Source organism: Bufo gargarizans, chromosome 3 (assembly GCF_014858855.1).
Source record: "Bufo gargarizans isolate SCDJY-AF-19 chromosome 3, ASM1485885v1, whole genome shotgun sequence".
NCBI lineage: Eukaryota > Metazoa > Chordata > Amphibia > Anura > Bufonidae > Bufo > Bufo gargarizans.
Window position 1 is genome coordinate 206,264,983 of NC_058082.1, and position 288,358 is coordinate 206,553,340.

Below are 288,358 nucleotides of genomic sequence, written 5' to 3' on the forward strand. Positions count from 1 at the left end.
CAGTAAACAGACAGCTATTGGTCGGCTTGAATCTAAAAATCATCAGTTGGCTCCTTGGGAGATGAAACTGATTTTATGGTTAGTGATGAATTTTGGAGACACCCAGAGGAGCTGTTTTTACGTCCACTGCTCACGGTGGGCTTTCTGGGGTAAGATACTGAGATATATCTAACTGTTATATTCAGGTGCGGGATATCTCCGTATAAAACTGGTGTGTTTTTAGTAAGCTACAATAAATACAATAAAACAGGAAAAGATGTTTAGCGTTTTCCCTAAATTTGAACGGTTTATTATGTGTCTAGGGAAAATAGGACTTTTGGTCAGGTCTACAACACTTGTGGTGAAGTTACCTAAAGAAAGGTGAAGTATAAAGAATGGCAGACACTGCAGATGATTGCATTAGGGCCTTATTCGCACAGTCAGTGTTTGGTCAGTGATTTCCATCAGTGATTTTGAGCCAAAACCAAGTGCGGGTCCAAAACACATGTCTGTGTAGGATCCACTCCTAGTTTTTGCTCACAATCACTGATGGAAATCACTGACCAAACACTGACTGTGTGAATGAAGCCTTAAAATGTGAAAATTCTTGGCGTCATTAAACTCATCTCATGTAGTTGCCTGTCAGTGAGGTTCTTCATATGCATTGCGGCTTTAGGCCTCATGCATTCACTTCAATGGGGCCGTAAAAGGTGTGGACAGCACTCCGTGTGCTGTCCGTATTCGTGGCTCCGTTCCGCGGCCCCGCAAAAAAAAATAACATGTCGTATTATTGTCCGCGCTTTGCGGACACGAAAAGGGCATTTATATTGCCGGCGAAAATTGCGGAAAGCAACACGAGCTGCTTCCGTTTTTCGCGGATCGCGGTTTGCGGAACGCAAAAAAAAAATGTCACGGTCGTGGGCATTAAGGCCTTAGCTAGTGAAACCAGCTTTTTTGGATTGAACCCTTAATAGCAAATCTTTCTTTATTACTACAGGCACAGTCATATAAATATCGGAAAAACCCTCCCAAAAAGGGTAATTTTTTATTCAGATAGTTGGTTGGGCTGGTATGAGTTAATTTGCATACTCCCCTCCAAGCCTTAGGGCGCCGGTACACAGGTGTAGGGTAAGGTGCAGAAAGTCAGCACAAATTTCTATACGGATTTCTGTGCGCTTCTGTAACAATAACCGCATCCGATATCCGCCAGGTCCCTTCTGTTTTAAACTGCAGGCACCTGGGACTAATGTAATCGTAATGACCAAGAATAAAAATAATAGGTCAGTTTTAATGCATAGGAAACGGTGTTAAAAAATATATAATATAAAACTGTTGCAGAATTGTTTATTTTTTTATAATTCCACCCCATTTGAAATTTGTTTCCGCTTCCCATTCACATTGTATGCAACTATAAATGGCGCCATTGGAAAGTACATCTTGTTCTGCAAAAGACAAGGCCTGATACGGCTATGTGAATAAAAAATAAAAATATGCTTGATTCTTTTATTACCCAAATTACCCAAATTGCTGTTTTATGCTAAATAGGGTCTCAGTGCACGATTTGGAAATCCTTTTTATACTTCTTTTTGTAACCCTTTAGGAATCTCCATTGGGCTGAGACTCCATGTACATGTTGTATGTGACGACATCAACAAAATCACAGAAAGTGACAGAATGTTGGAAATTAGTGAGTATCAGAATTTGCAGTTGTCCAGTTCACTTAGCAAATGAAAGGTGAGGTGTGACAAGTTACAATGGACATCGGGGTCACTCGTTGTTTGATACTAGATTGAGACACGGGGTCCATCCTGTTAGACAGTATGTGTTAAAGAGTCCAACAACTGCTGGAATATTTATGTCATGTTTTCTTTTTAATTCAGACACAATCTTCAGTCTCCGCAGTCTTCACAGAGAACCTTCTCACGGACCACAGGAGAAAACATCAACAGGCATTGCATATATTCTCAGTGTATAGTATATTCTTAGAACGTCTGTCAGCATGATCAACCCTATTAAACGAGGCATGTTGCCTGGTAGGGTTGATCATGCCATTAAAATGATACCTTAGTATCTTTGTATATAGCAGCATTCCGTAAATATCAGTTTTTTTTATTATTATGCAAGTTCGCTCTTTCGACCAGAAGGGGATGGCCAGAAGCCTTGGAGCTCCGCTTTTGAAATGCCCATCTCCTCTCTGATTGACAGGGCCTGACATCTTGCCTAGCCCAGGATTTTCGTGCCTGTGCTGTGGCTCAGTTCTTGTGGACCTGATCTTCTGCTTCCTGAGCAGATTCCGACTGCACATGCACCGAGACACGTCAGTCCACCCTGAAGTGAAGGCGCCAGGTTCGGTGCCTTCACCTCCAGGTGTAGTCTTGCATCATTGGAGCATGCACTTTCTGGATCTGCACTGTTTGAGAAGTGGCAGCAGATCGATGTGCACAAGTGCCGAGTCACCGAGTCACAGTCCACGTCCCTGCCACAGCTCTGTTTACTCTGTTTTTATTGCAACATGTCCTCAATATTGGAAAATAGCTGCTGCCGTAAGTAATGTCACTGTCATGTGACTTAGGGCTCATGTGTGCCGGCCTTGCCTGTTGCGGTCCGCATGCACTGCTTTTTTGCTGTGTAGAGGCACGGACAAAAACCCACGGAAGCACTAGTGCTTTCATGGGATTCCAATCTGTGCCTCTGTCCCACACCGCACCATATTCTCCGGCGTGAAAATACAGTAAGTGTAATCTATATTGTCTATATATAGGGTAAGTGTAGTCTATGTAGTGGATGCATAGGTTAAGTGTAGTCTACATAGTGTTAGTGTACTCTATATAGTGTGTACATAGGATAAGTGTAATCTATATTGTGTCTGTATATCAGGTAAGTGTGATTTATATTGTGTCTGTATAGTGTGTAAGTGTAGTGTATTTCGTGTATGTATAAGGTAAATGTAGTGTATATAGATAATGTATATGGTAAGCGTAGTCTATGTAGTATGTATTAGTGTATAAACAGTAAGTGTACTCTATGTGTTGTGTTTATAGAATATGTCAGCTTTATAGTTAGTCTGTATATAGGGTAAGTGTATATAGTGTATGGTATAAGGTATAGTTTAATAGTGTGTATATAGGATAACCGTAGTGTATATAGCGTATGTGTGTAGGATAAGTGTAATCTATATAGTGTCTGTATAAAGAGTAAGTGTAGTGTATATAGTGTATGTATATGGTAACTTTAATATCTATAGTGTGTACATATATAGGGTAAATATTGTCTATAAAGTTTCTATATATGGTAAATGTAGTATATACAGTATGTACATAAGGGAAATGTAGTCTACATAGTGTGTGCATATAAGGTAAGTGTAGTCTACATAGTGTTTATGCAGGATAAGTAAATCTTTATAGTGTTTGTGCATAGGGTAAGTGTAGTGTATATATTGTATTATACGGTAAGTGCAACGATTTTAGTGTATGTGTAGGGTAAGTGTAGTCTATGTAGTGTGTATATAGGATTGGTGTAATCTATAATGTGTCTGTATAATGGATAAGGCTAGTGTATATAGTGTATGTATAGGGTATGTGTAGTTAATATAATGTGAGCATACGGTAAGTGTAGTGCATATAATGTGTATATATGATAATTAATTTACATAGTGTCTGTATATATGGTAAGTGTAGTGTATTTAGTGTATGTATAGTGTTATATATGGTAAGTGTAGTGTATAAAGTGTATGTGTAGGGTAAGTGTAGTCTACATAGTGTGTACATAGGTATAATCTATATAGTGCGCTTATAGGATAAGTGTAATCTATTTAATGTATGTATATAAGGTAAGTGTAGTATATATAGTGTGTATGTAGGGGTAAGCAATTTATATAGTGTCTGCATATAGGATAAATGTAGTGTATATAGTTTATGTATAGGTTAAGTGTATTGTGTATAGTATTTCTGCATAGTGTAGTCTATGTAGTATGTATATACTGTAGCATAAATGTAGTATTTATGTTTTGTATATATGATAAGTGTAATCTTTATAACTAGTCTGTATATTAGGTATGTGTAGAGTATATAGTAAATGTATAGTGGATATAGTGTTTGTACAGGGTAAGTGTTGTTTAATTTATATATTATCTGTATATAGGGTATGTGTAGTATATATATATATATATATATATATATATGTTATATGTGGGGTAAGTGCAATGTATATATTGTATGTATAGGATATGTGTAATTTATATAGTTTCTGTATATGGGTTAAGTTTAGTGTATATAGTGTATGTATATGATATGTGTATTCATTATAGCGTTACATACGGTAAGTGTAGTGTATATAGTGTGCATATAGGATAATTCATCTATAAAGTGCCTGTATATAGGGTAAGTGTAGTATATATCATTTTGTATAGTGTATATAGTGTGTGTATAGGGTAAGTGTACTGTATACAGTTTATGTGTAAGGTAAGTGTAGTCTACATAGTGTGTACATAGGATAGGTGTAATCTATATAGTGCGCTTATAGGATAAGTGTAATCTATTTAATGTATGTATATAAGGTAAGTGTAGTATATATAGTGTGTATGTAGGGGTAAGCAATTTATATAGTGTCTGCATATAGGATAAATGTAGTGTATATAGTTTATGTATAGGTTAAGTGTATTGTGTATAGTATTTCTGCATAGTGTAGTCTATGTAGTATGTATATACTGTAGCATAAATGTAGTATTTATGTTTTGTATATATGATAAGTGTAATCTTTATAACTAGTCTGTATATTAGGTATGTGTAGAGTATATAGTAAATGTATAGTGGATATAGTGTTTGTACAGGGTAAGTGTTGTTTAATTTATATATTATCTGTATATAGGGTATGTGTAGTATGTATATATATATATATATATATGTTATATGTGGGGTAAGTGCAATGTATATATTGTATGTATAGGATATGTGTAATTTATATAGTTTCTGTATATGGGTTAAGTTTAGTGTATATAGTGTATGTATATGATATGTGTAGTCATTATAGCGTTACATACGGTAAGTGTAGTGTATATAGTGTGCATATAGGATAATTCATCTATAAAGTGCCTGTATATAGGGTAAGTGTAGTATATATATCATTTTGTATAGTGTATATAGTGTGTGTATAGGGTAAGTGTACTGTATACAGTTTATGTGTAAGGTAAGTGTAGTCTACATAGTGTGTACATAGGATAGGTGTAATCTATATAGTGTGCTTATAGGATAAGTGTAATCTATTTAATGTCTGTAAAAAAGGTAAGTGTAGTGTATATAGTGTGTATATAGGATAAGTAATCTATATAGTGTCATCATATAGTATTAATGTAGTGTATATAGTATATGTATAGTGTAGTCTCTGTAGTGTGTATATAGGTGTAATCTTTATACTTAGTCTGTATATTAAATATGTGGAAGTAAAGGGATGGCACTCAAAACATAGGTGATGTATGGAGAATAGGTAGATACAAAGATTGTTTATTAAATAATGGCTGGATGTGCCTAAAAAACAGTGGCTGGGTATGCCTGAATGAAAATGGTATCATAAAATGTGTCGTCAAATAGATGTAGACAATTTCATAAGGCAGATCGCTAGTAAATACATATACATATATATATATATCTGTAGGTATCAGCACTTGTATACAGTATAAAATAAAAAATAAAAAATTTAAGAGTAACCAACTGGTAAAAATGGTAATTTGATTGTCAGTTCATATAAAAACCTGTTGGAGAAAAAATCTATGGGAATTGAATCCCAGTGTTCAAGGAGAGGTATTTGACACCTGTTGAAGAAAAGCCTGTGGGGGAAAGTTCAATCCTATGATGCAATACCCATTAGAGGGGATGAATGTATAAATCCTGTAGATACTGGACAATGTCCTGAAATGTCAATTGCATTCAAATCCTGTTGGAGGAAAAAGACATCTGGTGGACTAATAAGGTAAGTGTCTCCTTGTAAGAAGAGTTTCTTTACAGGTCCGATGTCATGAGCTGTATATGAAAAAAACTACTGCTGTGTAAGCAGGTACATTACCCTCCTGTTGGTCGCTGATGCAATAGTAAGCGGCTCCTTCCTGCAGAGCGGCGGGCACGTGTCAGTTACCCGCTCGCTGAGTGTTCCGGCCGTGCGGTCTTCACTTCCGGTGACGTCACATGCGTTTGAAGTGGAGTTTCCCGCTCAAGTTGGTGTCGGCTTGCCACGTGGGAGTGGGTGGCGGGAAAATGCTGCAGTTTGAACAGGAGGGGAAGAAAAATAGCTCCGGAGCTTTTGTTAGGTTATAGGATCCTTTTTCTTGGTGCTAGCTAGTCTGAATAGGCTGACTCAATATCCCATACGCGTTTCGGAGCGTGCTGCTCCTTCTTCAGTGGAAATGAGTCGCCTATTCCATTTTGAGAATTTATAGGGGTCTAGATGCATTCAATTAGTAGCTGTGGGTGTGGTCAAGGATTTTTTTCTTCTTTTTTGGTATTGAGTAAAGTGTGTCCTGGATCCTTGAGGTAGAATAGGGATAGGTATCGTATCCTCATGGATATATATGCAATATTTGTCACATAATTGTAATGGATGGCGGTAGAGTAGGAGTGCGATGTAATTTGCACTGCTAAAATTAAAATCTCAGGTAAAATAAAAATAAAGATACAAATATACAATATAAAATAAAAATGGATAAAAATAAAAAAATAGATAAATATGAACATAGTAGTCAATATACGTATGGATTAATACGTATGGAAAAAGTACTAGGAGGCATACACATGGTTTAAACATGAGGTAGTGTTTAATTAGATGCATGTATATTGGCGGTGTGTGGACTGACATGGAATGAAAAGGCGTGTTCAATAGTGTGTATACATATTGTTACAACGAATGTAATTCAATGGTTATCAGCCATGTGTCAGATGGTAGTATATCTGATTGTATCCCATTAAGGTGTGGAGGGATATTGATCGTAGATAGGGGGGAGGAGCCCACCTAGGAGGAGGGGTCGGAGTGCTGGTAGACAGCCTGACTACGACTCCGGTTCCCAAGGTGGGCGCCCCGCCCGGGTCAAGAAGATGGGTGTGGAATAATGTATATCTTTCATAGGAAGCCAAAAATCTCCATCTCAGCATTGAGACCTCTTGGGATCATTGTGTCAAATTCGAATATTTTCCTGGATTCTGACCTGGACATGGCCGCTATGTGGTTGCCGCCTCTCCATTGACGTGGGATTCTCTCTATGGCTGTGTAGATAAGTGAAGACGGATCGCAGTTATGGTATTCTTTATAATGTTTAGAGACTGAGTGTAATTCGTAACCTTTTTTAATATTTGATATGTGTTCGGATATCCTTGTTTTAAGTAATCTCTTGGTACGTCCTATGTATTGTTTGAGGCATGGGCATTGTAGAATGTATATTACATTATTAGAATGACAGGAAAGATGTTCATGGATCTCAAGTTTATATGGGCTATTGGTTGATTCGACTGTTGTTGTCTTTTTCGGAAAATTTGTAGTTTTGCAATTGATGCATTTGCCGCACCTAAAGAAGCCATGTAATGATAGCCAGTTATGGTTCGATTCACTCTTGTTTCTTTTGGTTGTTGGTGCCAGGCGCAGACCGAGGTTGGGGGCTCTGGTATATGTAATCTGTGGTTTATCTGGTATTGATTGGCCTATGATTTTATCGCTTAGTATGTGATGCCAGTGTTTATGTATACTTGTTTCAAGCTTTTTGTAATGTGCGTTATATGGTAAAATTATTCGGGGGGCCTCTTTATTTTTGGTCGTGGTTGTAGTAGTCACATTGGTATTCTCAAAAAATTTTGTTCTGTCCATTAGTCGTACTTTTTCTAGTGATCTATCTATTGTTGATGTCGGGTAATCTTTTGCTACAAACTGTTTTTTCAGATTTTCTGCTTCCATTTCGAACTGGCTATCCTGTGTACAATTTCTTTTTAGGCGTCTAAACTGGCTAGTTGGAATATTTAATAACCAGCTGGGCAGATGGCAACTAGAGTGCAGAATATAATTGTTTTTCATCACTTGCTTTTGATAGGTGCAGCATTCTAGTTTATTGTCTGTTATTTTGATTAGTAAGTCAAGGAATTCTACTTGTGTTTGGCTTATGTTGGTTGTGAGTGTTATATTTCTGTCGTTTGTATTGATGTTCTCTAGGAATATATCTAATTTTTCCCTCGTATCGCTCCAAATGAAGATGATGTCGTCTATATATCTGCGCCATAGTACCAGGCTCGTCCCCAGTAGTGGGGTGATGAAATCGTGTTCCCACTGGGCCATAAAGATGTTGGCGTAACTGGGGGCGAACCTGGTACCCATGGCGGTCCCGCACTGTTGTAGATAGAAAGTTGAGTCAAACATGAAGTAGTTGTGAGTTAAGATAAATGTGACTCCATCTATTAAGAAATCGATTTGATCGGTGTGTAAGGTTTGGTAATGATTAAGTTGTTCTCTCAGGGCAGTAGTACCATGTTTGTGGTTGATGATAGTGTAAAGTGAATTGACATCCATAGTACATAGTAGCCAGTGTTTGTCATATTTTATATGTTCAATAGTCTTTACAATGTCTGTGGTATCTTTTATGTATGATGGTATTAGTTTGACTGTAGGCTGTAGTAATCGGTCTATATATTGGGAAAGATTAGAGGTGAGGGATCCGATTCCTGAAATAATTGGTCTGCCTGGTGGGTGGATTGGATCTTTGTGGATTTTTGGTAAGCAGTAAAATACAGGGATTCTATTTTGTGAACTGGTGATGAAGGTGTATTCTTGTTCGTTCAAAATGCCTTTGTCCCTACCAATTTGTGACAGGGTCATTAGTTCTCTAAGAAAGTTCTCAGTGGGGTCTTTTTTGAGGGTGATGTATGTTTGTGAGTCTGATAGTTGTCGTCTGCATTCTGACATATATTCTTCGGTATTTTGCAGGACAATTGCTCCACCTTTATCGGCTGGTCTAATAGTTAGATTTAAAGTTGATTGTATCTGTTTGATTGCATGCATCTCCCTTCTGCTTATGTTGTAGTGTGTTTTATTCAAGTTCATTCTTCTAATATCAGATTCAATGCATTATCCCTCCACACCTTAATGGGATACAATCAGATATACTACCATCTGACACATGGCTGATAACCATTGAATTACATTCGTTGTAACAATATGTATACACACTATTGAACACGCCTTTTCATTCCATGTCAGTCCACACACCGCCAATATACATGCATCTAATTAAACACTACCTCATGTTTAAACCATGTGTATGCCTCCTAGTACTTTTTCCATACGTATTAATCCATACGTATATTGACTACTATGTTCATATTTATCTATTTTTTTATTTTTATCCATTTTTATTTTATATTGTATATTTGTATCTTTATTTTTATTTTACCTGAGATTTTAATTTTAGCAGTGCAAATTACATCGCACTCCTACTCTACCGCCATCCATTACAATTATGTGACAAATATTGCATATATATCCATGAGGATACGATACCTATCCCTATTCTACCTCAAGGATCCAGGACACACTTTACTCAATACCAAAAAAGAAGAAAAAAATCCTTGACCACACCCACAACTACTAATTGAATGCAATTAGACCCCTATAAATTCTCAAAATGGAATAGGCGACTCATTTCCACTGAAGAAGGAGCAGCACGCTCCGAAACGCGTATGGGATATTGAGTCAGCCTATTCAGACTAGCTAGCACCAAGAAAAAGGATCCTATAACCTAACAAAAGCTCCGGAGCTATTTTTCTTCCCCTCCTGTTCAAACTGCAGCATTTTCCCGCCACCCACTCCCACGTGGCAAGCCGACACCAACTTGAGCGGGAAACTCCACTTCAAACGCATGTGACGTCACCGGAAGTGAAGACCGCACGGCCGGAACACTCAGCGAGCGGGTAACTGACACGTGCCCGCCGCTCTGCAGGAAGGAGCCGCTTACTATCGCATCAGCGACCAACAGGAGGGTAATGTACCTGCTTACACAGCAGTAGTTTTTTTCATATACAGCTCATGACATCGGACCTGTAAAGAAACTCTTCTTACAAGGAGACACTTACCTTATTAGTCCACCAGATGTCTTTTTCCTCCAACAGGATTTGAATGCAATTGACATTTCAGGACATTGTCCAGTATCTACAGGATTTATACATTCATCCCCTCTAATGGGTATTGCATCATAGGATTGAACTTTCCCCCACAGGCTTTTCTTCAACAGGTGTCAAATACCTCTCCTTAAACATTGGGATTCAATTCCCATAGATTTTTTCTCCAACAGGTTTTTATATGAACTGACAATCAAATTACCATTTTTACCAGTTGGTTACTCTTAAATTTTTTATTTTTTATTTTATACTGTATACAAGTGCTGATACCTACAGATATATATATATGTATATGTATTTACTAGCGATCTGCCTTATGAAATTGTCTACATCTATTTGACGACACATTTTATGATACCATTTTCATTCAGGCATACCCAGCCACTGTTTTTTAGGCACATCCAGCCATTATTTAATAAACAATCTTTGTATCTACCTATTCTCCATACATCACCTATGTTTTGAGTGCCATCCCTTTACTTCCACATACTCCTTCTCCATTACAAGCGTTGGGTACGCTTTGTTTGGATTGAGCACCATATTCCACCCCTTGGAGTTATAGTGAGCCGCCTCTTACCTATATTGTATATTAAATATGTGTACAGTATATAGTGTATATATTGTGTATATAGTGCTTGTATAGGGGGTGTCGTCAGTATTTAGTGTATAGGGTATGTGTACAGTATATAGTGTATGTACAAGGCAAGTATAATGTATATAGTGTATATTTATGGTACATGTACTCTATGTAATGTAAATATAGAGTAAGAATAGTCTAGTGTATATTTACGGTAAGTGTAGTCTATATAGTATGTATATCAGGTAAGTGTAATGTAGTATATATATATATATATATATACTGTGCATACACAGGGTAAGTGTAGTCTATATAGTGTATGTGAAAGGTAAGTGTAGTCTATGTATAGGGTAAATGTATGCAGTGTGTATATAGGATCAGTGTAATTTATATAATGTCTGTATATAGGTTAAGTGGAATGTATATAGTGTATGATATCACTTCCTGCGTGATATCCATAAAATATTACACAGTAATAGGAGACAAGTTCTGTTCTAAATTTAACATTTTAGAAAAATCTAAGCTTGGCCTCCGCCATATAATGCACCAAAAACAAAAAAGCCTTTTCTCTGCAGTGACTGACTATACAAACATTGCATGGTGTACCAGTTGCAATCAATATTCTTATAACATTACATGGGTTAAATTCTATTTCATATATTAAATTCACATCTGTTTTGTTAGCCCTTTTGCAGTGCTTAATCTCTCCTTGTTTAGGTGGGTCCCTACACTAACACGTTATACATATAACAGGATATATTGAGTGTAACTGGTGTTATCACTTGCAGTGTGCTTTTACATTATTTTATATACAGTAGTCAGTTGTTATAGAGAAACTCCAATATACTGCTTATCAGTTTGGCTTTTCAAATATAATAGTGCAAATCAGTGTAAATCATGTTATTAAAAAAAAAAATTGAGTCTTAGTGTAGGGACCTATCTGAATGAGGTCGCCTTGACGTGGCAGATGGGCTCACACAATGTCATCAGATTGTGTGCAAAGAACCTCATATTTTTAAAAGTGTGGGTGACAAGATTCTTCTGAGAGTTTTTGAGCTTCCATATGTTAAGGAATTAATCAGTTGTCCCTCTTGAAGCATAGATACGTTCGGAGAGATAGATGGCATCATTGTATTTTTTTTAAGGCTATGCCATGAGTGGGCAGCACGGTGGCTCACTGGTTGGCACTGGTGCCTTGCAGTGCTGGGGTCCTAGGTTCAAATCTGACCAATAACAACATCTGCATGGAGTTTGTATGTTCTCCCTGTGCTTGTGTGGGTTTCCTCCTACACTCCAAAGACATACTGATAGGGAACTTAGATTGGTAGCCCCATTAAGGACAGTTGGATGCTAATGTCTGTAAAGAGCTGCGGTATATAGCAGCGCTATATAAGTGCATAAAATAAATAAATAAATTAGGTCTGGACACCTTGGGAGACTTTTTGAAGAGTATGGGTTTCTACTGTAAAATACCAGAAATGCCTTTTTATTCAGACATAAGGTGCAGCAAATAATGACTGTTGGGCTCCACGTTTACCCCTATCTTATATACAGGGTGGCCCATGAAAAAGTAGCCCACCTCCAGCGATAGTATGACAAGATGAATGAGCAAGTGGATTGTTATTTTTTTTAATTACCCACAAGTCACAAAAGATGCTGAAAGTGGTCCCTGTTCCAGTCTAAACATCTTTGGGCACATCGGATTATGTTGGCCGATACTGCTTGCGGCTCTACAGCAGTGATGCTGCAGAAACAAAAATGTTCTGCTCTTTCTAACAAGATGGGACAACATGCCACACCTCACTGGCACGGATTCATGAACTGTTGATGTAGGAGCAAACTGTGAGCAAGGGGTTATGGCCACCACGTTCCTCAGACTTGTCCTCTGTTGGGAAATTCAAAACAAAAAATGTCCGCTAACAATCCACATCCCTGGATGAACTCAAGGAAAATATCACAAACACTATCGGCAACATTACAAGTAGTATCAGCCGACATAATCCGACATGCCCAAAAATGCATAGATATGAATGGGGACCACTTTCTGCCTCGTGTGGCATGTGGGTTATTAAAAAAACAATCCACTTGCTTATTCATTTTGTCATACTATTGCTGGAGACTGTCTACTTTTTCGTGGGCCACCCTGTATTACCCCTTCTCAACATAGAGAAGGGATACATGATGACCTTTCTATGTGTGTCATTCCTATGCAATGACCTATTTGCGTATATATTCTCCTACTAGTGATATCACTGTGTGCATTATTGCTATTTTGTGACATAACTGTGTAAATTATCTACAATATGTACAATAAAGTCACTTCAACTTTTACATTATCCTTGTGCATCAGGGAGACCATAACAGACATTAAATTCATGCACTGGAATTGCTGCAGAAGGTGGTCATGATAGAGTGGGGCCCAAGTCAATTTTGCTATGAAGCCCCACGGTTACTTGCTATGCCCCTGGAATGTACATTACATATAAAGATTCTGCAAGCAGGTACATTCGGTCAGGGAGCTGTCAGAATGACTAGAGCTGCTGCACAGATTTAGGGGGTCATTTACTATACTGAAATGCTCCTAAATTAGGCTTATTTCAGGCGCTGATGGCGGGTCAATGCTTAGTTGCTGTTTTAGGCGTAGAAAGTGGATGCGCTAAAGTTATGCAGAGGCATGTGCCTCATCATAACTTCGGCGGATACCCCGCTAGCTACAGGCTTTTATTATGACCGGCGTCTAAAACGCCGGTCCTAATAAATGTGTCCCTTAATTTCAACAGAACTTAAAGAGAACCTGTCACCTCACCACCTGGTGGCCAGGACTGTGGGAGTGCACATAGGCCAGTGCCTTTTCCTATATTGTGTAAGCACGACCACCAATGCTGGATTACAGGGTGGTCGTAACAATGGAAATGAGAAGTGTATAATGTGACTGAAAAATGAATCAAGCCAGCAAAGGAGGCAATATGGACAATAACAATACATTAGTATTGTGTTTTTGTGCTTCAGGGTATTAAACATTGATATTTTTAAATTAACATATATATATATTGCTATATCACATTTTTAATAAGAGGAATTAATGAAATTGCTGGACCAATTGATGGGAGGATCATGAAACCAGTCATGGAATGCCCAGTGTATAGGAGTCGAAGACACTCCTTTGTGAGTCCAGAAGACTGGAAAGCAACAAAATAGTCTCCCATTTGAAAGGCTGACCTTTCTCCCCTGGCAACTAGAGATGACTGAATTTTTCTAAAATTCCATTCGCCGTTTCGCCAATTTTTATTTTTTAAATTCACAGCGAATTACGTTAAAAAACTTCTATTTCCTGGCTGCAGAGAGCCTTTATAGTGGTGTAGGACACTGTGCCTTGCAGTTACACACATATGGAGTCTGCTTTGGTAGTGAAATAATACTGTGAGTTCGTATGACATGCAGATGACAGGCGTCACTCTTAGAATCACTGCACACTCCACTTATTTGGGCAGTTACGGGGCCAGAACTGACCAAATAACTCAAGTATGAACTCAGCTGTCCGCCTCCGTTGCTCCGTTCCGTAGACCTGCAAAAATTATATATCATGTCCTATTCTTGTCCGTTTTGCTGACAAGAATAGGCATTTCTATAAAGGACCATCCGTGTTTTGCGGATCCGCAATTTGAGGACCGCAAAACACGGCACGTTTGTGTGAACAAGCCCTTAATCTGAAGATATGCTAACAAATCAGAGGCCTTTGGCTAAAACTTCTCAAAGGGGTATTCCGGTAGGTGAAAGTCATCCTGCTCTATCCATTTCTATGAAAGTTCCGGAGATAGGCGAGTACAGTGCTTGGCTATCTCCGGAACATCCACAGAAATGAATGGAGCGGCCGTGCGCTTGTGCGACCGGCCGCGCAGGTCATTTCAGGGGAGCAGCATGGGGGCTTGCCGGGGGTACAGGGCCCTGTTCTTGTGATTGGTGGGGGTCCCACCGGTAGTACCCCCACCAACCTGATCTGATAACTTTTTCCTACCGCAATACCCTTTTAAAGGTTTATAACTAAATTAGTACATATTGTATATCAACCAATGATTTAATACCTTGTGCAATCCATCTCTAAAAGGAGATGTTAGGATTAATAAGTAGTAGTTGTATATCTGATAATTCCAGTCTGGCTCAACATCTTCCTCCTTGAGTCAGCCTCCACACATTAATGTGGTTTTCTGGGAGTTTTATACTGATGTCCTATCCTCTGGATAGGTCATCAATATCTGATCAGTGGTGGTCTGACATCCGGGACCCTCGCTGATCACCTGTTTGAGAATGCAACAGACCTTCTCACAGTTTTCCAATCAGAGCGCTGTACATTGTATAGAGCTGCGCCTAGGCCAAGTGACCAATGAATGTGATGTCACCTGGCCTAGGGAAAGCTGAGAGAAAGCTGTGGCACTACTGCCTTCTCAAACAGCCGATTGGCGGGGGTCCTGGGTGTAGTGATGTCCCGAACTATTCGCCGGCGAACATAGCTTGTTCACGTTTGCCGCAGCAGGCGAACATATGCAATGTTCGGTCCGCCCCCTATTCGTCATCATTGAGTAAACTTTGACCCTGTACCTCACAGTCAGCAGACACATTCCAGCCAATCAGCAGCAGACCCTCCTTCCCAGACCCTCCCACCTCCTGGACAGCATCCATTTTAGATTCATTCGGAAGCTGCATTCTTAGTGAGAGGAGAGACAGTGCTGCTGCTGATTCAATAGGGAAAGCGTTAGCTAGGGCAGTGTTCTGTGTCCACAGACTCATCTGCTGTAAGGACAGCGTCCTGACAGCTCCCCAAAAAGCCCTTTTTAGTCTGCTTTTTTTTATTTTTTATATATATACAGTATATATATTGCAGTTGCCTGCCCGTGTCTGTGAGAGGCTGCAGGCTCAGTCACAGACAGTACTGTGTGCACACCATTCATACAGGGTGTCACAGACAATACCTTGCAGATAAAAAAAGGTCAATTTATATTATTTATCTGTGATATAATCGCAGTTACAAGCCAGTGAGTGACTGTGTGGCCCAGAGACAGTACTATGTGCACACCATTCATACAGGGTGTCACAATACCATGCAGATAAAAAAAATCTATGTATTATTTTTCTATGATATAATTCCAGTTGCAAGCCAGTGTGTGTCTGGCCCACAGACTGTACTGTGGCCACTGGCTAGGCCACCACTCATACCGTTACAGGGTGTCACTCACAAATACCTTGCAGATAAAAAAAATTCAATGTATTATTTCTCTGTGATATAATCCGAGTTGCAAGCCAGTGTGTGTCAGGCCCACACAGACTGTACTGTGCCGACTGTCCACCACTTATATAGGGTGGCACAGTACCTTGCACGCATAGTACCACTTATCTAAAAAAAATTACAGGCAGAGGCAGGCCACCCCGCAGGGGTTGTCATGGTCGTGGTGCTGTGATTTCCACTGGCCCTGGAATAATGCCCAGAGTTCAGAGGCCACGTACCCTGAACCCAAAAAATTCTGAGAAAATAGTTGACTGGCTTACACAGGACACCCAATCTTCAACAGCTTCCGCTAAGAACCTTGACGCACCATCCTCCTCCAGCTCAGCTTTGGTCACCTGCTCTCAAGTTACCACTCTCCTGCCCGCCGCCACCACCACCACTACCACCACAGCCACCACAGCCGCTTCACTTGATCCCTCAGAGGAGTTATTTACACATCAGTTGGATGAAATTAGTGATGCGCAACCATTATTGCCAGAGGATGTAGATAACAGGGATATGTCTCAGTCAAGCAGCATTACACACATGGACGTACAGTGTGATGATGATGATGATGTTGTACCCGCTGCTGCTTATTTTGCTGAGGTGTCAGATACAAGTGAAGTGGTTGATGATGACGATGTGTCCGTGGATGCCACATGGCTGCCTGCTCGAAGAGAAGAAGAAGAGGGGGAAAGTTCAGAAGGGGAAACAGAGAGAAGGAGGAGACGAGTTGGAAGCAGGGGGAGGTCGTCGCAAGGAGCTAGTGGCACAGTCAGACAGCATGTATCGGCACCCGGGGTCAGCCAGACAGCACGCCAATCAACGCATGCTGTTGCCACCACCAGAATGCCGTCATTGCAAAGCTCAGCAGTGTGGCATTTTTTTTGTGTGTCTGCCTCTGATAACAGCAATGCCATTTGCAACCTGTGGCAAAAGAAACTGAGTCGTGGGAAATACAACACCCGAAGGCACATGATCTCACATCACAAACGCCAATGGGATCAACACCTGAGTACAAGCAGCACACAAACTCAAAGCCACCATCCTCCTCCTGGTCCAGCATCTTCAGCCACGTCAACCACTGCTGTCCTCCTTGCCCCCTCTCAACCACCCGCCACTCCGCCTCTCACCTTCAGCAGTTCCATCTCATCTGCCCACAGTCAGGAAATTTTTGAGCGTAAGAAGCCAATGTCACAGAGTCACCCCCTTGCCCGGCGTCTGACAGCTGGCTTGACGGAACTCTTAGCCCGCCAGCTTTTACCATACCAGCCTGGTGGAGTCTGAGGCCTTCAAAAAATTTGGCGCTATTGGGACACCACAGTGGAAGGTACCCGGACAAATTTTATTTTCAAAAAAGGCAATCCCAAACCTCTACTCAGTGATTGAAAAGGAAGTCATGGCTTCTCTGGCATACAGTGTTGGGGCAAGGGTCCATCTGACCACTGATACCTGTTCTGCAAAGCACGGTCAGGGCAGGTATATCACCTACACTGCGCATTGGGTCAACCTGCTGATGGCTGCCAAGCATGGAATGCGTGGCTCTGCAATGGAGTTGGTGACACCGCCACGACTTGCAGGCAGGCCTACTGCCACCTCCTCTACTCCTTCTACTCCATCCTCTTCGATAACCTCCTCGGCTGAGTCCTCTTCTGCTGCGGCGTCTGGCTGCACATCAACTGGATACCCCCAGCTCCCCAGGGGCTATTCCACATCCCGGATACGACAGTGTCACGCTGTCTTGGGGTTGACTTGCCTGAAAGCAGAGAGCCACACCGGACCAGCACTCCTGTCCGCCCTGAACGCACAGGTGGATCAGTGGCTGACCCCGCACCAACTTGAGATTGGCAAAGTGGTGTGTGACAATGGAAGCAATTTGTTGGCGGGATTGAATTTGGGAAAGTTGTCACATGTGCCGTGCATGGCACATGTGTTGAATCTCATCGTACAACGCTTTGTGTCTAAGTACCCAGGCTTACAGGACGTCCTCAAGCAGGCCAGGAAGGTGTGTGGCCATTTCAGGCGTTCCTACACGGCCATGGCGCACTTTTCAGACATTCAGCGCCGAAACAACATGCCAGTGAGGCGCTTGATTTGCGACAGCCCGACACGTTGGAATTCAACACTCCTAATGTTCGACCGCCTGCTCCAACAAGAAAAAGCCGTCACCGAGTATTTGTATGACCGGGGTGCTAGGACAGCCTCTGCGGAGCTGGGAATTTTTTTGCCACGTTACTGGACGCTCATGCGCAATGCCTGTAGGCTCATGCGTCCTTTTGAGGAGGTAACAAACCTAGTCAGTCGCACCATCAGCGACCTCATCCCATTTGTTTTCTTCCTGGAGCGTGCCCTGCGAAGAGTGCTGGATCAGGCTGTAGATGAGCGTGAAGAGGAAGAGTTGTGGTCACCATCACCACCAGAAACAGCCTTGTCATCATTGCTTGCCGGATCTGCGGCAACGCTGCAAGAGGACTATGAGCAAGAGGAGTCAGAGGAGGAATGTGGCTTTGAGGAGGAGGAAAACAAACCACAGCAGGCATCCCAGGGTGCTCGTTGTTGTCACCTATCTGGGACCCGTGGTGTTGTACGTGGCTGGGGGGAAGAACAGACCGTCAATGACATCAGTGAGGACGAGGAACGGGAAATGAGTAGCTCGGCATCCAACCTTGTGCAAATGAGGTCTTTCATGCTGTCATGTCTGTTGAGGGACCCTCGTATAAAAAGGATGAAGGAGAACGACCTGTACTGGGTGGCCACGCTACTAGACCCCCGGTATAAGCAGAAAGTGGTGGAAATGTTACCAAATTACCGACAGTCAGAAAGGATGCAGCAGTTCAAAACCTAAAAAATATGCTTTACACAGCTTATAAGGGGGATGTCACAGCACAACGGGAATCTAACTGGGGAAGAGGTGAAAGTAATCCTCCTCCTACCACGGCCACGGCGGCAAGGACAGGACGCTTTACAGATGTGTTGTTGATGGAGGACATGCAGAGCTTTTTCAGTCCTACACATCGCCACAGCCCTTCGGGATCCAGCCTTAGAGAACGACTCGACCGACAGATGGCAGACTACCTCGCCTTAACTGCAGATATCGACACTCTGAGGAGCGATGAACCCCTTGACCATAGGCGTGCGCAGCCTATTGCATTAGGGTGTGCACCCTAAAGCACAAACACACGCCACGCGCGCGTGTGTATGTATGTATGTATACACACACACACAAATACACTAAGGGGTATCAGGGTATATTATTATACAGGGGTAATATAACTAAGGGCTATCAGAGTAAATTATACAGGAGTAATATAACTGAGGGCTATCAGGGACATTATACAGGGGTAATATAACTTATATTATATCAGTTATATTACCCCTTAATCATGTCGCCTGAGATAACCCTCCTCAGTTATATTACCCCTGTATAATAATGTACCCCTAATAATAATTTACCCTGATCCTTCAGTTATATTACCCCCTGTAATTTACCCTGATACCCCTCAGTTATACGGTATCATATAACTGAGGGGTATCAGGGTACATTATACAGAGGTGTAATTGAGGAGGGGTAGCAAGCAGCAGGAAACATACAGGACAGAGTTCCAGTGGCGTAGCGTGGGTTGCCAGCACCCGGGGCAAGCCAAGTATTGCCCCCACCCCCCCCCAACCTGTGAACACGCCCCTTTTTACAAATAATGCAGTACCTGTCACCTACAGTCCTATGAAACACCACAGATAACACAGTGATAACTGAGTACAGATAATGTAGCAGATGTCACCTGCAGTCCTATGTAATACCACAGATAACACAGTGGTAACTCTGTGAGTACAGATAATGTAGTAGATGGGTGTGAGGCCCCAGAATTCAGAACACGTACAGTGTGACCTGAAGTCAGGGGGCAGGCTTCGGCAGTGTGAGCTGGGGACATGGGCTGCTAGATGGCCACTAGCACATCCGCAATACCCAGTCCCCAGAGCTCTCTGCGCTTTTATTGTGTTAAAAAACTGTTTTGATCCGTATGCAAATGACCGGATATGAGTCCTGTATCCGGAGAATCTCCTCCTTGCTGGCTGACGTCACAGAGCTGGAGCGCCGAAATCTCGCGATGCGCGAGCTAGCGCATGCGTAGTTCGTTCCCTGTGCTGATGCCAGTACAGGGAATGAACATGATGCCGACACTGCGCATGCGCTAGCTCGCGCATCACGCGATTTCGGCGCTCCAGCTCTGTGACGTCAGCCAGCAAGGAGGAGATTCGGAGGACGCGGGGCGGTGCTGGGCTCCTTTCCGCTTGACTCATCTCCGGATACAGGACTCATATTCGGTCATTTGCATATTCCCTTTAATATTATAATGGCCCCCTCTGTATTAGGCTCCATTCACACGTCCGCAAAATGTGTCTGCATCCATTCCGCAATTGTGTGGAATGGGTGCGGGCCCATGCATTCTCTATGGGGACGGAATGGATGCGGAAAGCACACAGTGTGCTCTTCGCATCTGCATTTCCGGAGCGGCCTGCCCAACTTCCGGTCCGTGGCTCTGGAAAAAAAATAGAACATGTGCTATTCTTGTCCGCAGCTGTGGACAAAAATAGGCTGTTCTAATGGGGTGCCGGCCGGGTGTATTGCGGATCCGCAAAACACTACAGACGTGTGAATGGACCCAAATAGTAATAATTATGGCGCTCTTCAGCCCCTCCAGCATACAGTCCCATGTAAAATACATCACTCCTTGCCTTCAGCCCCTCCAGCATACAGTCCCATGTAAATAATATCACCCTTCCTCTCTTCGCTGCCTGCCTTGAGCTCCTTCAGCATACAGTCCCATGTAAAATACATCACGCCCCGCCTTCAGCCCCTCCAAAATACAGTCCCATGTAAAATACTAATCTCCCCCGGCCTTCAGCCCTTCCAGCAAAATAAAATAATATCATCTCTCCTGCCTTCAGCCCCTCCAGCATACAGTCCCATGTAAAATACATCACTCTCTCTGCCTTCAGCCCCTCCAGCATACAGTCCCATGTAAAATACATCACTCTCTCTGCCTTTAGCCCCTCCAGCATACAGTCCCATGTAAAATACATCACTCTCTCTGCCTTTAGCCTCTCCAGCATACAGTCCCATGTAAATAATATCACTTCACCCCCCTCTCTTCAGACCCCTCTAACAGTCTCCAGTGTACAATGATTATTCCTCCTCCCTTCAGCCCCTGCAAAAAGCCCCCCAAGTCCATATAACAGTCACTCTTCTCCTCCACAGACTTACCTATGGCTTCTGCTCCTCTCTCCAATATCCTGGATATCTTGAGGCCCCGCCCCCTGTATGACGAGACTCCGCCTCTTTCCCGACATCATACCTCCCTAGAGCAAATCCATTCTGGCGCTCTACTGTCTCATAGGCTTCAGACCACTAGTGAAGGATCGCATCAGGAGTTGGCAGATGGCAGTGCAGCGAGGAGGTGATGATTAGGGTGTGCCCAGGCACCCCCGGCACACCCCGTGCGCACGCCTATGCCCTTGACTACTGGGTGTGCAGGCTTGACCTGTGGCCTGAGCTATCCCAGTTTGCGATAGAACTTCTGGCCTGCCCCGCTTCAAGTGTCCCTTCAGAAAGGACCTTCAGTGCAGCAGGAGGCATTGTCACTGACAAAAGAAGTCGCCTCGGTCAAAAAAGTGTTGATTACCTCACCTTCATTAAGATGAATGAGGCATGGATCCCGAAGGGACTGACAGTGGGGGATACGTTTGACTAACAAAAGGCCTGATGACATGCCTTGGCCTCAAAATGGTCCCCACGCTGCTGTATTTAATGTCTGCATACCGGATGACTTTCCTGAATTCTCCACCACCAACTAGGGTTCAAGCCGCAATGTTTTAGTCAACTTTCTGCCTGGAAAACATAAATTTTTCCGGCCGCTGCTACAACAGCGGCTGCAACAATACCAATTTTTTTTCAGGCATGTGTACATGCCTAATTTTTCTGGCCTCTGGTGCTGCACTGTGGCTGCAAAAACAAAACAAAACAAAAAAAGGCACATACAAGTGTCAATTCCCCTTCGTGATCGTTACCTTGTTGTGGTGAAGGGGCTTGCGTATCACAATAAAGCGATCATCACCTCTATGAGTGTGTTGGCACACCCCAGATGATAAGGCCGTTGCTTCATTATGATCAGACCAAAAGCGATCGGCTGGATAATTTTTCATAGAAAAAACATAATTTTTTTATTTTTTATTTTTTTTAAGTTGGGTTTTTAATACATAAAATAAAAAATCATAATAAAGTCTCTTAATAGTTTATTAGAAATAATGCAGACAATTTAAAAAATCCCCATCAATTCCAATACAAAGCAAGTACAAAGCTTAGAACTAAATTATTTCAGGATGTCGTAATGGTTCGTTAATACGACAATGGTTAATCAATTTGACACACGTCCCCGGATAGGGGACGTAACAGGGATTAAATTGATAGGAATAGTAATAGTTAAGACACCACTCATATAGGGTCAGGGTGTCACAGCACATTGCTCCGTGCACGCACAGTGCCCCAACTTGGGAGTAAGAGGACCGACCAAGCTGCTTTTTCCATCTCCCGGTTCCTAAAATCAATTCAGTTTGGTGTATCAGAGTTTGGTCTGTCACTGTGAAGGCAGTTGAAGGTACCCGGCCTAATTTTTTTTTCCCAAAAGGCAATCCCTGATATGGGACGTAACAGGGATTAAACTGATGAGAAGAGAACTACAGAAAATACCACTCATATCGGGTGTGACAGTAAATTGCATGGCGTAGACGCAGTGACCGTGGATTAAAACAAAGGGGAGGGAGCCAGTTTTTTTTTTACCATCTCCCCGTTTGAAAAATCAATTCAATAAATAGACCCCAGATTGGGGACGTAACAGGGATTAAACTGATGAGAAGAGAACTACAGAAAATACCACTCATATCGGGTGTGACAGTAAATTGCACGGTGCAGACGCAGTGACCGTGGATTAAAACAAAGGGGAGGGAGCCAGCGTTTTATTAACCATCTCCCCGTTCGAAAAATCAATTCAATAAATGGACCCCAGATTGGGGACGTAACAGGGATTAAACTGATGAGAAGAGAACTACAGAAAATAACACTCATATCGGGTGTGAGAGTAAATTGCACAGCGCAGACACAGTGACCGTGGATTCAAACAAACGGGAGGGAGCCAGCGTTTTTTTTTAACCATCTTCCCGTTAGAAAAATCAATTCAATTCACCTTTCGGGGACCCTTGGTGTTGTACGTGGCTGGGTCGAGGAAGAAACCTTCAATGACATCAACGGGACATGGCTAGCTTGGTATCCAACCTTGTGCAAATGGGGAGTTTGCGTTTGGGCAAATGGACTGTTTGCGGTTGTTTGCGGTGCATTAAAAGGGGAGTTTGGTCTGTCAATGTCTGTGAAGCGGGCGTAACCCTTACACTACCTGATCGATACAACATCATACCTGATCGTATACACACACTGGATGTTTTAAACCACGTTGTTCAAAAAAATTTGGGATTGTTAGGTGATTTATGCCCTTTATGGATTAAAACCCAACTCTGCGTCAACTATGTAAATTTCCATGGGAGTTTTGCCATGGATCCGCCTCCGGCATGCCACAGTCCAGGTGTTAGTCCCCTTGAAACAACTTTTCCATCACTACTGTGGCTAGAAAGAGTCCCTGTGGGTTTTAAAATTCGCCTGCCTATTGAAGTCAATGGCAGTTCGCCCATTTCACCCGTTCGCGAACATTTGCAAAAATTTGCGTTCGCCCTTCGCGAACGGAAAATTTTATGTTTGCGACATCTCTACTCAGTAGTTGTATTGAGAGATTTGCGAGTGGTGTAACTGCAGAAGTAACAGATATGGGTTTCCAGTAACCAGCGGTGGGAGGAAACTGGGAACCAAAATGGCGTTACCAGTTCCCCATGAGAGAGGAGGCTAGATATAGCAGCCCAGTAGGGACGATTGGTAAAACTACCAGACTAAGCTCTGGCTCCCACTGCACCTTTATCTTTATCAGGGTCCAGGGAAACCGAGAACAGGGGGGTCCCCAACCTCCTCCCCAGCTTGTCAGATAGCGCTCCCTTCCCGGTCACCTGTAATCAGGCACCACTTGAGGACAAGATGGCCACTAGCTGTCTCTGGGCGCCGCTGCAGAGTCTCTCTGTTTTTGCATGGAGCTGCTCCTGCAGAAGTGTCTCTTCCAGATCCCCAGTGGCGCGACGGGGGACTCAGCGCAGACAGCGGGAGGTGCTCTGCGATGTTCTGGAGTAGCCGACTCACTGCTCCCGGCGAGAAAGATGGCCACCCGCTCTCCTGCAGGAGACTGGAGCGCGTCTCACTAGAGCCGCCGTCGCAGAGGAAGAGCTGTTGGTAGCGTGGCACAGGAACAGGGTGAGGGCAGAAGTCCTTCTACTGATAGTGTGGGTCACTGTTGTGTTCAGGACAGTCTGGGAAGCAGGATAATTACAGGATGGCAGGGGAGCTCAAGCTGTAGACGTCCTTACACCATGCTCGGCAGGCCACGCCCCCCTAATCTCTCAATTTTAACATCAGTTTGAGGGTTTAGTAAAACCGCAGCGTGCACCTGTCTTTGCAATATTATTATATTGTTATATTGCTTATCACATCCACATAATTGCTATTTTGTGTAGGATGTTTATTGTGGTACTTCTGGTCCGCTGCGGTCATCCTCCACTGTATGCATTTTTGCTGTGGATCGCCATTAACAACAGGCCACAAGTGCAGGATTTGCTCCCCTGTATATATATGCACAACTGCATATGGGTTTGAGCACTTCCTGCCTGTTTAACACCATGCAATTTTTTCAGTTTGTTTGTATATAGAGATGCCTGGAGGTGTATAAACTCCAATTTAAATCTGCCTGCTTTCCATCCACAGGCTACATTTAGGTGCACCTGCGAGGCCTGGACCATATCAGCCAGTCTTGGGTGGGATTCACAGACTCCTCCCTCCTCCTATTGCTAGCATGGCTACATGCTGGAGGTAACTGGTGAGTTGTCTGTGAGTCGGACCTCACGCTCCTGTAATTTGCCAACTGGCCCCTGGTATTGCCCATACGGCACAGGTAGGTGAGTGTTAGGACCCGAGCTACTTGAGAAACCTTGGCACGGTGCTCGGGCTCAGACATGTCCTCCTGTAGGATATGTTGGCTAATCTCAAAATTTTAACATCAGTTTGAGGGTTTAGTAAGACCGCAGAGTGCACCTGTCTTTGCAAATATTATTATATTATTACAGCAGCATGAGGAGACCAAAGAGTGGCCCATTGACATAGTGGTGAGGTGGCCGCTGCACGAGGAGACCAAAGAGTGGCCCATTGACATAGTGGTGAGGTGGCAGCTGCACGAGGAGACCAAAGAGTGGCCCAGTGACATAGTGGTGAGGTGGCAGCAGCATGAGACCATAGAATGGCCCAGTGACCTAGTGGTGAGGTGGCAGCAGCATGAGGAAACCACAGAGTGGCCCATTGACATAGTGGTGAGCTGGCAGCAGCATCAGGAGACTACAGAGTGGCCCAGTGACAGAATGGGGGGCAATACCAGGCAATACCAGGCAAGTTCACCTTGGGGTAATTATGGCCCCCGCTGCACTTAACACCCGCTCTTATGCCATACTGCTGGCTGGGTAGGAAAGCTTGTCCAGGGCAAACGTGGCATAGTGCACTCCAAGTATGCCACAACTTGCTGGTTCAGGTTCTGCTCTATGTCTAGCTGCTGCTGGTGAGTAGTTTCTTCTGTAGGTGGGTGAAGAAAACTGCTCATCAGCGACCCTTGACTTAAGTTGCTGCTGATGGAGCTGGTACTGCTCCTGCCCCCCCCCCCCCACCCCACAGCAGTCACGGCAGTGTAACATGAGCGCAGAAGACCCCCCTGGTCAGACCTGAGTAAGGAATGGTGATGGCGCACATAGATAGCGGCCAATTGACTACATAGGATGTCTCGATAGTAGTTCAGTTTGTCCTCCATCTCAGCGGGTGTAAAAAAGGCCCCCATTTTGTACTGGTAGCGATGGTCTAACATGGTGGAGAGCCAGTAGTCATCCCTCTGCCGAATAGTGACAATTCGGTTGTCACTACGCAAGCAACTGAGCATGCATCAGGACATTTATGGAAGTGACTCTGAGGGACTCTGTCTCTATCTCCACTGCATACTGCCACAGTGTGTCTGGGTCATCTGTCTCATCTTACTCATCGCCCTGTAGCTCCTCTGGCTGCTTCTCCTCTCCTGTCACCTGTGTAGAAAAACCACCCATTTCTCTACGCATTGCTTGTGTTCGAAATGTCCTCCTCCTCTAGTTCAGCCCCCACAGGGCTCATGTGGCCGTAAGATGTAGCCGCCAAGTCTCCTTGGCCGTAAGATGTAGCCGCCAAGGCCAGCCAGATTTACCAGCATCTGTTCCAGGACATGAATCAATAGAATGACGTTGTTCATACCGTAGTCCTGGCGACTGACAAATAAAGTGGCCTCCTCAAAGAGCCTGAGCAAATGGCAGGTGTCACGCATGAGCTGCCACTGGATAACATCGAAGTTACACAGGGGAGTACCTCTGTCCGCCTGTATTATTAAGAAATCGTTTATGGCCTGTCTATGTTCATATAATAGATCCAACATATGGAGGGTGGAATACCAACGGTTGGAAACATTGCATATCAGCCTATGTTGGGGGACGCCGTTCTGCCGCTGCAGCTCAAGGTGGGTGTGCTTTGCGGTGTACGAGTGGCTGAAGTGCATGCAAAGTTTCCTGGCCATTTTCAGGATGTCCTACAGATGTGGTGAAGACTTCAGGAACCGCTTTACAACCAGATTGAACACGTGAGCCATGCAGGGCACAGGGCGCATGGCTCAGCCCTCCGTGAGATAGCGTTGACACCATGTTCTTCTCATTGTCTGTCACCATGGTTCCAATTTTGAGGCGTTGAGGAGAAGGCCAGGATTTGATTTCTTGATGAAGGACGTGGAGCAGTTCCTCCCCTGGTTGACTCTGTTCGCCCAAGCAAACTAGGTGAAGAACAGCGCAACACCGCTGTGCCCTGCACATATGGTATGCTGGAGGAGCACTGTGAATTGTCCCTGCAGTGGAGGCTGAAGACACAGTGGAGGAAGAGGAGGCAGAGGCGGACATTGTCACAGGACCAATGGCGTGAGAACGTGGAGGCGGAAGCGGTGTCACCTGGCCAAGTTACTGGTGTGACTGGACAGGAACCATATTTACCCAGTGGGCCGTAAAGGACATATATTGTCCTTGATCGTAGTTGTAGCTCCACGCGTCGGCACTGCAGTGCACTTTGGCAGACACCGACAGACTCAAGGACTGGCTCAACTTCTGTTCTACATATGTGTGCAGGGCTGGTACTGCCTTTTTCACAAAGAAATGACAGCTTGGGACTCTCCACCTCGGCTTGGCACAAGCCATCAGTTCTCTGAAAGGTGCAGAGTCCACCACTTGGAAAGAGAGGGACTCCAGCATCAGCAACTTGGCCAGGAGCACATTCAGCTTCTGCGCGTTTGGATGAGTGCATTTATACTGTTGTCACTTGGCAATTGCTTCAGTGATCGATTGCTGACAAAATGACTGATGAGGAGTAGGAGGACGAGTAGCAGGAGCATCAGGACCAGCAGATGATGTCAAGGACAGATAGCTCCCTTCGGCTGAGGTGGTGGAGCCTTGGCTGCATGAAATTGGGTGCGTGCCACTGGGTGATGCAGCCGTTGCTGCGGCGGGCTGGACCATTAAATCGGAGCCACGGTTCTCCCAGGCCACTTTATGGTGACGCTGAATTTGTTGACACAGGGCCGTGGTTCCACCATTGGGACCCTGGCCGTGCTTCACCTTCTGCCCACAAATTCGGCAAATGTCCATGTTCACTGCGAAAGGTGCACCACAATGATATGCAACTGACAACACTGGCTAATCCCTCAAGCTGATGTTAAGAACTGAGACTTTAGCCAATGTATTCCTGTCAGGAACAGATCAGAGCCCTTTTGCACTACCGTCAAGGTATCTAAGTGTGGCATGCGTTCCTACCACTAGACTACCTGCGGTGTGTGAACACGGTCTGAGAGGTGCTAAGATACAACTTACAGCCAAGCTCCCACATACCTCCATAGTGAAATCACTCATGTAGTGGGAGAGATGATAAGGCTGTAAGCCCAACCTATAACAGGGCCGTGGTGCCACCATTGGGACCTTGGTCGTGCTTCACCTTCTGCCCACAAATTTGGCAAATGGCCATGTTCACCTCCTCCAGTGGCTTAACAAAAAATTGCCACACCACCGAGTTTGGCATTTTCCCCCCAACACTCCATGCTGACTGCCTGCTACCGTTGCCTCCGTGAACCCCTGCACTGCTACTTTCCAGACAGGTAGGGTCCTGTGAAGCAGGTGGTCTACCCCGGGCCAGTTTGGCTCCCGACCTCCCACTGCTGCTACCTTGCTGGCTCACTGCCACGCTACCACCTTGCTGGCTTAGCCGCTGCATCACACAGCAGCTGCCACCCACTTCTCCTGATGATGATAAAGCCCCTTCTTCACCTGGCTCCCAAGTGCGATTGGCTGCATCATCATCATCCACTACTGTCTGCACGTCACTGATGTCCACCTCAATGGTCTCAGGGCCAGGAGCCTGATAGCTCGCAACACCTGCTCCCACGCGACTCTCATCATCAGTACTTGACCGCCTACCGGAGGAAGCGGTGAATGTCTCCTCCAGATCTTGGTTGGGCAGTAGCTGCCGACTTTCCTCTAGTAGTTCATCCTCGCTGAAAAGTGGAGCCGTGCCTACGGCATATAATATTTCTCGCGCTGAGGGAACAGAAAATGACAAAGGCAGGTTGAGGACAGTTGGGGGCAGAGGGCCTGCTCCTGGGCCATGACAACTAAGAGTTGTGTCAGAGGAACCCACCGACTCTTGGCTGGGGGTGTCTGATGTCACTTGCGACAAAGTCGAAGACCGAGTTAATCTTTTAAGCACTGCTGGGTTGCTGGCCAATACACGACCGCTAGATAACACTGGGAGCTCAGGCCTCTCGCTGCGACTCCTGCTGCTACTTTTGCCTACGACAGAAACATTTTGGCTACTGCCCATTCCCTTTGAAGGGCCTGTTACTTGTCTTTCTGACACATTGTATAATAAAAAAAATTAAATTAAAATTAAAATAATACACCCCAAAAAAGGCTGTAGTACAATGTAACTTCACCGCAAAACGGCAATTAAGACGTATTCTTTTTCCTATTAATACACCCCCCAAAAAAATATAACTATCAAAATTCACCGCAGAACGGCTAATAAGACGTACGTATATTTCCTATTAATACACCCCGTAAATGGCTATAGTACAATGTAACTTTACTGCAAAACGGCAATTGAAACATATATTTTTTCCTATTTTTTTTCTTATTAATATACTCCCCCGAAAAATGTAAATGAATGTAAAATCACCGCAGAACGGCTAATAGGACATACATATATTTCCTATTAATACACCCAGTAAATGGCTGTATAGCAATGTAACTTTACGGCAAGACGTATTTTACTCCTATTAATACAATCCCCAAAAACTTGTAAAACAATGTAAAATCAACGCAGAACAGCTAACAAGACATATGTATATTTCCTATTAATACACCCCGTAAATGGCTGTATCATATAGCACTTGCACCCTAATAACAAGCAAGGTTTGCTGGAATTACTGAGCTATCATATAGTGCAAACAACCAAAAAGCAGCAGTATAACTGCAATTTGGATCGCCAATTAGTGCAGCAAGGTGTAATAGAATCGCTCCTATTTTACACTCCCCTATTGGTCCCTGCTCTGTGCCTGTAGTGTGGATAATGCCTCCCTATCCTTTCCCTACACCTTGAATAATCTTTCCCTGAACTTCTAAATTGATTTTTCAGCACAATAAAGTCTTTCCTATCACTGTCCTTAGCGCCTGCTGACATCTCTCCCTGAACTAAGTACACTGGAAAATGGCAGAATCCAAGATGGCTGAGTCTATTTATAGGGCTGTGACATCACAGGGGCTGGCTGCTGAATGGCTGCATGCATGGCATTGTGGGTGATCTCTTGTTCTCAGAGTTCTTTGCTCCATGTTCTAACATGTGCAGCAGAAAAAATGTGATTCGTTACAACAAAGCGTGAGGAAATTTAACTTTGGTACGAATCAAATTTTTCCTGAAATTCAGATCGAATTCGATTTTATCAACGCCATATCGCTCATCTCTAATCTGAGACAGTATCACAGTCTCATTTGTAGTAGTTTTTCCACGTGGGTGCAATCAGTTTTGAGGCGTTTTTCACATGCGTGACAACCTTCAGTGAAAAACACATTGCACCAGGACTGCATTCGGATCACAATGCGTTTTTTCCACTGAAGCCCCATTCACTTCTATGGGGCCAGAGCTACGTGGAAACTGCAGCATATAGAACATACTGTGATTCTCACACAATGCAGAACTTATCTATCTATCTCATTAGTAGGAGCTTGGCGCATGATGGGTAAAAATTTTTGGGTCCTATTTCGATTAGGGAGAATAGTTGACATATATATATATAGCTTTCTCAATTCTGAGTGATTGTACAAAAATTCTGGGAATAAATATGTAACTGAATCCACATCTGGTAATTATACCCAGCATTGGGTCAAAGGTGTTGATCCCATTATCCTAATTAGAGTCAGTAGGTGATAAAGACTTCCCAGAAAAAGGTGTCAAGACAGCATTGTATGTGGCAGACAATAGATGTCTAACCCCCCCACCTCTATTGAAGCTTGGCTTCTCCATTTTTACGTAGATGGCCTCCTTGTCACGGAAGGTGTACAGGAAACTAGAACCGAACCCGAGTTCGGGAAATGTTTTTTTACAGTACAAATCAATTTCTGAAGTTATTATGCAAAGTCTCGTGAGACTTCGCAAAGTAATTACTTTGGCTGATCAGAGCCAATACATTCTAATTGTCACGGAAGGTGTACAGAAACTAGAAGACACAAAATGAAGATCCGACTGACTGGATCCAAAACTAAGGAACAAAAGGGAGAGCCCTGCATCAGACCTGGCTCTCTCCCTAACTGCTCAGCCTATGCGAAAATCCCAATGGTAGATGATCGCATATCCTCGTACCTAAACTGTATAACACCTGAACACCCTATAATAGTGAGGGGACACGACCACCGGCTCCCTACACTTGATACGGAGGGAGTCAGGGTCACCTGGGATCCAGCAAACAGGAAAACACAAATGAACGAACAAAACTTATCTGTAGAAGACTCAGAAGTAGGATCAGCATGCACACACTCCAGGAAGTAATATAAACAGCAAAGTGATGCAGTATGGGGAGGGATTTAAAGGCATGCAATCAGTGCAACTACATGACAGCTGAGAGAGGCTAACGAGATGAGAAAATGAAAGCAAAACAAAGGGAACCTCAAGGAGGAGGTTCTGAAGGACGCCTGTCAGAGCTTCTCAGATGTCTGGTGGTGACACTCCTTTACGCCTCGTTTATACCAATCGGCCTCCTTATCCAAAACACGTACTTGACTGTCTTCAAAGGTGTGACCTGTTCCTTTTAGATGTAAGTACACGGCTGAATCTTGACCAGAGGTTTTGGCTCTTAGAGGTGGGGGGGGGTTAGACATCTATTGTCTGCCACATACAATGCTGTCTTGACACCTTTTTCTGGGAAGTCTTTATCACCTACTGACTCTAATTAGGATAATGGGATCAACACCTTTGACCCAATGCTGGGTATAATTACCAGATGTGGATTCAGTTACATATTTATTCCCAGAATTTTTGTACAATGACTCAGAATTGAGAAAGCTCGTTGGAAGAACGAGTGAAACGTTTTCAAGAAATCTACAGTACGTCCAGTTGCCTTGATTTATTCTTTACAGATATATACCATGACCTGGATAAATGAGAACGTTCACAGACTAGTTGACATATAGGTCATGAAACCCTCTTTGGGACCAATTGATATACTCCTTCACATAAACAAAGCACCTTGTGACTTCTGGGGAAAAAAATATGCAAATTATTAGGTCTAACCTCTGCTGCTATAGGCTTTAGAAAAGCTCATTTGAATATCTTTCCCACAATGCCAGAAGTTAATCGCCTGGCCAACAATACTGCAAAAATGTATTCTTTATAATAGAAGCTTTTTAGCAGTTGAATCCACAGAAAAGAGATCTGAACCAATGTAAAATGTACTGATATCCAGAAAACAAATGTAGGTCTCTTTCACACGTATGATACGTATTGCGCCATGATGTGTTCAAGATGCATTCAGTGAAACTCGCACCATTTTGCAATAAAGTTGTTGCGATATATATCCTATTCATTATCGCTGTATTTACATGGCTTTGTGGAAAGGCTTAATGAATACTGAGAGACTGTTAGGACTTTGATTGAGAAGCTGGCAATTTTCCATAGCTGCCATAGGGTTTAAAGAAGACCATGTTTTGGAGGGAAAAAGCCAGATTTGTTTACCACCCTGTTTTGGAGGAAAAATACAGACTTGTTTACCACCTAAAGCAGACAGTCTGACCTTTTAAATGTCTGGTTTTACCTATGTTGTTATGTCTGGAAACTTGTTTTTGTCAGGAAAACCTGCTGTGTCATTGCCATTGATTATCATTGAAGCTCTAATGTAAGTCTATACTAGACGGGAGTTGAAACAATGTATTTGTGCTGAGTTTCTCCACTCCACCTCTCCCACTAGAAGGTTCTAATCTAGCTAGAAACTGTGTATAATGAGAGCAGTCAGAGCCCCTAGTTTTCTGTAGTTAGGGAACAGTGCTTGGAAGAGAAGACTCTGCCAGACTACTATGTGACTAGAAGATGCAGAGACAGGGATACACTGCTACAGACCCTGGATCACCAGCCTTGGACCAGGGTACCAGCCTTCTGAAGAGAAAGAGGAACAGCTAGCTCAGGCCTTTCCTCAACATCAAACCCTTCTTCTGCCAGGGAGGAGACTGGAGAAGCCAGCCCAATGCCTCACCTGTATTGTTTTTTTATCTGAATTCCTCTAGTAAAGAAGCACCCTGGTTTACTGCAGACCCTGACTCTCTGGACTTATTTCCCATAGGAGTGCACCACGCTTTACCATCCCTTCCAGAAAGCAGCAACGCGTGGTGATACCTCGGCGATGTCCGGTGGACCCAGCGTAGCGTTGGGACCACCCCAAACCCGGCCACTGCAACTGTGGACACTAAAGGGCAATTGTTTGCACTGTACCCTTTTTGTACATTGCTTTTAATATGCAATTGGAGTTTTAAAGGCCGAGTTGCTAGAAAAAAAATTCTCCTGATACCAGCTAGTGTGCCTGCTTGGTATGCGTGTTCCTGGTAAAGTCTGTTTCTGATACCAGTCTGACTCTTACACAGCTTTGTTTATTTCCTCCTTTCTTATCTCAGAGAATCCCCTTTAATGTCATGTCTAGGGATAAGCGAACTTCATATTGTGAAGTTCGAGTTCGTGTTTGGGTTGGGGTATATGCTGAATTGCGTTATGGATTCCGTTACCATGGACAGATCCATTTTGCAGGCCATACACTTCTATTATGACGGAATGGATAACTGAATGCCTCTAAAGGCATTCCGTTATGCATTCTGTCATGGAATTGCGCTATGGTCCATGGTAACGGAATCCATAATGCAATTCAGCATATACCCCTACCCGAACACGAACTTCAAAATATAAAGTTCGCTCATCCCTAGTCAGGTCGATTAGGAAAAAAAAATTAACGTCTCCCATGTTAATGGTCTTGTAATTGTGATGTAATAAGTCTAACTTGAATTTCCACTAATAATGGGGAGGCTCTTCTGGCCATTTAGATAAAATAAGTAGAATAGCCACATGTAATATTTTTTCTGACTCTGCTGTTATGAAGATGACCTGGAATTCTACCAACAGGAGAACAGCACCATCCAAAGAATAACACATGAGGTATTAGTGATGCCGACTGTGATGTCATAAAGCTGACACTGATTTTTACTAATAAGAATGCAGCAACACCCAGAAGAACTAACCAGAACCACCCCTGAGGTGATAGCCATGCTGCTTGTGATATCATAAAGAAGACTTGGGTTTCCACCAATCAGAGCACAGCACTGGGTATAAATAGCAGCAGATGTCTTATTCTGTTCCATATGAAGAGGGGATCACAGAGGGAAGAGCAGAGCCACAGCTCGAAGCATAGAAGCAGCAGAACATCCAGAGCCGATCTGAAGTCCCCAGTTGTCTGCCTACACTGCATTCTGGGGAAAGGTTATTATGGAAAATGCTTCAGTGCCTGTGCTCCAGTGTTCCTGACTGTGGAGATTATGGGGGTCATTTACTAAAATATATACACCAGGCACATATCTGTAGCAGATTGCGGCGCAAATGTTATTTGTGCCGCAATCTGCGACTTTTGTCTGCTTACATCAGGTCTAAAAAAAAAGGGGCATGGAAGGGAAAGGGGATCTTTCTTGTTAAATTTTTTTTATCATAGTTCAGGGAGGCATTTTCTCCCACACTCATGCTGAGCCTTCCTAGTATGTCCAGATACTACAACAAACTCTTGACCTCTAAAAACCTCTCTCATTGAATAAAAATCCATTGACAAATAGAAGATTGACTATATTGCAATGTAGTTCCACCTGCAAGCCTTCATTGATATATACCTGTAAAAGGCATTGGAACCTCAGTAGGCTTCGTACTTTCACAGACAACGACCGGCTCCCCCGATCACTGAGTGGGGCAGCCGTTACAGGCACAGAAGCGTGAGGCTTCCGGGTTTTGCACTCTCAGATGGACAGAGTCTAGTAATACTAAACCTGAAAGCATTCTTCGCTCAAATCATCTCCATCTGTCCATAGCAGGCATAGATTTCATTTTCTGACTTTAAAATAAAGGTATTAAGAGGCATGCACCTATTAATAAATTTGGTGACATTTTTTAGAGTGGTGTATGAAACAACAGTCTATTAGGCTAGGTTTACATCACTGTTTCGTTTTCCTTTATTCTGATTCGTCAGGGGGAAAAAATGGATCCTTTATTTTGAGTGTGAAGGAAAAAGACCGACTTTCACTTGTCTTGCTGTATTTGATTACTTTATTGTAAGCATCAAAATGTGACATGTTTTGGCTCAAGCATGAGACTTTTTCAAACTAGCACACTACAGAGTGCACACAAAGATGTTTAAATACCCGCCAGATACTCAGTGACATCATCATGTTACTAACGTACACAAACTAATGAAAGCGCATATCGTAATGACATATAGTCTCCATATTCAATTTCATGGTGTATGATATTCATGATTTCTGCAGAAAAATAAATAAAACATGATATTTATATACAAAGAACAATAAGTCACAGAAAGCTACTCAGTTTATACTCTCAATTAAGACCCGCAGGCTCCAGTGTCTGGATCCAGAAAGCCTCAAGTTTTTTTTTATACGTTTGACTCGATCGCCTCCTCTGCGTGGTTGGGGGACGTGATCGATAATCTGGAAATTTTGCATCCGTTTTAGCCATTTCCGTCGGAGGTCCGGAATTTTAGACGGGAGAAAAAGTCCTTGATTCAAAATGAGCATAACTGAGCATAATGGATCCATTTTTTTTTTGTTCCTCTGACAGATCATAAGAACGGATAACGAAACAGTGATGTGAACCTTTCCCATACTTCAATATAAAGATTGCAGTCAATAATGAAGTTCTATTTTTGAAAATGTATCTCTCCAAAGTTATTTTCAGACCACTGTCTTCGGTCAAAATTGTGTTTTTGAAATTCGATGCCAGTGGTGATGTTGGAGGTACTTTCATTAGGTGGTAACATTCACAGATTCTGCCTGGCCCATGCATAGCTCTGTAGTATGAGTTCTGTAGGCGTGCACTGATTCTAAAAGAGGTCACATGAGCGCAAGAAGTGCTATGCTGGGAGAGCAGCATGGCGGTGGGGAGTGTGGGGGGAGGAGGGGCACAGCCTGGAATAACAAATCCTGTGGCCACATGGAAAAGTCCTTTTTTTTTTTTTTACAATACTATAAAGCCATTTGTAATAAAATGTATTATACATGTGCAAAACAACTAGCGCATATACGCATCGCTTATAGATGCTGACTTGCTAATCATTTTTAAGCTGGTGACTGAACATTTACTTTAATTTTCAACACCTACACTACCGTATTTATTTTACTATAACACGCACCGGACCATAAGACGCACCTAGGTTTTTAGAGGTGTAAAGTAAGAAGAAAATATTTTGAAAGTGGTGTGCTAAAATGTTTAATAAAAAACAGAATTATATTTCAACAATGTATGCAACAAAATAATAAAAGAACTTCATATTTATGGGGACACACTGCTGACACATCTTTATGGGAGGGGTGGAATCTGAGGATGACATATTATTAGGCTTTTATACATAAATAGGGTACCTTAAACTGGTACCTGCACACTCCTGGCCAGGCAGTCACATGAAGACGCACGCATGTTATGTGGACTGAAAGCCTGCACCCACCACCCCCTCGCTCCTGTAGAAACACAACCATCCACACGCTGTTCCCACACAGTGGACAGGAGGGGACTATCATGGCTCAGCCACACAGGGGATGGGAGAACAGCCAGGTTAGTGCACATCCCATGCTAGAACATTGCATTTGTACATCGCAGGCTGCTGTCCGTATGCCACACAGAGCGGCCTGAGATGTACACATGTGATCATGTGCTATATTCACACTATAAGACATACTGACATCTTCCCCCCACTTTCAGGTCTTATAGTCCGAAAAATACAGTAAATAGAAATATGACAAAAATACATACGATATGCAGGAAAGACAAATACACAGAAAAGCTTTGATAACAGATTAGTTTTTTATTTTTAATATCATATTTAAAAAAAGTATTTTCACAGATGAACATAAATCTTTCTTTTTAAATATAAAAGTGCTTTTTCATATGATAATTAAGGCGCAGTCTGTCCTGTTATATTCGGTTATGTTACAAAGTATGCCAGAAAGTGTGCTACATATGTTTACTATGATAATATACAGAGGTCAAGCATTACGAATTCACTGTCGATCTTTTCATCAGCATTGCAGAATATAATGTTTAATACTATACATAGTGTGTAGCCATACATAGTAATAAAGATGTGTGCAAAGAATAGGAATGATGCTTTGTCTGCTGTCAACATAACATGGTGATATAGTGAATGTTGAATGTTTTCTCTCAGATCAGTCCCTGTCCCCATAGGGGTTCACAGTCTGCCCTCTCTCTGACACTGCTCAGCCCAACTTCAACTGTCAGTATAGTATGTTTAAAGGAATACTTTATTGATAAAAATAACAAAAGATCAGACTTTCGTTATTCTAAAATATGGAAAAAATATATATATTTGCAATGTGTACAGCTGAAGAAAAAGATACATTTAGTTGTATAGAATCTTGTGGACTGCAGCTGTAATCTAATGGTCAAAATCAATCAGTAGTACTACAAAAAGTCTCAGTGTAGCTGAGGCCTAAATCAACCACTCTAGGGTCATTCTCTTAAAAGCTGATAGATGTGTGAGACGTTTCTGATCATTTCTCTGTATGGAACCCAGAAACTTCTGATGGTAGCCCTGGTGTAGTCCATGCACTGCTGTTTGGTCTGTGTAGACTGCATGAGCATAGCCAACTGGCAGAAAGGAAGTAGTGTTTTTTTTATTACCCTCTATACAAAAAATGTAAAGTATATAAAGACTGCTAAAGTGCATTCCTGTGCTTGTTGCAAATTCTGCTTGTCTTGTTCTGTTTGTGCTGCATGTCTGGTTTCCTGGCCAGTCATTTGTGTTTTACTGTAAGCTATAATGCAGGGAACTGTGACCTTGGGATTCCCTCTGGCAAAGTTCTTGCTGCCTAGTAGATGCTTAGTGTGCATAAAACATATAGTCTCAGACTGTGTTCTCTTGTATAAACCCAAACCAAATTTAGTAGCAATCTTCTGGGTCTTCTCACTGGGTTTTGACAACTTTCCAGAGATTTGCTGTACCTTTGACATTGTCAGTTATTAAAATAGGCCATCCTATTGCCATTGAAGGCAGAAATGGGGAATTTTAGGTTCTTGCTGTTCCCATATTTAGCTTGCAGTGTGTCTATTTAGTGAATATATATATATATATATATATATATATATACAGTCATGTGAAAAAATTAGGACACCCTTTGAAAGCATGTGGTTTTTTGTAACATTTTTAATAAAAGGTTATTTCATCTCCGTTTCAACAATACAGAGAGATTAAAGTAATCCGACTAAACAAAGAAAACTGAAGAAAAGTCTTTTCAAGATCTTCTGTAAATGTCATTCTACAAAAATGCCTATTCTAACTGAGGAAAAAGATAGGACACCCTTGCCCCTAATAGCGAATGTTACCTCCTTTGGCTGAAATAACTGCAGTGAGACGGTTCTTGTAGCCATCTACCAGTCTTCGACATCGGTCTGAGGAAATTTTACCCCACTCCTCAATGCAGAACTTTTTCAGCTGTGAGATGTTTGAGGGGTTTCTTGCACGTACAGCCCTTTTCAAGTCACCCCACAGCATCTCAATGGGATTCAAATCTGGACTTTGACTTGGCCATTCCAGGACTCTCCATTTCTTCTTTTTCAGCCAATATTTGGTTGATTTACTAGTATGTTTTGGGTCATTGTCATGTTGCATGGTCCAGTTCCGCTTCAGCTTTAATTTTCTAACTGATGGTCTCACATGTTCTTCAAGCACCTTCTGATACACAGTAGAATTCATCGTGGATTCTATGATGGTGAGCTGACCAGGTCCTGCTGCAGCAAAGCAGCCCCAAACCATGACACTTCCACCTCCATGCTTCACAGTTGGTATGAGGTTCTTTTCTTGGAATGCTGTGTTTGGTTTACGCCAAACATGTCCTCTGCTGTTGTGTCCAAATAATTCAATTTTGGACTCATCTGTCCAAAGAACATTATTCCAGAAGTCCTGGTCTTTGTCAACTTTATTTCTGGCAAATGTCAGTCTGGCCTCGATGTTTCTCTTGGAAAGCAAAGGTTTCCTCCTTGCACACCTCCCATGCAAGTTAAACTTGTACAGTCTCTTTCTGATTGTAGAGGCATGTACTTCTACATCAACAGTAGCCAGAGCCTGCTGTAGTTCTCGAGATGACACTTTAGGGTTTTTGGAGACCTCTTTTAGCATCTTGTGGTCTGCTCTTGGGGTGAACTTGCTGGGGCGACCAGTCCTGGGCATGTTGGCAGTTGTTTTGAAAGCCCTCCACTTGTAGACTATCTTCCGGACAGTGGAATGGCTGATTTCAAAATCTTTTGAGATCTTTTTAAATCCCTTCCCAGACTCATAGGCTGCTACAATCTTTTTTCTGAAGTCCTCTGACAGCTCTTTTGCTCTCACCATGGTGCTCACTCTCACTTCAACAGTCAGGAGCACACCAAACTAAATGTCTGAGGTTTAAATAGGGCAAGCCTCATTTAACATGCAGAGTAACGATCTACTAATTATGTGCACCTGGTGTGATATACCTGTGTGAGATCTGAGCCAATTTAAGAGGGAATACATGTGAGGGTGTCCTATCTTTTTCCTCAGTTAGAATAGGCATTTTTGTAGAATGACATTTACAGAAGATCTTGAAAAGACTTTTCTTCAGTTTTCTTTGTTTAGTCGGATTACTTTAATCTCTCTGTATTGTTGAAACGGAGATGAAATAACCTTTTATTAAAAATGTTACAAAAAAACCACATGCTTTCAAAGGGTGTCCTAATTTTTTCACATGACTGTATATATATATACTGTATATAAAATCTGTCCAATGCTGATGAGTGATTTACAGAATTGCAAAGTAGTGCTGAAAGTGGTGGAGCTGTTCTTAAACTTAATACCTGGAAAAGTAGCCGTTCAGTGGTAAAAATCCACTACACAACATGACGTGAACTATGTCGTATCCAGGAAAGTCCTTGTCGGGTATATTGGACCAAGTGCTCCATTGAACTATGCAGTGTTATCAGTCCCACTAATGAATCAAGCTCATTGAAGAACTCTGTGAAAATAAAGTCAACATTGTCTGAGTTTTTTTCCATTACCTTCCATTTTTCAAGCATTATGGTCTGCAGCATGAACTGGTGCCCGAGATCCTGAGCAAAACGCTGGGTCCCTTTATTTTAACCAGTCATTTTGCTAAAATCTATATTGAACAGCAGAAGCAAGAGCCGAGCACTGGAGTCTGCTCAATAGACTGTACAAGCCAGAAGCTCCTGAATATGAGGACTCGCTAGCACGTACTCCATATTGAGTAGACTCCAGCACTTGGTTTTCACTGGAGATGCTCAATACTGAAAATGGCTTGGTTAATTTAAGTAAGTGATTCAACAAGATCTGCCATCAGATTTCTTTGTGATATTTTTTTTTGGTCCATTTAGCCACATAAACTGAAATTTATGTTTTATATTTTCAAGTATTCTCCATTATTTTAGAATACAAGGTTAGGTACATTTCACTTCTATCTAAGTTTGTATCTAGAGATGCTTTGTTCTAAATTCCTCTTGTTGCTGAATGTAAACCTTTGAGTTTTTATCTAGTTACTGAAAACTCTGAAGGCCCCATACATATTAGATCAGGCTGCCAGAATTGTATCCAGTCCAAGGAGTCCTCTATGAGCTAAACAGCCTTGACTGCACATGTTTCCTACAGTGATTTATTACAGCAGTTTGTGAGTAGAAAAATTGGTGCTGCCTACACTAGACACAATTGTTTTAAATACTAAGCTGTGAGGGATTAGGTCTGCGTGGGGTTTTGCCCCTGGGTGCACACAAGAAGACCGTAAGCGACAATATTTATTATGCAACTATTAAAGGGGTTGTCCGAGTAAATTTTTAGTTCTTTCTATGTTCCTAACTAGGCAAATGTAATAGCTTTACAACTAACTCACTTTATCTGCAGTGCCTGGTTTATGAGATTTCACCGAGGGTCACATGACCTGTGATGCCAGCTTCTCCCTGCTCTGATAAAGTTTGTTTACAAGCCTGTAAACGAGACGTTACTGTGTTGGCCATGCCCCCTCTTCACTGCCGTCTGCTCTGTCCTAGGATTCTTAACCCCTTCAGCTGCAGAGACTGGCTAGCTGCAGCAGTGACAATTCTGGGCACAGGAGCTGACAGACTAGAGAGAGCATTGCACAAGAAGGTAGGGGGAAGATCCTGTGTGTATTAGCAGTGTCATTATACAGGTGGTACTTGTAGTTCTACACTTACAAGTTGCTGTTGATTCTCCCAGCACTAAGGGCAGCTCTTGTATCCACTCCATTAGCAGTGACATACAGCTGGGACTTGTAGTCCTACACATACAACATGCTGCTGATTCTCCCAGCAGGCAGACATGTCACTCAGGGCAGCTCTTGTATCCACTCCCTTAGCAGTGTCATTATACAGCTGGGACTTGTAGTTCTACACTTACAAGTTGCTGTTGATTCTCCCAGCACTCAGGGCAGCTCTTGTAGCCACCCCCTTAGCAGTGTCATTATACAGCTGGGACTTGTAGTCCTACACATACAGCATGCTGCTGATTCTCCCAGCAGGCAGACATGTCACTCAGGGCAGCACTTGTATCCACTCCCTTAGCAGAGCAGGGGGAAGGGGAGAGATTGTTGTTATTGCATGTAAACAAAGGGCCAGAAAATAACCAGGGAACTGAGGAAATATATATATATATATTTGCATAAAACTTGCTTAGCTTAGTTATATATTGCTGCCCATCAGATTTTCAGTGCCATATATATTTTTTCATAACTCGGACAACCCCTTTGAGTCTTGTTTCAACCATACCAACTATGCAACTATGTAACGTAGTCTCATTGAGATTGCCTCTTCTGTCAGAGGTTGCACAGAAAGTTCTTGCAGGTTGCTTGAGGACTTGAGGCCATAAGTTTTTCATGAGTGTCTTAAACATGTTCAACATGCAGACTGTAATTATTTTATTGAAAGAAATAAAAGTGAGTTGTGAATATGTACCTGTGTTTTCTTTGGCAAGATTATCAGCAATTTCCCAGTAGTCATAGCTGTGCAGGATACTGTTTGTAATACTGACATGGTTGGCTGCCATCTGGTGAATTCGCTGGGGAATGCTTATAATAGAAGAACTAGAGCTGGTGGCACCAGAACTGGAGATACTTCCTTGAGAGCTCACTGGAGATGGAGTGGGGGACATTGGTGAGGAAGTTCCTGTGGTCCTACATAATACATACAATTATAATGCATTATAATTTGTCCTGTATATTTTACTGTGCAATCTCTCTACAAGATAATTTCTAAATATATTAAACATGATAATGATAATAATCCTCAATAAAAGTTGGATCCCAATATGACATATGGTGGCGGAACGATAGCAGCACAAATCACATAGTAAAACTACATAAGGTCAGGAGAAGTCCACATGAGTTCAAATATATAATAGATATCAGTCACCCCTTGTCTCCAACATACATGCCACCGAAAATGGACAAAATATAAACAAAACAAGATAGCTATGGGAGGTGCTACAATAACAGTACCCCCATAACTCACTTTGATCCACAGGTAGACAGAAGTCAATCCAGTGTGTAGCAATCAGCTCTTATAGCCCAGCGGTTAAGGTTCTTGCCTTTAATGTAGACAGTTGTTCAAATCTACACAGAGTAGAGCAGCTGGTACAAGGTGGTGGACAAATACAAAGCAGCGGGCACAGACTCACCATTTGTGGTCCGGCTGGCAGTGAGTCCTAAGCAGGGGGTCGGCAGCATTAGTTGGCTGCAGAGGGCTGAGACGGCGCTGCTGCTCATGGTTGCTCCAGTTTCTTGGCTGTCTAGGGGCTCTGGTCTGAGGTCTGCATATAAGGAGGGTCTCTGGTATTTATGTAGGGGGTCTGTACATAGGGAGCGTTTCTGGTCTGAGGTCTGTATTTATGTAGTGGGTCTGCATATATGGAGGGTCTCTGTATTTATGTAGGGTCTGTATATATGAAGAGGCTCTGGTATGGGGTCTGTATTTATGTCTGGAGTCTGTATATATGGAGGGGCTCTGATCTGAGGTCTGTATTTATAGAGGGGCTCTGTATTTATGGACAGGCTCCGGTCTGCATTCATGGAGGGGCTCTATATTTATGGACGGGGCTGTATATATGGAGGGGCTCTGGTCTGTATTTATGGAGGGGGCTGTATATATGGAAAGGCTCTGGTCTGTATATATGGAGGGGGCTGTATATATGGAGGGGCTCTGGTCTGTATATATGTGGGGGTTCTGTACTCATTTGTTGTGTGAGAGGAAAGGGGTTTTATACACTATTTGGGATTCAAATAAAGCAGGTTGGGGGCGTGTCCTATATTAATGGGCGGGGATGAGGCGAAACACTTCCACGAGTCCTCTTCAGAATCTTCCTGAAGACCAACTGCCAAAGCTGACGGTATGAGCGTCCTGACTGGGACACCGGACACGTACCGTAATTATGTTGATGCGACATATCAGCAGCGTGCAGCGGCTCTGCTCCCCCACAGCACATGTCAGGAGTCTTATAACCGACGCCACAGACATGACAGAATATAAATACTCCGCTCCTGTCCCTCAGTCAACCCTGCCTCTCAGGCCACGCCCAACGCCCGGTCAGCAGGAGCAGGTATATGCGCTGTCTTCCCGGCACTCTTCGCACCGGGTAACAGGGGCTTAGCCCCTGCCCCTCCGTACCGTTACAGCTCCCACCTCCCCTCAGACAGAGGAAATATAAAATAAATGAAAAAACATTAAATTATTAGAAATATGGCCCTGCTGGCTACACCCCTGCTACTGCTCCCGGGCCCCTACTGAGCTCGGGCCCTGAAGCAGTCGCTTCCCCTGCTTCCCCGATAGCTTCGCCACTGAATATTATAGTAGCAAATGATGTTGGCAAAAATACATTGTAGTTCTTCATTGTCTGTGGTTATCCTAAGATTAAATAATCATCTCAGTGATTTCACATGGGAAGTATCATTTTCCTCCTTTCTGTCCAGTTCTCTTGCTTGTATTGCATGGGAACAATGCTAGAAATACCCCAGTAAAAACTTTAGTAAGAAGAGGGATACTTTAATATGCTTTTTCTATTTACACTTACTTTCCATTGGCACTCCATGGTGATGGTACTCGTGGTCCTTTAGATGAATTCTGAAAAGTGGAGTTATACTATTAGTATATCACATACTTCACTAACAAATATATTAAAAATAAAGGTTACGGTGCCATTGACAAGCTTCTGATTTAGCTGGTGAAGTGAGACAATGGGATGAAATTCTTCTATATGCAACAATATTTCTTTTTTATTAGCATTATTATTCACAAATATTACTATCCACATAGACAATTTTCTAAATATTGCAGTTTTTACACCGGCCACTAAGAAAGACCCTTTTTTCTGCGAGTCACTTGTCACTTTTGCTGTATGACTGGGACAGCTGTCTTAATATCATTAGTAAGCGTGGGATTTCACAAATTTATAAAATAATAAAAGACTGTATACTTACCACATAATCCCACACCATTTCCAGCACTACCACCCTGGTCCTCACCTCCTGTTTGTGTTTTCAGGCTGCAATGGTTACGTAGCTGTATATCGCATTTGACGATGCAGTCTGTAAACATGGACTGGAGGTGATGACAAAGCGGCAACACTGATAACAGAAGAAGATGAGGCGGTAAGTATATGATCTTTTATGATTTTAACACATTTTAGTGACGGTATGTCTCACTAGGTGGCCCTCAAGGACTGGGCAGATGGAACACCCAGGACAGGAGCATAGCTCCAGCACCAACAGAGGCTGGAGGACAACTACACTCCAGGCTACCAGCCACAGGCAATATAAGAACCTAGTGATCACACCCAGCCAGGTAGTTAACCCCACACGCACCAGACAGAGAAGGAACCAGGAGAAAGAAGGAAATCACACAGATGCTGCAAAACAACACGATGCCCCTGGGAACCAGCATGCACGGCAAATGTGTCACGGCCCACAACAACAAGACCGAGACCGAAATCATGCCACATAATGAAAATCAGCACCACGGTGCAATTTGTGCAGTGAATTTTGTTCATAACATGTGGCTGAGACCCCTTAAAATTGTATCCACTTTGCTGGCACGTAAACGCTGTGGACATTCCACCTTATACTTGTGTGCAGCAAATCTACAGCGTTTATGTCCCGTGTGACATGATGTACCCTAATATTTCCATGTAGCTATAGGGTGGGCCCCAGAATCATTTCTTCTTGTGGGCCCTAGGCACCCCAGTCCAACACTGGCCCCAGGCATCAGGTGAATTCACCTGGTTTCTGAAGCCCCTGCACTCAATTCTATCTGCGTCCACTGGACGCAAATACAATTGAGAATCCAGCAGCTTCGGCGGAATAAGGGAACTATTGGTTCCCTGTCCCTCCATTCCGGGCGCTTCTCTGTGACGTAAATGTTGTCATCGTGCCTCCTGCAACGTTACACCAGGGCAGACCTGCATGATCATCAAGGGACCCCTCTGGGACAGGTTAGTTGAGACCGTCCTTCCCTTTTCTGTTCATGTGTCCGAAAACTGACCCCAGGCCCTAATAATGATCCAAACTGTAATATTGACCCCTTACTTTAATACTAACCCTAACTAATAAATAACCCTAATCCGAATACAGAGCTAAACCATAATACTATCCATAACCCCAATACTGACTCCTTACTGTAATACTAACCCTAATTATGAGAGTAACTCTAATACTGACCCTAATATTAATTCTAACCTTAATAATGACCCTAAATCTAATATAGAGCCTAACCATAATACTGACCCTAACCTTATTACTAATCCTAATCCAGACTCCTAACAGTTTATTACACATCAGGGTCTATAGTTAGATGGATCTAACGTGACCGGAATACTCAATAATTCAATTCAACATCAACCAAGAGAGTATATTTGATTCCTTGAATAAAATATATATTATTGAAATTTATTTAAAAAGTGTACATGACACTAATACAAACAGTATATATAGTGAGAGTTTCCAAAGTTTACCGCATCTTAAACGCCTAATTACTATTGCAATGAGACTACAACAATAGTTAATTAATATCAAGTTGACTTTGACTTTGACATACTATGTGCATAACTATATGAAACTGCAGGATGTACAATCCTTGCTATGTTCAACTTCACGGATGTCAATATGTTGGTCTGATTAAAATAAAGTGACTAATGCATATGAATAAACCCTAACAGTTTGTTAAATCTCAGGGTTGTGTCCCTGACAAGCTGATCTGCAGTACGGGGGCACCACAGGGAGCTGTGCTGGCACCGTTCCTCTTCACCCTCTACACTGCAGACTTCTCCATCAACTCCCCGGGCTGCCACCTATAGAAGCTCTCTGATAGTCAGCCTTATCACAGGTGAGGACAACTCAGAGTACAGCCAGGGGACACAGGATTTTGTGGACTGGTGTCAGCGGAACCAGCTCCAGATCAACGTTGTCACGGAAGGTGTACAGGAAACAAGACAACACAAAATGAATATATGACTCACTGGATCCAAAACTAAAGAACAAAAAGGGAGACCCCTGCATCAGACCTGGCACTCTCCCTGACTGCTCAGCCTATGCGAAAATCCCAATGGTAGATGATCGCATATCCTCGTACCTTGACTGTATAACACCTGAACACCCTATAATAGTGAGGGGACACGACCACCGGCTCCCTACAATAGATACGGAGGGAGTCAGGGTCACCTGGGATCCAGCAAACAGAAAAACACAAATGAATGCACAACACTTATCTTGTAGAAGACTGGGAAGTAGGATCAGCATGCACACACACTCCAGGAAGTAATATAAACCGCAAACTGATGCACTATGGGGAGGGATTTAAAGGTATGCAATCAGTACAACTACATGACAGCTGAGAGAGGCTAACGAGATGAGGAACTGAAAGCAAAACAAAGGAAGCTCAAGGAGGAGGTTCTGAGAGGCATCTGTCAGAGCTTCTCAGATGTCTGGTGGTGACAGTACCCCTCCTTCTACGAGTGGACTCCGGACACTCAGAGCCCACCATCTCAGGATGGGACCTATGGAAAGCCCTGATGAGACGAGTGGCCTTAATGTCCGTCACTGGGACCCACATCCTCTCCTCAGGACCATAACCCTCCCAATGAACGAGGTACTGGAGAGAACCGCGGACAACACGAGAATCCACAATCCTAGAGACCTGAAATTCAAGATTACCATCAACCATAATTGGAGGAGGAGGCAAAGACGAGGGTACAATGGGTTGGACATAAGGTTTTAATAAGGACTTATGAAAAACATTATGGATCTTCCAAGTCTGAGGAAGATCAAGACGGTAGGCAACAGGATTGATGACAGACAAGATTTTGTAAGGCCCAATAAACTTAAGACCCAACTTCCAGGAGGGAACCTTCAATTTGATATTCTTAGTAGACAACCACACCAGATCACCAACATTCAGGTCCGGACCAGGCACACGTCTCTTATCCGCCACACGCTTATATCTCTCACTCATGCTCTTTAGATTATCCTGAATCTTTTGCCAAATAGATGACAAAGACGAGGAGAATCTGTCCTCATCAGGTAAACCAGAAGACCCCTCTCCCGAGAATGTCCCAAACTGCGGATGAAACCCATATGCACCAAAAAATGGTGACTTATCAGAGGACTCCTGACGACGGTTATTTAAAGCAAACTCAGCAAGGGACAAAAAAGAACACCAATCCTCCTGATTCTCTGCCACAAAACAGCGCAGATATGTCTCCAGATACGCGCTCTGTCTGGCCATTCGACTGCGGGTGGAAAGCAGAAGAGAATGACAACCGAACTCCCAAGCCAGAACAGAAAGCCTTCCAGAATCTGGAGACAAACTGCGTGCCCCTATCAGAGACTATGTCTGAAGGAATACCATGCAATTTGACTATGTGATCAATAAATGCCTTGCGCCAGCGTCTTAGCATTGGGCAAGCCAGGAAAAGGGATGAAATGCACCATTTTGCTAAAACGGTCCACCACCACCAGAATCACAGTCTTCCCCGAGGAACGAGGCAGGTCCGTAATGAAGTCCATGGACAGATGTGTCCAAGGACGGGAAGGAATGGGTAAGGGAAGGAGAGGACCTGATGGCCGTGAATGAGGGACTTTGGCACGAGCGCAGGTCTCGCAGGCTGCCACAAAACCCTCAACCGACTTACGAAGCGCTGGCCACCAGGTGTTCCTTAAAAATCTTGTGTCTTAAAGCGAGAGGCACAAACAACCTCCCAGGAGGACAAAGATCAGGAGCCTCGTACTGGGCTACCTGCACCTCTGCCTCCAATTCAGGAAAAAGAGCAGAGACCACCACACCTTCAGCCAAAATGGGACCCGGGTCTTCAAAATTTCCACCTCCCGGAAAACAACGTGACAGGGCATCTGCCTTCACATTCTTAACCCCAGGGCGGAACGTGACAACAAAATTAAACCTTGAAAAGAACAAAGACCATCTGGCCTGTCTCGGGTTCAGACGCTTGGCTGACTCCAAGTAGGCTAGATTTTTATGGTCAGTAAACACGGTAATAGGGTGTCTGGCTCCCTCTAGCCAATGGTGCCATTCCTCAAAAGCCAACTTGATGGCCAACAACTCCCTATCTCCCACATCATAATTTCTCTCTGCGGAGGAGAGTTTCTTCGAGAAAAAGGCACACGGTCGCCATTTGGCAGGAGAGGAACCTTGAGACAAGACCGCACCCACACCCACCTCAGAAGCATCAACCTCAACTATGAAGGGTAGAAAAATATCAGGTTGTACCAAGATGGGAGCGGAAGCAAAACTCTCCTTGATATTAGAAAAGGCCTTACGCGCCTCTACGGACCAGGAAGAAAAATCTACCCCCTTTCTAGTCATATCAGTGAGTGGTTTAACAACAGGGGAATAATTCAAAATAAACTTCCTGTAATAATTGGCAAAGCCCAAAAAACGCATCAGCGCCTTCTGATTCTCAGGAAGCTCCCACTCAAGCACAGCGCGGACCTTCTCGGGGTCCATGCGAAAACCAGAAGCGGAGAGAAGAAACCCCAGAAATTGAATTTCTGGAACCGCAAACACACATTTTTCCAGTTTCGCATACAATTTATTCTCCCGCAGGATGAGCAAGACCTGACGTAAGTGTTCCTTATGAGTTTTGAAATCAGGAGAAAAAATCTAAATGTCATCCAAATACACTAATACTAATTTGCCCATTAAATGATAAAAAATGCTGTTCACAAAATGCTGAAAAACGGCTGGAGCATTCATCAAACCAAAAGGCATAACCAAATTCTCAAAATGGCCCTCAGGGGTATTGAAGGCCGACTTCCATTCGTCTCCTTCTCTGACCCTGACCAGGTTGTATGCCCCTCTTAGATCTAATTTGGAAAAAACTTTAGCCCCAACAATCTGGTTAAACAGGTCCGGGATCAGAGGAAGCGGATAAGGGTCACGAATTGTGATACTGTTCAGCTCCCTGAAATCCAGACAAGGTCTTAACCACCTCCCGACCGCTGTACGCGTATATGCGTCCGGGAGGTGGTTGCTTTATTCCTCCTGGACGCATATACGCGTCTTCTCGCGAGACGCGAGATTTCCTGTGAACGCGCGCGCACAGGCGCGCGCGCTCACAGGAACGGAAGGTAAGCGAGTGGATCTCCAGCCTGCCAGCGGCGATCGTTCGCTGGCAGGCTGGAGATCCGAATTTTTTAACCCCTAACAGGTATATTAGACGCTGTTTTCATAACAGCGTCTAATATACCTCCTACCTGGTCCTCTGGTGGTCCCTTTTGTTAGGATCGACCACCAGAGGACTCAGGTAGGTCAGTACAGTCCCACCAAACACTACACTACACTACACCCCCCCCCCCCCGTCACTTATTAACCCCTTATAAACCCCTGATCACCCATGATCACCCCATATAAACTCCCTGATCACCCCCCTGTCATTGATCACCGCCCTGTCATTGATCACCCCCCTGTCAGGCTCCGTTCAGACGTCCGTATGATTTTTACTCATCCACTCATAAATGTATCGGATCCGCAAAACGCATACGGACGTATAACTGGAGCCTTACTGGGGGGTGATCAATGACAGGCGGGTGATCACCCATATACACTCCCTGATCACCCCCTGTCATTGATCACACCCCTGTCATTGATCACCCCCCTGTAAGGCTCCATTCAGACGTCCGCATGATTTTTACGGATCCATGGATACATGGATCGGATCCGCAAAATGCATACGGACGTCTAAATGGAGCCTTACAGGGGGGTGATCAATGACAGGCGGGTGATCACCCATATACACTCCCTGATCACCCCCTGTCATTGATCACCCCCCTGTCATTGATCACCCCCCTGTAAGGCTCCATTCAGACGTCCGCATGATTTTTACGGATCCGATCCATGTATCCATGGATCCGTAAAAATCATGCGGACGTCTGAATGGAGCCTTACAGGGGGGGTGATCAGTGACAGGGGGGTGATCACCCTGATTACCCTGATCACCCCCTGTCATTGATAACCCCCCTGTAAGGCTCCATTCAGACGTCCGCATGCGTTCTGTGGATCCGATCCATGTATCCATGGATCCGTAAAAAATCATGCGGATGTCTGAATGGAGCCTTACAGGGGGGGTGATCAGTGACAGGGGGGTGATCACCCTGATTACCCTGATCACCCCTGTCATTGATAACCCCCCTGTAAGGCTCCGTTCAGACGTCCGCATGCGTTTTGTGGATCCGATCCATGTATCCATGGATCCGTAAAAAATCATGCGGATGTCTGAATGGAGCCTTACAGGGGGGGTGATCAGTGACAGGGGGGTGATCACCCTGATTACCCTGATCACCCCTGTCATTGATAACCCCCCTGTAAGGCTCCATTCAGACGTCCGCATGCGTTTTGTGGATCCGATCCATGTATCCATGGATCCGTAAAAAATCATGCGGACGTCTGAATGGAGCTTTACAGGGGGGGTGATCAGTGACAGGGGGGTGATCACCCTGATTACCCTGATCACCCCTGTCATTGATAACCCCCCTGTAAGGCTCCATTCAGACGTCCGCATGCGTTCTGTGGATCCGATACATGTATCCATGGATCCGTAAAAAATCATGCGGATGTCTGAATGGAGCCTTACAGGGGGGGTGATCAGTGACAGGGGGGTGATCACCCTGATTACCCTGATCACCCCCTGTCATTGATAACCCCCCTGTAAGGCTCCATTCAGACGTCCGCATGCGTTCTGTGGATCCGATACATGTATCCATGGATCCGTAAAAAATCATGCGGATGTCTGAATGGAGCCTTACAGGGGGGGTGATCAGTGACAGGGGGGTGATCACCCTGATTACCCTGATCACCCCCTGTCATTGATAACCCCCCTGTAAGGCTCCATTCAGACGTCCGCATGCGTTCTGTGGATCCGATCCATGTATCCATGGATCCGTAAAAAATCATGCGGATTTCTGAATGGAGCCTTACAGGGGGGGTGATCAGTGACAGGGGGGTGATCACCCTGATTACCCTGATCACCCCCTGTCATTGATAACCCCCCTGTAAGGCTCCATTCAGACGTCCGCATGCGTTCTGTGGATTCGATCCATGTATCCATGGATCCGTAAAAAATCATGCGGATGTCTGAATGGAGCCTTACAGGGGGGGTGATCAGTGACAGGGGGGTGATCACCCTGATTACCCTGATCACCCCCTGTCATTGATAACCCCCCTGTAAGGCTCCATTCAGACGTCCGCATGCGTTCTGTGGATCCGATCCATGGATCCGTAAAAAATCATGCGGATGTCTGAATGGAGCCTTACAGGGGGGGTGATCAATGACAGGGGGGTGATCAGGAAGTCTATATGGGTGATCACCCCCCTGTCATTGATCACCCCCCTGTCATTGATCACCCCCCCCCCCCCCTGGTAAGGCTCCATTCAGACATTTTTTTTGGCACAAGTTAGCGGAAATTTTTTGTTTGTTTTTGTTTTTGTTTTTTCTTACAAAGTCTCATATTCCACTAACTTGTGTCAAAAAATAAAATCTCACATGGACGCACCATACCCCTCACGGAATCCAAATGCGTAAACATTTTTAGACATTTATATTCCAGACTTCTTCTCACGCTTTAGGGCCCCTAAAAAGCCAGGGCAGTATAAATACCCCACATGTGACCCCATTTCGGAAAGAAGACACCCCAAGGTATTCCGTGAGGGGCATATTGAGTCCATGAAAGATTGAAATTTTTGTCCTAAGTTAGCGGAAAGTGAGACTTTGTGAGAAAAAAACAAAAAAAAATCAATATCCGCTAACTTATGCAAAAAAAAAAAAAATTCTAGGAACTCGCCAGGCCCCTCATTGAATACCTTGGGGTGTCTTCTTTCCAAAGTGGGGTCACATGTGGGGTATTTATACTGCCCTGGCTTTTTAGGGGCCCGAAAGTGTGAGAAGAAGTCTGGGATCCAAATGTCTAAAAATGCCTTCCTAAAAGGAATTTGGGCCCCTTTGCGCATCTAGGCTGCAAAAAAGTGTCACACATCTGGTATCGCCGTACTCAGGAGAAGTTGGGCAATGTGTTTTGGGGTGTCATTTTACATATACTCATGCTGGGTGAGAGAAATATCTTGGTCAAATGCCAACTTTGTATAAAAAAATGGGAAAAGTTGTCTTTTGCCAAGATATTTCTCTCACCCAGCATGGGTATATGTAAAATGACCCCCCAAAACACATTGCCCAACTTCTCCTGAGTACGGCGATACCACATGTGTGACACTTTTTTGCAGCCAAGGTGGGCAAAGGGGCACCTTTCGGATTTCGCAGGCCATTTTTTACACATTTTGATTGCAAGGTACTTCTTACACATTTGGGCCCCTAAATTGCCAGGGCAGTATAACTACGCCACAAGTGACCCCATTTTGGAAAGAAGACACCCCAAGGTATTCCGTGGGGGGCACGGCGAGTTCCTAGAATTTTTTATTTTTTGTCACAATTTAGCGGAAAATGATGATTTTTTTTTTTTTTTTTTTTTCCTTACAAAGTCTCATATTCCACTAACTTGCGACAAAAAATAAAAAATTCTAGGAACTCGCCATGCCCCTCACGGAATACCTTGGGGTGTCTTCTTTCCAAAATGGGGTCACTTGTGGGGTAGTTATACTGCCCTGGCAATTTAGGGGCCCAAATGTGTGAGAAGAACTTTGCAATCAAAATGTGTAAAAAATGCCCTGCAAAATCCGAAAGGTGCACTTTGGAATATGTGCCCCTTTGCCCACCTTGGCAGCAAAAAAGTGTGACACATCTGGTATCGCCGTACTCAGGAGAAGTTGGGCAATGTGTTTTGGGGTGTCATTTTACATATACCCATGCTGGGTGAGAAAAATATCTTGGTCAAATGCCAACTTTGTATAAAAAAATGGGAAAAGTTGTCTTTTGCCAAGATATTTCTCTCACCCAGCATGGGTATATGTAAAATGACACCCCAAATCACATTCCCCAACTTCTCCTGAGTACGGCGATACCAGATGTGTGACACTTTTTTGATGCCAAGGTGGGCAAAGGGGCACATATTCCAAAGTGCACCTTTCGGATTTCACCGGTCATTTTTTACAGATTTTGATTGCAAAGTACTTCTCACACATATGGGCCCCTAAATTGCCAGGGCAGTATAACTACGCCACAAGTGACCCCATTTTGGAAAGAAGACACCCCAAGGTATTCCGTGAGGGGCATGGCGAGTTCCTAGAATTTTTTATTTTTTGTCGCAAGTTAGTGGAATATGAGACTTTGTAAGGAAAAAAGAGAAAAAAAAAAAAATCATCATATTCCGCTAACTTGTGACAAAAAATAAAAAATTCTAGGAACTCGCCATGCCCCTCACGGAATACCTTGGGGTGTCTTCTTTCCAAAATGGGGTCACTTGTGGCGTAGTTATACTGCCCTGGCAATTTAGGGGCCCAAATGTGTGAGAAGTACCTTGCAATCAAAATGTGTAAAAAATGGCCTGCAAAATCCGAAAGGTGCACTTTGGAATATGCGCCCCTTTGCCCACCTTGGCAGCAAAAAAGTGTGACACATCTGGTATCGCCGTACTCAGGAGAAGTTGGGGAATGTGTTTTGGGGTGTCATTTTACATATAACCATGCTGGGTGAGAGAAATATCTTGGCAAAAGACAACTTTTCCAATTTTTTATACAAAGTTGGCATTTGACCAAGATATTTTTCTCACCCAGCATGGGTATATGTAAAATGACACCCCAAAACACATTCCCCAACTTCTTCTGAGTACGGCGATACCAGATGTGTCACACTTTTTTGCTGCCAAGGTGGGCAAAGGGGCGCATATTCCAAAGTGCACCTTTTGGATTTCACCGGTCATTTTTTACACATTTTGATTGCAAAGTTCTTCTCACACATTTGGGCCCCTAAATTGCCAGGGCAGTATAACTACCCCACAAGTGACCCCATTTTGGAAAGAAGACACCCCAAGGTATTCTGTGAGGGGCATGGTGAGTTCCTAGAATTTTTTATTTTTTGTCGCAAGTTAGTGGAATATGAGACTTTGTAAGAAAAAAATAAAAATAAAAAATCATCATCATTTTCCGCTAACTTGTGACAAAAAATAAAAAGTTCTATGAACTCACTATGCCCATCAGCGAATACCTTAGGGTGTCTACTTTCCGAAATGGGGTCATTTGTGGGGTTTTTCTACTGTCTGGGCATTGTAGAACCTCAGGAAACATGACAGGTGCTCAGAAAGTCAGAGCTGTTTCAAAAAGCGGAAATTCACATTTTTGTACCATAGTTTGTAAATGCTATAACTTTTACCCAAACCATTTTTTTTTTGCCCAAACATTTTTTTTTTATCAAAGACATGTAGAACAATAAATTTGGCGAAAAATTTATATATGGATGTCGTTTTTTTTTGCAAAATTTTACAGCTGAAAGTGAAAAATGTCATTTTTTTGCAAAAAAATCGTTACATTTTGATTAATAACAAAAAAAGTAAAAATGCCAGCAGCAATGAAATACCACCAAATGAAAGCTCCATTAGTGAGAAGAAAAGGAGGTAAAATTCATTTGGGTGGTAAGTTGCATGACCGAGCGATAAACGGTGAAAGTAGTGTAGTGCCGAAGTGTAAAAAGTGCTCTGGTCATGAAGGGGGTTTCACCTAGCGGGGCTGAAGTGGTTAAAGAACCATCTTTTTCTTAACAAAGAAAAAAACAGCGGCAACAGGTGACTTCGAGGGTCGTATGTGTCCTTTTCTCAGACTCTCAGAGATATAAGCACGCATAGCGACCTTTTCAGGTTGGGAGAGATTGTATAAAGGAATTTAGGCAGCTTGGCGCCTGGGATGAGATTAATAGGGCAATCGTACTCCCTGTGCGGGGGCAAATCCTGAACTCCACTCTCAGAGAAGACATCCGAAAATTCAGAGAGAAAAGATGGTACAATCTTAGTAGAAACCTCAGAAACAGATGTCGTGAGGCAATTCTCTCAGCAAAAGTCACTCCAACCATTTATTTGCCTTGCTTGCTAATCAATGGTAGGGTTATGTTTAGTGAGCCAGGGTAGCCCCAACACTAGAGGAGTAGGCAATCCGCTAAGGACGAAACATGACACATCCTCAACATGAGCATCACTCACAATTAAACGGATATTGTGAACTATGCCCTTTAATGATTTTTGAGAGAGTGGAGCGGAATCAATAGCAAAAACAGGAATATCCTTTCCCAAAGTGCATACCTGGAAACCATGAGTTATCGCAAATTGATTATCAATGAGATTGACAGCTGCTCCACTATCTACAAAAATATCACAAAAATGTTCTTGCTCTCTAGCGCCTCCCTGGCAGGCAGGACAAAACGGGAACTACAAGCAAACGGAAAACCTTCAATTTCCGCCTCAACCCTGCCAATGTTAACAGATGGAACATTTTTAAAGGATTTTTTCCTTTTAGTTTCTTGATTACTCCCAGAAAACTGCCTGAATCTCCTAGAGGGACAAACATTTGCCAAATGATTTATACCTCCACAACAAAAACAAACCTTCCCATGCGGGCTGAATCTTCTATTGTCAGAGGCAATCAACCCCAGCTGCATGGGCTCCTGCTCAGAAGGGGTTGACAGCGACTGAGACCCCTGCGCACTGAATGAGACCACTGCACTGTCCTGGGATTGAGTATGACAGGAAGGAGTGATCTCTCCTCTCTCTCTAAGACGCCTGTCAATACGAACGGCCCGAGACATGGCAGAGTCCAAGGAGGTAGGCCTCTCATGAAAGGCAAATGCATCTTTCAATCCCTCTGAAAAACCATGGCAAAATTGACTTCGGAGTGCAGCATCATTCCAACCAGTATGAGCTGCCCATCTCCGAAATTCTGAGCAGTATATCTCTGCGGATTGTTTACCCGGGCATAACAGACGTAGTCTAGACTCAGCCAAAGCAATACGATCCGGATCATCATATATCTGACCCAGGGCTAAAAAGAATTCATCCACTGAACGGAGGGGCCGTGCCCCCACCGGCAGCAAAAAGGCCCACGACTGAGCGTTACCCCTGAGCAGCGATATAATGATCCCCACCCTCCGTTCCTCATCACCAGAGGAATGGGGAAGAAGGCGATGCACACAGTGTGAGAACGTAGTATGTGGAGACACGCACTATGACCTGACGTTGTGCTCATCAGGTCACAGTGGAGAGCGTGTCAGACCTGAAGAGTAGCAGGTGCCCGAGCAGGAGCCCAGTGCCTGATCAGTAGAGGGAAGAGATTTTTTTTTATCATAGAACTGAGCATGGGGGTCTGATCTTAGCATGGGAGGTTCTGATCTGAGAATGGGGGGGGGGGTCCTGATCTGGACAACGGGGGTCTGATCTGAGCATGAGTTGGAAGATCTGGGCATGATGGTTCAGATTTGAGCGTGGGGGGCAGATCTGATCATGGTGGTCTTGTTTGAGCATGGGTTGGTCAGGTCTGAGCATGGGGGGTCAGATCTGAGAAGGGGGTCAGATCTGAGCATGGGGGGGGGGGGGAGATCTGAGCACTGAGGGTCTGACACTGGGAGTCTGATTTGTGTTGCCTGATCCGAGCATTGGGGGGCTTATTTTGGGGGTCTGATTTGGAGATCTGATGAGGTTTGGGGATTTTATTGTAGGTCAGATTAGGATTGGGGATCTGATTTAGGAGTCTGATCTGAGGTCTGATGAAAAATATCTATTTTTTTTTCTCTGCTAATGAAAAATAAGAAAAAAATTTTTTAGCAGACCTCAGATCGGATGAAAAATATTTATTTTATCTTATTTTTCTTTGTTAAAACCTAGGTGCATCTTGTGGGGCGAAAAATACGGTGACTCGTGTGTAATTGTATAGCTTGTAGCTCCTGGTAGTCATAAGTTGCTGCTTTTTTGGCTCTTTGTCAGTGGCGTAACTAGAGTGTTATGGGCCCCAGTGCAAACTTTGGATCGGGGCCCCCCCCCCCCCATTTATACAAAGAAGCGGCAGAATTTCTTACTAAGGGCTCTTTCCCGTGCGGCTAGTCCGCTGCGTGAATGAGAGCCAAGCCCCATTCCGGACAGCAGAGACAGCTCCGTGCCTCTCTGTGACCTTTTTACTACAAAATCACAATGAGATAAAGTTGTCACCGTGATTTTGTAGCAAAGCGATCACAGATAGGCAAAGAGCATTATCAATCATGTTACTACTCAGTGTCTCTGCTGTCCGGAGCGGGGCTTGGCTTTCTTTCACACAGCAGTTTAGCCACACGGGATCCGCTCGTGTTAAAGAGCCCTAAGCCCAATGCATGGCTACACTCACCCAGTCCTAATAAAATCTGGTCCTACCTCATCCAGGGTGTCTCTGGCGTCGGCGTGATGTCCGCTGGATCCAGAACAAGGTTCCTGTGGTGATAGAGAAAAAAAGAATAATCACATAAGGAAGGGATGGTGACTGCCCCTATGAAACTACCAGCAGGGGGCGCTGTGCTGGCCTGGTAGACTGAGCTATGCCAATGTATAGCAGGGTAATTTAGGACATTTCCCCTAAGTGCAACCACACAGTACTAATGTCTACATTGTGGCCCCTCACAGTACTAATGCCCACCTTGTGGCCTTTCACAGTAATTAAGCCCACCTTGTGGTCCCTTCACAAAAGTTATGTCCTTCTTGTGGCCCCTCACAGCAGTTATGCCTACCTTTGTTCCTGTCACAGTAGTTATGCCCAGATATGTGTCCCTCACAGTAGTTATGCCAAATATGTGCCCCCTCACAGTAGTTATGCCAAATATGTGCCCCCTCATGGTATTTATGCCAGATATGTGCCCCCTCAAAGTAGTTATGCCCAGATAAGTTCCCCCTCACAGTGGATATGCCCAGATATGTGCCCGCTCACAGGGGTTTGCCCAGGTATGTGCCCGCTCACAGTGGTTATGCCCAGATATGTGCCCCTCACAGTGGATATGGCCAGATATGTTACCCCTCACAGTAGTTATGCCAGATTATGTGCCCCTCACAGTAGTTATGACCAGATATGTGCCCCCCTACAGTGGTTATGCCAGATTATGTGCCCCTCACATTAAATATGCCCACATATGTGCCCCTCACAGTGGTTATGCTAGATTATGTGCCCCCCTCACAGTAGTTGATATATGTGCCCCCTCATAGTTATGCCTTTATATGTGCCCCCCTCACAGTAGTTATGACATATTAGGTGCCCCCTCAGTAGAGATGCCCACTTTTGTGCCCCCTCACTCTAGTTGTGCCCATCAACCCCCTTCCCCTTTGCCCCCAGTCTGCAGTGTTAGGAAAAGAAAATAAAAAAACACATACTTACCCTCTTCCCTGGTGTTGCGCTGCCACACTCACATGGCACTGCTGGCTGTGCTGAAGGCAGTTTCCCGGGCCTTCAGAGCTCCTCCCACAGCCAGCAGCGCCTGCTTCACTGATGATCTGGATACAGCCTGGCAGTGACAAGAAATGCCGGGCGGACTGTATGTGAGTGAGTGAGTGCGCGCGTCCCCCCTCTTCCTCCTCCCCCCCTCTGCGCAAACCTCCCCCACCTTGCTTCATATTAAACATTCATAGGCGTGCGCAGCCTATTGCATTAGGGTGTGCACCATAAAGTACAAACACACACGCCCGTATATATATATATATATATATATATATATATTATATACATACACACACAGGCCAGGCCTCAGCCTAGCGTTGCTGTGACTCGCCTCTGCGCAGTGGCGACTCTAGGAACAATATATAGGGGGCACAGTCAAAACTGGGGGGGGGGCACTAATAATTTTCACCACTTAATCATACCACTGAAAAAAACAAAATAAGTATATATAAATAAGATTACAAAATACGAGTATTGCTGTACGCAGAGATACCTTTTTATTGTACCAACCTAATACTTAAAAGACAAGCTTTCAAGAGTTTTCCTTTCTTCCTCGGTATTGCTTCAGACCTGAGAAAGAGAGAAACACTCTCCAAAACTTTTCTTTATAGTTTAAAGCAGTTTCAGCACTATAATAAAATAATTTACTTACAAAAAAAGCTATTCAGTCGTCTGCTGCGCCGTCCTCTGCTTCCTTCCGCGGATCTTCCCCTCCTTTCAGTCTCTCCTCAGTGCGCAGGTGCACTGTTATGGGGGGATCTGTGGATGACGCACTGTTATGGGGGGGATCTGTGGATGACGCACTGTTATGGGGGGATCTGTGGATGACGCACTGTTATGGGAGGATCTGTGGATGACGCACTGTTATGGGAGGATCTGTGGATGACGCACTGTTATGGGAGGATCTGTGGATGACGCACTGTTATGGGAGGATCTGTGGATGACGCACTGTTATGGGGGGATCTGTGGATGACGCACTGTTATGGGGGGATCTGTGGATGACGCACTGTTATGGGGGGATCTGTGGATGACGCACTGTTATGGGAGGATCTGTGGATGACGCACTGTTATGGGAGGATCTGTGGATGACGCACTGTTATGGGGGATCTGTGGATGACGCACTGTTATGGGGGATCTGTGGATGACGCACTGTTATGGGGGGATCTGTGGATGACGCACTGTTATGGGGGATCTGTGGATGACGCACTGTTATGGGGGGATCTGTGGATGACGCACTGTTATGGGGGGATCTGTGGATGACGCACTGTTATGGGGGGATCTGTGGATGACGCACTGTTATGGGGGGATCTGTGGATGACGCACTGTTATGGGGGGATCTGTGGATGACGCACTGTTATGGGGGATCTGTGGATGGCACACTGTTATGGGGGATCTGTGGATGGCACACTGTTATGGGGGATCTGTGGATGGCACACTGTTATGGGGGATCTGTGGATGGCACACTGTTATGGGGGATCTGTGGATGGCACACTGTTATGGGGGATCTGTGGATGGCACACTGTTATGGGGGATCTGTGGATGACACACTGTTATGGAGGACCTGTTGATGATATATGACTGAGAAGGGCTATCAGGGGACATTATACAGGTGGTAATATAACTGAGGGGTATCAGGGTAAATAATACAGGGGGTAATATAACTAAGGGTTATCAGGGTACATTATACAGGGGTAATATAACTGAGGAGGGCTATCAAGGAGATTATACACAGGTATAATGTCCCCTGATAGCCCTCCTCAGTTATATTACCCGTGTATAATAATATCCCCTGATACCCCTTAGTTATATTACCCCCTGTATTATTTACCCTGATACCCCTCAGTTATATTACCCCCTGTATAATGTCCCCTGATAGCCCTTAGTTATATTCCCCCTGTATAATAATGTATAATTTAACCTGATACCCCTCAGTTATATTATATAACTGAGGGGTATCATGGTACATTATACAGTGGTAATATAACTGAGGAGGGCTATCAAGACATAATACAGGGGTGAGGGGTAAGATAAGTTATATTACCCCTGTATAATGCCTGATAGTAGCCTAGCCCTCCTCAGTTATATTACCCCTCATGTTACCCTGATAACCCTAGTTATATTGCCCCCTGTATAATTTACCCTGATACCACTCAGATATATTATATAACTGAGGGGTATCAGGGTAATACAGGGGACAATAGAGAAGGCATAGCACTGTGGGACAGGGGGGTACAATGGAACATACTTATTTTTTATATGCCCTCACCTCACCAGCTAGCAGGCGCGCGAGGCTCAGGCACACAGATGCAGCGTGACGTGACGTCAACTCCTCCTGCGCCGCACAGCATGACCCGTACTGCTCCCTCTCTGCGTCAGCTGGGTCCAGGACTCCGCCCCCCTATGTGAATACTAGCCGCCGCCCGCCGGCAGCTCACAGCCAGGTATTGTAGATTAATTTATGTGCGGTGGGCGGCGGCAGCCAGCATAACAGACAGGGGACTAGGGCAGTGAGCACGGAGGTGACGAACCTATTAGGGTGTGCCCAGGCACACCCCGTGCGCACGCCTATGTAAACATGTAATGGAGCGCCCTGATGGGGGCCCGGCATTGTCACTGTACTTCATGCTGGGCCCCGTCACAGCGCTTCATTACATGTTAGTACAGCGGGCCCCTCCCCCCGCCGGGCCCGGTCGCAGTCGCACTCCCTGCGACCGCGATCGTTACGCCCCTGCTCTTTGTGTATGTAAGGTTCTATGGTGTGGTTTGTTGGAGGAGCAGCTTATCTGTGGCTGAGAGACAGAGATTAGATAAGCTTATTAGGAAGGCCAGCTCTGTCCTAGGTTGTCCCCTTGTCCCGTGCAGGAGGTGGGTGACAGAAGAACTCTAGCAAAATTAACATCATTGTTAGACAATGTCTCCCACCCCATGCACAAAGCTGTTGTGGAGCTGGAGAGCTCCTTCAGTGACAGACTGCTGCATCTTAGGTGCACGAAGGAACGTTATCAGAGGTCCTTCCTCCCAGCAGCGGTTAGGATTTACCACCACTGTTCCCAGGAACCCAGTAGTGAATTTTTTAAGTAAAATCTGTTTTATGTTTTTCTTGTATTTTACTCTTTAATTACTCTTATTTTGCTCCTGTTGTGAATGTGATTGCTGCAGTTATGCCAAAATTTCCCCACTGAGGGACAATAAAGGGATTGTCTTCTTCTTCTAACTTTAATACCAACCCTAATAAATAACGGTAACCGTAATACAGACCCTATTATTAATCGTAAACCCTATGGGCTCATGCACAAGACCGTATGTATTTTGCGGTCCGCAAAAAAAGGATTCGCAAAAAATATGGATGTCGTCCGTGTGCATTCTGTATTTATCCTTGTCCGTAATGAGGCCAATAATAGGACATGTACTATTTTTTTGTGGAACTGACATATGGAAACAGAATGCACACGGAGTAACTTCCGTTTTTTTGGCGGACCCATCCGTATTTTTTGCAGATCAATTTTTTGTGGACCACAAAATACATACAAATGTATGTATTTTACAGTCTGCAAAACACGGATCCCCAAAAAATACGGATGACGTCTGTGTGACATCCGTTTTGCATTTTTTGTTTTTGCAGATCTATTGTTACAACGCCTGTCCTTATCTGCAACATGAACAATAATAGGACATAGCTACACTATAGCTGCATTCCTGGCCAAAGGTTGCGGAGCGCTATTGTAGGTCATCAATACTGATCATGGGGGTATGAACTCTCCCACCAATCGGCACAGTGATGCCAAGGATGCTTCGCGTTTCTGCAAGTCATGCACCCTGATTTTTGGTCAAACAGACACAATGGAGGACATTTACTAATCATTTTATGCCACTATAGTGATGTAAAAAAAGTCACTGATTATGGCACTTGACATATGTATACCATAAATTGCGACTTTTTAAACTTCTTGGCACTGTTCTGGAGCAATGTCCACTACGTCCTCACTCAAGTACGGCAGAGCGGATTAACCACATAGATGCTGCAGGTGATTAGGCACCACAGCATCTAGGGGGTTAACAGGGCAGCAGATTTCATGATATAATCATAATCCTAGTATAATTCACTCCTCCAAAAGAGGGCACCATCTATTAGGCCTCTTTCACACTTGCGTTGTCCGGATCCGGCGTGTACTCCACTTGCCGGAATTACACGCCGGATCCGGAAAAACGCAAGTGTACTGAAAGCATTTGAAGACGGATCCGTCTTCAAAATGCTTTCAGTGTTACTATGGCACCCAGGACGCTATTAAAGTCCTGGTTGCCATAGTAGTAGTGGGGAGCGGGGGAGCGGCATACTTACAGTCCGTGCGGCTCCCGGGGCGCTCCAGAATGACGTCAGAGCGCCCCATGCGCATGGATCATGTGATCCATGCGATCACGTCATCCATGCGCCTGGGGCGCCCTGACGTCACTCTGGAGCGCCCCGGGAGCCGCACGGATGGTAAGTATGCTGCTCCCCGCTCCCCACTACAGTTTACCATGGCTGCCAGGACTTTAGCGTCCCGGCAGCCATGGTAACCATTGAGAAAAAGCTAAACGTCGCATCCGGCAATGCGCCGAAACGACGTTTAGCTTAAGGCCGGATCCGGATCAATGCCTTTCAATGGGCATTCATTCCGGATCCGGCCTTGCGGCAAGTGTTCCGGATTTTTGGCCGGAGCAAAAAGCGCAGCATGCTGCGCTATTTGCTGCGGCCAAAAAACGTTCCGTTCCGGAATGGAAGACATCCTGATGCATCCTGAAGGACGGACTGTCCATTCAGAATGCATTAGGATAATCCTGATCAGTATTCTTCCGGCATAGAGCCCCGACGACGGAACTCTATGCCGGAAGACTATAACGCAGGTGTGAAAGGGCCCTTAGACTCATAATCTTATCCTATGCATTCGGCACAGTACTAAGATTTCACTGTCACAGCGCCATCTATTGGAATGATAAACTTGATCCTGTGTTAGCTGTTGTAAATGTGGTGAAGCACAGCGCCCTCTAGTGGACATACAGAGTCACTGTCTGTGCAGTCAGGAAGTAAACGACAACATTTTGCATGCTGCACCGCGCCCACCGCTGCTCATTTAAATGAATCTAAATGTAAGTACAACGTTAAAATGTTAATTCAAATGGGCTTTCTTTTTCATTTTACTTTTGGCAGGGAAAATGTCTGCAAGAGATGAAATTGAAATCTCAATCTACAATTTTAAGATTCTACTTGGTGTTTTAATTTGATTTATGATTTTGACTAGGGATGAGCGAATCGACTTCGGATGAAACAGCCGAAGTCGATTCACATAAAACGTCGTTCTAATACTGTACTGAGCAGGAGCTCCGTGCAGTATTAGAATGTATTGGCTCTGATCAGCCGAAGTAATTACTTTGCGAAGTCTCACGAGACTTCGCATAATAACTTCAGAAATTAATTTATACTGTAAAAAAACATTTCCCTAACTCGGGTTCGGTTCCAAGTGGTACTCGTGAGACTTCGCAAAGTAATTACTTCGGCTGATCAGAGCCAATACATTCTAATACTGTACGGAGCTCCTGCTCTGTACAGTATCAGAACGAAGTTTTATGCAAATCGACTTCGGATGTTGGAAAAGAAAATTCAAATGGAGGAATGTAATTTTCTTTTTAAATTTTGGCATGCATTTAAAATGTTAAAACGTTATTTTAATTATAATTTTCGTTTTTTCAATTTTCATTTTTATTTTGGCAGGTTTTACCTCCCATAGTTTGGGGGTTGAAACAAGTCAGACAACCCTTTTTAATGACATAAGAAACTAGAGGCAGTTCATGCACTGTACCAGGAATCTCAACTGACACAGCAATTAGCAACTGAAACCACAAATGCATAAACGGCAGAATTTATTATAATACATTTAGGGGCTTTAGGGTATTTTTGAAATAGGTTGGACAACCCCTTTAATAACAGCTCTATTATAGTTCTGGAGACCTATATAAGGGGCCATTTACAAAGAGCAATGAACAATCGCACTTTGGAACGCTCATTCCAGATTACTGCCCTATGCACACATGTTGCATCTGTTATGCAGGCATAAAAACATCAGTTTTTGGCAGCACATTGTTCAGTCACATGCAGTACTGATTAGAGATGAGTGAACCAGTCGGGCCAAACCAAAGTTGCTCCATTTGCCCTGAAAGTTGGTACATAAGCCCCTCTAGCCACCTAGGACTAATTTTAAGGAAAACACGTTCTCTTTTTTTGTTTATTTTTTATCATTTTTTTCCCCTCCCCCTCCCCAAGCTCTGGCATGCAATGACAGCATTAGCAAATGATGCCTGAGTGACACTGACATACATAGGCATGGGTAAATGCACGTTTGATGGCGATAACATACAATCTGTTTAAAAAGACACTGCACTGGCACGTCTCATGTTTTTTCATATTCCAAAGTTTCCAAAAATTGTCCCTGATCGGCACATGGTGTTTTGAGATTAAACAAAAAGTGACTTGAGGGAACGTGATGGTTAGCAAGTGGCATTAGTGGCATGATGCAGGCAGCAGCCATACACAACATGATGGATAGAAAGTGGCATTAGTGGCATGATGCAGGCCGCAGCAGCAGCAGCCATACACAACATGATGGATAGAAAGTGGCATTAGTGGCATGATGCAGGCCGCAGCAGCCATACACAACATGATGGATAGAAAGTGGCATTAGTGGCATGATGCAGGCCGCAGCAGCAGCCATACACAACGTGATGGATAGAAAGTGGCATTAGTGGCATGATGCAGGCCGCAGCAGCAGCCATACACAACGTGATAGATAGAAAGTGGCATTAGTTGCATGATGCAGGCTGCAGCAGCAGCCATACACAACGTGATGGATAGAAAGTGGCATTAGTGGCATGATGCAGGCCGCAGCAGCAGCCATACACAATGTGATGGTGGGTAGGCAGACAGACAGATAGCAAGAGTGGCAAGATGGGACACCGGTAGCAAGGAGAGGTCTATTGACCTAGACTTTGACAAAATATCTGTCTGTAATTTCAAATGTGTGGAAAGTGAGTACACGGAAACTGACCCTCAGCATTATTGGCAATGGCATGATGTATTGCAGCTTTGCCTGGACTGTGAGAAAATGGCGGTATTGATGCAGTAATCTAGCAAAATTATGTGGTGCCAGTGCGCCTTCAAAAAATTTTAACGGAGAGGAGGAAAAAAAAGTTAACATTTCTACTGTGTGGAAAGTGAGTACACGGAACTGACCCTCAGGCATTAGTGGCAGTGGCATGATGCATTGCAAGCTCCAGCTTTGTGTGAACTGGGAGAAAATGTCATTGTTGATACAGTGATCACGTAAATCTCCACACCAAAATAGCTTAAACGGATTTATTAAGATCCAACACCTTATTTCTCCTCTTCAGACATAACGCTCTTTGGTAATTAATCATTTATCATATAACATGTCTGCTTCTCCCACTAATATGTATGTCTAATCCTATTGAAAGGGCTCTGCTTATCTCAGGAACACTTAAAATCAAACATGGCCAATCTTATTGACCCCATAGAGCATATGGCTGAGAAGACCTGTTCCATACACATTATATTATCTACGTGAGGTACCATGAGAGTCCCTGCTTTACAACAATAAGAATGTTTCTTGATTGAATTGCCTGATACGAGGTGAAAACTTATTAAGGATGAGTTCACACATACTGGTGCTGTGGTTTGATTTTTTCACTTGTTTTGCAAAACTGCTGATGTTTTATGCCACAAAAATAGCAAAAACAGCAAAAAATCAGCATGATAACATGGGCTTTTCTACTCTTGAACAGATATTCTCATACAATTTAGAATATTAGTCAATTCTTACCTTAAAATAATCAATAAGAGCTTTAGAATACTTCACTGCATGGTCCCTTTTGAGGCGAAACATTCTCCAGTACAGAAGAGCCAGACAACGATAGCTATAAGCAGAGAAGGTACATAAATATGCTAGTAAAATCCATAAATTATATCGCACTGAACATACAACCATTCTGTTTATAATATAAATGTGATGGATGAAGGTACACCAGCAGTAAAATGATTTATAACTTCTACGTCAGTAGAATGTTTATAGTGTATGAAGGCAGACATTAAAATATAATTTAGTTTTATGTTCCTCTCCTTTTCACATGAAGGACAGAAGATGTCCTGAATGAACAACTGAAATAGTTTGTATTAGCAGAACTTATAGGGGTTGTGCAGTGGGTAAATACAGATGACCTAACCTCAGGTTAGGATATATCGATATCAGATCGGGATGGGAGTCCAACTCCCAGCTGTCTTCCCTCTCCCCAGTCACTACATATATATGCTCTGCCAAGCATTCGGGCAATAGTTATTTCATGTGTATGGCCAGCCTAAACATGTTTTCTCAACAAGCATATACAGCCTAAGGCCTCATGCACACGACCGGTTTTTTTTGCGGTCCGCCAAAACGGGTTCCATAGTTCCGTGTCCGTTTTTTATTCCGTGGGTCTTCCTTGATTTTTGGAGGATCCACAGACATGAAGGAAAAAGTCGTTTTGGTGTCTGCCTGGCCGTGCGGAGCCAAACGGATCCGTCCTGAATTACAATGCAAGTCAATGGGGACGTATCCGTTTGACGTTGACACAATATGGTGCAATTGCAAACGGATCCGTCCCCCATTGACTTTCAATGTAAAGTCAGGAGTCCCTATTATACCATCGGATCGGAGTTTTCTCCAATCCGATGGTATATTTTAACTTGAAGCGTCCCCATCACCATGGGAACGCCTCTATGTTAGAATATACCATCGGATTTGAGTTAGATCGTGAAAACTCAGATCCGACAGTATATTCTAACACAGAGGTGTTCCCTTAGTGATGGGGACGCTTCAAGTTAGAATATACTACGAACTGTGTACATGACTGCCCCCCCCCTCTTCCCCCCTCCCGATCATTGGTGGCAGCGGAGAGTTTAATCGCTGGGGCTCCGATCGGTAACCATGGCAACCAGGGCGCTACTGCAGTTCTGGTTGCCATGGTTACTTAGCAATATTAGAAGCATCGTACTTACCTGCTGCGCTGTCTGTGACCGGCCGGGCGCTCCTCCTACTGGTAAGTGACAGGTCTGTGCGGCGTATTGCTTAATGATCTGTCACTTACCAGTAGGATGAGCTCCCGGCCGGTCACAGACAGCGCAGCAGGCAAGTATGATGCTTCTAATATTGCTAAGTAACCATGGCAACCAGGACTGTAGTAGCGTCCTGGTTGCCATGGTTACCGATTAGAGCCCCAGCGATTAAACTGGGACACCAATTGGAACTCTCCACTGCCACCAATGATCGGGGGGGGGGAGAGGGGAGGCCGCACACTGGCCACCAATGATATTAATACAATAGAGGGAGGGAGCGGGGGGCCGCACACTGGCCACCAATGAAATTAATACAGTAGAGGGAGGGAGGGGGGCCGCACACTGGCCACCAATAAAATTAATACAATAGAGGGAGGGAGGGGGGGCCGGGGGGGCCGCACTGGCCACCAATGAAATTAATACAATAGAGGGAGGGAGGGGCCGCACTGGCCACCAATGAAATTAAAACTGGGGAGGGAGGGGGGTCTGCCCCCTGCTGCCTGGCAGCCCCTGATCTCTTACAGGGGGCTATGATACGCACAATTAACCCCTCAGGTGCGGCACCTGAGGGGTTAATTGTGCGGATCACAGCCCCCTGTAAGAGATCAGGGGCTGCCAGGCAGCAGGGGGCAGTCATGTCCACAGTTCGTAGTATATTCTAACTTGAAGCGTCCCCATCACTATGGGAATGCCTCTGTGTTAGAATATACTGTCAGATCTGAGTTTTCACAAAGTGAAAACTCAGCTCTGAAAAATCTTTTATGCAGACGGATCTTCGGATCCGTCTGTATGAAAGTAGCCTACGGACACGGATCACGGACACGGATGACAATCTTGTGTGCATCCGTGTGTTTTCACGGACCCATTGACTTGAATGGGTCCGTGAACCGTTGTCCGTCAAAAAAATAGGACAGGTCCTATTTTTTTGACGGACAGGAAACACGGATCACGGACGCGGATGAACAACGGTGCATTTTCAGAGTTTTCAACGGACCCATTGAAAGTCAGTCCGCATAAAATCACAGAAAACGGAACAACGGACTCGGATGCACACAACGGTCGTGTGCATGAGGCCTAAAGCCTCATTCAGAATGACATTCATGGCATATTTGTGCTATGTGGGGGGGGGTCTCAAAATTGTATTTGCCATAATATATGGTGCCTAAGTTGGGGCATCTTTATTATCCCTATGTATGCTGTTTGGAGAAACAAGGATGAGGTTCATTAGATGCTTTGTACTATTCAGAGGATAGCATGACTACAGGTGTCTGGCAGCAGCTTACTCCCCTTTTCCCATTGATATAAATAGCTAGGCATACAGGTTTATGGGGAGGGGATTAAGAGCAATAGCTGTCAATGGAACAAGCATTCTGCCATCAGCTATCCAGTGTGTACCCAATGTGTATTGATATCTTAAAGGGTCACTGAGTTTTCAACAAATTTTGCACTAATCAATAGTACCACTTGTGTACAAGAGGAATATTTCTGGTCACTATATGACATGTATCTGTCATTTTTAGCAGTTTTCCTCTATGCATGGTGTATGTGTAGATTGCAGTTCTGGGTGGGGACTAGCTGCCATTCACTGCACTCAGAAAGTAGAGGAGAATCTGCTTCCCAACGTTCTCACACTCACTCTGAAGCAGGCCCAAGATCATGAAGGACATTACAGAGCAGAGGTGACCTGTATGGTTGTGAATAAAGCTCTTAGGAAGTTCATATCTTAGCCCCTGTTGCTTTAGCAGTCTGCTTATCTGTGTGTGTTTCACTGTGCTCCTGCTCACTCCTCCCCTTCCCCTCTCCATAGGCTTGCTTGTAATTTGATCCTCTTGTGGAGCTGCTCCCGTCTAGGACAGGGTTAAGGCATGTTACTAAGTAAAAGGCAAATAGCAAAAGGGGTGAGGTAAACAGTTGATAACATGAGAACTAGACATTTGTCACTGATATTACAAAGTTGCTTGTCGTTGCTTGTACTATTGATTTATGCAAAGTTAGTGACCATTTAGGATTGTATTCTATTCATTAGACCTATAAATCTGCTCCTTAATCTAATCTAATGTTGGACTGGACTGTTATTTACACTGAATTAGAATATAAAGGACTACAAGGACTACAATGCAATATTATGTATTGCAATTCATAAGTAAAACAGAAATAATGGGAAAAATAAATGAAGGTTATTGTTAAACTACAAACCATAGAGCTGTAATTTTCTTGTCCTGAGAAGTCGTACTGTGACTCAAATGTGAGTTCAGCCTCAAGGCATATCTTTAAAACAAACAATAAATACATAAAATATGCACCGACAAAATATATAAAAAAGGAATAGCTTTTCCAGTAAGATTATCTCAGTAAAACAAGCAGTACTGTTTATGAATAATACAAAATGTATAAAAAAAAACTTATCATCAGTTACAATAATAGTTCTTATGAATGAAAATGGACACAAAAGTCAAACAAATAAAAAAGAATCATAGGTTAAGAGCTTGTAACCCACTGTACCAACTAACCGATTTGACTTTGGTCTAGTCCTAAGGACACTATCCTGATGATCCCCTGGTTTTCACCCTATAACCCCTATACAGGGATCTGGCCTTCAGTGCAGGTGACCCACCAGTAATTCAATAAATAATGTTCCTAATAGTAGTAGCAGGGTAGATACAGACACAGGCCGAAGATGTAATATGGGTTCTGTACATTTCACATCTGTTAGTTAGCTTGCCTGATTTCAATGCCACATCTCAGAGACAGGCTGTGGCTCCTGCCGATGTCTGTGTCCAGTTGTGAGGCAACTGGACACTTCCTTCATCAGTCCCAATATTGGCTGTGGTCCAGCCATGACTCTTCTCTCCCTGGCTGGCTGCGCTGCATTGCCAGTCAAATATTGCCTGCTGATGGCATCAGGCCTGGCATCCAGTTTAAAGGACAAAGAGCCCCAGCCTTGATTGTATTGCCTGCTGATTAAGGATTATCCTTCATCACTCTTATTTGTATGCTTATGCAATTAACGTTGACTAGTAAAACTAATTATTATCTAGATCTCAGCCTTAGGGCTCATTTACAAGACTGTATGGCTGTGGTGCCCGTATTGCAGACCGCAAATTGCGGACCACAATACAGGGGCACTGGTCGTGTAAACTTAGCATTGCGGATACAGACCCATCGACTTGAATGGGTCTGCAATACGAAAAATACTGCAAAGCCCATGGAAATAATCAGATGTGCTTTTGTGAGCTTTCAGGTCCATGCTTCTGCACCCCAAAAGATAGGACATGTCCTATCTTTAGCTGTATTTTGCGGATAGTATGGGTCAGCACAGTAATACGGGATTCACACGGCCAGTGCCTGTGCATTGCAGACTGCTTTTTGCTGTATCAGGGCTACTGACACTAATTTGTGACTCTTCTGGTGACTGTCCTGGGGATCTTCTTGCAGAAAAGCTCACGCCTCCTTGAGGGTTAAAGGAGTTGTTTCATTACAACTTATCTCCTATCTACTGGATAGGGGGAAATGTCTGATCGACTGTGGTCTGACTGCTGGGGGCCCCCGTGTTATCTTTTTTGAATGGTGCAGCAGTGTGCATGTGTGTCTGAAGAGGATCACTAGATTGGGCGCCCATTTTCCTCCAACTGAATGGAGCAGCAGCACTTGCCTGCCACTCCATCTAAACTGGGCAACACAAGCCCCCTCTTCTAGTGATCGGAACCCAGCGGTTTCCTGTGGATAGGGCACAGAGGCAAGGGTTTGAGCTGCAATGCCATATAAAGCATATGCACGGCTGCAGCCTCTTTTTATTTGTGATCTGTAGAGGGCCAAGCATTTGGACTGATCAAAATCTATGTACAATATATTTGTCAAAAAAAAGCCTGCTCCCTTCTAGAATTTCAACAATATTGCATGTTTGTCACATTGAATGAGTTCTGAGCATAAAAAAAAAATGTAATATTAAATAAAGGGTATTGGCACAAACCACCCATGGTTTTGGAATTATGCATCAACCAACAAATGGTTGGATAACAAGTAGTGTTGGCAGTGTAATGCTGTATATTTTTGTTCTAGCATATTTTTTTTAAATGAGATTATATTACTTGCATTCCAGTTGTACAGCTGGCTGCAATGAACAGTATTAGTACATCCATGTTTATGATGATTTTAACCTGAAATATTTTCCCAAATCACTAGACAATGAGACATTACCTTATAAGTTCTACTGTCTCTGAGTACATTGTATAGGGAGACTTAGATTCCACTGGTCCATGTTCCATAGCATTTCCACATTCAATAAAAGCCAGGGCTGCTTCTGTATAGTTCAGCGCTTTTTCAAATTTGTCCACCTAGTAAAAATAGTTGTGAAATGCGTAAGTAGCAATGTTACATATATAAGAAGGTGAAATGTGAATGTATAGTGCTTTTGGAAAGTCTTCAGTCCCTTACACTTTTTTCATATTTTGTTAAATAATCATGTTTTTTGCCAACAATCTGCACTCAATCTTCCTTAATGAGAAAGTGAAAGAAGAATTTTAGAAATGGTTGCAAATTTAATAAAAAGAAAAAACTAAAAAGTACGTTTTCAGACCCTTTGCTATGACACTTTAGCTCTGGGGGACTCCCATTTCTGTTGATCATCTTTGAGATATTCTTACACCTTGACTGGAGTCCACCTAGGGGATAACTTCAGTTGATTGGACATAATTTGGAAAGATACACCCCTGTCTATATAAGGTCTCACAGCTGACAATGCATTAAAAACCAAGCAATGAGGACGAAAGAACTTCATGTAGAGCCCAGAGACATGATCTTGTGGAGGCACAGATCTGGAGAAGGGTACTAAAAAATTCTGCTCTACTGAAAGCTTCCAATAGTATAGTGGCCTCCATAATTCTTAAATGGAAGAAGTTTGGAATAGCCAGGACTCTTCCTAGAGCTGGCCACCCCTCCAAACTAAGTAATCAGGGGAAAGGGGCCATGTTAAGAAAGACAACAAAGAACCCAATGGTTACTCTGGCTGGACTCTAAAGATCCCATGTGCAGATAGGAGAAAATTCCAGAAGGTCAACCATCCCTTTAGTATTCCTACAATCTGGGCTTTATGGCAGAGTGTCCAGAAAGGAACCTATTCTCAGTAAATCTCACTTTTAATACATTTGACCCATTAGCATGTGTTGAGACATAATAGGCTGGATATTTACAATTGGCCACTAGGACCAGTGATTGTCTCTGGGTTGACACGTGTTATTTTCCTTAGTAACTAAAAATGAACATTTATTTATTGTCATTAAAATTTACTAACTAGAACTAACACAATTAAAACTATCAGCCGTGTCTGCACTACCGCTGTTGATAGTCTAAATAAAGCTGTGAGGCTAGCTAGGACTACACTTCACTTAGGACTGCCTGGCTCACTCCTCTATTTCTGCACGGAGTCCACCGTGCTCTTTTTGGTGCACACTGTTTGTGTCACAGTATGCTCCCCTCGGATTAGTGTAATGGCACCGGACGGGGTTAAAAGCAGAGTGTGCTTGGCGTGCATGCTGTACCTGCGCTGCTTGGACTTTGTGTGGCTGTCATGGCCCATAACAGGTAGGAACTAGTGTTAGGGACCACTCATGGAGGCGACCATGACGTGGTGAGTGGCTTATTACGCTTTGGCCAAAATGTACACCAATGCCTCATTTAACATTCAGCATAGAAGCAGGGCAGAGTGCTGGTTGCAGAGTGCGATTGCATTTGTGCTTTTGTGTTTGTATCTGTATTTCGCCATAGCAATGTGCACCTGCATAGGGTTGTGCTGACTGAACCCCCCACATTTTTCTCTTTATAGTATATATTGGAGGCGTGGCAATCTCTATGCAGTCATGCACACCTGACCAGTTAGTCTGCCCTGGAGGCTGGTTTTAAAGTCAGTATAAAACTGAGTCTGCTTATATAGCACCTACCAGTAGCCATTTGGCTCCAGGAGAAGTATATAGTGGGCTCAGCATGCATGTTGGTACTTGCATCCCTGGATCTGATGAAAGCTGTAATGGCACCGGACGGGGTTAAAAGCAGAGTGTGCTTGGCATGCATGCTGTACCTGCGCTCCCTGGACTTTGGGTGGCTGTCATGGCCCATAACAGGTAGGAACTAGTGTTAGGGACCACTCATGGAGGCGACCTTGATGTGGTGAGTGGCTTATTACGCTTACGCCAAAATGTACACCAATGCCTCATTTAACATCCAGCATAGAGGCAGGGCAGAGTGCTGGTTGCAGAGTGCGAATGCATTTGTGCTTTTGCGTTTGTATCTGTATTTCGCCATAGCAATGTGCACCTGCATAGGGTTGTGCTGACTGAACCCCCCACATTTATTTATTGTCATTAAAATTTACTAACTAGAACTAACCCAATTAAAACTATCAGCCGTGTCTGCACTACCGCTGTTGATAGTCTAAATAAAGCTGTGAGGCTAGCAAGGACTACACTTCCCTTAGGACTGCCTGGCTCACTGCTCTATTTCTGCACGGAGTCCACCGTGCTCTGTTTGGTGCACACTGTTTGTGTCACAGTATGCTCCCCTCGGATTAGTGAAAGCCCTCCCTAGCGCTCACTGTTCGCTCATATGTATGTGCTTTAGCAGTACACTTGCTGGCTAAAATGTATACATAGATCACTCTCTGCCCAGTTTTAATTGTGTTAGTTCTAGTTAGTAAATTTTATTGACAAGAAATAAATGTAAATTTTTAGTTACTAAGGAAAATAACACGTGTCAACCCAGAGACAATCACTGGTCCTAGTGACCAATTGTAAATATCTATTCTCAGTAAATAACACATGAAAATTTGCAACAAAAAAAAAAAGCACTGAAGGACTCGCAGACTGTGAGAAACAAGATTCTCTGGTCTGATGAAATCAAGAGAAAACTTTTTCGCCTCAATTCTAAGCCTCATGTCTAGAAGAAACCAGGCACTGCCCAACACCATCCCTACAGTGAAGCATGGTGGTGGCAGCATCATGCTGTGGGGAGTTTTTCAGCAGAAGGGACAAGGAGACTGCTCAGATTTGAGGGAAAGCTTAATGGATAAAAGTACAGAGATATTATTAATGAAGACCTGATCCAGAGTGCTCTGGACCTCAGAATGGGCAGACAGTTTACCTTTCAACAAGACAGTGACCCTAAACACACATCCAAGACAACATGAGTGGCTTAGGGACAACGTATATAGTTTTCATAGTTCACGTTATTACAGTCACAGCGATACTTTATGTTAACTTTTTTTTTTTAGGACACAATAGAGCATTTTAAAACTTGTTTTACTTTTTATTGTGGTCCCACTAGGGGACATTTAAGATGAGTGAATTTCTTGAAATTCATTTTGGGTCCGATTTGAACAAATTGGTCAGAAAATTAAATTTCGGCATGAAATAATTCTACCCAAATCAAAAGTGGTCCAATTGGCCTGAAAATTGGTGTATGACACTCCGAGGTCTCCTAGGACTCATATTTTCTTGTTTTGTCTTTCTCTCTTTTTTTAAAATGTTCTGGGAGTCTCTTTCTCTGTCTTTTTCCTTTAAAGTTCTTTAACACAACGACAGCAATGGTAATGCCTCATTCACATGTCAGTCTTTCGGTCAGTGGTTTCCATCAGTGATTGTTAGCCAAAAACCAGGTGCAGCTCTAAACACAAAACAGATGCAGATCTTTCCGTTAGACTTTATGTGTAGCCTCCACTCCTGGTTTAGGGCTCACGCACACCAACGTTCTTTGCATTCCGTATACAGGCCGTATTTTGATTCCGTATACGGAACCATTCGTTTCAATGGGTCCACAAAAGATGCGGACAGCACACAGAGTGCTTCGTTCCGTGGCCCCGCAAAAATGATGAGGCATGTTCTATTCTTGTCCGTTTTGCGGACAAGAATGGGCATTTCTAAAATGGGCCTCCTGTTCCGTTCCGCAAATTGCGGACCGCAAAAAAACGACAGGGTCATGTGCATGAGCCCTTAGGCTCACAATCACTGATGGGAATCATTGACCAAAACACTGATGTGTGAATGAATCTTCAATAATGTCATAATAGCAGTAACATATACACCTATGGCTAAACTCATGCTTTATGGTGTTAACAAACAGCCTATTTAAACACATATTTTACAGTCTGATTTATGCTTTTTAAAATTAAAAACCATTCAGAAATGTGTCCTTTATTGGGGGCAAATGCCTGCCGGTGTTTAAACACACACAGTGGAATCGTAAAAAAACACTGGTTTGGTATGAGCAAGTGGTCCAAAAACTATACTTTAACAGGAGCAGATGCCTGCCCATGTTTATATACACATATACCATATACACATATATATACACACACACACAGTACTATAGGAAGAAACAGTGGCTTGTTCTGAAATATAATACAATTATTGCAATGCTCACATAAAAATTGCAACTTTTTATTTATTTTTTTGGGAGGGGGGGGGGGGTAACAAGTGCACAATAGATGCGTCCAAAATATATAGTACACTGTTGTTGATGCATTAAAATACAATTATTACAATGCTCACTGATAAACTATTAAAAAAATTGAAACAGGGTTTTGGGAAAATAATACAGGAAAAATTGGACATCCATTGAGTGGGATAAAAATGTATGCTACTGTATTACACTGCTTTGTTGACACACTAAAATATGCATGCATAATTATTGCACACTTAGAAATGGTAGAAAAATGCAACAGGATTTTGAGAAACAGAAAAAGGCACAAATAGATGTTGCGACAAGAATATCCACTATTCATCCACTAAAATATGCTTACTGGTGCACTTATTAACTGAAAAACTGCAATTGATTTTTGGGAAACAAAAAATAGCACTATTGGATGTCCCATGAGTTCGACCAAATGATATACACTGCTATTGATGCACTAAAATGTGCTTATTTGCGCACTATTAAACAGTAGAGAAATTGCAACAGGTTCTTGGAAACAGTAAAAGGCACAATGGGATGTCCCCTGGCTGCAACCAAGCTATACACTGCTACTGATGCACTAAAGCACACTTATTTGTGTTCTTATAAATGGTAAAACAATTACAACAGTTTTTTTGTAAAAAAAACTAAAAAAAACACTAGAAGCAATTGGACGTCTGTGTGACAAAACTTTAAGCTATTATGATTCTGTTTAAGTACTAAAATACTCTTATTGCATATGTATAAACTGTGAAGTGATGCAACAGATTTTTGAAATAAAAAGGTGCAATTGTGCTGCATATGAGGCGGAATATGTGATGCTGGGAAATATGTCTACTGTACACTTATGAACTGTAGAAGCTTTTCAACTGGTTTTTGGCCAAAAAAAGGCTGGATCCTGCATATAAAAAAAATTACTGTCTATTTCAAATGGAAATGGCAGTGACGCAGTGAAACCTCTCTATAAGATTTTCTGTAATAGAATTTCACTTCCATCATATACTATGCATAGTGGCCATCTGCTTTATGAGGACCGAGGACCATACTTGTAGAAGAACATTTTTAATGCAATTCTGGAACAAAAATGTGAAATCCATCAGAAAGCAACATCTGACTGCACGGTCTGTATTCCTATAGTCCTTATTTCTGCTCTCCTGACCACTCATAAATGCTCATTCAGTTCAAACCATTCCCTGCCCTCTTAACAGTGACCTCCACAGCGGCCCGCCCCTTTACCAGTGACCTCCATAGCGGCTGCCCCTTTATTAGTGACCTACTGTCACGGCTGAGGATGGGGAAAACCCTCAGCCGTGCGGTGCCAGAAGATGTTATTGGCTGCTCAGCCAGGACGACAGAATTAGGGAGCAGGTCACCTCCTATCGCGTCCCTAACCTGACCCTGACTCCTAACCATATGAGCCAACCCTGATGGTGGGAGGGCTCATACACCAGAACCTAATAGTCCCTGCTAGCCCTCAGGGTGGCCCTGAACTAGGAGCAGGGTAAGACGACCTGTTCCTCCTAGGCACGGAGGAACAGGAGTCTCACTGGCCAAGCTGCAAGGAAAAGGGGTACAAAAACAGACTTATGGATATGGCAGGTGAACTGCACTAGTTCCATAGTTCCACCTACCTGCCACAGCCTTGCTGACTGGATCCCTGTGCTGACACGCTGATGTCCACACCATACTTAAATGGATACAGCCAACACACATACACACACAGGAACCGAGATCCATAGCTGCATGAAATAACAAAATGAATACATCAACTGAACATATAAACATCTATGACCACAAGGGTGGCCCTCACTGGCAGATGGTATAAAGTAGGAGGATGACTCCAGCAGACCATGGCTGAAGTACCCCTCTGACTACTGCTCTCAGCAGAGGCTATATAGGCCCAAGTAGCCACACCCACACAGACACACCCAGTGTTCACACACACAGAATATAATTAACCCTTATCACACCAGGGAAGACAGCCACTTAAAGGAGAAAGTGCACACATAACTAAAACCCTGTGCACACCAGACATACAAAAGACACGCCTAACAAAGATAGGTTGCCAGGTGCAACCGCATGCACATTGCAGCAAGCTGCCTAGCACCAGCTCAGGCTGCTAAACTGCGAAATAACTACATGTTGCCAGCGGCAACCACAAGTGAGGCAACATACTAGCGGCCCTCACCTGTGGTTGAACAACCAAACCAGACCGCAGGCAACAGCATGCGGATACAGGAGTCACGACCATGACCATGGTCGTGACACCTACACAGTGCCCCATCTCCTTAACACTGATTTCGACAACACCCCACCCCTTAACAGTGGCCTCTACAGTAATCTACCCCTTAACACTGACCTCCATAGTGGACCGTCCCCTTAACTGTGACCTCCACAGTAGCCTGCCCCTAGGGTGGCAAGAGGTCCAGTTTTAGGCAGGACAGTCCGGCTTTCAGACTCCCTGTCCTCCGTCTGGCGCAGGGCCTGGACGGACACAGGGATGTACTTTTGAACATGTCACTCTCAGACAGCAGCACTGTGCTGTCTGAGCGTGAGCTGCAGGTAGAAAGTCACCATCCCAACCACACCTGCAGCTGACAGAAGTTGATTTTCACCCTCATTTTTTCAATCCCTGTCGGCTGTGGAGTAGGAGGGTGTCTGGTCTAACCTGGTCGGGGCGTGGCTTGGTGGGACCTGGGGGTGGAATTTTTAAGTCCGTCTTTTGAGAGTGGCCTAAATGGCCACCCTACCTGCCCCCTTAACTGTGACCTAAACAGTGCTCCTCTCCCTTAACAGGGTCATCCACAGCGCCCTGCCCCTTTAAAGCTGACCTACAGCAGTGAAGAAAAATTGCTAGGTTGTTATGGAAACCTGGTGTAAAACTGTGTGTATGTGGAGACTAAGGGCATGCAATCTTCTATTGGCTGATAAGGGTCATGTGACCAGGCTTCTATTGGCTAATGCATTTTTTGGCAATATCTCAGAAACGGTACATGCTAGAGAGATGAGACCCAGTCTGAAACCTTCCGGGACACCTGATGTACCTGTGTGCCAAATTTCATGATTGCAAATCCGACGGTGCGGATTTCTTTAGCGGACATACACACACACACACACACACACACTTACACTCAGCTTTATACTGTATATTAGATCTCTACAGCAGTGCAAAAAATTACCAATTGTTGTTTTCAGCTTCTCATTGCCAGTCCCACAGTGTTTAATGGTGTGGCAGTCCACATGCTCAACCGTTGTTCCATTCATACAAGGAGACAAGGACCTCTGCCCTTATCATATGTTACTTCTGTTATAACCTTATTTTATGAAACAGCACAAGTTCACACACTGCATTTTCATGTTATTGTTTTTTTTCCAAGACTCATAGATTTGAATTACACCTCTCTTTCTAGACTGAGTCTATTCCTACAGAAACCGGACAACCCCTTTATAGACCTATGTACACAATTCAACAAAAGAGGATGAACAGGGGCGTAACTAAAGGCTCATGGGCCCTGGTGCAAGAGTTCAGCTTAGGACCCCTTCCCTCAGTGCTTTGTGGCCACGGGGCAGGAAAGCACATAGCCTTCCTGCTGCCTGGGGCAAAAATTTAAACGGCAACCCCCCCCCCTTCCCCATACCAAATTCTTGACCTAACCTCTTCCCTCCAGCCAGAGGTGTAACTTGACCAGCATGCACTTTCTTTGATACCAGTGTCTTCTTATGTGATTCAAGGGTTTTTGGGCCCCCTCATAGCGACTGCTACCTCTGCACCCCCTATAGCTACGGCCTTGGAGCCGATACCTTATTTACACAGTGTTGAATTGGGTCTTTACTGGAGTCACTATTTAAGGCTTCTTTAAGGCTTTAAGGATTTTTAAGTGAGTATAATGACAGGTGTCTATCAACAACAAAGATCCACTATTATTTTGTCTAGATAAAAAGTGTACCACAGCTGCACTGCACAGGAGAAAAGAGTAAAAATAAAAATGCACCTTGCAGCTATGTTGTAAATAATAATTTATCCTCTAGATGGCGACAAATCTCTATTATTGCAGACAAAATGCTAACACACCGTTGCTTGCTCTTATAGTAATTTTTTTGTAAACCATATAACATGTTGTAGTGATTTCCATGTATGAGTGGACTGTCCAATGGCGTTTGCATTTTTGCACTCTATCCCATCTAGAGATGTAAGTAATTTCCATTCACAGAAAGGCCTCATGCACACAGCCGTTGTGCAGCCGTTCCGTGCATTGGGGACCGCAATTAATGCTCCCCAATGCACGGGCAACGTCCATGCGGCGGCCGGAACGGATCGAGACCCATTTAACTTGAATGGGGCCGTGATCCGTCCGCACCACAAATACTTCAGTGGGGTTCTGTGCCTCCGTTCTGCACCGCAGCTCTGGATTGCTGACCCATTCAAGTAAATGGGTCCGCATCCGTGATGTGGGGAGCACACTGCCGATGCCCGCATATTGCGGACCCACTGTTCACGGGCCGCAATACGGCCACGGCCGGGTGCATGAGGCCTAACAGTGTGTTTTATCATGTTCATCCAGATGGGCACATAATATAAGCAGGGAATCAGTTTTATGACACTGACAACTGAAAATAAATTGAATGTGGTTGTTTCTTATGTCACATAGAATGGAACAGTGGGGCTAATTTGCTAACATGGCATCTAGATGCCTTAAGCAGATCTAATGAAACAACAATTAACTTTTATACATCTGGTGCAAATGAAACAATAAAAGCTGGTATAGTGAAGACCATATGGTAGAGATAAACTGTTAGCAGTCTGTCACGCCCTGACCCTTTTATTATATAACAGGCACATCTGGCTAGCATACCCCAAAACAGATTTTGATATTTTATTTAAAGCTTTGACAATGGGTCACAAATGACAGTGATTTACTATTAACATCAGTCCCCCCCTCCCATCACAGCATTTGTAATGGTCAATAGTGTTTCCTTTCCATTGCTTCTAGTCTTTTGAAGTTAAACCCTGTCAAACAGTAGAGGTATACCGGACATATACTACTTCAAGAGCAGAGAACCTGGGAGCTCACACACTTGGCTTAGTAAATAAGACAATGGTGAGCTCCACTTCTCAGATCTTTTGAGGTACTTCAGGTATGACAAGAACTGTTGCTCTCTGAAGCTAGAAAAAGGACCAAGGTAACAGAATAGTAGGGACTGGACTTTGGAGGTTTCAAGCTTATAGGGTGTTAAAAGTGCTATCCGACCCCTGAAATGTCCTACCATATGTCCGGGCCCCTCACACATAATGAACTTACCTGGCTCCCCAGCACAGCCGCCGCTGCATCTCTCTGTCGTGTGGATGAAAATATCCGGCATCGGGGGAAGTGGGGGGGGGGGGGGGGATCCGCCAATGGCAGACAGTGACAAGGACAAGCCTTGCGAGTGATGCTTGGAAATCTGTTTTCATCTGTAGCATGCCCTAATCTACGTCAATGACTGCAATTAAAAAATGAAGACCCAAAGTATTGACCAGGCGCAAAAATGAGACTGCTTTATAACACACCTCCCAAAGTCTCCTTTTTGTCAGTCAGAAGCTCAGATGTTGGTGCATGTACATTACAAGCTAGTTCAGCATAATTAGGTCATCTTGGACAACCAAATGGTCTTCTTACATGGACTGATAATCAAGCTAATTATTGGGGATGAATGTTTGTAGAAACGTTCATTCCCAATAACTGCCCTGTGTAAAAGGAGCCAACGATCACCAGATGAACGAGCAAACACTTGTTTGTTGATGATCATGTCCTTCAGACAGCACCTAAAATGATTGCTTCTGTGCCACTAATCAGCCTGTATAAACAATGATCAATGATTTCCTATGGGGATAAGCAATTGCTAGAACAATTGTAACAATTACAAACCAAGCCCTTATTTCTGCTGACAATCAGGCAATTATCGGGAACGCTTGTTTCATTCCCAATAATTGCCTGAAACATTGGTCCATGTTAAATGACCTTAATTTCCAGGGTCTGTCCTAGTGACAGACTCTCTTCAGTTGAGATAAATTACCATATGAGATCATAATGTGACCTTGGGAGTAATAAAAAAAAATTATACATATTGAATTCCATCTGATCCTTCCAAGACTACATCATAAAAGTTTCTCTTGCTTGTAAAATAATATAACTATAACTTTACTAAGGCCCTTACAGTCAGACGGCATAATCACTTGTTTTCAGAGTAATTGTTTGACAAAAACACTCAATGAGACAAGTATTCCATAATCTAACAAAGCCAGTCATGCTTGTAATAGGTTTTATAATTCTCTTTGGTGGTTTGTGCTGATGATAACTTCATGCCCATAAAATGCCAGGACAAAATTAATTTAGCATACTGTATCTGGGAGGAGAGTGTACTTACCATGGCATCTGCTTTATGCTTCATTCGCTTAGCTTCCTGCATAAAGTAATCTGCATTGCGAACTCTATGAAACGAGAATGAGAATGCTCAGAAGTATTCTTTTATGAAATTGATATTTGCAGGGGTGTTTCGTCCTGCTTATAACCTTCATAAAATCTAATTCTTATAATTATCATCATTCATCATACAGTTGAAACCAGAAGTTTACATACACTATATAAAAAGACACATATGCATGTTTTTCTCAATATCTGACATGAAATCAGAATAAACCTTTCCTGTTTTGGTCAATTAGGACCATAATTATTATTATTTGCCAAATGCCAGAATAATAAGAGAGAGAGAATGTTTTAAGGCATTTTTATTACTTTCTGCAAAGTTAAAAGTTTACATAAATTACATTAATAATTAGTACCATTGCCCTTAAACTATATGACTTGGGTCAAACATTTTGGATATCCTTCCACCAGCTTCTCACAATAGTTGGTCGGAATTTGGGCCCATTCCTCCTGACAAAACTGTTGTAACTGAGCCATGCTTGTTGGTCGCCTTGCTCGCAGTTGCCTTTTCAGCTTTGCCCATAAATTTTCAATAGGATTGAGATCAGGGCTTTGTGATGGCCAGTCCAAAACATTAAATAAAATTTAAATGTGGAAGGGCACTCACTAAATGGGAATAATTAATAAATTGCATAGATATATCCACTTAAAACAATGGTAATAAAACAATGAATGATAATAAAAATAATAAAATATATTGGCACAGCAATATCAAACACCAGACATGAAAGGTAAATATCTCATATGTCCACAATCTTATAATACGCTGCCTGATGATTGCACAAGCCTACTATATTGCACAACCCGCTAAACAGGATCCAGACGAAAACTGAATTAGAAGTCCACACTCCATAAAAAACAATAGTGTAACTGGTAAGTCCACAAATATATACTTGTCAGATGGTGGGATATATTTCACAGACCTGCTAGATTCATATATATTGCACGGACCTGCTGTGTCCCATAAACAGAATCCAGATGGTAATAGGTGGACAGCAACAGGTGGTTAGTAGCAGGATCGCATTAGTATAGTTGGTTAAGGATATAGTCCCCCTCGATTTAGGTACACGGTATTAGTTAGACAGTGCTAGTATGGTACATTACCGCTCCTGGGTTCTCCGTCTGTATGTTGTAGAAGCTCCATCTTTCAGCTTGCCCAGCACGGCCTTCAATTCGGCTTTACCTTGCGTGGCGTCCCGTGTGGTTTCAGAGTCAAACATAGCGTCCCACGTGACTCTACAGCCGCTTCCTGGAGAACGTCCTCAGTGTCCTGGGTCCTACTTTCCCTCCGCCTCCACTCTCATTAGCTTTAGAGGCACAAGTATCTACGGGAATGTAGCATCAGGTATCCATAAGTAATTTCATTAGCAAAAATGTCCAGTATCAGCACCATGGAACTAACCTCCATGGTTTTCTTGGGAAAAGAAGTGGTTTTACCATTGTTACACTGACCGCATCTAAAGAAAACTTTGGTTGTTAACCAATTAGATCCGTTTGATTTTATAAGCATCTCTTTTACTGTTTTGTCCAAAACATTGACTTTGTTATCCTTAAGCCACTTTGTAACCAGTTTGGCAGTATGCTTCGGGTCATTGTCCATTTGGAAGACCCATTTCCGCACAAGCTTTAACTTCCTGGCTGATGTCTTGAGATATTGCTTTAGTATTTCCACATAATCTTCTTTCCTCATGATGCCATCTATTTTGTGAGGTGCACCAGTCCCTCCTGCAGCAAAACAACCCCACAACATGATGCTGCCACCCCCGTGTTTTACAGTTGGGATGGTGTTCTTAGGCTTCCAAGCTTCTCCCTTTTTTCCCAAATGTAACGATAGTCATTATGGCCAAAAAGTTCAATTTTAGTTTCGTCAGACCACAGGATATGTCTCCAAAAATGTAGGTCTTTGTTGCTGTGTGCTTTTGCAAACATTAATCTGGCTTTTTTTATGTTTCTTTTAGAGTAATGGCTTCTTCCTAGGAGAGTGGTCTTTCAGCCCATGTTAATACAGTACTCGTTTCTCTGTGGATATTGGGACAATCTTACCAGCTTCTGCCATCATCTTCACAAGGTCTTTTGCTTTTGTTCTTGGGTTGATATGCACATGTCGGACCAAAGTACGTTAATCTCTGGGACACAGAACCAGTCTCCTTCCTAAATGGTATGATGGCTGGACATTCCCATCTTGTTTGTACTTGTATATAATTGTTTATACAGATGAACAAGGCCCCTTTTAGGTATCTTGAAATTGCACCCAAGGTTGAGCCAGACTTGTGCAAGTCTACAATTCTCTTCCCGATACCGTGGCTGATTTCTTTAGACTTTCCCATGATGCTACACAAAGAAGCAGTGTGTATCAGGTGTGCATTTAAATATATCCACAGGTGTGTCTCCAATGAACTCAGATGTTGCCAACAAGCCAAACAGAAGCTTCCAAACACATGACATCATCATATAGGCAGTCCAGAACTGTTTAAAGGCATAGTAATCTTAGTGTATGTTAACTTTTGACATTGCAGAAAGCATTAAAATGCCTTAAAACATTCTCTCTCTCTCTCTCTCATTATTCTGACATTTGGCAAATAATAATAATAATTATGGTAATACTAATTGACCAAAAACAGGAAAGGTTTATTCAGATTTCATGTCAGATATTGAGTAAAACATGCATATGTGTCTTTTTATATAGTGTATGTAAACTTCTGGTTTCAACTGTAGATAGATAGATAGACAGATAATTTATAACACAAACGTGCCCATACATGTTGCTCCTGAGCCATGGTAACTGCCCTTGAATGACCACTAATTGCTGTGCTGCAATTTTAACTGCACATTTAAACCCTGACACATGCAAGTACACCCCAGCAATTAGCAGTAATCCATGTGCAATGTGTATGAGCCCAAGCTTTTGCTAAGGGGTATATCATTGGGAGTTGCTGATTCCTTCCTTCATCATCGTCTAAAGTTAGGTCCTCTTAAAGCTGGCCCCAGCTGTCTCTCCACTACATCATGTAGCATTAACTAAACACCGTGCAGACAAACACAAATATTATAATGCATTTTTTACACTTTTTTGCCAAGCAGCAGAAGAAAATTCCATGTCTATCCCATGTCTTGTGAGTGCAAGTTTTGAAACAGGATGTAGTGTAGATGGCCCTGGCCATTGTTGGATTGACCCACCAGAGTACCAGAGGATCCTCCAGTGGGCTCAGGCTCTGATACCATAGTGAGTCCCAAAGGTCCAGGAGAAAAAACGTTTGGTAGTACCTTTGGAGCCAATAACTTTCAACTAAGGCTTATTTCTTTGAAATTAAACATTTTAGACTTTATTGATGATATGAGGTTTGGGCCCTGAGAATAATTTCTTCTCGTGGGCCCAAGGAACCTTAGTCCGACCTGGAGGGTAGCCATCCAATATACTGCCTGCATTTTGTCTGGATAAGAGATTATTTACATTTTCCTGATATAAAATCCTGGAAACTCAAACTGCTGTATTGTATTGTACCTTGTGCTATGCAACTGCTTTGTTAGCCTTGGATCTGTATGTCCATTCTGTGCAGGTGAGCAAAGGTTCAAATTTGAGTCGTCTTTATTCAACACAGAACTTGTATTGTTTGATAGTTGTGATCTCTAACAAAAAAGTAGCAAACAAGCTGTAATTTAATACCATACAAACACACAATATACATGCTATTTTATAAGCAACACATTTTTGTTCTGCCTCAGTAGTCATGTAGCCTGTATTACTTGTCAGTTGTCAATTAATATTTATTGTGAATTAAAACTGATTACTTTCTTTTAAATCTAGCGCCACCTACTGTTTTACTTTTACTTTTGTCTCTGTCCTTCATGGCTGAGGTGCTAACACATGCTCAGTTCCATCCTTCAACTGCCATCAGCCCCACATACAGTTAGAAGCTGTGACAATTAGGCTGGGTTCACACGGGCGAGATTTCCGCGCGGGTGCAATGCGTGAGGTGAAAGCATTGCACCCGCACTGAATCCAAACCCATTCACTTCTATGGGGCTGTGCACATGAGTGGTGATTTTCACGCATCACTTGTGTGTTGCGTGAAAATCGCAGCATGCTCTATATTGTGCGTTTATCACGCAACGCAGGCCCCATAGAAGTGAATGGGGCTGCGTGAAAATTGCAAGCTAGTGCGGATGCGGTGCGATTTTCACGCATGGTTGCTAAGATGAGTCTATTCACTGTATTATTTTCCATTATAACATGGTTATAAGAGAAAATAATAGCATTCTTAATACAGAATTCTTAGTAGAAGGTCAATTAAGGGTTAAAAAAGAAAAAAAAGATTAACTCACCTCCTTCTCTTGACCGCGTAGTTGCCGATCTCTTCTTACTTCTTTAATCAAAAGAACCTGTGGTGACGTCACATCACATGGTCCAATCACATGATCCATCACTGTGGTGATGGACCATGTGATTGGACCATGTGATGAGCTCAGTGACGTCACCACAGGTCCTTTGACAGGTCCTGAAGAAAGAACAGGAGACCGGCAGCTACGCGATTAATTGGAGGAGGTGAGTTCATTATTATTATTATTTTTAACCCTCAATTGACCTTCTACTAAGCATTTTGTATTAAAGAATGCTATTATTTTCCCTTATAACCATGTTATAAGGGAAAATATCTACATCTACACAACACCGAATCAAAACCTGAACTTTAGTGAAGAAGTTCGGGTCTGGGTACCACATTCAGTTTTTTATCACGCGCGTGCAAAACGCATTGCACCCGCGCGATAAAAACTGAACAACGGAACGCAATTGCAGTCAAAATGCCGCAATGCACCGGGACGCATCCTGAGCCAAAACGCGACTCCCGTGTGAACCCAGCCTTAAAGGGAGAGAACTCCATCTTCAGAAGCGAGGAGAGACTGCTCCTCTGAGAGCTTCCAACCGCTTGTTTTAGCGATCGGGAGTTTTTGTAAAGTGTACTTACTAATTATTTTACCTTTAAAATAAATAAATTACAGTCATACTCCTAATTCTGATCACATAGACATAACTGTTGTGCCCATGCAGTCACTGATGACTACATGTACTATGTCCTGCAGACATGGTAGTGACAGGGAAAAGCACTCCAACAAGGCCTAAAAGAATCAACCCTACATGTCACTAGAATGCAACACGGGATCGTAAATTGGAAGATTGGAGCATTTGCTAAATTCTTACAACTGGATCAAAAGTTTATAATTTAGAGATATAAAACACATAAACATATATAAAAACATCAATATACAAGGAAGGAAAGAATGGATTAAGTTGTAAAATGAAATGACTAAACCCATTAAAGCATTGCATGAAAACAATTGCTGTAATGTGGTTTATGAAGCTGAGCTGCGGTTTGGAGACAGATGATGACAGCCGGTGTTTCTGTTCACATCATCAATCTTCTACATGTGGAAAATGGGCTTGCGTGTTCAAAATCTCTCATGGATACTGATTATGAGGCTGGAGTTATCAGATTGCTCCAATTAAACCTGATCAATTATTAACGTTAAGGTTTCAAGAATAACAAGCCAATGAAATTAACATTTTTTACTCTTTGACCTTATATCTATCTATAGGCATCTATACATAAATGTAGCACTAAGGTATTTTGCACATGTTCATCTCGTATAGAGAGGTAATACTACATCAAAAGTTTGCTACGGAGCCATACTGTACTGCTATGTGCCTCCCTACAAAATAAAAGCTAAAGGGGTCCTACAAGGTATGATTTTATTTCACTAGCTTGCAGAGAAGACTGTCAAAATTATAAACAATCTTACACTTATCTTACCAACTTTCTCCGATCCAGCACCATGCACCGTCCTCTTCCCCCTTGCATTCTTATGTGCCATGCATCGCTGAAGCCAGTGACTGGTTGCAGCAGTATGAGGGACGTCACTGCTATCACAGGCTACAGCTGGAGCAAGGGGACCGTGTAGTAGCAGAGGGTTAGATCAGGCTGAGAAGGTAAGTGTAACATTGTTTATTATCAGTTTGCGCCATGCTCCATCACAGAATGAGTACGTAGGCATACAGCATGGATGAAGCCTGGCACCAGAGATTGCTTTTAGATCCAAAATATATTCTAAAGCATTTAAGGTGGTTACCATCAATGCTATATTAGCAATTCACATTTACTGTCTCTGGTTAGGAAGAGAGGCATCAATTGCTTTTAGCAATTTCCATGGTTTTTGAATGTTGTCCCTATGTTGGCTCAGGCCATACCCCTTGCACCTCATTGTGTTACTACAGATGCTACAGAGCTCTGTAGTCAAATCCACTCATAAAATGTACTCCAGTCTTATTGGTCTGAATATATACGTAACTAGAATTCTGTTTTAATTGTAGAACCCATTTCAAAACTTACCTGTCGAGAATGTGAGTGCTTTTCTTGTTGATGTCGATTGCAAGAAGTGTTGGTTGACATGATATCTCTATCACATTTATTTACAGAAGAAATGTCCTCAATTGTGCATTTTGGTTTAGGCTCATCAGGAAGAGAAGGTAACGGAGATAGACATTTCCCTGGTTTTGATAGAGTCATCTCAAAGCTGTATAAAATGATCAACATAATGTGGATACCAGGTTTAATATGACAATGGCTGGTAGCAGACTGACTTTCAACCACAACATTAGACCTCATACACCTCATGCACACGACGATATCCACATTTTTTGCGGATCGGATGCAGACCTATTAATTTCAATAGGGCCATAAAAGATGCAGGCAGCGCGCCGTGTGCTGCCCGCATCTATATGTCTGTTCTGAAGCAAATTGCGGTCCCCAATGCACGGAACCGCCGCACAACGGCCGTGTGCATGAGGCCTTAACCCTGTATGTTCTGCAGTGATATACATAATATTAGGAGGAAAGGGGTTAGGTTGAGAATTCAGTATGGGGGGGAGGGGGGCGCTTTTTCAATTTTCGCCTCAGGAACCAGAAAGGCTAGGTGCACCCCTGAAGGTGGAATCTGACTGGTTGCTGTGGGCAGTGTTCCTTACCCCCAGTTTTGATAGATCTCCCCCACAATTCTTGTTCTGTCTCAAATTATTTTCTTACAGCTTAAAAAAGTTTTCCCATGAGTTCTGCGATTTATTCCTTTAATATTTTATAAAAATCTAATAAAATTTTCATTCTGAAAAAAAAAATGCCTGATGTATCTTGAAAAACAATGATACCACCAACTATATGTAGGTTGACTAAGAAATGAAATAGATATTTGTAGTTACAATAGACCCATGACTAAAGTGGAAAAAATTGGCCTGATAATGAATTGGAGTAAACCCTCCAGTAAAGAAGCGGTTAACCTTCCATTGTCACAAAAGTAAGGCTACTTTCACACTCGCGTTTTGTCATGGACGGATCCGTTCAGATAATGCCACCGTCTGCATCCGTTCAGAACGGATCCGTTTTTATTATCTGTAACATAGCAAAGACGGATCAGTCTTGAACACCATTGAAAGTCAATGGAGGACGGATCCGTTTTCTATTGTGCCAGATTGTGTCAGTGCAAACAGATCCGTCTCCATTGACTTACATTGTGTGCCAGGACGGATCCGTTTGGCTCAGTTTCATCACACTGACACCAAAATGCTGTAAGCAGCGTTTTGGTGTCCGTCTCCAGAGCGGAATGGAGACTGAACGGAGGCAAACTGATGCATTCTGAGCGGATCCTTTTCCATTCAGAATGCATTAGGGCAAAACTGATCCGTTTTGAGAGCCCTGAACGAATCTCACAAATGGAAAGCCAAAACGCTAGTGTGAAAGTAGACTAACTGTGCTTCTTATACCATGCATCTGCCATTTGTGTGTAACATCAGAGGTGCATGGCATCATTACATGTCTTGTACGTTGTGGCCATAGAGATGTCAACAGCACACACTGCAATTCCAACAGTTCTTATTATATAGAGAAATAGAGGGAAAAAGGCTGTGGTTATCGCTGTACATCACACCAGGAAGGGTATTCCATACCTGTCGAGTTCTAAGCTCTGGCTGTTTGCTGTATAATTACTCTCAACTGGAAATTGTAGACTATCTTCCTTTTCCACAGGGTTCTTCTTCATCTCCTGAGATCCTTCACTTTCACACTACACAACAGAGACATTTCTTCAATGGGTTAAAGTTTCAGCAGACACATACTAAACAATCCATTTAGAGAATCTCAGTAAGGGCCTCATGCACATGCATGTATTTAGTGGTCTGTGTGTGGACCAATTGACTTCAAAGGTTCCACATTTTACGGACATGTATAGGACATGTTCTATTCTTTTGCGGAATGGACATATGGATGTGCAAAGCACACAGATGATCCATGTGCTTTCCCCAACTGTATGTTTATTACACGAAAGATAGAACATGTCCTATTCTAGGCTGTAAAATACGGAACATGGACCCATTGAAGTCAATGGGTCCACAAAAATACGGATGCAACGCGGATGTCACACAGACGTCATCCGTGTTTTGTGGACCACAAAATACATACAGTCCTGTGCATGAGGCCTAAATAGAAGTTTTTCTACATTCACAAGCACTGCAGACTGCACAAGTAGAACATTTCTCTCTCCTAGCATGTTGTTATATACAGTGTATATAATGTTTTATATACAGTTTTGTATACATTAAGCTGCTGTATGAAGTGTAAGCTATGCCAATCGGTCATGCAGAGTGGCTGCACAGTAAAATATTTTGAGGGCGTGTAATCAAGACTTAATCATTAGATTGAAAAGGAGGGACTTCACTGCCACACAATATAGAGGGTGAAATCGGCCGTAAATTTACACTATGACTCCTGCAACAAAATCTGCACCATTTGTTGCAGATTTGGCTGCTGTGGGATTCCAGCAGATATGCTGCAGATTTTTTCAACAGATACCGATGCCACAAACGTATCTTACTAGAAATATAACCTTACGTCAGGACAAGGATGATTTTATTGCAGAAAAAAAAGAGAGAGCCCCTAGATATCACAGATGACATTAGATATCATCACTGCCTGCTGACAATTACACATTATAGTATAATTTAGCAATCAAACTAATACAATATCTCATGTTGTGTTAGCACAGGAAGGACATTTGTGCTGTTGTTGTTTTTAGTTTACCTTGGATACAATTGTAGCAAATTCTCAACTGTGATTAGTATTAGGCTTTCTGCCACCTTAGGCCTCATGCACATGACTGCAAAAAATATGGCTCGGATACAGACTTCAATGGGGCCGTAGAAGATGCGGACAGCACTCTGTGTGCTGTCTGCATCTCCGTTCCACAGCCTCGCAAAAATAATAGAACATGTCCTATTCTTGTCCGTATCATGGACAAGGATAGGACTGCTCTATTGAGGGTCGGAGGTTCCGTTCCACAAAATGAGGAACACACAGCCGCCATCCGTGTTTTGCGGATCTGCAATTTGCGGACCACAAAATAGACATGGTCGTGTGCATGAGGCCTTATACTGTTTAAATTAGAAGGTCTTAACATGGTGAGGAATAGGAATATAACGAGCCACATTTATGAAAATAAATGCAGACAATAAAGTGTCAGTGTGAAATCAGTGCTTTCATTTTCATAGCGGCAATGGGAAAATTAAAGTTGTAGTCTGACTGGTTGTCATAGGTATCACCTACAGTTTTTGTCTACACTAGTTTTCATAGGTTCAGAGTATATTACACAGTATATACCTTTTCACAATACAGTGATCAAGGGTGTGATACCACGAAAATGATTTATCACCTATTCACAGGATAGGTGATATACAGTGTATCAGATCACAGGGGGTAGGTCCACTGCTCCATTCACGTCTATGGAGCTGGCAGAGAGCTGGATACATTGTCTCATGAATGAAGCAGTAGACCAATATGTGCACTACCACTCCAAGGACTCGGGCACCCCTTGAATGACTCGGACACCCCATGTTCTTGAGATTGCAGGGTCTCCCTATTTTTGAATCCCCTGAAGATCTGGTCACTGGTCAGCTATGCGATTACTTCTCAATTAACAATGAACAGATGATATTTAATAGAATGGCAGTGTTTTTAGATCAGGCTCTGAAACCTAAAGGCTATGTACACCTTTGCATTTTACTCATTTTGAGCTAAAATCTTTTTTTCAATTGGTCTTAAAAATTGTGAGCCCCTTTCTCTGTACAGCCTTGAGATTCTAGTAGCAGAATCTGTATTTTTACTGAGTTCCATCAAGCAGCTCTGATCTCGGACCTTATAAACACTCATTATAGTCCAATTCGTATCTTACTGATTAATGTGGCTTAAATAAGTGTTTATGACCTTTTAGTAATTCAGAGATGAGGTTTATTAGATGACCGGCACAAAATGAAAGTATGATTCACACAGCTAGACAAACAGTTAACCCTTTGTGACAGCGGCTGAATATTTTTAATAAAGACCAATTAAAAAGTTATTTTTAGCTCAAAATGAGTAAAATGCAGTAATACAAAATTGCCACCAAAAGTCTACCTAACCTTAAGGGTGGCTGTTTTGCATATTATAGCTTGATGTTTTTGCACACAATGATATGAATCAGTTCATTGATTGCAACTACTCCTAACATGAATAAGGTTTCCTGAGGTTTTTTTTTATAGGCACAGAGCAGGAGGCAGTATACAATTGACAAAAAAACTAAAAAGTTATGGACACCCATGAGGGCATTAAAGGGGTTGTCTCATGCCAGACAATAGGGGCATATCGCTAGGACCTGCTGGGACCCGCACTTATATCGATAACGGAGCCCTGAAAGAGAAGGAGGGCGCACTGCGCATGCGCAGCCACCCTCCACTTGTTTTCTATGGGTCCGGCGAAAATAGAAGTAAATGGGAGTGGTGGCCGATCGTCTTGCAGTGTAAAACTACCGCCAAGTGCCCGATGAACGAGCACATGCCGGAAAACCACTAGACAGCATGGGGACGAGCAATGCCATAACGATTGCTCCTCCTCATGCTGTGCAGGAGATTGCTGCATGTAATAGCAGCGATCTTTTCCGCTAGCTAGCAAGCGATTGCTGGGAGGGATTGCTTCCCTCCCGACAATCGCTTGCTCAATTGGCCTGTGTAATACAGGCTTAAGAGTTTTTGAGCTATTAGTAATTTAGACATAAGGGTTATTACATAGCAGGCACAAAGTGAAAGTGAAAGCACAATTCCTACAGCTAGGCAGAAGTCAATCCTTTAAGACAAAGCTGCTGAATATTTTAAATAAATATCAATTACAAAAATTATTTTATGCTTAAAATCAGTAAAATGCAATCATAAAAAAATGCCCTCAAAGGTGTACGTAGCCTTTAAATGTGCGACTGATCCAGTAATCACTGGCCTCGGCAGTTACGCACGCATGAACAGCACATGAGCTCTGAAACCAGTGATGTGCAGCAGCAGTCACATAAACGATAGACATGCTATAATCAATGCAGACTCCTAGTGAACTAGAGAGGAAGTACATTTAAAAGGTGAATACGTTTTTTTCCCCTCCTATCTCCAGTAAGGAGGTCCGCCAATACAGGCTGCTGCATCCAGGTGGGAAATGAGTTATGACAACAGCATAGCCAATGGATTAACCCTTTACCAACGTTTTTGTGTTAAAGGCATTAATCTAATTCATCCTAGCTGCCATATACGCTGACTCTTCTATTTTGGCCCTGGAACAGTAGCGCTGGATCTGCTAGTTGAGTACAGTTGTATTTTTTAAGGGGGGCATTTTCTGGCATTGTTCAGTTTGCTGCTAAAACTGAACAACTCCTTAACATCTACACCTGTCTTTGGCCTTTGCCAATTACTGTTCTAAAGTTAGACAGCATAAATCTGGACTAGACTGGCAGGATCTGCGCCAAGTTTATCACTGTAGTGTGGGATATATAAAAAATTTGACGTGTCTTTCTACATGTTAGACACTGTTCCCTTTGTTGTGCTACCTCTTGGTTGGCTTATTTTCCACTGGTAATTTTCAAACAAAATAATGGCGCACACCATTAATAGATCTACCCCGTTTTATGACTCCACATAGCCACACCCACTTTAAAAATAAAAAAAAGGTCTGGTGAGGTGTAAAATAATTCTAAATATTGGTGCACGGCATGTTCATTAAATTTGGGTACAATTTAACCCAGAATTCTTTTTATCAGTAAATCTCCCCCATTGTCTGAAAAGCAAATAAGTATCATGGGCTAATATTTTAGGCTTAATTATGTAGCATCTGCGTACCATCTAGGTGTAAAGGCCCCCATACACTTTAGTGCATTAGCTGAATGTTTAATGTGTATGGGGCGCTCATGGCACTTGTGGCTCTCTCACGACAGATGATGTTGGTGGACAGAAGGATTGGGCAAACTGAATGTATTTACCAGATCCTTTTGTTCTCCCACAAGATAAGCTGCCATGAGAGGTGCCTTCCTCCTCAATCCCCACTGACAACACATATACTCTTGGCCACACTGAACATGTGTGTGTGTAGGAGGAGATTGTAGGGTGATATAGCCGTCAGCTACTGAATTTGAATGGCCAGCTTAAAAGGGTTTTCCAGGACTTTTTTTATTGATGACCTATCCTTGACCTAGGAAAAGTGGAGAGAAGGCCACTGCTTTCTCAAACAAATGATCAGCGGGATCAGATACTGATAAGTCATCAGCCTGAAGTCATCAGTCAACTGAAAATCGCAGAAAACAGGGTGTCATTTACTTGACACATTTATACAGTAAGTGGAACAACACTGAACATACCTTACGTTTCCGTCGCATTTTCAATAAAGGGTTCTCTCTCACTTGGAGTAAACATTTACTTTGTGATGAAGTTGGTATCTTCTCTGAGCTGTTATTCATATTGAGGTTCACCTGAGGAACACAGTGTGGAATTCTTGACAAAAGCATTAAATCAATCTGAACCCATAATGACTTGATATCATTGTGGTCCTTTGTTGAGCATTCATTTCTCCCAAAAGGAACTAGAGTATAAAAGTGCTCTTCCAGCTCAGGGGCAACGTCAATTGTAGTCCTCCTACTAATAAAATGTTGTGTGCTATAAGGACTACCTTGGTTTATATTAGTACGTCCACACTCATTATTCCTGTGATTTCCTTCTGATGTAAAAGCAGAGTTATTTTTACAAAAAGGAGGTATGTCTGGTTCTGTTTCTGTGCTGTGTTCAGAAAGTTGCAATGAGAGGCCAATATCCCTTTTGAATTTAGGAACAGATCTAGTAATTTGAGTTCGCCTACTTTTGTGATCAAGCAGAGTTGCTCTAGATTCCTTTCTATGCAATTCTCTGCTATAACAAGTCAACTTCGTTTGTTCAGATATTTCACTCCCAAGAATTCCTTGGCTGAGAGTATGATCATCTAGCTTGTGGCAGTTCAGATTATCACCACTAGATGTCCTCTCTATCCTCCTTGTAAGCTTTCTGCACACTGCTGGTGTCCTTCCAGATGTGTTTTCAGTGGGAACGGCAACCACAACTGTAGCAGCACGTGCAACAGGTGGCGGTGGTCGAAGCTTCACACCTCTGTTTCCTATAACAGTGCGCGGTGCTTTAACACTCCGGTCTTCTCTGACTGGGCTCCTGTCATCTCTGTGACTTGGACATGTCTGATCAGCCTGAGATACCTTCTTACAGCCCTGTTCACCTTGATTTACTCCTCCATGATTTAGGTTTGATGACTGATTGAGAATGGTATTCTTGTTTGGATTGACCTTGTTCAACCACTTATCCAGCTGCCATTTGTTTGCAGTTGTGTGCTGAGTCTGTAAGAAAAATGTTTAAAGTCAAGTGATGGCAATGACGAGCCTAATAATCTACCTATAACTATTCATATCCACAGAGATAATCTGAACCTCTCTAAACATTCATCATAATGGAAAAAGCAGCTCTAAGCTCACAAAACCTTTGTTAAAAAATGTAAACACTTTATTTAAAACCATGTTGTATGGTATTGGGAAGTATAGCACGTGAAAACATTATTTCCCTGTGTCAAATATTCATAGATTAAAGCATTATATAAATGGTAATTGTAACCAATCTCACAATGATTTCTGGAATGAAGGTAAAGAAAAATATATAGAGTTACAAATGGCTGCATTTTGAATCAGATTTTTTTTTTATAAATATATATTTATCTGGAAAATATCTTAAAATATATAGACTATGGTTCCCACCTTTTTATATGAGTTATTTCACATTGTGATTTATCCTGCTGTGCTCAAAATCACATGGAATGAAACTAATAACTAAGAAAATGAAAGGACATACAGTACTTGTAGATTGTAAAGTATACACAGAATAAAAAAGTAGCAGTCTTTGTTTTAAAAAAAGTAGCAGTCTTTGTTAGGCTACTTTCACATTAGCGTTTTCAATTCCGCTATTGAGATTAGTCGTAGGATCTCAATAGCGGATGAAAACCCTTTTGTTTTGTCCCCATTGATTGTCAATGGGGACAAAACTGAACTGAACAAAACGGAATGCACCGAAATGCATTCCGTTCCATTTGGTTGCGCTCCCATCGCAGACAGAATAATGCTGCAAGCAGCGTTTTTCTGTCCACAATGTGGTGCGGAGCAAAACGGATCCGTCCTGACACATAGTGTAAGTCAATGGGGACCACAATAGAAAACGGCTCCATCCTCTATTGACTTTCAATGGTGTTTATATTGGGCAGACTAGATGGGCCAAATGGTTCTTATTTGCCGACACATTCTATGTTTCTATGACGTATCTGTCTTGGCTATAGAAGACATAATACAACCGGATCTGTTCATGACGGATGCATGCGGTTGTTTTATTGTAACTGAAGCGGTTTTGCAGATCCATGACGGATCTGCAAACAAACGCTAGTGTGAAAGAAGCCTTAAAAATATGTCTCATCTCAGGGGCCGCTGATGAGGATTGTTTATAGAAAGCTGTCATGCAGGCTACTCTACTGCTGGAACGTATCCATGTTCTGCTCGCATCCTGTCCGTAGTCCCGTCTGTATGAACAAACATGCATAAACATCCAATCCCAGCCCCCACTCTGCAGCAGGACTCTCCAGATCAGAATTTAAAGGGAACCTGCCACATTGAACATGATGTCTGAGCTGCAGGCGATATGGCATAGAGCAGGAGGAGCTGAGTAGACTGATATACAGTTTAATGGAAAAAGATTCAATCAAGCCTGTAATTTACTCATTTATATCTGTGCTCATTCTGGGCTTTGAAGTCCAGGAGGCGGTCCTATCAGTGATTGACAGCTGTCTCTGTATACATAGTCATATAGGGAAGGCTGTCAGTCACTGATAGGACCGCCTCCTGGACTTCACAGCCCAGAATGAGCACAGGTATATATAAGTAAATTACAAGTTTTACTGAATCTTCTATAAAACTCTATATCGATCTGCTCAGCTCCTCCTGCTCTGTCACATGCTGCCTGTAAATGACTTTGAATTTTCATGGTGAAAGGTTACCTTTAAGGGACGATTTTTAAAATGTTACCTCATCACATGTTGTTGGTTATCCAGTTTTGATTATTGTAACTTCTGCAATCCTTTTTAGTCAGTAGTAAGTGTATTGCAAGAATACATGAGAATATCACAGGAAGGTTTCCGTTAACACTCTGATAATAATGATTAAATAGACATAATAATCTCATATTTAATACAGATAGGAATATCAGCAATGTAGATCATACAACTAACATGTTGTAGATTTCCCATCTACCAGCTGCTACCTATGTTACAAACAAGTTATTAACCGAATCGTCTAAGGGTACTTTCACACTAGCGTTTTTCTTTTCCGGTGTTGAGTTCCACTGACCAGTTGTAGCCTAATGCATTCTGAGTGGAGAGCAATCCGTTCAGGATGCATCGGTTCAGTCCCTCTTACGTTTTTTGGCCAGAGAAAATACCGCAGCATGCTGCAGTTTTCTCTCCGGCCAAAAATCCTGAACACTTGCCGGAATGCCAGATCCGTCATTAATTTCCATGGAAGGACTTCAGTATCTGTAATAAATATTCAAATCATACATTTTATTGTACTACTAAATCAGTGTTGGGTATTATTTCTACTTCTACTACTTTTGTGTATTCTTTTATCTTATTGATACGATCTATTCCTCTCCAGCTAAAGTGATCTGTTATGTGAGACTGCAGCTCTAAACCTCATCGCCACCAAACTTCAGGAACAGGATCCTCACGCTTGCAGGACACCAGCTATCAGTATGTAAACTAACAGGCTACATTGCACTTGGGGGTTGAAGCATTCTCAGTGAAAGGCTGTGCAAAGACTACTCACATGTTTGTGAAAAATGACTTACCTCAGGGCTGGTACATGCAGATGGCTTGCTGCTCTCACTTTCGCTGGAACTACTCTCAGAGTCTGATTCGGAGCTGGTGTCAGTTTCACTCGAGCTGCTTGACCCTTTGATGGAGACTGCTGAGACAGTGTTACTGCATTTCTGAACGTCACCACTAATAGTGCCAAAGAGGAGAAAAAGAAAGGAAAAAAGCTGCTAGACTATAGCTTGTGATTTCAAGAATTGAAAAAAAGAAAAACTTACAAACTAAGGGTACTTTCACACTAGCGTTTATTTTTTTTCCGGCATAGAGTTCCGTCCCAGGGGCTCTATACTGGAAAAGAACTGATCAGGCATATCCCCATGCATTCTGAATGGAGATGAATCCGTTCAGGATGCATCAGGATGTCTTCATTTTGACTGATCAGGCAAAAGATAAAACCGTAGCATGCTACGGTTCTATCTCCGGCGAAAAAAAACGGAAGACTTGCCTGAATGCCGGATCTGGCATTTTTCCCCATAGGAATGTATTAGTGCCAGGATCCATCCTTCCGTTCTTGCAATGCATTTGTGAGACGGATCCGCATCCGGATGCGTCTCACAAATGCTTTCAGTCACATCCAGATCGGCAGATCCGGCAGGCAGTTCCGACGACGGAACTGCTTGCCGGATCACACTGCCGCAAGTGTGAAAGTAGCCTTAGGAACCAGATGTTTGCCAATACAATCACAACATGTTTTTTTACGCTTCAACTTCATAGAAATTTTTGGTGCATTGCTTTCTTATTGCTGTCACATGTGAAACGATGGCTACCAACCAGCCGCATAATTTTTAACAGGTGAAAAACATACTACTACAACTTGTGAAGCCAGCTTAACTGACTCCCTAGGATTTTTGGGATTGTCACTAGTATAAAATGACTCAGGTCTTAAGCATGAGGGAGAAATGCCATTCAACTGTGGTAGGGGAGGTGCAAGAAGGCTTGCAAAAAAAAAAATCCTGCCATGCCATATGTCTTATGGTATGAGTGACATGGATGACACCTCCTGCTTCATCCACAGTCTTCTCCAAATCTAGTACCTGCGCCGTACCACACTCAACTGCAGATGTGCATTGGAAACTCCGTGCTGTGGGTAGACTTAGGCCTCATGCACACAACCGTTTTTTTTTAAGGTCCGCAAAAACGGGGTCCGTAGGTCCGTGATCCGTGACCGTTTTTTCGTCCGTGGGTCTTCCTTGATTTTTGGAGGATCCACGGACATGAAGAATGAAAAAAAAATCTAAGTCAAGTTTGCCATTGAAATGATAGGACAAAACGGACACGGATCACGGACACGGATCACGGACGCGGATGACAATCTTGTGTGCATCCGTGTTTTTTCACGGACCCATTGACTTGAATGGGTCCGTGAACCGTTGGCCGTGAAAAAAATAGGACAGGTCATATTTTTTTCACGGCCAGGAAAAACGGATCACGGATGCGGCTGCCAAACGGTGCATTTTCCGATTTTTCCACGGACCCATTGAAAGTCAATGGGTCCGCAAAAAAAACGGAAAACGGCACAACGGCCACGGATGCACACAACGGTCGTGTGCATGAGGCCTTAGAGCGCTGACAGACTCAGCTTATTTTTCACTAAGTATGGACTGGAGAAAATATTTATAATTACATCTCTATAAATCAAGATCTTGCAAAAAAAAGAAAGAAAAACACCTTATATCAATAATTACGACTAGTGTTGATCGAGCACCAAAGTGCTCGGGGGCTCGAGCAGAGCACTTTGGGATGCTCGGGTGCTCTACAGAGCACCAGAGCACAATGGAAGTCAATGGGAGAACCAGAGCATTAAATCGACATGTGGATGAGCTTATCAGTTATTATGCCCCCAGCAGCACTAAATACCCGCTCTGACAAAACGCTGGCCGCAGGGCAGGCCAGCACCTCCAAGGTGTCGAGCCAGTTCGTGCGACGTGTCCAGCTTGGATACCCAATAGTTGTAAGGCACAGATGGATCACTGAGAATGCTGACACGGTCTGCTACGTACACCTTCACCATCTTCCAAAACTTTTCCCTCCTTGTGACACTAGGCCGCGCATCAGGGTGAGGGTGCTGGCGGGGTGTCATGAAACTGTCCCAGGCCTTGGAGAGTGTTGCCCTGCCTCTGTTGGAACTGCTGTGTGTTCCCCTCGTCTCCCCTCCTTGGTTATCCAAGGAACTACGGACTCTGAAGCCAGCGTTGTCAGCTGGAAATTTTTGGAGCAATTCTTCCACAAGGACCTTCTGGTATTGCACCATTTTGCTCGTCCTCTCCACCACAGGAATGAGAGATGAAAAGTTCTCTTTGTAGCGGGGGGGTCGTGAAGGGTGAACAACCAGTAATCGATGTTGCGTGTAACGCGAGGGTCAAGGCAAAGGCAGCATAGCAAAGTCAGCGATGTGTGCCAGAGTCCCAACAGAGAAGACTTCGCTGTCCTCATCAGGAGGGTGTAGCGCAGGTAATGTCGCTGTCAGCAGCGGCCAATCAATTGCGCTGAATGTCACCGATATTTAGAATGCGCAAATGCAACACAACAGATGTAGCATAGGTTGTGCCACTGTCAGCAGCGGCCAAACAATTGCATGCAATTTAGCACAGGTTCCGCTAATAATATATATTGCAGCCAGATAAAACAATAGTCCTCAAAAGGACTTTTGGGTCTCTAACACCATTCAACACTAAACCCTGCCTAAAAAAAAAAACTTTTTCTGTCCCTACACTATCTGTCCCTTCTGCTGCAGCTCGCCCTGACTAGTGTTGGACGAACATCTGCCGGGACGGTTCGCAAAAGCAAGTTCGTGACGGGTCCCATTCATTTTTATGGCAGGCGAACCTGAAAAACCTTCAGCTCATATTTGCAGCCAAGAAATAATTACTAGAAGTGCACAAATAGTCCCACAACATGGACAGTGACATACCAGATGTATTATTCAAATTTGCGATCTCCATTCATTATTTTTTTCAATGCGAAATATCGGCAATATAATTTTCGCGTACGCGCACACCAGTTATAATTATTTTTTCCAATACCGTTTGTCACTCTGTGTAGCAAAGGGAACGCAGCAAAACTGCAAACAAATGCTGCAGTACCCAAATGCACTATAAAGAAAGTATATTATTGGTATATAACACCCCGCTTCAATCAGTTTTTTTGGGGGGGCGATTTTTTGGTATATCACACCAGTTATAATTTTTTTTTTCTAATTGTGTTTGTCACTCTGTGTAGCTGCACACCTATCAATAGTACAGCTATACCCGGTCCTTAAAAGGACTTTTGTGGACCTATTTGATAGCGTTTTTGTCCCTATGGCCCCTTTCACACGGGCGAGTTTTCCGTGCGGGTGTGATCCGTGCGGCGAACGTATGGCACCCGCACTAAATCCTGACCCATTCATTTCTATGGGGCTGTGCACATGAGCGTTGTTTTTAACGCATCACTTGTGCGTTCAGTTGAAATCACAGCATGCTCTATATTGTCCGATTTCGACGTGACGCAGGCCCCATAGAAATGAATGGGGTGTGTGAAAATCGGATGGCATCCGCAAGCAAGTACGGATGCCGTGCGATTTGCACGCACGGTTGCTAGGAGACGATCGGGATGGAGACCCGATCATTATTATTTTCCCTTATAACATGGTTATAAGGGAAAATAATAGCATTCTGAATACAGAATGCATAGTACAATAGCGCTAGAGGGGTTAAAAAAAAATAAAAAAAAAATTAACTCACCTTAGTCCACTTGATCGCGAAGCCCGGCATCTCCTTGTGTCTCCTCTGCTGATGAACAGGACCTGGGGTGAGCTACTCCATTAAATATCGGTTAAGGACCTTCGATGACGTCACTCCGGTCATCACATGGTCTTTTACCATGGTGAATCACCATGGTAAAATATCATGTGACGTACCATGTGATGACCGGAGTGACGTCATCGAAGGTCCTTAACCGGTATTTAATGGAGCAGCTCACCCCAGGTCCTGTTCAGCCGCTCAGCACAGAGGAGACACAAAGAGATGCCAGCTTCGCGATCAAGTGGACTAAGGTGAGTTAAATTATTTTTTTTATTTTTTTAACCCCTCTAGCGCTGGTTTACTATGCATTCTGTATTCAGAATGCTATTATTTTCCCTTATAACCATGTTATAAGGGAAAATAATACAATCTTCAGAACATCAATCCCAAGCCCGAACTTCTATGAAGAAGTTCGGGTTTGGGTAACAAACATGCGCGATTTTTCTCACGCGAGTGCAACGCATGACAATGTTTTGCACTCGCGCGGGAAAATCGCGCATTTTCCCGCAACGCACCCGGCTCTTATCCGGGCAAAAAAACTGACGCCCGTGTGAAAGAGGCCTAACAGTCTGTCCCTGCTCCACACAGCAACCTTTCCCTACACTGACAAAAAGACTGAATGTAAAATGGCGGCCAGGTTGGGTCTATTTATAAGGTAGGGGGTATGTCCATGGGCTGAAACTTTTCATTTGGCTGTCCTGTACCACCTGATGGATGTGTCATGGGTCAAAGTTCTTCACAACGTAAAAGAATATGGCGGGCGCGAATATCGCCATATGTTTGCATGTTCGGCGAATTGCAAACGAGCAAAGTTCGCCGCGTACCGATCGCCGGGCGAACCGCAAGGCCATCACTAGCCCTGACTAAGACTGAGCCGAAGCATGTTTCATCGGGTGCTATATAGCACCCGATGCCGTGTTCCGGACAGCTAATCACTGTAATGCCAGTAACCAACATGGCTACGGCATTACAGTGAATGTCAATACTGCTCTGCACGTTTATTGGCTGCGTAGCAGCCAACAAACGTGCGGGGAGGAGACTCGGCCGAACAGTGCGATGTGCAAAGCATCTCGATGCTAGACTCAAAATGGTGTTTGGCCGAGCATGCTCGCCCAACACTAATTATCTCTATTGATCAAAATCTTGTATCAGTATTTCGGTACCGCATATCCTCACCAAATAGTCAATATATTTTGCCAATTTCTTAGAAATAGATGCTATCGCTGAGGCATGAAGGACGGTGTCTTGTTTTATCTTACAATAGCTGACTCAACTATTTGCTAGTAAGACATTGACTTTAATCAGTTTTAATGAGGATGTATCATGGGGAATTGTGTACAATGTGTAAAACTGATGTATTAAATTACCGTAAGGAGACTGCTCCTGTGATGTTGGAGGACACCGAAACAGCTTCCCCATAGTCTTTTAATTTCAATAGTTTATGGTTTCATCTATTAAACTATAAAACTTTACGACTTTGTGACTATCTGGAAAGCTTTCAAAGAGGTCTACATGGCAACAAAAGCTGGCAGGATTTATACTGCTTGTATGAATGTCACTCCAAATCATTTTAATAGACAAACCATTGATCTTAAAGAAGTTGAAATGATTTCATAATTGTTTTGACTGATAGCTGAAAAATACTAAGAATAATTGATAACTTTGGAAAATGTGACAAACTAAGGTGCCAATAGCATATTCTACCATAATGGTATATACCGTAAATACTGTATGACTAGTAATAAAAATGTTACATAAGGTAATATTTCTTCTTTGAGGAAAAATATGTAATAATATATGCAACTAGGGTTTCTACACTTTTTTCTGACTTACTTGAAAAAGGGGGTCACCAGAAAGGAGGCTGAGCTTTGAAGAAAAGGGGCACAGCCTAAGATGTGCTGTTTTGTGTCAAATTTGCACATAAACTTCTGTCTCAAAGTAAGACAACCGCTATAAAAAGAGGTCTAATGCTTCATAAAATCCATAAGCTTCATTCAAAAATCCATACAGCCCACTTGTCTATGCCTCCTTGTTCACGACAGATAGTGAGATGGAATCCCAGCAATTTAAAAGTAACCTATGATTTTCACAATAATTAGGTGAGATCAAAGACCTGGGGTGCATTTATGTACTGTACATTGAATTTGTAATAATAACTATATAAAAAAAAAACATCTATATATACAGTATATATATTGTAAGAGATCGTCTTTCTTACAGGGGATCACCGTCACAAACTTCCTTCCGGACAACGGATTTAATGTCCAAACGGTGCATTTATTTGGCAGTCTTCACAAACAAAACAATACAAAATAAACACTTGCCCGGCTTGGCACTTGCTAATACAAACACATTCCCTGACTCACCTATACAGGACTGTTCAGACACAGTGAAAAAACAGAGATCCAGCACCAGTGTAGATCTTTTCGGTCCAGTCTTTCACCAAAGTAATCCACACGTGTGTGAGTGGGAAAAGGTGCCACTGGACATGTTTATGTTACTTTGGTGAAATAAAGACCGGACCGAAAAGATCTAGACTGGTGCTGGATCTCTGTTTTTTTTATGAGCATATATAAGGACTTACTTGGGTCATTCCGTGCACCTATCACAGGACAACTACGGGTGAGCTGGATATATCTCTTTTTCTGTTCAGACACAGTATCAGGTTCGGCTTCCTCAGCCAATTGTACAACAGCCTCCAGGCTGTAGCAAGATCAGTATGTCTGGGGAACTTAGGCTTAGCAGTACTCCTGACTCTGACCTTGTGACCCTTGTCCCGCAGGCGTCACTGTGTCCCCCAAACTTCGGGCTGTCACCTAGTCTCGTGGCCCCTCAGCCTGCCTGGCTGAGACCACTCAGAGCCTCTGCAGGTCTCTGTTCCAAGATAACACTCTCCGTCCCTAAGTGACACAGTGGGAGGTGCTTTATCCCAGTCTGATTATCGCAGATCTCACCAGCGATCCTCTCTGGGCCAAGGGAACACGCGTCCTGAAAGGGTGTGGATTGTCTGATCCCACTTCCAGTCCTATCTGCCAATCCAACTAAAATCCAGCCCAGAATATACCAAAAACAACCTTGTCTCAGCAACCTACATGCTGCTGAGACTATTGCATACCAGATTTTAGCTATCCCACCCAGCTAAGGTATCTGAGTTAGATATACATACCTTCCAGCAGTGTTCACCTGCTCACAATATATCAATTTATATATATATATATATATATATATATGCACATATACATCTGTACCGTGTATTTTTTCCAAATTAATATACAATAAAAAAAAATTTTAATTTAGACCGGCTGCATATCTTGTCTGCTGATCTCCCCATTATTACGGTGGAGCTAAGGTGGTGAGCATAGTATTTTTCTCCTTAAGGCAACCAAAAGTTCATATAGAGTCATAAAAACGTGTCTATCCCTGCACCACATTTATCATCCAGCCTGATCCTCTGTGATACATCTGGTGCAGGCCTAGACAGTGGTTCTAAATTTGCGCCACCTATTGGATTTGTAAATCTGGGCCATTGTCTGTAAGGTTGAAAGGTGGTCAATTAATAACATTGGTTGAATCAATGTCGTAGAATGAATGTTATATTTGATTACTATATAAATAATTCACTTTCTGTGGTGTTTGCCTCCATCTATAGTAGAGGTTAATCTGTCTAACAAGGAATGAACATGATGTCACAGTTTCAAAGAGTAACAAGGATCCAGCGATCATGCCCATCTATATTGACTCTCTTAAACAAAGAATTGATATAGAGCCATAACTGGAACAGTATTGTGAGCATCATGTGAATTATTTGCTCTTTACAAAACTCCTATTTATTAAATAAAAAGAGAAAAATCTGATAATTTTTTAGTTCTCTGCCCCTGAATGTCTTTCAGTAAAAGTATTCTGTATCTAAATACCACTTGTGTAAAGCAGGGCCTATATAAATGCTTGGAATTCATCACAAGAACTCTAAGCAAACATTGAACACTATACATTAGAAATTGTGTGGAATTTGACAGGAAACCCATGTGTAGGATTACAGCAAAATTTAACAGGATACACTTTTAAAGTGGCAATAAACGCAAACATTCTGTATGTAATAAAATCTAGACCAAATAAATATTGAATTTTTGTAGTTATTTCTGTTAATTATACAGCACCAGCCAACATATTTGCAGCACTATACTCAGATTTTGTTGACATCCTGTCTCATACATTAAAGGGGCTGTCCAAATTGAACAAAAACTCGGCCAGCCCCTTTCAAAAGAATTGATGTGCACCATTTTCCCCTTGCTTCTTTAAAGGGGTTGTCTGGGTTCAGAGCTGAACCCGGACATACCTCCATTGTCACCCAGGCACCCCCCTGACTTGAGCATCGGAGCAGTTCACACTCCGATGCTCTCCTTCGCCCCGTGCTAAATTGCGCATGACAAAGGCATTTTCCGGAGTTCCGGTGACGTACCCTGCTCTCCATGGGGCTGCCAGGAAGCCCGGTGACATCACCAGCACTGATGGGTGGGCTTTAGTGCTGCCCTAGCATGTAAAACAGCTAGGGCAGCGCTAAAGCACGCCCATCAGAGCCAGTGACGTCACCAAACACGCTGCATGACGGAAGCTTCCGCCTGGCAGTGTATTATTGTAAACAAAAAAACCCTCGCCCTGTATGATCTAGCGCAGGGCAAGGGAGCGCATCGGAGCATGAGATGCTCCGATGCTAACATCAGGGGTGGTGCCTGGGTGAAATTATGGGCATGTCCGTGTTCAGATCTGAACCCGGACAACCCCTTTAAGGGCTGTTCCCTGCCACTGTTTGTTTTCCTGGCTGCCACAGTGACATCCCATACACACAGGTCACAGATGCAGCCAATCAGTGGCCTCAGTAGTCATATCCTATATAGTGCTGAGGCCAGTGACTGGCTGCACGGAGACCTGTGTGCATGGCACATCACTGCAGCAGCCAGGAAGATGATGTCAATGGCAGGTGAGAAAATGGCTTTGTACTCCTCGTTTTGTTATTTTAGCACATGTACAGACGATGTCAGCGGCAGGGCCCAGCACTGGAAGCAGCAAGTGAGAAAAGGAGTAAGTATGGCTTCTTTTCTTATTTTAGCAAATGTACAGAGACCTCCCCTTTTAGGCCAATTTTATGGAGGGTGGAAGAAAGCTGGAAATGCATATAAGTACAAGAAGATACAAATTCTACACAGTATATGATAAATTACTAGTCAAAACACAAAAGTGATCTCTCTGTATAACCCTGCTCAAAGTGAACATACAACATATCCCCAGAGGAATTACACCAAAAGCGCTGTCAGTGATGCTTTAGGACAGGGATGCCCAACCTGTGGCCCTCCAGCCATTACAAAACTACAATTCCAGAATGCCCAGACAGCCTACAGCTATCAGCCTACAGCAGAGCATAATGGGAGTTGTATTTTACAACAGCTGGAGGTCCGCAGGTTGACCATCCCTGCTTTAGGGTATGGCCACACAGTCAGGTTTGTGCATGCATATTTGGAAGCCAAAACTAGGAATGAATTAAAAAAAAAGGTAGAGTAGTCATATCTGTTCTTTATACTTTCTCTCCTTTCATGATTCACTCCTGATTGTGGCTTCCAAAACTGCATGCAGAAACCTGACTGTTTGGCCATACCCTTGCTGGCAGGGCCTTCATGTTTTGCTAAGTAATACTAGTTTAAGGCCAGTTTCACACTGGCGTACAACTTTTCAGGCTGTATCCATAATGTGTGCTGCCGGAAGTCCGCCTGACCCCTTTCACTATAATGGGGACCGGACAGAGATCTGGCCGCAGCATGGCAAACATGCCGAGAGGAGACCAGACAAAAAACACAGCGTGCAGCAACCACTGAGCCACAGTGCTGACCGATAGTTCTCCAGTGCTATAGTAAAATCTAAATACATGGTAAAATATAGTCCCAACTTTGTAAAACTATTCCCAATGGTTCATCAGGGGACCAAAATACACAGTAAAATATAGTCTCAACTTTGTAAAAGTAGTCCCGATGGCTCATCAGCGCATCACAATTGTACAGATGTCTGTCTGTAGAGGAACTATATTTGATGAACTAGGAGGTTTCATCATTTATAGATCCAGCAAATTAATGGTCTGGCAAGAGGGGTGAGGTCAGTACCTTAATCGATTTAGTCTGATTAAGGTGCTCTCTCCCTAAGGAGAGATAATACCCCCAAAATTCTGACTTAGGCCTTTCATCCAGTTCTGCTATACACTGATGAGGGGCAATCACCCCAAAACTGCTGTCTGCAGATGAGGTGCTGGCTTTTTAAACCCCAAAGTGACAAGGCGTTTTTCTTTCTTTTTTCATTTTCACCTTCCAAGAACTATGGGCCAGATTTATCATTAGCTCAAGTCAGAATAATGGAGTGAAAAAGTCGCAATTTTTTGCGCAATCGCTTAAACTGCGCACAAATTTGCGACTTTTTTCTGCTCTGCACTATGCTCGCCAGTTTTATGAAAGTGGGCGTGTTTCCTTATGTAAATGAACCTCTAGACAGATTTACTATTGGGACTATTTAAAAAGTCGAAAAAAGTCGCAAAAAAGTCGCAAAAAGTCACAATTTCACTCCAGTGAGGACCATGCTTCTCTGATGAGACTTTTTACTAGAACATGCGACTTTTTCATAAAAACTTGCGACTTTTTCGTAAAGATGTGCGACTTTTGTAAAGCTGCTTACTGACGGATAAACTGCTACCGTCAAACCACATTTATTACACTCTTAAAGGGCCGATCATAAATCTGACTTGGCTAAAACGGACTTTAGCCATATGTGAAAGTGGAGTGAGCTGTCAGAGTCATGATAAATCTGTCCCCATATCTTTTTTATTTTTCCATCTATATTGCTGTATTAGGGCTTATTTTTTATGGGACAAGTTGTAGTTTTTAATGGTATGATTTTGGGGTACACATAACTTTCTGATGAACTTTTATTGACTCTTTCTGGGAGGGACATCGGAAAAAACAACAAAACTGCCACTGAGTTTTTACGCTATAAATTTTACGGCCTTCATTTTTACGTATAAATAACATAATATCTTTATTCTCTGGGTCAGAACAATTACAGCGATAACAAGTACATTTTTTTTTTCGTTTTACTACTTTTCTGCAATAAAACCCCATTTTTTAGCACGAAAAAATCTTTTTGCACCTCCTCTTCCCAAGACCTATAACTTTTTATTTTTCTTTATATGGAGTTGTATGAGGGCTTGATTTTTGCGGGCCGACTTGGTACCATTTTGGGATGAATTACTCTTTTTGATCGCTTGTTATTAAAGTTTTTTCGGTGGTGACTAAAAATAAATGAACAATTCTGCCATTTTATTTTTTTTTGCTTTTTTTACCGTAGGGGATAATGTACATGATATTTGTTGAGTTGGGGTTGTTACGGATGAAGCAATACCAAAAATGGGGGAGATTTTATTTTTACAGATATTTTTTATTGAAACGCTCCTTCTGTCACCACATACATGCCGCGAGCATGTTAGGGGTTAAGCAGCCTGGATTGGCACTCCTTCCAGTTTAGGCTGTTAGACCAGGAGCGTGGCTCTCATGTGAGGGCAGAGCCCCTGCTCTCCGCCACACAGGGAACCCGTGCAGCTCTTAGAACAGGCCACCTTAAAAAGGCATTGGTCCAGCCTAAGGCCCATTAGATGGGCCTTAAAAAAAGCGTATTGGTGGTCACTAAGGGGTTAATATTCGAGTCATGTCTCAAGGCCTATTTAAAGGGTCCAACATTTACTTATAGGATAGCTGCCTTACATCTGGTTGCATTAGAGGCAGAGCTTGTTAAAGAGGACCTTTCACTAGAATAAAACGTCTAAACTACCTATACAGGCATGTAGAGCGGCGCCCAGGGATCCCCCTGCACTTACTGTTATACCTGGGCGCTGCTCCGTTCTCCCGGTATAGCCTCCGGTATCTTCATAGTTAGGCTCCACCCAGGGGAACCTGCCGGCGCCTCCTTCTCCCATGCTGTAGCGCTGGCCAATCACAGCGCTCAGCTCATAGCCTGAGAGGCTTTTTTTTCTCTCAGGCTATGAGCTGAGCGCTACAGCATGGGAGAAGGAGACGCCGGCAGGTTCCCCTGGGTGGAGCCTAACTATGAAGATACCGGAGGCTATACCGGGAGAACGGAGCGGCGCCCAGGTATAACAGTAAGTGCAGGGGGATCCCTGGGCGCCGCTCTACATGTCTGTATAGTTAGTTTAGAAGTTTTATTCTAGTGGAAGGTCCTCTTTAAGAGCTCATTTGCATCTCTTTCTTCCCAGAATTCCAGAGGAGCATGTATGGTCTATAAGTCTCCTCACACCGATTAAGGCACTCTCTGCCCAAGGAAAGATACTACCCCCCAAATCTGGAATTAAGCACTAAATGCTATCACTGACATCCTACTAGTGTCTTGTGATACATTTAAAGGGGTTGTGCAGTGCCATAATATTGATGATCTTTTCTTAGGATATGTCATCAATATCAGATCGGTGGGGGTGCCGGGAGTCGGACCCCACTGACGTAATATTGATGAACTCGATAGGCCATCGATATCATACACAACCCCTTTAAATTGTATCTTGTTTCATGCTGATCAGTCCATCCAGCATAAAACAGTCAAAATTATTTAATGGCAATAAAAAATAGTTTTTCAAACTTTATTTTAAAATGGACAATAATCACTAGACATTTCTTTTCAAGAAGATCAGTATAAAACAGTCAAGACACAGACTGTTCAAATTTTATTTTGCCTATCCTAGCCTAGAAGATATTCTCATTGTAATTCCTTGCAAGCTCTGTATTAAAAGAGAACAATGGAAACATTTCTGAAAACTTCCCTTTGAGCTCTCTGCAAGGTTCATGAACATAAAACATTCATGACTTTCACTTACTGATAGGATGCAGGACTGATGAGGAGAAAAAAAAACGCATCAGCCTGAGAGCGATAATAGGTGACTGATATCTCAGTACTCTGCTTTCAGTGTAGCTTTATAGACTGTGTCTTCCTGTATCGCCTACAGTTAAAATAAGCTCATTTTGCCATTAAAGAGAAAAGAAACCGTGAGACAAGTGTCAAGACCCCCCATAAAAGCTGCAACAACATGATATTAAAAAAGATTCCCTCAGCAGTTAAGCACTTGGGCAACAAACTCTACATGGTTATAGAAGATTATTTTCATTTGCAGGAGCTATTTTTGGTGCCCCTGTCTCGTCTATCCTACATAATATGTGCTATACTTGAGTGCCAAGACATGACTGAATGTTCCAGAATAACATCCAAAAGCCAAATTAAGGATTTAATTAATTATATTAGTCTTTGGCTTTAGCAGACATTGCAAATAGAAGAATGATCTGTAAAATATTCGGTACTATTTCTGTTTGCAATGCGATATATTCCTGAAGTGTTTGCTCATGGAGGCAACCCTATTAATATGCCATGTTAGAGCATATGGATCATAGAAGGCAGTCCCAAGCTCCATCAGTCAGAATGAAAGAATGCTCTGTAGGCACAGATCTCTGTTATAGGGTTTAAAGGAATACACTGGTTTTATGATACTTATCACTAGGGATGAGCGAATCGCATAAAACTTTGTTAGAATACTTGGAACCGAAGCGGAGTTTGGTAAAATAATTTTTACAGTAGAGACTTTGCGAAGTAATAACTTCGGCTCATCTGAGCTAATACATTCTAATACTCTACGGAGCGCTTGCTCCCTACAGTATTCTAACAAAATTTTCTGCAAATTGACTTCGGATGTTTCATCCGAAGTCGATTCGCTCATCCCTACTTATGACCTATCCTCCACATAGCTCATCAATATCAGATTGTCAGGGTTCAAACTCTAGGAGCCCCAGCCAATCAGTTGTTTGAAGAGACTGTTAGTGTGAGAACTGCATTTTTCTTCAATGTTTACCTGCACACCGTCTACATTGTAGTAATGGTACAGTGAATTTAGCAGCTTCCTCTCCCATTAACTTGAATAAAACGAACATTCAAGTAAATGTCTAGCATTAACTGGTCCAACCCTTCCTTTCCATACCTCAAATATTTCATAGGAGATTTTTCTAATGTCTGTCTGAGAATAAAATGATATAATATAGATGTCAGTCCCTTTACATTTAAAGTTCTCATAATCAGATCTATAACATGTGGAATTTCCCATTATGTGCATGAGACAGTTGTGTAGAAAGGAAGAAATTCCCTGACCCAAGTCATGTCTTACGTTCTTCAGATTAACTATCAGTCTCCTTTCCATTAGGTGGCTAATATTCAATATACATTTACTTTCCCAGTATGTATACCCCCTGTTTTATTATGCTCTTTAAAATGTACCGTACATTCCTCCAGAGTAGTGTAACAGGAAAACTATCCTTAATCCACCATATTTTCCTCAGGGTGTGCTATACCTTCTGGAATTATGTTGAGTAATGGCTTTCCATTCATTGAATCATTAGCACCAAAGAGAAGATACATATCTCCAAGATCTGGAATACATAATATCTGCTAGTATCGATCCCATAAACCTCCAAAGCATGTGAGGCAGATTTTTGGTCACTGGTGACAAATATTTAGCCTGAATGGCCAAGTAGTAACTATACAAATCTGGAAGCGCCATCTCTTCCTGCTCCTTCAGATGCTGAAGAAACAGTTTCATTCCCCTACATACTAAATCCCTAAATAATCAATCAAATACCTTAAAGATCCTTAACGGGATCCAGATCACTGGGTTGGTAATGGCCAGTTTTCAGCAGCCTTATTTACAATCATGCAAGCAATCTAGCAACCAATGAAATATTGACTCAGTATTTGGATTCTGCTGGGCCTCGGCATTTTCTCTGTTACCCTGTACTGACCCAAAGCATAGTTACATAGTTCTGTACATACAATCTGGGGATCAGAGCAGCAAAGTCCAGATCCCTTTAAAAGGGTTAAAACATAATTTTTGACTGTGGGTAAAACATCATGTTTTGTATAACTTGCATGTGGCAGTTAAATCTGGTGTGGCATGAATGTACATTTCTTATTCACCTGCATGTGTAAGGATCCCATCAATATTGTAATCCTGGAAAACCCTGTTAAAGGGGTTCTACAGTTTGTTTTAACTGATGATCTATCCTCTGGATAGATCATCAGCATCTAATCGGCGGGGGTCCGACACCTGGGACCCCCGCCGATTAGCTGTTTGAGAAGGCAGCGGCGCTCCAGCAGCGCCGCGGCCTTCTCACTGTTTACCGCTGGCCCAGTGACATCACAACTATTATCAACTGGCCTGGGCGGGGCTGAGCTCAATTCAAGTGAACAGAGCTTAGCCTCACCCAGGCCAGTGATACTAGTCGTGACGTGACTGAGCCAGCGGTAAACAGCGAGAAGGCCGCGGCGCTGCTGGAGCGCCGCTGCCTTCTCAAACAGCTAATCGGCGGGGGTCCCAGGTGTCGGACCCCTGGCGATCAGATGCTGATGATCTATCCAGAGGATAGATCATCAGTTAAAACAAACTGCAGAACCCCTTTAAATATATGTCCATTAATGGGGTGTGTTTTCTATGGAAGTAGCACAGTAGTAAGTAACAAGGAATGAGCATGTCTGTATAGACATTTATGTTTAAAAGAAAGAAGGTTTCTATTTTGTCATAGTGGTTTGTTACTGTATGAAAAGTAACACTACATAACTCTCAGCCACACAATATGATTGTTAACTAGCTGAAAACTAGTTGAAAGAAGTTTAAAAGGAACCTGGATACATTTTCAGAAGAGTCTGGTTCAGAAATGGCTTCAAACTGGCTCTCTTGCAAACATGAAAAAACCGAGGCCTCCAAGTACCTCAAAAAATCAACTCCAAGACTGTCTCAGCAAGTTGGTGAACGACGTGCCAGCGAGCACTGAAATCTCGGAACCTGAAACTGTACTAAATAATGTGTGTGCAGGAACTGAAAGAGTCTGACAAAGGTAAACATTTGGACCCATTGCTGTACTTCATGACGAACGAAGCTTGGTTACATTTATCAGGTCACATAAATACCCAGATTAAGAGGTACTGGCCCACTGACAATCCCCATTTAACTCACGAATCACCACTTCACGTTTGGTGCGCAGTGTCAGGAGCACGAATAGTGGGTCCAATTTTCTTCAAATCAACTGTGAATACTGCAATTTACCGGGACATCTTTCAACCAACTGACACCAGAAGAAAAAATGTCCTGCTTTTTCCAACAAGATGAGGCAATATGCCACACCTCACAGAACTCACTGGCATCGGTTCATGAACTGTTCACAGAGGAGCAAACTGTGAGCAGGAGGTTATGGCCACCACGTTCCTCAGACTTTTCCACATGCGATTTTTATTTGTGGGTAAATTTAAAACAGAAAGTGTACACTAACAATCCACATGCCCTGGATGAACACAAGGAAAACATCACAAACACTGTATGCAGCATCACTGCTGAAGATCTGCAAGCAGTACCAGCTGGAGGGGAACACTGGAGGGGAACTGAGTGAACTAGACATTTCTTTACATTTTTATTTCTTTGTAAACAAAAAAAATATGCTGTTTTAAATGCTGATTTCCTTTATTAAAGGATAAATGTTGTACAGCCCTACCTAGCCATATGGAAAAAAGTATATGTCCACTTAATCAACCAGTTAACTAAATTCATTTAACATTTGGGATCAACTTCATTATCCATACCAATTAGGCCTCATGCACACGACAGTATTTTTCTGACGGTCCGCAAAAACGAGGTCCGTAGGTCCGTGATCCGTGACCGTTTTTTCGTCCGTGGGTCTTCCTTGATTTTTGGAGGATCCACGGACATGATAAAAAAAGTCGTTTTGGTGTCCGCCTGGCCTTGCGGAGCCAAACGGATCCGTCCTGAATTACAATGCAAGTCAATGGGGATGGATCCGTTTGACGTTGACACAATATGGTGCAATTGCAAACGGATCCGTCCCCCATTGACTTTTAATGTAAAGTCAGGAGTCCCTTTATACCATCGGATCGGATTTTTCTACAATCCGATGGTATATTTTAACTTGAAGCGTCCCCATCACCATGGGAACGCCTCTATGTTAGAATATACTGTCGGATATGAGTTACATCGTGAAACTCAGATCCGACAGTATATTCTAACACAGAGGCGTTCCCATGGTAATGGGGACGCTTCAGGTTAGAATATACAAAAAAACTGTGTACATGACTGCCCCCTGCCCCCGGCAGACCCCCTCCCTGTTTTTAACTCATTGGTGGCCAGTGCGGCCACCCCCCCCTCCCCCCTGTAGTTAACTCATTGGTGGCCAGTGGGCCCCCCTCCCTCCCCTGTAGTTAACTCGTTGGTAGCCAGTGGGCCCCCCCTCCCTCCCCTGTAGTTAACTCGTTGGTAGCCAGCCCCCCCCTCCCCTGTAGTTAACTCGTTGGTAGCCAGTGGGGCCCCCCCTCCTCTGTAGTTAACTCGTTGGTAGCCAGCCCCCCCTGCCTCCCCTGTAGTTAACTCATTTGTAGCCAGTGGGCCCCCCCCTCCCTCTCCTGTAGTTAACTCGTTGGTAGCCAGCCCCCCCTCCCTCCCCTGTAGTTAACTCATTGGTGGCCAGTCCCCCCCCTCCCTCCCCTGTAGTTAACTCATTTGTAGCCAGTGGCCCCCCCTCCCTCCCCTGTAGTTAACTCGTTGGTGGCCAGCCCCCCCTCCCTCCCCTGTAGTTAACTCATTGGTGGCCAGTGGGCCCCCCCTCCCTCCCCTGTAGTTAACTCGTTGGTGGCCAGTGGGCCCCCCTCCCCTCCCTCCCCCTCCTAATTAAAATCTCCCCCCCTATCATTGGTGGCAGTGGAGAGTACCGATCGGAGTCCCAGTTTAATCGCTGGGGCTCCGATCTGTAACCATGGCAACCGGGACGCTACTGCAGCGATGTCTGTGTCCGGCCGGGAGCTCCTCCTACTGGTAAGTGACAGATCATTAGGCAATGCACCGCACAGACCTGTCACTTACCAGTAGGAGGAGCTCCCGGCCGGACACAGACATCGCAGCTCGCAGGTAAGTATGATGCTTCTACAAATTGCTAAGTAACCATGGCAACCGGGACTGCAGTAGCGTCCCAGTTGCCATGGTTACCGATCGGAGCCCCAGCGATTAAACTGGGACTCTGATCGGTACTCTCCACTGCCACCAGTGATGGGGGGGAGATTTTAATTAGGAGGGGGAGGGAGGGGAGAGGGCCCACTGGCCACCAACGAGTTAACTACAGGGGAGCGAGGGGGGGGGCCCACTGGCTACAAATGAGTTAACTACAGGGGAGGGAGGGGGGGGTCTGCCCCCTGCTGCCTGGCAGCACCTGCCAGGCAGCAGGGTGCAGTCATGTACACAGTTCTTTTAGTATATTCTAACTAGAAGCGTCCCCATCACTATGGGAACGCCTCTGTGTTAGAATATACTGTCGGATCTGAGTTTTCACAAAGTGAAAACTCAGCTCTGAAAAAGCTTTTATGCAGACGGATCTTCGGATCCGTCTGTATGAAAGTAACCTACGGCCACGGATCACGGACACGGATGCCAATCTTGTGTGCATCCGTGTTCTTTCACAGACCCATTGACTTGAATGGGTCCGTGAACCGTTGTCCGTCAAAAAAATAGGACAGGTCATATTTTTTTGACGGACAGGATACACGGATCACGGTCTCGGCTGCAAAACGGTGCATTTTCCGATTTTTCCACGGACCCATTGAAAGTCAATGGGTCCGCGAAAAAAAAGGAAAACGGCACAAAGGCCACGGATGCACACAACGGTCGTGTGCATGAGGCCTTACTGATAGACCTGTTGAATCTAATCATCACATAAACTGAAACCTGTGACAATGTGAAACAGAGTAGAAGGTCTCAAAATACAGCACATCATGCCACGGGATTGAAATACAGATGCCAAAGAAAGTCACTGAAATCTACCAGTCCAGATACGGTTACCAAATTGTTGATAAGACTCTGGGACACCAGCAAACCACAGTGAGAGCCATTATCCACAAACAGAGAAAACGTAGTTAATGTTGAGATATGCATCTGTCAAACTTTCCCAAAAACATGGAGAAGACCCCCATTAATATTCTATGGACTAATGAGTCAAAGGTGGAACTGTTACATCTGTGTAAAGCTAACACTGCAATCCTCCATATGAACAACATACCAGCAAGTAAACATGGTGGTGGTATTGTGTTGCCCTGGGGTTGCTTTGCCTCTGCATGACAACTTTTCTTAATTGATAGAACCATGAATTCTGCTCTGTATGAGAAAATCCTGAGGGAGAATATCCACCTGTCAGGTTGTGACCTAAAGTTCAGGTTCAGTTGGGATCGTTTAAGGAAAATGATCTGAAGCACATAAGTAAGACCACCTATGAATGGTTCAAAAGAAATTTAAGTTGTTGGACTGGCCATGTCAAAGTCCTGACTTGAATCCTATTGAAATGCTATAGCAAGACCTTAAATGGACATTTCATGCTCGAAAACCCTCCAATGTGGCAAAATTAAAACAATTCTGCAAAGAAGAGTGGGCCAAAATTGTACAACAGGAATGTGAAAGACTCATCACAAGTTATCACAAATGTTTAACTGCAGTTGTTACTGCCAAGGATGAGACAACCAGTTATTAGGTTTAGGGGGCAAATACTTTTTTTTAACATATGTGAGATTCTTGGGTTTTGAATAAATCTTTAATTTCAATAAATGGAATGATAATTTCTAAGCTGCATTTTGTGTTTACTGTACTTGTGTTGTTTCTATCTTACATTATATTAAAGGGGTTGTCTCACCTCAGACATTGGGGGCATATCACTAGGATATGCCCCCAATGTCTGATAGGTGAGGGTCCCACCCACTGTATTTCATGTAGTCCAAATAAAACTACCTATTTTGATGCATAGAAGCACATATTCCAGATGAATATTGATCCTCCTTATTTTTCTTTAACTCTTCAGGTAAAAGACTTTTATTATAACATATTAATACTCATGTAATTGCTTAGCCAGTTTACCTGTAACCCATATAAGTATTTGAAATAAAATGCTTGAAATGTCATTTTATCAAATTCCTCAAATGCTGAATTTTATTTTTATAAATAATGTAGCATTCATTGGCCACACAAATAAATGCTGTGTGCACTTTCTGTGCAATTTGGATCATTATAGTACATGATGAATTGTAGGAACTCTGTTACACCAGGGTTCTGCTGACATAGGCTTGAGCAGTTTACTATCAGCAAAATTGCTCAGTATGTCAATAGTTTCGCTATGCATGGCTTACTCAAAGTAATTGGATATATAAAAATCTTGGAATTACAACTTTTTATGTGATATTATTGTACAGGTATACAAGTTAATGCTAAGGCTATACTTTATATTCATTAAGATCGCAACTTGGAATTATTCTACATTTTCTAGATTTAGCAGTTTGTACGTATATCTTGCTATAGTTGGAGATTAAAAAAAACAATGTTGTATTTGCCATAAATATAATATTCTGTAAAATAAAACTGTTGGTAAAAGACTGCTATGCAAAAGACTAAGTGATACGTAAATAGGCAAATCAATGTGCTAAGCTGCTTTAACCACTCAACTCCTTCACAATAAAAATAATTTATCTGATTTAAAGACACAGAGACACTTTGTAGCCACTCTCCACACTGACCAATAGACACAGATATTACATTTGGAAGAGGACCATCTTCAAAAATTATAGTGGGGTATTTGAAAACCAAACAGCCCCCATGCACTAGTATTCTAACCAAACAATTGCATACTCACCTCCTCCCCAACACTATGTCCCATTCCCTTCACTGGTCCTCTGGTTCCTGTCTGTAAACTTCTGGATGACAAGATGCTGCAGCTAATGACTGGCTTCAATGTTGACATGTCGCCAAGGGCAGGTAAACCAGCAGTGATGTGCTGCTTGCGGATGCATCACTGTTGAGAACAATCATTGTATGCAGTGGTGCACCTGACCCTGTTCATCTGGAATTTTACAGTTGGAGACCAGAAGACCAGTAAAGGGAGCCATGGAGCAGGAGTGGAGCATTGGGAAGCAGGTGAGTATGTTCTTCTCCCACAGGTACAGCAGGCTGGGGTTTAAACTTCAAGGGAGTCTGTACCAGGGACCTCCCTAAGAAACAAAGCATAATCCCCATTAGGTATTGTTCACCTGGTTCCTTGCATTCATGATCCATTTTTTTTTAAATATGCAAATCAGGACAAAAGTGTAACGAGGGCTGTGTCTTTATTCTTGTTGCACACAAGCTCCGTTCCTTTCTCTGGCCAGCCCTCCCTCTGACTGTTAATTGACAGAGCTAGGAAGTTGCACCAAAATCTTGCCTGGTTTTGTATTCTCAATTACATTTCTGTGCATATGCAGCGCAGGTTGTCCTTCTTTCATCCCTCTATGAGGAACACCCACAGTAGCTGAAAGTTTGGAGATGCTCTGAGTCTGACCCAGGCATTTGGCCAGCACAATTGACGTTTGACTATTTTGCCAGGAGGTGTGCTATGCTTTTGCATTTTTTTTTTCTAATAACTATATATATATATATATATATATAAATATATATTAAACATTGGGCAAAAATCTGATATGAACAGTCCCTACGATTTACAAATTATCAGACGACTGTAAATACAAGAAAACACCGAAGGCAATGGGGCAACCTTGCAATGGGGCCACTATGAACAAGATATCCATGCCAGCATAGGATATGACCCATAATCTTGTTATAAGTATTGCCTTATATTGTTGAACACATTGAATAAGGGTTATCATATTGCCAAGTTACTAAAGTTGAGTGGTTTGATTTGGAAATAGAGCCCCAACATGTTTTAGATATCTAAGACTGAAAATGCATTTTTCTTAATAACCAGTTAGAGATGATTTGACAGTCACCAACTGTGTGCAGTTACAATGCAATCACTAGGGTTTACAAAAGAAATGGCAATTTAAACCATCCTGTAATTACCACATATATTGCACTTGTCACAAAACAGATATATGGTTTGACAGGGAATGGACTGTAACAATCCTAGTAAGACTAAAGAAGAAATAAAATATCCTAATCCAGTTTTCCTTTACATCAGTGATTTACGAGCCCATGCCCTCTGATTGCAAATTTAAGACCGCCTAAAGAATACATTAGAGTCTATATGCACCATTCGGATGATATTTCTTTAGTGATTTTTTACTCATTTTAGGCTAAAAAATTTTTTTTAATTGGTCTTAATTAAAAATATTGAGCCGTTCTGTCACAAAGAGTTAATCGTTTCTCAAGCTGTGTGAATAGTACTTTTTACTTTCACTTTGTGCCGTTCATCTAATAATCCTTATCTCTAATTTACTCAGGTCATAAACACTTATTTAAGTTGCATTCTTAATGGTAAGATAAGAACTGAGCTATAATGAGTGTTTATAATGTCAGAGAGCAGAGATAAGGAGCCCTCATATTAGCTGGCTGACGGAGCTGAGAGAAAATTCAGATTCCTCTATTCGAGCATCTCAGCCCAGTACAGAAAAAAGGGTTCCACATTTGTAATAAAGACTGATTTAGAAAATGATTTTCAGCTAAAAATTAGTACAATTCAACAATAAAAAATTGCCTTTAAGTGAGGCATATCATAAATACATTGTGGATTTGGATCTTTTGAAGTACCTTATCTTCAAACAACCCAATACAATATTTATATACTGTGTGCCAAAGATCCAGAGATTGAATCAACCATCTGGCCAACCGATTGCATCATGTAGTGACTCTATATTTCTCTCCAGTTGCCACTTTCTTGGAAAACTCTTGATGGGATTTGTCTCCATCTCAATCTATTACATTAAAGGGGCTTTCAATACTGATGATCTATCCTTAGGATAGGTGATCAATATCTGATAAGCGAGGTATGAGACTCGGCACCCAGCTGTCTGAAGAGACCACAGTGTTCGAATGAGTGCTGCAGTTTCCTCACAGCTTACCAAGCACAGCACCATACATTATATAGTGACTGTGCTTGGTATTGCAGCCAAAGCCTGTTTCTCTTGAATTGGATTAAGCTGCAAATACAGTGTGTTTAGAAAGTCTTCTTTCACTTTTTTTTATATTTTAGGTTGCAGCCTTGTGCTAAAATAAAAAAAATCAAGTTTTCTCCCATCAACCTGTACTTTAGACCAACATAATGAGAAAGTGAAAAGTGATTTTTAGAAAAGTTTGCAAATTGATTAAAAAAGGGGAAAACTAAAATTTCGCATGGACATAAGTATTTAGCCCCTTTGCTATGACACTTGAAAATTAGCTCTGGAGGAGCCTGTACCAGGAACATAGCATTAGACACGTTAGGCTACTTTCACACTTGCGGCAGAGTGATCCGGCAAGCAGTTCCGTCGCCGTCCGGCAAAACGTATGCCAACTGAAGGCATTTGTAAGACTGATCAGGACCCCGATCAGTCAGAAAAAGGCCTGATTAGTCAGAAAAATGCATTGAAATGCCGGATCCGTCTATCCGATGTCATCTGGCAAAACGGATCCGGCATTTATTTTTTTCACCTTTTTTTTTTTCGGACTGCGCATGCACAGACCGGAAGGACGGATCTGGCATTCCGGTATTTTGAATGCCGGATCCGGCACTAATACATTCCTATGGGAAAAAATGCCGGATCCAGCATTCAGGCAAGTCTTTTTGGGCAGGAGATAAAACCATAGCATGCTGCAGTTTTATATTTTGCCTGATCAGTCAAAAAGACTGAACTGAAAACAGCTCTCCATTCAGAATGCACGGGGATAAAACTGATCAGTTCTTTTCCGGTATAGAGCCCCTAGGACGGAACTCTATGCCGGAAAAGAAAAACGCAAGTTATGCCCAGTGTGTTCCTCCAACGTGACCTATTCCCCTGTAAACCTCAAGAAAAGAATCATGAGAAAACAAGCAGACTAGAAATAAGTCATAGACCTGTATTTGTGTGACAGCATCTTCCTGATGCATGATAATATACATATACCATGATGTATATCAGCGCATATTACATATGTACTGTATATCTTCTATAGACAGTTTCTACTATAACAGTCATATGCCAGGGAGAGTTATGATCAGCCTTTTTGCACCTTACTTTGCTTATGGTCTTTTTGATTTGGGGACGAGGGGGTTCACTTCCTTTAGATTTTTTTTTCTTAAGTTGCTATGGCCAAAGTGTGTTATACATATTAGTCTCTATAGCATGTGCCAGAAACATATTTGTGATGGATTGAACCGTCACTGGGGCTGCTGGAGAGGCCTGAGGGCTAGCTCCCCCGGCTCATTATTCTACTAAGGGAAAAATAGGTAGTTTCTGCCTGTGAGTGATTAAGTTATCCCATTGTGTTGGTTAATTGTATCACAGGTGGGTATTGTTTGCCTGTGAGTGATTACGTTATCCCATTGTGTTGATTAATTGTATCACATGTGTGTGTTTTCTGCCTGTAACTGCATGTGATTGGTTTTTGTAAAAACTGTCTCAGTCTTCCACAAGGTCCCCATGGGGAGTGTCCCTTGCTGGAAGACCTGCATTAAAGGCTGGCATGTAGCCTCATTAAAGTGTCCTGTTCTAACTTTCATGAAGTCTGGGCTCATGTTTGGGGGATTGGAGAACTACACTCTGGGGATTGCTATAATCATTGTACTCTCCAGAGTATAATCCCTAGCTCTTGTAAGAGCTTGTTCCTGCATTGCTCTCTGAAGGAAGAGAGGGTCACCCACTGGAACCTGGAAACTTTGTCGTAGGTCCAGGGTGGGTAGAAGACGGTGAGATCCCAACTAAGCTGCGGCGGTTCGTGGGGTCGGCAGTGCTTGCGGTGTCAAGTGGAGTGCTTGGACCCCTCGGGAAGCACTACAAGCATCCATCAACGGAGGTACCCAGTCGAGGCGCCAGGAGATCCGTTACAATATCATTACACATGTGTTATCACACCTTTGTCATTTTGCTGGTGTCTGATGTCCAGTGTGAACTATTCCTCTGTAAACCTCAAGAAAAGAGTCATGAGACAGGTAATTAATATTTATATTAATTACTGATAACAAGCAGGCTAGATATGAGTTCTAGAGCTGTATTTGTATGATGGTATCCTCTTGCTGCATGTTGATGTACAATATTAGTGCATAAAATGTATATCTTGTATATACACTATTTGTTCATAATATGTGTACCTTCTATAGACAGTTTCTAGTATAACAGCCATATCTCAGGGAGAGTTATGACCAGGCTTTTTGATCCTTACTTTTGCTTATGGACTTTTTGACCATAAATTAGGGTTTTGATTGGGAAGATGGGTTTGCTTTCTGTTTAATGTTATTTCTTTGCTTATGGTGTTATGGTCCTAGTTGTCACAACCAGACAGCTGAGAAGCTCTGACAGAAGCCTTTCAGAACCTCCTCCTTGAGTTTTCCTTGTTGTGGTGTTCAGTTCCTCATCTCGTTAGCCTCACTCAGCTGTCATGTAGTTGGACTGATTGCATCCCTTTAAATTCCGCCCATAATGCATTACTGGGCGGCTTATACTACTTCCTGGAGTGTGTGTGCATGCTGATCCTGTTTCCCAGTCTGCTACAAAGTTAAGTGCTGTACATTTATCTGTTATTTTCTGTTTGCTGGATCCCAGGTGACCCTGACTACCTCCGTGTCTGGTGTAGGGAGCCGGTGGTCGTGTCCCCTCACTATTGTAGGGTGTTCAGGGGTTATATAGTCGAGGTACGTGGATATGCAACCTTCCACCTTTGTGATCTTTGCATAGGCTGAGCAGCCAGGGAAAGTGCCAGGTTTTGTGCAGGGGTCTCCCTTTTGGTTCCTTAGCTTTGGATCCAGTGAGTCATATATGCATGTTGCATTGTCTTGTTTCCTGTACACCATCCGTGACATTATAAGCCGCCAAAACCGTCTCAAGCATGGATCCGGTTTCCCTTTTGGCTGAACGCCTTCAGGGTCTTTCATTGGAGGTAGCTGATCTCCGCAGGACTTTTTCTCAGCTTCAAGTGACCGGTTCAGCTGGCGTTCATGGAGTTTGTTCTGAGCCTAAGATCTCGCTCCCGGATACGTTTTCCGGGGGTAGTGAGAATTTTGTGCATTTTAGAGAGGCTTGCAAACTCCATTTTCGCCTTCTTCCCCATTCCTCTGGTGATGAGGAACGGAGGGTGGGGATCATTATATCGCTGCTCAGGGGTAACGCTCAGTCCTGGGCCTTTTCGCTGCCGGAGGGGGCAGTGGATGAATTCTTTTTAGCCCTGGGTCAGATATATGATGATCCGGATCGTATTGCTCTGGCTGAGTCTAGACTACGTCTATTATGCCAGGGTAAACAATCCGCAGAGATATACTGCTCAGAATTTCGGAGATGGGCAGCTGATACTGGTTGGAATGATGCTGCACTCCGAAGTCAATTTTGCCATGGTGTTTCAGAGGGATTGAAAGATGCATTTGCCTTTCCTGAAAGGCCTATTTCCTTGGACTCTGCTATGTCTCAGGCCGTTCGTATTGACAGGCGTCTTAGAGAGAGAGGAGAGATCTCTCCTTCCTGTCATACTCAGTCCCAGGACAGTGCAGCGGTCCCATTCTGTGCGCAGGGGTCTCAGTCGCTCTCAGCCCCTTCTGAGCAGGAGCCCATGCAGCTGGGGTTGATTGCTTCTGACAATAGAAGATTCAGCCCGCATGGGAGGGTTTGTTTTTGTTGTAGAGGTATAAATCATTTGGCAAATGTTTGTCCCTCTAGGAGATTCAGGCAGTTCTCTGGGAGTAATAAAGAAACAAAGAGGAAAAAATCTTTTAAAAATGTTCTGTCTGTTACTATTGGCAGGGTTGAGGCGGAAATTGAAGGTTTTCCGTTTGCTTGTAGTTCCCGTTTTGTCCTGCCTGCTAGGGTGGCGCTAGAGAGCAAAAGCATTTTTTGTGAGATTTTGGTGGATAGTGGAGCAGCGGTCAATCTCATTGATAATCAATTTGCAATAACTCATGGTTTCCAGGTGTGCACTTTGGGAAAGGATATTCCTGTTTTTGCTATTGATTCCGCTCCACTTTCTCAGAAATCATTAAAGGGCATAGTTCACAATATCCGTTTAATTGTGAGTGATGCTCATGTTGAGGATGTGTCATGTTTCGTCCTTAGCGGTTTGCCTACTCCTCTAGTGTTGGGGCTACCCTGGCTCACTAAACATAACCCCACCATTGATTGGCAAGCGAGGCAAATAAATGGTTGGAGTGACTTTTGCTGAGAGAATTGCCTCACGACACCTGTTTCTGAGGTTTCTACTAAGACTGTACCATCTTTTCTCTCTGAATTTTCGGATGTCTTCTCTGAGAGTGGAGTTCAGGATTTGCCCCCGCACAGGGAGTACGATTGCCCTATTAATCTCATCCCAGGCGCCAAGCTGCCTAAATCTCGTTTATACAATCTTTCTCAACCTGAAAGGATCGCTATGCGTGCTTATATCTCTGAGAGTCTGAGAAAAGGACACATACGACCCTCAAAGTAACCTGTTGCCGCTGGTTTTTTCTTTGTTACGAAAAAAGATGGTTCTTTAAGACCTTGTCTGGATTTCAGGAAGCTGAATAGTATCACTATTCGTGACCCTTATCCGCTTCCTCTGATCCCGGACCTGTTTAACCAGGTTGTTGGGGCTAAAGTCTTTTCCAAATTAGATCTAAGAGGGGCATACAACCTGGTCAGGGTCAGAGAAGGAGACAAATGGAAGACGGCCTTCAATACCCCTGAGGGCCATTTTGAAAATTTGGTTATGCCTTTTGGTTTGATGAATGCCCCAGCCGTTTTTCAGCATTTCGTGAACAGCATTTTTTATCATTTGATGGGAAAATTTGTATTAGTGTATTTGGATGACATTTTGATTTTTTCTCCTGATTTCAAAACTCATAAGGAACATTTACGTCAGGTCTTGCTCATCCTGCGGGAGAATAAATTATATGCGAAACTGGAAAAATGTGTGTTTGCGGTTCCAGAAATTCAATTTCTGGGGTTTCTTCTCTCCGCTTCTGGTTTTCGCATGGACCCCGAGAAGGTCCGCGCTGTGCTTGAGTGGGAGCTTCCTGAGAATCAGAAGGTGCTGATGCGTTTTTTGGGCTTTGCCAATTATTACAGGAAGTTTATTTTGAATTATTCCTCTATTGTTAAACCACTCACTGATATGACCAGAAAGGGGGTAGATTTTTCTTCTTGGTCGGTAGAGGCGCGTAAGGCTTTTTCTAATATCAAGGAGAGTTTTGCTTCCGCTCCCATCTTGGTGCAACCTGATATTTCTTTACCCTTCATAGTTGAGGTTGATGCTTCTGAGGTGGGTGTGGGTGTGGTCTTGTCTCAGGGTTCCTCTCCTGCCAAATGGCGACCGTGTGCCTTTTTCTCGAAAAAACTCTCCTCCGCAGAGAGAAATTACGATGTGGGAGATAGGGAATTGTTGGCCATCAAGTTGGCTTTTGAGGAGTGGCGCCATTGGCTAGAGGGAGCCAGACACCCTATTACCGTGTTTACTGACCATAAAAATCTGGCCTACTTGGAGTCAGCCAAGCGTCTGAACCCGAGACAGGCCAGATGGTCTTTGTTCTTTTCAAGATTTAATTTAATTTTTTGTTATCACGTTCCGCCCTGGGGTTAAGAATGTGAAGGCAGATGCCCTGTCACATTGTTTTCCGGGAGGCGGGAATTTTGAAGACCCGCGGCCCATTTTGGCCGAAGGTGTGGTGGTCTTTGCTCTTTATTCTGAATTGGAGGCAGAGGTGCAGGCAGCCCAGTCAGAGGCTCCTGATCTTTGTCCTCCTGGGAGGTTGTTTGTGCCTCTCGCTTTAAGACACAAGATTTTTAAGGAACACCACGATACGGTCCTTGCTGGGCACCCGGGGGCAAGAGCCACACTGGATCTCATCGCTCGGAGATTCTGGTGGCCTGCGCTTCGTAAGTCGGTTGAGGGTTTTGTGGCAGCCTGCGAGACTTGCGCTCGTGCCAAAGTCCCTCATTCACGGCCATCAGGTCCTCTCCTTCCCTTACCCATTCCTTCCCGTCCTTGGACACATCTGTCCATGGACTTCAAAACAGACCTGCCTCGTTCCTCGGGGAAGACTGTGATTCTGGTGGTGGTGGACCGTTTTAGCAAAATGGTGCATTTCATCCCTTTTCCTGGTTTGCCCAATGCTAAGACGCTGGCGCAGGCATTTATTGATCACATTGTCAAATTGCACGGTATTCCTTCAGACATAGTCTCTGATAGGGGCACGCAGTTTGTTTCCAGATTCTGGAAGGCTTTCTGTTCTCGCTTGGGGGTTCGGTTGACATTCTCTTCTGCTTTCCACCCGCAGTCGAATGGCCAGACGGAGCGCGTCAATCAGAATCTGGAGACATATCTGCGCTGTTTTGTGGCGGAGAATCAGGAGGATTGGTGTTCTTTTTTGTCCCTTGCTGAGTTTGCTTTAAATAACCGTCGTCAGGAGTCCTCTGATAAGTCACCATTTTTTGGTGCATATGGGTTTCATCCGCAGTTTGGGACTTTCTCGGGAGAGGGGTCTTCTGGTTTACCTGATGAGGACAGATTCTCCTCGTCTTTGTCATCTATTTGGCAAAAGATTCAGGATAATCTAAAGAGCATGAGTGAGAGATATAAGCGTGTGGCAGATAAGAGATGTGTGCTTGGTCCGGACCTGAATGTTGGTGATCTGGTGTGGTTGTCTACCAAGAATATCAAATTGAAGGTTCCCTCCTGGAAGTTGGGTCCTAGGTTTATTGGGCCTTACAAAATCTTGTCTGTCATCAATCCTGTTGCCTACCGTCTTGATCTTCCTCAGACTTGGAAGATCCATAATGTTTTTCATAAGTCCTTATTGAAACCTTATGTTCAACCAATTGTACCCTCGCCTTTGCCTCCTCCTCCGATTATGGTTGATGGGAATCTTGAATTTCAGGTCTCTAGGATTGTGGATTCTCATCTTGTCCGCGGTTCTCTCCAGTACCTTGTTCATTGGGAGGGTTATGGTCCTGAGGAGAGGATGTGGGTCCCAGTGACGGACATTAAGGCCTCTCGTCTCATCAGGGCTTTCCATAGGTCCCATCCTGAGAAGGTGGGCTCTGAGTGTCCGGAGTCCACTCGTAGAGGGAGGGGTACTGTCACAATCAGACAGCTGAGAAGCTCTGACAGAAGCCTTTCAGAACCTCCTCCTTGAGTTTTCCTTGTTGTGGTGTTCAGTTCCTCATCTCGTTAGCCTCTCTCAGCTGTCATGTAGTTGGACTGATTGCATCCCTTTAACCACTTCAGCCCCGCTAGGTGAAACCCCCTTCATGACCAGAGCACTTTTTACACTTCGGCACTACACTCCTTTCACCGTTTATCGCTCGGTCATGCAACTTACCACCGAAATGAATTTTACCTCCTTTTCTTCTCACTAATGGAGCTTTCATTTGGTGGTATTTTATTGCTGCTGACATTTTTACTTTTTTTGTTATTAATCAAAATGTAACGATTTTTTTGCAAAAAAATGACATTTTTCACTTTCAGCTGTAAAATTTTGCAAAAAAAACGACATCCATATATAAATTTTTCGCCAAATTTATTGTTCTACATGTCTTTGATAAAAAAAAAATGTTTGGGCAAAAAAAAATGGTTTGGGTAAAAGTTATAGCGTTTACAAACTATGGTACAAAAATGTGAATTTCCGCTTTTTGAAACAGCTCTGATTTTCTGAGCACCTGTCATGATTCCTGAGGTTCTACAATGCCCACACAGTAGAAAACCCCCACAAATGACCCCATTTCGGAAAGTAGACACCCTAAGGTATTCGCTGATGGGCATAGTGAGTTCATAGAACTTTTTATTTTTTGTCACAAGTTAGCGGAAAATGATGATGATTTTATTTTTTTATTTTTTCTTACAAAGTCTCATATTCCACTAACTTGCGACAAAAAATAAAAAATTCTAGGAACTCACCATGCCCCTCACAGAATACCTTGGGGTGTCTTCTTTCCAAAATGGGGTCACTTGTGGGGTAGTTATACTGCCCTGGCAATTTAGGGGCCCAAATGTGTGAGAAGAACTTTGCAATCAAAATGTGTAAAAAATGACCGGTGAAATCCAAAAGGTGCACTTTGGAATATGTGCCCCTTTGCCCACCTTGGCATCAAAAAAGTGTCACACATCTGGTATCGCCGTACTCAGGAGAAGTTGGGGAATGTGTTTTGGGGTGTCATTTTACATATACCCATGCTGGGTGAGAGAAATATCTTGGCAAAAGACAACTTTTCCCATTTTTTTATACAAAGTTGGCATTTGACCAAGATATTTTTCTCACCCAGCATGGGTATATGTAAAATGACACCCCAAAACACATTGCCCAACTTCTCCTGAGTACGGCGATACCAGATGTGTCACACTTTTTTGCTGCCAAGGTGGGCAAAGGGGCACATATTCCAAACTGCACCTTTCGGATTTCACCGGTCATTTTTTACACATTTTGATTGCAAAGTTCTTCTCACACATTTGGGCCCCTAAATTGCCAGGGCAGTATAACTACGCCACAAGTGACCCCATTTTGGAAAGAAGACACCCTAAGGTATTCCGTGAGGGGCATGGCGAGTTCCTAGAATTTTTTATTTTTTGTCGCAAGTTAGTGGAATATGAGACTTTGTAAGGAAAAAAGAAAAAAAAAGAAAAATCATCATTTTCCGCTAACTTGTGACAAAAAATAAAAAATTCTAGGAACTCGCCGTGCCCCTCACGGAATACCTTGGGGTGTCTTCTTTCCAAAATGGGGTCACTTGTGGCGTAGTTATACTGCCCTGGCAATTTAGGGGCCCAAATGTGTAAGAAGTACCTTGCAATCAAAATGTGTAAAAAATGGCCTGCGAAATCCGAAAGGTGCACTTTGGAATATGTGCCCCTTTGCCCACCTTGGCTGCAAAAAAGTGTCACACATGTGGTATCGCCGTACTCAGGAGAAGTTGGGCAATGTGTTTTGGGGGGTCATTTTACATATACCCATGCTGGGTGAGAGCAATATCTTGGCAAAAGACAACTTTTCCCATTTTTTTATACAAAGTTGGCATTTGACCAAGATATTTTTCTCACCCAGCATGGGTATATGTAAAATGACACCCCAAAACACATTCCCCAACTTCTCCTGAGTACAGCGATACCACATGTGTGACACTTTTTTGCAGCCTAGATGCGCAAAGGTGCCCAAATTCCTTTTAGGAGGGCATTTTTAGACATTTGGATCCCAGACTTCTTCTCACACTTTCGGGCCCCTAAAAAGCCAGGGCAGTATAAATACCCCACATGTGACCCCACTTTGGAAAGAAGACACCCCAAGGTATTCAATGAGGGGCCTGGCGAGTTCCTAGAAATTATTTTTTTTTTGCATAAGTTAGCGGATATTGATTTTTTTTGTTTTTTTCTCACAAAGTCTCACTTTCCGCTAACTTAGGACAAAAATTTCAATCTTTCATGGACTCAATATGCCCCTCACGGAATACCTTGGGGTGTCTTCTTTCCGAAATGGGGTCACATGTGGGGTATTTATACTGCCCTGGCTTTTTAGGGGCCCTAAAGCGTGAGAAGAAGTCTGGAATATAAATGTCTAAAAATGTTTACGCATTTGGATTCCGTGAGGGGTATGGTGCGTCCATGTGAGATTTTATTTTTTGACACAAGTTAGTAGAATATGAGACTTTGTAAGAAAAAACAAAAACAAAAACAAACAAAAAATTTCCGCTAACTTGTGCCAAAAAAAATGTCTGAATGGAGCCTTACCAGGGGGGGGGGGGGGGGGGGGGTGATCAATGACAGGGGGGTGATCACCCATATAGACTCCCTGATCACCCCCCTGTCATTGATCACCCCCCCCTGTAAGGCTCCATTCAGACATCCGCATGATTTTTTACGGATCCATGGATACATGGATCGGATCCACAAAACGCATGTGGACGTCTGAATGGAGCCTTACAGGGGGGTTATCAATGACAGGGGGTGATCAGGGTAATCAGGGTGATCACCCCCCTGTCACTGATCACCCCCCTGTAAGGCTCCATTCAGACATCCGCATGATTTTTTACGGATCCATGGATACATGGATCGGATCCACAAAACGCATGCGGACGTCTGAATGGAGCCTTACAGGGGGGTTATGAATGACAGGGGGTGATCAGGGTAATCAGGGTGATCACCCCCCTGTCACTGATCACCCCCCCTGTAAGGCTCCATTCAGACATCCGCATGATTTTTTACGGATCCATGGATACATGGATCGGATCCACAAAACGCATGTGGACGTCTGAATGGAGCCTTACAGGGGGGTTATCAATGACAGGGGGTGATCAGGGTAATCAGGGTGATCACCCCCCTGTCACTGATCACCCCCCCTGTAAGGCTCCATTCAGACATCCGCATGATTTTTTACGGATCCATGGATATATGGATCGGATCCACAAAACGCATGCGGACGTCTGAATGGAGCCTTACAGGGGGGTTATCAATGACAGGGGGTGATCAGGGTAATCAGGGTGATCACCCCCCTGTCACTGATCACCCCCCCTGTAAGGCTCTATTCAGACATCCGCATGATTTTTTACGGATCCATGGATACATGGATCGGATCCACAAAACGCATGTGGACGTCTGAATGGAGCCTTACAGGGGGGTTATCAATGACAGGGGGTGATCAGGGTAATCAGGGTGATCACCCCCCTGTCGTTGATCACCCCCCCTGTAAGGCTCCATTCAGACATCCGCATGATTTTTTACGGATCCATGGATACATGGATCGGATCCACAAAACGCATGCGAACGTCTGAATGGAGCCTTACAGGGGGGTTATCAATGACAGGGGGGTGATCAGGGAGTGTATATGGGTGATCACCCGCCTGTCATTGATCACCCCCTGTAAGGCTCCATTCAGACGTCCGCATGTGTTTTGCGGATCCGATCCATGTATCCATGGATCCGTAAAAATCATGCGGACGTCTGAATGGAGCCTTACAGGGGAGTGATCAATGACAGGGGGGTGATCAATGACAGGGGGTGATCAGGGAGTGTATATGGGTGATCACCCGCCTGTCATTGATCACCCCCCTGTAAGGCTCCATTCAGACGTCCGTATGCTTTTTGCGGATCCGATCCATGTATCCGTGGATCCGTAAAAATCATACGGACGTCTGAACGGAGCCTGACAGGGGGGGGTGATCAATGACAGGGCGGTGATCAATGACAGGGGGGTGATCAGGGAGTTTATATGGGGTGATCATGGGTGATCAGGGGTTTATAAGGGGTTAATAAGTGACGGGGGGGGGTGTAGTGTAGTGTGGTGTTTGGTGCGACTGTACTGACCTACCTGAGTCCTCTGGTGGTCGATCCTAACAAAAGGGACCACCAGAGGACCAGGTAGGAGGTATATTAGACGCTGTTATGAAAACAGCGTCTAATATACCTGTTAGGGGTTAAAAAATTCGGATCTCCAGCCTGCCAGCGAGCGATCGCCGCTGGCAGGCTGGAGATCCACTCGCTTACCTTCCGTTCCTGTGAGCGCGCGCGCCTGTGTGCGCGCGTTCACAGGAAATCTCGGCCCTCGCGAGATGACGCGTATATGCGTGACTCTGCGCAGGGCTGCCACCTCCGGACCGCACATCTGCGTTAGGCGGTCCGGAGGTGGTTAAATTCCGCCCCATAATGCATTACTGGGCGGCTTATACTACTTCCTGGAGTGTGTGTGCATGCTGATCCTGTTTCCCAGTCTGCTACAAAGTTAAGTGCTGTACATTTATCTGTTATTTTCTGTATACTGGATCACAGGTGACCCTGACTCCCTCCGTGTCTGGTGTAGGGAGCCGGTGGTCGTGTCCCCTCACTATTGTATGGTGTTCAGGGGTTATATAGTCGAGGTACGTGGATATGCAACCTTCCACCTTTGGGATCTTTGCATAGGCTGAGCAGCCAGGGAAAGTGCCAGGTTTTGTGCAGGGGTCTCCCTTTTGGTTCCTTAGCTTTGGATCCAGTGAGTCATATATGCATGTTGCATTGTCTTGTTTCCTGTACACCGTCCGTGACACTAGTGTGTTATACCTATTATATTCTATAACATGTACCAGGAACATATTATCACACATATATTATCAAACCTTTGTCTTTTTTCAGGTATCAGATGCCCAATGTGTTCCTGAAACCTGAGCTATTCCCCTGTAAAACTCATGAAAAAAAAATAGTAGCCTAGACATGAGTTCTAGACCTGTAATTGTCTGATGGTATCTTTTTGGTGCATGGTGATATAGAGATGTGCAGTCTTAAACATAACCTATAATCTTATAAATAAAAACGGCAGCTAATTAAATTTAATAGTAAAAGTAGGGAGAAGATATCCCAGTTTTGGGAAAAATTGGGCAACCCTGTGAAAAAGGAAACCCTGTATGGAAAGATGCTTGGGGGATGTCCTTCTGGTGGACCCAGATTACTCCTTAGACATCCCGTACAGTGGAAAGTGCAATGGGTCCAGGATGAACCAATCACAGTGTATCCATAGGTCAGATTTACTTAGGATCTGGCTCATATAATAATCATCGATCCATTAAACAACACTGTGGCACTTTGTTCCAGCAGGGCATATCGGCCCCTGAACAATGATGGAACTGTACTGTCGAGCAGAGGGTTAACACCAAGATACTCTTAGAACCCAACAGAAAATGAGACAGCTGTGAATAAAGTCCTGCCTTAGCCCTATGCTCCCTGCTGGAGTGAACAACCAAAGTACCGCTACAGCAGGAACACTGAAGCCCATATGCAATGGGAAGTCTGGGCTAAAGTACTCTTGTACTTGAGGGGTTAATGCTAAAGTAGGATCAGCAGGATCAACCACAATTTCCTTGCTGTAGAAAGCTAACTTCGGTATCCTGCTACTACCTCTCCTGATGAAGTTTCAGTGCCAATAAGAAAGATTTTAGTTAGCTGTTACAGACACCAATATCACATACTGTAGCTACTTGTGATCGAGCATATGTGATATGGAAGTTAGCTTCCTACAGCAGGGAGATTGGGGTCGATAAAGGTATACAGGTTTTAGAAACACTTACGAGCAAAAGGGTAACAATGTTTTGAACTTGTGACTTTCAGGCTCCATATCTCACCATCCACTACAGCTTTGAACGTGAGACTACCATCATTTTATAGACAATTATCTTGGCTATCTCATACATAAATTGGACTTGCAACTATTTAGCTTATGATTAGTTATGCAGATTCTTGTCATGTAACTGCATTGTTACTGTTTTGCTCCTGCTGGTGGAACAATCTTTTTCTTCTTGTATACAACAAATTACAACCTGTTCTAACATTCCCTAATAGCTCAGTGTGTTATTAAGTTTATGTCCAAGTGAAAGGTCACTGGTTTGAATCCAGGAGCCACCATGAAGAAGATTTCCTAAGAAAAGAAAAACAGAATCATCTAGCCTATCCATAGCGGTATCTTGGCCAAGAAAATTGGCAAACTGCATCATGTGAGTGCCATGACAGTTGTAAGAATAGGAAATGAAGTCTGTCCATCCATTCCAAAGCCAAGAGGTGGATGTCCAGGCAAAATATTGGAGTCAACAAGTCAGCTCATCACAATGTCTATCAGTTCTGGCATGACAAGCATGGCAGTGCAGGTGGCTCATATGCTTCGTAATAGTGAGATAACAGACATCCATGCAAGCACCGTGCGATGCACATTACAAAGGTGAAGAAGCCTCTATATCTACGAATTTCAATATCGTCATAAGAAGCATCGGCTCGAGTTTGCAAAAAAAGTACGAACAGTGGACAGTAGAAAATTTGAAACGGGTGATTTGGAGCAATGAGAAGGAAATCAATAGACTGGGCTCTGATGGGTGCAAATGGATGTGGCAGAACCAAGGGAAAAGGGGCTAACGGATCAAGAAATTGAAGGAACTGTCAAGTTCGGTGGAGGAAGCCTGATATGAGGTCATTTCACAGCCAAAGGCATTGGATACTTGACCAAGATCGATGGTGGTCTCAATGCTGAGCTATATGTGGGTATTCTACAAGACAAGTTACTTTGTACATTTGAGTACTATGGGTATGAAAAGGATGACATAGTGTTCCAGCAGGACAACAACCCAAAGCATACGTCGAGATTGGAGAAGAAATGGTTTAATGACAATGAAGTAGAGGTGCTGGATTGGCCTCCACAGTCCCCAAACCTCAACCTAATCGAACACTTGTGAGTAGAGTTGAAGACAAAGCTGTATTCGCACACAAGTGAGTCAAAAAGTATTGGCAACATGTAGAAGATACCCGGGAACAGATTTTGGTCGAGACATGCTTGAATCTGAACGAGATCATGCCCAGAAGGTAGTGTTAAAAGCCAAAGTTGGATTTACAAAATAACGAAATAATAAAAATTTAAATTTAGAATTTTTAAACAGTAACAATGCTGTTATATGACAAGAATCTGAATAATTAATCATATGCTAAATAGTTTATGTATGAGATAGCCAAGATGATTGTCTATAAAATGATGGTAGTCGTACATTTGAAGCTGCAGTGGATGGTGAGATATAGAGCCTGAAAGTTAAACGTTCAAAATATTGTTACCCTTTTTACCCTTCTGCTCGTCAGTGTATATGCATTATATTGTATATATTATGAGGGATTTATTTGTGTGAGACAGGCAGGTGACTATATGTCTGAATGGTGTATATACTTCATTAGTATGTATCTAGCTCTTTTTGTCTTGATTCTCACAGATAAAAGTTCTGGAGTATGCTGTATTTCTTACATATGCTGATTGGTAGTGAACAAAAGGCACCCAAAATGTGTCAATAAGGGCAAAGTGCCATAAAATGCTAAAATAACTGATTGAACAAGATTCTGTATGAGGGGAAGCCAACGGATACCTGGATAACCGATATGGGGTGTTAACAATGACAGGGGTTGATAGTTTTCAAGGTATAAAACACTGATGCATGGGGCATATGGGGGAGGGGCAGAGGAGAGACAAGGATTGAAACTGTAATTATTGTTGTGTGTATAAATCTCTGTCTATGTAATATTTATTTTTATTCACCTATAACTCCATATATACTCATCAATAATAATAACTATAATTTTAATTTTCCACACTATACAATATACCTTTTTCTTACACGCTCACTATTATGTCTCATTTATTGCACCCAACCTTCTAATCAGACCCAGTAAGATGGTGTATTATATATAGTTGCAAGAAAAAGTATGTGAACCCTTTGGAATTATATGGATTTCTGCACAAATTGGTCATGAAATGTGATCTGATCTTCATCTAAGTCATAACAATAGACAATCACAGTCTGCTTAAACTAACAACACACAAATAATTAAATGTTACCATGTTTTTATTGAACACACCATGTAAACAGTCACAGTGAAGGTGGAAAAAGTATGTAAACCCCTAGACTAATGACATCTCCAAGAGCTAATTGGAGTGAGGTGTCAGCCAACTGGAGTCCAATCAATGAGACATGTTGGTTACAGCTGCCCTGCCCTATAAAAAATACACACCAGGTCTGGGTTTGCTTTTCACAAGAAGCATTGCCTGATGTGAATGATGCCTCGCACAAAAGAGCTCTCAGAAGACCTAAGATTAAGAATTGTTGACTTGCATAAAGCTGGAAAGGGTTATAAAAATATCTCCAAAAGCCTTGCTGTTCATTAGTCCATGGTAAGACAAATTGTCTATAAATGGAGAAAGTTCAGCACTGCTGCTACTCTCCCTAGGAGTGGCCATCCTGTAAAGATGACTGCAAGAACACAGTATAGACTGCTCAATGAGGTGAAGGAGAATCCTAGAGTGTCAGCTAAAGACTTACAAAAGTCTCTGGCATATGCTAACATCCCTGTTAGCGAATCTACGATACGTAAAACACTAGACAAGAATGGATTTCATGGGAGGATACCATAGGGGAAGCTACTACTGTCCCAAAAAAAAATTGCTGCACGTTTACAGTTTGCACAAGAGCACTTGGATGTTCCACAGCAGTACTGGCAAAATATTCCTTGGACAGATTAAACCAAAGTTGAGTTCTTTGGAAGAAACACACAACACTTTGTGTGGAGAAAAATAGGCACAGCACACCAACATCAAAACCTCATCCCAACTGTGAAGTATGGTGGTGGGGGCATCATGGTTTGGGGCTGCTTTGCTGCGTCAGGGCCTGGACGGATTGCCATCATCGAAGAAAAAATGAATTCCCAAGTTTATCAAGACATTTTGCAGGATAACTTAAGGCCATCTGTCCACCAGCTGAAGCTCAACAGAAGATGGGTGTTGCAACAGGACAACGACCCAAAGCATAGAAGTAAATCAACAACAGAATGGCTTAAACAGAAGAAAATACGCCTTCTGGAGTGGCCCAGTCAGAGTCCTGAGATGCTGTGGCATGACCTCAAGAAAGCGATTCACACCAGACATTCCAAGAATATTCCTGAACTGAAGCAGTTCTGTAAAGAGGAATGGTCAAGAATTACTCCTGACCGTTGTGCACGTCTGATCTGCAACTACATGAAACGTTTGGTTGAAGTTATTGCTGCCAAAGAAGGTTCAACAAGTTATTAAATCCAAGGGTTCACATACTTTTTCCACCTGCACTGTGAATGTTTACATGGTGTGTTCAATAAAAACATGGTAACATTTAATTCTTTGTGTGTTATTAGTTTAAGCAGACTGTGATTGTCTATTGTTGTGACTTAGATGAAGATCAGATCACATTTTACGACCAATTTGTGCAGAAATCCATATCATTCCAATGGGTTCACATACTTTTTCTTACAACTGTATATTTATATATAATAAGTTCTTACATATTTGGCAAGCCGGGCAGGAGGGGAAAATGTGTGGCTGGAAAGTATATTAATAATTGTGTATATTTTATATTTTGAATCATTTGCATTACATTACTGTGGATAACTCTGTTATTTAGTTGTGTTAGACATTTTGGTAGAAATTCCATTGTGTGTCGTTGTTGCTGTTTACTGCTTTGTTAGTCATGGTAGGACTGAAAAAGAAGCTTGTCAAGGTTAAGAATAATGAGACTACTGTTAACGTGCCATATTTTCCCACAACTTGCATGTTATCACAACATCTCCCCGTCATTTGCCCATTGTGATGAAACACATGACTAGAGGCGCCCCGACCAGTAGTTATCAAATCTACTATTCGTAACTGAATGGGAGAGACCATCTGCCCTCAGGCTGCCTTAGAAATATAAGATACTGTAGACACTTCTCTAGACATCCTGATTAGCAATACAGAAGGTTTCACCACAACAACTGACCCCAAGAATACCATGTTCCTACTTTTACTATTCTATTTAATTAGCTGCCTTTTTAAAATATAACAAAATAAAACTATTTTAGGTACAGTGTACAGTCACAATCAAGCTTCTTTTCTAGTGTCAGTGACAGTTTAGGGAAAGGCTAGAAAGAAGAATAATTGTGTAGAATAGGGAAAGGCAGGGAACGCTTTCAGCTAGGGAGCAAGAAGTAAGAAGCTGTAACTGGGTGTGCCTGGCAGTGCCTTCTAGCTACTGCCTTATAGCACAGCTGCAACTGCTGCAGAACCTCAAAAGCAGCTGCTTTTAAGAACAATATTTGGGACAAAGCATCTTCACCCAGTCCAAGGGTATTTTTTTGTCTTTTTTTGGGGGGGGGGGGGGGGGGGGAATAGCAATTCAAGTGTGCAACATGTGTTTTACAATCCAGATGGTAGCATTTTAACAGTGATAACAAGTAAAATATTAGTCCAAAATCTGGGACAGAGCATCTCCACACAGGTTAAGATACATGCTCTGAGGAAACCAGGCACTGCCCAATACCATCCATTCAGTGAAGCTTGTTGGTGACAGCATCATGCTGTGGGATTTTTCAGTGGCTGGGACAGGCAGACTTGTCATAGTTGAAAGAAAGCTGAATAGAGCAAAGTACAGAGATATTCTTAATTAAAACCTGATCCACAGTGCTCTGGGCCTCATACTGGGCCGAAGGTTTACCTTCCAACAGAATAATAACACTAACCACATAGCTAGACAATGCAGGAGTGGCTTAGAGACAACTCTGTGAATGTTCTTGAGTGGCCAAAGCCTTCACTTGAACCCAATCGAACATCCATGGAAAGATCTGAAAATGGCTGCCCACCGATGGTCCCCATCCAACCTGACAGAACTAGAGAGGATCTGCAGAGAAGAATGGCAGAAAATCCCCTAGTCCAAATGTGCGAACCTTGTGGCATCATACCCAAGAAGCTGGAGGCTGTAATCACTGTCAAAAGTACCTCAACTAAGTCCTGAGTAAAGGGTCTAAATAGTTATGTCAATGCAAAATTTTAGTTTTTCCTTTTCACACCGCGCAACAATAATTTTGCTACTGAAAGAAAAACATGTGATTTATACTAAAATGAGTGCACTGATTCTAAATATGAACTCGGAATTTGCCTCTAGATTTGAACCCCTTAAGGACCCTGGGATTTTTCATTTTTGAATTTTGGTTTTCACTCTCCGCCTTTCCATAGTCCTAACTTTTTTATTTTTCCATTCACATAGCCTTATAGGGCTATTTTTTTGCAGGACAAGTTGTACTTTTTAATGGCACCATTTACGGTTGCATACCATGTAGTAAGAAGCGGGAAAAAAAATTCAAATGGGGTAGAATTGGGAAAAAATGCAATTCTGATAAAGGTTTTTATTTTTTTACACTGTACACTATGTGGTAAAAATGACCTGTTATCTTCATTCTCCAGGTCAGTACGGTTACAACGATACCACACTTGTATAATTTTTCTTGCGTTTTAATACTGAAAAAAATTTAAACTTTTGAGAAAAACATAATTTATTTTTTATAACTATAATAAGACCTCTTTAACCTTTTTGTAGTTTTATGTAGTTATGTGTACATGTGAGCTGTTTTTGCGGGACGATCTGTTCTTTTCAGTGATACCAATTTGATACCAATTTGAAGTGTGTGCAACTTTTTGATCACTTTTTATTAAAAAATTATTGGGTAGTTGAAGTGAAAAAAAAATGGCAAATTGGCAGTTTTTTTTATTTTTTTACCGTTACACCATTTACCGTATGCCATTAATATTGTTATATTTTAATAGTATGGGCATTTTTGCACGCGGCAATGCCCATTTTTTTTATTTTATTTTTATATTTGCAAAACCTTTTTTTACTTAATTTTTTTCCTTTTTTTAAGTCACCTTGGGTGACAACTATTGTTGATCGAGCACCAAAGTGCTCAGGTGTTTGGGTCGAACACCTCGGGTTGCTCGGGAGAGGGGAGGGTGTCTGGTTCACAGGAAAAGGTCAGAAATTGATGGAAACACCCCTGAAATGGTTCAGGAACAGTATGCAGAGGATGTCTGGATGCATCTTAGACTCCCAGCTCGCTGCTGGAAACGATGTTGTCCGAATAGTACGCCACTTTTACAGACTGACAATACTGCGCACAAAATCGATTTTAGAGGAAAAATTGTTAGGAAACATTCTTTCCTGTATATTTACTTGTATATAAAGTGCAAGTTCTGCCAAAAATTACAAGGAAGAGGCACTCCGATACAACCTGTATATCACATAATGGAGGGCCTCATTCACATTATGGTACAATTGTTGAGGTAGTGGGACTCCTACACTCATAAAGCCTATGCACTAAGTGAAAGGGCTTCCAAAAATTCCAAGGAACCGGCACTCTAATACACCCTTTATTACACATAAAGGAAGTCATCATACACCCTTGAAAAATGATGATTGATGGCCTTCTGGTGACCCTCAAAAACATCAGGAGCAAGGGCCTGATGTTGACCCTCAAAAACATTACAGGCGAGGGCCTGCTGCTGAGCTGACCATCTAAAACATTAAAGGTGAGTGTCTGTTGCTGATCTGAGCATAGAAAAAGCTATGGGCAAGTGCCTGCTGCTGAGCTGACCATTGAAAAAATTAGGGGCGAGTGCCTGCTTCTTAGCTAACCATTGAATAAATTATGGGCGAGGGTCTGCTGCTGAGCTGACCCTGTAAAACATTATGGTTGAGGGCCTGCTGGTGAGCTGACACTCAAAAACATTAATGCTGGTGAGCTTACCCTCTAAAAGATTGTAGGTAAGGGCCTGCTGGTGAGCTGACCCTGTAAAACATTATGGTTGAGGGCTTGTTGGTGAGCTGACCCTCAAAAACATTATATGCAAGGGCCTGCTGGTGAGCTGACCCTCTAAAACATTACATGCGAGCGCCTGCAGGTGAGCTGGCCCTCTAAAAGATTGTAGGTGAGGGCCTGCAGGTGAGCTGTCCCTCTACAAAATTAGGAGTGAGGGCAGACTATTAAGCATGTTGATATGATGGAAAAGGAGGAGGACGAGAAAAGGAATATTGTACAACATGCCCTTTTTTGTGGTGGAAGGGGTGCATGAGAATACAGTGTATTCAGAACATTATAAAAAACACATTTAAAGTGCCTTTATGTTCAGGGGCAATCCACGCATTGTTCATTTTTATAAGAGTCAACCTGTCAGCATTTTAGTTGACAGGCAGATGTGCTTATCAGTTATTATGCCCCCAGCAGCACTAAATACCAGCTCTGACAAAATGCTGGCGGCAGGGCAGGCCAGCAACTCCAAGGCGTAGAGCGCCAGTTCGTTCCAAGTGTCCAGCTTGGACATCCAGTAGTCGTAAGGCACAGAGGGATCATTGAGGATGCTGACACGGTCTTCTACGTACTCCTTCACCATCTTCCAAAATTTTTCCCTCCTTGTGACATTAGCCCACGCATCAGGGTGAGGGTGCTGGCGGGGTGTCATAAAAAAACTGTCCCAGGCTTTGGAGAGTGTTGCCCTACCTCTGTTGGAACTGCTTTGTGTTCCCCTCGTCTCCCCTCCTCGGTTGCCCAAGGAACTACGTACTCTGCCGCCAGCGTTGTCAGCTGGAAATTTTTGTAGCAATTTTTACACAAGGACCTTCTGGTATTGCACCATTTTGCTCATCCTCTCCACCACAGGAATGAGAGATGAGAAGTTCTCTTTGTAGTGGTGGTCGGGAAGGGTGAACAACCAGTAATCAGTGTTGTACAAAATGCGTAAAACGCGTATGTCATGGGAAAAGCAGCCTAACATAAAGTCAGCCATGTGTACCAGAGTCCCAACAGGCAAGACTTTGCTGTTGTCATCAGGAGGTTGGCTCTCAATCTCCTCATCCTCTTCGGCCCATCCACGCTGAACAGATGAAATAACCCCGCTATGGGTACTACCCTCTGTAGCGGAGGCAACCGTCTCCTGCTCCTCCTCCTCATCCAATTTGCACTGAGAAGATGAAGTGAGGGTAGTCTGGCTATTACCCTGTGTACTGTCTTCTCCCATTTCCACCTCTTCCACATGCAAAGTGTCCGCCTTCATTGTGAGTGTTTCAGTAGACACAGAAGTGGGATGGTGACGCTGATAATAGCGTTATTGCCGCTCACCATCTGTGTTGATTCCTCAAAGTTTTTAAAAACCTCACAGAGGTCAGACATCCATGCCCACTCCTCGCTTGTGAAGAGCAGAAGCTGACTGGAAAGGCGACGACCATGTTGCAGCTGGTATTCCACTATTGCCCTCTGCTGCTCACAAAGCCTGGCCAACATGTGCAACGTCGAGTTGAGCTGGCAATTGTAAGTGCTGCTGCAGCGTTCACAGACCGGCGAAAGCTGCCGATGACTTGTGGAAATGGGCACAAACGCGGCGCACCTTCACCAGTAGCTCAGGCAAATTGGGGTAGATTTTGAGAAACCACTGAACCACTAAGTTGAAGACGTGGGCTAGGCATGGGATGTGTGTGAGCTTGCCGAGCTCCAAAGCCGCCACCAAGGTACGGCCATTATCAGACACAAACATGCCAGGTTCTAGATTGAGTGGCGAGAGCCACAGCTCAGTCTGGTCTATTATCCCCTGCCACAGATCTGCAGCGGTGTGCTGTTTGTCACCTAAGGAGATCAGCTTAAGCACGGCCTGTTGACGCTTCCCCACTGCAGTGCTACACTGCTTCCAGCTACCGACTTATGACTAACCAACATGGCTACGGCATTACAGTGAAGGGCAGTACTTACCTGCAAGCTTATTGGCTGCGTAGCAGCCAACAAACGTGCGGGGAGGAGACTTGAGCATTGCGCTCAGGCACATGCGGTATTCGTCCGAATACCGCCATGTGCAAGCATCGAGATGCTAGAGCCGAACTGGTGTTTGGCCGAGCATGCTCGATCAACTCTAGTGACAATAACTGCCAATCATTAGATTGCCTATTGTGTCCATAGATGTCTATATAGACACCATTGAACACTTCATTTGCACTATACCAATACAATGCTGCCACCTAGTGGCCTGTAATGGTATAGTCATGACATTTGACCACGGCATCTGAAAGCGAAAATGTATGCGATCAGCCTTATGGCTGATCGCATACATGTGCCACGCGTCTCTGCTATTTAAAATAGCAGAAACCTGGCAGCTATGGCGCCCGCTGCACGTGCGAGTGGGCGCTATGCTTGGGGACTTAAAGGGTTAAGTTATACATGCAAAGCCGATTCAGTTATAATATTAATGCATTATATTGGAGATTTTCCAATGGACATGTCCAGACCTGTTTGGTCGCACTCAGGCTTATGTCAGCAGTAAGCATATAAGGCTAGCTGGACAGATTTTGATAAAGTGATCTGTTATAGTGCTATCAGTTTTGAAACTTAAGATGGATAAATGCAAATGTGTTAACGATCCAGATAATTTCTGCTACATATGCGGAAAATACACTACTTATGATCAGCGCAAGAATCTGACAAAGCGTGTGCGTCTTGCAGCTTGGGATGCATTTGTGCTAGTAGTGCAGAACTTCCTTGGGAACAGACGAGCTGCAAACTATGCTAAATTAGTAGACAACATGCTTACAGCATATGAACAACTTGGCTGCTGAATGTCATTGAAAGTGCATTTCTTACATTCCCATCTTGACTTTTTCCCACCCAATTTGGGACATGTAAGTGACGAACATGGAGAGCGGTTCCATAAAGATATTTCTACAATGAAGAACAGGTATCAAGGCCGCTGGAATAACAACATGATGAGGGACTACTGCTGGTTTGTGCAACGGGAAAATATGACCATTCACAAACGCAAAAGCAGATGCCTGAAGCACTTTTAACAGTACTGGGCCTTGGTCAAGTAAGACTTTTAAACAGAAAAACAAGACTTTTTGAAATTTTGTTATTCCATTACATTTTCATACACTGTTTAGTACGCAAACTTTTGTGACGTGTTACAACAATTTGGACTTCAGATTTGTAATCCGCACACTTGATTTAGTATAAGACAAATGGTTTTTGCCCAGTAGCAGACAAAATTATATATTTTTTGTTGCGTGGTGAGCATAGATTTCAAACATTCTTTTTTCACTTTGTCATTATGGGGTAATTTTAGTACAAGTCCTCAACATAACAAAATGTGAAAAGAGTCAAAGGGCTAGAAGACTTTCCAAATGCTCTGTATGCTACATGACCAATAAACGTGATTTCACTGGTCTAGGAATCGGCCATAGACCTCACTGGAGTACTGTGGCCTCTTCAAGCAGCTCACTGGCTTGGACCACACCAACCAGATATTGATGAAGTATACTGAGGATAGGTCATCAATGTTAAACAACTAGACAAACCCTTTAAAGACACTACAGATTTTTTTTTTATCTATCTACAATGACTTGAGATTCCAGGAACAACCATGTTGGCATCCTTCTATGTAGTTAGTCTATATAACTCCATCTCACATCAGAATGATCTTGTAGCCATGAAAACTGCTTTGCAAAATACTGGTTACACTGTAGGTTGCCACATTTTATTTTACAGCTTCTGGAAATAGTTCTTGATGGAAATTACTTTGTGTTCAGGGATATATTCTGTGTGCAACACTGCATGACCACTATGGGGTCTAGCCTGACTTATGCCAAAACCTTTATGAACCATGTGGAGGAGACGACCATTTACACATCTGTACACTATCCCAACTGTGTTGGTGGTGGTGGTATATTGATGATGTTCTTCCCCTGAATGGGTAATGAAACTACTTTGCATAATCTTTTCCTGAATGAACTTTACAGGGGTTGTCTGAAACCCCAAAACTGGCATCATTGCCGGGTCACAAGCAGGAGCAGCCGTGTGTGTTCCTGTCAGTACTGTGCTCACTACAACACATATTGTAGATATCAGAATCCGTACACAACATATATAGCTACCGTGTACGGACTCTGTATGCGCTTCAGTGACAATCACTTCTGAAAAGCCCAAACTTCAGGAGCCTGTTTTGCTAGTAAAACAATAAAATCAATTAATGTATTTGTGACAGTTTTATAAAAATGATTAATGGTGTAGGTACACTTTAAATGAATACAATACAAGTTATGCAGAATATTTTCCAATAAAACGACTTTATATATCATTCTGCTCAGTTCCTCCTGCCTATAACATGCCGCCTGGAGGCTTCTCTGCATATTCATGGTGACAGGTTCCCTTTAACAATGTCTGCTTGCTATCAGTAAAAGGAAACTGTCCATATGCTCTATTAGGGTATATGGATATAGTAGTGGAAATAATCCCTGCAATGAGCCAAAGCAGAGAGGGTGAAATCACTAAAATATACAGTCCATCCACTAGAACACATACATATTCCAAATAACAGTAATAGGTTGCCACTATTAACATTCAGTTCAATAAATCCCAGCCTGAGAAGGCATAAACTACTTCACTTCCCTGAACTGGCCGAAACCTCCTTTTTGGGTCTGCCCAATAACATTTCAGTCAGTAAGGCACTCTGTGCACACAATTTGACTGTGACTTATAGTCTACTATAAACCAGTTTCTATGCTTCATGAAGCAATTTATGGTTTATAAAAATGATAAAAGATACCTGTCATTTTGGAGTCCGATGGCTTGTCCCTGGGTTGCTGGCTGAGAAAAAACAGAGCAGAAAAATTTACTTCATGTTCTAAAAGAAAGCAGCAACTTCATCATTTGGCTTCCTATTCAAACACTAGAACGGATTGTACATTTTGATCTAGGAAATAAATAGGCACAGGAAAAAAAGGATCTGAGCAGTTCTGTCCAGCAACTGACCAACCTCGTGACCATCTATCTGTCTCTATCTATCTATCTATCTATCTTATATCTATCTATCTAAAATGATAAATTCCACGGCACATCCCAAGATATGCTGTATCTCTGGTGAATAAAACTCAAGTTTTTTTGGATGTGCCGTGGAATTTATCATTTTATGTAAGTAAGGTGGGTGGATTGCCCCGACAACCGCTGGCACCCAGCCACACTACTTCTTTTTTGCTGTGCTGCCCTTGTTTTTTATATATTGTCTATCTTATCTGTCTATTGATCTATCTGTCTATCTCATATACTTTGTATATAGATATATAATGTAGCTAGCTATTGCCATGAAAATTGGAAATTCTTATACCAAAATACTGGATATGAGCTTTAACTCTTAGTGACCAGCCTGTTTTGGGTCTTAATGACCAAGCAAATTTTTTTCATCGCATTTATATAGCTATCATTTATTTTTATTTTTCCATCAATGTAACCGTATGAGAGCTTGTTTTTTGTGGGCCAAGTTGTATCTTTTAATGACACAATTTTGGGGTACACATTACTCATTTATTAACTTTTATTAACTCAGTTGATGGGAAATAAACATCAATACGCCATAGTATTTTTATGTTGTAAATTTTACTAAATTGAATTTGCAACATGATAACTTTACTCTCTGGGTCAGTACGATTACAGCGATATGAAATACTGTTACATATTTTATTTTAGAATTTAACTACTTTTGCACAATAAAGACCCTTTTTTTAAATAAAAGGAAATGTTTTTGCATTACTGCATCCCAAGACTCATCCTTTTTTATTTTTATTTCTACAGAGCTACATAAGGGCTTGATATTTGTGGGATGACTTGTATATTTGGTATAATATTGATGTATATAACACTTTTTTTTGTGGTGAATAAGCAAAAAAAGGAATTCTGGCATAGTTTTTTTTTTTTCTGTTTTACAGTGTTCACTGTGTGGGATAAATTATGTGATAATTGTATAGTGTGGGTAATTACGGTCATGGCAATACCAAATACGTGGGGGGGACTTTATTTTTACAACTTTATTTCAATGAAAAGCAATTTTTTTATGGAAAAAGGTGCATTTTTTTACTTTTTTTTCTGAAACTGTATTTAACATTTATTTTTACAATTTATTAGTCCCACAATTAGACTTTGACAGGCAATATTTCTATCGCTTCTATAATACACTGTACTGCTCATTCAAAGACAGCTACATAACTGAGACAAGCCAGGCATAGAGGGATTTACATGCAGATCTTATGACAATACAAGACTTTTTGTGCAGATAAAGGCCTCATTCACATTTCCGTTTTTCACAGACATGTGCTATCTGCATTTTCCATGGACAGCAGATGTATCCATGGATTTTAATGTGTTTGTTCACACATTAGTGGTTTTCCACTTACTGTGGGTCAGTGGAAAAACCACAGCAAATGCAATACTTTAGTTCATGATGAGGACCAAACAGGTCCATTGAAATCTATGGGTCTGTGAAAAACCACTGACACAACACGGATGGCATTCGTTCATGTTCGGTCAGTGGTTTTTCACTGGCAATTGGTAGCCGTTGCTCTGGAAAAAAATTTTCAGCCTATCAGTGTCAATGGAATAAGGATGACACATGAAGGGCAAAAAAAGGACACACGGACCAAACACGGATTCTTCCCAGATATGTTATAACATGGATAGATATTCCATGGATGTCAAACGAACACGGGAATGTGAAAGAGCTCTAATAACAAGGTATATTACTATTAATACTCAGGGGCAGGCTGCATTTTAGGGGCCATTCTGACAGTTGGTACTGATGAGTAGTGAAACTGGAATAAAAAGTAAAACACAATATGGAGGGAAGCCACATATAAGCATTCGTAGTAGAGCTTGAGAGCTGTCAGCTGTATGTGGCAGCCTGGAAAAACAGATCCTGTGCCAACAGTTATTATATCTATTTCTGGTGTACCAATAAATGCTGCACAGTTATTATCAGGACAGAGTGTTCTGTGTTATTTGCAGCAATGGTCTTTCACATTTTGGAAGTCACTCTGTTAGTCATACATTAATTCCCAGGTTTGTAACAGCCATTAAAAAAACAAAAACATTTCTATCTTTGGTACTACCTACCCATCCTCCTTTACCCGCTCGGCCAGCAGCCATATCCACACTGTGACATGTAGACGGGTTTATGTTAAACAGCTGAGCTGTTACTTTAAGGGTATGCTCACACAAAGGATTTAGAAAATTGTGAACCAAATCCATGCGTGTTTTTTTCAGCATATTTTTTTGTGTTTTTTAGTACAAACTGCATCTTAAGCTCTCGGTTTTTGCGCAAAAAACCATGTGGACACAAACGGAGCAATTATTTTGACGCTTCAAATTCCTTTCAATGGGAGGTTCATCGAGGATACTGCCTCAAGATGGGGCATGCTGCTTCTTTTTTACAAGTTTCTTCTTTCCACGTGGAAGTGCTGCTTCCCATTGAAATAAATGGGCCTCTGTTTTGAGACATTTTGGGGAGATTATTTTGAGGCTGATACGCTCCAAAATAAGGGCCAAAAAACTCCACATGAACTGGCCCGAAGATTTAATTTTTTTCTCATGGAGGTATGGAAACAGCAACACACAGTACGCTCAGCTGTATCTGTAAACCTGCCCACCTTGCACAGCCTGTATTCAGAGTTAGGTGTGGGTCAAGAGGTGGGAGCTGCATCAGTCAGACATTTATGGCATATTTTGTAGGTATGCTATGAATGTCTGAGATGAAATGCACATGTAATATACAAGTTTCCCCTCAAGTTACAATAGCTACAATATTTTTAACATATAAAAGTCTTTGTTTTGACAAGATCCAGCCAACCAGCATGGACACTGGTAAAACACCGGTATAAATAAGGGGCATGCACTGATTGGTTGGCTAGTAGCGCCTCTCTACAGTACAGAACTTCATGTCCGGTACTGCTATATTCCAATGACAGGATGAGATGCCCCTTTGGAAGACAGGTGAATGTGGCTACATTGCATTTTTTCTGGCACACTGTGTACTATTTATGACTTTTATATGTGGTCCGCAAAAAAAACGTAACAGACACGGAAAGAAAATATGTTCGTGTGCAGGAGCCCTTAATCTTCATTTTGTGTTATTTTGTTATGACATTTTGGTGGCTTCAGAACCAATTCTTAGTAGTTTTTCATAGAGTCATAGTCTCAAGTTACAATAGTTTCAACTTACAATGGTCATCACGGAACCATTTAATATTGTGACTTATAGGGATTGTCCCACAAAATATATTCTACATTTTTCAATCCAGCACCCGGATCTGAATATTTTTGTAATTGAATGTAATAAAAAATGTATTACAGCCACCGAGTTATTCACTGAAATGTATCTGTATAGTGCCACCCGTTGTTTACTCTCTTTCTACATTCTCTGTCCAGCTCACTGAGGTCGACCTACATGCTTGGTTCCAGCCTTCAACTGCCACCAGCTGCAGCAGAAAGGACACACCCCTGAGGAATTGCACACCCCTGAGCTGCCAGCTTAAAATAGACCTAGCAGAATTTCTTTATCTGTCCATCTTTTTGTGGTGACAGAACTCATGCCATATTATGGCTGATTATACAAAATCACTGGTAATTAGTGCTTTATCCTATACTTATTATATATTTATTTTCCAGTTTGAATTTATACATTTATCCCATCATAGCTGAGCGATTACAAATCATATACAAGGTAAATACATATTATCCACAATTATATACCGGATAGATTGTAGCCTTCTTTTAGGGTTACCCTGATCTGGCATTACTGCAATTACATAGAGTCTAGCTGATAAATGATCTTAAGCCAGCTTTTTCCCCCCTCTTTATGTTGAAATATTACAGAGTGGAATAATATTTCATTACCGATGACTGCTCATTTGCAAGGGTGATGTCTCATGTTGGTGCTCGCTACTTGACACTGCTGTGCAATTTCCTTTCCAGCTTGAATTTATACATTTATCCCGCAGTTCTCAGCAGCACATACCAGTGCTTTGACTTTTATGAATCCCTGTGGATCTTGTGTTCAGACCATACAGATGAACATGCTTTACTCATAACATCCAAGCACAAAGGACTATTTATTCAGTCTTGGCAAACAGAATACAGATTGACTGTCCTGGCTATAAATTTTCACATCATTCCAAACAAGGTAACTGAAGCCAGGAGGAAAAAAATAAAAATCTCATGTTGTAGCATATTCAAAACAGCATATTAGATTGTGCTTCCATTTGTTTGCACAGGGCTTCACCTGTGCCTCACTGACTGCAGTCATTTATCGTATTCAGGCAAATCACAATACAAGGAGGTTTCATAAGGCAGACACATTCCCTAACCACCATAGTTAGAGATACAAGTGAGATGGATATACACCGGAATCTACCTCATCTGTATATGTGGCCACAGAGAGGAAGTGTCCTGGCCCCATCCACAATGGAAGTGTTGCCCTATCCACAGCCCAGGCAGGAAACCTGGCATTGGCGGGAGGTGACTTTTCAGAGGATGAGTGTCACGTGACCAGGTTCTCAGGAGGCCAATTTCAGAACGCTAAGTATATTATAAGCTTTCTCCTACGCATGTGTTCTGTGTAATTAAGCCACTTTTGCGGGACCTAATGGGACCTGGAAAATCCATCTAAGGCTCCATTCACATCTGCATTCTGGCTTCACTTTATAACACATGCCACAATGTTCTGCTGGATCTGTTGTACAGCTGACAGCAGCAGCACCCTACAGACCGGTTGAATTAAAATGGGATCTACTGGGCTCTGCCAGGGTGTCTGTTGTTTGTACAGGAATAGCAGAGCTTGCAGAAGCATAAAAGATTACATTTCTTTTAAAGGGAATATGTTACTTAAAATATTTTTTATGTAAAGTCTCATACTGGTTATGTTCGTATCTCCAGTACATGTGTCCGTTCAGGGATCCGGCCATTTTCCGTCATGGCTGGACGAAAACCATTGCATTGCATGTTCTTGTCTTGCTGAAAGCTGGCATGTCACTGGAAAGCGTCCGGATCCTCGTTGGTGAACAAGTGAACTCCAGCTGGAGAAAAGCCGCTGGATCTGACCGAACGGAGATGTGAACTAGGCGCACAGAACGAACAGAGCTGAGATGGCCAGGAATCTTCTCCTGTCTTCTAAATGGACTATGACTTAAGCAGATGCTCTTTTTTTTTCCCATTTCCCTCTGACTAATACTTATCCTGCAATAGTCCTAGGTGATTTATGGAAGAATTCATAATAGGGATTTTGCTAAAATGCAGCCCTATGAAAAATGAGCATTCTGAAAGGTCAACCTGTTTTTCATATTGTACTCATGGCGGAGTTCAATGACCTTATAAAAAAAAGACAAAGCTATTGCACACGTGGAAGCAGAATGTGCTATAACCTCCTGTACAGCACAGAACAATCAAGGCGACAAATCTGTCCTCACATCCCAAGGGACACTCTTAAAGAGCGCTGATTAGAGTTGAGCGAACACCTGGATGTTCGGGTTCGAGAAGTTCGGCCGAACATCCCGGAAATGTTCGGGTTCGGGATCCGAACCCGATCCGAACTTCGTCCCGAACCCGAACCCCATTGAAGTCAATGGGGACCCGAACTTTTCGGCACTAAAAAGGCTGTAAAACAGCCCAGGAAAGAGCTAGAGGGCTGCAAAAGGCAGCAACATGTAGGTAAATCCCCTGCAAACAAATGTGGATAGGGAAATGAATTAAAATAAAAATTAAATAAATAAAAATTAACCAAAATCAATTGGAGAGAGGTTCCATAGCAGAGAATCTGGCTTCCCGTCACCCACCACTGGAACAGTCCATTCTCAGATATTTAGGCCCCGGCACCCAGGCAGAGGAGAGAGGTCCCGTAACAGACAATCTGGCTTCATGTCAGCAGAGAATTAGTCTGCATGTCATAGCAGAGAATGAGGCTTCACGTCAGCCACCACTGCAACAGTCCATTGGCATATATTTAGGCCCAGCACCCAGGCAGAGGAGAGAGGTCCCGTAACAGACAATCTGGCTTCATGTCAGCAGAGAATCAGTCTGCATGTCATAGCAGAGAATCAGGCTTCACGTCACCCACCACTGCAACAGTCCATTGTCATAAATTTAGGCCCAGCACTAGTGTTGAGCGGCATGTCCCATATTCGAATTCGCGAAATTTTGTGAATATTCGAAAGAATATTCGTAAAATATTCGCGATTATTCAAATTCGTTATTATTTCGCATATGCGATAATTCGAATTTTCGCATCGCATAATACATATATTTTATGCAAAATTCACATGTGCGCTAATGAAATCGCCTTACGAAGATTCGCAACTCAATTCAATCACTAATGTATGAATGCAATGCCCTTTGCCTCTGTTCTGGGACAAGTGTAGATATTCGCATGTGCGCTAATAAAATCGCCTTACGAAGATTCGCACCTCAATCACTTTCTAGGGAATGTGAGACTTTTGGGAATCAATCGAGATACAGTGGGGGGTGATGACAGTAGTTGACAGAGTACAGATCAATGTAATCTGTAAGGTGGAAAGTAAAATAAAAAATACGAATTTTCGTTAATCGAATTTTACGAAGTTCTACGTATTCGCGAATATGGTGCTATACTATATGAATGCACAGGCCTTTGCCTCTCTGTTCTGGGGACAAGTGTAGATATTTGCATTTGCGTTAATAAAATCGCCTTACGAAGATTCGCAGCTCAATTCAATCACTAATGTATGAATGCAAAGCCCTTTGCCTCTGTTCTGGGACAAGTGTAGATATTCGCATGTGCGCTAATAAAATCGCCTTACGAAGATTCGCAACTCAATTCACTAATGTATGAATGCAAAGCCCTTTGCCTCTGTTCTGGGACGTGCCGATATTCGCATGTGCGCTAATAAAATCGCCTTACGAAGATTCGCACCTCAATCACTTTCTAGGGAATGTGAGACTTTTGGGAATCAATCGAGATACAGTGGGGGGTGATGACAGTAGTTGACAGAGTACAGATCAATGTAATCTGTAAGGTGGAAAGTAAAATAAAAAATACGAATTTTCGTTAATCGAATTTTACGAAGTTCTACGTATTCGCGAATATGGTGCTATACTATATGAATGCACAGGCCTTTGCCTCTCTGTTCTGGGGACAAGTGTAGATATTTGCATTTGCGTTAATAAAATCGCCTTACGAAGATTCGCAGCTCAATTCAATCACTAATGTATGAATGCAAAGCCCTTTGCCTCTGTTCTGGGACAAGTGTAGATATTCGCATGTGCGCTAATAAAATCGCCTTACGAAGATTCGCAACTCAATTCACTAATGTATGAATGCAAAGCCCTTTGCCTCTGTTCTGGGACGTGCCGATATTCGCATGTGCGCTAATAAAATCGCCTTACGAAGATTCGCACCTCAATCACTTTCTAGGGAATGTGAGACTTTTGGGAATCAATCGAGATACAGTGGGGGGTGATGACAGTAGTTGACAGAGTACAGATCAATGTAATCTGTAAGGTGGAAAGTAAAATAAAAAATACGAATTTCCGTTAATCGAATTTTACGAAGTTCTACGTATTCGCGAATATGGTGCTATACTATATGAATGCACAGGCCTTTGCCTCTCTGTTCTGGGGACAAGTGTAGATATTTGCATTTGCGTTAATAAAATCGCCTTACGAAGATTCGCAGCTCAATTCAATCACTAATGTATGAATGCAAAGCCCTTTGCCTCTGTTCTGGGACAAGTGTAGATATTCGCATGTGCGCTAATAAAATCGCCTTACGAAGATTCGCAACTCAATTCACTAATGTATGAATGCAAAGCCCTTTGCCTCTGTTCTGGGACGTGCCGATATTCGCATGTGCGCTAATAAAATCGCCTTACGAAGATTCGCGCCTCAATCACTTTCTAGGCAATGTGAGTAAGATCTGAGCTGTTGGACCTTTGGGAAACAATCAATTATATGTGTACTGTAATTTTGTGGGGGGGGGGGGGGGAAAAAACAAAAAACGAATATTCGTTTTTACGAATATATAGCACTATATTCGAAATATTCGCGAAATCGCGAAGTTGCGATATTCGCGAAAAAAATTTGCTTTTCGAATATTCGCGCTCAACACTACCCAGCACCCAGGCAGAGGAGAGAGGTCCCGTAACAGACAATCTGGCTTCATGTCAGCAGAGAATCAGTCTGCATGTCATAGCAGAGAATGAGGCTTCACGTCAGCCACCACTGCAACAGTCCATTGGCATATATTTAGGCCCAGCACCCAGGCAGAGGAGGGAGGTCCCGTAACAGAGAATCTGTCTTCATGTCAGCAGAGAATTAGTCTGCATGTCATAGCAGAGAATGAGGCTTCACGTCAGCCACCACTGCAACAGTCCATTGGCATATATTTAGGCCCAGCACACACACAGGCAGAGGAGAGAGGTCCCGTAACAGAGAATCTGGCTTCATGTCAGCAGAGAATCAGTCTGCATGTCATAGCAGAGAATGAGGCTTCACGTCAGCCACCACTGCAACAGTCCATTGGCATATATTTAGGCCCAGCACCCAGGCAGAGGAGGGAGGTCCCGTAACAGAGAATCTGTCTTCATGTCAGCAGAGAATTAGTCTGCATGTCATAGCAGAGAATGAGGATTCACGTCAGCCACCACTGCAACAGTCCATTGGCATATATTTAGGCCCAGCACACACACAGGCAGAGGAGAGAGGTCCCGTAACAGAGAATCTGGCTTCATGTCAGCAGAGAATCAGTCTGCATGTCATAGCAGAGAATGAGGCTTCACGTCAGCCACCACTGCAACAGTCCATTGGCATATATTTAGGCCCAGCACACACACAGGCAGAGGAGAGAGGTCCCGTAACAGAGGATCTGGCTTCATGTCAGCAGAGAATCAGTCTGCATGTCATAGCAGAGAATGAGGCTTCACGTCAGCCACCACTGCAACAGTCCATTGGCATATATTTAGGCCCAGCACCCAGGCAGAGGAGGGAGGTCCCGTAACAGAGAATCTGTCTTCATGTCAGCAGAGAATTAGTCTGCATGTCATAGCAGAGAATGAGGCTTCACGTCAGCCACCACTGCAACAGTCCATTGGCATATATTTAGGCCCAGCACACACACAGGCAGAGGAGAGAGGTCCCGTAACAGAGAATCTGGCTTCATGTCAGCAGAGAATCAGTCTGCATGTCATAGCAGAGAATGAGGCTTCACGTCAGCCACCACTGCAACAGTCCATTGGCATATATTTAGGCCCAGCACACACACAGGCAGAGGAGAGAGGTCCCGTAACAGAGGATCTGGCTTCATGTCAGCAGAGAATCAGTCTGCATGTCATAGCAGAGAATCAGGCTTCACGTCAGCCACCACTGCAACAGTCCATTGTCATAAATTTAGGCCCAGCACCCAGGCAGAGGAGAGAGGTCCCGTAACAGAGAATCTGGCTTCATGTCAGCAGAGAATCAGTCTTCATATCATAGCAGAGAATCAGGCTTCACGTCACCCACCACTGTAAGAGTCAATTTTCATAAATTTAGGCCCAGAACCCAGGCAGAGGAGAAAGGTCCCGTAACAGACAATCTGGCTTCATGTCAGCAGAGAATCAGTCTTCATATCATAGCAGAGAATCAGGCTTCACGTCACCCACCACTGTAAGAGTCAATTTTCATAAATTTAGGCCCAGAACCCAGGCAGAGGAGAAAGGTCCCGTAACAGACAATCTGGCTTCATGTCAGCAGAGAATCAGTCTTCATATCATAGCAGAGAATCAGGCTTCACGTCACCCACCACTGTAAGAGTCAATTTTCATAAATTTAGGCCCAGAACCCAGGCAGAGGAGAAAGGTCCCGTAACAGACAATCTGGCTTCATGTCAGCAGAGAATCAGTCTTCATATCATAGCAGAGAATCAGGCTTCACGTCACCCACCACTGCAACAGTCCATTGGCATATATTTAGGCCTAGCACACAGGCAGAGCAGAGAGGTCCCGTAACAGACAATCTGGCTTCATGACAGCAGAGAATCAGTCTGCATGTCATAGCAGAGAATCAGGCTTCACGTCAGCCACCACTGCAACAGTCCATTGTCATAAATTTAGGCCCAGCACCCAGGCAGAGGAGAGAGGTCCCGTAACAGAGGATCTGGCTTCATGTCAGCAGAGAATCAGTCTGCATGTCATAGCAGAGAATGAGGCTTCACGTCAGCCACCACTGCAACAGTCCATTGTCATAAATTTAGGCCCAGCACCCAGGCAGAGGAGAGAGGTCCCGTAAAAGAGGATCTGGCTTCATGTCAGCAGAGAATCAGTCTGCATGTCATAGCAGAGAATGAGGCTTCACGTCACCCACCACTGCAACAGTCCATTGGCATATATTTAGGCCTAGCACACAGGCAGAGCAGAGAGGTCCCGTAACAGACAATCTGGCTTCATGACAGCAGAGAATCAGTCTGCATGTCATAGCAGAGAATCAGGCTTCACGTCAGCCACCACTGCAACAGTCCATTGGCATATATTTAGGCCTAGCACACAGGCAGAGCAGAGAGGTCCCGTAACAGACAATCTGGCTTCATGTCAGCAGAGAATCAGTCTGCATGTCATAGCAGAGAATGAGGCTTCACGTCAGCCACCACTGCAACAGTCCATTGTCATAAATTTAGGCCCAGCACCCAGGCAGAGGAGAGAGGTCCCGTAACAGACAATCTGGCTTCATGTCAGCAGAGAATTAGTCTGCATGTCATAGCAGAGAATCAGGCTTCATGTCAGCCACCACTGCAACAGTCCATTGGCATATATTTAGGCCTAGCACACAGGCAGAGGAGAGGTTCATTCAACTTTGGGTAGCATCGCAATATAATGGTAAAATGAAAATAAAAATAGGATTGAATGAGGAAGTGCCCTGGAGTCCAATAATATATGGTTATGGGGAGGTAGTTAATGTCTAATCTGGACAAGGGACGGACAGGTCCTGTGGGATCCATGCCTGGTTCATTTTTATGAACGTCAGCTTGTCCACATTGGCTGTAGACAGGCGGCTGCGTTTGTCTGTAATGACGCCCCCTGCCGTGCTGAATACACGTTCAGACAAAACGCTGGCTGCCGGGCAGGCCAGCACCTCCAAGGCATAAAAGGCTAGCTCTGGCCACGTGGACAATTTAGAGACCCAGAAGTTGAATGGGGCCGAACCATCAGTCAGTACGTGGAGGGGTGTGCACACGTACTGTTCCACCATGTTAGTGAAATGTTGCCTCCTGCTAACACGTTGCGTATCAGGTGGTGGTGCAGTTAGCTGTGGCGTGTTGACAAAAGTTTTCCACATCTCTGCCATGCTAACCCTGCCCTCAGAGGAGCTGGCCGTGACACAGCTGCCTTGGCGACCTCTTGCTCCTCCTCTGCCTTGGCCTTGGGCTTCCACTTGTTCCCCTGTGACATTTGGGAATGCTCTCAGTAGCGCGTCTACCAACGTGCGCTTGTACTCGCGCATCTTCCTATCACGCTCCAGTGCAGGAAGTAAGGTGGGCACATTGTCTTTGTAGCGTGGATCCAGCAGGGTGGCAACCCAGTAGTCCGCACAGGTTAAAATGTGGGCAACTCTGCTGTCGTTGCGCAGGCACTGCAGCATGTAGTCGCTCATGTGTGCCAGGCTGCCCAGGGATAAGGACAAGCTGTCCTCTGTGGGAGGCGTATCGTCATCGTCCTGCCTTTCCCCCCAGCCACGCACCAGTGATGGACCCGAGCTGCGTTGGGTGCCACCCCGCTGTGACCATGCTTCATCCTCATCCTCCTCCACCTCCTCCTCATCCTCGTCCTCCTCGTCCTCCAGTAGTGGGCCCTGGCTGGCCACATTTGTACCTGGCCTCTGCTGTTGCCAAAAACCTCCCTCTGAGTCACTTCGAAGAGACTGGCCTGAAAGTGCTAAAAATGACCCCTCTTCCTCCTCCTCCTCCTCCTCCTCCTGGGCCACCTCCTCTTCCATCATCGCCCTAAGTGTTTTCTCAAGGAGACATAGAAGTGGTATTGTAACGCTGATAACGGTGTCATCGCCACTGGCCATGTTGGTGGAGTACTCGAAACAGCGCAACAGGGCACACAGGTCTCGCATGGAGGCCCAGTCATTGGTGGTGAAGTGGTGCTGTTCTGTAGTGCGACTGACCCGTGCGTGCTGCAGCTGAAACTCCACTATGGCCTGCTGCTGCTCGCACAGTCTGTCCAGCATGTGCAAGGTGGAGTTCCACCTGGTGGGCACGTCGCATATGAGGCGGTGAGCGGGAAGGCCGAAGTTACGCTGTAGCGCAGACAGGCGAGCAGCAGCAGGATGTGAACGCCGGAAGCGCGAACAGACGGCCCGCACTTTATGCAGCAGCTCTGACATGTCGGGGTAGTTGTGAATGAACTTCTGCACCACCAAATTCAGCACATGCGCCAAGCAAGGGATGTGCGTCAAATTGGCTAGTCCCAGAGCTGCAACGAGATTTCGCCCATTATCACACACCACCAGGCCGGGCTTGAGGCTCACCGGCAGCAACCACTCGTCGGTCTGTTGTTCTATACCCCGCCACAACTCCTGTGCGGTGTGGGGCCTGTCCCCCAAACATATGAGTTTCAGAATGGCCTGCTGACGTTTACCCCGGGCTGTGCTGAAGTTGGTGGTGAAGGTGTGTGGCTGACTGGATGAGCAGGTGGAAGAAGAGGAGGAGGAAGCCGAGAAGGAGGAGGTGGCAACAGGAGGCAAAGAATGTTGCCCTGCGATCCTTGGCGGCGGAAGGACGTGCGCCAAACAGCTCTCCGCCTGGGGCCCAGCTGCCACTACATTTACCCAGTGTGCAGTTAGGGAGATATAGCGTCCCTGGCCGTGCTTACTGGTCCACGTATCTGTGGTTAGGTGGACCTTGCCACAGATGGCGTTGCGCAGTGCACACTTGATTTTATCGGATACTTGGTTGTGCAGGGAAGGCACGGCTCTCTTGGAGAAGTAGTGCCGGCTGGGAACAACATACTGTGGGACAGCAAGCGACATGAGCTGTTTGAAGCTGTCTGTGTCCACCAGCCTGAATGACAGCATTTCATAGGCCAGTAGTTTAGAAATGCTGGCATTCAGGGCCAGGGATCGAGGGTGGCTAGGTGGGAATTTACGCTTTCTCTCAAATGTTTGTGAGATGGAGAGCTGAACGCTGGCGTGTGACATGGTTGAGACGCTTGGTGACGGAGGTGGTGGTGGTGGTGTTGGTGGTACATCCCCTGTTTGCTGGGCGGCAGGTGCCAACGTTCCTCCAGAGGCGGAGGAAGAGGCCGAGGCGGCAGCAGCAGAATAGGCCGAGGCGGCAGCAGCAGAAGAGGTAGCAGGGGGAGCCTGAGTGACTTCCTTGGTTTTAAGGTGTTTACTCCACTGCAGTTCATGCTTTGCATGCAGGTGCCTGGTCATGCAGGTTGTGCTCAGGTTCAGAACGTTAATGCCTCGCTTCAGGCTCTGATGGCACAGCGTGCAAACCACTCGGGTCTTGTCGTCAGCACATTGTTTGAAGAAGTGCCATGCCAGGGAACTCCTTGAAGCTGCCTTTGGGGTGCTCGGTCCCAGATGGCGGCGGTCAGTAGCAGGCGGAGTCTCTTGGCGGCGGGTGTTCTGCTTTTGCCCACTGCTCCCTCTTTTGCTACGCTGTTGGCTCGGTCTCACCACTGCCTCTTCCTCCGAACTGTGAAAGTCAGTGGCACGACCTTCATTCCATGTGGGGTCTAGGACCTCATCGTCCCCTGCATCGTCTTCCACCCAGTCTTGATCCCTGACCTCCTGTTCAGTCTGCACACTGCAGAAAGACGCAGCAGTTGGCACCTGTGTTTCGTCATCATCAGAGACATGCTGAGGTGGTATTCCCATGTCCTCATCATCAGGAAACATAAGTGGTTGTGCGTCAGTGCATTCTATGTCTTTCACCGCTGGGGAAGGGCTAGGTGGATGCCCTTGGGAAACCCTGCCAGCGGAGTCTTCAAACAGCATAAGAGACTGCTGCATAACTTGAGGCTGAGACAGTTTCCCTGGTATGCATGGGGGTGATGTGACAGACTGATGGGGTTGGTTTTCAGGCGCCATCTGTGCGCTTTCTGCAGAAGACTGGGTGGGAGATAATGTGAACGTGCTGGATCCACTGTCGGCCACCCAATTGACTAATGCCTGTACCTGCTCAGGCCTTACCATCCTTAGAACGGCATTGGGCCCCACCATATATCGCTGTAAATTCTGGCGGCTACTGGGACCTGAGGTAGTTGGTACACTAGGACGTGTGGATGTGGCAGAACGGCCACGTCCTCTCCCAGCACCAGAGGGTCCACTAACACCACCACGACCATGTCCACGTCCGCGTCCCTTACTAGATGTTTTTCTCATTGTTATGGTTCACCACAACAACAAATATATTATTTGGCCCAATGTATTGTATTCAAATTCAGCGGGATATAAATTTGAGGCCTAGTATTTAGGCGCTGGGTGACCGGTATGGATTTAGTGACAGAATTAGACTTGGAAATGCACAGAAGCGTGTGTGTGTGAAGTTATTCTGAATGACCCAATGTGCACCTTGAATATTATATACCCTTTTAGGGATAGATTTCAAATAGCTCTGATATAGCAGAAACCACTAAATTATGAAATTGCTAAATTGGGAATTGTATTTCAACCCAGAACAAGAAATGTGCTTGAACGGACACTAAATAACTCGCCCAGCTACAGCACTAGGGACAGATTTAGCTGGATATAAATTTGAGGCCTAGTATTTAGGCGCTGGGTGACCGGTATGGATTTAGTGACAGAATTAGACTTGGAAATACACAGTAGCGGGTGTGTGTGAAGTTATTCTGAATGACCCTATGTGCACCTTGAATATTATATACCCTTTTAGGGATAGATTTCAAATAGCTCTGATATAGCAGAAACCACTAAATTATGAAATTGCTAAATTGGGAATTGTATTTCAACCCAGAACAAGAAATGTGCTTGAACGGACACTAAATAACTCGCCCAGCTACAGCACTAAGGACAGATTTAGCGGGATATAAATTTGAGGCCTAGTATTTAGGCGCTGGGTGACAGGTATGGGTTTAGTGCCAGAATTAGACTTGGAAATACACAGTAGCGGGTGTGTGTGAAGTTATTCTGAATGACCCAATGTGCACCTTGAATATTATATACCCTTTTAGGGATAGATTTCAAATAGCTCTGATATAGCAGAAACCACTAAATTATGAAATTGCTAAATTGGGAATTGTATTTCAACCCAGAACAAGAAATGTGCTTGAACGGACACTAAATAACTCGCCCAGCTACAGCACTAAGGACAGATTTAGCGGGATATAAATTTGAGGCCTAGTATTTAGGCGCTGGGTGACAGGTATGGGTTTAGTGCCAGAATTAGACTTGGAAATACACAGTAGCGGGTGTGTGTGAAGTTATTCTGAATGACCCAATGTGCACCTTGAATATTATATACCCTTTTAGGGATAGATTTCAAATAGCTCTGATATAGCAGAAACCACTAAATTATGAAATTGCTAAATTGGGAATTGTATTTCAACCCAGAACAAAAAATGTGCTTTGACGGACACTAAATATCTTGCCCAGCAACAACAGTACAGCGGTAACGAGAGATTTAGCAGGATATAAATTTGAGGCCTAGTATTTAGGCGCTGGGTGACAGGTATGGGTTTAGTGACAGAATTAGACTTGAAAATACACAGTAGCGGGTGTGTGTGAAGTTATTCTGAATGACCCAATGTGCACCTTGAATATTATATACCCTTTTAGGGATAGATTTCAAATAGCTCTGATATAGCAGAAACCACTAAATTATGAAATTGCTAAATTGGGAATTGTACTTCAACCCAGAACAAAAAATGTGCTTTGACGGACACTAAATATCTTTCCAAGCAACAACAGTACAGCGGTAACGAGAGATTTAGCAGGATATAAATTTGAGGCCTAGTATTTAGGCGCTGGGTGACAGGTATGGGTTTAGTGACAGAATTAGACTTGGAAATACACAGTAGCGGGTGTGTGTGAAGTTATTCTGAATGACCCAATGTGCACCTTGAATATTATATACCCTTTTAGGGATAGATTTCAAATAGCTCTGATATAGCAGAAACCACTAAATTATGAAATTGCTAAATTGGGAATTGTACTTCAACCCAGAACAAAAAATGTGCTTTGACGGACACTAAATAACTTTCCCAGCTACAACAGGACAGCGGTAACGAGAGATTTAGCGGGATATAAATTTGAGGCCTAGTATTTAGGCGCTGGGTGACAGGTATGGGTTTAGTGACAGAATTAGACTTGGAAATACACAGTAGCGGGTGTGTGTGAAGTTATTCTGAATGACCCTATGTGCACCTTCAATATGATCTACCCTTTTAGGGATAGATTTCAAATAGCTCTGATATAGCAGAAACCACTAAATTATGAAATTGCTAAATTGGGAATTGTATTTCAACCCAGAAGAAAAAATGTGCTTTGACGGACACTAAATAACTTTCCCAGCTACAACAGGACAGCGGTAACGAGAGATTTAGCAGGATATAAATTTGAGGCCTAGTATTTAGGCGCTGGGTGACAGGTATGGGTTTAGTGACAGAATTAGACTTGAAAATACACAGTAGCGGGTGTGTGTGAAGTTATTCTGAATGACCCAATGTGCACCTTGAATATTATATACCCTTTTAGGGATAGATTTCAAATAGCTCTGATATAGCAGAAACCACTAAATTATGAAATTGCTAAATTGGGAATTGTACTTCAACCCAGAACAAAAAATGTGCTTTGACGGACACTAAATAACTTTCCCAGCTACAACAGGACAGCGGTAACGAGAGATTTAGCGGGATATAAATTTGAGGCCTAGTATTTAGGCGCTGGGTGACAGGTATGGGTTTAGTGACAGAATTAGACTTGGAAATACACAGTAGCGGGTGTGTGTGAAGTTATTCTGAATGACCCTATGTGCACCTTCAATATGATCTACCCTTTTAGGGATAGATTTCAAATAGCTCTGATATAGCAGAAACCACTAAATTATGAAATTGCTAAATTGGGAATTGTATTTCAACCCAGAACAAAAAATGTGCTTTGACGGACACTAAATAACTTTCCCAGCTACAACAGGACAGCGGTAACGAGAGATTTAGCAGGATATAAATTTGAGGCCTAGTATTTAGGCGCTGGGTGACAGGTATGGGTTTAGTGACAGAATTAGACTTGAAAATACACAGTAGCGGGTGTGTGTGAAGTTATTCTGAATGACCCAATGTGCACCTTGAATATTATATACCCTTTTAGGGATAGATTTCAAATAGCTCTGATATAGCAGAAACCACTAAATTATGAAATTGCTAAATTGGGAATTGTACTTCAACCCAGAACAAAAAATGTGCTTTGACGGACACTAAATAACTTTCCCAGCTACAACAGGACAGCGGTAACGAGAGATTTAGCAGGATATAAATTTGAGGCCTAGTATTTAGGCGCTGGGTGACAGGTATGGGTTTAGTGACAGAATTAGACTTGAAAATACACAGTAGCGGGTGTGTGTGAAGTTATTCTGAATGACCCAATGTGCACCTTGAATATTATATACCCTTTTAGGGATAGATTTCAAATAGCTCTGATATAGCAGAAACCACTAAATTATGAAATTGCTAAATTGGGAATTGTACTTCAACCCAGAACAAAAAATGTGCTTTGACGGACACTAAATAACTTTCCCAGCTACAACAGGACAGCGGTAACGAGAGATTTAGCGGGATATAAATTTGAGGCCTAGTATTTAGGCGCTGGGTGACCGGTATGGATTTAGTGACAGAATTAGACTGGGATATGGCCAAAAAATAACCACACTATTGCTGGTTAAATGCACTTGGTGACGGGCGCAGCTTGCCCCTGATGTAGTATATGGCCAAAAAATGAACAGACTATTGCTGGTTAAATGCACTTGGTGTCACAGCTTGACCAACCACACTACTGAGGGTTAAATGCACTTGGTGACGGGCGCAGCTTGCCCCTGATGTAGTATATGGCCAAAAAATAAACAGACTATTGCTGGTTAAATGCACTTGGTGTGACAGCTTCACCCTGATGTAGGCTTTAGCCAGAAAACAACCACACCATTGAGGGTTAAATGCACTTGGTGACAGGCGCAGCTTGCCCCTGATTTTGTATATGGCCAAAAAATGAACAGACTATTGCTGGTTAAATGCACTTGGTGTGACAGCTTCACCCTGATGTAGGCTTTAGCCAAAAAACAACCACACCATTGAGGGTTAAATGCACTTGGTGACAGGCGCAGCTTGCCCCTGATTTTGTATATGGCCAAAAAATGAACAGACTATTGCTGGTTAAATGCACTTGGTGTGACAGCTTCACCCTGATGTAGGCTTTAGCCAAAAAACAACCACACCATTGAGGGTTAAATGCACTTGGTGACAGGCGCAGCTTGCCCCTGATTTTGTATATGGCCAAAAAATGAACAGACTATTGCTGGTTAAATGCACTTGGTGTGACAGCTTCACCCTGATGTAGGCTTTAGCCAAAAAACAACCACACCATTGAGGGTTAAATGCACTTGGTGACAGGCGCAGCTTGCCCCTGATTTTGTATATGGCCAAAAAATGAACAGACTATTGCTGGTTAAATGCACTTGGTGTGACAGCTTCACCCTGATGTAGGCTTTAGCCAAAAAACAACCACACCATTGAGGGTTAAATGCACTTGGTCGCAGCTTGTGCTGGCGCACCACAAGACACAAAATGGCCGCCGATCACCCCAGAAAAATGTGACTGACAAACGGTCTGGGCAGCCTAAAAACAGTGAGCAATTGAGGATCAGCAGCTCAATGATCCACAGCTGCAGATCGATCAGTTAATCAAGTCCTTTGGAGGAGTTAATCTGCCTAATCTCGCCCTACTGTCGCAGCCGCAACCTCTCCCTACGCTAATCAGAGCAGAGTGACGGGCGGCGCTATGTGACTCCAGCTTAAATAGAGGCTGGGTCACATGGTGCTCTGGCCAATCACAGCCATGCCAATAGTAGGCATGGCTGTGATGGCCTCTTGGGGCAAGTAGTATGACGCTTGTTGATTGGCTGCTTTGCAGCCTTTCAAAAAGCGCCAAGAAAGCGTCACAAAAGCGCGAAGAAAGCGACGAACACCGAACCCGAACCCGGACTTTTACGAAAATGTCCGGGTTCGGGTCCGTGTCACGGACACCCCAAAATTCGGTACGAACCCGAACTATACAGTTCGAGTTCGCTCATCCCTAGCGCTGATGACAAAATATAGCCTTGGGCATAAAAAACGGCATGGCGTTGCCACTTTCACTGGTATTAATGTTGTATGTTGCTTGAGATTTCTTTGTGCTTCTTCTAGTTTCTAATTGCCAGTTATATGCCCACTCCTTTTTCAATGTGGGTGAAAGATTTGCCAGGAAGAAAGTTTTCTAGAAATGTACATTCTGTTTGATAATTGAAATTAGCTACTGAAGATAACAAGCTCTCAATTCAGGCTATAGGATCTGACTAGTGTTGAGCGAATCGAGCTTCGGATCAGAAATCTGAAGTTGATTCGTTCAGACACTGTCTCCATACAGCATTAAAATGTATTGGCTCCGTGGAAGTCGCACGAGACTTCAGTGAATTAATTCAGTATTCATTTCTGCATGTGACCATTACACTGATATATTGTACTATATAGCATAGCGCAAGTAAATTAAGTAGAGGGACCTATAATATATCACTTCTAATAGTTCTATACATATATGTCTTTTGCTATGTCACCTTACATGAATGAACCTGTCAACAGATTTGTACCTATGAAACTGGTTGACCTATAACATGTGCGGGGGAGCTGAAGGCATCTGTGTTGGTCCCATGTTCATATGTGATCACATTGCTGAGAAAATGAATTTCTATAAGCAAATGAGCCTCTAGGACAGTGATGGCGAACCTATGGCACGGGTGCCATAGAGCCCTCTCAGAGCCCTCTCTGTGGGCACCCGCACTGTGAAAAAAGTCTATGGTGTACCAATATGCCTTAGACATTTCCTGCCATTCATCAGGGCTCACTATGAACAGCACAGGCAGGGCACTGAAGGTAGGCAGGCTTTAATAGCTAAATCATAAAGTACATGGAATATATACTATATTGAACTATAGTATTCAGGTTAAATTGCCGTGTTGGCACTTTACGATAAATAAGTGGGTTTTGGGTTGCAGTTTGGGCACTCGGCCTCTAAAAGGTTGGACATCACTGCTCTAGGAGGCGTGATGAAATTTTCACTGCCTGGTCCTGTCAATGAAAGGGCAGAGGGCGTTGCAGAGAGAGCAGAGCCTCTAGGTGTACTAGGTGTAAGGGCAAAGCCCCAATTGCTCGTATACATGAAAACATTATTTTTGGCAGCAATGCGGGCACATATGAACATGGGACCTAGGTCAGCCTGTCTCTTCGGTACAAATTTGCTGCTGACAGATGCGCTATGAAAATGCATACTGGATATTTTAATATGCACAGTGTTTGGTAAAAATGCGCTTACGTGGAGTGCTCAGAGTGTACATACTAGGGCAGGTTTGCTAATGAAAAGACTGGCAAGCAGGTGCTGCATCACATTTACTAACCGTTTTACACTGTTTTATTTGATGCCTCATCCGATGGGGGACGTGGCTTCACATGGGTGTGGCTTTGCAGGAAAAGAGGTGTGGCCTAAATGCTGCTCCATACACCAAAAATATATGCATTACTTGCTCGGGATGGTTGTTAGCTGCGGTCCACATGCGGTGGGAGTGCTCCCCCAATGATAAACTCGCTACAGTGTTTGGGGCTTGAGCGGCTCCCCCATACTTGCCACTGTATTTCTGTGGTCCACATGCGGTGGGACTGCTCGCCCAATGAAAGACACGCTACAGTGTTTGTGGTTGAGACAGTCCCCCATATTGGCCACTATATATTTTTGTGATGTTGTTTTAGATGGATTGAATGGGCCTTTATCTGGCATTTGAACATTCTGTTGCACCTGGAAACCTCCATCACATGGTCTGATATGGGTGTGGCTCACAGTCTGGCTTTGTTCACATTGCACTAGTTGTCCTGCTGTGCGGTTGTGTGGAAGCCTGGCTGTGAGCTGGATTTCATCACCTTCAGACCGTGTTCACACCATAGTTAGTGCAGTGGTAGGACCCCTTGCCATGCTGAGAACCGTGACGTGGTGCATGATGGGCGCCGATATCTTCCTGACAGGAATATATTGGCAAAAGTCTCAGCTTTTAATATCTGCTTGTATGACCAGCTAGTATAGTCAGAGGTATATCTGTTTGGTGCTTTTTTTCAGTGATTTATATGATTGTATTTTCATCCGCACAATGCTTCTGCCTGTGTAGGATGCTTTAGTGGTGCATGTGGACCGCGCTGGCGTCCTCCTTTGTATGCATTACTTGCTCGGGATGGTTGTTAGCTGCGGTCCACATGCGGTGGGAGTGCTCCCCCAATGATAAACACGCTACAGTGTTTGGGGCTTGAGCGACTCCCCCATACTTGCCACGGTAATTTAGTGGTTCACATGCGGTGGGACTGCTCGCCCAATGAAAGACACGCTACAGTGTTTGTGGTTGAGACAGTCCCCCATATTGGCCACTATATATTTTTGTGATGTTGTTTTAGATGGATTGAATGGGCCTTTATCTGGCATTTGAACATTCTGTTGCACCTGGAAACCTCCATCACATGGTCTGATATGGGTGTGGCTCACAGTCTGGCTTTGTTCACATTGCACTAGTTGTCCTGCTGTGCGGTTGTGTGGAAGCCTGGCTGTGAGCTGGATTTCATCACCTTCAGACCGTGTTCACACCATAGTTAGTGCAGTGGTAGGACCCCTTGCCATGCTGAGAACCGTGACGTGGTGCATGATGGGCGCCGATATCTTCCTGACAGGAATATATTGGCAAAAGTCTCAGCTTTTAATATCTGCTTGTATGACCAGCTAGTATAGTCAGAGGTATATCTGTTTGGTGCTTTTTTTCAGTGATTTATACACCAAAAATGTGCCAAAATTATAATACAACTTATAGGCGATGTAAACTAGACAGTATTCTTTGGCGTATGGACACATTTTTTGGTGCCAGACAGAATTTTTGTAAATCTGCGCCATTGTATCTATGTGCAGCATATACCGTACATAGTTTCTGAAAATGGCACTATTATCTAGTGCATTTTACATCATTATTTTCAGCTGTAAATTACGGATCTAATTGCTACCCGTTGTTCTTATTTATCCCCAATGTTAGAAAAAACTAGGGTACAACCAAATCAAAATCTCATTGGTGATCACCCAATCAGTAATCAATAAACACCTCCATGCACATTGATATATCTAGTCTAGGTTTCCCTAGCATTAAATTATTCAGGGAAATTCTACTCTGAGCTGCAGATTCTTTTCTCGGGTAGTGAGAGGATCAGCTTGTTTGTCTGCTTGTTTCTAACCTTGTACAAACTTGAGTGTTACATAAAGAGGATCTCTCACAGTCACCAGATATTGTGGTTCTAATGCAGGGGTGCAGAATCTGTGGCCTATTCTGTGCAGGTCTCAACCATCTGTTCACAGACATGCTTGTCCATGTCTGCTCACCAGTGGCGTCTCTAGCTTTCAAATTTTGTCGGGGCACACTGGGGGCCAGGACAAAAGTAGGGGGGGGGGGGCAGCTATAACAACGATACATTTACACAAGTATGCTTAGAAATGCTGTGATACTTTACCCAATACCTAAAACTGCAACAGGGAAGAAAAGTCCTGCTGTCGGTGTTTTTAAAAAAAAATCACTCAGATTTCAACATGTCCTAGTTGCCTGTGGATGACACTTTTAAAGGGAGGGGGATCTGTGGATGACACTGCTATGAGGGGATCTGTGGATGACACATACCGTATATAGCATCTTATGCTATATGTGTCATCTACAGATCCACCCCATGACAGTCATCCCCATTTCCCCTTCCATAACAGTGTCATCCACAGATCCCCCTCCCTATAACAGTGTCGTCCACAGATCCCCCTCCCTATAACAGTGTCTTCCACAGATCTCCCTCCCCGCCACTCACAGGAGTGTACATTTGACATTTCTAAACTGTAATCCATATCCTGCAGTAACTTTAAATCAGGATTAAGCGACCGCTCATCTCTACTAGTACCTTAACCATACACCACTCGGCTAGCTTCGGTAACAGGGCCAGGCTACAGCCTACAGGCACTGCCTGTTAGTTGTTACAGAGCGAGTGCAGATTTCTGCAGGTCAGAGCATACGGATTACAATTTAGAAGAAATGTACACTCCTGTGAGCGGTCCGGACCAGTGGCGGATCCAGAGCCTGGTCTCGGGAGGGGCACTTCCAGATTATTTTCTTTCCGCCGCCACAGACAAGAGTGCTTATAGAACAGACTACACAGTGTAGAGGTATACTGTATATTGTGTGGCACAGTGTAGAGCTATACTGTACATTGTGTGGCACAGTGTAGAGGTATACTGTACATTGTGTGGCACAGTGTAGCGGTATACTGTACATTGTGTGGCACAGTGTAGAGGTATACTGTATATTGTGCGGCACAGTGTAGGCTATATGTGTATAACATAAACATATTTCACATGAAAACTTACAATTACTTGTGTTGGCCCTTGGGGATCTCGGACACCACTTCCACACTTTGGCCGGGGGGCTCGGCGGAGCTGATGTTGTGTTTTATCCTAATGAGAAAGATTTCATAATAAGGATTTGGAGAAAGGGCAGAGGGATACCAGAGCAGGGAGAGGCCGGTGCTGCTACCAGGGGCTCATACCATGGGGGAGTAATAAAGCCCCCCCAGTAGAAATAATTCTCCTTATAATGTGACAATGCAAAAAATACCCCCTTGTAATGCCCCCAGTTGAGCTAATGTCCCCCATAATGTGCCAGTATAAAATACCCCTATATAGCGCCCCCAGTAAATGCCCCCATAGTGCTCCTCTCCCCCTTCCTCCTAGTGCCCCCCATAATGTACCAGTATAAAATGCCCCATATATCGTGCCCCAGTAGATGCCCTCAGTGTCCCCCATAATTTTCAAGTATAAAATAACCCTTCTTAGTGCCCCCCGTAGATGACTCCATAGTACTCCTCTCCCCCCTTCCCCATAGTACCCACCATAATGTGTCCCAGTATAAAATGCTACTGTACAGAACCCCCATATAAAATACCCCTTCTTTGTGGCCTCAGTAGATGCCCCTATAGTGCCCACCAATAACTTGCCAGTAATAAGTGCCCTCAATAACGTGCCAGTAATAAGTGCCCCCAATAACGTGCCAGTAACAAGAGCCCCCCAATGTGCCAGTAATAAGAGCCCAGCCCCCATCACGAGCCAGTAATAAGAGCCCCCCATCACGAGCCAGTAATAAGAGCCCCCCATCATGTGCCAGTAATAAGCCCCCCATCATGTGCCAGTAATAAGCCCCTCATCATGTGCCAGTAATAAGTCCCCCATCATGTGCCAGTAATAAGCCCCCCCATCATGTGCCAGTAATAAGCCCCTCATCATGTGCCAGTAATAAGCCCCCCATCATGTGCCAGTAATAAGCCCCCATCATGTGCCAGTAATAAGCCCCCCCATCATGTGCCAGTAATAAGCCCCCATCATGTGCCAGTAATAAGCCCCCCATCATGTGCCAGTAATAAGCCCCCCATCATGTGCCAGTAATAAGCCCCCCATCATGTGCCAGTAATAAGCCCCCATCATGTGCCAGTAATAAGCACCCCCATCATGTGCCAGAAATAAGCCCCCCCATCATGTGCCAGTAATAAGCCCCCCCATCATGTGGCAGTAATAAGCCCCCCATCACGTGCCAGTAATAAGCCCCCATCAAGTGCCAGTAATAGGCCCCCCCATCATGTGCCAGTAATAGGTCCCCCCATCATGTGCCAGTAATAAGCCCCCCCCATCATGTGCCAGTAATAAGCCCCCCATCATGTGCCAGTAATAAGCCCCCATCATGTGCCAGTAATAAGCCCCCATCACGTGCCAGTAATAAGCCCCCGTCATGTGCCAGTAATAAGCCCCCCCATCATGTGCCAGTAATAAGCCCCCCATCATGTGCCAGTAATAAGCCCCCCATCATGTGCAAGTAATAAGCCTCCCATCATGTGCCAGTAATAAGCCCTCTTACCTCCATGTCAGCGATGCGATGCAAGCCTCTTCCGACCTGTGTCCCGCGCTTTATGGCTCAGGCGGCGCGATGACGTCATTGCGTCGGCCTCTGATAGGCTGCCAGCCTAGTGCCTGCAGCCTATCAGAGGAAGGGGAAGGGACACGCCTCTCCCTCCCCTGCACCGCCGCAGCACAGGCAGATGACTATGGAGATGAGCGCAATGGAATCGCTCATCTCCCTGTGCCCGACTGCGGCTGCTCACTTGGGGGGGCATTTTAGTTGGGGGGGCACAGCCTGATGTATGGGGGGCCATGGCCCCCTCTGGCCCCCCCTGGTGACGCTACTGCTGCTCACAGGTATATTCTATATCATAAGAGGGATGAAGGGATGGGTAAGTAATAATGGTGTGCTAAGTGGCCATCTTTGGGATCCCCATATGGGGAATTGGGATCTCCTGACTCCTCTGTGTCACTCCAGAAAGAGAAGATGAGGTGAAGTGGCCATGCATGCAGCTATTTTAATTATAGTCTTATCTTATGTGAGTAGTGAAACACTGCTGTTTCAGCAGCTCACATAAACTACAATGCAGAGAGCCATATGCAAGCATAGTCTCTTCGTTTCTGGAGTGCGAATGAGGGAGAAGGGAATAATCAGTCTCCCAAAAGGTGGAAATCCTGGAAGGGGAACCAGTATATAAGGGTGGGTTCACACTAGCGTTAGGGATTCCGTTATGGCTTTCCATTATAACATTCCATAGACTTGTATTATGATGGAATGCAAAACGGAAGCCTTTAAAAGGCATTTGGTTTGCTTTCCATCCTAATAGAAATCTATGGGAATCAAAACGTATCCGTCTGGGTCCCGTTATGCAAGACGGAAAACAAAGTCCTGTCGACAGGACTTTGTTTTCCGTCTTGCATAATGGGACCCAGATGGATCCGTTATGCTTTCCCATAGACTTCTATTAGGACGGAAAGCAAACGGAATGCCTTTTAAAGGCTTCTGTTTTGCATTCTGTCTGGGCATTCCGTTATTTTCCGTTATAACCATGTTATAATGGAAAGCCATAACGGAATCCCTAACGCTAGTGTGAACCCACCCTTAGTGTTGTAATAATAAGACTATGTTCACATATAAAATATATGTCGGGAGTATTCACTGACGTACATCTCTGTCATGTTCCATTATATAGGTATTGTAGGTATATATTGGTGCATGCAAGCCACTGACTCCTACTGCTACAAAAAGAATAGCATTTGGTATACATTATTTTACTGTGTCCATCTACAGGAAGATGTAGATCATACTCTCCTATACAGCATGTCTTATCAAACTATGCTGGATGCATGGAGGCCTACTGGCATGTTGGGGGAACAGAGTCTAAGACAACCCTTTTATCATTATACAATAGGACCACCAGTAGATAATTTGTAACAATAATGTAGCAATGCTACGGAAAATTAAATAATTCTTTCTGCCTCAATTATGATGACAAGGCCTAGTACAAATTCCAAACTGTATTCTTGGGCATAAAGGTTAGGTGATGAAATCCCATAACTCAAGACCAGATCATTAAAGGGTTTATCCCATGAATAATGTAAAAAATGAAAGTCAGATATCATATAGTACATGCCAATATTTTTGTAAAAAGCTAGAACCAGCCCTGTACCTCACATGGGTCTAGACATCTCCCTATTCATGTATCTGCTAGATTTATATCAAGCTGGCAGCTCAATGGGAGTGTCTTTTCTGCTGCATCTAAGGAGGCGTGTCCATGCTCTCCCTATCACAGCTCAGGAGGTGTGTCCATGCTCTCCCTATTACAGCTCTGGAGGTGTGTCCATGTTCTTCCTATCACAGCTCAGGAGGTGTGTCCATGCTCTCCCTATCACAGCTCAGGAGGCAGTTGAAGGATGAAACTGAGCATGTGCGGCCTTCACAGTGAGCCGGACAAAGAAATAAGAAAAAGAACAAAGAGCAAGTGATAACTCAGTAGCTATACAAAATGTTAAATTACATGCAATTATAAAAGTATTAAGATCCAAGAGCTGGTATGAAAATTGTAGAATATTTTCTGTGGACAACCCCTTTAAGTAATGATGTCCATAGACATTAGATACCTGTTTGGCCAACAGCTATTTCTCCCGACCTCCCCATACCAACACACACTCAGTTCAGTTTGGCGTGTATGTCTTCTGAGATGGGAGAGGGGAGAAAGCCACTGCCAGATAAGGCTACTTTCACACCTGCATTTAGGTGCGGATCCGTCTGGTATTTGCATTACCATGAACAAACGGATCTGTTTTGACTTTACATTGAAAGTCAATGGGGGACGGATCTGTTTGAAAATTGAGCCATATTGTGTCAACTTCAAACGGATCCGTCCCCATTGACTTACATTGTAAGTCTGGACGGATCCGTTTGCCGTCCGCACGGCCAGGCGGACATCCGAACGCTGCAAGCAGCGTTCGGGTGTCCGCCTGCTGAGCGGAGCGGAGGACAAACGGTGCCAGACTGATGCATTCTGAGCGGATCCGCATCCACTCAGAATGCATTAGGGCTGGACGTTCAGGGCCGCTTGTGAGAGCCTTCAAACGGAACTCACAAGCGGAGCCCCGAACGCTAGTGTGAAAGTAGCCTAACTCTTGTAGCAGTTTGGCTGCCATCAGGGTAGATTTAGGGGGCCCCCATACACATTAGATGACTCTAGTGGGTTTGGCCAATGTACACCTAATGTATATGGCCAGTTTAAAGCTGGAGTATAGCAACATGGCTGCTACAGAGAAAAGTAATCCTACAGAATCTGATTATTGGGAAGTAAATTTATACAAAAGTTCAAGACAGCAACACTTTCAATAGAAAAAGCAGCCAGGTGCCTGTAACAAAATTCCAGATAGAAAGGTCCACTTAAATAAAATAAAAAATTAGCCAGAGCACTCCAAACTGAGATAACAAATGGTGAAGTGTTTATTGCTCCATGACATGGAGCAATAAACACTGGACATGGAGCAATACACACTTGACCATTTTGATCTCATTTTGGAGTGCTGCGACTTTTTCTTATAAATATTTATATATATATATATATATATATATATATATATATATATACCCACTGTATACAGATCCTGTTATGTGAACATTGATTGTCACATCGAGGTGAATAAAGTTACCTGAATACAGTCATCTTCATCACTGCTTAGCTTCAGGTCATCTTCTAACGTTCTATAAATGACAAAGCAGAACTTATTACAATTATTGAAAAAAAGACTTTTAGATTTGTGCAAAGAATCGTAAGAAGTAACCAGTAATTATGTTAGTCCCAGTGTCAGACTGTTAGCTTCATTCTATTAAAACTATAGGATATCGGAGTTAGACCAATTAGTAGATTTTTTCGAACTCGCAGCACAATCCTTGTTGGTGTTTGACAAATTATAATTACCTGAGGAAACAAATCCAAGACCTAAAGTGGCTTCTGAGCAGGATATTACAGATCAAACAGCATTTAAGTACTGTAGAACGAGAAAGGCTCAATTAATTTTACAAACAGCTTTCTAGATTCCATTGTCTGTATAAGTAAACACGAACACTTACCATTTAATAATTTAATGCAATAATTAAAGAATGCACAGAATCTTAAACAAATATCCCACTTCCTGCTGTATGCTAAATGTTTTAACACCAGGCAGGTTAGCCTTGTAGGAGATTAAAGCACACCTTTCCCAAACTAATAGGTGTAGAAGGAAGAAGGGCTCCTACATGCTCTAGTCAGTTATTTTTCCGAAAACTGCACGGTTATTGTAATGAGTGCATGTAAATTAACTCATGTGTGGCCAAGGAATTCAGTGGCTAAATGTATTTGTAATACTATTAATTACATTTTTTTGACTGGCCTTAAAGGGGTTCTACAGTAGCATAATAATTTAGTTTTTATTTGCCCAGATTATCCCTACAGAACATCCTGTTTTCATTGGTTTCCTGCTGGGTTTTCTAACCAAACCCAATTTGCTTTGCTCTGTAATGTTTCCAAGAAGGCACTGTCAGGCATTATGCTCAGGTAGCTAGGATGTATGGCAGACCATTCTGCTGCATCTCTGAAATACAGGCATTAATGAAACACATACTTGCCTAGTATTCCAGAATGTCCAAGAGATTTCTATAAAAAGAGGACACTCCTGGAAGAGCAGGCAAATCTCTTGGGTGTCACATCCTCACTCTGTAGTTATTTATTTCTCCTTGCCCCCGGAGTTGTGCCAAGCACAGGATAGGAGATAACTAGCTGATCGCTGGGGGTCCGACCACTGGAAGCTTTGTACTCAGTTATCTCCGGTGCTCCCATATAGAATGAATGAAACGGCAGAGATCATGCATGACCTGCCGCTCTATCAGAACCGGGGAACGGGACACTCATTCTCATGATTGGTAGGAATCCCAGTGTATCAGCTATTTATCCCTTAACCTGTAAAAAACTAGGCACAACCCCATTAAAGAGGACCTTTCACCAGTTCTGAGATTACAATATTAATACCTGGTACTGTAGGGCATGTGTTGAAAAGTTGATTTTAAGATATGCTAGTAATTTTAAAATGCTTGTGAGTATAATAAAATCTTGGATATTTAATGCATCGAAGATACCTCACTATTGTGTGATTCTTGACACTCTGCAGAGGAACCCATAGTGGTTTGTTCCAAGTGAACGCTGGAAGTGTCGACATCATGGGTCTGACAACGTGGATAACTGCACCAGAGGATAACGTTCCCTTTGATTGAGGAGCAGCGAGGTCCCACCACTATCGCATTGTGGACGCTCAGGGTTGCTCCTGCTGTCTGCAAAGCCATCACGTGTTGTAGCAGCAACTGGTTAGTCTTCTGCTGTTGCTTATTAGCCTTGCATTGCTGCAGGTTTGTCTCTCGCTGCTGCATATAAGCCTCCATGAGGGCCCTTCCAAACAGCCTCCATTTTGTCGTGGGACACTGGTTGTAATACATCTGGTTTAATGTACGACATACAACCATGCCTAAAAAATGCAGAACCCAAAAATATTGGCATTCACGTCAGCCTCACTGCTCTTGCCCGCATCCTCCACCAATTGTTGGGACTCGCTCTGGTAGACAGGATTAGTGGACGCAGTATAGAGACAACAACAAGTTCTTTGGATCAAACAGTTCAGTGTTTTATTCACACTTTAGGCAAGTGACAAAACAAGTAGTCATATTCAAACAAAAAGTCACCTTGTGGTGCTGGTGGTAATTCACACCATGCGGCAATTCTGCCTCAAAGAGTCCTTGCTGATAGTAGCATCAACCTGTTTTCACGCCAAGCCTTCATCCAGACACAAGGCTCCCAGATCCCAATACCTGGCTTCTGAGTCCAGCTGCCTATTTAAGGCCTCTTTCACACTTGCGTTGTCCGAATCCGGCATGTACTCCACTTGCCGGAATTACACGCCGGATCCGGAAAAACGCAAGTGAACTGAAAGCATTTGAAGACGGATCCGTCTTCAAAATGCTTTCAGTGTTACTATGGCAGCCAGGACGCTATTAAAGTCCTGGTTGCCATAGTAGTAGTGGGGAGCGGGGAAGCAGTATACTTACCGTCCGTGCGGCTCCCGGGGCGCTCCAGAATGACGTCAGAGCACCCCATGCGCATGGATGACGTGCCATGCGATCACGTGATCCATGCGCTTGGGGCGCCCTGACGTCACACTGGAGCGCCCCGGGAGCCGCACGGACGGTAAGTATGCAGCTCCCCCGCTCCCCACTAAACTTTACCATGGCTGCCAGGACTTTAGCGTCCCGGCAGCCATGGTAACCATTCAGAAAAGGTTAAACGTCGGATCCGGCAATGCGCCGAAACGACGTTTAGCTTAAGGCCGGATCCGGATCAATGCCTTTCAATGGGCATTAATTCAGGATCCGGCCTTGCGGCAAGTCTTCAGGATTTTTGGCCGAAGCAAAAAGTGCAGCATGCTGCGGTATTTTCTCCGGCCAAAAAACGTTCCGGTCCGGAACTGAAGACATCCTGATGCATCCTGAACGGATTTCTCTCCATTCAGAATGCATTAGGATAAAACTGATCAGGATTCTTCCGGCATAGAGCCCCGACGACGGAACTCTACGCCGGAAGAAAAGAACACAAGTGTGAAAGAGCCCTAAGGCCAAAACTCAGACCGGCATTTAAAATCAGGTCCGGTATTTGACCTCACCTGGCTGTAAATCAGCCCAGCAGCACATGCTGGGAGGAAAATACCTATTTTCCCAGACCAAACCTCTCACTGTGTCACTATATATATATATATACTGTACGCTACTACTAATATCCAGATATTTAGGACACCTGTGCTAGCTCCTTAATACAGAATCAGCAGATGTTAGCTGATCAGCAATCCTACAGAGGGGCATTATACTAAGTGGGGGACTATGAGGAGGATAGCATTAGATATAAAATCCCTAGGGGGAATTATACTAAGTGGGGAACTACAGGGGGGAGCATTATATATAAAATCTCTACGAGGGCATTCTAGTAAGTGGAGGGCTACAGGTGCAGTATAGCACAGGGGGCATTATACTACAGGGGCACATTATACTACAGGGGGATATTATACTACAGTGTGCATTACATTGAAAACGGGCATTATACTATAGGGGGATTATACAACATGGGGCATTATTCTACAGGGGGCATTGTAGGGGGTGAGATCATTATACATACTAGCACTATATGGGGCATTATAGTAATGATGGGATGATGGGGAACTATAGGGTGGAACATTATACATACTGTCAATACAGAGAGGAAGGGGGTATAGAAAAAGAGAAGAAATTCGGCACTGTAGATGCTTTGCAGTAGAAATCTTCCATTTATTGAAGTAACATAAATCCACATACAGACAATGCAGACACAAGCAGTATTTCATTGACGCGTTTCAGACAAAGTCCTTAGTTGTAATGAAGGAAGGGGGTATAATAATACAGGAGATAGCGCCACATGGGTTATTATAATACAGTGGGTACTGCAGCAGGGTTTTATAAATACTGGGGCATCTAAAGGTGGCTTTATTACTACTGTGGGTTCTGTAGGGTGGACTTTATAAATTGGCTTTATTACTACTGTGGGCTGTAAAGGAGTGCCTTATAGAGGGGCCTTGTTACTGCTGGGGGCTCTATATGAGGATCTTATTTCTACTGGGGGCCCTATGGGGGCATTATTATTACTGGGTTTACTGTAGGGGCATTATTATTAGTAGCCACTATATTGAGGGCATTACTGAGGGCAGTCCTGGGGAACACTCTTGCTATTGGAACACTGCAGGGTGCACTATTACTAATGAGGGCACTTTTGGATAAAATTATCATTGGTGGGACTATAGGGAGCACTTACTATCGGGGTACTATCTGTATGGCACTATTATTTTTGCAATATAGTATTTGGAGGCATTGGAGAGGGGACACAGTGGGCACAGTATTGCGGTTAGCAGTAAGCTGCAGGATACCAGCTTTGGGGCACGAGGAGAGGGATGATGGAAACAATCCAGAAGCGCGCTTTACCAGCAGAAATGCCACATTTGAAAATGCCCATGCTATTAAAATATAAATATATTTATCCCATACGGTGAATGGTGTAACGGGAAAAAATCTAAATGGCCAATTAGTCGTTTTTTTATTGCTTTGCCTCCCCAAAAAATGGAATACAAACTGATCAAAAAGTTATACACATCCCAAATTGGTATCAATAAAAACTACAGCTTTTCCTGCAAAAAATGAGCCATCACACATTGTTCTGTAGAGATGACTATAAAAAAAAGTTATGGGGGGTCAGAATATGGCGATGAAAAGAAAAAAAAATTCCCATATTTTTTTTTTGTATTAAAACAGAAGAAAAACTTTATAATTATAGTATCGTAGTACTTTTACTAAGGGCAAAAATGCTGATCCTTTTTTTTGCGGATTAGATGCTGTCTGTTTATGGAGCCCTTTTCTTCCATTGCACAGCTCAGCAAAACAAATGAAACATGTCCTATACTTGTCAGTGAAATTCAGGCCCCATTGGAGTCTATGGGTCAGCAAAAAAACGGAAAGCAATCCTTTTTTGTGGACATGCTGAACTGTCCGCATAAAAACGGATTCGCATTTTTGCGGACAGCATACGGCCGTCTGAATGAAGGCCGTCTGAAAGTACACTGCATACGGCCGTCTGAAAGTACACTTGTCCCACAAAAAAACAAACTCTCATACAGCTATGTAAATGAAAAACTAAAAAAGGTTATGGCTCCGGGAAGGCAGAAACTAAAAATAAAATGGAAATTCAGCATTTTAGGAAGGAGTTAAAAGTTAAACAGGCCTCTTCCTTATTTTGTCTTTGTAAAACGGGTAAATAAGCCATGGGCAAAAATGGGATAAGGCTATATTCATGCAGGTGGTAAGTATTGGTGATCGAACTCACCATTCTTGGCAGGTTCAGCCAACAGTTTAACGTGTATGGGGAGCTCCTTTATATGTCAGGACAGAGAAGGATTGGGCAAAGTGTCTGGCAGCAGCTTTCTCCTCTTTCCCCATTAAATACACATACTCATGCAGCCGAAACTGTATGTGTATGGAAAAGCTGTGAGGGAGTTGGGAGAGATAGCTGATCATTCGGCCAACAGCTACTGATTATGTATAGCCACCCTAATACTTTGGTAATGCCTTCAAACTTTGGAAAACCCACTACTGCCCCAGGTGCCTATTCATGGAGGAAACATCTTTGCACCTGTTTTGGGGGTGGCCGTTTGCATACAGTCTGTTGAATCTTATATCTCCCCTACTTTTCAGTCTGCTTCTTATCTCCCTGCATGTGCTGTCGAAAAGACAAACTGTTTGTTGCCCATATAAACCAATCACAGTACAGCTTTCATGTTACTACAGTACTCTTTACAATATTGTAGACCTATGTTTACCAACCGGTGGCTGTCCAGCTGTTGCAAAACTATAACCTCCATCACGCTCTAATAGCCTGCAACCATCGGAGCATGATAGGCAGGGGCGTAGCTATAGGGGGTGCAGAGGTAGCAATCGCTACTGGGCCCAGGAGCCTGAGGGGGCCTAAAGACCCTTAGGCCACATAAGAAGACACCGGTATTGTAGAAAGTGCATGCTGGTCAAGTTACACCTCTGGCTGGAGGAAAGGGGTTAAGTCAAGAATTTGGAATAGGGGGGTGCTGTTTCAATTTTTGCCTCACGCTATGTGCTTCCCGGTCCCTGGCCACAAAGCACTGAGGGAAGGGGGGCCCAAGCTGAACTCTTGCACCAGGGCCAATGAGCCTTTAGCTATGCCTCTGATGATAGGAGTTGTAGTTTTGCAGGCTGGTAAAGTATTGAAAAAAACTGTTGTAAAATGAAAGTTGCGCTGTGATTGGCTGCTATGGGCAACAGTTTGTCTTTGAGACAGCACATGCAGAGAGTTGGGAGGCAGACTGAAATGCAGGGGACATACTTTATTTGTACATGACAGGAACCATGCTTCAATTGCAATGTTAGCCTAAAAGCACGGAGCAGAATGAAACTATGTAACTTGACCCTTTAAGTTATACAAATTGCTAAGTGCAAACTAACAAAAGCTCTTGATTATAAAATAAAGGGTTTAATTAGTTGGTAAAAGGTCCAAATAATAATAAAAGGAATTGTTATAATTCCCAGCAAAACATATGGAATATGGAATGATCACATTAAGCAGCTGAGCATACGGAGAAAGAAAATAAGCTCTGAGGCCTTAATTTATTCATACGCAATTTGTAGAAATAAGATCGGTCATGCTAAATAAAATCCTACATGTACATTTTTTTGCTAAATAAATGACCCACAAATCAGGAACAAAATTGGTCAGGAGGAAGGAAAAAATCTTTCAGAACACTGCGCATATTTATTTAGGTTATTTTTGAAATCTCTTTGGCTCAGAACGATTGAATAAGACCTTTGACTGAATTCTTGTCTGATTCATAGAGTGGTTTATCCAAGTGTTAAAGTAAACTGATGCATGTACAAGAGATCATTTGTCTACCATCAGCCAGATAGTGTGGAATTAACGTGTCAGACATTAGCTCACACCACTTCTAAACCCCTGCTGATAACTTTTTTCATAACGAAAATATTTTCTTTATGGAGGTCTGCAGCAAAAATGAAGAACAAAGCGTATGTATTTGCATAAATTAATTGTACATGTGAATACATGAATCTTTGTAACTTTTAAGCACATACAGCACAGATTATTGCTCCATGTAACTGGAGCTAAGCAAGCACCCATAGTTACCAGCAAAAAATCTGCCGTAAATAATGATGAATGACCTGGGGCCAATCGCAGCACCTACACACAAACCCTGCCATGCCCCCTCTTCATAAAATTAGAGAGAGCTGCCTTAAATGCTAATGGTGACTAGAAAAAAAAAACGCGAATCCACCAAAAAACAGCGTAGAGGGAATAATGAATTTCTACCATTCTTCTGAGTTGAAATACAAGGTAACTTCTGGCTTCATGTAAATTAAAGTGCATGTGATTTATTTTTATTTTTCAATGACATATATAAATAAAATCAGACACTTTCAGTCTTGGTGGTCTTGGTGACATTGAAGGGGGAAGTTATCATTATGGGAGACTTTAATCTTCCTGATGTAAACTGGAAAACCAAAATAGCTAGTTCTGCCAGGAGTACAGATATTCTAAATTCCCTACTGGGATTATCTCTACAGCAAGTAGTGGAGGAGCCAACCCGGAAGGAGGCCATTTTAGATTTAGTATTCACAAATGGGAATTTAGTATCTGATATTACTGTAGGGGAAAGCTTGGGATCTAGTGATCACCAGTCAGTGTGGTTTACTATAAGTACAGTGACTGAGTCACACCACACAAAAACAAAAGTTTTAGATTTTAGTAAAACTGACTTTTCTCAAATTAGATTAGTGGTATACAGGTCCCTATCAGATTGGAACAGTTTCAATGGGAGTCCAGGAGAAATGGGACTACTTAAAAGTGGCACTATTGAAAGCAACAGAAAATTGCATTAGGCTTGTCAGTAAAAGCAAAAAAAGGAAGAGACCTCTGTGGTACTCAGCAGAAGTGGCCAAAATCATTAAAAACAAAAGGATAGTAGTTAGGTATTATAAAAAAAAAAAAAAACAAGGATGACAGGCAAATTTATAAGATTAGGCAAAGAGAGGCCAAACAAGTTATAAGAGCTTCTAAAGCACAGGCAGAAGAGAAATTAGCTCAGTCAGGGAAACAAGGCGATAAGACATTCTTCAGATACATAAATGAAAAAAAGGAAACTAAAACAAGGAATTAACAAATTAAAAACAAAAGAAGGAAGGTATATGGAAGAAGATAAAGAACTAGCTGACTGCCTCCATGAATACTTCTGTTCAGTTTTTACAAAGGAAAATTTATGAAAAGGACATCAGATAGCAAAGAAGACTAATGAATCTTTTGATGCATGTGTCTTTACAGAGGAAGAGGTTCTAAGTCAACTGTCTAAAACTAATACAAATAAGTCACAGGGGCCTGATGGGATACACCCAAAGCTATTAAATGCGCCCAGCGGCGAACCAGCAAAACCATTAACAGATTTATTTAACCAATCACTGGCTACAGGAGTCGTCCCAGAAGATTGGAAATTAGTAAATGTTGTGCCCATTCACAAGAAAGGTAGTAGGGAGGAATCTGGCAACTATAGGCCAGTAAGCCTGACATCAATAGTGGGAAAATTAATGGAAACCATACTTAAAGAGGACCTTTCACCTAAAAAAAAAATGTAAACTAAGACCATAGCTTTACTTACATGCCCCCATGAAGTGTTGATCGTTTTTTCTTTTTTCAAACTGTGCCCCCGTTTGTCCGCTATGCCCCCCCGGAATAATTCCCGCCGTCTATGCTAATGAGCCAGCCTCAAATGGGCTGGCTTTAAAAGTTCTCCTCGGCGTGCCTTCTCTCTTCTCCCTGGCACGGAGCGCATCCAATCAGCGCGCTCCGCTCTTAGCCAGGGAGAAGACGCTCCAGTTCTCGCGAGACTTCAGAGAACTGGAGCGATTTCGTCTATCCGGCTAAGAGCGGAGCGCGCTGATTGGATGCGCTCCGTGCCAGGGAGAAGAGAGAAGGCACGCCGAGGAGAACTTTTAAAGCCAGCCCATTTGAGGCTGGCTCATTAGCATAGACGGCGGGAATTATTCCGGGGGGGCATAGCGGACAAACGGGGGCACAGTTTGAAAAAAGAAAAAACGATCAACACTTCATGGGGGCATGTAAGTAAAGCTATGGTCTTAGTTTACATTTTTTTTTTAGGTGAAAGGTCCTCTTTAAGGAGAGGATTGTGGAACATCTAAAATCCCATGGATTGAAAGATGAAAAACAGCATGGGTTTACTTCAGGGAGATTGATAGATTTTTTCTATTGGGTGACTAAAATAATAGATGGCGGAGGTGCAGTAGACATCGCTTATCTGGACTTTAGTAAGGCTTTTGATACTCACCCACATAGAAGGCTTATCAATAAATTGCAGTCTTTGTGCGTGGACTCCCATATTGTTGAATGGATTAGGCAGTGGCTGAGGGACAGACAACAGAGGGTTGTAGTCAATGGAGTATATTCAGACCATGGTATTGTTACCAGTGGGGTACCTCGCGGATCTGTTCTGGAACCCATATTGCTTAATATCTTTATCAGCGAAATTGCAGAAGGCCTCGATGGTAAGGTGTGTCTTTTTGGTGATGACACAAATATTTGTAACAGGTTCGATGTTCTTGGAGGGATACCCCAAAGGGAAAAGGATTTAGAAAAACTAGAGGAATGGTAAAAAAATCTGGCAACTAAAATGTAATGTTCATAAGTGCAAGATAATGCACCTGGGGCGTAAAAACCCAAGAGCAGAATATAAAATCGGTGATACAGTCCTAACCTCAGTATCTGAGGAAAGGGATTTGGGGGTCATTATTTCAGATGACTTAAAGGTAGGCAGACAATGTCATAGAGCAGCAGGAAATGCTAGCAGAATGCTTGGGTGTATAGGGAGAGGCATTACCAGTAGAAAGAGGGAGGGGCTCATGCCGCTCTACAGAGCACTAGTGAGACCTCATTTGGAGTATTGTGCGCAGTACTGGAGACCATATCTCCAGAAGGATATTGATACTTTGGAGAGAGTTCAGAGAAGAGCTACTAAACTAGTACATGGATTGCAGGATAAAACTTACCAGGAAAGGTTAAAAGGACCTTAACATGTATAGCTTGGAAGAAAGACGAGACAGAGGGGATATGATAGAAACTTTTACATACATAAAGGGAATCAACAAGGTAAAAGAGGAGAAAATATTTAAAAGAAGAAAAAGTGCTACAAGAGGACATAGTTTTAAATTAGAGGGGCAAAAGTTTAAAAGTAATATCAGGAAGTATTACTTTACTGAGAGAGTAGTGGATGCATGGAATAGCCTTCCTGCAGAAGTGGTAGCTGCAAATACAGTAAAGGAGTTTAAGCATGCATGGGATAGGCATAAGGCCATCCTTCATATAAGATAGGGTCAGGGGCTATCCATAGTATTCAGTATATTGGGCAGACTAGATGGGCCAAATGGTTCTTATCTGCCGACACATTCTATGTTTCAATGTTTCTTGAAAAAACATTTACAGTATTTTTATTTCAAATACGTTATCCACTTACTTATGTTTTTACATTTAATTTTTTTTTTTTTTTTGTAAATTCTTTATTTTCAAGATTTTTTCATCAAAAAATGAACAAACATTGGTCAAATGACCTTAGATCATAGGTATACATTAAGAATGTCACAAAACATGAACACAGCATTTATCAGGAAAAGGACGCTCTATGTCTAGTCCCTGTCTAGTGACTCATGTCGCAGGAGAGCCACTGTCTTCTAGGTGGTATCAAAAGCAGTGAGATGGATCACAAAATAAAGCTGGATACCTCAACATTTAAAATTATTTTAAAGGGAAACTACATTGCAAACACGTCATAGAAAGTCAACAGTTCTGTCCACATACCTTTCGTTCAATAAGATTACATTCCTGGCAAATAAAATTATGTTATTGCTTTCAACATCTATACAAAGTAAACTTTGAGTTTGCAGATGTACAGTATTAACATCCACAAACTCAGAAAAAGGGATCATTGTATCCTGGCCACCGGATTCATCTCAGATGCCACATCTTATGGTGCAAAGAATGTCCTGCTGGCTTTAGGACAACGTCCACATGAATATGTAAAAAAGGGTTTAGCACTATCTTCTTACAAAAGTAAATCTATTACTAATGAATAATGTTAAGAGAGTCTATGCTAACAACTGCTTATGTGTTTCAGTCGTTAGCGCTCTTACTCATAGCTGGATGAACACATGATATTAAAAGAACAAATGGACCAATTATGGAACAAATGACCTTACACTGGGTGTACATATGGGGTATAAGTTCACAGTAGTAGTAAATATAGTATTATTATTACTAGTTACAAAATGATATTTGTATGGTAAATATAAAGAGGACCCAAACTCCAGATAAGTTCAGGGATCTTCTGTCTATCTTCTTTTTTCCACAACCAACCACTCCAACCTTTTGCAACATGATCAGTACCAAAAAGAACAGAACTTTGTTCTAAAAAATTAAAAACAGAAAAATCAGACTATGGCCCCACACAAACCAGTCTCTCCATTATCATTAGGATTATATTAACCATCCTTTTTGCAGATTTCAAAATGTCTCAATAGTTAATAACCGTGCAAACCTGTCCGGCAGAGGATCTCAAAACCAGGCCAAAACGGTTCCTTTTTGTCCCCATGCCTTCTGAATGGAAAGAGATCCATTCAGGATGCCTTCCTTTCAGTCAGCATTCCGTTTTGTGACCGGACATGGACACCTTCATAGTGTCATAGAATGGATAGAATTTCTAATTTGTTTTTCTTTTGAATTGTTTTGGAGTAAATTACATTTGTTGACAATATATCTTCATTTAGTTTAACAAATCAGGGTACTTTCTAAGTACGGTTTTTGCTGACTGAAAGGAAGGCATCCTGATGCATCCTGAATGGATCTCTTTCCATTCAGAAGGCATGGGGACAAAACGGAACCGCTTTGGCGTGGTTTTGAGATCCTCTGCCGGATCTCAAAACCAGAATGCCAAAACGCATATATGAAAGTAGCCTAAGCCTGTCTTCGTTCTCTGAACTTCTTCCTCCAGATGGCAACACAGCCCTTCCTTGCAGTTCATGCTTCCAAACTTTTCTTTGTTTGAAGCCTCAATTATGTGACACTTCTTAAGCACTGTGGCAGTAAAGTACAATGTTCTAGGAAATAATCTTGCTGACTGGTTTTCTGATAACTCAGAAAAATTCGCCAAGGCCTTATTATCTCTTTGACAAAATCAGCAGAAAAGCAGGACAATTGTTACATATATTTTTGCAAAAAAAACACAGTAACACTAGTTTATTGTAGATGTCAAAGCTACGAGCACTGTATGTGCTTGCTAGATCTGCGTGTAAAGATTTTTTCTTATAGTAACACCACAAAAATAAAATAGTCCTTGAGTCATTGGGATTACCCCTAGGATGCAGGATATATTGTATTTAAAGGGATTATCCAATCCTATAAAATGCCCCCCCAAATTCCTGGCCCCTCACATTGAATATACTTATCTTGCTCCCCGCTCCCTGTACAGCTCCTGGTCCTCGGATCACCGCTGCAGCTTCTCCCCGTGTACGGATGAAAACATCTGGTATCGGGGGGGTAAGGAAGCAGCCAATGGCATCGCAGGTGATGCTAGGGAGGCTCGTCCCCGTCTGCCAATGGCTGCTCCCTAATGTAAGGGGCCCGGCATATAGGGGGCATTTTATAGGATTGAATAAGCCCTTTAACTAATTGGATGAAAGCATATAAAACAATTACTGACAGGACTTGGTCCATTAAAGGGGTTATCTAACTCTTTGTAACTGATGATGAAGTGAATGGGGCTGTGGTCAACCTGGGCCACCTGACTGATAGTTGTGATGTCTCTGGCTTAGGGTAAGCAGCGAGAAGGCCACAGTACTCACAGGAGCCTCTCAAACAGACAATTGGCAGGGGTCCCGGGTGTCTGAACTCCACTTATCAGATATTGATGACCTGTCCAGAAGATAGGTCATCAGTTACAAAGAGCTTTAACCCAAAGCAGTAATAATGGCTGTCTTGTCATAATAAATATGTAATATCAAAAAAATGCTTCCAGAAGTCTTTTAGATTGCATCTTTAAGAACCCCAAGATTACTCTTAGGCACAAAGAATAAAGCTTTAAGCAAATAAAAACCTAAGGCAGTATTTCCGAGATATTCACACACACCTACAGCAACATAGCACTATTCATTTACATAGCTTGATGGCTGCACACACCATGCTGTATGCTGTGCCTCTGGCACTAGTGTTCCCTCTAAGTTGGGCACTCTGGAAAGAGAGTTTAAACAACATATTTAATGGGGTGGAGCCAAGTTTAGAAATGATCCCCCTACCCACAGGACAGGGAATAAATAACTGAACGCTGTGGGTCCAACAGTTGGGACCCCCACTGTTACCGAGAATGATAGTCCTGTTCCCCTGATCTGAAGAAGCAGCAAGTTGAACATGCACCCTGCCCACTTATATCATTCTCTATGGGCTCTATGGGACCTCCAGAAATAGGTGTGCGCCTTACTCCAGCAATCACATACAGAATAAATGGAGTGGCACGGCACATGCCCAACCTTCTGCTCCATCACATCGAGAGAACGAGATCCCTGTTTTTAGGAAAGGTAGGGTCCCAGTGGTTGGACCCCCAGTAATCAGTTATTTATAACTTCTAAACTTGGCACAACCCATTAAATGGGTTTTCCAAGATAATTATATTTTGGCTCCATGCCAATGCTTTAAAATTAAATCACTTCTTTCTCTGGCATAATTCTCTGGTCCACCAGTCCAGTCCTGCTCCCACTGTTTGCTCAAGGAATGCAGCAGTGACCTCCAGATATATGGCATTTGACCACTGCAGCCAATTACTGTCCTCAGTGAAGACCACTGTGAGGACCACTGTGATCACCTGTGAGGACAGTGATTGGCTGCAGAAGTCATGTTCTGTATACCTACACATTATCACCGCAGCCTGTAAACAATCTCAGGGAGGAGGACCAGACTGGCAGCACAGAGAATGGAGTTAGAGAAAGAGGTAATATATAATGATTTTTTTATTTTAAAGTATTCTATGGCACAGGAGAAATGTGTAATTATCTCGGACAACCCCTTTAAAGGAGTTGTTCAACCCTTCACAAGTGATGGCCTACCCTCATGTTAGGCCATCACTTTGTGATCTGCAGGAGTCCCACACCCTGCGTGCCCCCCAATCAGCTGTTCTGTGTAGGTCCTTCACTGACCACTGTAGGTCTACGGCACAATGGATGGAGTTGTGTAGTTCTGATGTTGAGTTCCAGTGTAGGAGCCACTGACCTACAGCTGATTGTGAGGGTGGGTGGTGTGTCAAAGACTAGTCATTCAGACATTGATGACCTATCTGGATGATTCACCATCACTTTAGACAAATCCTTTAAGGTTTATGTCGTAGCAGTATTCTGAAATTTTGGAAAATTATGCCAAAACCACAACATGAACAAGATGTGTTAATGAACCACTAATGAGGTCAACAAGTCCAAAAATATCTATACTTACATTGCATGTTATTTTTAACCCTGCTGTGTCCAGAATGTACAGCTTAGGGTCCATTCACACGTCGGTATGTGTTTTGCAGATCCACAAAACACGGACACCGGCAATGTGTGTTCCACATTTTGCACTGCACATCGCTGGCACTCTCATAGAAAATGCCTTTTGGACATAGAAACATAGAAACATAGAATGTGTCGGCAGATAAGAACCATTTGGCCCATCTAGTCTGCCCAATATATCTGAATCCTATGAATAGTCCCTGGCCCTATCTTATATGAAGGATAGCCTTATGCCTATCCCATGCATGCTTAAACTCCTTCACTGTATTTGCAGCTACCACCTCTGAAGGAAGGCTATTCCATGCATCCACTACTCTCTCAGTAAAGTAATACTTCCTTATATTACTTTTAAACCTTTGCCCCTCTAATTTAAAACTGTGTCCTCTTGTGGTAGTTTTTCTTCTTTTAAATATGCTCTCCTCCTTTACCGAGTTGATTCCCTTTATGTATTTAAAAGTTTCTATCATATCCCCTCTGTCTCTTCTTTCTTCCAAGCTATACATATTAAGGTCCTTTAACCTTTCCTGGTAAGTTTTATCCTGCAATCCATGTACTAGTTTAGTAGCTCTTCTCTGAACTCTCTCTAGAGTATCTATATCCTTCTGGAGATATGGCCTCCAGTACTGCGCACAATACTCCAAGTGAGGTCTCACCAGTGATTCTGTACAGCGGCATAAGCACTTCACTCTTTCTACTGCTTATACCTCTCCCTATACATCCAAGCATTCTGCTGGCATTTCGTGCTGCTTTATTACATTGTCTTCCCACCTTTAAGTCTTCTGAAATAATTACTCCTAAATCCCTTTCCTCAGATACTGAGGTCAGGACTGTGTCAAATATTCTATATTCTGCCCTTGGGTTTTTACGCCCCAGGTGCATTATCTTGCACTTATCCACATTAAATTTCAGTTGCCAGAGTTCTGACCATTCTTCTAGTTTTCCTAAATCCTTTTCCATTTGGCGTTTCCCTCCAGGAACATCAACCCTGTTACATATCTTTGTGTCATCAGCAAAAAGACAAACCTTACCATCGAGGCCTTTTGCAATATCACTTATGAAGATATTAAACAAAATTGGTCCCAGTACAGATCCCTGTGGAATCCCACTGGTAACATGACCTTGTTTTGAATGTTCTCCATTGACTACAACCCTCTGTTGTCTGTCACTCAGCCACTGCCTAATCCACTCAACAATATGGGAGTCCATGCTCAATGACTGCAGTTTATTGATAAGTCTTCTATGTGGGACAGTGTCAAAAGCCTTACTAAAATCTAGATATGCGATGTCTACTGCACCTCCACCGTCTATTATTTTAGTCACCCAGTCAAAAAAATCTATAAGATTTGTTTGACATGATCTCCCTGAAGTAAACCCATGTTGTTTTTCATCTTGCAATCCATGGGATTTTAGATGTTCCACAATCCTATCCTTTAGTAGGGTTTCCATTAATTTGCCTACTATTGATGTCAGACTCACTGGTCTATAGTTGCTCGATTCCTCCCTACTACCTTTCTTGTGAATGGGCACGACATTTGCCAATTTCCAATCTTCCGGGACGACTCCTGTTACTAATGATTGGTTAAATAAATCTGTTAACGGTTTTGCCAGCTCACCACTAAGCTCTTTTAATAATTTTGGGTGTATCTCATCAGGCCCCTGTGACTTATTTGTCTTCACTTTAGACAGCAAACTTAGAACATCTTCCTCTGTAAAGACACATGCATCAAACGATTTAATAGTCATCCTTTCTAGTGGAGGTCCTTCTCCTTCTTTTCTTTTGTAAAAACTGAACAGAAGTATTCATTAAGGCAGTCGGCTAGCCCTTTATTCTCTTCTACATACCTTCCGTCCTTTGTTTTTAATTTAGTTATTCCTTGTTTTAATTTCCTTTTTTCATTTATATATCTGAAGAATGTCTTATCCCCTTTTTTCATAGACTGAGCTAGTTTTTCTTCTGCCTGAGCTTTAGAAGTTCTTATAACTTGCTTGGCCTCTTTCTGCCTAATCTTGTAGATTTCCTTATCTTCATTGCTCTGGGTTTTTTTTATAATTACAAAATGCTAGCTTTTTATTTTTAATGATTTGGGCCACTTCTGCTGAGTACCACAGTGGTCTCTTCCTTTTTTTGCTTTTACTGACAAGTCTAATGCAATTTTCTGTTGCCTTCAATAATGCACCTTTTAAGTAGTCCCATTTCTCCTGGACTCCATGTAATCCGTTCCAGTCTGATAAGGACTCATTTATGACTAATTTCATTTTTGAAAAGTCTGTTTTTCTAAAATCTAAAACTTTTGTTTTTGTGTGGTGGGACTCTTTCACAGTTCTTATATTAAACCACACTGACTGGTGATCACTAGATCCCAAGGTTTCGCCTACAATGACATCATATACCGAATCCCCATTTGTGAATATCAAATCCAAAATGGCCTCCCTCCGGGTTGGCTCCTCAACCATTTGTTGTAGGGATAACCCCAGTAGGGAATTTAGAATATCTGTACTCCTGGTAGAACTTGCTATTTTGGTTTTCCAGTTTATATCTGGAAGATTGAAATCTCCCATAATGATAACTTCTCCTTTCATTGTCATTTTAGCTATTTCTTCAACTAGTAGATCATCTAGTTCTTTAACTTGATCAGGTGGTCTATATATCACACCTACACGAGTTACTGCATGATTAGCAAACTGCAACGTAACCCAAACTGACTCTATGTTGGCCTCACCAACTTGTATTAGGTTAGATTTAATGCTATCTTTCACATACAGGGCCACTCCTCCTCCTTTCTTGCCTTCTCTGTCTCTTCTGTATAAAGAGTACCCTGGTATGGTTATGTCCCAGTCATTTCTTTCATTAAACCATGTCTCCGTAACAGCCACTAAATCTACATTCTCAGATGCCATTATTGACCCAAGTTCATTGATTTTTTTACCTAAACTGCGAGCATTTGTAGACAGGACTCTGAGCTTATCATTTCTTAACCTCTGTGCTTCTGACCTGTTCTGGCATTGTTTCGGGGGGCAATTGGACTCTTTTATTTTCACTCTTTTGCCCCCCCTTCCTAGTTTAAATACTCTTTCGCAAATTCTTGGAGTTGTTCACTAAGTACATTTGTTCCTTTGAGAGAAAGATGCAAACCATCTTTTTTGTACAGTTCCTTTCTATTCCAAGTAGAGCTATCATGAGAAACAAAGCCAAATCCTTGCTCTTGACACCATTTACCAAGCCATATGTTGAACTCCTTTATGCGCCTCTGCCTATCATTCTGAACATTATGCACAGGCAGAACTTCAGAAAATGAAATGGTGGATGCAAAATCCTGTACGTCATTACCAAGTGTGATAAAAGATTTTTTCACCTCTGACACTTCATTGCAAGCCAGGTCATTTGTCCCTAGATGGACAAGAACATCCACGTCCCCTTCCTGCTTTGCTTGCTTAACAATATTAATAATACGTCTTCTATCTCTTCTAGCAGTAGCCCCAGGGAGACATCTCACAAAACCATTTTCTTTAAGCTCCACACTTCTTATGATTGAATCACCCAGCAACAGCTGCTTCCTTTGAGACTTCACTTTATCTTTTTTGTCCTTGGCTGCAGTCTTGCATACATTAGACATAGGAGTCGATGGTTTCTCACCCTCTGTGCTTGAGTCCATATCCATGTTGTCCTTACATTCTGAGAGTGCTGCAAATGAATTTTGGAGAACCACCGACTGTGGGACATGTCTTCTATCCACCACTCTAAGTCTTCCAGAACCTACAGTAACCCATCTGCCATTTCTGGGGGTCCTCTGTGGCAGTGGCATTGCAGCAGTCCTAGCTGGAGTTTGTTTAACAGATAATTTAAATATCTCAGATTTCAAAAATGCAATTTCCTGCTGCAGTAAGGAGAACTGTCTACAGATCTGACAGCATCCGAATCTCCAAAGAGTGGAACATGAAATAAATGCACAACAATTCCTGCACTGAACCAAGTCTGCCATTTTAAAGAGGAGGAAAAAATAAATAAAAAATGAAATAAAAATTTGTCAATTTAAATCAAACAAATCTTACCTTTTTTTTTGTATTGTTTCCACCTTCCAGCCTACCTCCTGACTATCTCCTGCAATATCTCTTCACTGTACTTAATGTAGTACTTGAAGGTAGAACTTGCAGCTAATGAATTAGGACATGTTCTTTTTTTTTTTGCGGAACGTAAATGTGGATGTGGACAGCACATTACGGCCCCATTGAAAATGAATGGGTCCGCACCTGTTCCGCAAAATTGTGGAACGGATGCGGACCCATTTTGCGGATGTGTGAATGGACCCTTAGAGGAAAATGTGCCTAACACCAAGTTGTGATGAGGAAGATGCAGTGTTTCTATAAATATTCTGACATACCAATTACCAAATATTTTGAGTTTATACATTCCAATTTACAAATATATATGTAAAAATCACTGTATTATTATCAACAGATACACATAGAGAGATATAGATCAACCTTTTACTTGCTTATATGCTTCCTATAATATCCTATTACATATGTAAGGGTTGGCCCAGCATGACAACATACAGTATGAGCTATTCACAGGAAAGGTGATAAGTGATTGTGGTGGTGCAATGGCCGGACCCCACCCATCATGAAAATGGGGGTCCTGTGTCTACCGTTTGAATGGAGGGGCGGTCAGGGAGAGAGCAGAGCACAGGAGTACTTTCATTCCATTCTTGTAAACTGTGGAAAATCCAGCAGCCAGAACCCCGCCAAACAGACACTTATCACCAGTCCTGTGAGTAGGTGCTAACTTATCATTCAGGTAAAACCCCTAAATGTAAAGAAAAGAAAAAAAAGAAAGAAATAACACTTACGATATTTGTGCTGCACAATGCATTGGACTTCTGAGCTTCAAATCATCATGCTCTTTGAAAAAGATATGAGGAAAGAATAGTTAGTATAAACAAAAGGAGAAAATTGAAAATGTTCGAAAATCGATTGAGGTATAAATAGAGATTAAACAAACGTTCATTGGCTCATTACAATGATTACCAACATGTGGGGTAGTTGCCCTTGTTTTGCTATTACATGGAAGGTGCGGCAATGTCGCACCTTCCATGTAGGAAGACCACGCGATTGCCATGGGGCCCAAGGGTTCTGGGGCTGAATTGCTTCTTCTGTTCCCAAGATGCAAACACTGCATTTCCAAGCAGCCACCACTGGAGGGAGCTCAGTGCAAAGAGATTTTTACAGGTCCAATTGCGGTTAATAGCAACTGTCTAAATTCCTATGCAATGAGCTCCCCCTAGTGGTGGCTTCAGCCAGACAATTTTATAATACACTGAGGGAAGCAGCAGACATGGAGCTGTATGGGGAGATTTACCAATGTAATATATTTAGGCTACTTTCACACTTGCGATAGGACGGATCCGGCAGGCTGGTCTCCCTGTTAGATCCGTCCTTCCGCTGTTTTGCCGTATCGCCAGACCGCCGCTCCATCCCCATTGACTATAATGGGGATGGGGGCTGAGATCCGGCGCAGCACGGCGGTGCACGGCGAAAGCCACCGGACTAAAAAGTCCTGCATGTCCGAGCTCAGCCCCCGTCCCCATTATAGTCAATGGGGACGGAGCGGCAGTCCGGCGATACGGCGAAACAGCGGAAGGACGGATCCGACAGGGAGCCCAGCCTGCTGGATCCGTCCTGCCGCAAGTGTGAAAGTACCCTTATGCCAGCTATCTTAATACATTGAGAAGTATGCTATTCAGAATGAATGCCTTAGGCTACTTTCACACTCGCGTTTGTTGCGGATCTGTCATGGATCTGCACAAACACATCCGTTCAGATAATACAACCGCATACATCCGCTCACAACGGATCCGTTTGTATTATCTTTAACATAGCCAAAATGGATCCGTCTTGAACACCATTGAAAGTCAATGGGGGACAGATCCATTTTCGATTGTGCCATATTGTGTCAGTGAAAACGGATCCGCTCCCATTGACTTACATTGTGTGTCAGGACGGATCCGTTTGGCTCAGTTTCAGCAGACGGACACAGCATTTTGGTGTCCGCCTCCAAAGTGGAATGGAGCCAAACGGAAGCAAACTGAGGCATTCTGAGCGGATCCTTATCCATTCAGAATGCATTAAACTGATCCATTTTGGACCGCTTGTGAGATCCCTGAACGGATCTCACAAACCGGAACCAAAACGCCAGTGTGAAAGTAGCATTATTTATGATTTATAAAGTGGGAGAAAACTTTTTTATTTTTTTTTATTAAAATTTCATCAGAGATCTGCATTACCTAGGAGTGTTTGACGAACGCGAACTAAGAAACTGGGTGCGGCAGAGGGGGCCCTATAACTTTCACTATGGGGCCCAATGAGATCAGTGTCCTATAGTGTGTTGAGGACACATTTGCGTACTGGCTAGCAGTAAACCTCTGGCATTTTACTTACAAACAAAGTGTAAAAATCACACAATAAAATGATAAATGTGTCAATCTGTTTGAATTTTATCTGTTTATCTGTTTGGTGGTTGTTAAACCCCACTATACCATGTGAGACATTTTGGATGGTTTCCTTTTCTTTATCAAGAAAAAAAAACATCATATTGATTCTGCAATATATAAAATGGCTCTTGCTTAACACGCTTTTCTTATTTTTCAAAGAGGTAAAGAGCCGTGAAGAATAATTTTGCTGTTATTTGATGCAACTTGATAAACTTTATTTGGTTATTTTATTTTGTTTTCAATCAAATCCAAAAATCTATGCCTTTTATGAAACCAAATGAATCAGCATGTAGGCCACACTGCATTTTAATGTTCAAGTACATGAAATTACTGCCCCAGTTATAAATCCGGTTTTACAACAGGCTGAATTCTAAATTAGTCATTATATCAACACAGCATAAAAGGCTTTTATATTTACAGCTAAATCCCCTTTTTTACGTTACACATAAACAAACTTTAAATTGGCCTTAAAATGTGAATGTCTTATGGATGGTGCTCTTATATCTCTCTTCACTTTTTAATATCCACACAAAGTACACTGTGACTTGAACCGAGGGAATTATAGCTCATTCTCCTCATTCTTTATTACTGTTTACAAAGTTACCAAAGTTACTTTAGAAACCTCTTTTGCTACTCAAACCATGTGTATTGCAGATATAGCTGAGGCGGGCTGTGCACATACAGGTATTTTCTGTGTGAAAAGAACCGTACAATGTATTAATGCAAATGATCAAGGTTTTACAATGGTGTTTTTGCCAATTTGGGAATAATTCATGTTAAATCCACTTTAAGTTTTGTGCCACTGTTGCCTGCTCTACCACTAAGTGCACGGACATGGTTAATGATATCTGGCTTAATTTGGAACATCAAGATTTCTTCATTCTTTGCTGGGTCATAGACATAATAATTAGAGATGAGAAAATTGATTCTTGATTTGTTTCATCAACAACAGTTCTTCACCTGTGAGGGGTTGTCCCTGCCGCTGAAGAAGCTCCCTGACAAACTTGTGCCTGCACCGCTGCTCCGAGTAGCCGCATAAGCGCAGAGGCTCTACTTCCGCTACCAGAGCAGTGACTATGCATATGCGCTACACTTACAGGTAGTGTTAATCCCCTGCTCCAGAATTGGGATGTCCTTCAGAGCAGAGTGGAGGGGTTGGGGAGCCTTCAGTGTAGAACACCAGGAACGCTGCACATGAAGAGACCACCTCCATGGCTCATGTCAGGGACATCAAAACTTTTCCTTGATAATGCAATAAGTGTGCACATTTACGGAGGTATCCTTAAACAGCTTTTACCTATTCACCTCTATCACCACTTTTTAGGGGTTAAAACTACTGATTGGCTCATTATAATATATGGGCCCACGTTTACAAATGTAAGCGCACCTAGATTTTCACATAAATGCACCAAAGCTATATTTAAGGACTGTTATGCACATTACCGACCAAGATAGGACCCTCCTAGCATCACAATCCAAACATGTAGTATAGGCAACAGCACAAAAACATCCATTTGCAAGAAAATCCTCCTGGTTTATTTACCACATGTGTGTATGCAGCATTTTAGTTCAGTACTGAGACTTGGGAAAGGATCAGTGTAAAGCCGTAACTTTTTACATGCGTTGAATAAACCTGGAGGATTTTTTTGCAAATGGTCTTTTTTCTGTTGTCTATACTACTTTGTTACACCTAGATGTTCCCAATTGATGGCACCAGTTTACCAGTAATGACTTGCATTAAACACTATAGTATTTGCTGAATGATTTTACCTCCACTTTCTTATACCTACTTGTAATCTAAGTTCAGCAATATATGTTGTACTGCTCATAATAAACAGACCACTTAAAGAGCCTCTGTCAGCATGACCAACCCTATTAAACCAGGCATACTGTCTGGTAGGGTTGATCATGTTGATAAAAATGTTACCTTTCTTTTGTCTGTATATTACACACCTCCAGAGCTATCTGCATTTTATTTTTAAGCAAATGAGCATGTTGAAGCGCCAGTAGTGGGGCTGAATCCTTGAAGCACTGCTTTTGGAACACCTCTTGATTGTATACACTACGTACTATAGCCTTACCATGTTGCAAAAAGAGGTTTTCTATTCTTAGAAAGCTAATATATATTACTGGTTGGTTTATTCACAGGCACAAAATATGATTGTAAAGACACCAGTTATATGTGTTAGTTTTCTAAGTATAGAAAACCACTCTTCTCAATATGATAAGGCTATAGCCTGGAGGTAAATGGTCAGCATTGCATGTAGATATCCCAGGAGAGATTTTTTTACTTCAGTTATTTTTTTCTCCATTTAAACCATAATAGCATTTATTGTTGCTTTATTCACTAGCACAATATAGGATTATAAGGACACCAGCAATATGTATTAGCTTTCTAAGTATATAAAACCTACATTCTCAATGTAGTAAGGCTATAGCCTTTTATTATGGGTTAAATGGGGGGGGGGGAGAAAAAAATCTCTGAAGTCTCTCCTAAGATGTGAAACTCGGCCATCTACATGCAATGCTGACCACTTACTTCCAGGCTACAGCCTTATCATATTGAGAGGAGTGGTTTTCTATATTAGAAAGCGAATACATATTACTGGTTTCCTTCTAATCATATATTGTGCCCAAAAAAATAAACCAGCAATATATATTACCTTTCTAAGCATATAGGATATGTGTATATGATATGTACATGTTATGGACACAGATCTGCCCTCAGCATGCTGATGTTGAGCACTGTCAGTCATAGGGAAGGGGAGTGTAAATAGCACAGGGACGTTACAAAACAATGCACCAAGATTCAGCCCGTCCACTGGTGCTCCAATATTCTCATTTGCATATGAATAAAAATGCAATTATCTCTGCAGCAGTTTAACATACAAATAAAAAAAAGGTATAGTTTTAATCACCATGATCAACTCTACCAGGCAGTATGATTGGTTTAATAGGGTTGATGATGTTGACAGAGGCTCTTGAAGTTACATTGTTACATAGGTTGAAAATAGACAAGTACAACCTTCCCCGATCAATTATACAACATTGTTAGGTTAATTATAACCCTCAACACCATTTGCTATTAGATAAGCATTTAGCTTTTTTTCCAAATGGGAAGACAGGTTTTTATCTATCTTTTTATACACCCTAAAATCTTAATTGCATTTGCAGCTGCTGCCTGACATTGAGTATTCTGTTTAGCTTAATTGCAACCAGAATACCCAAGCCCTTCTCTTGTTCTGTTTTTAAGCTTTATTCCACTTAATGTATATGAAGTAATACCTAGGTGCATCTCTTTACATTTATCAACATTAAAATTAATCTGCCATGATCTAGCGTTATAGTTCAAAAAATCATATTGGTCATATTGGGATCATAGATGCTGCTGCAAAACTAAATAAGGCTACTTTCACACTAGCGTTTTAGTTTTCCGGAATTGAGATCCATCATAGGGGCTCAATACCGGAAAAAAACGCTTCAGTTTGTCCCCATTCATTGTCAATAGGGACAAAACTGAACTAAACAGAACGGAGTGCACCAAATAGCATTCCGTTCCTTTTAGTTGCGTTCCCATACCGGAGAGCAAACCGCAACATGTTGTAGTTTTCTTTCCGTCCTGGGATGCGGAGCAAGATGGATCCGGCATGACCCCCAATGCAAGTCAATGGGGACGGATCCTTTTTCTCTGCCACAATCGTAAACTAATCCATTCCCCATTGACTTTCAATGGACTTTATGACGGATCTGTCTTGGCAATGTTAAAGATAATAAAACCGGATCCGTTCATAACGGATGCAGATGGTTGTATTATCAGTAATGGAAGCGTTTTTGCTGGAGTCTTTCGGATCCAGCAAAAACGCTAGTGTGAAAGTAGCCTAAAAAGGCTGCACACACAGTATAGTCTATTGTAATAGTTCAAAGTTTAACTAAATGTTAAAAGAAGATCCCTGCATTCTCAGCAGGTGACTTTATTTCATTCTTGTCAAATAAATGCAGCAAGAATTACAAACTCAGAAACTGAACAGAGGGTGGAAGTAGCCATTTTATTGGTTGGGTTTTCAAAGTATAGCAGGGACCAATTCAGTAAGCCAGTAACATGATAGTAGATGTAGGAAGACAAAAGGTATGGAATGTACAAATGTACATTCTGAAAAAACATATTACTATTGGATGAAGCTGTTGGGGTCTAAAGTGGTTGGCCATAGCATTAGCATCACAATGTAAAGGATATGGGCTTGGGCTATGGGCTTTGTTTTACCCACTTCTATAAGGAATTCACTTTCAGTTCAAAATAGTTAGGTTAAACAACCTGGAATTTGGGGTAGTTTTCCAGCTTGGTTCAGTAATCATATGCTTTCCTCATCATTACTTGGGAGGCCAGGTAACAGTTTACCGTCTTGCTTGTGTTCCCTTTTTGAACTATCCATCCTAACAAGAGTGAGCTCACATTCCGTAATGCTTGAAGATAAATTGCTGAATCCGACGTGTTTCACCCAAAAATCGTGGAACACTGTAGCAGCGTGACTATGTATGTTAGTAATGAAGCAGTGCCCACTGCTGGACACTTTTCTGTATATCACACGCTTTCTTGCACATGCTTGCAGCAAATTTGTGCAATAAATATTTTGAGTGCAACTACCACCTGTGTTTTTATAAGTTTTTTCTACATGGCTAGGGGCTTTTTTTTAATGGGTATTTTCATCTTTTGATGGCTTTCTATATTATAAATCTATATGGTGATTTTATAAGTATTATAGTCATTAGATATGAGAGGCAGCTCACAACTATGTTGCCAGAATGCGGTGACATTTTTAATCGGTAAGATCCAGTGATGCAATGTTTCAGTTTGACATAAGCTTGTCAGGCATGATTGATAAAGGCTAATGTCAAGCCAAAATGTTGCATCACTGGATCTTATGGATTCCATTTTTCACTACATTTCACTGCCTCTCCTTATCTTCTGTGGACCAGATTTCACGTGATTTTTTTTTCAGATGTAATAGCATATTACAAATGCGCCATTTGCAGTCACTTTGTAGTAAGACGCATTATAAATACAACAAATGGATTCATATCAAACTCAGAACATCTGCTGCCTACCTGATCACAACATATGCTATGAAATATGAATAAGGAAAAAGTTTCTTACTTTGACTGCAAAATCCCATGCTGTTATGTAGATAATCCTGCAAAAAAAGAAAACACGTTACTTCTATGTATATGCATATTTATATATTTTTTTCTTATTGAGGGTACAGTCTATGGGGGAATGTATCATGAAGGTAATATCTGTGGTCAGTTTTGCTTGAGTCTGAATTAGTACATTTTGCGCCAAATCTATCAAATGTCGCTCGCACATTGTTAAATTCGAGGCATCTTTAAACCTAACACTTGTCTGGAAATGCTGCTCCAGTTATTTTACGCCAACCCCCTAATGGAGTAAGATTGCAACTTTTTGCAAAGTCTAAAACTAATCAACATAGTTAATCAAGACCAATTTCTTTGCCCATTTTTCTACCTATCTATTACCTATCAATTATCTATCTGTCATCTAGCTATTATTTATCTATCTATCTATCTATCTATCATTTATCTATTGTCTATATTATCTATATCTATCTGTCTATCTTATATCTGTCTACTATCTATCTATCTATCAATTATTATACCTACAGGTCCCTGCCCCTACCTATGTCTGTCAGCAGTTTTGCGTTTACAAAACTGCTGACAGACTACTATTAACCACCCAAGGACCGCCGAACGCAAGATTGCGTCCTGGCGGCGGTCCTGTTATTCCTCCTGGACGCACCGGCACGTCCTCTCGCGAGACGCGAGATTTCCAGTGAACGCGCGCACACAGGAGCGCGCGTTCACAGGAACTGGAGGTAAACGAGTGGATCTACAGCCTGCCAGCGGCGATCGTTCGCTGGCAGGCTGTAGATGCGATTTTTTTAACCCCTAACAGGTATATTAGACGCTGTTTTGATAACAGCGTCTAATATACCTACTACCTGGTCCTCTGGTGGTCCCTTTTGCTTGGATCGACCACCAGAGGACACAGGCAGCTCTGTAAGTAGCACCAAACACCACTACACTACACCCCCCCTGTAACTTATTAACCCCTGATCACCCCATATAGACTCCCTGATCACCCTCCTGTCATTGATCACCCCCCTGTAAGGCTCCATTCGGATGTCCGTATGTGTTTTGCGGATCCGCGGATCCGCAAAACACATACGGACGTCTGAATGGAGCCTTACAGGGGGGTGATCAATGACAGGGGGGTGATCACCCCATATAGACTCCCTGATCACCCCCCTGTCATTGATCACCCCCCTTTAAGGCTCCATTCAGACGTCCGTATGTGTTTTACGGATCCACGCAGCGTTCGCCCGATCAGGCCTGATCTTGTGCGCACATCTGCGTTCAGTCCGCCCCACTGCAGTGACAGAATTTTTTTTTTCTGATCACTGCAAAAACACCGTAAAATCGCTGCGGCGCTATAAAAAGATCACTTTTGAGGGGCATGGCGCGTTCATAAAATTTTTTATTTTTTTTGGCACAAGTTAGCAGAAATAGATTTTTTATTTTTTCTTACAAAGTCTCATATTCCACTAACTTGTGACAAAAAATAAAATTTTACAGGAACTCACCATACCCCTCACGGAATACCTTGGGGTGTCTTCTTTCCAAAATGGGGTCACATGTGGGGTATTTATACTGCCCTGGCATTTTAGGGGCCCTAAAGCGTGAGAAGAAGTCTGGAATCCAAATGTCTAAAAATGCCCTCCTAAAAGGAATTTGGGCCCCTTTGCGCACATAGGCTGCAAAAAAGTGTCACACATGTGCTATCGTCGTACTCAGGAGAAGTAGGGCAATGTGTTTTGGGGTGTCTTTTTATATATACCCATGTTGGGTGAGAGAAATATCTATCTAAAATGACAACTTTGTATAAAAAAAAAGGGAAAAGTTGACTTTACAGAGATATTTCTCTCACCCAGCATGGACATATGTAAAAATACACCCCAAAACACATTGCCCTACTTCGCCTGAGTACGGCAATACCATATGTGTGACACTTTTTTGCAGCCTAGGTGGGCAAAGGGGCCCAAATTCCAAAGAGTATCTTTATGATTTCACAGGGCATTTTTTACGCATTTGGATTCCAGACTTCTTCTCACGCTTTAGGGCCCCTAAAATGCCAGGGCAGTATAAATACCATACAAGTGACCCCATTTTGGAAAGAAGACACCCCAAGGTATTCCGTGAGGGGTATGGTGAGTTCCTGTAAAATTTTATTTTTTGTCACAAGTTAGTGGAATATGAGACTTTGTAAGAAAAAAAAAATAATAATCATTTTCCACTAACTTGTGACAAAAAAATAAAAACTTCCATGAAGTCACTATGCCCATCAGCGAATACCTTAGGGTGTCTACTTTCCGAAATGGGGTCATTTGTGGGGTGTTTCTACTGTCTGGGCATTGTAGAACCTCAGGAAACATGACAGGTGCTCAGAAAGTTAGAGCTGCTTCAAAATGCGGAAATTCACATTTTTGCACCATAGTTTGTAAACGCTATAACTTTTGAGCAAACCAATAAATATACACTTATTGCATTTTTTTTAATCAAAGACACGTAGAACAATAAATTTAGAGAAAAATGTATATAGAAATGTAGTTTTTAAAAAAAAATTACAACTTAAAGTGAAAAATGTCATTTTTTGCCAAAATTTCGGTCAATTTCGATTAATAACAAAAAAAGTAAAAATGTCAGCAGCAATGAAATACCACCAAATGAAAGCTCTATTAGTGAGAAGAAAAGGAGGTAAAATTCATTTGGGTGGTAAGTTGTATGACCGAGAAATAAACCGTGAAAGTAGTGTAGTGCAGAATTGTAAAAAGTGGTCTGGTCATTAAGGGGGTTTAAGCTAGGGGGGCTGAGGTGGTTAAAGCCAAAATCAGGAGCGGACAGAAAAAGATAAATGGAAAAATGTCTATTGCTTAAATATTATACACAATATGGACCGAGTCTGCTCAGATTTAAACAACCTTTGATAATCTAAGTCCAGTTCAGTAGAATTGAGGTAGGTACAAGTATTGTGATCGTAATATAGACAGTAAATTCTGCCACGCTAGACTGGCCTTCGTCAAATAAATAAAAAAAATGATAAGAAAAGTTTATATAACCTTTGTTGGAATAACAAATTTATTGTGGATCTATGGGAACAAGTGCAGGTTTGATACTGTATTTCTTGTTTTCAATTCAAACAACTCCTTTATTGGATTCAGAAGATACTTATTACTGTTCTAATTCGAGATTCTATGTATATTGACATAGTAATTAATTCATATAATGCTAGCTTAGCTAAATGCAATTTACAACAACTACATACAGAGCAATATTAACACAGTCAAGTACCTGTGTCGATGCTAGAGGGCGCCATTAAATTCAACTGCTGTTCTTTGAAAAAGTTAATGATCAATTCAGTGGTGTTGAACTAGAAAACAAGCCTTCGGCATTTACAGTCTCTCTTAAATGATATAGAAAATGTACTAATTCCGTCAGCGTGTTTCACTAAAAGATTAAATCTTAAATCATGTAGAGAAGAGTCAAATAGAAGCTCCAAGACCACACAGAAACAGACCTTTAAAGTGTACCTAAACTTTAGAAAAACTTTATTAAAAAGTATTCTAAATAACATGAATTATTTTTTGGTAATTTATTTTTTTCACATTTTCCATGTGAAATAAACATCTGAAGTTCACTTGTACACAGATGACATGTCAGTGGGGTACCAGTGTCCGGATTCTAGTGATCACAAATCGCTGCTCCTGCCTGTGCCAGCTGCTAAAGGCAGGAGCTGCAATGTGCTATGGAGAACTTCTGGCTATGCCCACTTGCTCCACTAGACCCTGTATCGATGTGGTATGCAAGTCTTCTTGAAGAGCGGATCGAGGGGGCGCAGGCAGGAGCTCTGCAGAGCATATTTTCAAGAATACAGAGAAACAAGAAATTAAAAATGTTACCAGCTAATTTTGAAAATACAGCCAATAGCTCTGTGAAGCTCTCTCTATACTCGCTAATGATCTCTACAATATGTCAGTGATACAGTAACTAAACCATCACAATCCATGAAAGAACTAATGATTGCTCCTAATGTTCTCAGTTACAGAGTCTACTCTGTGTTATAAATATTGTAACTGTTTATTTCCTGGCAAGATAATGGCAAAAACCTCAATCAATAAGGAAGAACTGGGAAATCAATGGCAGAACTAACTTTACATAATTCAAAAGTAAAAGCCGCCTTCTAAGGATAAAGCAGATACTGTTGTGACAGGGTAGCACTGATAGCACATCAGGTCGGAAATGAGTACAGTTCTTATCCTTTACATGCAGATATAGGCTACCCACCGAGGACCACAGATGAGATAAGGTCGAAAAGGATTAGTTCCAGGCTATAGGTTGTAGTTCACATCCACAGAAACAACGGCTTGCTGCTCTGAGCACTTGAGGATAATGTGCATTCACTTATTGACCTCTTAATGTTTCAAACATAGACACAGGGTGCTTCCTAATTGCATGATGTTAGCCTCGCTTTCCGAACAGAAACCCATTGATTGGACTTGTAATGAATCATCCTGATAGAAAGACACAGCTGGGAAAACAAAGGAACCTGGGCGTCTGCATTAATACCTACAATTTCTTTCAACACATTAAAGAAATCTCTTTTCTTATTTAGTTATTGCTTGGATGTGTGTCTAAATGAGACCCAGTGGCAGAAATAATAAGGCATGTGCTCAGTCAACCACTAAGCGAAACACTAACATGCACCTGCAGTTTAATGGCTCTCTATAGAAATCATTTGCATGGAACCATGAAATGGTACGATGGTAGGTATACATTAGGCATGAAATTTGAACAGCTATCACCATTAGAGGTGCCAGCTTTACTTAAGACAGAGGGCCTGGCATCACCATCATGTCCGTACAATACACATGACACCAAATGAGTACTGAAGAAAGTTTAGAAGTGATAGGGAGCTACAGTCAGGCTAGAAATCAATGTAATAAATCTACATTAGTAACATAGTAACATAGTTTGTAAGTCTGAAAAAAGACACCTGCCCATCCAATTCGGCCTGTTATCCTGCAAATTGATCCAGAGGAAGGCAATAAAAAAATAAATAAAAAAAAATAAAAAAAATAAAAGAACCCCTGTGAGATGGAAGCCAATTTTCCTCATTTTAGTAGGGAAAAAAAATGTCTTCCCGACTCCAATCAGGCAATCAGACTAACTCCCTGGATCAACGACTCCTCTCTAATAGCTATAGCCTGTAATATTATTACACTCCAGAAATACATCCAGGCCCATCTTGAATTCCTTTATTGTACTCACCATCACCACCTCCTCAGGCAGAGAGTTCCATAGTCTCACTGCTGTTACCATAAAGAATCCTCTTCTATGTTTGTGTACAAACCTTCTTTCCTCCAGACGCAGAGGATGTCCCCTCGTCACAGTCCTGGGGATAAATAGATGATGGGATAGATCTCTGTACTGACCCCTGATATATATATACATAGTAATTAGATCTCCCCTCAGTCGTCTTTTTTTCCTAAAGTGAATAACCCTAATTTTGATAATCTTTCAGGGTTCTGTAGTTGCCCCATTCCAGTTATTACTTCAGTTGCCTTCCTCTGAACTCTCTCCAGCTCTGCTATGTCTGCCTTGTTCACAGGAGCTCAGAACTGTACACAGTACTCCATGTGTGGTCTGACTAGTGATTTGTAAAGTGGTAGGACTATGTTCTCATATTATTTCTATGATCACATGAAATTTGACAACCGATCTTTATTTCTCTGTTTCGTATGTTGCAGTATGCCAAAATGTTTCAAGCAATGACCATGTCTAAATCATTTCTTTCCATACAATCTGAACCCACACATGAAATAATAATCTCTATTGATAACACCCCATTAACGGTGTTGTCCAGGATTTAAAAAAAATGGGCTAACAATAGCAAAGTTGATAAATTTAAAAAAAGATAACATATGACTCTAAATAAAATATCATATCCAACCCTGTTATTATCTCCAGCCAACTGTAAGAGAAAACATTCCTCCATTCAACCCTTCTTCAACTATGAGACAACCAATATATTAGGCCATTCAATTCTATCTCAGTTAGGTTACTGCAATAGACTTCATAAATCCTTCCATCAGAAATTTCTTGTCCCTTAAAGGGAGTCTGTCACCAACCTGACCGGTTTTAAACTGATCACATTGTTCAGTGGGACACAAAGACATGACACAGATGTTACCTTTGTTTTGTTTTTCAGATCATCCAAATCGCCCAAGAAGTCGTTTTTATGATATGCTAATGAGCCGTCGCAAGTGCCCAGGGGCGGAGAGTTTGCTGAAGGTGCCCAAGTTCCCCAACCTCACTCGCACCTAACTCCGCCCCTCAGTAAACTCCGGCCAGCCCTGTGACATCATATATCTCTATAGGCCGTTCATGCATCGCTGCTGGGCCCGGGCATGCGCAGTGTTCTGCCCACAGTGGGAAGAGGCACAGAGATATGCAGTGCGCATGTGCCAGTTACTTGCGTAAAATCGGCGCATGCGCACTGCATATCTCTCTGCCTCTGAGATGCACCAACGGCCTATAGGGAAATATGATGTCACAGAGCCACAGGGCTGGCCTGAGCTTACTGAGGGGCGGAGTTAGGCGCAAGTGAGGCGGGGGAACTTGGGCACCTTCAGCAAACTCTCCGCCCCTGGGCACTTGCGACGGCTCATTAGCATATCATAAAAACGATTTGGATTTTTGGCTGATTTGGATGATCTGAAAAACGAAACAAAGGTACCATCTGTGTCATGTCTTTGTGTCCCACTGAACTATGTGATTGGTTTAAAACCGGTCAGGTTGGTGACAGACTCCCTTTAACGAAACAAAAATAATTCTGCCCCTCCCCCCAGTCACTTGTTTCCCAGAGAAAAGAACTCTATAGTGTGTATGTTAGATGCATATTAGGTTCCATGTTCTGGAATAGGGAGAGATAACAATTGATTAAGAACTACAACTCACTTTTTGAGACTGACTCTATGGAACTTTTGAAAAGCTGTATGAGTAACTGTGTGCATAACAATGTACACTGTGCCTGTACAGTGAGTGGCAAGATCTTGGTGACCTAAACTAGTGATGCCACTGATGAAGCAGGAAGCGAAAGCTGGGATGGGCAAGTAGAGCAACTGTATCTGGAAGAGCCTGCATGATTTTATGCTGTATTTTACTTTTATCGTGTGAGTAAAACAAACCCTGTGTTCTGAGAGCCCCGAGTTCAAGCTTTACTTCATTAGTAGAGGTGGCGTCTTTGCCTTTTCTCTGCAGAAACTTGGAAGATGCCAATGAGTAGGCCCATTTAACCCCTTCAACCCCGGGCCTGTTTTCACCTTCATGCCCAGGCCATTTTTTGCAAATCTGGCATGTGTCACTTTATGTGGTGATAAATTTAAAACGCTTTTACTTATACAGGCCATTCTGAGATTGTTTTTATACAGGCCATTCTGAGATTGTTTTTATACAGGCCATTCTGAGATCGTACTTTATGACAGTGGTAAAAAAATCATTTTTATTCATAAAAAAATACCAAATTTACCCACAATCTGGAAAAAAAAATCAAATTTAAAATTTTTTATTTCTCTACTTTTATAATAGATAGTAATACCTTCAAAAATAGTAATTACTTTACATTCCCCATATGTCTACTTCATGTTTTGATCATTTTGAAAATGACGTTTTATTTTTTGGGGACGTTAGAAGGCTTAGAAGTTTTGAAGCAAATCTTGAAATTTTTGGGAAAATTTCCAAAACCAACTTTTTAAGGACCAGTTCAGGTCTGAAGTCACTTTGTGAGGCTTACATAATAGAAACCACCCAAAAATGACCCCATTTTAGAAACTACACCCCTCAAGGTATACAAAACTGATTTTACAAACGTTGCTAACCCTTTAGGTGTTCCACAAGAATTCATGGAAAATGGAGATGAAATTTCAGAATTTTACTTTTTTGGCATATTTAAAATTTTAATCCATTTTTCCAGTAGCAAAGCAAGGGTTAACAGCCAAATAAAACTCAATATTTATTACCCTGATTCTGCGGTTTACAGAAACACCCCATATGTGGTCGTAAACTGCTGTACAGGCACATGGCAGGGCGCAGAAGGAAAGGAACGCCATATGGTTTTTGGAAGGCAAATTTAGCTAAACTGGTTTTTAGATGCCATGTCCCATTTGAAGACCCCCTTTCTCAGTAAAAACTCAAAAAAGTGACCACATTTTGGAAACTACAGGATAAGGTGCCAGTTTTATTGGTACTATTTTGGGGTACATATGATTTTTGATTGCTCTACATTACGTTTTTTGTGAGGTAAGGTAACAAAAAAATTTATGTTTTGGCACCGTTTTTATTTTTTATTTTTACAGCCTTTACCTTGACTTTTTTAAAGAGCAGATCGTTATGCACGTGGCAATACCTAATATGTCTACTTTTTCATTTAAGTTTTACACAATAATAGCATTTTTGAAACCGAAATAATGATATTTTAGTGTCCCCATAGTCTGAGAGCCATAGCTTTTTTATTTTTTGACCGATTCTCTTAGGTAGGGTCTCATTTTTTGCGGGATGAGGTGACGGTCTGATTGGTACTATTTTGGGGGCATACACCTTTTTTATTAGTTGCTGTGGCAATTTTTGTGATGTAATGTGACAAAAATGCCTTTTTTTTACACAGTTTTTTATTTTTTATTCGGTATTCACCTGAGTGGTTAGGTCATGTAATATTTTTATAGAGCTGTTTGTAACGGACGTGGCGATACCTAATATGTATAATTTTTTTTTCACTTTAGCACAATAATAACAGTTTGAGGCAAAAAATAACCATATTTTAGTGTCTCCATAGTCTGAGAGCCATAGCTTTTTTATTTTTTGACCGATTCTCTTAGGTAGGGTCTCATGTTTTGCGGGATGAGGTGACGTCTAATTGGTACTATTTTGGGGGCCATACGCCTTTTTGATCACTTGCTGTTGCAATTTTTGTGATGCAATGTGACAAAAATGGCTTTTTTTTTTACACATTTTTTTTTTTACAGTGTTCATCTGAGTGGTTAGGTCATGTAATATTTTTATAGAGCTGGTTGTTACAGACGTGGCGATACCTAATGTGTGTTTTTTTTCTTCAGTTTTTTATTATAAAATAAGGGGAAAGGGGCGTTTTTTTTTTCTTTTTTACTTTAATAATTTTATTACTTTATTAATTTTATTAAAAACTCTTTTTATTACTTTTTTTACTTTACTTTATTTATGACATTCACTTTTGGGGATCTGATCTCCTCTGCAATGCATTACAATACATCTGTATTGTAATGCATTGCCTGTTAGGGTATAGTGATACACTAACAGGTTGCTTACAAGACCCAGCCTGAGGCTGGATCTCCTCAGCTCCCGTAGAAGGCAGTTCCCGATGCCATGCAAGGCATTGGGCAGCCTCTGCACGGCATCAGGCTGCCTTGTGTCGCATCGGGTCCCCGCCACAGCAGCTCGGGGACTCGATGCGATCGCTCACCCGACACAAACCTCTTCTATTTCGCAGTCAGCGCGGATCGCGGCATTACTCCGCATCTACACATATACAGTAATAGTGGTGAGAACTTTTTTAGCCTTAGGATTTTGTTACATAAAGTGGTTCAGGGTATTTATTTCATTTGCACTTCTTTGTCTTCATAGACTTCAAGGACCAAGTCACTGCAAGGCCCTGAACGACCATACGCTTATCACCTTTCTTGTACACAGGTGATACATATTTTTCATAGGATAACGTGCCAAATTTCACCAGCGACCGCATGGTTTCTGCCTCTCATTTATTTCAATAAAGATAATGGGTTGCATTAAAAGGGGCAACCGTGATGAGAACATAGTCCTGCCACTTTACAAATCACTAGTCAGACCACACATGGAGTACTGTGTACAATTCTGGGCTCCTGTGAACAAAGCAAACATAGCAGAGCTGGAGAGTGTCCAGAGGAGGGCAACTAAAGTAATAACTGGAATGGATGAACTACAGTACCCTGAAAGATTATCAAAATTAGAGTTATTCACTTTAGAAAAAAGATGACTTAGGAGAGATGTAATAACTATGTATAAATATATCAGGGGACAGTACAGAGATCTCTCCCATCATTTATTTATCCCCAGGAATGTGATGAGGGGACATCCTCTGCGTCTGGAGGAAAGAAGGTTTGTACACAAACATAGAAGAGGATTCTTTACTGTAAGAGCAGTGAGACTATGGAACTCTCTGCCTGAGGAGGTGGTGATGGGGAGTACAATAAAGGAATTCAAGAGGGGCCTGAATGTATTTCTGGAGTGTAATAATATTACAGGTTATAGTACCTAGAAAGGGGTCGTTGATCCAGCGAGTTATCTGATTGCTTGATTGGAGTCGGGCAGGAATTTTCTTTCTACTAAAATTAGGAAAATTGGCTTCCACCTCACAGCGTTTTCATTATTTTTTTTTGCCTTCCTCTGGATCAACTTGCAGGATGACAGGCTGAACTGGATGGACAGATGTCTTTTTTTCAGCCTTATGAACTATGTTACTATGTTACCATGTAATTGCGCTGAAGATTGCAGTGTGTCAGTTTAACCAAGAAGAGACACGTCCATTAAAGGATACAGCTGCATGCAGGATTTCAGTGAAATGTTTGGCTCCTGTCACCTCCCACTGACTATATATCAAGTGGTTGATGTTCACTGAGCTCCAGGTCTTGAACTACAAAGGACTCCCCTCACTCTTTCTGCTCCTAAGTAACAAGTTTATAGTAGCTGAATCAAATAGGCAGAACCTCAGTCCCCCAAAGACGTATGCTGCAGCGTCTCCCTAGTCCTGCAGAACTGGTACTTATCACATCCCTGACTAGACCCAACGCTTTATAGAGCCTGCTGCAACCGCTATCATTTTATCAAGTCTTTCATCAAAGACAAACACTTCTGAGGCTACCCCATTATTGGGAACTCCTCCATATCTCTGGCCTAGTTCTTTCCCTCACTCAGTATAGTACTCAATTTGGCTTTAGCCACAATCTGCTTTACTGTCTGGACAATCTTTCCCTTTCTCTCACAATCATCCAGTACATAAAAAAATAATAACCAAGTGTAAAAGGTACATCAGCAGTCTATGTGCTGCAAATGGAGTGCACAAAGTTTACCTCCCTTATAGATTAAGAGAAAACTGTAGAAATATTAGATTAGGGAAAGACAAGCACAGTGTGTTGGTTCATTCTAAAAGATGTTCACCATAATAATCTACGTGGTATGAAATTTTTGGTTTGGGTAATTCAGATTGTGAGAAAATGGTGGAGGTGTGAAAATGTAAGCAATAAATCAAACAAATAGGAAGGTTTTTTGATATATCAGCAAAAAAAGGTGTTAACTAGAAAAGGTTGGTTAACTGCCTCCGGACCGCCTAACGCAGATCTGCGGTCCGGAGGCGGCAGCTGGGCGCTCAACGACGCATCGGCGCGTCATCTCGCGATACCCGAGATTTCCTGTGAACGCGCGCACACAGGCGCGCGCGTTCACAGGAACTGAAGGTAAGCGAGTTGATCTCCAGCCTGCCAGCGGCGATCGCTCGCTGGCAGGCTGGAGATGTGATTTTTTTAACCCCTAACAGGTATATTAGACGCTGTTTTGATAACAGCGTCTAATATACCTGCTACCTGGTCCTCTGGTGGTCCCTTTTGTTTGGATCGACCACCAGAGGACACAGGTAGCTGTGTAAAGTAGCACCAAACACCACCTACACTACACTACACCCCCCCTGTCACTTATTAACCCCTTATGAACCCCTGATCACTTCATATAGACTCCCTGATCACCCCCCCCCCGTCATTGATCACCCCCCTGCCATTGATCACCCCCCTGTCATTGATCACCCCCCTGTAAGGCTCCATTCAGACGTCCGTATGATTTTTACGCATCCACAGATACATGGATCGGATCCGCAAAACACATACGGACGTCTGAATGGAGCCTTACAGGGGGGGGATCAATGACAGGCGGGTGATCACCCATATAGACTTCCTGATCACCCCCCTGTCATTGATCACCACCCTGTAAGGCTCCATTCAGATGTCCGTATGATTTTTACGGATCCACAGATACATGGATCGGATCCGCAAAACACATACGGACGTCTGAATGGAGCCTTACAGGGGGGTGATCAATGACAAGGGGGTGATCACCCATATAGACTTCCTGATCACTTCCCTGTCATTGATCACCCCCCTGTCATTGATCACCCCCCTGTAAGGCTCCATTCAGACGTCCGTATGATTTTTACGCATCCACAGATACATGGATCGGATCCGCAAAACACATACGGACGTCTGAATGGAGCCTTACAGGGGGGTGATCAATGACAAGGGGGTGATCACCCATATAGACTTCCTGATCACCCCCCTGTCATTGATCACCCCCTGTAAGGCTCCATTCAGACATTTTTTTTGGCCCAAGTTAGCGGAAATAGTTTTTTGTTTTGTTTTTGTTTTTTCTTACTAAGTCTCATATTCTACTAACTTGTGTCAAAAAATAAAATCTCACATGAACTCACCATACCGCTCACGGAATCCAAATGCATAGCATAACATTTATATTCCAGACTTCTTCTCACGCTTTCGGGCCCCTAAAATGCCAGGGCAGTATAAATACCCCACATGTGACCCCATTTCGGAAAGAAGACACCCCAAGGTATTCCGTGAGGGGCATATTGAGTCCATGAAAGATTTAAATTTTTGTCCCAAGTTAGCGGAAAGGGAGACTTTGTGAGAAAATACAAAAAAAAAATCAATTTCCTCTAACTTGTGCCCAAAAAAAAATTCTATGAACTCGCCATGCCCCTCATTGAATACCTTGGGGTGTCTTATTTCCAAAATGGGGTCACATGTGGGGTATTTATACTGCCCTGGATTTTTAGGGGCCCGAAAGCGTGAGAAGAAGTCTGGGATCCAAATGTCTAAAAATGCCCTCCTAAAAGGAATTTGGGCCGCTTTGCGCATCTAGGCTGCAAAAAAGTGTCACACATGTGGTATCGCCGTACTCAGGAGAAGTTGGGGAATGTGTTTTGGGGTGTCATTTTACATATACCCATGCTGGGTGAGATAAATATCTTGGTCAAATGCCAACTTTGTATAAAAAAATGGGAAAAGTTGTGTTTTGCCAAGATATTTCTCTCACCCAGCATGGGTATATGTAAATGACACCCCAAAACACATTCCCCAACTTCTCCTGAGTACGGCGATACCAGATGTGTGACACTTTTTTGCCGCCTAGGTGGCATATTCCAAAGAGCACCTTTCGGATTTCACAGGTCATTTTTTACACATTTTGATTTCAAACTACTTACCACACATTAGTGCCCCTAGAATGCCAGGGCAGTATAACTACCCCACAAGTGACCCCATTTTGGAAAGAAGACACCTCAAGGTATTCCGTGAGGGGCATGGCGAGTTCCTAGAATTTTTTATTTTTTGTCACAAGTTAGCGGAAAATGATGATTTTATTTTTTTTTTTCTTACGAAGTCTCATATTCCACTAACTTGTGACAAAAAATAAAAAATTCTAGGAACTCTCCATGCCCCTCACGTAATACCTTGGGGTGTCTTCTTTCCAAAATGGGGTCACTTGTGGGGTAGTTATACTGCCCTGGCAATTTAGGGGCCCTAATGTGTGGTAAGTAGTTTGAAATCAAAATCTGTAAAAAATGGCTGGTGAAATCCTAAAGGTGCTCTTTGGAATGTGTGCCCCTTTGCCCACCTAGGCTGCAAAAAAGTGTCACACATCTGGTATCGCCGTACTCAGGAGAAGTTGGGGAATGTGTTTTGGGGTGTCATTTTACATATACCCATGCTGGGTGAGAGAAATATACTGGCAAAAGACAACATTTCCCATTTTTTTTATACAAAGTTGGCATTTGACCAAGATATTTATCTCACCCAGCATGGGTATATGTACAATGACACCCCAAAACACATTCCCCAACTTCTCCTGAGTACGGCGATACCAGATGTGTGACACTTTTTTGCAGGCTAGGTGGGCAAAGGGGCACACATTCCAAAGAGCACCTTTCGGATTTCACCGGTCATTTTTTACAGATTTTGATTTCAAACTACTTCGCACACATTAGGGCCCCTAGAATGCCAGGGCAGTATAACTACCCCACAAGTGACCCCATTTTGGAAAGAAGACACCTCAGGGTATTCCGTGAGGGGCATGGCGAGTTCCTAGAATTTTTTATTTTTTGTCACAAGTTAGTGGAATATGAGACTTTGTAAGAAAAAAATAAAATAAAAAATAAATCATCATTTTCCGCTAACTTGTGACAAAAAATAAAAAGTTCTATGAACTCACTATGCCCATCAGTGAATACCTTAGGGTGTCTACTTTCCGAAATGGGGTCATTTGTGGGGTGTTTGTACTGTCTGGGCATTGTAGAACCTCAGGAAACATGACAGGTGCTCAGAAAGTCAGAGCTGTTTCAAAAAGCGGAAATTCACATTTTTGTACCATAGTTTGTAAACGCTATAACTTTTACCCAAACCATTTTTTTTACCCAAACATTTTTTTTTATCAAAGACATGTAGAACAATAAATTTTGCGAAAAATTTATATATGGATGTCGTTTTTTTTGCTAAATTTTACAACTTAAAGTGAAAAATTTCATTTTTTTGCAAAAAAATCGTTAAATTTTGATTAATAACAAAAAAAGTAAAATGTCAGCAGCAATGAAATACCAACAAATGAAAGCTCTATTAGTGAGAAGAAAAGGAGGTAAAATTCATTTGGGTGGATAAGTTGCATGACCGAGCAATAAACGGTGAAAGTAGTGTAGTGCAGAAGTGTAAAAAGTGGCCTGGTCATTAAGGGGGTTTTAGCTAGCGGGGTTGAAGTGGTTAATATAGTATATTGTGGGATAGTTATAATAGCTTTGCTTCCCAATTTGGATACAAACTCTATTCATTCAGACTGTTTAGCCGTATAAGTTAAAAATAGTGAGCGCATGTATAGAATTGCATATTGACACTCATCGCTTAGCTGTTAGATCTAGAAAGTGGCGAACTGGGATTGCTGACACTGTTCACATTCACTGCTTGTGTATCAGGTATAGGAGGTGATGTTTTGTGACAGTTTGACACCTAGCTGTTAGACCTTATTCACACAGTCAGTGTTTGGTCAATGTTTTGCATCGGTGATTGTGGGTTGGGATCTGATGCAGGTCAAAAAACGGAGAACAGATGCAAGTCTGTCCATTATACCTTATCTGTGTGTAGGCTCTGATCCTGGTTTGGCTCACTTATAGGACTCTCTGAACAGATGCTCATATGTGAATAATGCATGGTAAGCAGCCCCTGATAAAACTTCACATTCACATGTGCAGTAAATAGTAATGGGTCTGTATGGTCTTTTATTTATTTATATATATTTTTTCAGCAATTTTCTTTTTTAGTCTTTTTTTCTATTTGCTATTAGAGGTACTTCTTGGAAAAATGTGTTCGACTCTGAAGTCTATATAGTTTTGGAAGAAAATAATGAATTATTTAAAAGCGCCACACTAGAACTACTATTTCTCCCACAACCACATTAATTGTGCTGCGAACCGAGATGACTGTAGGCATTGCCAGAGCCAGCTAACTGATATTATATGCTGACCTGAGCGCTTCTACACAGCCATCCAACAGCAGCACAATTAAATATATAGCAAACAATAAGTAAATACAAGTGACATTGATATGGACTGTAATGTATGGCACTCTGTACGATCTCTGCAATTAACTGTCTTGTATATGTATATGTTTTTTATGTAATTTCTCTATAGTTGATATTTACATAGGTGGTACATTCCTGTTAAGTACAGGCTGTATTAATCCAGTTGAACTATATATTTTCAGTATAAAAGTGTTCTGCTGGGATTATGTAAGAGTGAAATCTGGGAGGTGAATCTTATGATTGGTTAAAGCACAATATACTACTATTTTCTATCAAAGAAATGAAAATTGCAGCATGTGGTGTGAGCCTTCAGAAATAAGCTGTTTGCTGCTTGATTAGAAACAAGGGAAACAAGGGAATAAACTGTGTGGACCTGTGCGCACAAACCAGTTTTTCTGCATAGTGTGAACTGGGAAGATCAGGGGTGGACTTTAAGTGGCCCTGGAAAAAAATAAAATAAAAATGGCCTCATGTTGTAGACGGGTCCATATTGACAGAAGGTGAAACAACAGAAGTAGGTGGGGTCAGCAATACTGTAGTGCAGCACAACATACCTGTCACCACCAGACATCTGAGAAGCTCTGTCAGACGTTCTTCAGAACCTCCTGCTTGAGGTTCTTTTTGTTTTGCTTTCGTTTTCTCATCTCGTTAGCCTCTCTCAGCTGTCATGTAGTTGCACTGATTGCATCCCTTTAAATCCCTTCCCATACTGCATCACTTTGCGGTTTATACAACTTCCTGGAGTGTGTGCATGCTGGATGCTACTACTGAGTCTTCTACAGATAAGTTTTGTTCATTCATTTGTGTTTTCCTGTTTGCTGGATCCCAGGTGACCCTGACTCCCTCCGTATCAAGTGTAGGGAGCCGGTGGTCGTGTCCCCTCACTATTACAGGGTGTTCAGGTGTTATACAGTCGAGGAACAAGGATATGCAATCATTTACCATTGAGATTTTTGCATAGGCTGAGCAGTTAGGGAGAGAGCCAGGTCTGTTGCAGGGCTTTCCCTTTGGTTCCTTAGTTTTGGATCCAGTCAGTTGGATCTTCATTTTGTGTCTTCTAGTTTTCTGTACACCTTCCGCGACAATACCACCCCAGCAGAACCAAATACAACAGTGCAGCACAGTATACTGCCCCAGCAGAACCAGATACCACAATGCAGCACAATATACTGCCCCAGCAGAACCAGATAAACAGTGCAGCACAATATACCACCCCAGCAGAACCAGATACCACAATGCAGCACAATATACTGCCCCAGCAGAACCAGATAAACAGTGCAGCACAATATACCACCCCAGCAGAACCAAATATCACAGTACAGCACAATATACTGCCCCAGCAGAACCAAATACCACAGTGCAGCACAATATACTGCCCCAACTGAACCAGATAAACAGTGCAGCACAATATACTGCCCCAGTAGAACCAAATACCACAGTGCAGAACAATATACTGCCCCAGCAGAACCAGATACTAAATTGCAGCACAATATACTGCCCCAGCAGAACCAGTTACACAGTGCAGCAAAATATACTGCCCCGGTAGCACAAGATATTACAATGCAGCCCAATATACTGCCCCAGCAGAACCAAATACCACAGTGCAGGTGTGAAAAGCGCAGGTGTGAAGTAGCCTTAAAGGGGGTTGTTTGACCACCCCCCTAAAAACGAGCACAAGGAAACAGTGGTAAAGAAAAACACCCACTCATTTGCTCAAAGATCCATTTCAACACCAAGAGTCTCATCCCCACTTCTTCTGGTTCCTGGTGGACCAGAAGTGATTATATCCATTCCACTGCAGCAATTCACTCTATAGTGGTGTCCCCGAGAGCATGTGACCACTTTAACGCAACCGTATTTGGATACAATTAAAGATGACATAAACTGGCTCTAGCCTTTCAAGAGTTTGGGTTAGGTCAAAGGGGGCAACCTGACAAAGTGTTGTAGGATACGAAGGTAACAGTCGTAGGACAATTATATTTAGCAACATAGCAACATAGTTTTTAAGGCCACAAAAAGACATCTGCCCATCTAGTTCAACCTGTTATTCTGCAAGTTGATCCAGAGGAAGGCAAAAAGACTGTTGGACAAACAAGTACCAGGACTTCTTTTGGTGTCTGTGTTGCTTTTTATGTAAAATTTTATCTAATATCACCCTAGAAAGGACACAAATTTCAGTGATACAATGCTGTGTATGATACTCCTGCTGTTCATATAATTACTTCTGGTTTCATTAAATACTTTTGTTCAATCAACTATAGTAGTTGCTGAAAAAATTGAAATGCCTCTCGTCTCGATCACACCATAGAAAAGTTCATATGCAGGGCTCTTATTTATCTCACAGTGGGTGTTCTGTACCAGAGAACATGACAAAGGCCAAATGGTGCTCGTGTATTGTGATTCTGTTCTGTTGGTGAGTTGCATTGGAAACTAAGTCAATATGACTATGCTTACAGAGTTCTATTTTCTCTCCCTTCTTCCCTACAGAGAGCCTTTTGATTTATAATTTTTACCTTCATGCTGGTCTGTCATTATGAGTCCGCTATTCCAAATTGTCCAATTTCATAGAGGAAAATGCATAATTCCATTTTCTTCTATAAAAGAGAGATTTAACCTATTTTATACAGCAACGGCAACAGAAGGGTGAACTATATTTTATCCATTTGGCAGCACATGGACTGCAGTCATATCCTTTACTAATGGTTACCGATTTCTTTAAATGGATTGATTAGTTATCTGAGAGTCAGCTCAATAGTTTATTAGAGTTTGTATTTTTTTTTATATATGTATCTATATGTATATGATTATATATACAGTGCTGCCCATAATTATTCATACCCCTGGCAAATTTTGACTTAAAGTTAATTTTATTCAACCAGCAAGTAATTTTTTGACGGGAAATGACATAGGTGTCTCCCAAAAGATAATAAGACGATGTACAAGAGGCGATATTGTGGGAAAAAAACATTTCTTAGCTTTTATTTACATTTGAGCAAAAAGTGTCCAGTCCAAAATTATTCATACCCTTCTCAATAATCAATAGAAAAGCCTTTATTGACTATTACAGCAATCAAACGCTTCCTATAATTGCAGACCAGATTTTTTATGTCTCCACAGGTATTTTTGCCCATTCATCTTTAGCAATGAGCTCCAAATCTTTCAGGTTGGAGGGTCTTCTTGCCATCACCCTGATCTTTAGCTCCCTCCACAGATTCTCAATTGAATTCAAGTCTGGACTCTGACTGGGCCACTCCAAAATGTTAATGTTGTTGTCTGCTAACCATTTCTTCACCACTTTTGCTGTGTGTTTTGGGTCATTTTCATGCTGAAATGTCCTCAGGTGCCCAAGGCTAAGTTTCTCTGCAGACTGCCTGATGTTGTCGTTGAGAATCCTCATGTATTGGTCTTTTTTCATGGTGCTGTTTACTGTGATTAGGTTCCCTGGTCCATTGGCTGAAAAACACCCCCAAAGCATTAGGTTCCCACCACCATGTTTGACAGTGGGGATGGTGTTCTTTGGGTTGAAGGCTTCTCCTTGTTTACGTCAAATGAAGGAAACATCATTGTGACCAAACAATTCAATTTTTGTTTCATCTGACCATAACACAGAAGACCAGAAGTCTTCTTCTTTGTCCAGATGAGCTTTTGCAAAGGCCAAGCGAGCTTTTGTGTGCCTTATCTGGAGAAGTGGAACCCAGCAGTGTGCAGTGTCCGTTGAATTGTCTGCCTTGAGACATTGCCACCAGCAGAGCCCAGATTCACCAGGATGGCCTTGGTGGTGATCCTTGGATTCTTTTTCACCTCTCTAACTATCCTCCTGGCCAGCACAGGTGTCACTTTTGGCTTCCGACCACATTCTCTGAGATTTTCCACAGTGCGGAACATCTTGTACTTTTTTTGCTCAAATATAAATAAAAGCTGAGAAATGTTTTTTTTTTTCCACAATAATGCCTCTTGTACATCGTCTTATTATCTTTCTGAAGACACCTATGTCATTTCCCGTCAAAAAATTACTTGCTGGTTGATTAAAAGTAACTTTAAGTCAAAATTTGCCATGGGTAGGAATAATTTTGGGCAGCACTGTACATAAATATATATATATATATATATATATATATATATACACTGAACAAAAAAATAAAAATATAAACGCAACACTTTTGATTTTGCTCCCATTTTGCATGAGCTGAACTCAAAGATCTGAAACATTTTATACATACACAAAAGACCCCATACTCTCAAATATTGTTCACAAATCTGTCTAAATCTGTGTTAGTGAGCACTTCTCCTTTGCCAAGATAATCCATCCCACCTCACAGGTGTGGCATATCAAGGTATTAGACAGCATGAATATTGCACAAGTGTGCCTTAGACTGCCCACAATAAAAGACCACTCTAAAATGTGCAGTTTGATCACACAGCACAATGCCACAGATGTTGCAAAGTTTGAGGGAGCGTGCAATTGGCATGCTGACTGCAGAAATGTCTACCAGAGCTGTTGCCAATGCAATGAATGTTGATTTCTCTACCATAAGCTGTCTCCAAAGGCTTTTCTGAAAATTTGGCAGTACATCCAACCGGCCTCACAACCGCAGACCACGTGTAACCACACCAGCCCAGGACCTCCACATCCAGCATGTTCACCTCCATGATCGTCTGAGACCAGCCACCCGGACAGCTGCAGCAACAATAGGTTTGCATAACCAAAGATAATATGCTCAAACTGTCAGAAACCGTCTCAGGGAAGCTCATCTGCATGCTCGTCGTCCTCATTGGGGTCTGGACCTGACTGCAGTTCATCGTCATAACCGACTTGAGTGGGCAAATGCTCACATTCAATGGCGTTTGGCACGTTGGAGAGGCTTTCTATTCACGGATAAGTCCCGGTTTTCACTGTTCAGGGCAGATGGCAGACAGCGCGTGTGGCTTTGTGTGGGCGAGCGGTTTGCTAACATCAACTTTGTGGATCGAGTGGCCCATGGGGTGGGGTTATGGTATGGGCAGGCTTATGTTATGGACAACGAACACAGGTGCATTTTATTGATTGCATTTTGAGTGCACAGAGATTCCATGACGAGATCCTGAGGCCCATTGTTGTGCTATTCATCCACGGCCATCACCTCATGTTGCAGCATGATAATGCACGGCCCCATATTGCAAGGAACTGTACACAATTCCTGGAAGCTGAAAACATCCCAGTTCTTGCATGGCCAGCATACTCACCGGACATGTCACCCATTGAGCATGTTTGGGATGCTCTGGTTCGGCGTATACGACAGCGTGTTCCAGTTCCTGACAATATTCTGCAACTTTGCACAGCTATTTAAAGTATAACTGTCGTATTTTGTTTTTTGGAGTATTGGATTGTGGTGATTAATATTTCCTTGGTGGCCCTATTATAACTTTTCACTGTGTAATCAATTACCCCTTAATTCCACAGTTTTGTTTCCTGTACTGCCTACTTTTACCTCTGGTTAAAATCAGGTTGCTAGGCATGGTCCGTCTATGTGTTGAAGGATGGAGCACGCAGAAGCACACAGGTGCAAGGTCAGATTACTGACAGCCAGGGACTGTAAGTAAATGATTAAAGGCAGGTCCTCCCCAGCAGCTGATAACAGTGCCTGGGCTGTGTGCACTTCTCCCTGTCCCTGCGCTTGGCAGACGCTCCCTCACTCAGCAGACTGGGACAATGCAGAGTCAAAGCAGCGCAGACCAGGGAAGGGAGATCTGCCGTCTGCTCAGTGTATAAATGAAAGCAACATGTGGTAAGAGGACCCCTTTGTGCTGCAGGAGATTAACCCTTTAGGGGGGAGGGCTCTGGTTACTGACACTTTTGGGGGGCTATTGTTACTGGCTAGTGAGGGCAGGTGGGATTAGCCTCAGGGTGAGGGCAGTGGCGGCCATCTTAACTGAATAGTGAAATTGCAGTTTTATGCAGACTGGTTGCTAAGGGCTGAATCTTATTAAATATGGGGTAAGTCAGTCTAATAGTAACCGATTCTGGAATATCATGTTATTAGTAACTACATATATGAAAATTGAAATTAGGGTCTAAGTGGGACAGTTATCCTTTAAGAGGAGTGGACCAACATTCCACAGGCCACAATCAACAACCTGATCAACCCTATGCGATGGAGATGTGTTGCACTGCTTGAGGCAAATGGTGGCCACAACAGATACTGACTGGTTTTCTGCCCCCCCCCCCCCCGTAAGGCAAAACTGTGCCCATTTCAGAGTGGCCCTTTATCGTGGGCAGTCTGAGGCACACCTGTGCAAATTCATGCTGTCTAATCAGCACCTTGATATGCCACACCTGTGAGGTGGGATGGATTATCTCGGCAAAGGAGAAGTGCTCACTAACACAGATTTAGACAGATTTGTGAACAATATTTGAGAGTAATGGGTCTTTTGTGTATGTAGAAAATGTTTCAGGTCTTTGAGTTCAGCTCATACAAAATGGGAGAAAAACCGAAAGTGTTGCATTTATATTTTTTGTTCAGTGGATTTATATATATATATATATATATATATATATATATAAATTAATATCTCCAAAAAGACCAAAAATCAGGGCAGCACACCTTATTTCTCAGTTCAAGGAAGGAGTGCCAGCAGTACAAACTTGACCACAGTAATTAACATAAAATAGGAATAACCGCAGCACATCCAAGTGGTGAAAAATGTGTGGTCCTTTATTCACCCATGCAACGTTTCAGTCCGCTTACTGGGACCGTTCTCAAGCAACATATCAAAGTCACAGTGCATATTTATAGAGTACTAAAACATTTATGTAAATAAGTGCCACTTAATTACAAAATCTAAAAATCCATGATTGCATATATAATCCATCCATAATACATGTATAAAATTGTTTCCCCTAGAGTAATGTGTCATGATCTATATAAGATTAACTTCCACCATACATCCTATATAATAAAAACAGCATAATTTATAATAGGTTATCCTGATTAATTACTCTTCAGTTGTGCAAAATAGTGCAAACCTGGAAGGGGGGGTAGAAGGGGAGGAAAGGAAAAAAAAACATTCACCTGTGGGACGCTCAGCATGGAAATCAGCCGGCATGCTTGCTCTGCGTGTGGGTGATATATACATTAAGGCATACACCAGAGGGACAGACATCAACTTTTGCACAAAGCTGATAAAGACAATACTTCTAGAATACCCTTTGTTTCTACATACAGTGAGGCGAGCATACATATTAGCAAGATCATTAACCTCTTGCCGCACACGTAACGCCGAAAGGCGTCATCTCGTGAGAGCCAAGATTTTCACAGCGACGCGCAGCTGAGAAGTTGATCTACAGCCTGCCAGCGATGATCATTCGCTGGCAGGCTGTAGATGCGATTTATTTAACATCAGAAAGGTATATTAGACGCTGTTTTGTTAACAGCGTCTAATATACCTGCTACCTGGTCCTCTGGTGGTCCCTTTTGCTTGGATCGACCACCAGAGGACACAGGCAGCTCTGTAATAAGTAGCACCAAGCACCACACTACACTACACCCCCCCTGTCACTTATTAACCCCTGATCACCCCATATAGACTCTCTGATCACCCCCCTGTCATTGATCACCCCCCTGTAAGGCTCCATTCAGACGTCCGTTTGTGTTTTGCGGATCCACGGATCCGCAAAACACGGACACCGGCAATGTGCTTTCCGCATTTTGTGGATCCGCACATTGCCAGAACTATATAGAAAACGCCTTTTTCTTACAAAGTCTCATATTCCACTAACTTGTGCCAAAAAATAAAATCTTACATGAACTCGCCATGCCCCTCATGGAATCCAAATGCGTAAAAATGCCCTGTGAAATCCTAAAGGTACTGATTGGAATTTGGGCCCCTTTGCGCATCTTGGTTTGAAAAGTGTCACACATGTGGTATCTCCGACAACTTTGTATAAAAAAATTGAAAAAGTTGTCTTTTACAGAGATATTTCTCTCACCCAGCATGGGTATATGTAAAAATACACCCCAAAACACATTGCCCAACTTCTCCTGAGTACGGCTTTATTGCAGCCTAGGTGCACAAAGGGGCCGAAAGTCCAACGAGTACCTTTGGGCTTTACAGGGTTGCTCACAATTTAGCCCCACCCAAAATGCCAGAACAGTAAACACACCCCAGAAATGACCCCATTTCGGAAAGTAGACACCCCAAGGTATTCACTGAGGGGCATAGTGAGTCCGTGGGAGATTTTATTTATTTTTTGCCAGAAGTTAGCAGAAATTGCAACTTTTTTTTTTCTCAAAAAGTGTCATTTTCCGCTAACTTGTAAAAAAATATTAAATCATACATGAACTCACCATGCCCCTCCGCGAATACTTTGGATTGTCTTCTTTCTAAAATGGGGTCATTTAGGGGGTATTTATACTATCCTGGCATTTTTAGCACCTCAAGAAACATGACAGGTGCTCAGAAAGTCAGAGCTGCTTCAAAATGCGTAAATTCACATTTTTGTACCGCTATATTTTTTGCGCAAACCAATAAATATACACTTATTGGATTTTTTTTTATCAAAGACATGTAGCACAATAAATTCTGACACAAACTTGTATAGAAATGTAATTATATTTGAACAATTTAACCAGAGAAAATACACTTTTTTTGAGAAAATGGCGGCCTATTTTGATTAATATCGGAAAAACGAAAAATCTTAGCAGCAATCAAATACCACCAAAAGAAAGCTGTATTTCTGAGAAGAAAAGGAGGTAAAATTCATTTGGGTGCCAAGTTGCATGACGGAGCAATAAACCGTTGTGAAGTGCCGATTTGTAAAAAAGGGCCTGGTCACTAGGGGGGTATAAACCTGTGGTCCTTAAGTGGTTAACAAACACTAGCCCATTCTAGCCAGTGGACATAAATATATTGGGGAGTTTAAAAATAGACCGCTTATGTCCTAAAGGAGGGCACGTAATTTGAAAGACAGACTGGTAAAGAATGATATAGTAAAAGTATGGTAAAAGTGCTCAACAACAACTTTTGGCCCCCAAAAAACTAGGCAGCTATCCTTGCCTTCACTGTGTCAACTGTAGTCACATGGTGAAAAGGATGGAGTTTATACATCCTATTATGCGTACTGTATATAAAATGACATTTTATTTGACATGTGATTCTTCTTATGTTGTCTATGCCTTGTGGTGTCCCTTCAAGCTATTATACATAGAGGAGACAACTTGTGATTTTAAAACATGTATGAATCAGCATCGCTATTCAATTAGAAAACAGCGTAAAGATTTACCAGTATCCAAACATTTTGCGGAGTAGGGACATAATGAATGTGACTTGAAATTTATGATAATTGATCATGTCCCTCGTACAGGAGGCAATGGTGTTAAATTGCTAAAAAAAAAATGTGAATCTGAGTGGATATTCAAGCTTCAAACATTGAAACCGAAGGGATTAAATGTGGATTATAGGCCTTGGTTGTTTATATAATTTGTCCATATATATGTTTGTCGCAGATCTTTTTTCTGTTATGTACAGCCTCTGAGTTAAGATTTTTTATTAACTTTTTTCTCTATTTTTTTAGATCGCCTGGATGGGGGGATGAGGTTTTGCCTTGTGGAGCTCGGGATGAATTAGTTTCTCTATTGATTGTGGCGGACCGTGGACATGTAATTCCTAACACCTTAATGTGGAGAAAACTATTATAACTACGGAGCAACTTAGTCTATAATACTGTTTACACGGTGCGGCCTATGCTGCGTCATTTTTTTATTCTCTCCTTGGGATACTATGGACTTAAACATATATATATGGGCTGCTTCTTAATAGACACTAAAAACTGTATGTTTGGGTGACGGTATACAGAGGGGGTCGCAAAATGCTACCCTCCCTGAGGTTCACTGCGATACCGAACAGGGGTGAGTGCTCCGGAAACACCTCCCCTGCTCCACAGCAATGTTGACTTTTGTGGCTCTCTGGCTATATTGCCAATGCACTTTTATAGTTTATATTTACTACGCTACATCTATTTCCCTGAATGGGCTAGGTGTTCCTGGATCCGATCATGTGATGACGACGTACTGACATGCGCAGTATGCCGCCCCACACGCAGAGCAAGCATTCCGGCTGATTTCCATGCTGAGCGTCCCACAGGTGAATGTTTCTTTTTCCTTTCCTCCCCTTCCAGGTTTGCACTATTTTGCACAACTGAAGAGTAATTAATCAGGATTACCTATTATGAATTATGCTGTTTTTTTATTATAGGATGTATGGTGGAAGTTAATCTTATATAGATCATGACACATTACACTAGGGGACAACGATTTTATACATGTTTAATGGATGGATTATATATGCAATCATGGATTTTTTTTATTTTGTAAGTATTTATGTAAATGTTTTAGTACTCTATAAATATGCAATGTGACTTTGTATATGTTGCTTGAGAACGGTCCCAGTAAGCGGACTGAAACGTTGCATGGGTGAATAAAGGACCAAAAACACGCGTTTTTTTTCCTAATATACAGGTGAAACTCGAAAAATTTGAATATTGTGCAAAGTTAATTTATTTCATTAATGCAACTTAAAAGGTGAAACTAACATATGAGACGATTTTGAGGTACCCTTTTCTCAGGGGATATGGACTAATTAGCTGACTAGAATGTGACACCTTGAGCCTAGAATATTGAACCTTTTCACCAAATTCAAATTTTAAGCTGCATTAATGCAATTCCTTTTAATTTGCATTACTGAAATAAATGGACTTTTGCACGATATTCAAATTTTTCGAGTTTCACCTGTATATATATATATATATATCTATATATATATATATTTATATACTTATGTGTTGTGTACATGTTATTCTTGCTTTGGCGCCCAGTGGGCGATGCCAAGAAGAGCTATGGTGGCATGGCCTGCAATACCAGACACAACCTATGCAGAGTTGTGGCACTATTTTTGGAAGAAAGTAGATATGTTTTTCTTATTCTGGATATTTTTATATTTTTTAGTGAGGTGCACATCTATTTTTTTTTTTTTTTTTGTGCTAGTTGTGTGCCTAAGTAGAAAAAAATTATCAATGGAAAATAATTTGCTCTTAAATAAATAGGTATTTTTTCTCAAAAGAATGCTCCAGACTTTCAAGAAAAAGTACCAGTTAATTTTGTTTTTCTAGAGAATACAATCGTAATTACCGTACTTAAAGGGAAACTGTCATCAACTTTATGCTGACCTCACTGAGTATAGCGTAAAGTACTGACAGAAATGCTGATCTCAGCGGTGTGTCACTCATGAGCTAAATGTAAGTGGTTGCTTAATCATGCAGCACAGGCCTTAATAAGAGTCAAATCTACCTGGGAAGAGTCATGGTTATTCCTAATCTCCTGCTCTCTCACCATCTGCTGATGATTGGCAGTTCTCTCCTAGAGAGAAAGCGAGAAAACTAGGTAGAAGACTGTCAGACATCAGCAGGTGAGCAGAGAGCAGGAAGTAAAAAGTCTGCAATGATTGTGATGTTGGTTCTCAGCAACCACTTACTTTTAACTTATAAATGACAGACCCCTGAAATCAACTCACCTGTCTCTACTTTATGCTGCCGTTAGTATGGGTAGCATAAAGTTGATGACAGGTTCCCTTTAAAAAAAGGGAAGACATTTAGTCCTTCCTTTCACTTCTAGTAAAATAAATAAAAGAAAACAGTGCTAAAATGAACAGACCTTTGATAAATCTAGGTCATTGTGCTCTGCAAACAGTGTAAGTCGGTAATAACCTCAGTATATCAGAGTCAATGTAAGCTGCAGAGAACCTTCAGGTGGATAGACTTTAATGGCACTCCAGTGTTTATTATGAAGATCTTTTTGTTTCAGGCAATCACTTACTGCAGATTACATTAGTGCCAAGCTAATGATCATTTCAAGATCTCAGAAATAGTTTCAGATGTGATTACATGTCTAAAACAATGACTTGAAATATAGTAATGCACCATTGAAATGGAAAGTAAACACAGTAATTGTATTTTCCTCCTTACTCAAATAAATAAGTAAATGAAACCTATAAATAAGTAATCATTCTTTTCCTGTGAACCTAATTTAACCTTTTGCTCAGCCACAAATACAAGCAGACTGTGAAAGTCTTGTTTTACTTGCAAGACAGACAGAAAATTGTTAAAGGCCTGTAATAGTGCTATAAATGTCAGTGATGGCCTGTAATTGTCAACTTCGAAACAGAGCTCAGCTCTCATTTATATGTCAACTTGGAGCTGACAGCATTAAAGGGTTACACATGTCAACACTGTCAATGCACACATCTCTATTTGCTAAAAAAGTAATGTGTATATGTAAATTATAAATATGTAAAAAAAAAAATGCAATTCCAAAACAGCTTTATGGGTTTTCTTTTTACAGCGATGCCCATGGGGTAAATCTGACCAGTTATCTTGATTCTCTGGGTCAGTCTGATTACAGTTATACACATTTATATAGTTTTTTTCTTTTGTTTTAATACTGAATTTTTTTTTAAACCTTTAAAAAAAAAAAGTTTTTCTTTTCATCTCCATATTCTGACCCCCATAACTTTTTTTTTTTTATTGTTATGTCTACAGAGCTGGTTGGAGGATAATTTTTTTGTGGGGCAATCTGTTTGTTTTTATTGATACCATTTTGGAGTGTGCATGACTTTTTGATTACTTTTCATTCAATTTTTTGGGAGGTGAAGTGTCCAAAAATTGTGAACCTGCCATTTAGATTCCCCCCCCCCCCCATCCCCGTTATGGTGTTCACAATACTTTAATATGTTTATATTTTAATAGTTTGGGCGTTTTGGGATGCTGCATTTCTTTTGATGTTTATTTTATATTGCTTATTTATTTTTATTATACAATTATTTATAATTGCAGGAAAAGGTGGTTGATTTGAATTTTTATATTTTAAATTTATCTTTTAACTTTAAAAAATAAATAAAATTAAGTTACCATTCTCCAATACATTGCAATTAAAAGCTGATTTGCTGTTTATTATTGGAAAAGAAATAAAAAAATAAAAAAAAAAGTTCTTACAAAGCCTGCACCTCCAGGGCTCCATAGGAACAACAACTATAAAAGCCCTGGTTTCTTTAGAAAGACCAGGGCTTTTACATACCACCAATGACACCCCCAATCGCTGCACGGGGTAGATGTTCAGGCCCTAGATGCACAGCATTCCAGAGGAAAGCCGATTTAGATGCTGTGGTCACAGTATCTGAGGGGTTAAATCTCTGTGATTTGCATTTTTTTTTTATATATAAATATAACGGAATTGCGCCCACCAATCAAGATAGGGCAAAGTGCTTTCGATTCAGTTTCACATCTACAGTAAGTAGGATTTATTTGCAGGTACATGGTGATAGAATCCTTTTTGTGGAGAAAATGGCGTAGAGAAAACTACCTGTAGTACTTCTGTTTCTCTGATGAGGTGTAGAAGAATGTTGTACTTGTATAAAAAAAATATGTTTTACCATCTGCAATTTTTTGGCCCTGTTTAGCATTTGTGGGGTAATTCCACAGCTTCATTCTCTTGGGAAAATGCATTTGGCTCTTAATTTTGTCACGGCGACGCTTCCTATTGTGTGAATTAGATTTCACGAAGAGCATGTAGGATGTTATTACTGGTGGTTTCCTTATAGTAAGAGCGGCTTTCCACTAGTTTGGTGTCACTCACTATCAGGGGCGGATTGGAAGCTTAAAATGGCCCTGGAATAACACCTAAAAGAGGCCTCATGTTGTAGGCAAGTCCAAAGTGACAATAGAAGGCGGTCAACACAAGTAGGCAGGGCCAGCAATACGGTACCATAGTGCAGCACAAAATACCACCCCAGCAGAACCAAATACCACAGCGCAGCACAAAATACCACCCCAGCAGAACCGAATACCATAGCGCAGCACAAAATACTACCCCAGCAGAACCAAATACCACAGTGCAGCACAAAATACCACCCCAGCAGAACCAAAAACCACAGTGCAGCACAAAATACCACCCCAGCAGAACCAAATACCACAGGGCAGCACAAAATACCACCCCAGCAGACCCGAATACCATAGCGCAGCACAAAATACCACCCCAGCAGAACCAAATACCACAGTGCTGCGCAAAATACTGCGACTCCCACTGCAGCATTCCACTGTATCGTCATACTGAGGAGGGCAATACAGTTGAATTTAGGAGGGCACCTGCGGCCCATGGCCAACTGCATAAGTACCTGATGCACATAGCATTAATTAATGCTGAGAGCATCAGATCATAATGTATACAGCTGGTGGCCATGAGGAGGTCTCAGGAAATTTCCCTGTAGGTTCTATAGCCAATCGGCCAATGACTCATTATCTGTTAAATTCAGATCTAAGAATGAAATTTCAGTTCTGTGAAAAGCAATCCAGTCCTAAAAACATTTCTAGTCTTTTCTAGACACTTGTCTAGTGAGGCACAACAAGTACTAAAGCTGGAGCAATTTGTTGGTTCCATGAAGGTACTAAAGTTTACATAGAAGATGTAGGAACAACACAATAGGAAATTTTAGAAGGCTATAAAGTGTATGTACTTATACCTAAAACAATTTTTGCAATAAGGTTTTATAAAGAATTTTGCTTAGTTTTTGTGTGTTTTTTATGCCAAAGCAGTGGATACAAAAATGAGAATAAATGCACAGTAAAGTTTGATATGGCTCCTCTCTTTTGTATCCATGCCCACATTTTGCATCAAAGCTTCCACAAAAAACTGCATATTTGATTCCAACCTAACAAAACATCACAATGGGATCATTAATGTCAAACTAATGTAATCAGCTTTTATGAATAGGTAAGTTCTAGACTTAACCTTGGTTAGGATGTGGATGCCAGACAGGGGCGTCGTTAGGTCAAAACATTTGGGGCTGTTTTGTCCAGTGCCCCGAATGTTTATGCTGGTGGGATTTTTTTTATTAGGCTATTTCTAGCCATCTGGGCAATCCCACAGATCATCCCCCAACCCCCCTTGTACTTGTTCCGCTACTTGCAGGCTGCGCGGGCATGAGTTCAGAACTTCAGTCACTTCAATCCGCAATTCTGTTCTGCGGCGCTTGATCCCGCGAGACCCGCCACGGGAGGTCGCAGGATCATGGGCCGCAGAACAGAATTGCGGACCGAAATGACTGAAGTTCTAAACTCATGCCCGCGCAGCCTGCAAGTAGCGGAACAAGTACAAGGGGAGTTGATGGGTTCCAACTTATGTGATTAGTTTATAGTTGGGGGGTTTACTTAATTACTTAATTTTAAATTAGGCTGACCATAGGTTAGGATGATCTGTGGGGTTGCCCAGATGGCTAGGCCCTTCACTGTAGTTATTAACCCCTTTCAGCAGTCCCTCAATCACTGAAGGGAGGACTGCTGAAAGTGGTTAATAACTACTGTGAATGTGAAGGCCACCCCCCCCCCGGTGGCGATGAGGGTGTGGCTTCATGGGGTGGGAGTGTGGCTTCACGTGGGCTCGTGCCCCCTCATGTCTTCAGACCCTAGCATTGCCGCTGATGACAGCTATCAATTCTATATTTCTCAAAGACATTTATGCTATGGTACTTATATAGTGGCTATATACAATGAGAATACTTGGACTGGTATAAAATGTGTGTAATTGGGTTAGGCAGATCACAGTCCGTCACTGGTGGGATACCAGTATTGCACCCTCTGCCTTTCTATAAGCTTATTAATGACCTTGTATAATTTGCAGAAGAAACTAAGCTACGTGAGGGAAGCACAGAAGAGGATAATACATTATTATTATAGAGGGATTTGGAAAGCTGAAGACCTGAGCAGAGATCTGGCAACTGAAATTTAATGTGGATTCATGTAAGGTTATGCACTTGGGCATAGAGAAAAACATGTATTAAATAGTAAAACATTGGTTGAAATTGACACTAACAGAGACATTGGTAGACAGTAAACATAATGTTAGCAACCCATACCAGACAGCTGCTGTCAAAGCAATTATAATCATCAGATGCTTCTAAAGGAGCATAGATGCACATGACAAGAAAAATAGTTTTGCCGTTATAAAAGATCAGTACCTGCACATGGAACATTTTTACACTTTTAGGAACCTTATAAGAACATAGCTGACCTGGATGGGGTGCAGAGGAAGACGAGAAAACTAATTAAGGGAAAAGAAGGATTGCTTCAGCAAGACCGGTTATGAAGCTTGGAGTTATCCAGTTTGGAAAAAAAGACTGCTTACAGGCAATGTAATCAATCAGTTCAGCGATCTGCCTAATTATCTTTTTAGACTTAGACTTGTAACTAAGTCTATGACAAGGGGAATCCTGTACATCTAGAGGATCATAGAGTTATCTTTACTGTTATAGCAGGGTCAGTATGGAAATCCCTGTCACAGGATACCCTAAGGCCCCTTTCACACGGGTGAGTTTTCTGCGCGGGTGCAATGCGTGAGGTGAATGCACTGAATCCAGACCCATTCATTTCTATGGGGCTGTGTACATGAGCGGTGATTTTCACGCATCACTTATGAGTTGCGTGAAAATCGCAGCATGCTCTATATTGTTTTTCACGCAAAGCAGGCCCCATAGAAGTGAATGGGGCTGCGTGAAAATCGCAAGCATCCGCAAGCAAGTGCGGATGCGGTGCGATTTTCACGCATGGTTGCTAGGTGACGATCGGGATGGGGACCCGCTCATTATTATTTTCCCTTATGACAAACTGAATGTGGTACCCAGACTCAAACCCAGACTTCTTCACTGAAGTTCGGGTCTGGGTTAGGTATTTTGTGGATTTTTATATTTTCCCTTATAACATGGTTATAAGGGAAAATAATAGCATTCTTCATACAAAATGCTAAGTAAATTAAGTATGGAGGGGTTAAAAAATAAAATTAAAATAAACTCACCTCATCCACTTGTTCGCGCTGCCAGGCTTGTCTTCCAGGTGATGGACTATGTGATGGACCATGTGATGATCGCAGTGACATCACCAAAGGTCCTTTTCTCCCAGCTCATCAAAGAAAAGGAAAGAAGACGAGCTGGGCAGCGCAAACAAGTGGATGAGGTGAATTTTTTAATTTTTTTTAACCCCTCCATACCTAATTTACTTAGCATTCTGTATGAAGATGCTAAAGTCTACAGAATGCCTAACCCAAACTTCAGTGAAGAAGTCCGGGTTTGGGTCTGCGTACCACATAAAGTTTTTTCTCACGAGCGTGCAAAATGCATTGCACTCGCGTGGAAAAAAAATTCATGGCGCTATGCAATCGCATACAATACTAACCTACTGAAAGGCAAAATCGCACGATTTTCCCGCAACGCACCCGCATCCTATCCAGCCCTTACACGCGACTCCCGTGTGAAAGAGGCCTAATGGGTAATTTGTCCTCTGGATAGGTCATCTGATTGGTGGGCACCCAACACCTTGGACCACCGCCGATCAACTATTTAATAAGGCAGCCCTGTATATTATATAGCGGCTATGCTCGGTATCACAGCTCAGCTCCGTTCAAAGTTTTCAATCTATACTTTACCTATTAAACATCTGACAACTTCTGTCCTTGGTAAACCCGTGTTGGTTATCACTTATAATATTATTCACAGTCACATACTCTTGTATATGGTCCCTAAGAGTCCTTCAAACATTTTTCCCACAACCGAAGTTAAACTAACTGGTCCATCATTACCTGTGGAGGACCTAGATCCTTTTTTGAACATGGGCACCACATTTGCCTTGCGCCAATCACTTGGCACTGTACCATTACACAGAGAATCTTTAAAAATTATAAACAGGGCCACAGCAAAATATTGTTTTCTAGGAATACTGATTTTCTTTCTAAATCCACCTTTCTGATGGAAGTGCCCTTCAACAAAGGGGATATGCAACTAGTGATGGACGAACATCGGCCGGGACGGTGGACGAACGCACGTTCGCAATCAAATGTTCGCGAACCGCAGTAATGTAAATTCTAACCATTGGTGGCCTAGTGTCCACCCCCAAGTATTAGTATCATTGGTAGCAGTGGCCACAGGGTCCCCTCCCCCCTCTACATTGGTGGCAGTTCCGATTGGAGCCCCAGCAGTGTAATCCTGGGGCTCCGATCTGTTACCCTGGCAGCCAGGACGCTACTGAAGCCCTGGCTGCCATGGTACACTCCCTGCTGCTGTGTGTACTATGCACAGGGCAGCAGGGAGAGTGTGAAGTCCTATTCACCCTAATAGAGCTCTATTAGGGTGAATACGACAAGGATTCTAGCTCCTAAGGGGGCTAATAGTAAATACGTTTTTTTTTTTAAGTAAAAAAAAAAAATACTAAAAGTTTAAAATGCCCGAAAAAGTGTGAACTATCAAAATATAAAAAAATATTCCCTATGCGGTGAACGCCGTAACAGAAAAAAATCACAACCGCGCAATGTACAGCTTGTGGATCCTGGTAGTCATAAGTTTTTTTTCTGGCTCTTTGTGTCCGTAAGGTTGGCCACCCCTGGTCTAGGCGTTCCCTGAGGCTGGATCCGGAGGGCGGCTGTCGATGTGTTGACTGCAAGAATAATCTCATATCCGAAGTGACCAACACATCTTCAAACTGCCCTCTTCTTGCAGGCGCGGTAGGATTGGTACCTGAAACTGTTTCGCTGTGGGTGGAAATTCCTCTGCCAGCACTCGCAACAGCAGAATGCAGCATCTCTCGCAGCAAGGCCTGGAAATGCAGCATTTTGCCAGCCCTCTGTGATGCTGGTAAAATGTCCGCCATTTTGTGTTTGTAACGGGGGTCTAAGTATGTTACCACCCAGTACTGGTCCTTGCCCTTTATGATTTTTATAAGGGGGTTCCTCTTAAAACACTCGAGCATGAAGGCCCCCATTTGCACTAAATTGGAAGTGGTGGAGCGCACTGGCTCCTGCTCATCGCCCAGGAGAATGACGTCCTTGGTCTCCTCCCCCCTTCCTCGGACAACACCAGGGATCCCCGAAAAGTTTAAATTCACCCTCAAAGCCTGCTCTTCTTTCTCCTCCTCCTCCTCCCCCAAGCCACCATCCTCCTCTGACTCCTCTTCAGACTCCTGCTGACTTCATTCAGCATTGCGACTTCCTCATCTTCCTGCTCCTCGACGGCATGATCAATGACACAACGCAATGCACACTCCAGAAAGAAGGCGTAAGGTACAATGTCACTGATGGTGCCCTGGGTGCGACTGACCAGTTTTGTGATCTCATCAAATGGCCACAGTAGTCTGCATGCGTCGCACATAAGCAGCCATTCAGCGCGTCGGGCTGTCACAAATCAGACGTTTGACGGGCAAGTGGTATCGCCGCCGAACGTCAGCAAGTGGCCGTGTAAGATCTTCCAAAATGGCCAGGAAAAATTTTCCTGGCATGCCGCAAGACGTCCTGGACCCTGGGGTATTTAGCAACGAATCGCTGCATGACTAAGTTCAGGACATGTGCCATGCATGGCACGTGTGTCATTTTGCCCTGTTTCAGCAGATTGGCACCGTTGTCGCACACCACTTTACCAACTGTCAAATTGAGTGGGGTTAGCCACTGATCAGCCTGTGACCACAGAGCTGAAAGCAGTGCAGGACTGGTGTGGCTCTTGGCTTCCAGGCACAACAGCCACAGCACAGCATGGCAATGTCTCACCTGGGACGTCGAATAGGTTCTGGGGAGCTTTGGGGGCGCAGCGGAAGAGGCGGTAGCAGTGGAAAAGGAGGAGTCAGCCTAGGAAGAGACGGAGGATGGAGTAGGAGGATGAGAAGAAGAGGTAGGCCTGCATGCAATCCTTGGTGGTAACACCAAATCGACATGGGAGACACGGGTTACATAACTAACGGCCGTCAGAAGGTTCACCCAGTGGGCAGTAAAAGTTATGTACCTTCCCTGCCCGTGTTTGCTAGACCACATGTCTGTGGTCAGATGTATATTGGCACCGACACTGTGTACCAAAGATATATTCACTTGCCACTGAACATGGCCATATAGCTCTGGGATGCCCTTCTGTGAGAAATATTTCCTTCTGGGGACCTTCCATTGTGGTGTGCCAATGGCCACAAATTTTCTAAAGGCCACCAGTTTTTATGGCAGTAGTTGGTGGGCTAGCAGTTCCGGCAAGCCAGCGGTCAGCCTTGGGAAGAGGGTTATCTGGCGTCATCACGGAATCCTGCCTTCTGCCAGATAAACGTGACGACGGCACGGTGGAAGGTGAAGTGGAGGACAAATGGGAGGAGAGAGGAGAAGGAGAACAGGCAGGACGTGGAGCGCCGGGAGTGTGGCTTTGTGGGTTCTGACGGCGTTGCTCCTACTGGGCTCGGTGATGGGAGGCCAGGTGCCTTCTTAATCAGTACTTTGTGGAAGCAGGTATATCGCAGCCCTCAATCAGTATTTTGTGGAAGCAGGTATATCAAACCCCTTAATTAGTATTTTGCGGAAGCAGGTATATCACAGCTCTCAATCAATATTTGGTGGAAGCAGGTATATTGAACCCCTTAATAAGTATTTTGTGGAAGCAGGTATATTACACCCCTCAATTATTTTTTTTGCCACAACAGTTATATCACACCACCCTGTTTATTTGGGGCAACAGGTATATCGCAGCCCTCAACCAGTATTTTGGGGAAGAAGGTATATCACACCCCTCAATCAGTTTTTTTTGGGGCAACAGATATATCACACCCGTTGCAAATAGTTGTTCCAATAGCGCTTGTCCCTCTATATAGCTGCGGTATCGCAGCAGAACCGCACACAACTGCTGCACAATACAAATGCACTATATACTTTCTATGTTAGAAAGTATATTATAGGTATATCACACCCTCAATCAGTTTTTGGGGGGGCAACAGGTATATCACACCCGTTGCAATTAGTTGTTCCAATTGCATTAGTCCCTCTATATAGCTACGGTATCGCAGCAGAACCGTACACAACTGCTGCACAATAGAAATGCACTATAATATACTGTACTTTCTATGTTAGAATATTATAATGTTATAATGTTAGTATATTATAAGTATATCACACCCCTCAGTATATCACACCTATCGATAGCACACCTATACCATTCCTTAAAAGGACTTTTGTGACCCTATGAGCTAGCATTTGGTGTCCCTAACAGCCTGTCCCTGCTCCACAAAAAAAGAAACCTCTCTTTACACTGGCAAAACACAGAATGTAAAATGGCTGCCAGATCGGGTTCTTTGATAGGGTAAGGGTGTGTCCATGTGCTGAAACGTCTCAATTGGCTGTCCTGTCCCACCTGATGGATGTGTCATGGGTCAAAGTTTGGCGCAAAGCAAAAGAATATGGCGCTGGTGGACATCGTGAACGCGCAAAGTTCGCCGCGACATGACTGCCGGGTGGACCGCAAGGTCATCTCTATATGCAACACCAGCCCCCACAATTGTGGCAGTAAGACATACTGAACACTCATGTAAGGCCTTTTTACACAGGCAAACATTTCTGATAATTGCCTATCATTCAGCAGAGGAGAGAGCTGTACTTATCATCCCCTATGTGTGGGAATGAGCAACTGCTACTGTGATCATTCATCCCCATACAGATTCATCATTTGCCGGCAGCAGATCCTTGTTTACACAGGACGATCTGCTGCATGCAAATGATAATTTGATGTGCCATAGAAAATATGAGATCACTCAATGCATGAGTGTAGGCTAATCTAGCAAGTAATTGGCAGTGGATTTACATGGGGCATTTGTTCATACCAATACTGCTCTAATCCTCAGCCCGTGTAAGATGGCCTTTAGTGTTTCCTCCAGTATTAGTGCATACAGCAGAAGTTCCCAGAGAGACTACATCTTAGGAACAAGAGGTAAACAAAGGCTATGTCATAGGAAATATCCTGGTAAAATGGTTTCAAATGTATTAAAAATCAAACTTGTAGACGCCAAGCAAGCAAAACAAAATAAACCCACTGAAACACATCTATTTTCCTTTAAAGTGGCCGTATCACTTCATCAAATGGAATTTATCAAGTAGACAAAGTTAAATAAGGCACTTACTAATGTATTGTAATTGTCCATATTGCTGGCTTGATTAATTCTTCCATCATATTATATGCTGCTTATTTCCAGGGGTTACAACCACCCTGCAAGCCAGCAGCGGTGGACATGTTTGTACATCTAGAAAGGAACACTGACTTCTTTGGTGCCATGGACAGTGAGAGCACCCATAGGCATGCGGGCACAGCAGCTCCCGTCCCAGCTGTAACCCCTGGATACAAGCAGTGTATAATGTGATGGAATAATGAATGAAGCCAGCTACTGAGGCAATATGGACAATCACAATACATTAATAACTTTATCTACTTGATGAATATTTTCATAATTTTAATTTTTTTTTAAGTTTAGAATCACATAACCCGATAGTGGCAATGGGACAAATGTAATGAGAGGGATTACTACAGCTAAGTAACATCAAGGATAAATGCTAAATTGTTGAATGAGGGGAAACACTGCTGCCTGTATCTGCGCAGGTGCTAGACACATTCAGAGACACTGTTCAGCACACTCACATAAGTAAATCAAATGAAAGCCGCCATCTTGAGCCCTATGGGTGGGATCACCACTGCCATATATTCTTTATAAAGTTGATCCATGGGCAGCAGATGGCCTTGAACTGAAATGCTGGGGTATGGAATACGGGTCTTTAGATCCACCTGCGATCTGCCTCCGTCAGAAAACATCAGCTTAGAGAATTTTTGAAAGCTAACTAGACAGTGTCCAAGCTCTTTCGTTCTATCACAGAAAGATGGTGCAGAACATGTTGAACATATGCACTGCCTCTTTGGCACTGTATTCACAAGCCTGCAATTCTGGCATTTTGCGGCATTGCATTTAAATTTACCAGGAGGCTAATAAATATTTTCTGTTTTAGCCATTTATGTTAAATGTGGCAAAATAGCCTTTATATGGTGTTGCATAATTGCAGTAATATCGGTCAACAGTTCTGCTTCCATCATGACATTTGCGTATTCATTTGGCTCCTAAAATGAAAGCCTATCCATGATGTTACTACTTTGATACATTAGAGACATCTGAAGGTTATTATATTGCACCCTTTACAACACGCTGTATATAAACAATGATTATGCTTGCAGCTTCCAGCCATAAAATCACTACTGCTGAGAATAATGTAAATACCGGAGGCCCCTGCGACACATACTTCACTGAAGTTAATAAGTGCATGTCATAGTCTGAATTACTGTTCCCTGTAGAGTACTCAGAACAAAGCACAATAAAAATGACTTTAACAAAACCACAGGGATAAATTTCATTCATTTTTGATAGACGTGTGTGCTGTTAATAAAACAGGTTATTATATTACAGCGCTTGCTCTTTTAAGCTGTTTGTTTACTGAATTAACATTCCTTATTTTAATAAGCTCTCAAAATGTAAATGAAACTGGAAGCGCTGATTAATCTGGTAGAATGTAGATTACTTCCACGGAGTTCTGCCGTTCAGATGCTGATTGTAAATATTTATGAATAAACAATAAAAGCATAATAATGCGGCCACGCTACTCTCATCACAGTTGACTTCAGCTTGCATTTAAATGTAAGTTGATCCACAAGGACACATTAGGTGACTCTCTTTACAGAAAGGTCAACAACCATTTATGGCCACAATGAAGCCATATTTGAGAATGGCAGATAGTGGTGAGCCACATTTAGTACTAATAGGAAAGCTATGTTAAAGGGGTAGTCCCATCTTAAAGACTAGAACTGTTAAGCTGGTCTTGGAACAGGGCATAGTTCCACATCCAACATTGAAACCTCCCACAGGATAGGGGATAACTATCAGATTAGAGGGGTCCCACTGCTGGGACCCCCACTGATCACGAGAATGTGGGCCGTACTCTGTGGAGTCATCCTGAAATGAATGGAGCAGGTGGTCAGAAATGCACGTGCCCGCTCCATTCATCTCTATGAGAGTTCCAGAGATAGGCGTGTACAGAGCTTGGCTATCTCCAGAAATCCCATAAAAATGAATAGAGCTGCAACGCACATGTGTGACCGGCCGCTTAGTTCGTTTCAAGGGGGGTACGGGGCCCTCGTTCTTGTGATCAGTGGAGGTAGAATCCCAGCAGTAGAATCCCCACTGATTTAACAGTAAATGGGTATACCGGGGTCCAACTGGTTTCTAAAAGTTCTGAACTGATCACACTGCTGGACATCTTCCGATTTTGAAGGGAAGTATGCATGATGTCTCTTTCATTTCTGCACTAGGTTTTCCGCAAATGGACTTGCGGATTAGGTCAGGATAAATGGTGTCCTCAATGCTGAGAAATACAGGCAGATACGTATCCATCATGCGATACCATCAGGGAGTTTTTTGGTTACTTCTACAAGATGTTTGGAACAACCCCCCTTTCAAGTTCCTTCAAAAACTGGGAAACTAGTACAAATCCCTAAGGGATCAGGAAAAAGTCAGAAACAAGCATAGGTCAGAGCAGGAAGACTACGTCTGAATCAGTGAAACAGGTCCAAAGTCAGGGCAGGCAGCAAAGGGTAAAAATAGCAATCAGGCAAAGGTCAAAACATGCAGTGGAGAGTCAGAGTCAGCAACTGGGCAGAGGTCAGTACACGGACAGGGACTAGCAAGTTAGAAACACCTATTTCTCATGCGCCATCTTATAGGGGAAGGTGCCTATAGTATCCCATTTACCAGCCATTGGCTGGTAAAAATTAGGGTCTGCACTCACTGGTCCAGAGCCAGGGAGCTTTGGCACTCCTTATGGGCAGAAAGGGTATACCTGTACAGTGCAAGGAACAGATATGTGATTCCGGCAGTTGGACTCGCTGCTGGTGGGCAGAGGAGGGCCCCTGGACAGGAAACAGCAGCATAATGTGGTGCCTGTCTTGGATAGCTTGAGGTGGCGGGCACAGAGCACTGTCATGACTCTCACAGCATTTCTTTCATATGTATAACTTTATTATATATATATATATATATATATACAGTGGGATGCGAAAGTTTGGGCAACCTTGTAATCGTCATGATTTTCCTGTATAAATCGTTGGTTGTTACGATAAAAAATGTCAGTTAAATATATCATATAGGAGACACACACAGTGATATTTGAGAAGTGAAATGAAGTTTATTGGATTTACAGAAAGTGTGCTATAATTGTTTAAACAAAATTAGGCAGGTGCATAAATTTGGGCACTGTTGTCATTTTATTGATTCCAAAACCTTTAGAACTAATTATTGGAACTCAAATTGGCTTGGTAAGCTCAGTGACCCCTGACCTACATACACAGGTGAATCCAATTATGAGAATTTTTTTTAAGGGGGTCAATTGTAAGTTTCCCTCCTCTTTTAATTTTCTCTGCAGAGTAGCAACATGGGGGTCTCAAAACAACAACTCTCAAATGACCTGAAGACAAAGATTGTTCACCATCATGGTTTAGGGGAAGGATACAGAAAGCTGTCTCAGAGATTTCCGCTGTCTGTTTCCACAGTTAGGAACATATTGAGGAAATGGAAGACCACAGGCTCAGTTCAAGTTAAGGCTCGAAGTGGCAGACCAAGAAAAATCTCGGATAGACAGAAGCAACGAATGGTGAGAACAGTCAGCGTCAACCCACAGACCAGCACCAAAGACCTACAACATCATCTTGCTGCAGATGGAGTCACTGTGCATCGTTCAACCATTCGGCGCACTTTACACAAGGAGATGCTGTATGTGAGAGTGATGCAGAGGAAGTCTTTTCTCCGCCCACAGCACAAAAATTGCCACTTGAGGTGGGCTAAAGCACATTTGGACAAGCCAGCTTCATTTTGGAATAAGGTGCTGTGGACTGATGAAACTAAAATTGAGTTATTTGGCCATAACAAGGGGAGTTATGCATGGAGGAAGAAGAACACAGCATTCCAAGAAAAACACCTGCTACCTACAGTAAAATATGGTGGTGGTTCCATCATGCTGTGGCGCTGTGTGGCCAGTGCAGGGACTGGGAATCTTGTCAAAGTTTAGGAACGCATGGATTTCACTTAGTATCAGCAGATTCTGGAGACCAATGTCCAGGAATCAGTGACAAAGCTGAAGCTGCGCCGGGGCTGGATCTTTAAACAAGACAACGACCCTAAACACTGCTCAAAATCCACTAAGGTATTTATGCAGAGGAACAAGTACAACGTTCTGGAATGGCCATCTCAGTCCCCAGACCTGAATATAATTGAAAATCTGTGTGACTTAACCACCTCCCGACCGCTGTACGCGTATATGCGTCCGGGAGGTGGTTGCTTTACTCCTCCTGGACGCATATACGCGTCATCTCGCGAGACGCGAGATTTCCTGTGAACGCGCGCACACAGGCGCGCGCGCTCACAGGAACGGAAGGTAAGCGAGTGGATCTCTAGCCTGCCAGCGGCGATCGCTCGCTGGCAGGCTGGAGATCCGAATTTTTTAACCCCTAACAGGTATATTAGACGCTGTTTTCATAACAGCGTCTAATATACCTCCTACCTGGTCCTCTGGTGGTCCCTTTTGTTAGGATCGACCACCAGAGGACTCAGGTAGGTCAGTACAGTCGCACCAAACACCACACTACACTACACCCCCCCCGTCACTTATTAACCCCTTATAAACCCATGATCACCCCATATAAACTCCCTGATCACCCCCCTGTCATTGATCACCGCCCTGTCATTGATCACCCCCCTGTCAGGCTCCGTTCAGACGTCCGTATGATTTTTACGGATCCACGGATACATGGATCGGATCCGCAAAAAGCATACGGACGTCTGAATGGAGTCTTACAGGGGGGTGATCAATGACAGGCGGGTGATCACCCATATACACTCCCTGATCACCCCCTGTCATTGATCACCCCCTGTCATTGATCACCCCCCTGTCATTGATCACCCCCCTGTCATTGATCACCCCCCTGTAAGGCTCCATTCAGACGTGCGCATGATTTGTTCGGATCCATGGATACATGGATCGGATCCGCAAAACACATGCGGACGTCTGAATGGAGCCTTACAGGGGGTGATCAATGACAGGCGGGTGATCACCCATATGCACTCCCTGATCACCCCCTGTCATTGATCACCCCCCTGTAAGGCTCCATTCAGACGTCCGCATGTGTTTTGTGGATCCGATCCATGTATCCATGGATCCGTAAAAATCATGCGGACGTCTGAATGGAGCCTTACAGGGGGGTGATCAATGACAGGCGGGTGATCAGGGAGTGTATATACACTCCCTGATCACCCGCTGTCATTGATCACCCCCCTGTCATTGATCACCCCCCTGTAAGGCTCCATTCAGACGTCCGCATGATTTTTACGGATCCATGGATACATGGATCGGATCCGCAAAACACATGCGGACGTCTGAATGGAGCCTTACAGGGGGTGATCAATGACAGGCGGGTGATCACCCATATACACTCCCTGATCACCCCCCTGTCATTGATCACCCCCCTGTAAGGCTCCATTCAGACGTCCGCATGTGTTTTGTGGATCCTATCCATGGATCCGTAAAAATCATGCGGATGTCTGAATGAAGCCTTACAGGGGGGGTGATCAGTGACAGGGGGGTGATCACCCTGATCACCCCCTGTCATTGATAACCCCCCTGTAAGGCTCCATTCAGACGTCCGCATGTGTTTTGTGGATCCGATCCATGTATCCATGGATCCGTAAAAAATCATGCGGATGTCTGAATGGAGCCTTACAGGGGGGGTGATCAGTGACAGGGGGGTGATCACCCTGATCACCCTGATCACCCCCTGTCATTGATAACCCCCCTGTAAGGCTCCATTCAGACGTCCGCATGTGTTTTGTGGATCCGATCCATGTATCCATGGATCCGTAAAAAATCATGCGGATGTCTGAATGGAACCTTACAGGGGGGGGTGATCATTGATAGGGGGGTGATCACCCTGATCACCCCCTGTCATTGATAACCCCCCTGTAAGGCTCCATTCAGACGTCCGCATGTGTTTTGCGGATCCGATCCATGGATCCGTAAAAATTATACGGACGTCTGAATGGAGCCTTACAGGGGGGTGATCAATGACAGGGGGGTGATCAGGGAGTCTATATGGGTGATCACCCCCCTGTCATTGATCACCCCCCTGTCATTGATCACCCCCCAGTCATTGATCACCCCCCCCTGGTAAGGTTCCATTCAGACATTTTTTTTTGGCACAAGTTAGCGGAAATTTTTTGTTTGTTTTAGTTTTTGTTTTTTCTTACAAAGTCTCATATTCTACTAACTTGTGTCAAAAAATAAAATCTCACATGGACGCACCATACCCCTCACGGAATCCAAATGCGTAAACATTTTTAGACATTTATATTCCAGACTTCTTCTCACGCTTTAGGGCCCCTAAAAAGCCAGGGCAGTATAAATACCCCACATGTGACCCCATTTCGGAAAGAAGACACCCCAAGGTATTCCGTGAGGGGCATATTGAGTCCATGAAAGATTGAAATTTTTGTCCTAAGTTAGCGGAAAGTGAGACTTTGTGAGAAAAAAAAAAAAAAAAAATCAATATCCGCTAACTTATGCAAAAAAAAAAAAAATTCTAGGAACTTGCCATGCCCCTTATTGAATACCTTGGGGTGTCTTCTTTCCAAAGTGGGGTCACATGTGGGGTATTTATACTGCCCTGGCTTTTTAGGGGCCCGAAAGTGTGAGAAGAAGTCTGGGATCCAAATGTCTAAAAATGCCCTCCTAAAAGGAATTTGGGCCCCTTTGCGCATCTAGGCTGCAAAAAAGTGTCACACATGTGGTATCGCCGTACTCAGGAGAAGTTGGGGAATGTGTTTTGGGGTGTCATTTTACATATACCAATGCTGGGTGAGATAAATATCTTGATCAAATGCCAACTTTGTATAAAAAAAATTGAAAAGTTGTCTTTTGCCAAGATATTTCTCTCACCCAGCATGGGTATATGTAAAATGACACCCCAAAACACATTCCCCAACTTCTCCTGAGTACGGCGATACCACATGTGTGACACTTTTTTGCAGCCAAGGTGGGCAAAGGGGCACATATTCCAAAGTGCACCTTTCGGATTTCGCAGGCCATTTTTTACACATTTTGATTGCAAGGTACTTCTTACACATTTGGGCCCCTAAATTGCCAGGGCAGTATAACTACGCCACAAGTGACCCCATTTTGGAAAGAAGACACCCCAAGGTATTCCGTGAGGGGCACGGCGAGTTCCTAGAATTTTTTATTTTTTGTCACAAGTTAGCGGAAAATGATGATTTTTCTTTTTTTTTCTTTTTTCCTTACAAAGTCTCATATTCCACTAACTTGCGACAAAAAATAAAAAATTCTAGGAACTCGCCATGCCCCTCACGGAATACCTTGGGGTGTCTTATTTCCAAAATGGGGTCACTTGTGGCGTAGTTATACTGCCCTGGCAATTTAGGGGCCCAAATGTGTGAGAAGAACTTTGCAATCAAAATGTGTAAAAAATGCCCTGCAAAATCCGAAAGGTGCACTTTGGAATATGTGCCCCTTTGCCCACCTTGGCAGCAAAAAAGTGTGACACATCTGGTATCGCCGTACTCAGGAGAAGTTGGGCAATGTGTTTTGGGGTGTCATTTTACATATACCCATGCTGGGTGAGAAAAATATCTTGGTCAAATGCCAACTTTGTATAAAAAAATGGGAAAAGTTGTCTTTTGCCAAGATATTTCTCTCACCCAGCATGGGTATATGTAAAATGACACCCCAAAACACAGTCCCCAACTTCTCCTGAGTACGGCGATACCAGATGTGTCACACTTTTTTGCTGCCAAGGTGGGCAAAGGGGCACATATTCCAAAGTGCACCTTTCGGATTTCACCGGTCATTTTTTACAGATTTTGATTGCAAAGTACTTCTCACACATATGGGCCCCTAAATTGCCAGGGCAGTATAACTACGCCACAAGTGACCCCATTTTGGAAAGAAGACACCCCAAGGTATTCCGTGAGGGGCATGGCGAGTTCCTAGAATTTAATATTTTTTGTCGCAAGTTAGTGGAATATGAGACTTTGTAAGGAAAAAAGAGAAAGAAAAAAAAATCATCATTTTCCGCTAACTTGTGACAAAAAATAAAAAATTCTAGGAACTCGCCATGCCTCTCACGGAATACCTTGGGGTGTCTTCTTTCCAAAATGGGGTCACTTGTGGCGTAGTTATACTGCCCTGGCAATTTAGGGGCCCAAATGTGTGAGAAGTACCTTGCAATCAAAATGTGTAAAAAATGGCCTGCAAAATCTGAAAGGTGCACTTTGGAATATGTGCCCCTTTGCCCACCTTGGCAGCAAAAAAGTGTGACACATCTGGTATCGCCGTACTCAGGAGAAGTTGGGGAATGTGTTTTGGGGTGTCATTTTACATATACCCATGCTGGATGAGAGAAATATCTTGGCAAAAGACAACTTTTCCCATTTTTTTATACAAAGTTGGCATTTGACCAAGATATTTTTCTCACCCAGCATGGGTATATGTAAAATGACACCCCAAAACACATTCCCCAACTTCTCCTGAGTACGGCGATACCAGATGTGTCACACTTTTTTGCTGCCAAGGTGGGCAAAGGGGCACATATTCCAAAGTGCACCTTTTGGATTTCACCGGTCATTTTTTACACATTTTGATTGCAAAGTTCTTCTCACACATTTGGGCCCCTAAATTGCCAGGGCAGTATAACTACCCCACAAGTGACCCCATTTTGGAAAGAAGACACCCCAAGGTATTCTGTGAGGGGCATGGTGAGTTCCTAGAATTTTTTATTTTTTGTCGCAAGTTAGTGGAATATGAGACTTTGTAAGAAAAAATAAAAAAAATAAAATCATCATCATTTTCCGCTAACTTGTGACAAAAAATAAAAAGTTCTATGAACTCACTATGCCCATCAGCGAATACCTTAGGGTGTCTACTTTCCGAAATGGGGTCATTTGTGGGGGTTTTCTACTGTCTGGGCATTGTAGAACCTCAGGAATCATGACAGGTGCTCAGAAAGTCAGAGCTGTTTCAAAAAGCGGAAATTCACATTTTTGTACCATAGTTTGTAAATGCTATAACTTTTACCCAAACCATTTTTTTTTTGCCCAAACATTTTTTTTTAATCAAAGACATGTAAAACAATAAATTTGGCGAAAAATTTATATATGGATGTCGTTTTTTTTGCAAAATTTTACAGCTAAGAGTGAAAAATGACATTTTTTTGCAAAAAAATCGTTACATTTTGATTAATAACAAAAAAAGTAAAAATGCCAGCAGCAATGAAATACCACCAAATGAAAGCTCTATTAGTGAGAAGAAAAGGAGGTAAAATTCATTTGTATGGTAAGTTGCATAACCGAGCGATAAACGGTGAAAGTAGTGTAGTGCCGAAGTGTAAAAAGTGCTCTGGTCATGAAGGGGGTTTCACCTAGCGGGGCTGAAGTGGTTAAAGAGAGCTGTCCATGCTCGGAAGCCATCAAACCTGAATGAACTAAAGATGTTTTGTAAAGAGGAATGGTCCAAAATACCTTCAACCAGAATCCAGACTCTCATTGGAACCTACAGGAACTGTTTAGAGGCTGTAATTTCTGCAAAAGGAGGATCTACTAAATATTGATTTTATTTCTTTTTTGTGGTGCCCAAATTTATGCACCCGCCAAATTGTGTTTAAACAATTATAGCACACTTTCTGTAAATCCAATAAACTTAATTTCACTTCTCAAATATCACTGTGTGTGTCTCCTATATGAAATATTTAACTGACATTTTTTATCGTAACAACCAACGATTTATACAGGAAAATCATGACGATTAACAAGGTTGCCCAAACTTGCATCCCACTGTATATATATGTTGTGGGGATTCGCTCTGGTAGTCAGGACAATCGGGTGCAGTATAGAGGCAAAGACACGTTTGTAACTAAAAAAGTGCAGTGTTTATTCACACTAGTTGCAGGTTCACAGTATGTCAGCCCATTTTCAGTACTAGTGTTAGTTCACAGCCAAAACAGTTCATACAGAAAAACATTCACCTTTGATCCTGGGTGTTTAATCCACTCCCGGCTGAATGTTCAGCCTCAGAAAGTCCACCTGCAGGCTTTTGGCGGCCTGCTCGCCCGACACACTGTCTTCAGCTTACAGCCCACGCACAGGACTCAGATCTCAGCAGAGTTTCACACAGCTCCAGTGTCAGAGAGGAGTAATCCACCCCCCTGACACTGCTGGCTGTTTTTTATAGGCCTGTCAAAACCCGACCATGGGGAGTAGTCATCCACCCCGCTCTTTGACTACTCCCAGTAAGAGCCATCCTGGATCAGCTATTTACAGCCATACTAGATAGCAAGGTGTCACACAGCAACTGCTGCTGACACATGAAAACTGGCTCTTACTCCACCGAGGCCAGGAACTTCGGTGACACATACCTATCATCCACGATGATTCCTTGTACCTTCTTACAATATATATTCATTCCATATATATAACTCAGGATCCACCATTCACAATAAGTGATATCACAGCTTACTTACTCCCTCCTGACCTCTGCACAGGTCCCACAGCATGCCTATAAAACTGGAGTCCACTCCAGTCTACTAGGTCTATGGCTCATAGTGGCTGCTTCAAATCTTATTTCATATTTAGGATAGATGTTCAGAAAATATAATAAAAAAGATAGAAAATAAATACAGATTTGAATAGCAGAAAAAATTATACACTTACATATCAACATTTCCTTTTAAGCACTCTCTCGCTCTCTGACCACTATATTCACTTTGGGTAGCCTTGCATTAGAACTGCTATTAAAATCAGTAATGCAGATTACGGGGTAACATTCCAGTTATACTTTACTGACCCTTTAGCCAGCATCCAGTGATACTACTCTAACCATAGAGACAAGTACCAGTGATAATATTTTATGCTGCTTCACAATAAATACATGTGACTAATGTCAGTGATGTTAGTTACTTGATACTGGTGCAGTTTTCCAATATATTAAGAAACTAAAGACCAATATAAAAATTTCTCATGCATTTGAACTTGGTCTTCTTCTTGTGCACATATCAACTGGTACTTCTGATTTTATGGTATTGTGGGATAGCATCTCTGAATGTGTAAAAAGATGAATTGCAGGAAATAGGATATCGATGTCCTCTCAAATTACTGCAAATGGCAAAACAAAATGCTGAAAGACTCCATATTGTGGAGTTACAGTATATGGCAGTGAAGTGCCTTATGTATGAGCGCCCGCAGTTAGATCTTGACATTAAAACACCAACATTAGCATCTGCAACACTTAGCCCAGAAGCCACATACAAAATGGCTCAGAGTGACTCGTGGCTCATAAGCTGCAGATTGTGTAACATTACTGGAAATGCTGATATACATATTTTTATCATACTGCAGAGTTTTTGCTATTCAACTTTAAAGAGACTCTGTCAACATTATCAGGGTTGCCTGATAGGGTTGGTCATGCTGATTAAAACGATATATTTGCATAAAAATAAAAAGAAGCATTTCTTAGGATTAGAGAACCAGATTTTCACAAGAAAGGTATAGTTATGTTTGGGGAAAACATGGAGGTATGCTTACTTCGAAACCTATTTTGGAGGTTACAGACTTCCTTTGACTAGAGTTAAAGAGTCTCTGTATGTATTATTAAACCATATATTGCTGATCAAATTCATATATGTTTGCAGCATTATTTGTACTTTTACTAGTATGCAAATAAGCCATTTGGAGCACCTAGGGGAGGGCTGTAGGGCTTCGAGCACTAATACAGCTACGTCCCTAGTGCTCACTACACCATTCCTCCCCTTTGACTGAATATTATCACACATGCACTCCATCTGCTGCTGCTTGCCATTCAGACTGTGCAGACCCCGACCATTTCATTCCACCTGGAAGTGTTCCTCCTCTATATCTGAAGCTGCAAGCTCTTAGTTCATGCACAACAGCTCAGGTGCAAGAAGACAGTGGTAGATGTGATGGCTAGTGCTGGCGATCAAAAGTTAGGGGGTATAGTGAGCACCAAGTCCAGAAAATAAACCTCTGCATTCAGGGGTCTTCAAATGGAGCCCATGATTCCATCAGTAACTGTAGCTGAACATCGCGTTCTCCCTGGGTCATGGTAAAAGACAAGTATAGACACACTTGCTTACATGGCTATATTTGCAATTTGTGTTCTGTCTATATATTTAATGAAAACAATATTGTATCCAAGCAGAGGAAAGATGTTTTTGTAATTCCCTTTATGGAAAAACCAGATATATATGTGAATGTTTTCCTTCTCTTTCATCCTCACTTTGAAGTTGTAGACACATTACTCCTTGAGAGACAACAACAGAGCTCTTATCAAAGTGAGAGCCTTAGTCATTCCATAACAGACAATAACAATTTTTGCCAATGACACTGCATAACAATGCCATCACAGGAGTTACAGACTCCTTAAAGAGGACCTGTCACCTCTCTTGACATGCCTGTTTTAGTAACTTAAAGTTTGCAATAAAGGTCCAACTGGATGTTTTTAGTTGGGGGGGTCCCTGCACAGTCAGCCAGTTGGACCTATTGCAGACTGCTGAGAATTCATAGGGTATGCAAGTAATCACTAAAATGGACATGTCATAAGAGGTAACAGGTCCTTTAAACCAAGAACAGCTACAGTCACAGTACAGCATAAGAGACAGCAACATAGCCCCTATAATAGCCACAACAACCTCCATAACAGAGACAACTCCAGTGCCCCCTATAAGACTGGCAAGCAGCAACAGTATCTCCATAAAAAGTCTTGAGGGTGTCCCTATAGAAACCAGAGCCAGAGCACTTTTTTAAAAGCCAACTGGGGTGCACTACATATAAGCAATTCAAATTATGTCTTAAATTGTTTACCCATCAAAGAAAGTGAAGACATATTGCTATGATATGCCATCACTTTCTGATCTACAGTCCCTTGAAAAAGTATTCATACCCCTTGAACTTTTCTACATTTGTTCATGCTACACCCACAAACATAAATGTATTTTATTTGGGTTGTATCATAGACCATTACAAAGTAGTAAGTATGTGTGAAGTGAAAAGAAAATGATACTTGGTTTTCAAAATAAAAAAATTAAAAAATCTGGAAAGTGTGGCGTACATTCGTATTCAACCCCCTGTACCTGATACTCCTAAATAAAATCCAGTGTGACAAATTGCCTTAAAAAGTTAACAAATTAGTAAATAGAGTCCTCTGTGTGTAATTTATTCTCTGTATAACTACAGCGGTTCTATGAAGGCCTCAGAGATTTGTTAGAGAACATTAGTGTTCAAACAGCATCATGAACACCAAGGAACACATCAGACAGCTTGGGGATAAAGATGTGGAGAAGTGTAAACCAGGGTTAGGTTATAAAAAAATATTCCAAGCTCTGAAGATCTCATGGAGAACTGTTAAATCCATTATCTGAAAATAGAAGAAGTGTGGCACGACTATCAACCTACCAAGGCATGGCCGTCCACCTAAACTCTTAGCCCAGTCAAGGAGGGCACTAACCAGAGAAGCAGCCAAGAGGCCCATGGTCACTCTGAAAAAGCTACAAAGATCCACGGCTCAGATGGGAGAATCTGTCTACAGGAAAACTATTAGTTGTGTACTCCCCAAATCTGGCCTTTATGGAGTGGACAAAAGAAAGGCCATTTTAGAAGGAAGCTATAAGTAGTACTGTTTGCAGTTTTCTACAAGCCATGTAAGGGACACAGCAAACACATGGAAGAAGGTGCTCTGGTCAGATGAGACCAAAGTTGAACTTGTTGGCCTCAATGCAAAATGCTATGTGTGGCGGACAACTAACACTGCACATCATCCTGAGAACACCATCCCCACTGTGAAACATGATGGTGGCAGCATCTTGCTGTGGGGATAATTTTCTTCAGCAGGGACAGGGAAGCTGGTCAGAGTTGGACGGATGGATGGAGCTAAATACAGGGCAATCCTGGAGGAAAACCTGGAAGAGGCTGCAAAAGACTTGAGACTGTGGCAGAGGTTCACCTTCCAGCAGGACAACGACCCTAAACATACAGCCAGAGCTATAATGGAATGGTTTAGATCAAAGTATATTCATGTATTAGAATGGCCCAGTCAAAGTCCAGACCTAAATCTTGAAAATTGCTGTTCACAGTCGGTCTCCATCCTATCTGACTAAGCTTGACCTACTTTTCAAAGAAGAATGGGCAAACATTTCAGCCTCAACATGTGTAAAGCTGGTAAAGACACACCCCAAAAGACTTGCAGCTGTAATTGTAGCGAAAGGTGGTTCTACAAAGTATATACTAAGAGGGCTGAATACAAATGCATGCCACACTTTCTAGATTTTTATTTATTAAAAATATTGAAAACCATATATAATTTCCTTTTCAATTCACGTATACATGCTACTTTGTGTTGATCTATCACAGGGGTCAACATGGAGAATATGCTCTTGATGTAAGTACCTACATGAGCCTAGGTCTTAAAAAACATATTAATCCCAGAAAACCCTTTTAAACCTTTGTTCTCATTCTCTCAACTACAAGGATCCCCACTGATCAGATAATGATGGCTTATCAGAATTTCTGTGATGGGGAAACCTATTTAAGAGTCAGCCAGAGTGCCCTATCATAGCAGCCAGCCACAGTGCTCCAAAAATAAAAAAACAGTCAGAGCAAAAAATAAGATATAAGAAATATGATATTAATACTTTTGTCGAATTTGTGTGCATCTATATTCCCAAGGTTTTACTAAACCTCACAGTCAGATGAATATTTTACTCTTTTCATTTATCTGCAGCAATATGTCACAACTGCATCTACCTCTGAGCATAAAGCTCTGCGCCAATGCTGTCCAATGAAAATCAATCCTTAAGCACATCTATTATTATAAGGGTTTGATTTAGAGGTTCCATAAAAATAATGGTATTACTCAAAGATCTGACATGTTATTCAAAAATAGTATCTGTGTGTGACTTATTACATTTGTGTTGGATGTACCCTTAAACTGTAGTTTTTTAAACCAAAGGTCATTAGGTTTACCACAGATAAACAGAAATCCACAGGCAGACTTGGTGCAATCGATAGAGGTAGTGAAAATCTAAGCTGATAATGAATTCTTGTTCAGCTTGCACAAAGCGCAGGGTTGTTAGTATTTACTAGAAGCCACAGAGGAATCAGATATTTCAGGAGGATATTGATTTTGCCACTGAAGTGTGACTAAAGGGATAAATAAACTGCTCTAAGGGTCAATTGATCCATTCATCTTCTCTGACATTTTTTTAAGACAAAATAGAATAAACTTTGCTCAGCTAAAGCTACCAGTTGAAATGTATAATCACTGCTTACAAAGAAAAAGGAAATGTGCTAAGCCTAATTTGATTACATCAATATTGAAGATATGGTAAGGATTTATATTCTTAGAATGGTATTAACGGGTATGCTGAGTGTGCATTTCTGTCATTCTAAGGTTCAAAAACTAATTCAAATCATCTAGGCACACTCTAGGCAATACATTGTATCACTTATATTACTTTTCTGAATTATATAAAGGTATTGTCCATCTGCTGGGTTCTCTTAGCTTCTGTAATCCTGGTAGAAACTTCTTTGAATGTACGTGGTACATGACACTGTCTTACTTGCATTAGCTTGTTGTTTTCATGTTAGTTTTTCTACATTTAGTGTTCCACTGGGTAACTGACATAGCAATAAAGAATAAACGTATAAGAAATCTATGAATTATACCTCAATATAAATTATGCAGGTAACAGAAGCACGAGCATATCTTACATTTGTCATTGAAATATGATGCATACTATTTTGTTTTGTAAAAAAAAATAAAAAATAAAATAACTAAAATACTGGACAAAGTCAGACCTCACAGAAATAAACCATCTTATGTTATAATTTACAAGCACGGTTGTAGTGTTACCTTCTATAATTACCTGACATTGTGACATCCTAAGTTTCATCAGAAATTCCTATTTTAAATTACTGCTGAATATGACTGAATATTTATTAGGGTTTTTGCCCCTGAACTGCCCTCTTAGAATATGCCATTTAGGAGTTTCCTTTACATGTGGACAGCTGACTGGCCTACTATGTATCCTGACGTTCAAGGCTAAGCAAAAATAAAAGTGATTGGTCAAAGTCTTTAAAGAACATATCCACAAGCTTGAACCATAACCTGTTTGATAGCCATTAGAACCATTAGGCTCTTGTCCACCTTTATAGCGGATTAATGCCCGGTCCACTGATTATTCCAAGGTGGGTTTGTTCAAAGAGAGCAGGACAGTAGTGGTTTGCACGAGTCTGATTTTAACAAAAACATAAGATTGTTACTCTAGTCATGATCTAACCTGAATTAGAGCAGGTTGAAAAGAAAGCTGCATATACTGTACATGCAGCTCTCACTTTAGCCTGCATGAAGGAAGCAAAGGGGGCTGGAGGGGGATGAGCAGGCAGCAGGCAGAGAGCACGAGGCTCTTAGATTTTCATGTCCCTGTATGGGTTTACACATGAAAGCATACCTAACCTTTCAACCAACTTTGCATTAACCAATATTATAGTATGTCTACTATTTCTGGCCATCATATGACTTGTATCTGCCATTTTTAGCAGCTTTCCTCTTTATATGCTAGAGCGTTTGTTTGCAGTTCTCCCAGAAAGTAGAAGATAATCTGCTTCCTAACTTTCTCACACTCACTCAAAAGCAGCCCTAGGATCATGGAGGACATTACAGAAAACTACTGAACTGTATGGATGTAAATAAAGCACATTTTATTATACATTATCTCTGTATAAGCTTGAATCCTGATTTGGGCTAATAATCACTAATCCAAATCACTGACCAAACAAGGACATAATGGTGTTGCCTAGGAGTCCCAACAGTTTGCAGTGTAAGACAATCTTTATTATGGACCAAAATAAATGCGCTTTCAATACATTTCATTTGGCAAAAATTATGTTTCATGGTGCAAAAGGAAAATAAATGGTAGGATTTGCTCGCAAAGTATAAAACATTTACACATACTTAACAATATACAATAATTTCCAGTATATTAAAATGTCTGTTTGTGGTAAATATCGTATATTACTGTAAGTCTGGTAAGCTGGCACAGAAAGATTATTATCTCACATTTTAGAAGGAACCTGCAAAGTTTAATAAAGGGAATTTGAATTTAAATATATCAGAGGGCAGACATTCATAACACGAGAATAAAAAGGCTGAGCCTGTAGGCTGCTACAGTCAATGTGTTATATGCTGATAATTCTAGAAAAGTAATGAGAGACCTGTACAAAAGCACTCTTGAACAAAAAGACTAATCCCTATGTTTTCATACACATTACACTGTATGAAAGGACATTTTAAATAGGAAGAAAATGGACACAATTAGTAAACCAGATTTATGCTCCATTTTGTAAAGGCTTTTCTGATCTGATTGGTTTGCTATAGAAAGAAACCGGCAAAATACCACAATCATTAGGAGAAAATATACAATTTTATAAGGCTTTAAATAGGACAGTTCACAAAATACAGGGAATGGAATCAAGCACTGTACTGGAGATACAATTACAACATTTCAAGCCCAATTCATAGCATATTACAACAAATAATCTGTAAAGAGAAGTCTAACAATGTATAATCCACAAAGTAACCAAATAAGTAATTCAAGGTCCAGACTGGTACTAGGTAGAGCTTCAAGATGTTCTGTATGTGGGCCAATGGGTGATGTGTGGCTGACTTATTGCCCTGATTCCTTGAGTTGGTATCACTATGTGACCTATAGTACAACCCAATTAAAAAGCTCCTCTCTGACCCCTGGAGCAGAATAAAACCCTCCCTAATGGCCTTGTTGTCCCCTCTGTAATGTGAGATATGTAGGAGTATGTATGTGAATGTTTTATGAGTTTTTTCTTATATCTTTGGTGTTATGTTTGAGCATAGCAAGCTCTGATGGATAACATGATAGCACATCTTTCAGTGCTCTCTTGCATTGGCCTGATTGCAGAGGCCGATGCAAACTGAATGAGGGGGAAATTCTTGCTACTGCAGTCGTTCCTCCCTCATTCAGTTCAGTTCTCATTCAGTTCACAGCTAGTGATGGTTTCTATAATGTGCTGCAGAATATGTTGGCACTCTATAAGTAAAATAGATAGAAATCAAAGGTGACAAGTCCCTGAGTTTCATGGATGCTATCGCCATTTTACCTTCAGCTATTAAACTAGAATGTCGTACAAAAATCAATAGTTGTGTTTAATCTGAAAAGCAATGATTATATTTTTTCAGGGATGTGTGGGTTTTGATGATAGCAGTGGATTTCCTTTCCCCCAACACCTTTTTGAAAGAAACAACAAATGCTTATAAACAGAATAAGAGTTGTAATTCTGCTATCATCTAGTGCCAGTGCACAATCAATTCTCATAAATGAATTTTCTAATTAAGTAGAATACTTACATCTAGAGGGAATAAACAATGTACTGCTTGCAGCAGCACAATCTATATATTCCGGCATCTGTTCTGGCATAAACCTCAATAAGAGCAGAGTTCTCAAAATTCTGATTTCCACTTGTTTTCCTTAGGGTGGGTTCACACGGGCGTTGCAGATTGGGGCCGGATGCGTTCATGGTGCGTTTAGTGAAACTCGCACTATTTTGCAAGCAAGTTCAGTCAGTTTTGTCTGCGATTGCGTTTAGTTGTTCAGTTTTTTCCGCACGGGTGCAATGCGTTTTGATGCGTTTTTCACGCGCTTGAAAAAAAACTGAATGTTTACAAACAACATCTCTTAGCAACCATTCACTTCTATAGAGCCAGGGCTGCGTGAAAAACGCAGAATATAGAACATGCTGCGATTTTCATGCAACGCAGAAGTGATGCGTGAAAAAAACGTTCATGTACACAGACCCATTGAAATGAATGGGTCAGGATTCAGTGCGGGTGCTATGCGTTCACATCACGCATGGCACCCGCGCGGAAATCACGCTCGTGTGAAAGGGACCTTAGGGTTTCCGTTATAGCTTTCCGTTATAACATGGTTATAATGGAAAATAACGGAATCCATTAAACGGAAGGACGGATCCGTTCTTCTGCCCATAGACTTGCATTATGACGGAATGCAAAACGGAAGTCTTTAAAAGGCATTCAGTTTGCTCTCTGTCCTAATAGAAATCTATGGGAATCAAAACGGATCCGTCTGGGTCCCGTTATGCAAGACGGAAAACAAAGTCCTGTCGACAGGACTTTGTTTTCCGTCTTGCATAACGGGACCCAGACGGATCCGTTATGCTTTCCCAAAGACTTATTTTAGGACTAAAAGCAAACGGAATGCCTTCGGCGCTGGCGCAGTGAGGAAAATGCTAAGAGCTCCAGCATGCTGTAGTTTTTAAAAGCAGCCAAAAAGACAAAACGCCACCTAATCAAGGGTTCATAGTTGCATTTGCAATCTGGAAGTCTGATCTGGCATTGTTGGAGATGACCATGAATAGCTGGATCCCCATTGACTATTATGGGACTCGATGGAGATCCGGCCACTCCAAGACAAATATGCCGGGATTCGGACAGACAAAAAACACTGCACGCAGAATTTATTTCCTGCTGATTCCTAGCATATATGCTGGTAAGTGGCCGGATCCCAATATAGTCAATGGTGATCCTGCAGCACACCAGATGCCAGATACAGTGAGCTCCTTTAGCCTGATTCTCAGCTGGATCACAATACCAGTTTCCAAACCTAACTGTGAACAGGGCATACCAATAATGCTATAGCACAAAAAATGCTTCTGTGGCTTGCATTTCAGATTTCCCATAGACCTTCAGCTAACATCTGAAACAAGAGGTCCCAGCCCTAAATCCTTCCCAAAACCTTTTTAAAAGAACACAAATATTGCTAATAAAACACAACTATTTCAGGGTCATCAATGTGTGACTTAAACTACATTGTCAAATATTTTTTTTAAATATCTTGCTAGGCAAAGTGAACGTATGCAGTTTTAAGTAAACCCGTATTTAGTTTGCTGAAAATGTAGCTGAATAATTCTGATATTTATAAGAATTACACCAATCTACAAATCCCTCCTGCCTTTGTTTTATTCTTACTTCCTTTTTTTCAGTTCCTATGTCTGCTGTCATTTTTCCTTTATCAATATAGTCAAACTCAGTACCCCAGAAAAGTGCTTTTACCTCTGGAGATTGCTCTAAAAGAAAAATATCAGTGTTATTTATAATTCAACAAACCCACATTTGGAAGAATATACAATATATTACCAGTGGCTCCTGGGACATTTCTATATAATTTAAACTCATGGCCATGTTTCCCATTTAGAACTGGAGCTGGATGCGCCAACATTATGGAGAGACCTGTGCCTCTTCATAACACGACGGATCCACAGATAGCTATGGGCCTTTATTAAGACCGGCATCTAAAGCGCAGGTCTTAATAGATCTGCCCCATAATTCCTAACCCTTTTTCAATATCAATTTAAATACCGTAATTCCCAGGAGAATATGGCACTGCATATATACGTGTCTAGAGATCCTCCCAATCTCTTGCAATGTCTACACATAAAATACTTCCATGCTCTCATAAAGCAGTGTACATAATTACAGATAAGATAATTTTTCAAAAATTCTATTCAGACGGTTTTTACAAAAAATCGGTTAATTCCAAATTTATTTGTGGCGAATCGCGTAAAAAAATTGCTATTTCCTGGCTGCAGAGAGCCTTTATAGTGGTTCTACACCACTATAAAGGCTCTCTGCAGCCAGGAAATAGCAATTTTTTTACGCGATTCGCCACAAATAAATTTGGATCAAGCCGATTTTTTTTTGTGCCTTGCAGTAACACGCATAGGGAGTCTGCTGTGGTATTGAAATAATAATGTGAGTCAGTATGACATGCAGATGACAGGAGTCGCTCTTAGAATCACTGCACACTTCACTTATTTGGGCAGTCACAGGGCCAAAACTGACTAAATAACTCAAGTATGAACTCAGCCTTATAGGTCGATGTTAGCGCCAATAAGAAGCACACTCCTTTTACACGGTCATCAGCTGATTCCACATAGATGTCTACAGAACCTGTTCTATTAGGCTACTTTCACACTTGCGGCAGAGTGATCCGGCAAGCAGTTCCGTCGCCGGAACTGCCTGCCGCATGCGGCAAAACGTATGCCAACTGATAGCATTTGTAAGACTGATCAGGATCCTGATCAGTGTGAAAAATGCCTGATCCGTCTTACAAATACATTGAAATGCTGGATCCGTCTTTCCGGTGTCATCCGGAAAACGGATCCGGCATTTATTTTTTTCGAATTTTTTTCGGTCTGCGCAAGGAAGGACGGATACGGCATTTGAATGCTCTAATACATTCCTATGGAAAAAAAATGCCAATTCCGGCATTTAGGCAAGTGTTCAGTTTTTTGGGCCGGAGATAAAACCGTAGCATGCTGCAGTTTTATCTTTGTCCTGATCAGTCAAAAAGAGTGAACTGAAGACATCCTTATGCATCCTAAATGGATTGCTCTCCATTCAGAATGCATGGGGATAAAACGGATCACTTATTTTCCGGTATAGAGCTCCTAGGACGGAAGTCTATGCCGAAAAAGAAAAACGCAAGTGTGAAAGTGCCCTTAAACGCTTATACAAGTAGAGCCCCCCGACAGAGTGGAGAGGGTGTCAGCAGTAAGTTTGTGTTGACGTCACTGATTATTTTGCCCTTCCTCTGATCCATCAGAACAATAACCCCCAAAATCCTGTCTGTTGAGCATCCACCTTCACTTGGTCAGCATTTGGTCAGTAATCCATCAGTATTGCTAGAGCCTAAAAAAACAGGAATGGATCCAAAACAGAGATGACACGTGAATGGAATATTGTTTTGTATCCACATAAGCCAATTCTGATGGGACCATACAGCTGCTATACAGACAGGATCTGTTGTGCGACTAATTTTTTTTTCCTTCTGACAGATCAGAAGAAGGGTCAAATAATATTTGATTATGTCAGTCAGGCGTAAATAAATAATAATGGCCAACCCACAGACCAGCACCAAAGACCTACATCATCTTGCTGCAGATGGAGTCACTGTGCATCGTTCAACCATTCGGTGCACTTTACACAAGGAGATCCTGTATGCGAGAGTAATGCAGAGGAAGCCTTTTCTCCGCCCACAGCACAAAAAGTGCCGCTTGAGGTGGGCTAAAGCACATTTGGACAAGCCAGCTTCATTTTGGAATAAGGTGCTGTGGACTGATGAAACTAAAATTGAGTTATTTGGCCATAACAAGGGGCGTTATGCATGGAGGAAGAAGAACACAGCATTCCAAGAAAAACACCTGCTACCTACAGTAAAATATGGTGGTGGTTCCATCATGCTGTGTGGCCAGTGCAGGGACTGGGAATCTTGTCAAAGTTGAGGGACGCATGGATTCCACTCAGTATCAGCAGATTCTGGAGACCAATGTCCAGGAATCAGTGACAAAGCTGAAGCTGCGCCGGAGCTGGATCTTTAAACAAGACAACGAGCCAAGACAACGAGCAGACAACACTGCTCAAAATCCACTAAGGCATTTATGCAGAGGAACAAGTACAACGTTCTGGAATGGCCATCTCAGTCCCCAGACCTGGATATAATTGAAAATCTGTGGTGTGACTTAGGCCTCATGCACACGACCGTTGTGTGCATCCGTGGCCGTTGTGCCGTTTTCCGTTTTTTTTCGCAGACCCATTGACTTTCAATGGGTCAGTGGAAAAATCGGAAAATGCACCGTTTTGCAGCCGCATCCGTGATCTGTGTTTCCTGTCCGTCAAAAAAATAGGACCTGTCCTATTTTTTTGATGGACAACGGTTCATGGACCTATTGAAGTCAATGGGTCAGTGAAAAAACACGGATGCACACAAGATTGGCATCCGCGTCCATGGTCCGTGGCCGTAGGATACTTTCACACAGACGGATCCGCAGATCCGTCTGCATAAAAGCTTTTTCAGAGCTGAGTTTTCACTTCGTGAAAACTCAGATCCGACACAGAGGCGTTCCAATGGTGATGGGGACGCTTCAGGTTAGAATATACTAAAAGAACTGTGTACATGACTGCCCCCTGCTGCCTGGCAGGTGCTGCCAGGCAGCAGGGGGCAGACCCCCCCTGTAGTTAACACATTGGTGGCCAGTGCGGCCGGCCCCCCCTCCCTCCCCTGTAGTTAACACATTGGTGGCCAGTGCGGCCGGCCCCCCCTCCCTCCCCTGTAGTACTGTAGATTTATTGGTGGCCAGTGAGCCCCCCCTCCCTCCCCTGTAGTACTGTAGATTCATTGGTGGCCAGTGGGCCCCCCCCCTAATTAAAATCTCCCCCCTATCATTGGTGACAGCGGAGAGTACCGATCGGATTCCCAGTTTAATCGCTGGGGCTCCGATCGGTAACCATGGCAACCAGGACGCTACTGCAGTCCTGGTTGCCATGGTTACTTAGCAATTTTTAGAAGCATTATACTTTCCTGCGAGCTGCGATGTCTGTGTCTGGCCGGGAGATCCTCCTACTGGTAAGTGACAGGTCTGTGCTATAAGCAATGCGCCACACAGACCTTCCACTTACCACTAGGAGGAGCTCCCGGCCGGACACAGACATCGCAGCTCGCAGGAAAGTATAATGCTTCTAAAAATTGCTAAGTAACCATGGCAACCAGGGATTCCTGACTTTACATTGAAAGTCAATGAGGGACGGATCCATTTGCAATTGCACCATATTGTGTCAATGTCAAACGGATCCGTCCCCATTGACTTGCATTGTAATTCAGGACGGATCCGTTTGGCTCCGCACGGCCAGGCGGACACCAAAACGACTTTTTTTTCATGTCCGTGGATTCTCCAAAAATCAAGGAAGACCCACGGACGAAAAAACGGTCACGGATCATGGACCTACGGACCCCGTTTTTGCGGACCTTAAAATAAACCGGTCGTGTGCATGAGGCCTTAAAGAGAGCTGTCCATGCTCGGAAGCCATCAAACCTGAATGAACTAAAGATGTTTTGTAAAGAGGAATGGTCCAAAATACCTTCAACCAGAATCCAGACTCTCATTGGAACCTACAGGAAGCGTTTAGAGGCTGTAATTTCTGCAAAAGGAGGATCTACTAAATATTGATTTCATTTATTTTTTGTGGTGCCCAAATTTATACACCTGCCTAATTTTGTTTAGACAATTATAGCACACTTTCTGTAAATCCAATAAACTTCATTTCACTTCTCAAATATCACTGTGTGTGTCTCCTATATGATATATTTAACTGACATTTTTTATCGTAACAACCAACGATTTATACAGGAAAATCATGACGATTAACAAGGTTGCCCAAACTTTCGCATCCCACTGTATAACTGCACCGCACAAGGGCAAATAAGATGTAGAAATATTTCCTTGTAATAAACCCTGTTAATGGCTGTATCAAACAGCACTTGCACCCTAATACCACGAATGGTTTGCTGGAATTACAGAGGTGTATAATTTCTATTTGGATCCCCAGTCAGTGCAGCAAGGTGTAATAGTTCCTACTACCCAGGCTGTAACCTCCCCTACTGAACCCTGTTCTACATAAATGGTGTGGAATGATTCCTCCCTATGCTTTCTCTAGACCTTGAATAATCTTTCCCTGAACTTGTAAATCGTCTTTTTAGCACAATGAAGTCTCTCCTAGCACTGTCCCTAGCGCCTGCTGATGTGTCTCCCTGCACTGGAAAATGGCAAAATCCAAGATGGCTGATGCTATTTATAAGGCTGTGACATCACAGGGCTGGCTGCTGATTGGCTGCATGCATGGCATTATGGGTGATCCCGCGTTCCCAGAGTTCCTTGCTCCATGTCCTCACACGTGCAGCAGCCATTTTAGGAAATATTTTCCTGAAATTCGCATTGAATTCCACTACGTCAACTTCAATTCGCTCATCTCTATACATAATATAACATTAAAAGTCCATACTTATATGTCCATAATTCAAAGAGATGTTCAAACAGAGGTGGAAAACTAGCGTGCCAACTTGCTTGGTGATGTTTTGTGGACCATGCCCCCTTTCTGAAGGGGCTGTAGTTCCTGAAATATCGCAGAGCATGTAGGAACTCTAGTGATACACCTCTGTTTGAATGATCTCTATGAATTATGGAGTTTTAATGTTGTATCATGGGCACTGCTTTTTGGAAATATTAATGTTTGATAGTCAATTAAATGGACTATGTTGTATGATTACATTTGCTGGATTAAAGGGAACCTGTCATCAACTTGCACAATCTCCTGCACTCTCACCCATCTGCTGACGACTGGCAGTTCTCTCCTAGACAGAAAGCGAGAAAACTAGGTAGAAGACTGTCAGTCATCAGCAGGTGGGCAGGAGAGCAGGAAGTCATGAATAACCAGTACTCTTCTCAGGTGGCCGGGACTCTTTTCCAGGCCCAGTCTGCAATGATTGTGATGCTGGTTCTTGGCAACCACTTACTTTTAACTTTTAAATGACAGACCCCTGAAATCAACTCACCTGTCTCTGCTGCAGTTAGTATGGACAGCATAAAGTTGATGACAGGTTCCCTTTAACAGAATTTGAATGGAATCAGATAAGTGTGCCTTTTTCAAGGTCCCAAGTTCCTGTTTCAAGTTCCTGGTTCTACATTTTAAAGGCTATGGGGCACATTTATTAATACCAGCGTTTTAGGCGCCAGTCTTAATAAGCCCTATAGCTGGCGGCGGATCTGCCAGAGTTATGTAGAGGTGTTGGCTTCTACATAACTTCGGTGCATCCAGCGCCGCTTCTAAATGTCAGACAGCTTCTGAGCTGTCTTACAGTTAGACTATTTCTATACTAAATCAGGCGTAGAAAATGATGAATGAGACGGACCTACCGGCCCATCCCCTTCCTCACCCACACCACACCCACTTTTTTAGACCTGGGATGAGGTGGGAAGAAGTCGCAGATTCTGCACACCTTGGCGTGCGACAATCTGCGCCAAATGTAAGCCACAAAAGTAGCGTATATCTGGTCATAAATGACCCCCTATGTGTAATAAGCGACAGGGATTTCCCTGCTCTCTCTGTGAAAAAGGGTCCGGCGACGCTTGCTTCCTTCGCAGCACCGCCGGCACCCTGTGCAAGGAGAGGGACAGGGACGTAGTCTGCGTCCTTGTCTCCATGACAACAGACGAGCTGCAGGAGAGCCGAGCGCCGATAATGATGATCGGTGCTCGGCTGAGTTGGGCTGCTTTGAGTCACGTGACATCGGCCACGTCATGTGACTCACCAGCCAGGACTATTTAAACAGGCAGCCTGCTGGCCACAGGTTGCTTGTGAATAAGGTTTTTTCATTTACCAAGTTCTCTGTATTTGTTTGCATTGTACCTTGACCTCGGCTCTGTTCCCTTGACCCAGCTTCTGCTGTTTCCTCTGAATTGACGTGCCCTCCTGGCATTCTGACCTCGGATTGTGTTTGTTGTGAGTTGGTTATTCCTTTGTACTGACGTGACCTCCTGTGTCACCACCAGACATCTGAGAAGCTCTGACAGACGTCCTTCAGAACCTCCTCCTTGAGGTTCCTTTTGTTTTGCTTTTTCATTTTCTCATCTCGTTAGCCTCTCTCAGCTGTCATGCAGTTGCACTGATTGCATGCCTTTAAATCTCTCCCCATACTTCATCACTTTGCGGTTTATATTACTTCCTGGAGTGTGTGCATGCTGATGCTACTACTGAGTCTTCTACAGATAAGTTTTGTTCGTTCATTTGTGTTTTCCTGTTGGCTGGATCCCAGGTGACCTTGACTCCCGCCGCATCAAGTGTAGGTAGCCGGTGGTCGTGTCCCCTCACTATTATAGGGTGTTCAGGTGTTATACAGTTGAGGTACGAGGATATGCGATCATCTACCATTGGGATTTATCGCATAGGCTGAGCAGTTAGGGAGAGAGCCAGGTCTGATGCAGGGCTCTCCCTTTTGTTCCTTAGTTTTGGATCCAGTCAGTCGGATCTTCATTTTGTGTCTTCTAGTTTTCTGTACACCTTCCGTGACATTATAAACCGCCAAAACCGTCTCAAGCATGGATCCTGTTTCACTTTTGACTAAACGCATGCAGGGTCTTTCATTGGAGGTAGCAGATCTCCGTAAGACTCTTTCAGGTGACCGGTTCAGCTTGCGTTCATGGAGTTTGTTCTGAGCCTAAGATCTCGCTCCCGGATACGTTCTCCGGGGGTAGTGAGAATTTTGTTTGTTTTAGAGAGGCTTGCAAACTCCATTTTCGCCTACTTCCCCATTCCTCTGGTGATGAGGAGCAGAGGGTGGGTATCATCATCTCGCTGCTCAGGGATAACGCTCAGTCGTGGGCCTTTTCGCTGCCGGTGGGGGCACGGCCCCTCCGTTCAGTGGATGAATTTTTTTTAGCCCTGGGTCAGATATATGATGATCTGGATCGTATTGCTCTGGCTGAGTCTAGACTACGTATTTTATGCCAGGGTAAACAGTCCGCAGAGATATACTGTTCAGAATTTCGGAGATGGGCAGCTGATACTGGTTGGAATGATGCTGCACTCCGAAGTCAATTTTGCCATGGTCTTTCAGAGGGATTGAAAGATGCATTTGCCTTTCATGAGAGACCTACCTCCTTGGACTCTGCCATGTCTCGTGCCGTTCGTATTGACAGGCGTCTTAGAGAGAGAGGAGAGATCACTCCTTCCTGTCATACTCAGTCCAAGGACGGTGCGGTGGTCTCATTCAGTGCACAGGGGTCTCAGTCGCTCTCAATCCCTTCTGAGCAGGAGCCCATGCAGCTGGGTTTGATTGCCTCTGACAATAGAAGATTCAGCCCTCATAGGAAGGTTTGTTTCTGTTGTGGGGGTATAAATCATTTGGCAAATGTTTGTCCCTCTAGGAGATTCAGGTAGTTTTTTTAGAGTAAACTAAAAAATCCTCTAAAAACGTTCCATCTGTTACTATTGGCAAGGTTGATGCGGAAATTGAAGGTTTTCCGTTTGCTTGTAGTTCCCGTTTTGTCCTACCTGCCAGGGTGGCGCTAGAGAGCAAGAAAAATTTTTGTGAGATTTTTGTAGATAGTGGAGCAGCTGTCAATCTCATTGATAATTAATTTGCTATAACTCATGGTTTCCAGGTATGCACTTTGGGAAAGGATATACCTGTTTTTGCTATTGATTCCGTTCCACTTTCTCAGAAATCGTTAAAGGGCATAGTTCACAATATCCGTTTGATTGTGAGTGATACTCATGTTGAGGATGTGTCATGATTCGTCCTAAGCGGGTTGCCTACTCCTCTAGTGGGGCTACCCTGGCTCACTAAACATAACCCCACCATTGATTGACAAGCGAGGCAAATTAATGGTTGGAGTGACTTTTGCAGAGAGAATTGCCTCACAACATCTGTTTCTGAGGTTTCTACTAAGACTGTACCATCTTTTCCCTCTGAATTTTCGGATGTCTTCTCTGAGAGTGGTGTTCAGGACTTGCCCCCGCACAGGGAGTACGATTGCCCTATTAATCTCACCCCAGGCGCCATGCTGCCTAAATCTCGTTTATACAATCTCTCCCAACCTGAAAGGGTCACTATGCGTGCTTATATCTCTGAGAGTCTGAGAAAGGGACACATACAACCCTCGAAGTCACCTGTTGCCGCTGTTTTTTTCTTTGTTAAGAAAAAAGATGGTTCTTTAAGACCATGTCTGGATTTCAGGGAGCTGAACAGTATCACAATTCGCGACCCTTATCCGCTTCCTCTGATCCCGGATCTGTTTAACCAGATTGTTGGGGCTAAAGTTTTTTCCAAGTTGGCTCTAAGAGGGGCATACAACCTGGTCAGGGTCAGAGAAGGAGGCGAATGGAAGACGGCCTTCAATACCCCTGAGGGCCATTTGGAGAATTTGGTTATGCCTTTTGGTTTGATGAATGCTCCAGCCGTCTTTCAGCATTTTGTGAACAGCATTTTTTATTATTTAATGGGGAAATTTGTATTAGTGTATCTAGATGACATTTAGATTTTTTCTCCTGATTTCAAAACTCATAAGGAGCACTTACGTCAGGTCTTGCTCATCCTGCGGGAGAATAAATTGTACGCTAAACTGGAAAAATGTGTGTTTGTGGTTCCAGAAATTCAATTTCTGGGGTTTCTTCTCTCCGCTTCTGGTTTTCGCATGGACCCCGAGACGGTCCGCGCTGTGCTTGAGTGGGAGCTTCCTGAGAATCAGAAGGCGCTGATGCGTTTTTTGGGTTTTGCCAATTATTACAGGAAGTTTATTTAGAATTATTCCTCTGTTGTTAAACCACTCACTGATATGACTAGGAAGGGGGTAGATTTTTTCTCCTGGTCGGTAGAGGCACGTAAGGCCTTTTCTAATATCAAGGAGAGTTTTGCTTCCGCTCCCATCTTGGTACAACCTGATATTTCTCTACCCTTCATAGTTGAGGTTGATGCTTCTGAGGTGGGTGTGGGTGCGGTCTTGTCTCAGGGTCCCTCTCCTGCCAAATGGCGACCGTGTGCCTTTTTCTCGAAGAAACTCTCCTCCGCAGAGAGAAATTACGATGTGGGAGATAGGGAGTTGTTGGCCATCAAGTTGGCTTTTGAGGAATGGCGCCATTGGCTAGAGGGAGCCAGACACCCTATTACTGTGTTTACTGACCATAAGAATCTGGCCTACTTGGAGTCAGCCAAGCGTCTGAACCCGAGACAGACCAGATGGTCTTTGTTCTTTTCAAGGTTTAATTTTGTTGTCACGTTCCGCTCTGGGGTTAAGAATGTGAAGGCGGATGCCCTGTCATGTTGTTTTCTGGGAGGTGGGAATTTTGAAGACCCGGGTCCCATTTTGGCTGAAGGTGTGGTGGTCTCTGCTCTTTATCCTGAATTGGAGGCAGAGGTTCAGGTAGCCCAGTCAGAGGCTCCTGATCTTTGTCCTCCTGGGAGGTTGTTTGTGCCTCTCGTTTTAAGACACAAGATTTTTAAGGAACACCACGATACTGTCCTTGCTGGGCACCCGGGGGCAAGAGCCACAGTGGATCTCATCGCTCGTACATTCTGGTGGCCGGCGCTTCGTAAGTCGGTTGAGGGTTTTGTGGCAGCCTGCGAGACCTGCGCTCGTGCCAAAGTCCCTCATTCACGGCCATCAGGTCCTCTCCTTCCGTTACCCATTCCTTCCCGTCCTTGGACACATCTGTCCATGGACTTCATTACGGACCTGCCTCGTTCCTCGGGGAAGACTGTGATTCTGGTGGTGGTGGACCGTTTTAGCAAAATGGTGCATTTCATTCCTTTTCCTGGCTTGCCCAATGCTAAGACGCTGGCGCAGGCATTTATTGATCACATTGTCAAATTGCATGGTATTCCTTCGGACGTAGTCTCTGATAGGGGCACACAGTTTGTTTCCAGATTCTGGAAGGCTTTCTGTATTCGCTTGGGGGTTCGGTTGTCATTCTCTTCTGCTTTCCACCCGCAGTCGAATAGTCAGACAGAGCGCGTCAATCAGAATCTGGAGACATATCTGCACTGTTTTGTGGCGGAGAATCAGGAGGATTGGTGTTCTTTTTTGTCCCTTGCTGAGTTTTCTTTAAATAACTGTCGTCAGGAGTCCTCTGATAAGTCACCATTTTTTGGTGCATATGGGTTTCATCCGCAGTTTGGGACATTCTCTGGAGAGGGGTCTTCTGGTTTACCTGATGAGGACAGATTCTCCTCGTCTTTGTCATCTATTTGGCAAAAGATTCAGGATAATCTAAAGAGCATGAGTGAGAGATATAAGCGTGTGGCGGATAAGAGACGTGTGCCTGGTCCGGACCTGAATGTTGGTGATCTGGTGTGGTTGTCTACTAAGAATATCAAATTGAAGGTTCCCTCCTGGAAGTTGGGTCCTAAGTTTATTGGGCCTTACAAAATCTTGTCCGTCATCAATCCTGTTGCCTACCGTCTTGATCTTCCTCAGACTTGGAAGATCCATAATGTTTTTCATAAGTCTTTATTAAAACCTTATGTCCAACCCATTGTACCCTCGTCTTTGCCTCCTCCTCCGATTGTGGTTGATGGTAATCTTGAATTTCAGGTCTCTAGGATTGTGGATTCTCGTGTTGTCCGCGGTTCTCTCCAGTACCTCGTTCATTGGGAGGGTTATGGTCCTGAGGAGAGGATTTCATAAGGGCTTTCCATAGGTCCCATCTTGAGAAGGTGGGCTCTGAGTGTCTGGAGTCCACTCGTAGAAGGAGGGGTACTGTCACCACCAGACATCTGAGAAGCTCTGACAGATGTCCTTCAGAACCTCCTCCTTGAGGTTCCTTTTGTTTTGCTTTCATTTTCTCATCTCGTTAGCCTTTCCCAGCTGTCATGTAGTTGCACTGATTGCATGCCTTTAAATACCTCCCCATACTGCATCACTTTGCGGTTTATATTACTTCCTGGAGTGTGTGCATGCTGATGCTACTACTGAGTCTTCTACAGATAAGTTTTGTTCGTTCATTTGTGTTTTCCTGTTTGCTGGATCCCAGGTGACCCTGACTCCCTCCGTATCAAGTGTAGGGAGCCGGTGGTCGTGTCCCCTCACTATTATAGGGTGTTCAGGTGTTATACAGAATAGGTACGAGGATATGCGATCATCTACCATTGGGATTTTCGCATAGGCTGAGCAGTTAGGGAGAGAGCCAGGTCTGATGCAGGGCTCTCCCTTTTGTTCCTTAGTTTTGGATCCAGTCAGTCGGATCTTCATTTTGTGTCTTCTAGTTTTCTGTACACCTTCCGTGACATCCTGGTACTGACCTCGTTTTGACCTTCCTTTTATATGTATCTTTCGTCCTGTATTTTGACCGGTGCTTACATTTGCATTGTTTGTGTATTTACCCCTCCGTGCCTGCCTGTCACTTTGTTTTATTATTTTATCCAGTTTCATTGTTCCCTTTAAGGCCCAGCACGTACTCAGTTTAGAGAACATCGTCCAGTTGTACACCGTCGCCTAGGGCAGATCGTGCAAGTAGGCAGGGACAGAGGTGTGGGTTGAGCTCAGGGCTGTGCACGCTCTACCCTTCCGTGACAGTCTCATGCTTACCTGTTAACGAAGAGTAAAGCTGCTCCAATAAGGAGTTTGTGCAGAAAACCAGTGTAGTATTTCTCGAAAAAAGTGTTAGGTTTAAAGTGTACCTAAACTTAAAAGGGGGTCATTTATTAAGCTGAAATATGCCTATATTAGGCGTATTTCAGGCACAGATTGCGGTGCAAAGGCTAGTCTGCGACTTCTCCCTGCTCACACAAGGTCTAAAAATAAAGGCATGGTGTGGAGGAGGAATGGGGTGGGCATTTTTTATGTAAGCTCGAAAGCGGTCTTACTTTTAAAACTGATGGAGGAAGTGCCGAAGTTATGGAGAAGCCGGCACCTCTTCATAACTTCAGAGGAACCACCGCCAGCTTAGGGGTTTATTAAGACCAGCGTCTAAAACACCAGTCTTAATAAATGTGCCCCAGAGTTTATTAAGACCTATAAATTCCCTACATAGATTTTGTTTTTTAAATATACTTTATTTTTTTTTATTTTTTTTCATGCAATATTGAAGCCTGAAGTTCAGGTGACTATATTGCTTTTCAATCTGTACTCCCCTGCACTGATGTGTATGCGAGTACGGATTCCCTTGTGGCTGCACTGAGCTCTGTACAGCCAGGAGCTGTATCGCACATTGCTGCTCCTATCTGTACCAGGGCTGCTCTCTGAAAGCTTGGCATAGATGTGCGATGCCATGGTTCAGTAGAGAAAGGCAGAGGTACAATGTGCAATGCTGAGTTGCTGCCCTGAGCCTGCTCGTTCTGCTGTGCTAAAGTCTTAAATGTTGCAGAGTCTAGCAGAGTGGAGTGAGCGGGCAGGCCCAGGGCAGGAACACAGCATAGCACTTCACTCCACTTCACTCCTCTCCTACTCTATAGCGAGGGAGTGGAGCAATGTGCTATAATGATTTCCTGCCCTGTGTCCACTCACTCCACTCTGCTAGACCCTGCACCATGCAAGGCTTTAGAACAGCGGACCGAGCGAGAGCGGGGCAGAAGCTCAGCATTGCACCTTGCTCCTGTGCCTGCTCTGATGAAGCATGGCATAGCACATCTATGCTAGGCTTTCAGAGAGCAGCACTGGTACAGATAGGAACAGCAATGTGCTATACAGCAAATGCCTGTACAGAGCTCAGTGCAGTGATAGGGGAATATGTACTCCAGAGCAGTGTACGGGAGTACGGATTGCAAAGCGCTAGTCACCTGAAATTCAGGTGCCTATATTGCATGGAAAGCAGAAAAATTAATATATTAGAAAAAAAAACATTTTAGGGGATTTAGCGTAGGTTTTACTGAACTTTATTTATACGCTTAGGTACAGATGCTCCAAATTTAACAAACATGTGTCATTTGATAAAAATTAGCACAAAGTATGCAAAGGCAGACTCAAGGAAAACTGACTTCAAATATTACCCTGATAATAAATTCCCCCCCAAAGAATTTTCTTTGAAACATTGGAATAGTCTATATTTAATTTGCCAGGGACGCTACCCATTTTTCAAATCATACGTAGTTTCTGCAGTACTATGGTTTTTAATTTATTATTCTTCTCCAAATCCGTGCTCTGATAAAATACCAGCAAACTAGCAGTTTCAAGTTTAATAAATCACAATGCTTATTCTTTATCTTTCCCTTGCATTTTGCTGCTAAAAGACCACAAGGGATTTCTTACCTGCTGTGAGTCATACACATTTAACATGTAGTAATTTAATAAAAATGATGCATCATCAGTGGGAGAAAAGATAAAATAAATCTAAACCGCAGAACACATATACACAATTTTTTCCCCTACTATTTCAAACTGTTCTTTCTGGTGATACATTTGTCTCATGTGAAAAGATTAAACTCACTTCTACAAAGCACTGTAGTATAGTAACTGATATGAGCTCCTCATATCAGCAATGATGATTACCGTATTTTTCGCCCCCATAAGATGCACTTTTTTTTGGGGGGGGGGGCAAATACTAATTAGCGCTTCCATTATGGAAGTGGTGAAGGGTCACAGCAGAGCTGACGGAGGAGGAGGCAGAAGAGCCCTGGAGCAGAGGAGCGGCGGTGTGCGGAGCAGGAGAGGTAAGTGGATTTTTTATTTTGTCATCTGAGGCTGAAGCTGCTACAATGAGACTAGGGGCTGCTGCAATGAGGCTGGGGCTGCTGAAATGAGGTTGGGGCTGCTGCAATGAGGCTGGGGGCTGATTACTTCATGGCTAGGGGCTGATATGAGGCTGGGGTCTGATATATGGTTGGGTGCTGGTATGAGGTATGAGGGTCTCATCTGAGGTCTCAATGGGGGTCATTCACATTGGGGTCTGAGCTGAGGTCTGATCTGAGGTCTTATTAACATTGGGGGTCTGATCTGAGGTCTGATTAAGGGTCTTATTAACATTGGGGGTCTAATTGGGGCTGTGAGCTTAGGTCCGATTTAACTTTGGGGGTCTGATGGCTGGTCTGATATGAGATCTAATGAAAAATATTTTTTTCTTATTGTCCTCCTCTAAAACCTAGGTGTGTCTTATGGGCCGGTGCGTCTTATAGGGCAAAACATACGGTAGTTGTCAATGTATTTCCCCTCGCCATAACTTTTTGGGTAATTATACAGTAAAAGTATATTTTTCATGTACATATGAAGGAAACAAATCAATCATTCATATTATTTAAAACTTGAAAACTATGTAATTTCTACTGTATATAGGGGTACTCTAAGACCAGGAACCCCTTTTCATATTTACAGTCAGGATGCAGGAATTTAAAAGAAAAATGTGTCGGCTGTCATCAGTGCTCCAGTTCCAGCACCAAGCTCCCTTCTCCTCTAGTTTCAGTCCCCGCTGGACTGAAAGTGTGACATGCCATCTACACGCACATCACTGCTGCCTGCAAGGCTGCATAACCACTGCTGAGGCCACTGATTGTATGTAGACCAACAGTCATCAGAAGCAGGGGAGAAAAGAGCTCCGCACTGGAACCAGAGCACCAGTGACCGCTCTTTTTTCTTAAATCCCTGCACCCTACCTGACAATATCAAAAAGGCTTAGCAGTCTTGGAGAACCCCTTTAAAGTGCACTTTTTTGCACCTTAATAATTAAATACGGTATACTGATAAATGCTTCCCATAGGACAATATTTCCCTGACTACAAGCAGCTGGTTGTGCTCCACAGTTGCTGTTCACACAATTCTCTATAGATTATCATCAGTCTTATGTAGGATACTGATAAATTCAGGCTTGCCCTGAGGTATGAATGGCCACATGCCCTAGGATCACACAATACACAACTTCCAATTAGGCCCATGGTTAATTTTGTTTAAGGACACAACATACTGTAAGTCAAATCTAAAACAGCTGGTAAATGATATTAAATGGGGTTTTCCACAATAATCATTTTCCACCTATCCATAGGATGGGTGATAAATGATAGGTGGCAGTGGGCCCTAACTATAAGGTCACACAGTCGGGCTTCCTGATGCAGTTTTTGAAGCCAAAACCTGTAGTAAAGAAAAAAAGGAGAAGTAGCATCAGTCCTTTATAGGTTCTCTATTTATTTATTTTTATAATCCATTTTCAGTTCTAAAACCTAACTGTGCGGCCATACCCTACAACTGTGACCACTGTTTGGTATAAACCCAACAGTTTGGAAACTGAAGAGTACAGTGGTGGTTTCCAGTTTAATACACAATCAGAGCAACAGCAAAGGAAGCAGAGGTAATAGTACACAAGTGTTCCAAGTCCATTCATAGAATCTGCTATCATTGAGTATAAGTAGAATTGCCCCTTAGGGTGCAGCAATACCCCTTAGGGTGCAGTTTTCATTTTAACAATTAGCTAAATTTAATTTATCTAGTATGCTAGGACCAGGTTTATCATAATAGTAACTGTACATCCACAGTCTTGTACAGAACGCAGGAGCTTAGTATAATGAGAGCATGCTTTGTCTGATTTTTTTGTACATTATACATGACTTGCATTCCTGACAATAAGTGGTCCATACTGCAATATCTCTGGACAGCTACAAAAGACAATAAAGGGAACCAATCAATTTGAAAATGCACTCTAATCTGCCAGCAGCATGTCATAGAGCAGTATGAGCTAAGGAGACAGACATCGTTTTGTTGGAAGATATTCAGGATAACTTGTAAATTGATTAGATTGAAATCCCTGCTCTTTCTTTGCTTAATCACTAGCGGTATTCTGCTAATCACTGAGTGAGACCACCCACTGGACTTATAAGCATAGAAAGCACAGTGATTTCAATCAGTGATGCCTGCAGATTGAATACAATTTTCATGGTGACAGCTTCCCTTTAAATATGTACACTGAGAAAGTGATGATGCAGAATATTTCTTAGGCACTTTCCTTTATACTTTTCAAAAGAAAGAAAATCACAGTATCTTTGTGGAACAACCTTACTAGACAGATTATAGTTTTCATACAGAATAATAAAAAAGTAATGCCCTGGAGCAAGGGTACTTTGGACTATGGACATTTGTGAACATTTTCCCTTATTTATCTGTAAAGAATAAATCAATGCAACTGAACTTACTGTAAATGTCTTGAAAACGTTTACAGTACGTCCAGTTGCCTTGATTTATTCTTTACAGATATATACCATGACCTGGATAAATGAGAACCTTCACAGACATTTTCCCTTATTGCTACTATGCAAAACCATCAACTCCCTATTTTAGTGCACTTTAAAGGGTTAACTTGCACCATGCTTTATGCTATTGTGTGCACTTATACTGTTTCAAATTTTTTAACTGCTTTTATATGTTTATTGTTATATTTTCGGGTCATTCGCACTATTAATGCACATTTATCTGCACTGCATTGGGGAAACGATTAATGCACAGAGGGCTAATACTAAGAGACTTTTGGACATTTTACCTAAGCATAGACTTGGAGGACAAAATAGACCCACAGACCTTCTGACTGTCTGGTTTAGCTCTGTTGTTTATGGCTGAAGACTTGTTTATGTCTGGAAAAGCTGCTTAGTCATTCCCATATACTTGTATGCATACTCTAAACAAGTCTATGGGGGACTAAAATTGTTACATTGTTTCTGTTTAGGCTGTGCTTCTCCACTGCACCTCTCTCACTAGAAGGTTCTAGTTCAGCTAACTACTGTATATAAAGAGAGCAGTCAGTCTCTAGTGGTCTGCAAACAGGGACAAGTACTTAGTAGGAGAGACGTTTCCAGACTGCATGAATGACCAGAAGAAAATTCTAAGATGTGACCAGGTAGTCAGCCTAATGACTGGCTAGCTCAAGCCTTTCCACTGGATAAAACTTCTTCTGCCTTCCTCTGCCCAGGATGAGATTGGAGAAGCCAGCTCAGTGCCTTGCCTGCATTGTTTTGCACTTGAGTGTCACAACCAGACAGCTGAGAAGCTCTGACAGAAGCCTTTCAGAACCTCCTCTTTGAGTTTTCTTTGTTTTGAATTTCAGTTCCTCATCTCGTTAGCCTCTCTCAGCTGTCAGGTAGTTGGACTGATTGCATTCCTTTAAATTCCTCCCTATAATGCATTAGTGTGCGGCTTATACAACTTCCTGGAGTGTGTGTGCATGCTGATCCTATTTTCCAGCCTTCTACAAGATAAGTGCTGTACATTTATTTGTGATTTTCTGTTTGCTGGATCCCAGGTGACCCTGACTCCCTCTGTGTCTAGTGTAGGGAGCCGGTGATCGTGTCCCCTCACTATTGTAGGGTGTTCAGGTGGTATATAGTCGAGGTACGTTGATATGCGATCATCCACCATTGGGATTTTCGCATAGGCTGAGCAGTCAGGGAGAGTGCCAGGTCTTATTCCGGGGTCTCCCTTTTGTTCCTTAGTTTTGGATCCAGTGAGTCATATATTCATTTTGCATTGTCTTGTTTCCTGTACACCTTCCGTGACATTATAAGCCGCCAAAACCGTCTCAAGCATGGATCCGGTTTCAATTTTGACTGAACGCTTCCAGGGTCTTTCATTGGAGGTAGCTGATCTCCGTAAGACTCTTTCTCAGTTTCTAGTGACCGGTTCAGCTTGCGTTCATGGAGTTTGTTCTGAGCCTAAGATCTCGCTCCCGGATACGTTCTCCAGGGGTAGTGAGAATTTTGTGCGTTTCAGAGAGGCTTGCAAACTCAATTTTCGCCTTCTTCCCCATTCCTTTGGTGATGAGGAACGGAGGGTGGGGATCATTATATCGCTGCTCAGGGGTAACGCTCAGTCGTGGGCCTTTTCGCTGCCGGTGGGGACACGGCCCCTCCGTTCAGTGGATGATTTCTTTTTAGCCCTGGGTCAGATATATGATGATCCGGATCGTGTTGCTTTGGCTGAGTCTAGACTACGTCTGTTATGCCAGGGTAAACAATCCGCAGAGATATACTGCTCAGAATTTCGAAGATGGGCAGCTGATACTGGTTGGAATGATGCTGCACTCCGAAGTCAATTTTGCCATGGTCATTCAGAGGGATTGAAAGATGCATTTGCCTTTCATGAGAGGCCTATCTCCTTGGACTGTGCTATGTCTCAGGCCGTTCGTATTGACAGGCGTCTTAGAGAGAGAGGAGAGATCTCTCCTTCCTGTCATACTCAGTCCCAGTACAGTGCAGCGCTCTCATTCTATGCGCAGGGGTCTCAGTCGCTGTCAGCCCCTTCTGAGCAGGAGCCCATGCAGCTGGGGTTGATTGCCTCTGACAATAGAAGATTCAGCCCGCATGGGAAGGTTTGTTTTTGTTGTGGAGGTATAAATCATTTGGCAAATGTTTGTCCCTCTAGGAGATTCAGGCAGTTTTCTGGGAGTAATAAAGAAACAAAAGGAAAAAATCTTTTAAAAATGTTCCATCTGTTACTATTGGCAGGGTTGAGGCGGAAATTGAAGGTTTTCCGTTCGCTTGTAGTTCCCGTTTTGTCCTGCCTGCCAGGGTGGCGCTAGAGAGCAAGAACATTTTTTGTGAGATTTTTGTAGATAGTGGAGCAGCTGTCAATCTCATTGATAATCATTTTGCGATAACTCATGGTTTCCAGGTGTGCACTTTGGGAAAGGATATTCCTGTTTTTGCTATTGATTCCGCTCCACTTTCTCAGAAATCATTAAAGGGCATAGTTCACAATATTCGTTTAATTGTGAGTGATGCTCATGTTGAGGATGTGTCATGTTTCGTCCTTAGCGGATTACCTACTCCTCTTGTGTTGGGGCTACCCTGGCTCACTAAACATAACCCCACCATTGATTGGCAAGCGAGGCAAATAAATGGTTGGAGTGACTTTTGCAGAGAGAATTGCCTAACGACATCTGTTTCAGAGGTTTCTACTAAGACTGTACCACCTTTTCTCTCTGAATTTTCGGATGTCTTCTCTGAGAGTGGAGTTCAGGATTTGCCCCCGCACAGGGAGTACGATTGCCCTATTAATCTTATCCCAGGCGCCAAGCTGCCTAAATCTCGTTTATACAATCTTTCCCAACCTGAAAGGGTCGCTATGCGTGCTTATATCTCGGAGAGTCTGAGAAAAGGACACATATGACCCTCGAAGTCACCTGTTGCCGCTGTTTTTTTTTTGTTAAGAAAAAAGATGGTTCTTTAAGACCTTGTCTGGATTTCAGGGAGCTGAACAGTATCACTATTCGTGACCCTTATCCGCTTCCTCTGATCCCGGACCTGTTTAACCAGATTGTTGGGGCTAAAGTCTTTTCCAAATTAGATCTAAGAGGGGCATACAACCTGGTCAGGGTCAGAGAAGGAGACGAATGGAAGACGGCCTTCAATACCCCTGAGGGCCATTTTAAGAATTTGGTTATGCCTTTTGGTTTGATGAATGCCCCAGCCGTTTTTCAGCATTTCGTGAACAGCATTTTTTATCATTTAATGGGAAAATTTGTATTAGTGTATTTGGATGACATTTTGATTTTTTCTCCTGATTTAAAAACTCATAAGGAACACTTACGTCAGGTCTTGCTCATCCTGCGGGAGAATAAATTATACGCAAAACTGGAAAAATGTGTGTTTGCGGTTCCAGAAATTCAATTTCTGGGGTTTCTTCTCTCCGCTTCTGGCTTTCGCATGACCCCGAGAAGGTCCGCGCTGTGCTTGAGTTGGAGCTTCCTGAGAATCAGAAGGCGCTGATGCGTTTTTTGGGCTTTGCCAATTATTACAGGAAGTTTATTTAGAATTATTCCTCTATTGTTAAACCACTCACTGATATGACCAGAAAGGGGGTAGATTTTTCTTCCTGGTCGGTAGAGGCGCGTAAGGCCTTTTCTAATATCAAGGAGAGTTTTGCTTCCGCTCCCATCTTGGTACAACCTGATATTTCTCTACCCTTCATAGTTGAGGTTGATGCTTCTGAGGTGTGTGTGGGTGCGGTCTTGTCTCAGGGTTCCTCTCCTGCCAAATGGCGACCGTGTGCCTTTTTCTCGAAGAAACTCTTCTCCGCAGAGAGAAATTACGATGTGGGAGATAGGGAATTGTTGGCCATCAAGTTGGCTTTTGAGGAATGGCGCCATTGGCTAGAGGGAGCCAGAGACCCTATTACCGTGTTTACTGACCATAAAAATCTGGCCTACTTGGAGTCAGCCAAGCGTCTGAACCCGAGACAGGCCAGATAGTCTTTCTTCTTTTCAAGGTTTAATTTTGTTGTCACGTTCCGCCCTGGGGTTAAGAATGTGAAGGCAGATGCCCTGTCACGTTGTTTTCCGGGAGGTGGGAATTTTGAAGACCCGGGTCCCATTTTGGCTGAAGGTGTGGTGGTCTCTGCTCTTTTTCCTGATTTGGAGGCAGAGGTGCAGGCAGCCCAGTCAGAGGCTCCTGATCTTTGTCCTCCTGGGAGGTTGTTTGTGTCTCTCGCTTTAAGACACAAGATTTTTAGGGAACACCACGATACTGTCCTTGCTGGGCACCCGGGGGCAAGAGCCACAGTGGATCTCATCGCTCGGAGATTCTGGTGGCCTGCGCTTCGTAAGTCGGTTGAGGTTTTTGTGGCAGCCTGCGAGACTTGCGCTCGTGCCAAAGTCCCTCATTCACGGCCATCAGGTCCTCTCCTTCCCTTACCTATTCCTTCCCGTCCTTGGACACATCTGTCCATGGACTTCATAACGGACCTGCCTCGTTCCTCGCGGAAGACTGTGATTCTGGTGGTGGTGGACCGTTTTAGCAAAATGGTGCATTTCATCCCTTTTCCTGGTTTGCCCAATGCTAAGACGCTGGCGCAGGCATTTATTGATCACATTGTCAAATTGCATGGTATTCCTTCAGACATAGTCTCTGATAGGGGCACGCAGTTTGTTTCCAGATTCTGGAAGGCTTTCTGTTCTCGCTTGGGGGTTCGGTTGTCATTCTCTTCTGCTTTCCACCCGCAGTCGAATGGCCAGACAGAGCGCGTCAATCAGAATCTGGAGACATATCTGCGCTGTTTTGTGGCGGAGAATCAGGAGGATTGGTGTTCTTTTTTGTCCCTTGCTGAGTTTGCTTTAAATAACCGTCGTCAGGAGTCCTCTGATAAGTCACCATTTTTTGGTGCATATGGGTTTCATCTGCAGTTTGGGACTTTCTCGGGAGAGGGGTCTTCTGGTTTACCTGATGAGGACAGATTCTCCTCGTCTTTGTCTTCTATTTGGCAAAAGATTCAGGATAATCTAAAGAGCATGAGTGAGAGATATAAGCGTGTGGCAGATAAGAGACGTGTGCCTGGTCCGGAACTGAATGTTGGTGATCTGGTGTGGTTGTCTACCAAGAATATCAAATTGAAGGTTCCCTCCTGGAAGTTGGGTCCTAGGTTTATTGGGCCTTACAAAATCCTGTCTGTCATCAATCCTGTTGCCTACCGTCTTGATCTTCCTCAGACTTGGAAGATCCATAATGTTTTTCATAAGTCCTTATTGAAACCTTATGTTCAACCCATTGTACCCTTTGCCTCCTCCTCCGATTATGGTTGATGGGAATCTTGAATTTCAGGTCTCTAGGATTGTGGATTCTCGTCTTGTCCGCGGTTCTCTCCAGTACCTCGTTCATTGGGAGGGTTATGGTCCTGAGGAGAGGATGTGGGTCCCAGTGACAGACATTAAGGCCACTCGTCTCATCAGGGCTTTCCATAGGTCCCATCCTGAGAAGGTGGGCTCTGAGTGTCCGGAGTCCACTCGTAGAGGGAGGGGTACTGTCACAACCAGACAGCTGAGAAGCTCTGACAGAAGCCTTTCAGAACCTCCTCTTTGAGTTTTCTTTGTTTTGAATTTCAGTTCCTCATCTCGTTAGCCTCTCTCAGCTGTCAGGTAGTTGGACTGATTGCATCCCTTTAAATTCCTCCCCATAATGCATTAGTGTGCGGCTTATACAACTTCCTGGAGTGTGTGTGCATGCTGATCCTATTTTCCTGTTTTCTACAAGATAAGTGCTGTACATTTATTTGTGATTTTCTGTTTGCTGGATCCCAGGTGACCCTGACTCCCTCTGTGTCTAGTGTAGGGAGCCGGAGGTCGTGTCCCCTCACTATTGTAGGGTGTTCAGGTGGTATATAGTCGAGGTACGTGGATATGCGATCATCCACCATTGGGATTTTTGCATAGGCTGAGCAGTCAGGGAGAGTGCCAGGTCTTATGCAGGGGTCTCCCTTTTGTTCCTTAGTTTTGGATCCAGTGAGTCATATATTCATTTTGCATTGTCTTGTTTCCTGTACACCTTCCGTGACATTGAGTTCCTCCAGTAAAGAAGCAGACTGGTTAACCGTAACTCTCTGGACTTATTTTTCATTGACACCATGCCTTTCCATTACTTGTAGAGAGCAGCAACATTTGGTGATACCTCAATGGGGTCCAGGCAACCCAGGATAGCATTGGGGCCACACCAAACCTGACAACTGCAATTGAAAATTGGAGAAAATGGCAAATGATTGAGTAAGCAATATGTGACTGATTATTTTTTGGGATGTAAATTTATCATAACTATATGGCTGGAAAAGGAAAGCCACTTTCAGATACCAATAGAGACATATTAACAAGGAACAATGGATTGAATCTTTGCTAATGGCATATTAACACTGGGTAATGATTTTAAATTGAACATTATTACTTTCTTAACGCAATTTATACTGGTCCTTTATTGTCTGCATTATGAATATATAATTTAGCTTCTGATGACATTATTTCAACAAGGTAGTTTACCTTAATTTCCTATTTCAATGGATGTGACTTAAGCCCTGTGCTCTGATGTGCTGCAGGGAGGAGAAAACACTTGCTGTGGATTCATCCCGGGCCTTGAAGCAGTGCATTAATGAGGCACTCTGCTAATATGAGAGCACATCAGGCTTATAATCAGAGAACTGAGACATACAAAGAGACAGATACATTCATTAATTTCATGAACTGCCAGCTCTAATCTTCATCCTCAAATCCCATGGGATCCTAGTTCTAGAACTGATTATGGAAAGAAGTACAATGCTTAGGCAAAAGTGTAAATATACTTTACAATTTGTGTTAATAGTTTATCTTTCTACATATTTTGTCAGAAGAGTTTAGAATTAACAAGATTAGTTCATAGTCGCCTTTATTCACTGTTAGGATTACTGGATCAATGATGTATGACTCCATAACCTTTCATGCATACCATGCAATCATAACGTTATTAAACTACTGTAAAATTAACAAATAGTGAAATGAGGATAGGAGGAAATCATAAGACCCCAAAAAGGTCAAGTCCAAGGTGCATTAGGGTACCTTCAAACATGTCAGATTTTGTTGCAGAAAATTTCTGTGACTAAAAATCAGTTCCATTAACTTGAATGTGGTTTGTAGAAACCCATGAACTTCCTGCTGATTCAACCAATTCAAATGAATGGAGCTGATTTTCGGTCGCAGAACTTTTCTACATCAAAATCTGCCATGTGTGGAGGCACCCTTAGGCTACATACACACGACTGTAGGTATTTTTCTGTCTGCAAAACATGGATGCAGGCGGTGTGCATGATGTATTTTTCATGGGTCCAAAAGTAGAAATGCCTATTCTTGTCTGCAAAACGGACCCAAATACGATATGTTCTACGATTTGCAGGATGGACACATGGATGCGGACAGCACTTGGATGACATTTTTGCGAAATGAATCGGTCTGCAAAAAATGAGGATCGGACGCGGAAGAAAAATACGGTCATATAAATGAGGCCTTAGTCTGCATTTGGACCTTTGCCATATTTGGCTTTTGTGTAGTGGTCCACATTTAAAGTGGTTAACTGAGAAATAATATTGATGATTTATCTAAAAGATACGTCATCAATATCACATTGACAGGGGTCCGAGTCCTGGCATCCACGCTGATCAGCTGTTTTGGGAAGCTGCAGTGCTCACCCAAGCTCTGGTGAGCGCAGTGGCATCCTGGGTGCTTACAAAGTACAGCACTGTACATCATATAGCAGCTGTGTTTGGTATTGCAGCTTAGCACAATTTACTTGAATGGGGCTGACCAGGAATTAGGCCATGTGACCAATGTATGGTGACGTCACATGGCCTAGAAAGAGTCTCTTCTAACAGCTGATCAGCGGGGGGTCCGGACCGCAGACGATCTGATATTGATGACCTATCCTGAGGATAGGTCATCGATATTAATTCCCAGATAATCCCTTTAACTCTGTAAGTACAGTAATACAGTATATGTCTTACACTGTGGCTAAATGAATTATCATAATGCAGGTAGACAGAGACAGTTGTCACTGAAAACCGGGCTCTTCTTTAAGAAGGCAAAGCAGTTTATAACTGCTTCTTCGCAGAGTTGTATACAGAATAGGGTGATTGCTAAAACTATTACTTTATAAAACTGCCTGCATACCGTAACCCATACTGTAACCCAAAGATACAAGTAGTCATACCACATACAATTTTTAAAACAAATTTGAATAGCAAGATTTTGGAATTTCTATAAATACTATATTAACATCTGAGGAGGCTGTATTAAAGGCAAATATAAAAAAGAAAGTTAAGGACCATTACCATAAATGTGCGCTTATGGTACTTGGCTTTAAAGTTGCGCCATTGTAAAGTATATCATGTAATTAAAGTTCCTGATAGGATTCCTGATAGACAAGAAGTGGCAGACAGATGTAACTTGTAACCACTTCTGTCTTCTCTTTTCCAGTCTTTTGATGAATCTATTAGATCCAATGATCACGAGAATGCCATTTGCCCCTGGCCAGATCTGAGCCAGATCACCTCTGCCAGTAACTAATGTAAGGGGTTGTTTTTACCAGTCTATGGACTGTCAGTTACAGCACTCGGGTATGTCCAGTAGTCCAAAAGTAGTGGATGGAACGGTGGCCACATATGTAAACTATCACAGGAGACTTGGCATTGCCACCAACCATCCCTGATCGGACGGGTCAGTCCCAAATTTTGGCCATTTTCCCAGGAAGGCTGACACAATTCAAAAATGCAACTTTAATTGGGTCCTCAGGATGTAGATACAGTTGAATGCAATGGTGGAGAAAGGAGCAGTCAGTTCTCTGCTCCAGTGACCCCTGCCATTGGCAACTTGGCATACATTGTGGCAACTGGGCTAGATAAGCATTCTTTTTATTTTTAGGCCTCTTTCACACGAGCGTGACGGATTAGGTCCGGATGCGTTCAGGGTGCGTTCAGTGAAACTCGCACTTTTTTGCAAGCAAGTTCAGTCAGTTTTGTCTGCGATTGCGTTCAGTTGTTCAGTTTTTTCCGCGCGGGTGCAATGCGTTTTGATGTGTTTTTCACGCGCGTGATAAAAAACTGAAGGTTTACAAACACCATCTCTTAGCAACCATCAGTGAAAAACGCATTGCACCCGCACTTGCTTGCGGATGCAATGCGTTTTTCACGCAGCCCCATTCACTTCTATGGGGCCAGGGCTGCGTGAAAAACGCAGAATATAGAACATGCTGCGATTTTCAAACAACGCAGTACTGATGCGTGAAAAACAACGCTCATGTACACAGACCCATTGAAATGAATGGGTCAGGATTCAGTGCGGGTGCTATGCCTTCACGTCACGCATTGCACCAGTGCGGAAAACTCGCTCGTGTGAAAGGGGCCTAAGGGAGCATTTTTTTGGTTTGATGGGTTCTAAAGAGGCATCCTTACTATGTGAGGGCACTAAGTGAGCATGACTGCTCTGAGGGTGTCACTAAGGGGCATCATTACTAGGACACTAAAGGGTCATTGTCACTGTCTGGCGACAATATTACTATGCGCACACACACAAAGGGCACTGTAAAAATGTGTGGGACACAAAATGGCACCATTTCTATGTGGGGGCATTGTGTGTTACACAAAGGAGGACATCATTACTGTGTGCGGTCTGCCAATGGCCACGTTGGTTGCTCAAAAACTGCTCTGCTATTACCAAACTGAAATGAGTTACCACTTTTTTTTAATAGAACTCTGCAGGGATCTGCAGCTCCTGGCAGCATCATGGCCACCACAGGTATGGCCTGGTAATTAGCAGAAAAGCCTTCCCTGTATGATTGTGCATCCCAAAACTCCATATCAGTCTTCTTAGCTTCTTCTACTATGTGACATGCTCACCTTATTTATTGGGGCAGGTTCCCTTTAAGAATACATTCATGAAGCACCATCTATTTAAGAAAACATTATACTGCTTTAGCCTAGCAGAAAGTTCTAACCACCACTATAATAGCTACTTAAATGTCACTTCACTATAATATAAATTACATTATACGTGTTGTAATATCAAGAACACATTCCATAAGTGTCCCCTTTGTGCATTAGATAAAGTAGAGTGTGGTCGGTGTACTATTAATTTAATCTTTGGTGTGCACATCCTTAACATAAGTGCACTATATCATCTATTTGAAAGTAACGGCTATGGAGCAGTAACAACCTGCACATTACTAACACAACCACAACAGAGCGTGAAGAAAATGCAAGTGATAGACAACCAGAAGTCACCAACAAAATAATCTATTTAATAAGTCCTAGTATTTAACCATGAGATGAAAATCCCCTGAAAAAAAATCCATGAACACTGTAATTAAAGGGGTTATACCATGACTAATGTAAAAAATGAAAATTAAACACCACACAGTGCATGGCGATCTGTTTCTAACAAAGCTAGAACCAGTCCTGTACCTCACATGGATCCAGAGGTATTCCTATTCATTGCTCTGCTAGATTTATATCAAGCTGGCAGCTCTAGGGGAGTGTCTGTTCTGCTGCAGCTAAGGGAGTGTGTCCATGCCCTCCCTATCACAGCTCAGGAGGTGTGTCCATGCCCTCCCTATCACAGCTCAGGAGGTTTGTCCATGCCTTCCCTATCACAGCTCAGGAGGTGTGTCCATGCTCTCCCTATCACAGCTCAGGAGGTGTGTCCATGCTCTCCCTATCACAGCTCAGGAGGTGTGTCCATGCTCTCCCTATCACAGCTCAGGAGGTGTGTCCATGCTCTCCCTATCACAGCTCAGGAGGTGTGTCCATGCTCTCCCTATCACAGCACAGGAGGCAGTTGAAGGATGAATCTGAGCATTTGCAGCCATCTCAGTGCGGTGGACAGAGAAATAAGAAAAAAAATAACTGCAGGTAGCACTATACAGATACATTTTATTGAGTAACTCGGTGGCCATGCTAAAAAAGCGGACAAGAATAGGACAGGTTCTATTATTTGTAGCCCAGGCGCACGGATACGGACAGCATGCGGATGACATCCGTGTGCTATCCATTTTTTATGTGGCCCATAAAAATGAATGGGTCTGTGTGCAAAAAAAATTATATCGGACATGAGCCACAAATACAGTCGTGTGCATGAGACCGTATTAATAGGGCACTCTGAACAGGCAACATAATTATTGATTGCACTCTTAGGCCTCTTTCACACGGGCGTAATTTTTTTTGCCCGGATAAGAGCCGGGTGCGTTGCGGGAAAATGCGCGATTTTCCCGTGCGAGTGCAAAACATTGTCATGCGTTGCACTCGCGTGAGAAAAATCGCGCATGTTTGGTACCCAAACCCGAACTTCTTCATAGAAGTTTGGGCTTGGGATTGATGTTCTGAAGATTGTATTATTTTCCCTTATAACATGGTTATAAGGGAAAATAATAGCATTCTGAATACAGAATGCATAGTAAACCAGCGCTAGAGGGGTTAAAAAAAAATAAAAAATAATTTAACTCACCTTAGTCCACTTGATCACGAAGCCCGGCATCTCCTTGTGTCTCCTCTGCGCTGAGCGGCTGAACAGGACCTGGGGTGAGCTGCTCCATTAAATATCGGTTAAGGACCTTCGATGACGTCACTCCGGTCATCACATGGTACGTCACATGATCTTTTACCATGGTGATTCACCATGGTAAAAGACCATGTGATGACCGGAGTGACGTCATCGAAGGTCCTTAACCGATATTTAATGGAGCAGCTCACCCCAGGTCCTGTTCAGCCGCTCAGCGCAGAGGAGACACAAGGAGATGCCGGGCTTCGTGATCAAGTGGACTAAGGTGAGTTAAATTATTTTTTATTTTTTTTAACCCCTCTAGCGCTGGTTTACTATGCATTCTGTATTCAGAATGCTATTATTTTCCCTTATAACCATGTTATAAGGGAAAATAATAATGATCGGGTCTCCATCCCGATCGTCTCCTAGCAACCGTGCGTGCAAATCGCACGGCATCCGTACTTGCTTGCGGATGCCATCCGATTTTCACACACCCCATTCATTTCTATGGGGCCTGCGTCACGTCGAAATCGGACAATATAGAGCATGCTGCGATTTCAACTGAACGCACAAGTGATGCGTTAAAAACAACGCTCATGTGCACAGCCCCATAGAAATGAATGGGTCAGGATTTAGTGCGGGTGCCATACGTTCGCCGCACGGAAAACTCGCCCGTGTGAAAGGGGCCTTAATGGGCACTATTATAAGCAAGGGGCAATGTGCATGGGAACTCTGGACTCCAT

At 42.7% G+C, this 288,358-nt stretch overlaps 1 protein-coding gene across 1 annotated transcript; it reads right to left on the reverse strand.

Moving 5' to 3' along the window:
- Positions 1 to 39,751: 39,751 nt before the first annotated feature.
- On the reverse strand, positions 39,752 to 201,868 carry AFF3 (AF4/FMR2 family member 3). Its single transcript, XM_044286032.1, has 16 exons — positions 201,836 to 201,868; positions 195,043 to 195,094; positions 175,621 to 175,672; positions 147,021 to 147,061; positions 99,259 to 99,412; positions 95,700 to 96,716; positions 90,952 to 91,067; positions 89,345 to 89,528; positions 86,464 to 86,588; positions 82,903 to 82,966; positions 72,256 to 72,392; positions 70,255 to 70,326; positions 66,791 to 66,884; positions 44,110 to 44,159; positions 42,000 to 42,217; positions 39,752 to 40,033 (listed from the first exon to the last, which is right to left on the reverse strand). The coding sequence occupies exons 1-16, from the start codon at positions 201,852 to 201,854 to the stop codon at positions 39,909 to 39,911; spliced, it is 2,520 nt and encodes an 839-aa protein (XP_044141967.1). The 5' UTR covers positions 201,855 to 201,868; the 3' UTR covers positions 39,752 to 39,908.
- Positions 201,869 to 288,358: the final 86,490 nt, after the last annotated feature.

Coding starts and splice junctions, on each gene's coding strand:
- AFF3 (XM_044286032.1), bottom strand. Junction 175,673..195,042: donor CATTGTGCAGCACAAATATC/GTAAGTGTTATT, acceptor TGTCATTTATAG/AACGTTAGAAGATGACCTGA. Junction 72,393..82,902: donor AGCATAAAGCAGATGCCATG/GTAAGTACACTC, acceptor TATTTTTACTAG/GTGGACAAATTTGAAAAAGC.